Below are 243,793 nucleotides of genomic sequence, written 5' to 3'. Positions count from 1 at the left end.
TTCCTTCTGGATTTGGACTTTCATTGGGTCAAATAGGACAAAACAGGAGGAGGGATCCTCATCCTGCGTGGACTCAAACAGGAAGTAGATGTCTGTGTAGAATTGACAAATATTCCATGAAATATTATGTTTGTGTGTGGAAAAACAGGATGACCGGTTATAAATAGGCTGATAAGACATACAAATATGGTCACTTGGCACTCAGTCCAGATGTGTCACGCAGGGACGGGACCTGAGCCACTGTTACCATGGAGACATGTTTGACATGTTTGTCTTAAAATTTGATCGGTAGTCACATTTAATTTTGAGTTCACCGAATATTTTTGACAGAGTAGATCATGATAGTTTCTACATTATTTTTAAGAATGTAAAACATGTTTATAAAAATGTGAATACGAAGCAACTTCACATCATTTTACAAATCACCACAAAAGTGAATGAACAGCTGTGGCGACTTTCGTCTTGTCCCATCACTGGTTGCCACATTTTGTACGTCAGGTAGCTTGCTCACGAGTGCCAAGGATGGGATGAACAATCACAAACAGAACTGATTAACAGTCGGGTGATCAAATCAGCATTCGGAAATCCAAAGAAAGGTGGTCGTATTTTGAAAAGTCGAAAAGGAAATTGGGTCATTTTGCGCTCTTGACTGCATGGGAAAGTTTTTCTCCGGGGAAGAGTCCACTCCGCCTCCCCACGCTTCACAAGCAAACTCCGCAGCCGGACGAGGGACCGACCTCCTTTTGCTTCTCAACTCCGGTTTCGACTGTCTTTGTTCCACTTCGTCTGTGAAGAAAACGCCCGAGGAGGACCATCACCGTGTGCGGCTCGAGGGATGACCGCGGCCCGTAAGTGTGGGTGAACCTTCCCGCAAAAGAGTGAACCAGAGAGAGGCGGTGGTCGGCCGGGTTTCAGGAAGATTTAGAGCGGCTCCTCCGCTGCTCTCGAGCCGCCTCCGAGGCCATGGGCTGCGGTTTAAGGAAGCTGGAGGACCCCGAGGACAGCAGCCCCGGGAAGATCTATTCGACGCTCAAGAGACCTCAAGTGGAGACCAAGACTGAGACCGTCTACGATTATGTCCTCCTGGACTTTAGCTTGGAAGGTAGGCGCTGAACATGCAGTGATGTCTTTTTATGAAGTAAAATTCACTTTTAGATATATTTTTTTTTAACCAAGGTAAAGGTTCCCAAAGTGAGATTAATAACGATGTCTATGTGTGCACTTCATAGGCTCCATCCATGAAGGTCAGCTTCAACATTAAAATATACCATGTTTCCTCAAATCGGGACCAATATTTACTTAATTGCAGACAGTGCCCGTTGAGTACGTGCTTTGAATGGGATACCTTAATTTTTGCAAATTTATTTGGATAATTATTAGAATTGTGCATGTATGTTTTCTCAATTTCTCTTAGATGCCCTCCAAGAAAGTCAGCTTTACAGATGCTTTACGACTGTAATGTAAACTTTTTGGGACATATTATGCACTTGGCAATTCAGTGTTTAAACTTTGACAGGTGTTATCCATGAAGGTCAAATTCAACATCGACATGACTGGATTTCCTAAATTTTTATTTTATTTTTTAACTGCAGATAGTACAAAGCATACATGAAAGGAAGGTGTTTTTGAAGAGGCCCTTTCATTGAACGCATTCATTTTTTTAAATAATTGTTTTAACCCTTTAGTTTTTTCAATCAAATATTCAGTTTTGAAATCATTATTTCAAAAGGTTGTCGCTTGAAACTATTCAGAGATAAAGGCATACTGTAATTGTTTCTTGGAGCAATTTTGATACTTTGGTGCATAAATTCTTAAATTGTAATAATACAAATTTTGAAATATATATAATTTTTCAATTTCTCTTGTTTTGCCGCTTCAAATGTAAGCTTTACAGATGCCATATCACAACAGTTACTTTATCGGAAATTCCTTCAAAAACATGGCAATGCAGCATTTATTTTCTGTGGAACTTATCCCCAGCTATTCTTTGCAAAACTCACCTATGATTAGGTTCTTGCCAGACTTCCATGAATAGTGTACTGTGCATCTCAGCACTTCTTCTGGTCTTTCGTGACTCCGCGTTTCACATTAGTTTAACGATTAGTATTAGCTTCTCTCATCTTATCTCTTGTTGCATGCTAAGGCTACCGCTCATCCACTTTTAGTGACAGTACTACTTGTTGGGAGTGTATTTTATTTGTTGCCAAGGAGGACAGGATCAACACCACACTTTTAGTATCTGTAGTCGTGTTTGTAGAATTGCATGGCAAAATGGATCCCTTTCTATAAGTGACAAGAACTTATTACAATGTGTTCAGATGTCATCTCGTCTTTTCCTTCCCAGCAACAGGCTCCTTCATTCAGCTGATGGAGAAAGAAATAGGTCAGGGAAGGTTTTTCACACTTGCATGCACAAACGCGCACACACACACCCTCACACTCACACACGCACACTTGTGGGCACGTTGGTGGCAGTGCATCAGAATGTAAAAAGACACTTGCATTGATTATGGAATCTAATTTTGGTTATGTGTAATACTTTGGGAGGCTCATCTGGTTGTTTTTTCCTGGTGATTTAATCCCTCTTCTGGTAACCCATTTGGAAGGAAATGGCAATTAAGTAGTGAGACCATCATGTCAACAAGCTGGCAGACACAATATGAGCTCACGAGAAATTTAGAGCTCGCGATGTAGAATTGTTAGCCTTTAAGAAATAGAGTTTGGGACTAGCAGAGCACTCGTGAGTAGACTGTGTGCACGTATGACATCTTAGCTCAGGTACCTCAAGATTCTTAATTTGGATATCATTCAAAAGCTATAGGCTTCTCATTTTTGAGAAAAGAAACGACAAGAATTTCACTTAACCTCATTTTTGAAGAACGGTTCACTATCTGCTAGTTGTGAAGTTCACTGCCATTATGAGCAAGCATACTGTAGCTTTTATGTACCTCATCATTTGCAATACAACCTAGTTTGTTTCACGTCATACTGCCTATTAAGATGACAGAAAATTCTGGAATCTTAATGAATAAAGTAAGATTTTATTTGTCTCACATGCATTAAATCTAATATATTTGAGTATTATTGTGAAATATTTGCGAAAAACACTTCTGGTTTGGGGGCGGTGTGCTTAGCATAATGCATGCCTCACAGTTCTGAGGTTATCTCCACGTACTCTGGTTCCTTTGTGCAGCATTTGGTTCTAATTCATACATTTCACGACATGTCTATATGATTTCATTCTGAAAAGTTAAAGAGGCAGTCGCTGGTGACGTAATGGTACACACGCCGGACCTGTGTGCGGACAGCGTGTGATTGGTTGTGACGGGACGGTGTGAATGTTCATTTGTCTCAATATGTGCCCTGTGACTGACTGGCGACCAGTTCAGGGTGTAGTCTGCCTGCTGTCTAAAGTCATCTGGGATAGGCTCCAGCAACTCCCCGTGACCCTATTTAGGATAAGTGGTGTTGAATAAGGGTGGATGGAAGTTGAAGAGGATGATTCTATGGATCAGGTCCAAATTCAATGCTATTCTGTCCTGTGAGAAGGTGGACAAAGATATAAAACCAAGAGTATTTACACCAAACGCACCATCTGTGCCTCCAAGTGTGTTTGCTAGATTAAAGCTACGGCAGTCCATGCCAGTTTGGAACCAAAATGAAAAGGCTATTTTGATGCTATAGAAAGCTCAGTGGACTTGAGTAACTTCACAATCAAGGGCTGTTGGCAATGATTGGTGTATTCTGTGGGAAGCTTACTAGCTCCAGAACCAAAAACGATGTGAGTACGTCCTCTTTGGAACAAACATGATCATGGCCAACGTACACCTGGCTGACAGATCACTCACAAATGAGCTTTTTTTCTAGTGTTTTCTCATCCCAATATCCACGAAAGTACAAGAACACAGGGGAACGCTTTTGCCGCGTAGCGCATTTGGTTCGATGTGCGTCTTGGCGAGTGTCTAATGGGGCCAAGATGACTGGGTGCAGCGCTGGGAGCTGTGGGAGAATGGGGTGAGCGGTGCGCGGGGTTGGGCTAATTGCTGCTTTTCCACATTCAAGTTGAAAGATTGACAGTTGTGATCACATGTGTCCTAGAAAGGCTTGGTGGGAGCGAGGAATTTTAGGCCCAATGTGGGTCGTGTCGTGCTCATCACTAGAAAGACATAAAAGGTGGACTTTTTTTTTTTTTTAATTCAACTCAACTCGTCTATCGTATTTGTTTTACCGTGTTGGCCTGAATATAAGACACCCCTGATTATAAGACGATGCCCTCGCTTTCAAGACTCAAGTTTGAAAAAAGACTTTTTCAACACCAAATCAATTTTTACACAGAAAATAATTACAGTACATCGGAAACAAATGATTATAACAATATACAATATTTGACAGAAAAAGCATGTTATTTTGCCTCATTCAAATCTGAATATCTGAACAATTAAATATGTAAATTAAAGTGCAATCACATTGGTAAATGAATGGCTCCTAGTTTTTGAAATGTAAATTACATCATAATTTCTCCTCAGCTGCCGTTTAACCTGGCCGATTTTCGACCCACTTTTCTCCAGATTGTCGCTACGTTTCTCCATTTTCTGTTATCTCTTCTATTATTTTCTTCTCTTTTCTTTCTTAATGCAATTTATTATTTTTCTTCTTCGTGCTACCGCTATTTTTTATTTTATTCTTCGTTGACAGGGGTTCGCTTTGGCCTGGGGAGTGAAGTTCAGCATTCGCTTCAATGATATCTGGCCCCATCTAGCGTCGTGAATGGGTATCATGTCTAGACCCCGAATATAAGACGACCCCCACTTTTTCAGTCTGATTTCAATGCAAAAAACACAGTTTTATATTCGGGCCAATACGGTAATTGTTGGGTAATAATTAAATCAAGAATGATTTATGTCTAACTATGAGGACAACAAAGTGTAAGTATCTCTTAATAGATTATTTGGTCAGCTAAGGCAAAATTCCACCTGCCTCACTGCAACACAACATAACCATGTAATTTCTCCCAGCCAATCAGAGAAGAAAGATTGAAAGAAAATGTTCTGAATCGTGACTATAAAACCACTTATTATGATTTTGGAAGATTAGAGACAGATGAGAAGATCTGGCAGGAAAATAAAATATTTCTTGAAAAGTCCGAAAAAAATCTGAGCACATGACTATTGGAGGTCTGAAAAAACGTTTGTCGACCTTTATTCGTATTTCACACACAACACTCACTGAATCGAGGTAATGGGAAATGCAAACATATTGGAAATCCAACCTTTTTTTTTAAACCATCAATCTGTATTTCAACAAAGAGCATGTTAAAATAAACGGCTACACTCCATAAGGTAGTATACCACAGACTGTTCCCTGTCCCATTTATGAAAAAGGACGTTTAGTTCTGCGTTGGTCATCGTTTCGAAGGATAAATGCGGGTTTTCTCTAATCTCTGTCTAATCTGCTCATCCAACGGGCCTCGTCGGATTATTTCCGATTAAAATTGGGATTTTCATGAATAAATCTGGAGGCGATTTGAAGGCCGCCATGCGTTTAGATGCCCGCCATCACGAATCGACGCTCTTGGAGCCACTCTCAATCATGGTGGAGTGTGTCTGATATGGAGATAATGGTAACATTAGTGAGGCTTAGTGTCTTCAATGAACATATTAGCATTAGCCATTACCCATGGAATCTGTTTTATTTCACCCCCAACCACTTATTATTTTCTGTTATTTCATGAGTTTGTTTTATGTTTCCTGAACATTCGCTTCAGCATGCCTTGATGTGCTCTCTTTTCTGTGAATAGTTATTCATAATTATGGTTTTGTTGTTGTTGTTTGTTCAGAGTACATGTTCTCCCGGGCCTGCGTGGGTTTTCTCCGGGTACTCCGGTTTCCTCCCACATTCCAAAAACAGGCACGGCAGGCTGATTGAATACTCTAAATTGTCCCTTGGTGTGAGTGTGGGCGTGGATGGTTGTTCATCTCCGTGTGCCATGCGATTGGCTGGCAACCTGTTCAGGGTTTTCCCTACCTACTGCCCGAAGACAGCAGGGATAGGCTCCAGCATGCCCGCGACCCTTGTCAGGAGAAGCGGATTAGTAAATGGATGGATGGAGGTTGCAAGTCAGAAAAACAGCGACTCGAATCCATTGGAGTCTAATATGATTCAAACCCCGCACCTCTGCTGTTTAACATGTTAGCATCAATGCTGCTGCTTCTGTTCGCTGTGTCACTTCCGTTTCCTGAGTGGCTTGTTGCCAAGCAAATTTCTAGCCTTCCCACCTTCCCTAATGGACTCATAAACTCCATCTTTGCACCAAAACAGGAATTACAAAGTCCTGTTTTGGTGCAAATTCAATCCCTCCCCCTTCAGTCCCCTCACAAAACATCTCTTGTCGGACCCCTTAAATAACCCCCTTCTTCACCCTCCACATCCCACCGCCTATCTTTTTAGCTTTTCACTCTCTTTGCCATTCTGCCAGGCCTTTATTTTGTCCTTTCACTTTTTGTTGCTCTGAACAGAGGCCTCAGTGTGTTGGTGACAGCGTAAGTGGCAGCTAGATGGGGTGGGGTGTTGCTACTGAAAACGCAGAATGTGTGTGTGCATGTGTTTTTGTGCGTGTATGTATCATCCTCTAGGGACGTGTTAAATATGGCTTTGTTGCCTGTTTTTCCAGAGTGACCCTTTAAGACTTCAGTGATCCACATTGAATTTAAATGGAAGTCTAGTCGTGAAAGTAGCAGCTCGAGAATGTTGTTGTTTTCTATCCATTGTAAAAGGGATTGGAATGGGTGGTTGGTCTTACAGGAATGCCAGTAAACTGGAGATGTGTACTTAATCGAGTTCACTGGGCTCTGCGGTGGGTTCCTCAATAGCTTAAGAGGGGGCATTTTCACAAAGAGGCCATGACCACTTTTAATACACTTCGTCGCTGCCACTAACATCAACTTGCAGGCGGCGGGCAAAAAAAAAAAACACGTTTAAACAGGGATGTGGTCATACAGCCATGCATGAGCATTGCAGCACAGCCAGCAGAAACATTCGAATGTTAGCCGCGGTATCGCACAATCTGGATGCAAAGCAGCAGATATATATTCCAGACAAGCGTTGTGTTATGATTAAAACAGAAGTCAAGTTTTCAGATTCCAGCTGCATCAGTGGAATATGAATTAAGCAAAAAATGCACCCATTTTTGTCCATCTGAGGGGGCTGCCTTTTGCCCATTACTGCCACATGCTGTCGACTCAAATTAATGTCACATTGCCCAGAGCTCAACTTGCAAAGGTTCACCTCTGTTCTTGATTTAGTCATGTGACGTTCACAAGTATGGGTGTGTCAGTAGTTTTGACGGGAGAAAGTGTTAACCGAGAAGGTGGGCAAGCCATGTGGGTAAAATTAGACGAAAGCACAGATGGGAGAAGATGACCATGACACCATTGTGTGTCGTCACTGTGGTGTATTTTGACTGCTCTAAAAAGAACACTGCAGACGCTAATATCTGCACTGAAGGATGATGTGTGACATAGTTCAGTATCAAGACCGAACTGTGCGAGTTGGCATGGTATCACAGGGTATCCTGACTGAGAGAATAAACAAAGAAGAGTACCGGTAATAAAAATTGGAAGACACAAGTGGTGGTCACTCTGGCCATCCCCTAAGTGAAGAAGATTTGATACCTGTGACTTTCCTGACATGATTACCAATACATGGATACAGTATTCTTAGATCCCTTGAGCGTCGTATCACAATTTATTTGTATCATTTAAACCTTTCGGGAACCGTAGTCACTACAGTGGACAGCTCATCATGTTAGCAGGTTACAGGTGGCATGAAAGGGTTAAAGTATGGATGAACCCTAAAAAAAATTGACTTTTTTTATGGTATAAATATCTGTTGTTGTATTTTGAAAGAAAACATTTGAATCCCACTTCCTATTAATGTAAGAGGGCCAGACGATGACACAAAAAAAAAAAAACTGCCAATTGCATGTTTTGCTACTTTCTGAACTCTTGGCACTAGAGACAGCAAGTCGATGAGCAATCACAAAAGCTTAGGGCCTGATTAATAAAGTTGGTTGCGTTTGGTAAAATGTTGGACGCTGCCTTATTTATGTTAAAGCAGACGTAGGACCCAGCCAAACAACTCCAAGACTTCCCTACAGCATGGTCCACGTCACATTGTGTGTTCCAAAAAAAAAAACAAAAGACAACATGCTACATACAAACAACAACAATATTAATGCAGATGGAGATGAAAATTTTTTTGAATTGTTTCACAATGTAATATGCCTGTGTTGAAATTACTATGGTTACTGACGACCAGCAACAATCCAAACACACGTCGCATATTAACTCCTCAATGAAACGGTAAAACTCGATGTTGTTGTCTCACTGATATTGTGTCAATATAATAATAATGTGTGGTGTGCCCATTCGCATAAAAATCATACCTGATGTAACTACGGGTCCTCTCCTCGTCCAGTGTGTATCTTAAAAATATTGCTCTTTGTAGCAACAGTTCTCAAGCTGTGCATGCCGTTTTTCAATGCTGTGGGGGATTGTGATGTTTAAGGAAACATTTCCAGTAGCTGTTCAAATAAACCACTGTGGGGAAAACTGTAACAAATGGCTCACTGTTAGTTCTGAAGTCGCGTGTAGCGGGGCCACATTACCTTTCCTCCTACGTCATGCAGCAGAGGCTCAGTGCTGCAAGAGACAGTAACCAGACCAACATGTATTTGGAGAGGCTCTTTCTATCGATTCAATTTTTTTTTCAATATCGGTCCAGTAATGGTAGTTATTGTGACTCCCTAATTTCTAGCATAAATTTACAATAAAAGTAAAAGAAGCTGTCTTTGGTTAAAAAAATGTTTGTTTCCATCAGTCAATGTCAATCAAAATCATTACTTTCACTCCATAGCTTGCAAACATGGCCAAGAAGTCATTGTTTATCATACCATCCACAGTCATAGTTTCATGAAATAAAATTTACACTTTGACTAATCTTGTCCAACACATTTATCGCAGAAACAAACCTCATTTAGAATTTTAAGGAATTCATGCTGCGGTCAGCTGAACATGAGCACCAAAGCAAACCAAAGAAAATAAAATAGCATTATATAGTAAATTAAGGTCAGAAAAAGGTTGCCTTCATAAGCATGTTGGGCAAGTTTGTGGATATGCGTACATTTTATCTCATGTAACGCTGACTGTGGATGGTATGACAAACAATGACTTCTCGGTTACTGGTGGCATTGCAAGGTTACCGCAGTGGACAGCCTATCATGCTTTCAGGTAGCAGGTTATGATCGATACCCTCTAAATGGGTAATTGTAATCTCAGACTGACTTTCTCTAGCCGTTTTTTGTTATTCATAATAAAATGAGCTAACCAACTGGTCCTGTCCACCTCCTCGGTGCAGGTAGCCGTCCCACAGTGCAGTATGTGTCGTCGCTGGCCGAGCTGCCTCAGGCGCTGCAGCCATACTACACGCAGGGCTACGTCCTGGCCGCCCTGCACCCCATCATCCTGTCAGTGGGCCGCACGCGCTCGCTGCCCTTTAGCCTGCTGTACCGCGCTGTCCTGGCCAGGCCCAGACTGAAGTAAGTTGATGATCTTGACTCTGAAGTAGTTCAAAACTCTGAAACGAATATCACGTGTACACCGCCTCAATTGGCAGCAAACTCTCGAGTAAATCCATCAATGATTGATGAAGCCAGCTGCATATTTCACGCAAAGCTGCGCCAGAAGGTCACACCGGCAAGCCAGAAGAGCCTGACTCCTGTTTGTCCCGGTTTAAAAGAATGAAGAAGGGATTTTTATTGGCTGGAAAGCCACTTGTATTTGTATATGTATGTGCTTTACATCTATATGTAAAGCACATATATTTATTTGTCACCCCCCACAACCTTTGTGAGGATGGATATCTATCTATCTATCTACTGTATATGTGCATTTTATTTTGTCTTTCTAGTCAACAGACGGCATCCATGTGCCACAGCGTGCCTGCGCTAAGGGTGGAAGAGTGGCCACTACCCGGAGACTCACTGACCGGCGAGATTGTTCGAGCACTAATTGACAGGGTGAGGATAACAACTTTCTTTGTCGCTGGTCATTTGAGGAAACCTTGATCAGATACTGTATCTGGAAACACATTTTGACACCGTGTCATAAAACAAAATGAAAGTCTGCTATTTTGGCTTGAAATAGTCATTTTAGAACACTTAGGATATTTTAAGTGGTCATTACACCAGGGTGTTCTTCTGATCCGATGTAAACAACGCACAGTGGTAGATTGACGTCCTGGTTTACGATAACAGTAAATGCTCCTCCACTCAAAAGCAGAAGGTACAGAGTTCAACTGCGTATCTACGTTTTTGTGACAATTTCATTTTATAGTGTGCCATGGGATATATTTTTGTCCGTAGTGTACAGTGAACTCTCATTTATCACAGGGATTACGTCCCAAAAAGAACCCGCGATAGGCGGCGTCTGTGAAGTAGTCGGTGTAACTGCTCCTAAAGGTTTTATTCCTAGTTTAGAAAGACTTGACGATTCGTCCAATGTTCAACAACCTTGATTGTCGACGCGTCCATTGCTGATGAACACTATTTTTTTTTGGAGGGGGGAAGACTATGACAAAAATATACAATGACACAATGTACAACATACCTACATGCACCCCTGCACCATAAAACACACATTAGTCATGGCTACATAGCCTTCTAGACAGGAATTTTGGGAATAATTAGAAGAAATCAAAAATCTTGTCCTGTGCATCTCACGTTTTTTGTCTCTTTTTCTCAAATTGACGCAACTCCTAATCAACATTCACCATCCAACCCGCAAATATAACAACAGAGGGCGCAATAACCTAAATAAATGAGGAGTCTTTAGCAAATAACATACATTGTCATTTTACCGTTTGGGAGTACGTGGCATTATTTTAATATTACCATGAACTTACAAACACGACAGTTACAGTCAGCTGTATTTTCTAACATTTATTATACAAAACAAAATTGTACTATCGAATTAAACCAAAGATCTAAACCTGTTTTTGTTGCAAATGTAAATTTGGCAAGCTTTGCAGACACGAGGCGCAGAGACTGTTGACATGTGTCTGCAATCCCTTCGCTAATCAGGATGCAGAACACAATGCACGGTTTAATTGTTTTTCTTTTTAACTGCACAATAAAAATGGTAAACCAGCAAAGCCCTGAAGGATGAACCACAGTATCGCAAGGGTTCACTGCACATACCTCATTTTCAATTTACTTTGACAAGGGTTTGCAAATCCTTTACAATTTTTCTTATTATTATTTTTATTTTTTTGCAGGTATTCGTTTGTTTTGAATTTGATAGCTGCAACATATTCCATTTTGTGACATCACCTTTATTTCTAACAATGCTCAATAAGTATTCAGGAACACAGTACACTCACATTCAATGTAGCTTTTCGGCCATGAGCAACCTTATTGAAACTGGGTTTTGTAAAATATATGACTTAGCATAGAGAGAAAGGAAATGCAATTTTTGCGATGTGTGAAGGCTTTAACAATTTTTGGAGATTGTTTCTCCCGAAGGTGAACAACAGTGCCCGTGAAGGTGTCCGTTTCGTCGGGTCAGTCCTCCAGCAAGTGAGCGTGTTGAGCAACGGCAGCCAGCTGCACAGTCCGAAGAGGGGCTGCCGCTCTCCCCCACTCTCCCCCCCTCGTACCCCTCCAGGAGACAGAGAACTGGAGGATACCGTCGCATACAGTCCTGGTGAGACATGGTCAACCTCTCTGGAGACTCATCAAACGGATGTCAGACTGTTATTCTTTCTTCCCAGACATGCGACTTCTGGTCTTCTTCCACTCCTGGGCTCCGGGTTGCGCCCCTCTGGAATCGTTGGCATGCCAGTACCACCAGGGAGCGTTGTCCATGCGCGTCTCCAGGAAGGGCCAGGTGGTGAGCGCCCTGGAGGCCGATTGGCTGGAGCTGACGGCCGCCTACTACCGCAGAGGCTGGTCGCTGGTGGACTCCTTCGTCTACTGGGATACCCCGAAAGGTCGGGGGACCCCCATCCGCCCAACATGGAGCCACTGTGTTGTTTGTTCAGTAGTCATAAAAGAGTCATTCATCCAGAAGATTTGGCACTTCCTGTTGTGATTGTGGCTGCGCCACCCCTGTTGTCCGCTTTGCCTATTTTTAGTACCGTCTCTGTCGCCTTAACAACCTCACTTCCTATTCCTCTCATTCGAGGGAGCACTCACTCTGAGGATTTTCTCCCCAAAAAACGCTTGTCTGGATTTCTTGCGGGATTAAAGTGATGACAACAAAATGATTGTCTGGGTTTCAGGTGAACCCGTGCCACGGTCGCTGGAAGGCCTTTTTGTGTACGAAGAGAAGAGCACCGCCCCTCCTGCCAACGACACCATCGTGGTGGAGCAGTGGACTGTCATTGAGGTCGGCAAAGGTTTCTTATTATGTTAATGAAAAAGCATACTATGTCATGGCATCACTGGACGATCTTTTCTCTTACTAGAAGCAATTTTACACTACTGTGCTGCATGAAAAGCATAACACGAAATGCCGCAAAGATTTGGTGATCAACCATTTTGTCTAATCTCTATGTGGCTTCATCTTTTTTATCACAGCCGACTGCGTGATGCTCACTGCTTCGTGGTCACAGTATCGAAGGTTGCACTGATATGCTGTGATGCAACAGCCAACCTCTGAGTCCTTTTTTTCTTGGATGGAGGCAATTTCTATTTGCGTGTATACACAGCTTGTTGTCTTAAACAGTGTTTGTGTGTGTGTCGTGTCCACTCAGGGGTCCAGTGTGAAAACAGACTATGGGCCGCTACTTCACACTCTGGCTGAGTTTGGATGGCTGCTGACGTGCGTGCTGCCCACTCCCATCATTCGACATGACAGGTAACGATGTGCACATGAATACTATATTCAACCAGCAATGACGCACGAGCATACAAAAGGGCGGGATATTGTACACTCCGTCATCACATCTGCTTCGGTTGTAGGCTTGAGCCTACAGGCTGATTGCAAGAGAGTTGTAGTTGCGCAAAGATGCCACAAGATAAAAGCAAAGCCATAAGAGAGATGACCATATTGCATCTCGCAACACGCACATCATCATGTTTTTGCATGCACAGTCATGAATCCATGTCACATAAATGGCTGCATTTAGTACTCAAATTGGAGTGGTAAAATAGTTACTATTTTATTTTGTAAGGAACTGTTTTCAATTGTTTTACCTGACACTATTGTAGGTCAGATCTCCCGCAGTGAAGAAAAGTTCATTGTGCTTCAAAACTGATCATTATTATTTTTTTTCTAAAGGCAAAAATTGTGTCTGGTAAATTGTATGTACAGCATGGAGTATTTCTTTGTGAACTGTTTTGTGTTTGTGTGCGTTAGTGATGGGAATCTGGCCACCAAGCAAGTTGTGTTTCTTCAGCGACCTGTCAGGAGTCAGGCAGCAGCACAGCACAGGAACCAGGTGAGAAATGTACAACGGTCCACACTGCACTGTGGTGGTCAATTTAGACTTGTGGATGTGTTCCAAAATATCTGTAAAACCACATTATTGTAGTTGTAGTTTGCAGTGGTGTACATGCTTGTATAATTTTTTTCTAGGCACTTCCTCACACATTTCAAATATATGGATGTTATTCTAAAAATTGTCTGTAGTTTGGAATGAATCTTTGAATGATTGTTTGCCTTGTACATGCCCAGAAACTGGCAACCAGTCCAAAGTCAGCAAGTACAGGCTCCGGATGACGACCTAACGAGGCCAAACCCTATTGAAAATGGATGGATGAATGTCTTTAGGTCACCTGGAACTAGAAACTAAAGAACACTGTGACTCTATGTTCAGGTTCTGCCGGTGCACTGCGACGTATCCAGCCGCTCCGTCAGCGGCGCCGCGCTTCGGCAGGAGCTCTCCCCTGTGGCCGGGGGCATCGGTGGCTTTCCGGCCTTTGGAGCCCCCAGCTCGATGTCGCACCTGGAGGAAGGCTGCTTCGACCAGGAGGAGGGCAAGGCGGAGGTCACCTGCATGTGAGCGGACTGATGTCATGAGATTCCCAATTGGAGGAAATCCACTTCTTCTGTGGCAATGCGCCAAAAACATTGCTCCTCTGCAGTGGGAGAACGCTGCACTTTTTTGTTATTTTTTTTAAGCCAAGCCATAACGAGAAGAACATATGGAAAGCCTTTTGAGCATTTACTCAATATCCAGCTTAAGGTCCACTTATTTTCACTAGTAGGACAATTTAAGTATACTAGGACAACTACAAATTACTATTGAGATAAAAGTGTATAGTCTTCTACATCTGCGTAGCACTAGTGAGGAAAACAGACTACTAGTGTGCACCTGATGCTGGATATCCAGAATATTGAAGAAATCCTCAAGTGTCTTTCTGGTGGGCTGCAGATTACCATTTTAAAAGAACAACACAAAAACGTGATCTTTGAGGGCCAGCGAGTGGCCAGTCTGCATTTTCCAAGTGCTACTTGGCAGAGGATCAATTTTGCTACCATTTCTAATACATCTTGTTAACATCCATCCATATCTAATCCGTTTATTCTCACAGGAGTGGTGGAGTCAATTCCAGCCGTCTTCAGGCAGTAGGTAGGGTACACCCTGAACTGGTTGCCATCAATCGCAGGGCATACATTGACGAAGAGACATTCGCGCTCATAATTGCACCCAGGGACAATTCAGAGTGTTCCATTAACCTGTCATGCATGTTTTTAGAATGTGGGCGGAAACCGGAATACCCGAAAGAAAAACTCAAACAGGGACAGGGAAAACATGCAAACTCCTCACAGGCAGGCCCGAGCCACAGTCGAACCCTGCACCTCTGCACTGTGAGGCGACGTGCTAACCTACGAGTAGCCCACCATGCTACCCCATATTGTTAACAGTAACATTTAAATACAAATGTCTCGTGAACCTCATGAGTAACAGTTCTGGCCCCAAGTATTTTCCATCCATCCATCATCTACCGCTTATCCGGGGCCGGGTCGCGGGGGCAACAGCTTTAGCAGGGAAGCCCAGACTTCCCTCTCCCTAGCTACTTCTTCCAGCTCTCCCCGGGGGATCCCGAGGCGTTCCCAGGCCAGCTGGGTGACATAGTCTCTCCAGCGTGTCCTGGGTCTTCCTCTGGGTCTCCTCCCGGTGGGACATGACCGGAACACCTCACCGGGGAGGCGCTCAGGAGGCATCCGAATCAGATGCCCAAGCCACCTCATCTGGCTCCTCTTGATGTGGAGGAGAAGCGGCTCGACTCTTAGCCCCTCCCGGATGACCGAGCTTCTAACCTTATCTCTAAGGGAGAGCCCGGACACCCTGCGAAGAAAACTAATTTCAGCCGCTTGTATCCGGGATCTCGTTCTTTCGGTCACGACCCATAGCTCGTGACCATAGGTGAGGGTTGGGACGTAGATCGACCGGTAAATTGAGAGCTTCGCCTTTTGGCTCAGCTCCTTCTTCACCACGACAGACCGATACAACGTCCGCATCACAGCAGACGCTGCACCGATCCGCCTGTCGATCTCCCGCTCCCTCCTACCCCCACTCGTGAACAAGACCCCAAGATACTTGAACTCCTCCACTTGGGGTAAGATCTCCTCCCCGACCCGGAGGGGGCACTCCACCCTTTTCCGACTGAGGACCATGGTTTCAGATTTGGAGGTGCTGATTTTCATCCCAACCGCTTCACACTCGGCTGCGAAACGCTCCAGTGAGAGTTGGAGAGCCCCGTTTGAAGGGGCCAACAGCACCACATCATCTGCAAAAAGCAGGGATGAAATACTGAGGCCCCCAAAACGGACCCCCTCAACGCTTCGGCTGCACCTAGAAATTCTGTCCATAAAGGTTATGAACAGAATCGGCGACAAAGGGCAGCCTTGGCGGAGTCCTACCTCCACTGGAAACGATTCCGACTTACTGCCGGCAATGCGAACCAAACTCTGACATCGGTGGTATAGTGACCGAACAGCCCGTATCAGGGGGTTCGGTACCCCATACCCACGAAGCACCCCCCACAGAACTCCCCGAGGGACACGGTCAAACGCCTTCTCCAAGTCCACAAAACACATGTAGACTGGTTGGGCGAATTCCCACATACCCTCAAGGACCCTGCTAAGGGTGTAGAGCTGGTCCACTGTTCCACGGCCGGGACGAAAACCACACTGCTCCTCCTCAATCTGAGGCTCGACTTCCTGACGGACCCTCCTCTCCAGCACCCCTGAATAGACCTTACCAGGGAGGCTGAGGAGTGTGATCCCTCTGTAGTTGGAACACACCCTCCGGTCCCCCTTTTTAAAAAGAGGGACTACCACCCCGGTCTGCCAATCCAGAGGCACTCTCCCTGTTGTCCACGCGATGTTGCAGAGGCGTGTCAACCAGGACAGCCCCACAACATCCAGAGCCTTGAGGAACTCCGGGCGGATCTCATCCACCCCTGGGGCCTTGCCACCGAGGAGCTTTTTAACCACATCGGTGACTTCAACCACAGAGATAGGAGAGCCCACCTCAGAGCCCCCGGGCTCTGCTTCCTCCAAGGAAGGCGTGTTGGTGGAGTTGAGGAGGTCTTCGAAGTACTCCGCCCACCGGTTCACAACGTCCCGAGTCGAAGTCAGCAGCGCCCCATCCCCACTGTACACAGTGTTAGTGGTGCACTGCTTCCCCCTCCTGAGACGTCGGATGGTGGACCAGAATTTCCTCGAAGCCGTCCGGAAGTCGGCTTCCATGGCCTCACCGAACTCTTCCCACGCTCGGGTTTTTGCCTCGGCGACCACCGAAGCCGCGGCCCGCTTGGCCAATCGATACCCGTCAGCTGCCTCTGGGGTCCCACAGGCCATAAAGGCTCGATAGGACTCCTTCTTCAGCTTGACGGCATCCCTTACTGCTGGTGTCCATCAGCGAGTACGGGGTTGCCGCCACGACAGGCACCAACCACCTTACGGCCACAACTCAGATTGGCCGCCTCAACAATAGAGGCACGGAACACGGTCCACTCGGGCTCAATGTCCCCCGCCTCCCCCAGAACATGGGAAAAGCTCTGTCGGAGGTGGGATTTGAAACTCCTTCTGACAGGGGATTCCGCCAGACGCTCCCAACAAACCCTCACTATACGTTTGGGTCTGCCAGGACGGACCGGCATCTTCCCCCACCATCGGAGCCTACTCACCACCAGGTGGTAATCAGTTGACAGCTCCGCCCCTCTCTTCACCCGAGTGTCCAGAACATGCGGCCGCAAATCCGATGATACAACAAAAAAGTCGATCATCGAACTGTGACCTAAGGTGTCCTGGTGCCAAGTGCACATATGGACACCCTTATGTTTGAACAAGGTGTTCGTTATGGACAATCCGTGACGAGCACAGAAGTCCAATAACAAAACACCACTCGGGTTCAGATCGGGGGGGCCGTTCCTCCCAATCACGCCCCTCCAGGTCTCACTGTCATTGCCCACGTGAGCATTGAAGTCCCCCAGCAGAACAAGGGAGTCCCCAGCAGGAGTACTCTCCAGCACACCCTCCAAGGACTCCAAAAAGGGTGGGTATGCTGAGCTGCTGTTTGGTGCATTTGCACAAACAACAGTCAGGACCCGTCCCCCCACCCGCAGGCAGAGGGAGGCAACCCTCTCGTCTACCGGTGTGAACCCCAATGTACAGGCACTGAGCCGGGGGGCAATGAGTATGCCCACACCTGCTCTGCGCCTCTCACCGTGAGCAACTCCAGAGTGGAAGAGAGTCCAACCCCTCTCGAGAGAACTGGTACCAGAACCCAGGCTGTGTGTGGAGGCAAGTCCGACTATATCCAGTCGGAAATTCTCTGCCTCACACACCAGCTCGGGCTCCTTCCCTGCCAGAGAGGTGACATTCCATGTCCCAAGAGCTAGCTTCTGCAGCCGAGGATCGGACCGCCAGGGTCCCCGCCTTTGGCTGCCGCCCAGCTCACATTGCACCCGACCCCTTTGGCCCCTCTCATGGGTGGTGAGCCCATGGGAAGGGGGACCCACGTTGCCTCTTCGGGCTGTGCCCGGCCGGGCCCCATGGGTGTAGGCCCGGCCACCAGGCGCTTGCCAACGAGCCCCACCTCCAGGCCTGGCTCCAGAGGGGGGCCCCGGTGACCCGCGTCCGGGCAAGGGAAACCTTGGTCCATATATTTTGTTCATCATAAGGGGTCTTTGAGCCGTGCTTTGTCTGGCCCCTCACCTAGAACCTGTTTGCCATGGGTGACCCTGCCAGGGGCATAAAGCCCCAGACAACTTAGCTTCTAGGATCATTGGGACACACAAACCCCTCCACCACGGTAAGGTGACGACTCACGGAGGGGCAAGTATTTTCCTCTTTATTTATTTATTTTTTTAAGTTCTGTGGTTTTCATTACAGCTTTTTGTCTTGTCATCATGGATATTTTAAAATTATATACACAATCCAAAGAAAACAATTACAAACATGAAATATATATGGAGTGGGACCGATGTGATTCTCGACTCCTGTTGTACTTTTGGACCATGTAGAGCAGAATTTTAGGCCTTTTGATTTTGTTATCCATTAAGAGAGTGAGTTGCTGCTCCGCAGGTTATTTATTTATTGGTTTGAGGCGGTTTATGCAAAAACATGTCTTTTTTTTTCCTTGACTCTTTGGATGGAACACATTCCAATTACTTCGCATTGTATTTCCTGGTGAACAGGAGGACGAAATGGTAGCCTGCTCGAATACATTTCAACTAGACAAAAGTATTGGGACTGTTTTGATTTGAGTGGAGTTTCCTCAGATAATTCGTTTTTGTCTTCCTGGAAGTAGAATGTGTCCCGATATGAACGCTCACACAGCGTGCCATGCTTGGAAGGCAGCCATGTTGGCTCAGTCGGAGAGATGCGATTTCAGACATTATTATCTTGACCAGTATTACTAGTACACGATATGGTACTCCATTGAATTTAGTTTCTATGTATTAAAATCAAAATTCATGGTGTTACAAAGGACGACAGCAGTATTATCAGCGGAACATGGTTGTGTTTATAGTTGTAAATCTACACAGCCCTTCTTCCATGATTAAAATGTTGCTTATTAATGTTGCTTTAATAGTGAAAAGACCATTTAAAACCAGTATTAATTCCAGTTGTTTTGTTTTTAAGTTGTACATTTGATTCTTTATATGGATAGTGTTCACCAAAATAAATGCATATCCCCATCATTTGTCAGAGTTTTCATTTCTGATACACATTTTCACACAAGTTCCAGAATAATAAGTCTTTTATTATGAGACATCATGAAAATGTCACAAACAGTAACAAAGTTTTTTCTTTTTGTTGTTCATTAAAAAAATGGATTATATTAAGTAAAATAACTTTTTTTTCAGTTCACTTAAACAAAAAAGTGGATTAGATTAAACCAAATAACTTAATGAGGGTGACAGAAAGGAAGGGGTGTAAACATGGCCGACATTATGCTTTTTAAGCTGACGTTTCAGCCACATCATGAATATTGTGAGCACACTTGGACAGCTCGGAGTTGTTTGTTCACTAACGCACGTCACGTGTACGTTTTGAGGATATTTTTTTTTGGTAGCCTCTTAAAGTCTGCAAGCTAAATTACTGATTGACCCTCCCACCCCCTTTCCTCGACACAAAATGGCAGCCGACAAAGAGCGAAAATGAAGCAAACGTAGAAAAAACAGTGAAGTACTGTCGGGAAAATAAGCTCAAACAGGCTATTTACACAGGGGATGGCTGTCAATAGTGTGTGCCTTTGTCAACAATACCGACACTGTATTTTTCGGACTATAAGTTGCACTTATTTGTGTGCATATTTGGCTGGTCTTGCGATTTATACTCCGGTGCGACTTGTACACACTATATTAAAATTTGAGCCCGAACACCTAAAATCCTTGTCATCTACTCTTGTTGACTTTTTGTACTTTACCGCCACCTTCTGCACACTGGTAGTAATGCGCCAGAAGTATTTGCCGACTGCGAAGACAGTAGAAGTAGTCATGCATTCCCACTTGTGGCCACCTTCTGTGCTGTACGCTAAGGAAGGTGGCAGTAATGCAACTGAACTATACCAACCATCAAAATAAAGTAAAGGAAGAAAAAGAAGCAGAACAACAAGAACTGTAGTCATGGTAACGAAAGTGTGATGTAACTGCTACCGCAGCAGACATACGTCTGCCACAACAAGGATTTACTCTTTACACCAGCAAAAGGTGCAGTAAGTGTCCAGGATTCTACATTTGGCCACAATGCCACACAGGATTTTTGATGAGGTCAGCCATTTCAAACCTAAAATGTTCTTAAAGAGTTACTAACGACATTTTTGAAGGCAACAACAACTCATTTGGTGCTGTCAACACAGGGTGTGTTTTCAGTTTGATACCCCACTCCGGGGGAGTGTGCGTTTGGAAAGGTCGAGCGCACTCCCCTTTCCAAATGCAGCCTGTTATAAAGCAATCAGCAGTTCAGGCATGAAGTTTCCTTTCCTTGTACTGTATGACCCACTGATCTGCGGCACTCCTTTTTCGGCGCACTGTTTGAACAACGCTCTGAATTTCTCAACGCTCAGAAGAGTCAGGAAGTTGGTATTGTTTTTTGGGGGTCAAATAAATGTCACCCAAAATCCAACTAATACTGCGGAGCAACGGCTATGTTTTATTTTTTTCATGATGCATTTTTTGACTGGTACGACACATACTCCGGAGCGACATATAGTCCGAAAAATACAGTCAATCATTGAGATTTTTTTTTTCCTTTTGCAAATCCAGCTTCTCAATACATAAAAGGTTCCCTAAAGGAGAAGTGTGTTGCTTTTTAACAAACAAGAGAAGGAAACTAAATTGTCCCGCAGGCTTCCCTTGCACTTGACGTTGTTGACGAAGGAGCAACAAGGTGCTGGGCAGTAGGTCTTAATACACTGTACAGTAGTGTGTGTTAGATGTTTGTGTGCGTGTGCGGGCGTATTCACGTGGGTTTCGCTCAGGCCTCGCTCTCGCCGGCCGATGAGGTGTTCTGCACCTCCTCCTCCAAAATGGGCACGATCAGGTTGTCCTTGGACATCAGGTTGTACTTCATCACAAAGCGGGTGAAGCGGTGACACAGGAATGTTTCATTCTGTTGGTGTACAAATCATCATTCATCATAAAAAAAAAAGCTGTGTTATGTACAACTAAAAAAAAGTTGGCGTTCAGGTGAAACTAAAATAAAACTGTAGGGAAGCATCGCACACTTATAGCTCAGCAGAATGGGCGAAATTTGGGAGAAGCTGACATGGGTTGTTATTCGCTAAAAAATATACCTATTAACGGTGCGTAGAATCCCAGTACTTGTTACGTTTTTTGTTTGTTGTGTTTTTGTTTTTTGCCTCGTCTTTTTCAACCCACTCCACGAACCTGAAATCTTACATTGTGTAGTACAAAAATAAATTATTTGTATTGGATTTGCAATATTTCTGTACCACAGGATTATTTTGCTCTCTTTATAACATTTCAAAAATGTATAAAAATAACGTATGGTACTGAAGAAATGAACTTGTCTACTCTATATTTAGTCACATTTTTTAAATGCACTTCAAAAGGATGTACTTCAATTAGTTTTGCTCCAAAGTCATCACAGTTTATGAGAGCTTAGGTTATGAGAGCTGTTTTTGACTTTCCCTCAATAAAAATATTTTTTCAATTGGTAGTACAGTTTATAGGTCACACTACTGGTGCAAAAAGGTTTGAAATGATTTGCCTTGAGTTCATTTTGCTATGACAAACAAAATTATATAGCGGGCGTGTGTAGACTTACCCACTGTGTAATATACATATTCATATAATGAAAATATTGACTAAATAGATTACAATTTCTTAATGTACGTTTTTTTTTAAATTTGGTGATAAAATGAGAGCCAACCTAAACCCAAAATTAACCATAAAGAGTAGATTAGATTAGAATAACAACAGCAGTTAAAATGACTTTGTATTACAGAATCCAGGTATGAAGAATGTATTACAGAATCCAGGTATGAAGTGACATTCTGATAAGTTTTTTAATCAACTTTCCTCCGATGTTCTCATTCATTACGATGCATAAAACTACATTTTTTCGCCCATCTCACAGGTGACTAGTGTCATTTCCCAAGCCAACGCACCTCATATTTGTCAAATATCTGGCGGTGGTGGAAGTAAGCGTGCGAGAATATCCGATAGATGCGGCGGCACACCGACCCCAACTTGGCCACCGATGACTCCTTGATGCTCACCCTAGAAAAGCAAATCAGATGAATTAGCTTGGCAAAAATACATTAAAGACATGCACGAGTAATCCACCTGCTGGGGAAGTATTTGTTGCTATTGAGAAGACAGGCAGCACCGTCCAGTGTGTGCCTGGTGTAGTCAATGGCGGGGCACTGCACGTGTCAAAAACACACACCCACACACAAAAGTTAACACAAGATGGTCAGTGACAACGGGGGCGGCGGAGCAGTTGCAGACATGCCTCTTTGGGGGTCTTATGAGCAGCGCATAAAAAGATCCACTGCTCGGTGGCCGTCATCTGTGTGCATGTGTCTGGATGGCACTCGCTCTGGAAGCCCAACACCAACATCACTAGAGCACCTGTGACGCTTCACGGCATGGTATGTGCACCTACCTGGAGTTTGACCGCTAGCCCGTTGAGCTCCAAGCAGAACTGTCTACAGTTGACACACACAAAGACAGATGCTCAAATAAGTTCTTTGCATGTCGTTCATACCCCTAAACTCCTTATGTTGGGTACCTGTTAAACCAAGGACGCCTCTGGAATTAAGATATCATATTCATACCTGAGGTGCTCATATTTCCACACACCCTCATCCTGACCCTCGGGGGGTTCCAGGATTTTATCGATATTGGAGCAATCCGAGCGGATGTTCTGCTGAATGTACTGTAACACAAACCCAAAAAAATGGACTCTGAGACACAGCAAAGTACTCTGCCCCGAGTTGCTAATGAAAGAGCAAACAGGCAATGGCTGTTTTTTTTACCCTGAATTGCAATTCAAGCCATACATTATGATCTCACACAACAAGCAACAAGAGGTTGCACAACCTTATATATATCCTTTTTTTTATTCCATTAAAACCACTCTCATGGCAGATTGTCTTGGGAAGGAAGTGGAGTGCTGATTGAATAACACAGGCACGCGCTTATAGATATGAGCTCACACACCTGTTGAACAGCCAGGGTGCTGTCCATCTCCTCAAATGACTCATCCGGCCAGTTGTAGAAATCCTAAAGAAAAGGAATGACGAGATTAGGTGACAAAACAAGTGCTTCAAAATAATCCCAATACGGACACGAGATAAAGTTACTACAAAAGCAAATACAAGCGAAAAGCATACAAAAACACCCACTGAAATCTGTTTGCGTCCAATTTATAACTACAAAGTTAGCTTGAGGCGAGCTCATTACGTCAACTGGGCTATGACTGCTTCCTGCAAAGCTAACACATTCGGAGGGTTGGTGCTGGAAAGAGAGCGACTATTGTTTGTTCATATTTTTTGTATTTGGCAATGTACACAAGAGTGTTTCTGCAATCAAATCTATCGATGGAGGCAGGGGCGAGTTCCAGAAACTAGACCAAGGAAATGCTAATATCAGCTAGCTGACTAGCATCAGCGCGAGCCCTTCCGACTGGAAGTCAGAGATCGACAATTTCGACATTAATCCGGCGGTAAAACCTCGCCAGTCGGGTGGGGGCCAGTCACGTCGTGTCGGTGTGTCATTTTAAGCGGTATTGGCCCCTTTCCGGTGGGCGACAACGCACCTTTGCCTTGGTTCCAGGCCGATTCCTCCTGAGAACTGCAGTGCCCTCCGCCATGACCATCTCGACAGAATACCCGGATGTGGGACAGCCGCTGGGATGTAGTAGGGGACATAAGCGCGACTTTACAGCACGACCGTCACCAACGTCGAAATGCATCAAATGCATTTCGCAGTACTGTACTAGGTTCAATACAGTTCCTTCATTAAAGTACTTTCAATTTTGTGTTACACCCACGTCTTCTCGATACTACAAAAATATTGCACGAGTCCTCTGTTCTGTTTACGACGAGTTTGTATGCATATCGGAATGAGAGGTCTTGTAAAGTAACAATGAAAACAGTATTTCACTCAGAGTCACATTTGTAAGAAGTACAATTCTGGGTCGTAAAAATAAAACTGTCAAAAGAAAAACAGCATGGGATTTATTGCGCTGTGCGTCGTAACCTGAAAATGTATGTTGAAGCCGAGAGTCTTCTGTACGTCATTGTTATAAATCGTTTTCCAAGCTAATTTGTGTGTTATTCAACGTTGCATGAAAAAATGCGTGTTGGGTGAGAATCATATTCATTATCATGTTACTGAAATGACGACAGGCTGCTGGCTGGTTATGGATAACCTACACAGTACAATACAGTACAGTATTTGGTAGTACAATACAGTACAGTATTGTACTACCAAATCTTTATGGTGGGCGGGCATCCGCCATTCAAACAGTGGGGACTGTTGTGCATTGCCGTATGAATAAAGGCGAGTTGTAGTTAGCTTATGTTACACTTTAAGTGAGAAAAAAATCTAATGGTTAAAAAAGCCAAAAGCAAATAGTCCAGCTGGGGATTTATCTCAGACCAGAAAAAACAACTCCCTTCACAAAAAAATACTGTAAAGCAATTTGTGCTATCCACCCTTTCACCATGGACATGTGTCAGACTCGAGGCACGGGAGTCAAGCAAATAATGTGCCTCGACTTCATGTTTGTTGCTAAAATACCAAAATTGCAAAGTCTTCACTCTTAAAATGGAGATATTGCCAGCATTTTTTGTTACCAATCACTCTTTTAAAATAAATCTAATATTTGAACATTTTAAACTTGCCTCTATCAAAACTAGTTTTTTTTAATCACTTTGCTAGTTGTATATATGTAATGAGTATTTTGGTGTATATATGTATGAGACAATCATACATTTGGGTTCCATTCAGGTCTAACACAAGCTCCAAATCCACGATAATGCATGATAATGCAAACTTTGAAGAAGAGTCTATCATCTCTCCATACAAGGGCGGAGAAAACAATATGCTGGAGAGGCTTAACTGGCAGATTGCTGACGGGAGTGGGATATAACTCTCGGTGTAGCATCATCCCTGGATAAAGTAATCAATATTACTCATCAACAACATTATACTATTGATGCTGCTCATCTAAAAGAGATATAAGATAAGAAATCCTTTATTAGTCTCGGAATGGTTCTCAAATTCCCAATTTACAGCAGCAAGGTTATGAAAGGAAGAAGTAGAAGAACAAAATATAGCAGCTGCTGGAAAGGCAGTACAAATATTTAAGTATTTTTTAATTGGATTTCATTTTTTAAATTTTTGTCAAATTCAGTATGACCCAGCTAGGCAATTGGGCGGCACCCTCGAACAGTCGATTGACGAGGCGCCCCTGCAACTATAAAACAATAGAAATAAACCCTCAGAGCACGTGCTCTAAATAAACACTCACAAAAATCTTAAGTCATATTTTCCTCGTGTCAATCCTATTTTACACTAACATTTTACAAAACAGCGACAAGCTTTGCTACCATTTAAAAGTGTCTGGTTTTTTTTTTGGTAACACTAAAAAATCATCAAGGAAAACTGTACGTTGAGACAGAAGCCAATGGCCCATTTTTATTATTGTAACAAAATGTGATTAGAATTATTTACAGTTGGCATAAACAAAACAAACAAAAAAAGACATGATTTCTTCTTCTCTCGCTTTCTCTTTCTTCTTTCTAGCACATCTTGCCTTAATCCACATATTTGCCCAGAATGTCTCCATCGCGGAACAGGAAGTACTCCTACATGGCAAAACGAGACCATGAAGTATGAAATGCAAGACAATGATAAAAAGCTTGATTAGACAAAAAAGGTACCACACCTTATCGTCCAAAGTGACTTTAGTTCCACCATACTCTGGTAGGAGGACCTTCTCACCGACCTTCACACTGACTGGCTGTAAATTTCCTTTCTGCCAAGAAAAATATCAACAATCGAGTTGGTTATATTACAAGATGGAAAAAAAAACATGCTCTCGACCCTCAAACACTTTATCATGTTCTGACCTGGTTGACAGATCCGGGTCCAACTGCCAACACTGTGGCCTGCAGCACTTTGCCTTGAGACTTCTCAGGCAGCATGATGCCGCCCTTGGTTACCGTCTCTGCCGTGAAACGTTCCACCAGGACGCGGTCGAACAGTGGCAGGAATTTTCTGAAGGCCTGCAAAATTTTACAAACCAATAGCAAAATGATGCGAAAAAGGTGGCATACTTGCAGTTTTAACGTTAAATGAAGGATGCATTAAAATGTATCTTTTTAAAAAATATATATATAACGGTATTACTGTTTGGATAATAATGTTTTGACCAGAATTTAATGTTAAACATGTTATTTTTTATTATTCCTTTTTTGAGAGCATATTGTGACTCAATTCTCTTAATATTGTAAAATTGCAAGTTTTCATATAGCAAAATATAATATACTTTGCTACAATACTGTAGTGTCGTTCTTGAATGAAATACATCTTATTGCAAAACATTTTGACTTGTAAAATTTCATTTTTTTGGGGTCAAACAACATGTTTTCTTACCAGTAATAAAATTACCACTTTATTCTCATGAAAACAACGTTTGCAAAAGTTTTTATTAATGCAACTCAATTCTTTCGACATTATTATCCAATTACATCACTTTATGCTTTTGTTTGTGTGTGTGTGTGTCTTTTCTGTGTATGACCCAGAAGAAGTCGGTACCAATAAATAAATAAATAACTGTTGATTAGCACAAAACTCCATGAGGCCACCGGAGGGTATTAATGTTTTTTTCCCACCACCAATCAACCGTAGGCTTTTTTTCAACTTTTACTGTCAACCTGCAAAGCAAACTTAGTGCCAAACAAATTACATTTAAGTTAAGTTGTTGTCATACTTGAATAAGCTCGGTTTTGGTTAAAATGTTGTAAGATTCGGCCATGAGGAATGATTAACATGATGGGATGGTTGGATGGAAGTGGGAAGCACATGACAAAAGTTATTCGAGTGAGTGCAATGAAAGTCAGCTCGTCTTCATTTTTGGTTTAGCTGGCAATTAACAGACATCAGCTAGCTGTAAAAGTGATGGGCTAGGCACGGCAGACGTTCATGTGACATTGACTCAAGGTCGCTTGTGGGTGGTGAGGGGGAGTTGTTTGAAGGCTATGGGGGTCATTTCACTTTAATTGCAAACACGAAACTAAGGAATGTGTTTCACACTAGATATTCCATTGACATTTCACTGTAAATTTTAGTTTGTAGGAGAAAATGTTCTTTATACAACACTTCAATAGGATACATAGATTGCCTACCAGGTAAAATTTATCCCTATTTGCCCATCTTTTCAAATGAACAGTACTGATGTGTGCCTTTCCAAATTAACCACTGTATAATAAAACTAGAATAAAGTAAAAGTGCATACACCACGAAAACACCTAACTGACACACTATGGAGGGGAAACAATTGCCAGTCATTTTGTTTTATTTTATACTTCCCACAGCTATATTAAAACCCTAATGATTTTTCATTAAAACAGAACTACTTATATTATCCTGCGCAGCCAAATGGGGTTTTTATGTCACAATAATTTGTCTATGGTTATCATAACATTTTCAATCATCTTTACCATCAGTGGTACCCTTCTGATGGGGAATTACACAAAACAGCTAAAGGAAAAAACAATTTGCCACACACTATCTTCATGCGTAGTTCACATCATTGAATTACTATGGAAATGAATAACGCTGTTAACACGTGGTTGAATCTCACTCCTGACAATATAATCACGCCCAAATAACACATGGCGTTCATTCATTACCCTGCAGGTTACGGTACCTACTCATTATGCCTCACCCCGGTCATGTTTATTTGTAAGTTTAACAAATGTTATGAGTCAGTTGTTTCCTTAGTTGCATGACCTTGTCAATGACTGGTTATGGAAGGCTAACATTACATGCTACTCGATGCTAGCCGGCAAATATGTTAGCATGATAGCTAGGTTTACGAATAACACTTTTATGTCATTATAATATATAAACAGCTGTGTGCAAGCTTACCATGACTTAATTAGTGACGTCTGTAGGTCGACGGCGTGTGGATCCGACTCGAGGTTGCTCTCGGTGAGGGTGGATGTGACAACCTGATCAAGGAGAATCGCTCCACGTGAGGAAACGTCCAGAAAGGTTGGTGCGCATGCGCCCTGCGTGCGACCTGAGGGTGTTCTGGAAAGAGCGAGGAAATTCCAACAAGTTACGTGGTAAATCGAAATAATGCTATTTTTTTTACAAACAAATGTCGCTTATTATTAGAATAATCTTGATAAGGAATAAAATTGATACGCCACTATTTAGCTTTTTAACGAATTTCCGCATTGAGCAACATTGCACAATGTCAACTTTGACCTCTTTTTTTCCCTCCAATAGGGCAAAGAGAATTTTCTGGAATTTTGGCCCCGGAACGAGCATTCATTTATCTAAACTCAACCTTTTTAAAGTTACCGGGCAAAATTGAATCGTTTTTGCAATTTTTATTGTACGAACCCATTATTACAATTGAAATAGGGTTTAAAATATCTTTAAAAGGGCGACAAAATAACTTTTTGTGACAGGAATAGCGTTATTCAGAATCCGGGGCTTGCCGGCGGAGTTCCCGGATGTGTGATAGGCCATGTGCGTCTCCATCAGTCAGCCCTCACCTCCAGTCGTTATATCACCTCGTCTGACAGACGTGCCTCCTCTGCAGCCGCTTTAACAACACACACCTTGCGAGTAAGTGTTAATATTATTTAAATAACCGTATGCCAACGGCTACAACTAACAGTCATTGTAGCTACACTGGCTTATAACAAAACAATTTGCTTAGAAAAGAAGATAAAAATGTGACTAGCTTGCTACCTAGCTTCACTCGCTTCTTGCTAACAGATTTTATCACTTTTCTGCGGGATCACAAGTGTCACTTGCTTCTTGCTAACAGATTTGACCATTTTTCTGCAAGGACACATTTACTTAAGTTATTGTTTCACGCTCAAATAAATGTCCTTAACTGAGATAATGTTACACCAGAGAGTCCACGGTTAACAATCATGTAATTGCGTGGTGGGTATCATGTGCAGGGAGAGTGACTTTAATTTGGTGAATGAATTGACGAGCTTTTCAGAAGGGAATGGTCGTAGTTCTGTAGTAGTGGTTGTTCATCAGGCGTGGAGAGATGGAGAGGTACTTGCGCATGCGTTTTTGCTATTTGACCTTGTGACGCACGACCCCGCAAGAGGACACGTGGGTTGGTGAATGAGCAATGTCACGCTCATCAAATATCTCATTCGCGTTTACGCAAAAGGCACCGGAGGCTGGTTTGGGTGAAATTTAATGGCTTTAGAGCAATGGTTCAAATGTATTTTTTAATAGTATGTGAATTGAAGTATGATGTTTTGTTTAAACTGATTCGAATGTATACAAAATGCTAATAAACCAATCAGTTATGTTGTTACTCAATTGGAAATCAAGTGTAAGTTTGTTCATTCGATTCCTATCCCACCAATGGCCATAAAGGGCCTCTTCTATATGGTGTTGTGGAATGGACAAATAGACTCGGACAATGATTGCCTACTCGTACTTTGCTTCCAATTATACTTAGCAAGCATCCTTAAAAAAACAAAACATGCCACTATTAAACAGCGGCATTTAAACATGCTACATTTCTTCTTTGTTTCCACAGACATGTTTCATCTCCCCACAATCATGAAGCAGGTGAGGCCCGTGTGCCGGAAGCTCGCGCCTCACCTCACCCGTGCCTACGCCAAGGATGTCAAATTCGGCGCAGATGCCCGTGCCCTTATGCTACAAGGGGTTGACCTATTGGCCGATACCGTCGCCGTGACAATGGGCCCAAAGGTACGAAATGACAGCGAATGCAACAGTCAAACACAATTTGTTTAGTCACTTGGTTAGTGTTATAAAAAAATCAACAACCTAAGAAGAATTCAAAGAAATGATTATTGGGTCTGTTGCAGGGCCGCACGGTCATCATCGAGCAGAGCTGGGGTAGCCCGAAGGTGACCAAGGATGGTGTGACAGTGGCCAAGAGCATTGATTTGAAGGACAAGTACAAGAACATCGGTGCCAAGCTGGTGCAGGATGTAGCCAACAACACCAACGAGGAGGCAGGCGACGGCACCACCACCGCTACCGTGCTTGCACGCGCCATCGCCAAGGAGGGCTTTGACACCATCAGCAAGGGTGCCAACCCCGTGGAGATCCGCCGCGGTGTCATGATGGCCGTCGAAACAGTCATCAGTGAGCTCAAGCGCCTTTCCAAGCCAGTCACCACACCTGAGGAGATTGCACAGGTGCGCACGTTCATTAACAAGAAGGTCAAACTGCTTAACACCGGTTGAATATACCTGTAGATTAAATTACATTTTGGTCATGTCTTTTAGGTTGCCACCATATCAGCCAATGGTGACACAGACATTGGGAATGTCATTTCCAATGCGATGAAGAAAGTCGGTCGCAAGGGTGTCATCACTGTGAAGGTCAGTGACTTTTTAGGTTGTCCATTTGAGATAATAAAATACTGTGTGTGGGGAGGTGGGGGCGACTGTGATTTAGAATTCGAAAAATACGGTCATTGATTGGAATGCTGTAAAATTAGGTGTCAGACTTAAACTGTCATTTAAGATAAGATATCCTTTATTTGTCCCACACTGGGGAAATTTACAACATTACCTGTATTTTATTTTGGAAGAGCATTCATGGGCAGAAATTATTGGAACACCATACTTATTAATAATAATAGTATTAATTATTATTCATTGTTCATTTTAATGTCTGGTACCACTAAAGGTGCATTATATGACTAAGAGCGCTTTCAGAATTATTCTCTGAATGCGCACTGGTGAAGTGATTTTGGTTATCACGAAAAACATGGCTAGATGTCACCTCTTGACTTAAAAATTTGAGTTTGTTGTCATCGCGTGTGTGTAAATAAAGGTACCGTGAAGGTGAAAATGTACACAATTGAATTTTCAGTGAGGATCGCACTTGGCTTCAGGGAAACTGAAATAAGTTTCATTTTAAAATTCAGTTTCAAGTTTACTGACCTACAATTGCACAGTCATAAATTCACATTCTACAATTCAGTTTTTCAGTGCAAAGAAAACAATACAAATTTGGTTTATGTAATTCAGAGTCGGCTTTTGGTGATGCATATTTTAACTCATAGGTTCGGTTTTAAACTAACTATTTAACTAAATATCGAATCAAGCCTTGGTTACTCTAGTTACTGCAGCACACAAAGGATGTCTGCTCAGCTTTTTTTTTCTTTTTTCAACTTATGCATCTATTCGAGGCGCTAACGTCATTTTGTTCCATTGTACAATATTTTAATGTCAAGATGTTTTATATTATAAATGATCTCCATTGCGCTCTTCCAGGATGGAAAAACTCTTCATGATGAGTTGGAAGTCATTGAGGGTATGAAGTTTGACCGTGGTTACATCTCCCCATACTTCATCAACACAGCCAAAGGTAAGAAGCTTGCTTTTTCACCATTGCAACTGCCAACAAACGACTGTGTGATTGCCTTGAATGATGCAACATTGCCTGGATTTTCTAACTGCGCAGGTCAGAAATGTGAGTTCCAGGATGCTTACCTGTTGCTCAGTGAGAAGAAAATCTCCAGCGTGCAGAGCATCGTTCCCGCCCTGGAAATCGCCAACCAGCACCGCAAGCCTCTGGTAATTGTGGCTGAAGATGTGGATGGAGAGGCCCTCAGTACCCTGGTCCTTAACAGGTCAGCTTACAAAATAAATAAAATGAGAATAAAATGATGATTCATTTGATTGATATAATCTGACATGTATGTGTTTGTCATTTTGCAGGCTGAAGGTTGGCCTGCAGGTGGTAGCGGTCAAAGCTCCAGGCTTTGGAGACAACAGGAAGAATCAGCTGAAGGATATGGCAATCGCCACCGGGGGCACTGTAGGTCCAGTTGAATCCCTTGTGAAGACAATTCTGAAGAGAAAAACTCTGCATTGTAAAGTCAAACTACCCACCCCTCATAAAAACGTTAATGTATTACAAAGAACATCCTAACTTTCAAACAAGAGCAAAATAACGACCTAATGGTGGCAACCAATCTGTAGTATGAGCAATTGTTGGCTGGTCCTTTGAACCACATCCTCCCTATTATCTGACATCGTACGGTGTGCATTCCTCAGGTGTTCGGCGACGATGCTGTCGGCGTGGCTTTGGAGGACATCCAGGCGCACGACTTCGGCAAGGTGGGCGAGGTGCAGATCACCAAAGACGACACGCTGCTCCTAAAGGGCGCTGGCGCGCCGGCCGATGTGGAGAGGCGGGCGGCCGAAATCGTGGAGCAGTTGGAGAACACCACCAGCGACTACGAGAAGGAGAAACTCAACGAGCGTCTGGCCAAGCTCTCGGATGGCGTGGCCGTGCTTAAGGTGCGTGTGCCGGTCAGGAAGGCCTAACGATCATGAACGGCACGATAACGCCAGCGTGTCTCATGCAGATCGGAGGGACCAGTGATGTGGAGGTCAACGAGAAGAAGGACCGCGTGACGGATGCCCTCAACGCCACCCGGGCCGCCGTGGAGGAAGGTATCGTGCCCGGCGGCGGCTGCGCTCTGCTGCGTTGCATTCCCTCCCTGGACGCCATCAAACCTGCTAACGCCGACCAGAAGATTGGTTAGTAAAGAGCTCACTCATTTTGTGACAAATCTTCTGTGTCGTGGTCTAAGCAGTTCTCGCTCCCTATTAGGTGTGGACATCATCAGGCGGGCGCTGCGCATCCCAGCAATGACCATCGCCAAGAACGCTGGCGTGGAGGGATCGCTCGTGGTGGAGAAGATATTGCAGGGCCCCGCCGAGTTGGGCTACGATGCCATGCTGGGCGAGTACGTCAACATGGTGGAGAAGGGCATCATCGACCCCACCAAGGTATGGTGGTCTTCTTTGGCTATTGTCACTTATCCCAGTGAAAGGTTTTGGGGTTCAAGCGTCCTCTCCCTCTGCAGGTGGTGCGGACGGCCCTGCTGGACGCTGCGGGCGTGGCCTCACTGCTCTCCACTGCCGAGGCGGTGGTCACAGAGATCCCCAAGGAGGAAAAGGAAATGCCGGCTGGCGGGATGGGTGGCATGGGCGGCATGGGTGGCATGGGCGGTGGCATGGGTTTTTAAGAAGACATGTCCACCATACCTCATCGTTCCTTTGTCCCTCCATGACTGTATAGACTAAACAAAATGACACCTCTGAGACTCTGCAGTCAAAACTCACTGAAGACAACTAACGGGAAGTTGGCACTGTGGGTGGTCAACCCTTCCACTTTGCATACCTGGTAGTGCCAGCTTCAATGAGATCAGCTTCTTTTCCACATCGTTAATCCACAACAGGCTGTAAAATACATCGGACTACATATGTCAACGGCCATTTTCTTCCCCTGCAGGAATTCGGGAGCCAAGTTTTCAGGAGCAATGCCCTCTATGGCTTGGTTGAATGTCGGCCATGTCATGATAAAGTAGATCTCGTTCCGACAGATGGAAGATTTAGGAATGATAACTATCAATGTTTATTCCTTTTTGGCATTACATTGAGTTCCTGCAGTGGAAATCTGTCTCAACTTCCTGTAAAGTTCTTACCTTAAAAACAAACGGAGAAAAAAAAGCAACATTGTTTGAAAAGAAAAAAAGACGCAGAGTATGAAGTGAAGCCAGGAATGTGTTGCTGTCATTTATTTGTCATTAATTTTTTTTATATATATTGTATGTCATGGTTTTTGCCCGGCTCATGAACCAGGTGAAGGCTTATTTGATTTAATTAAACTGATTTTTCAACTGATTCCGGATTCATTGTAATTGGACACGATGCCTACAATTTGATACGGATACCACAAAAATCTCGATTCTGAAAAAGCATTCAACACCACTTCAGAAATTTTTCAGAAATGATTAAAACATCCCTTCATATATTTTGTATGTAATAAAAGGGCACACGAGCAGTAAATACTCGGTACCATGTAGGCATTAATAGTGATGATTTTTCTTCTCTGAATATTTCATAAATCCCAAACCTTCTGTGTTCGGGTTCTTGTAATACATATCCTGAAGTATTAATTGCCATCAATATCACAGTCCGCCCTCCATGCAAATGCTGGACAAAGGAGGTAGCCACTAAATCAACAAGTTACTCACCGTGGAATGTGTTTGCAGGGAAACGGTGGCATTTAATTACCACACAGGAAATTTTATTACGCTACTTATAATGCTCGAGTTCTTCCGGGTAGCCCGCTGCTTTTCTGTTGCAATGATTTGTTCTATGGTTGTAACATTTTACTTCTTTGCATTCATTTGCTGCACTTGAAGCAAAGACATCTGTATATAATTTATGTAGAATGTGTGGCATTCAATAATGTGAAAAAAGATTCGAGTCTCCTTCAAGGACATCTTCAAGGCTTGAACTTTACTCTACTTTATGATGGCAGCATAGACTTTTTACCATAGAGGCAGATTTATTCTTACCATTCACATGATGCAGCTATTTTGGTCCTGCTGCCAATTGAAGAGGGGGGCGGGGTGAGAGAACAACACATTTTTAGAAAAATTTTTTTATATATCATGCAGTTAGTACATTTCTGTTTCAAATGCCATTTTTTGAAAACACTAAATCAGTCCCTTAATCAAAAAAAAAATACACTTTTCCCTTTTTGAAAACAACCTGATGTGATATTTACACTTAAATAAATATGTGAGCAGGTTTTTAAAAAGAATGATAAATATTTGCATGGGCATACAGTATGTACTGGCTTGCTTTGCTATGTTTCTTTAAAAAATAAATAAAATAAAGGCTTCCTGATATTGCACATAAAATACTATATACTGTACAATGACACACCTCTTGAGTCCAGCATGGAAATAGCTTTGCTCTGTGTAGGTAACAGTCAACAAATGACTACCATGAGTGAATAACAACATATGAGCACCCTTTCAACATTTGCTGTCTATCCAAAACATGACAATTGTAGCAAAGTGGGTGGGCAACTACGACTCCTTTGTTGCTGAAGTCCAAACATCTGATCCAGCCCACCAGGCAATTCTTGAATACAAATGAAATGAGAACTCCTGATGGGGGCATGTGAAAGTCAGCTCGTGTGCCAGATGGAGGCTCAATGCAAGTATACGGAATTAATCTCAAAGGGGGGAAAAAAACAACCTGAGAAGCAAGCATGAAAGTCTTCAAGGTGGTGCACAAGATGTTTGGTTAAGCACGTGGTGATTCATCAAACGTCATCACTGGGCTGCACCCACACAAAGTAATGAAAACTCATCACAAATTTGGGAGCGATCAAAATCGCTAAAATGGAGGCTTCAAACCAAAATGGATTACTACTTGTGTTATTTCAGTCACTCCTTGAGTCTCCTCTGCAGTATTCCTCCAAGTGCAAAAGAGGTTCGCCATTGCCTACAGATGGCATCAAAATACTACTTTTGTCCGAATTAAGCTCCTCAAATCATTTCAATATAGTTCCCTGGCAAAGAGTTGGCACAAAGCAGCAGCAAAGCACTTTTTTTGTTTAAATGAAGCCCCTCAACATCATCACTTGGCAACAAGATAGCGACAAAACCAGCAAATAAGAAATGCGTTGAAAACCCATTTGAGGATGCTGAACTGCAGATATGCTGAGATACACTGGAGTCAAGATAGATTTGATTCCCTATATACAATATGTTGGTGAGTGAATCTGGCATGGGGGAGGGGGGTCAATTCCCCCATTATTTTTTGTTTGATTTTTGGTTTGGAACATGGGGAAGCCTTCATATTTATTCATTTGACCTAAAAACGTTTACACAACAAAAGAAACAACTTCAGTGTTTGCTCCCTAAACACACCTTCTGAGGAACAGTCACAAAAAGCCTCAAAACATGAAACCCACACATTCTCCGAGCATATCATTACCCCCCCCCCCCCCCCCATCGCCAATATCTTATCCCCCCTGCCGCCCAAATCTTATGCACCTGAACTGGCCCCAATCAGAAAAAGGTTCCCTGCCTTTGTCACATGTTGTTGTCAATCTAAGCAAATCAAACCAAACTAATGAAATGTGGGATGGTATGTTTCCCGCTGGTTACCTGTTTCCAATAAAATATTGCTGACCTGACACCAACTTGTAATCTCCAGTGGGAGGAGTTTGCAACAAGATGCTGGTGAGGGGGGGAAAAAGCAAGCCAAACAAGGATCTTGATGGAACAAACAAGCTGACACACAAAGTGGTGCTAAGCTTGCGTGCTTCGCTAATAAATCTGCTGTAAAACCAATAGAAAAATTCAAAGAAGAAAAAAAAAGACAAAGGCACTGGCGTTTTCGGTAAAACATGAGTCGTTGCTTTCGTTTTCTTTGTTGTTTTCCACTCCTCCGCTGCAGCGTCGCTACGTGTGGTGAACCTCGTGGAACATGAGCTCACGCGGGATGGGCGTCTCGGGGCCATGGACGGAGGTGGCGCGGCGCTCGAATGCCGACACCATCTGCTTCACCACCTCGTCGAAGAACACGTGCGCCAATTGCGAATGGATGAGTGAGCGGAACTCGAAGGAGATCTGAGGAACACCGCCAATACATCTTTGAATGGGAAATGCAAACGAGGACCGCGGCGCACAATCAAAAGAAATGATGATGAATTTTATATATACATGTACAGTATATATATAAACCCATAATGCAGTGAATGTTTAAACACAAATACCTCAGAAACACTACTCACTTCTCGTATATTAAACATCACTATTGTAGCTCACGTGTGCCATTTTAAAATGTTTCTCCTGGCACCCCAGATTCCCATTCTTTGTCACTGCCATTGGTAAATTGCAACTGAAACCAATTTTGAGAATAATAACAAAACAAACACACAAAAAAACCCAACAAAGATATTTCGCAATTGATCTGATTGTAAGCTGCAATTGCAGATTGCTGATCGCGAACAACTTCTGGTGATGTAGGTCATGCATCAACGTAGGTTGAAAGCGACCTGATTATTTTATTTTATAAAGACTTTTTATGTGAAATTGCGACTTATAGGGTGCTGCGGGTGCAGTGTGCGCTAACACAAAAATACATCATATCAACACATACACAGACACAAAAAAATTCTACAACCATTGCGACCTCTCGGGATTAGTCCGCGAGTAACCTGTAGGTCACGATTGATGTATTGGTCACCCCCAATGTATGTGTATACCTATCTCAAACTACCCCTAAGGGTCAAGCAGCATATTGGCGACTCAACTGATGCCAATTGTGACTCAAAAAACTGTTTATTTTAATAATTTGATTGTCAACACGGCAAAAAGTTTACAAAGTCAAATATTATACAGTGATATTTTTTTAATCATTAAAAACACATTGCATTTGAGGGGGGGGGGGGGGCTTGCAACGGTTTGATGGCATTCCCAAATATTTGAATAGAGAAAGATGATCTGTTTTGTTAGGAGTCAAACTAGTATCTCAAGGCTTTGTTCAAATGATTAGAAATAAAATAACCTAGTTGTCATGTGTGGAGAAACAAAACTAGGAGCCTAATTGTAAATGAAATCAGATACAACAGGTTTTACATAATGTGTACATCAGGTGTCACCAACATTTTTGAGGGTGAGAGCAACTTCATGTGTACCGATTGTGTGAAGGGCTACCAAATTGATACACGTCTGAAATAACATATTTGTCCAAAATACCTTCAATAATATGAGGATGTGTTATTTTTAATACTTGATGATTTAAATTGTCAGACTTTGATCGTGTTTCGAAATGTCTCACAGTACTGCCAATGTTTGCATTTTTAAATCATAATTTCTACTAGCAAATCACAATGTCCAGGCACTGGCGGGCTACTCAAGTGGTCTTCACGGGCTACCTGGTGCCCGCGGGCACCATGTTGGTGACCACTGGTGTACATTTTAATCATACCTGGCTTGAAAAAAAATTGAGTGAAAGGAAATGCTTTCCTATACTGTACTGTAAATTTAATGGACAATGTCAATCCATTTTTCAGTGGTGTGTGATTCTAGTTTTCACCATTTCCCCGTGATGGACTTCTGACTTGCTGCCAAGAGTATGTCAAGCAATTTGTTATCTTTAACAGTGCTGTCGTTATGATGTAAAGCTCCCATATAAAAACAATTAGGTTTAAAAGGAACAATTACTGTATAACAAATGCATTATGTGTGGATCTCTAATCATTCATTTATTTTCTACAGTGCTTTTCCTCAAACAACCACTCATGCGGTGGCAATTATTTTATTTTTTTTACAAGTGCAATCACAATTACAAATCTGCATTTACCGCACATGTCTCAAAATCGGATGTCAAACTGCATCGTCTAGGCATCTTGTTGATGTTCATTTCAAAATGTACTCACGTCAAAGTCCACAGTGCAGGTGCGAGGGTAGCCAGGTAGGCCAGGGCTGAAGCGCCAAATCGTCTCCAGGTGGTTGAACAGTTTGCCGTCCGAGCAGGATGCCTGACGGGTGGCAGAAGTGGGAGAGTCAGTTAGTCTCGTAAACAGTGCTATCCCTAATTATGAGTTAAATTTGTTACATGACCAAGATCATAACTCAATCTATCTGTATATCAAATCAATTTCCTTTTTGAAAGGAAGTGAAACGGCATTAATCAGTTCCACCATCAAAACAAAAACATTTTGTCCCATGCTTTTAATAAAAAGAAGTGGCACGGTACTGTATTGCAATATATAATACTGTATAAAAAATATAGAGAATGAACTTGTTTTTGATTCATAAACAATGCAAAGGCGTGTTCTAATATTTTGACTGTTTTTTGGTGGAAAAGGGTTAGGTAGCGTAAACCCAGTTTTTTTGTGGAAAATCTATACTGGAGATTTATAAGTGATTTTTGAGGAGATTTGGGGGTTTAGAACAGAAAAAACAAATCCAGTGCAGTTAAACTGTATAGTTTTATGGGAGATGAGAGACATTGCTTACGTGCGCCTTCCACCAGGTCTTTTACTGCCTTAACCTCAGGGGTGCACATACTTGGTGCGTATGAGATGCGTGTGATGTAAAATAGCTGATCGCAGGGTTGCATACTGCAATAATGTTGTTGGAATTAGGAAATGAAAACTGAAAACCTCAGGGGAAAAGGTGAAAAAGAAAATGTATTCAGTTATATTAAAATCACATACCTATAGTACGTGTTAAAGATAAAACTGGCCCAGAATTGCCATAAATCTTTCAGTTCATCCCTGAGGTAATAGGCCCAACACGTTTTTGTGGATTTGGTATGACAAGCAAGACAAACACAGTGCCGGTATATTATTTACATTCTGAGTGAGTTGATTTTTGTGAAAAAAATGCCCAAAATGAGATCTTAGACTGTATGTTGGTTTGCTGTTTGGCAATTTTATGCCATCCTTATGCACAAGGGTCTTTTGCACTGGGTAGAAAAGAAAACAAATATGGTTACTTTTTGTTTGTTCAAATTCTTTGTAATTGAAGGCTGGATCTTTTATATGTACCTTGAGGAATGTATGAATAAAAATGACAAATATTAAAACAAGGCGGCCCGGTATTCCAGTGGTTAGCACGTCAACTTCACAGTGCAGAGGTACCGAGTTCAATTCCAGCTCCGGCCTCTCCGTGTGTAGTTTTGCATGTTCTCCCCGGGCTGCGTGGGTTTTCTCCGGGTACTGCGGTTTTCTCCCACATTCCAAAAACATGCATGGCAGGCTGATTGATCACTCTAAATTGTCCCTACGTGTGAGTGTGGGCGTGCATGGTTGTTCGTCTCTGTGTGCCCTGCGATTGGCTGGCAACCGATTCAGGGTGTCCCCCGCCAACTGCCCAGAGACAGCTGGGATAGGCTCCAGCACCCCCCGCGACCCAAGTGAGGATAAAGCGGTTCGGAAGATGAATGAATGAATATTAAAACACTACGATGGACATTACTTCAATTTAAAAAACAGACATATGCACATACTGTATTTTATCCATAGGACACTTTGATTCTCTCCTCTTTCATCTAGAACAGCTTCAAACAACAAAGCGTATGAGGGAAAAGTGGTTAAGATTGCACGACTGTCCGTGTTTTTATGCTGTCTTGTGTTTTTTACTTTATGTTAACTGTTTTGTAAAAGTGCTTTGTTACAGCAGCAGTTGTTGTGAAAGTGCCATATAAATCAGGATGTATTGTATTGTATTATATATTTAGAATTGTCATTCATCCGATTAGGAATTGCATGGTCCCGGTGGCCATCCAGTAGAGCTGATGAAAAATTGTGGCCCCCTCTATCATTTAAGTTGACCATCCCTGACCTATAGGAGCAGCTATCAAAGTTTTTACACCAAGTGGCACTGAAAAAAAACTTCAAGTACCACCACCATGACTAATGTTAAAATACAATAGCATAGTACATTTCATGTTGTACGCCACTGTAATATTATGGACACTTTGAATAAAACGCTGCACTTGAATACGGTATAGGAATCGCTGCCTTAGATTGTGCAGATATGCTAGACTTAGAAATAAAGTAGCGCACCTTGACCAGGTGGGGGCGCACTGTAGTGACGAGGGAGGTGTAGTTTTCAGTCACTGGCGGGAAGCCCACAGTGAGTTTGGCCTTGCAGTACCCGGTCCGCTTAAAGACGACGTCGGACTTCTTGCACCAAGGTACAAAGAGGCGGTAATCCTCCACGCCGGCCACCACCTCGTACATCTCTTGCATGGAAAACCTGCACACAAAATAATACAAATGTATATGTTTAAATGAACATTAAATTGGGAATTTACTTCCTTTTATACTTGTGTGACAATTTCTTAAAGATTTCTTACTCCTCTTCATTCGTCATTAATTTACTGTAAGTCAGTTTCATAGCTGTGACCAATATTGTCAGCTGTTTTAGAGCATTCTGACATAACTTTCAATTGTGTTGTGTGAAAATACAGGAAAAACAACAAAAACAACCGATAGTTTTTTTTTCTAAATGCAGCAAAGAAACACTGTGAATGACACAGACTCACCGCACAACTCAAGTGTGGCTGCTTTCCATGGTTTTTGTTGCCATTCACAATCACAATACTGTACTTTGCTTTCTATGAACTACCATGACGCATACTCTTTTTATATCATATATACTCTGCCTGGGCGTCAGGTGCCTCAACTTGTCTGACTGCCAACATTATGGTATTTCTTTCCCTCATAATCAACAAGACGAGATTCACACCCTTGTCTTCATTATCATCAACTCAAAAGCTGCATTGCTCTCAAAGGTAAAGTGAGGTCATGGTGGTATGGCTTACAAACCAGAATTTCACCGACAAGGTGGACAAGATCCACTTCCATTTTTGACCATTGAAAAATAGCCTTGACAAATTGGCCTACATACATTAGTGGCAGAAAGTGGGTGTGTTCTAGTTGACAAATATTAAAACATGCATCAGAAAATGAGTAAAAAGTTTAAGAGACCTTTTAAATATTTCATCATTTTTCACATATATTAATATGAGATATTTTAATGGCTGTTAAATGGGACTTAAAAAAATACATGTACAGTAAATAAATGTTTTAAGATAGAGACAGCTGGAACTGGAACAAATTATTCTAGATAGAAGTGAAGTCAAAGGAAAACTGTTAATTTGAGTGTTGTGCCACAATGGTGGTAACTGCACTGCGTTGGATTTCAAATTATGTAAGCGCCACCCAGACACACACAAGATTTGAACCGTAGGACTGAAATGCTAGACTGTGACACAGCCTCACCCCCTTCAAATATATATTTGTCATTATTACGTAACAGCAAGCGTGACACAGTGCATGGTGCTTGTGATAAAGGACAAAATGACTTCTTGTCTGCACACAAATTCAAGTAATACAACCACTTAATACATCAAATCCCCCCAACACACACACACAAAAGAATAGGACAAAGGAAGAGAGAGAGAGAGAAAAAAAAAGTAAGAAGCGTGTGGGAACCAGACCAAATTTTCCAGATTGTCTCATTTATCTTAACTTAGGATTTCTACCAAGGATTGTAGTGGTAGCAAACCAGTTAACTCATTCACTCCCAAAGATGTTTTTAAACTTCTTTTCATACTTGGTCCAGAATTGGCTGGAACTGAATGAGTTACAAGCCTGGAATAATTGTGTCCTAATAATTGAGCAGTATTATCTATGAGCTAAAAACGTTACAAGTAAGACCACAGGTGAATAACACTTGAAGAAAATCCCCTCTGGGCGTGAAACCCGATTAGCTCGACATACCCAATGATGCGTCTTTCAGCGTATTCCCTTCTCTTGGAGAAAGTGTTGGCAATGTTGAAGAAGGCGCGGACGGGAAGGACCACGCTGCGGCCAGGCATGGCGGTGCCCAGCAAGGGAGGCAGGCGCGTCATCAGGATGCCATATGATGGGTACCTGCTGGACACACAGCAGACACAATGCCACCTTGGCCCACTTCAAGCGTCTTTACATGCCTTCAGGCATGGCCATGCAGAGGACATTTCTTAATGTTTGAAAAATGTAATGGGCACTTCCTCAACATGAAAGGCATAAAAAGCATTTACAATTTCCAGTAGCGCATTTCACACAGTGATCCACATGATTTGACTTTAAAGGTTGTGTTAAGAGTCCTGACAGATTTAGGATGCACCTGTATGCAAGGAAATGCTGTACACAAGTAACAGTAAATATATTTTATAAGTCAAATTTGACACCGGCGCTGACATCATGATTTGATTGCAGCATACGGTATAACATAGCGCCTTTGCCGAGTTCTGTTAAAAAGGCTCAGACGAACAAATGTCATGATTTTGATGAGCCAATTCTGCAGGTTCTCTGTGAAAGAATGAAGCTAAAAGACAGCACAACACGGAGATGACAGTTCAAGCTAGTCTGGAGTCAAACACACAATTCAAGGCAAACAATGTGTAGACTATCGATTCTTGTTGAGAAATGTGACACGTGAAAGCAGTATAGTGGCAAATATCAATCCGACAGCTCAGTAAATCGCTCCCAAGGTGCAAAAGTTGAAGGAATGCAGACATATTGACATGCGATCCTTCCTACACTCGCTGTCCATCAGTGATGTAAAATTTTATGACAATTACAATCGGTCCCAAACTAAACTCTCCAGTCTTTCTTGTGAAGGCGGTTTGTCCTTTTACACAGGACTGTTTTTAATAAAAACAGATTTTAAAACCGTGTCACTGTGGCTGCCCCATAGTTTCCTGTGTGTGCCAACCATTTCAAAAATAAATGTTGCTGTCTATACGGGGGGTAAGAGATCACCCCTGTGTCAATGTACCCTTATTTGACTTGAATCAAAGTATGCTATGGCCGGTTAGGGCAATATCTTTTGGCCGTTTCATCATAAACTTGTCAATAAAGGCAACTAAAATTCCACATCAACTCCAAAAATACAAAAACGTATTGATGCATTTATGGCTGCTATCCCAAACTCGCTGCTATGGATTGAGAAGTGCTACGTGGAAACTGTCATGCTGTCATTCACCAAGGCATGTGACAGCATTGCAGATAAAAAAGGTCAGGGACGCCGACACTATTAGAGCGTGAAGGATGTCAATGCAATTATTATTGCTGTTCAGTTATGTGAATGATAAAAAGATCATGCTCTTCCACGAGTCGTAAAACCTGTCTCGACACGTCATCAATGAGACGTTACCAATAGGTGTCATTGAACAAAAAATAAAATAAAAATTTGTCTCTGTGCAAATCAGATTGAGGGACTCGCCCATTCCTGACGAGTTGAAACCTGATCCACTCGCCGTGTGACCGACTCCGACGGTCAATGCAAGTGCAACCTCAGAATAGAAGAAGGCCATCAATGTAGAGGGGGGGGGGGGGGGGGGTAATAGAAGTGCACAGTAGTGAAATTAACACATTATACCATGAGCTCCGAGTGGTGTTTGCGGTAGTGTGGGGACATTTACTCACATTTGGTGTAATGCATCCAAACAATTTCTCGCCTTAAATTTTGCGTCACTGGAGACTACTTTGCATTCCATCCCGGCCTTGTCTCACTCACCACTGTCAGCTGGCGAGACGACAACGCTTCCTTTAAGTCTGAACTCACTTGAATTCAATGACAAAACAAAACTGGCATACATTCAAATCCTTTGACAAAGTTTCAACAACTTTAACAACAAAAAATTGAAAATCTATTCTCCCATGATAAACAATGAAAATATTCTATCACCATAACATTTATAAACTGCAGTTGCAATGTCATAACTAACATTTTAACTGTAAAACATCACCAGTGTGTAGAAATAATTCACCAACTGTTATATTATAAGAATATATTGTATAGTATAACCTTTTAAGATCTATGAATGCATGTCTAAAACTAAGTTACAGCTGTCATGTAAGAAATGATTAAACGGGGGTTGTACATCTCTCAATCCAAAAAACGATTTGATAACAATTCTCGCTACAATACGATTCAAGGATGTAACGATTTTAAAATGTAAAGATTCTATTCAATTACAATGCTAATCGATATGATGCAGCTGTAGCTTTTGTCATGTTCATTAATATGCAACATGGAAAAGCTCTCGGAAGCCCAAACTTCCCAAATGACAGTAATTAAAATCAAAGAAACAACAAATCATCGGCAATGCTTAACCGATTTATAGCTAGTCTACCTTGCTCATAAAAGACGATTCGATACATAACACCCACGGAATCGTTTCACGTAAAGACACACTATTTGGATGGGACGGCATCGAAACAAATAAAAAACACAAGATTACACACACAACTTACCATTAGGCTGAATGTAGCCGTTGTAAATGGTGGGAACCCTTTGCTTGTTTTACCAGTCCAATCCCAGGGTAAATTTTTCTCAGTTCCCCCACCCGCTACATTATTTGGCCCGTTCTCCTTTTCCAAGAATCTCTCCAAAACGTATGGCCCAGGCGATATGATTTAAAAATAAAATGCCCTATTTTTTTTGTCCCTTCAAATAAAAGAAAATGCAAACATTATTCAAAGCTTCGTGCATTTGGCAATACAAACACAACCTCACATACACAATTTAATAAACCATTTTAAATACTCAACATTTGACCTCAATAAATTAACAAAGACGCCGTTTGGGATGAACATGCAACAACAAAACTTTCACTGAACACAATATGAATTATCATACTTTCTGAACTATAGAACGCTACTTTTAGTCCAACACTTTGAATCCTGCAACTTTTTTTTAACGAACGAGCTTCATACCACCATTAGAATTATGGCGCGTTTACAGCATCAGGTGTGCATAAGTGGTAGCACTCCAGAGTGGTTTAGATCCTTTTGGCAGGCACGTGTTTTGTTGTTAGCCTTGGTTGCTGCGAGTCCTGCTCTGCCCCTCCGTTCTTTGGTGTTCCACAGGGTTTTATTTTGGTGCCTGTACTGTTTTTAATTGGATCCGATGACCCTGCAAAAACATGTTATGCAAAAACTGCCATGCGGATGAGAGTCAAAACTTTGTCCTGCGAAGCAAAAAGTATGCTTTCTCCTTAAGGCCACTTTTGTCCGGTCTAGAGGAAATCAAAACCTGGATGGGCAGTGGATTTTAAAAAAATATATACAGTATATACCTGTATATATATATGGTTCCTCGTCTCAGTGGCGTTTTCGCTAAACCCAAACGTCTTGAACTTGACTTTTAAATTGGTCAGTTATTTTAAATTCGACAGGCAAATCAGTGTTGTTCAATCTAGCTTCTTTCATTTTAGGCAGCTATGGTAAAGCCTCTCCTTTCTACCAGCACTTAGAAACACTAATCCATGCCTTAGTGACAACTCGGCTGGATGACTGTCATGCACTTTATGTTGGAGTCAGCCAGTCTTTCTCCAACCTCCCTCAACTGCACCACTAGTAGCTGGTTAGACCACCACGAAAACAAAATAAAACCATGCTTATTTTTAAGCAGAGTATGGAATATGCCTCCATACTTTTATCATTCTCAAGGCCATTCGGTTGACAAAAAAAGGGTTACGGTGGAAAATGAGAAAATTGACAAGGTCAATAGAAGTCATGCTGGGCAATACTTTTGGGTCAGCAACCCAGCCTCTCTGTTGAAGTTTATGCAGATCCAAATCAACTATCAAACGCAATTAGCTGTCATACTGCGCACACGCCCGTCTGTCCAAACACTCCGTGCACTTGTCCATCACTACAGACTGTGACACCCCACCAAAAACTTGATGTATAAACTAAAATCTAGTTTTGGCGTTTGCACAGAAAAGGCATAGCTGACCGACAGTATGGTCGACCCCATGGGATTGTGGACTACGTTACAATTCTTTGGCACACATATCATAACATTCTACAGAACTAACACCTGGGACCAAGTGGCCCAGTACTGATCCGCGACGTTGTGTTTGGAAACCCTAGTACCCGGTCGATGACATAGTATGATTGTACGGTATTAAATTATGAAGCAACTAATAATTGCCCTTCTGTAGAGCGCTAAATTAAGTCATTACTTGACAATTAGAACGCGACATAAACACTTACAGCAACCACTAGATACTGTACAAATATCTCCACCCCGTGACATTTTCTGAGATCGTGACAACAGATTTTCCATGCAGGATCTCGCCTTTGATTAAACTGGCCAACATCATTGACACGATACGAAATTGAAATTCATAGTGGAAATGGCGTAAAGCTAAGTTTCAGGTGGTAAAAGTATCAGTGCGTTTTCTGGACTTAGTCCACACGCTGTGGAATTTATTAACGATTATAATTCACACAACAAAATTACCACGTAAAGTGATGCAAAAAGTTGGATAGAAACCCACTAAAACGTCAGAAAAGTTTGGGTACATTTTTACAGATGACAAAATCCCTTCAACCAGATAAACGCCAGTGTTTCGTTCGCAGTCCAACTCGCTTGCAGATAGTTCCAACCGGTTATGCTGTACGTCTTCCAAAAACACACGTTTACCTGACATTGCTTCTGGAGCGAACGTCACGGGTGGTCACGGACGGTAACGTCTTCACATAATCGGCGATTTTTCGCAAACTTCGTGCTCCTCTCGCCATCTTCCCCACGAAGTTTACTCTTCTCCACCTGGTAGCTACGAAGCGGAGAGGCTCAGAACAAGCCCCGCCTTTTCCCTGCGACTCTGACTTTGTATTGGCCAATTGAGGAACGTTTAGGGATTTTAATTGGTTACTTGTGAAGTACGTCACCGAGGCAAAAAAATAATACACCGCACAGTCACGAGATGTTGGTTCGGATTTTTCCTTGTAACATGATTCACTCAGTCAAGTGCACTCACTGGACTTTTAACCTTTTTTGGCCTCTTCATTGATGTAATCGATAATGTGTTTTGATATACTGTATATATCATTGAAACATTCGTGACACGGCGAAGACATCTTCGATGAAGAAAGTAAAAGATTTAGTCTAGCCTAGATCGGATGGATCTTGTTATGCAACCATCAACACAGCTGCATTTCACTGACCGTCCAACTGTTAACTAGAGTGTTATTTCATATTTACTGAAGCTAGATGCATTAAACAGCAGTTTGACACTGATGTCGATTGTATCCTAACATCATGTTGTCTTTTGCATGCTTATAAATGCTATATATGTGAATGTCCTCCATTAAAATCATATACTACTAAGCCCCACGACAAAATTACAGTACATTGGTGATGAAAGCTCAACATGCCTACATTTCCCACAAGCCCCATCGCCAATTTCTCCGGAAGAAAACCTTGGGTTTTGCCTGCAACTTCCTCTTTCCGTCAACGGGGTTTAGGTAGGTTAAGTTCTGTACCATTGTGGTAGTCTAATCTGCGTCAAACCTTGATTTAATTCTGTCATCCATTAAAAATGAACATTTAGAAAGATGCCGAACACGTTTGTTTACGGTATATATGGATTATTTTGGAACCATCGCCCTCAAAATTGTTGCTTACAAGTCATGCGAGTGGCTCAGGGGTGAGATGGCGTAGCTATAGTCTGAGCAGGCTAGATTGCTAGACGCCGCATCAATAGATGCATTTAATTAACAATGGCACGCTCTAAAACACCACATTCCCCCCAATTTCGATTTTTTTCTTGTCAAATGAAGGTGTCGAAGGCGTTTGTGTATCAAAAGACCGGTAACTACTTGCTGACTTTTGCTAGCTGTCAATCAATACGAATCATGGGCTCGTGTTTCTACCTAAAGTTAATAAGTTTTCCACTTTTATACAGTTCACGATGGGACGTGTGATCAGGGGACAGAGAAAAGGAGCGGGCTCCGTGTTTAAAGCCCACGTCAAGCACAGGAAAGGCGCCGCTAAACTCCGCCACATTGACTTCGCCGAACGCCATGGCTACATCAAGGGGATCGTCAAGGTATGTTCAGAGATGAAATTTTGGTTGGGCGAATTTTGACGTGACGTTGGCGGCCTCTCCCAGGATATCATCCACGATCCCGGCCGTGGTGCCCCCTTGGCCAAAGTGGCCTTCCGTGATCCGTACCGCTTCAAGAAGAGGACCGAGCTCTTCATCGCTGCTGAGGGCATCCACACGGGACAGTTCATCTACTGTGGCAAGAAGGGTAAGAGGAATATTTTCACACTGACATATTGTGCAATGTGTTTGGAACAGGTTCGAATAGGACTGGGCAAAAATACATTCACTATGTATTCCATTCGACGAGCTAAACTGATAAACTTAATAGCGATAGAATAATTAATGTTTTGATAATTATTGTGCACATCACAATTAAATGTGATTGATTCCTCCAAAACGTCACAATTGGAGACTTGCAAAGACTCTGAAGAAATTTGAAGAACAAGTTTGAATGGCGCTATTTGGAGAGAGAATCATATGTCAAACGTGAAAATTAACCACGGCACTCAAGACAAGCAACGTCGCTGCTAGATAGGTTTTGATAGTTGACGCACAGGAAATATTTCATGTTTGTATTTTGTGCAATCTACACTACTTTTTCTTCAAATATTTTCTTGGACAAGCTATTTTTGTTTCCTGCCCCACTATTGCTGCTGTGAAACAAAGTAAATGTATCCAATGTAGAATTAATAAAGGTTCATATTTTAAATATTTATTATATAACCGATCTATTTTTTTTATCTTATCGGCCCCCTCTCTGCTGATGTATTCGTGCCGTTCTGTCAATTAGGGCCGTCACTGGCTGTTGACATTATTCTGTATTTTCTCTAACGCAGTTCCCGCCTGACCTACATGACAAGTGGAATGTATCGCACTAGCACTCATTTTGGTGTTTTGCAGCTGCATTTCGATAGTTTAGCAGTAAGCCTGGTTTCCGGTCTTTCTTTGGTGTCTTCAGGAAATATTTTTGATAATGCGAAGTGTCGCCCGCCTTTTTGCTGCCACTAAGGTGTGCTGATCAGTGACTTTTGCTTTGTAGACACTGGACGCAAAGCGAACGTTTGCCGTTGCATCGTGTTTCGCCACTTGAGCTATCCACCCGCTGCTAGGAAGTAATGGGGCGCTTTGCAAAGTAGTTTGTAACAAGAGTTCAACAGCACAAAAACTGCAGGGTGGCAGAGGCATGCAATTTGGGTATTTCTGTCACACTGAGCAATGCACATGGCAGAAATTTACAAAGAACATTGGTTTCGACGGTAGGATCCAAATCTCCAAATTCATGCCATATGTTGAATATACTGTCTATAACGCACAGCTCAGTGTTCTAGTAGTCTCAAATGGCCTATTTAAAAACTCAGCATGTGTGAAGTCCATGTTACAATCCTCTTTTAATGTGTACTTCAGATGACCCACACACCAATGCAAAGACAAAATAGAAACTAGGCTCACAATTTTGTCAGGTAATGACGCTGAAATTGTGGTCAATGATTTGCGCAAAATCTTATACGAGTCGGTCTTTGAGTCCGGCAAATTGGTTCCTAATTAATTGGCCGCCGTTCTGGTTGATGCCAGAGTTGTAGAATTTGGTGCTGATGTACACAATACTATTTGGACACCAAGGCGGATGCGATGTCCATTCGATGTTAAATCCATAAGCTCACGAGTCATTGTGTTTCGCCTCAGCCCAGCTGAACATTGGCAATGTCCTTCCCGTGGGCACCATGCCTGAGGGCACCATCATCTGCTGCCTGGAAGAGAAGCCCGGTGACAGGGGCAAGCTCGCGCGAGCCTCCGGAAACTATGCCACTGTCATCTCACACAACCTGGAGACCAAGAAATCCAGGGTCAAGCTGCCATCTGGCTCCAAGAAGGTCATCTCCTCGGCCAACAGAGCCGTCGTCGGTGAGGATTGGTCGAAGCGGATTGGTCGAAGCGGATGACTATGTCCATCTATGTGCTTGTTTGGATGAATATTTTTATTTCATCTTTTTTGTGTGTAGGTGTGGTTGCTGGTGGCGGTCGTATTGACAAGCCCATCCTGAAGGCAGGTCGCGCATACCACAAGTACAAGGCCAAGAGGAACTGCTGGCCTCGTGTCCGTGGTGTGGCCATGAACGTAAGTGTCTTTGCACCGGCGACCGCCGTGGTGCTCCTTTTTGTACCTGCATTCATCTTGCGCTTCCACACACACAGCCTGTTGAGCATCCCTTCGGCGGTGGTAATCATCAGCATATTGGCAAGCCCTCCACCATCAGGAGGGACGCACCTGCCGGTCGCAAGGTCGGTCTCATTGCTGCCCGTCGTACTGGCAGGCTGCGTGGAACAAAGACCGTCCAGGAGAAGGAGAACTGAGTTTGCTCAGAATAAAACAAACTGTTCCAAAGTATTGTTGTTTCTTTTCTTTTTTTTGGTAGGGGGGCAATTTGTGTACAAACGTTCTGACCTCTTGATTCAAATAGAGATTCATATAATAATGCTTGGTGCAATACAAGTGAATATGTGAACCCAATAAACCACTCTTTTGAAAAAGGTCTTAACTGCCCACGCAACAATTCAAACATTTTGAAGAAAATGCATTGCTCTTGGATCATCTCAAAATGTTGAACTTGAGCTATAACTACTTTTGGATGTATACTCAAAAGATGCAAATGAATAATGAGGTGTTTGAAGATGTTCTTTTTTTTCTTTTGAGTTGTCAGAAGGGCCGTTCACACGGCACACATTTGCTCCGGTGCTGCACCGCAGCAAATTGTGTGGAGCATTCACACATACAAAGCTGCTGAGTGGGGCAGCCCCGGTACAGTGACGGGGCTGCCCCACTTGCGTTCACACGGCAGTTTCTGCAGCGGAGCAAAATGACAGAAAACAAACAAGCTGTCATGTTGGTTCTTTTTAAAACGTACTGTATATACACAACTCAAGCGACTACTGGAACGGTATGTCCTCCTTGTCGGTTTCTGTGCCTTCTGCTCGAGAGTGACCGCCCAAGAAAACGTAAATGAACGATGACTTCAATGACACTCAGAAAAGCAAACGCAAACAGAAAATCTATGGGGGCGGGGTGTTGTGAACAAACAACAAAGGAACAAACAACTCCGAGACAGTCCAGTCTCCTACAAAAGGAAAGATGTTACTAGCCAAGTCTTGTGTCGTTATGAATCAACACATTACGGAAGTCCGACAGCACGAAAGCAACGCATTCTCGCCATACGTAATCTTCACAAGCATTTGCGCTGGAGCTAATTTAACCCAGTTGCGTTCAGTGTGCAAATTTACACCGGTGCTGCTTCGCAAACGAGCATTTGCTACGGAGCAAATATTTAGGGCTGTTCACACGGCAAGATTTGGTCCGGGGCTGCCCAATTAGAGCGTTCACACGTGCAAATTAGCTCCGGGGTAGCCCCGGAAAAGAGCTTATACCGGACCAAATTTGACCCACCTCAGGTAGGTGGGTCAAATATTTGCTCCGGGGCAAATGCTCGTTTGCGAGGCAGCACCGGTGTAAATGTGCACGTGTGAACGCAACTGCGTTAAATTAGCTCCAGAGCAAATGCTTGTGAAGAGTACGTATGGCGAGAATGCGTTGCTTAATTTGGTCCGGTATAAGCTCTTTTCCGGGGCTACGACGGAGCTAATTTGCACGTGTGAACGCTCTACTGGGGCAGCCCCGGTGCAGCACCGGACCAAATCTTGCCGTGTGAACAGCCCTAAAGCCAGGTTAAAATAGGCCTAATCAATGAACTACAGTATTGAGTTCATGATGGTAGAGAGGCTAATGAATGGATGATGATTTTATGTTCATAGTTTGTGGCAGTCATGTACAAGTTTGGTATTTTGTCTTTTAGAGAAACCAATGATTTGATTTAGACCAAAACACAATTTCATCATAGCACGTAGCAGCTAACAGCTCTGTGTTTTAATGACCAATCCTTGATTTTCACAAGGTTTCGTTTTTGTACAGAGGCCAATGACTGGATGGAAGTGTTTGAAATTGTTGATTTGCAGCTCCAAACCGCAGTGCATTTAATTTTGAGCTTCTATGATTGCGACATTTGGCAAAATTGTGTATTTTTTTCAAAGAGTCTAATGAATAGACTTAAATCCTAATTAAAACATTTGGAGCACGTATTGTTTGTGGGCAAGGCCGTACTGGCCACCTGCCGTCAAGGTATAAGTGCTCCATTTTTTCTCAAGAAAGCGTCCAATTATTTAGACGCAGCAGCCCATAACTGCTTTTACAATATATAGAGAAAAATGAAGCAGTCAACATCAGTGCCAGAGCTACATTTGTAGCCACGGATGGTGAGAAGTCATGTCTGAATACAAATTTATATTAGAATTTGTCTTGACAACAGAACGCTGGATTCTTACAAGGAAATAAAATGCACAACATTTCCAGAAACTTGTTCAACAGATTAATAAAATAGCAGGAACAAACCTAAGTTAAAAGTGGTGTTTAGAATTGTGACAAATTAGGGAATTTTTGTGTGTCGTACCGATATGTTTTGAATGGATGTGCCATTAATTATAGTATGCAAAACGGCGTCGGCTCCGATTGGCTGTTAGCTAGCTAGAGCAAAACAACGGGAAATGAAATCGCATTATCTAGTACCGTAATTTCCCGACAATACAGAGCACCTGATAACCCACACCCGCTACATGTTTAAAGGGGAAAAACATATTGTACACACACTTCTCTATAAACCGCAGGTGCCCACGTTGTAACATGAGATTTTTACAAAGAAAGATGGTACACAGAAACAGTTTTCAAAGTTTTAAAAACATAACTTTTCAAATAGTGCCTGCAACCCGACAGGACCACGGCAGTAAAACCGCACGAACAGGGCTGGTTTAAACCCCACCATAAAAGTAACTGTTTGCTGTCGAGTAATGCTTTTTTTTCTATGAAAATATCCTCGCTTACTGTAACACTCGATCAACCATTCCTTCATTAGGTTTTCTACCATCCACGCTTTCGTATTAACTATCACCACAATGTCTTTCGGGAGGTTTTTTTTTGGACGGGGCATAATAATCCTTGGTGGATGCTGTGCAGCCCAAAGCACAGTTGAAATGCGCCCTCACGTGGCTGGTTGTTTTCAGCGTCACAGATGATAGCGTCTTCCTCGACACGTATAGTGTATGTCAATTTGTCTCACTCTTACCTTGAGCGCTTCCTAGCGGCTGTTAGAAAAAAATCGTTATATGGGCAGCGTAGAAAGCGTGTGACAACAGTCGCGGCGTACGGTAAATTCAAATCAACATGATCCTGCTTGTATAACGAGTGTATTGAGCAAGGGTTTACATATTGCGTGCATTTTACTTCATAGAACCCTGACTGGATGGTATGACAAACTGACTTCTCAGTTTCAGGATGCGACCAATCGACCATGTGTGCGAGCACGCACTTGTACGTGGAGAGAAAAAAAGTGTGCTTGCAAATCAGTGCTTGAGATAGATGTACATTACGAGCATGGACCGTAATTGTACACATCCTGTTTCTGGGAGGCGTTGTTGATTGGATAAAAGCTTCTGGTAGTACACAACGGCAAATTGTTTAATAATTTACGGCGTTTTTATTTTGATAAAGCATTTAATGACTGCAAAATGTTCTAATCGCAGATCATGTATAGAGAAACTCTTCATACAAAAGGACATTTTAGTCTGAACCGAACTTACGTGCTTATGGAACGCTGGAGGAAGCTTGAATTCGGTGCCTTGCAACAATGTTTGCTCCCAAATTTCAGACAATATATTTAAAGAATCAACACCAAGTGTCACACAATCATGAAGTGGACCAATTTATACAGCATTTTAAACTTTTTATATAAATACAATTGAAAAGTAGGATGCGTTTTCCAGACTATGATGCTACCGTGTCCATGTTTGTCAGTGGGGAATTGTGTTGTCAGTCATCATAGAACAGCCAGATATATGATGAGATGACATACAGGCGGATTTCATCATCAGTCATTTAGGTAAACCATATCAATGAAATGTGTCACAAGGTCACAAAGTTCAAGGGAGGGTGGGGTGGTGGTGGGGGGGGGGGGGGCGCAATACTTTTGAAAGGACTGGTGCTGTACCTGGGGTCAGAGGTGGACAATAGCACAGGAGAACATGCAATCTCACACCATGCCACCTCAAGTAAAATCATTTTCTATTGTATAATGGCCAATAAGTGGAAGCAAATAGCAGAAAACGTATTATTGTCGTTTGTGGTGCGTTTTATGGAGGGAGGTGTAACATGTTGGTAGATTTCATTCTCAGATTTTTAGATGCTAATCACTTAATGTTAATTTCACTATTAATATGGAATTAAAGTTCACAATGTTTAAGGTGTCAAAATATATTCCACCTCTTTCTAGGTTCGATGAGTCAACATGATGCAGACAAAGATTCAATGTTCTTTATTTGCTAAGGGCGCAATGCTTTTTTTTTGTTATATTTCTGTGCACAAAAAAACCTCACAAAGTGAAAGTCCACATCGCGACTGTAGCTCCAGAATTCAACATCACACCATGGCCAAAACAAAAGTCGGCAAAAAACAGGGCGCAGATTAGAACTCTGTACAGTCAATATCTTCTTTAAAAATAACAAAAGGACAAAAATGTTCCTTTTAAATCAAATTCTATTTTTTTTGTGAAATACAACAAAATAAATTCTATAAAATAAGAGCAAAATATTTAAATATAATACGGTGGGCAGAATATTTTCATTTGCAGGAGTATTTGGTATGTTTTAGACAAAAAAAAAAACACATGTTCAAGTTACCAATTAAATACAGTATTTACTGATGTTTACCTTTGAACTACAGAATCACAAGTTAGTTGCAATGTGACTAACCAGCTGCTATTCTTAAGCACCGCCTCCCATGGCGCCCCCCTATGTCCACCGAGTGAGATGGTGAGCGACTGGTCTGTGAACCCCAACGGGAAGCAGGTTTTGTCGAAAAAAGGGGGGCATGGGGATCGGGGCTCCACAGAAGAGATGGAAGCTAAACCACACCGTCTATGATACACCACAAAGATGTCCGCTGGAGCAGCGATTCTGTTGCATATGTTTTTTTTTTCTGGGGTTGGAGCAGGATCTTTTTTTCAAATTTTATTTTATTTAAACGGTCTATCCCACTGGCAAAAATCCACTGCCAAATATGAAGGATTATATGTGCAATTCAAAAGCCACTTAGTCGTACATTGGTTCAAAAATATTGCCCTCATTGTAGATGAGTAGAAAACAACAACAAAAAACCCCAATGAGTAACATAACCCCTGTGGAGGTGTGGAGCAAGAACAGCTTTAGGTTGTTATGAACGTCTTCCTTCGGGCTACACTATTCTGGTGAGAAGCCATGCTAAATGTTACAGCATACAGACTGACTGAGCTTCACCCCCCCCCAAAAAAAGGAACAAAACAAAAAAAGGCAATGATTTCTCTTACCAAATGGTGCATTAACTGCCTTTCCATGTCAAACAGCGTAAAAGCCCACCCGACCGTCAAACAAACTCAACACTGGGGGAGCTAATGAATAACATCATCATCTTGGTGAGAATAACAAACGCATCCTTCTTCGGCATCTTCTTCTACAGTTGAATGACCGTTAAACCATCCCATTACTGGAACAAACCCTTACTGCGAAAAATGGGCGATGAAAACAAAGTCTTTTGTTTGTTGTTTTTGAAAGGGGGATTTTTTTTTCCATATAAGGTCCATTTATGTCATCAGTATGATCTGCAACCTCTTTCCCAACAGCGAAGCACAGCGAGTGATGCTACTGGGCGATCCCAACAGTCACGAACATGAACATTATGTACACCTTTCATCATCATCGCCAGTTCTGGGTTAATTGTTTTTTTTGTTTGTTTTTTTTTTCATTTATTTAGAACTCTCAAATCCACTCCCTCCGCTCTCCTGCGGCGTCCCCCGCAGGCCACGCTCTAAGAATCAAAGAGAGCAGAGGAGGAGTAAGGAGAGCAGGTTGATAGAGGCTCCAGGCACAGCAGAGCAAGGGAGGAGGCGGTAAAGGGGGCTTCGGGGGAAGGCGACGTTACTCCTTAGGCAAGGTGGGAGCCGGGGTGGAGGCGGGGGCCGGGGCCATTTCCTCCGTGTTCTCCCAGTTCTCTTGTGATTTCGGGCCGGGAGAGGGGCCGCCGGGGCCTGGGACGCCGGCCTGGCCCGGAGTTGGGGCCTGTGTGGGGCCCGGGGTCTGTGCCGAGGCCGGGCCGGGGCGCTGAGGATTGTTCATGTGCTGCGCGGCGGGGCCGGTGTATGGCTGCCCGTGAGGGTGGTTGTTCTGAAGGAGAGAGAAAGAGAGAGTATATGAAAGTATATATTTTTGAAGGCAGGATGTTTATTAAAGAGGGGGCCTTTATTTGTAATATCAGTGGGGATAGAAACTGAGGCCAAATAAATGCGCAATCCGAAAAAAATTGAATACGACCTCGGGTCGCCCCTCTTCAAACATGTATACTTGGTCATATAAACACGACTGGAATACCTCCAGTGAAAGGGACATTGGTTTGTGTCGACTCGCCGGAAATACACTAGCAAAGGTAAACAAACATGGTTCAGTAACTCAGACGCAGCACAGAAGCTCACATCTGAAGCGAGGAGGAAAACGAGAGCTCTATTCCAGTGGTGAGTGACATGAATATTGTGTTTTATTGATGGTAGAAAAGTAACAAGCAGTAATGACGTCTGTTTAGAATGGGATATTCCAACTGATCAGTTGCCAAGCAGATGAGAATAACTGTCCGCTCACGCATGTCAGCGGGTTATTTTTTACCTAAACTTGAATATGGAATGTATGTAAATGTCGTCGTTAGCTGCGGTGTTTCGGCTTTGTGGGCAACGTATGATTTAAGATGATGTAGTAGGGAGAAGCATACACTAATTCAAGGGTCCGTTTGAAGAGGCATTTTTTCTTTTATACGATAACCCTTTTTGCGCCCAGCATGCATGAGATTCCACTACATTTTAGAAGAGGCCTGAGGATTTCACGGAAATGATCGTTTCCAGTAGCGTGCCGTTTACGTGGGATCAATTGTTTCCGGGACCAAAAAAAAAATCCCTTCCCATAAAAATCTCTACAAGCTAGTTGACTGTACGCCATAGAATCTCTTCTGTGTGATCAATGTGATTTCACTGTGCCTGTCTGTGTTTGTGGTGTGTTGTGTGAGTGTTTTTCTTCTATTCCACTTTTGGTTTTGGTTTTATTAAGTGGGGGGCGGAACAGGAAACATTATGCGAGCATGCGGGTTGCCATTTGTCTCCACGCTGGCGGATACAAATGGCTTTTCTTTCGAATTATCCGAAGAAGTGCGTATTACCAAGATGACGTGTGATGTATGCACAAACCACGAAAGAAATACAACGGGAGGCACGATTCCGAGGCAAGTACGTGAAGTTGGTCATTAGATCTACAGGCTAATTTTACGCCATTGAAAATATTATGAAACAGTCTTGGTTATTCTATAATTTACTTGTTGTAACTTTATGAATAAAATACAAATTTGTCACAAGGTGTGGTAATCGTAATGTTAACTGTCGGTAGACCCAACGATGACGTGTGGTGGATTCTTTGGTCAATTTGAGAGTAGATTACACAGTGCATCGTCTTGGGGTTGCAGAGAGGACGTCAAGCCAGTTCAATCAATACTATAAGTCTATATCGTAGTAAGGTCATTTTTTGCATTAATGATGCCATATGAGTACAATAAAAGTGTTAAGGAACATATTTTGATTTGTTCATTTGGGAAATCCTCAGGCCTGTAGAACTGTGAATAACTACTTACTTTTGGAATGTAAAGACAATTGTCTTTGCAAAATAATTGAAAAGAATTTTTGTAACGAGCCTCGTCTGCTCTTTTGTTGCCACATTATCTCAAACTCAATCTCAGACCGTCACAATCTGTCAAATTTCAGACTCTCATTCTTTCAGTTTTAACCTGACCACACAGAAGACATAATGATTTTTTTTAAACAGTAAACATATAATGAACAACAACAAAAAAAAAATCATGACTACAAAGATTGTGGATTCTGTAATCCATTTCATCCCTTGTACACATTTAATAATTTTATCGTACATTGGATTTTTATACCACTAACCTTTGCCCAGTCTCATGGACCAACACTATTGTACAACAGAATGTGTATGGTTTACCGTCATCATATGGACATATCAAGGAAAACGGCAAGGATGACTACCTGCTGAAACTGTGTCGTTCCAGGAGAGTGTGGGTACAAAGAGGTGTCCTCAGGCGGGGAAGAGTCTTGATCGTCAGGGGCTTCCTGTTCATCTGGCTCCTGCAATGAGGACAGGAAAACAAGACATCTATTGACTGCATCCACCTGTGTGGTATTGTACACAAGATCAACTTCAAACTAAGGCAATGCACAATCAGTTTCAACACTGACGTACACAAATACCTAATTCATTCGTACACATCATTTTACATCTAGCTTTGGCCACAGATGGCTAATCAAATTATAAGAAAGAAAATATTGTGTGGGAGGTCAGTTTATTACCAGAGTAACCCTTAAAATGTCACCAGTAAATTGACTTTTTCCTTATGTTGTGATGCCTGGAATACTGACCTTCCCTGGGTTTCCCTGAGTACACTTGAGCTGTGTATGAAATATTACAAGAAGCATGTCACTCCAATGGAATTCTTTTAAAATCAACATCAACAAATGCAACTAATTACAATCACACACACTGCATTGGGAGAATGGGGGTTGGTAGGCCATTTGGCGTGGCGACTGAACACTCGGCAACTCCTTTCATCGACCCGACATTGACCAACATGCATTTCACCCCGCGCCGACCGCTTCAATTCATTTAATATTTGGGAGGGGTGTGTGTGTGTGTGTGTGGGGGGGGGGGGTATTTGTGTTACACAGCAGAACCTACAAAGTTCAGCCACCCAACAGTGGTAGAGTTTGGCTCAAATGAAATTTAACCAAACGTCAATCTGTCATCACACTGTGATCATGCGACTTCAGCCCAGTGTTTTTTCAACAGATGTTTACCAGAAAAAGTGTGACAGTAAACATACAACCGCAAATGGAACTTACAGCCAAGACATACTGTAGGTTGAATATAATGTGATACATAAAATTTCGTAGGGTCTCAAACTAAGGTCTTCAGACCACCGGCCATGTGGCTTAGTTGGAGGGTGCATCATTTAATTAAAAAAAAAGGTATATAATTTTTTTTTATTGCATAACTAGGAAGACCAGTGTGGCACACAAGGTAAAGAAAAAAAAGACAGATCCCTCATCCCTACCTTAGCTTTGGGACAATTAAAAGCTGTGATATCATTGCGACCGATCACAAATCTGACACCCCTCATGACATATTCATCATAAAAGACATAGGAATAATGTCCCTTTTTAAAAATAATATAAAATGTGCATTTTTCCAGAAATATCGTCCTATTTAAAAAGAATAAAATGTGTATTTTCCCAAAATAAATGGTGTAGAATGCGAGTCGTTTTATTTTTTAAATTCACTTTTTGAAATATGACTTTCATCCCTTGTCATCCTTTTACTTTTATAACGCTTTAATTTTGGGAAAAAGACTATTGATTTCAACTTCTTTTCCAACAAAACACTGTTAGTGTTTTAACAATAGACCACATATTGAAAGTCTTGGTCTCGTCTTGGACTTGACTCCGTTAAGCCTTATGCTCTGTCTTTGACTGACTGGACTCTCGATTTTCTGCCGAAGTGGTTGAGACCAGCACTGATATAGGACTCCAACTACATTGACGTGATAACGAGAAACACTTGGTAAAAGAACAAATGTGTTCTGAACCTCCCACCACCCACACGATGACTGAGGGACACCAAGATATTCATTGTAATTGTTAACAAACTTCTTGGTACATTTTGTTTGAATAAGTGTTTTTTGTGGAACATCTGATTGACCTTTTTTCCTGAAAATAAATCATTCAAATGATCATCCTCCAAAAGTGGTGATTCTGTCATTTCGGCCAAGGTTTTTTTTTTTTTTTTAAATCAAAAGTCCTCAAAGAGGAGGAGATTCACTTTTTTGTTTTCTCATCAAAAAGCTTGTCCATTGTCTTCAAATTTAAAGATGCCATTATGACAACAGTTTGGATACTTTCAGACCTTGCCGAATTCTCTCCTGAAACTTGAACAAATTCTAACTGCCTTATGACTTTGGAGGTTCCACTGTATGGTATAATGAACACACAAATTGTGTGTGCTGGTTGTTTGGTTATAAACAACAACACAGTGGCGGATACACATGGCTTGTCAATGTCGAATATGGTTAATAATGTATAGTAATTCAAGCATCTACATGCACAGCATATTGGAACAAATGGGTTTTGGTGTGCCCAGACCATTACCTCCTCTGGACAAAGTTCACAGGCCTTGGCAAGGGTCATGCGTGCACTGTGTGACCGCTCCAGGAAGTAGCCATTGGATGTTTCATTGCTCTGTACTGGAGGTGACCAGTTGTTGTAGGTATACTGCGGGTTGCCAGAGTACGGCCTCCTTTCTAGCTCGTCGCCGAGCCACTCGACAGCCCACGTCCACTTTCGTTTCAGGTCACCGTTGCTCTGTGTGCATAAACAACTCCTTCGTATTCAAAGTGCAATGGCCGTCTGAAGTAATAATTACGCTTGTGAGATCAAACTAACTGGACCGAAAAAACCCCCCAAAAACCCTCAGATAAAAAGAAAGTACCTCAGCTCTACAGTATGAAAATCGTAGTCGTAAAACGCCTTCATTATTAATTTCACACATCTATGTAACTCTTTGAGAAAACAGGAATCATTCTAATTCATCCATTATCTACAGTTCTTATTCGTGTCGCTTAATTGGAATTGGGCTTGTATGTTTTCGGGTATACCTGGAGGATCTGGTAAGCCACAGAGCAGTTGCTGAAGAGGGCCACCATGCACTTGATGCACTGGTAGGCCCGTTTCTGATAGTGGTTCTTGGAACGCTGGATGGTGTCAAAGAGACCATCCCTGTCATCGGGAATTCCCTTCAGCACATTATGGATCCTATACCACAAAAACATGATGAGCATTACTAATCAACATTCCTATTTTTGGTGATGAGAAACAACCAACCATGTTTGTTTTTTGAACATTCAACCAATCAGTGCGAGTGATTGTTGTCGTCGAGAGTCAAAATCCATGTTGGACGCAAAAACCAACCACGTACTTATAGCCATCAACAAGCTAGTTAACAAAAACAGATTAATGGGTGATGGCTTGTTTAGGTAAATAGTCTTAAACGCTGCTGCTTCTTCTATTCTTGCAGTATGGGTTGTAGGTCAGTATGGGTTGTGGCTTGTTTACATCGAGTAAACACCTACTGACATGAGGATCAAAGCTTTGCTTCTTCAACATTCTTGAAACCGATCAGTGCGAGTCAAGGTTTGTTAGTATTAGCATGTACAACGCTGTCTACCTGCACCTCAAAGAGTAAGCGCATTCTTTTGAGGACAACAATGTACAGATTCTTAAAGGAGGAGACTGATGGTTTTGAAAGAGGTTATCTACACAAAAGTGGAACGACCATTTCGAAAGCAGAGGTAGCTTAAAGCCCCAGATACAGTGGTGTCCTTTCACCCATCCCAAAGAAACTCAATGATTTTGCTCCCAACAAACAAAATTACACTCCTTAGTCAATACAGATGTAGCTCCACTACCTTTTTACAACTGAGAGGACTATCAATGAGGGAGTTTCCACCCTAAATGACTTGTTGACAGACAGAGGCCTCTCTGCAAGGCATCTCAAAAGACATTTTCCATTTCAAAATAATAATGCAACTCATGTGCTGGTGTCTTCCCTCAACATGGATCATAAAGAGTTGAGTTTGCCACTAATGGCTCATCAGTTCATCTAACAAGGCTTGGTTAGGACAGCACCGGCCTATTTGGATGAGAGGCAAAACATCTAAGGTGAACAGAACAGTCCATTTGCAATGAATTCAATGCCCTGAGAATAAAATGAATGAATGAGAAAATCCACAAGCATGTTCGGGTGGGTCTAAACTAGGCAAGGACCAATTGTGCAACTTTTTACTGCCATCACAGAACTAGATAAAGTAATCCATTGGATGATGGCTGGTGAAGATTGTCAATAAACGTTCAACATGAGGCCAGCCATTTTCCCTACATGGGGGAGTGTCAAACTCATTTTTGTCACGGGCCACAGTGAAGTGTCCATTTTCCTTGGAGCACCGTTATGACTGTGAAAGCATTAAAGTCAAGAATAATGGCTGATTCAACTGTTGTTTAAGTTGCTGTAATCAGGGGGTTTGGTAACAAGAAAATTCTTACAATATCACTCTTATATATTACATATGAGAAGTTGAAATTTTGGTCCAGATTTTAGCAATCATGGTAGATAGAAGTTGAAATGTTTGATTTGCTTTCGCGGGCCACATAAAAGGATGTGGCGACTCATGTGGCCTACAACATTACTGTAACAAATAAACACAGCTTCTACTCCAGCATTTGTCCAAACACAGATATTAATTAACCAGCGCATCAAAGTATATTCCATGAAATTTTTTTAAAATCCATTCGTAGTTTGTGAGATGATTCCTTGTGAACACCAGAGTTGAGAGAGTCTGGAATCCAGTGCAAAACACACTGGAAAACTCATAAATAAAAATTCTGACAATGAATATCCATTAGCCATTTTAGCAATCAAGTCTTTCTTACCTGTGAGTCTGCCAGGAGTCCTCAATGAGAAGGATCTGGAGCAGCAAGTCCAAGTGAGGCCTCAACTCATAGTTATAGGAGTATGACACCTGTGCAAAGCCAAACACATCACTCAAGCCCAAATGCAACCCATTGGAAAGTCCTGGTAGTGGTGGTGTTTTTTAGTTTTACCTGCCACAGGAGGTCACTCAGGACAGTGGAGGAAAACTGAGGATTCTCCCAGCAGCTGAAGCGCAGCAGTTTCACTGTCTCCTCAGAGTTGCTACAGTCCTCGATGATCTTCTTCACATAGCTGGTCCTCACAAACAGGATCTCGGCCACAAGCTGCTGCACCAGCATTACGGGGGCTGTCAGGTTGGTGTCCCCATAGGGGTTAGGCAGAGGGGGGTTACCTGTGTAGATGGATGTCAAATTATTGGATTGTGGGGATGAAAATACAAATTTTCTCTCTTTTTTTTCCACTGGAGGAGCCCTCAGCTCAAAGCTCTGGCAACACAGCACAGAAGCTTAGAGTGGCTGGTTTGTCAGTCACCATATCCTGAGCAAGGATGATGATCCTCATAGGGCACTCTAATTAGGGTGCCGTCACCCTTAACATTCATGTTTTCTGATATGAAATCACTTGATGGCTGAGCATTGTTTTACACCATAGAAGTAATAATCCAAGTTTCTTCTCTAAATGGACATAAGCATGTAAATAGAAATTTGGTTGGTTGGACGGTTGACTTGGTCTTTATCAAAGATCGATTCTTGTTTTTAGACGCGACCAAGTAAACTGCACTATAGGAGGAAAAACAACTAGTGTTCAACTTGTATGTGTCCAAATTTGGGAAGCTCAAAGTGCGAGACATTCACCATTGATGGAGGACTGCATGCGCGAGGATACGTCACAGCAACGGACCAGTTGGGAGACCACTGTATAGAGCTTGCCCAGTTCGGCGTACTGGTACTTGATGGGGGGGCCGGGGCCTTCGTCCAGCGCCACCAGCATGAACGTGGCAGGCACATTCAGCTTTAGCAGCTGGGTCTTTTCTGCCAAGCCTATATGGGGAGGAAGAAGGAGACAATGAGAGGAAAAACGAATGAATGCATTACAAAGAGCTAATTGCAGTAAATCAAGTAAGTCACAGCAGGTGTACACGACAGGTGGACTGTTTCCTCCTTACCCAGATTGGCATACATGACAAAAAGGTTGAAGTACTGTTGCAGGTGACGACCATGTTCAGAAACCTCTCGTCTGAGCAAGTTGAGGACAGCTCTTAAAAGGTGGTCACTTAGACTGAGGTTATCACAGCCCTAATTAACAAGAAATATAACGCGTTACTTCAGGTACATCAAGCAGGAAAACGTCTCAAATCATCTTAAAAGCCGTAACAAAAAGCTGAACCTGAGTGGAGGTTCCGGGTGAGGCTGTGGGTGAGGGGCAGGGGCCGTCTTGTAGCGAAAAGTGAGCGATGAATACTATGAGCTTGGCAAAGGCGCCGCGAACCTCGGCACTTGGGCACTCCAGCAGGTACTCAGAGAAGCGGTTGGGGTAAGCAAATAGGACGTTGTGTGCAAACCAGTAGCGTACATTCTTACTGTGTCTCAGCAGGATGCAGAGTGCGTCATACCTTGTAAAAGAGAAGGCCTGTTTAGAGGAGAGCAAAATCGAGGGAGAAAGAATGAAGACGATGTTTACCAATCACTGGCAGGACCCCTGACTACTTTCTTTGTGTGGAAGCCTGTGCTAAAGAGGAAGCGAGCAGCCAGCTGAGCACTGATCATAGCAATCTCCTCAGCCTCTGGTAGAAGGTGGTCTTGTCCTGAAAAGAGAAAGCGGAGAGCTTGGAACAGCTGTATATATTGGTTTAAAGCATTTGAAAACACATCTTAACAAAACCATTTGAAACAATATTCACTTATATTTGTTCAAGTTTACGCAGTCAGACATGCTTGTTGTTTACAGTTGAAATGTTTAGCTCTTCAGTCAATGCAGAGCTTTCATTTTAAAACTTTCACTTCATAGATGCAACAACCGTTGTGTGGTGCGGTAAAGAGGTTTACGCCAACACATGGTGACAGCCATCATCTGTTTTTATCCAGGAGGCATCTGTTTGGGCTAAGAAATCAGGTAATTAAATTGGAAGGCTAATGGAGGAATTTTCTTGAAATGCTGTGGTCAACATCATTATGACAAGTTGATTGTTATGAACAAACACTTGCCTTCAAATATTTAATTTCCTGTACAGCAGAGACAATATGTCGTAAAGTGAGTGCGGTTCTCGGCAGCCGGGTCTTATTGTTATCCACCAAAAATACTTCTTTCACTGGGATGAAGTACTTCATAACTGGGATGATAACTGTCATTAAATAACACCATCTACATAAACTGCAGTTTGAGCTCACAAACAGTTATGATGGTGAAAAATGTACTGAATGATTATCACCATTAATTAAAACATTCCCACATAACAAACGATCATCTTTGTATTGTGCAGTTAACACCACTGCTCTTGTGGGTGGTGATATTCTGATTACCAAAAATAATTCAAAGTGGCTCAGCAGTTAACTATATAATGTCAGTATAGGAACAATAACAATTATGAACTAAGGCCACTGAACCAATGAGTGTTTTGTTCCTGACGAGGAAAAAGATGGCATCTATTTGACTGGGATGTTAGTCCTAAGTGCATCGACATGGTGTCCAATAGACAGCCACTATTTGTGGTAATACGTCATTTATAATGTGGCAACAGAAGGGTTCAAATGGTTAAAGTGTCTGTTGGTGGTGTTATGGTGATTTAACAGTGCTCAGACAAATCACATACCTGGAGGAGGGTTTAAATAGACACTGTTACAGGTCAGAAGTTTCTTAATGAATTGGAAATATTCCAGGCTGTATTGCATTCGGTTGTGCATAAATTGGACGTTCTGCTTGCGGACGCTGCACTCAATTAGGCCAGGCATTTTGACCTGGTGGGGCTTGGTGGTGGAGATGGTCAACTCCGAGATGTACTTGACAAGCTCACTGTCCTTGTCTAGCGAGTCCATACGCTCATAGAAAAGGATGTAGGCATTCCACCATCTTTTCTGTCTGCGGTACGACATCCTTTTTATCATGTGATCAAACACCTCGCCCATATATTCGCCGCCAAAGCACTGGTTCTTCATTTCCTCCTCGTCGTCCATCTTGCACTCCGTCACGTCGCCGTCGTCGAATTTATACCAGCGATTTTTTTCGCCATCGCCGCCATTCCTTTGGATGATGTATGAGTAGTAATGTCCACCGCTGGCCTGACCAGAGTGAACCAGCACCCCGACCAAGCGGTACTTGGAGCTGCCCACAGGCGTGGGCTCCGAGGGCTCGTTCTGCTGGATCACTTGGTTCTCCGGGTTGACGTCATCACCCTCAATCTTGGCCACGCCGGCTACTGTGTACGGCTCCATATCCAACTCCCTTGGGAATTCAAAGTAGTCATTGAACTTGATGGCACATTCCCGCTCCCAATCGTAGTCAAAGCGCTTCAGTTGGATGGCGAGGACGGGCGGCAGCTTCTTAATTAGAAGTCGCTTGACAGTGTCCACCTAAAACAGGAAGACCATTTTTTTGGTGAATTATGCATTACATATGTGCAAATTACATCACAATTTTACACAAACACACACAAAAAAAAACAGGTGCTCTCCTATCTTACCTTCTTATTACACTTCTCACAGTGGTATGCATTGGCTCCCTCCAGTAGATCTCCTTTGACGTACTGCTCCATGGAGTCCAAAAGGTTTTGATGGTTTCTGATGTCTACATTGAGTGTTGTGAATGACTCCTCACACTCGTATCTAAAAGCAAAGGTCACCATTTTTTTTATGGGCTACCAAGAACCCAGACCATGCACAACAAACTATCTATCCCACAACACATTTTTTTTAATTATTCAACAGTTTCTCCACAGAGCAGCAGTTTCTAACAGTGCCTTACCAACACATTATCTTCTCAATCAGTGATTCTCAACTGGTCATTAGTGGAAATGTTTCAGGAGAGTTACAACAAGGAAAAAATAAATGCGCCAATATTTGTCATGCATCTGATATTTCCTTTTTTATTCTGAAACATTTTGTTACTGTAAAAAGCAGTCACCCTCTGAGATAGAAAAAAATACTCACCTGTGAGGGCATCCCTGACAGATCTTCTGATCGGCAAAGGACCCTCCTAGCACTTTGCTGAGCATAGCAGGATGACCCAAGGCTTTCAGTGCTTCATCCAGACTATCCACCAAAGAATTGAAAAACTCTAAAGCATCATGCTGCTCTCTTAGATTCACTGGCTCACCCCATAACCTGCAGGACCACAAGTATAAGACACTTAAAAACAACCCAACAAAACTAGTGGAAAAGACTGAACTACTGCATACCTGAATTGTTTCCAGAAGCCCCTCGGGACGTAGTATTGAAGTCTGGAAGCAGCGAGGTGGCCAAAGATGACCTGCAGGTGACGCAACACTCCAATGTTGTACTCCTTCCTGTCTTCTGCCTTACTGGCGGGCTTATCATCAAACTGGTGGTGATAGCTAAACACCTCATCACGAGGATCCACGTTTGTCTGTTGGAACAAAAGGTAAGGATAATTAAACAATTCTGCATTTATTCATCAAAAAGAAACTATAATGAGCTGTCATTACCTCATTCTCCTGCTTCTCATCACCTGACATGTCATCATCCACATCGGTGCCCGTGCCCTCGATAGCCAGGATGCCGTTACGAATGGGAGGAATCATGTACAGCTGCTGAATTACAGAGTTCATGTAACAAGTGGCCCCAGCATTCTTTAAACCTACAAAGCCTTTATTGGGCCGTGGTCCCACAGGAGGTAAATACTCCCACTCTGTCAAGGTTTCACAGCCTGGAAAGAGAAAGAAGTGCTCAAACATTCCTCAAGTGGGAGATATTTTTTTAAAGACGAAGGATCCCAACGTTATGGATGGGACCCAAAATGTCACAGCAGTTTTTATTGGGTCACAGAGTGTCTTGGCAAAAGTACACACAACTACAGTTTCTGTGCTGGTTACAATTACTTTGTAGATATTGCAATACGCAATATATTGTAATTAAAAATTGAATCTCGGGCAGAGGTTTTTTTATTGGACTTAAGCTCAAAGAAATGTGGTTAACCCTGCTTTAAGACATAGGCTGCATCCAAATTCCCTATCAAGTCACTTCGGGCGCAACTCGATCCTTCAACGCCTTCACAGCCTCTGTGAACCGCATAAACTGTGGCAAAATTTGTGCGTTTTGAGTGGTGCCGACGTGATGTCATGCGGCCTTCGGAGGACATAGCCTGTGAATTTGGACATATCCAACGACTTACCCAAATAGTACATGTCCGTGAGCGTGTCGACGATCTGCTTGAGGTTGCGAAAACAACCGACAGCAAGCGCCATCAGGAGCTCAAATCCAGCATTGATGGAGGCTGGGGTGCTGCACACTGGGATGGCCTGCTCGGTGGGGAACTCGCCACTCTTCATGTACTGCAGGTAAACATTTGATGCCGGGAAGATGAAGTCGTCAATCAGCTCCTGATGAGGGGAAAAAAACCATTTGATTCACTCTATAACACTACTTGGATATGAACCTTTATATTCATCACATCAGGATTGAAGAATTGAGTGTTGCCTGCCACACACAACAGAGATGTATACCTTTATGAGGTTAGCTCCCCCCTTCTCACAGCCAATGTAATACTTCTTCTCAGGAGTCTGGAAGGCTAAAAGCTCCTTGGTGACCCCAAGGTGGCCTTCCAAGATGGTCTCCTCCACACCTGTCTCCCCAGTCCTCTTGACTTCATCCTAGTAGATGTAAGATCACCAACATCAACTTATGTGAAAATGGCGACACTGCAAAAACAAATCCCATGCTAACCTGGGAAAAGACAAGATAGCCTACCCTTATCCTTTTGAGCCAGTCAATCTCATTGTTGAGCAGCACCTCGGCATTTGGCAGGTTGATGTTGCTGTTGTAGGCATAGTTCAGGAGATGCCGGAGCAAAGTGAAATAGTCCCCGGCATGTTTAGCTCGCTCCTTAGCGGTGGTCTGAGAAAAGTTAAGATGCAATCAGCAGCTGGCAAAGGAGCACTTCATGTTATGTTTGTGTCACTCACCCCTAGAACAGTAAAAAGGAGAGTAATGAAGAAGAGGAGGGGTCGGTGGCCCATGCAGCACCTGGTTGCCATCAGGAAAAACTGCTCCTGGGCCATCTGACGCACAGATCTGTCAAAAGCAGAGACAACCACGCTATAAGGAAAAAAACTGCAAACGTCAAGCTATTCTCCTGCTTTTTTTTGTCATTCATGCTGAACATTCCCAACACATAATGGTGCACTTACTTGCTGTGGCAGTGTAGCAGCAAGTCTATAATGAATGTTTGCCATGCCCTCTCCTTACTGAGGGTATCAAGGGCTGTGGGCATCAAGGCAAAACACAAAGTCATCACTTCCAATGCCTCGCAACACACCTGCTCATCTTCTCCATCTGGTTCCTTTGCTGCATTCGTCTGAAAATACATTTGCTTTTAAAATGCAATTGCCATTGAAAAGTACATTGATAAGTTCTCACTTAGGCTAACTTCATATTTACTTTCTCGTATATCTTGCTGATATCTTCATTAGAGCTGAATACAAGCTGCACCGTGCCACAGCCTGATGCCCAAATTATTTTCTGTACCGCTCGGATGACACAGATGTCAGGAATAGACTTTGATGTCTGAAAAAAATTCTGAAAGTGTCACAAAAAAAAACAAAACATTAATATACATACATGGACAAATTAATTATTGTGGACAAATTAGAACATTAAATATGACAAATGTAATAAAAATTAACCAATGAAAATCAGACATTGCTTTTGAAAATGTGGTTCAACAGAATTTTGAAAAATGTCATCAAACTGACTTCACAAAAATCAAGGTACTCCTAAAGGATATTATTGAAAATAATTTGACCTTAGCAATATGTTCAACCACTGTAGATGGGAATTTCTCCATTGCGAGACTAATAAAGGTTTATTAGGTAATAAAGGTCATTTGTGTCTACATAGTCTGTCAGCCGATTAAAGGGTGAAAAGTAATCACTATGAAGTTTGAAGACTTACTTGTTTGTACCACAGTGAACATGGTACTACATATGTGAAGCAATTTGGCTCAGGAAATAAAGAATTATTTACATATTATGAAATTAAAGCTAAAGGCTATTCAGACCATTTCGAAGCAGCTTAACGCTACTCCGATTACAGTTGCACATATAGAGAAATTTACTGCAGTGTAGCCAGCCTCCCTGGAGGTGGCTGCAGGAGGAAAATTAATGAGTCCAATAGATGTAAATACTGTACTACTTGTAACAAAATGAGCCCAGAACAACCCCCAAAGAAATTAAGGTGAACTGCTAGGTGCAATCAGATTGCAACATTCATCATTGCTTCAGCTCAAGTAAACTTGATGGGCTATAACAAAACCACCATCAACAATCACTTCAAATTAATATAGTCTAGTGTCTAAATTAAGAAAACTGCTGTTTATATAAACCCTTGTGTTTTTGCTCTGAAAGATTATAGACAATTGAGCGATAAGAAGCTAATTCAGATCTGAATGTTCCCTCAATTCTTTTGAGCAAAACGTCTTTTCTAGGTTTCTCTATAAGAATCCAAAAATTAAGCACATTAAAGTTGTCGTTTGACTCTGGGCTCAGTATCAGTCAGGAATCGCCCCAGCGAGTTACTTGCGGGATACGTTAGACAGTTCTTATACGAGATGCATTTCCTGTTGACTAATGCAAAGAACCTTGTCAAGGGACCCTACTGGATGCTAACGCTCGCTTTGGCCTGTATTTGACTCAGAGTGCCCGGTGTCCGAAGTCAGGCGTGCCAAACACTGAGCCATCCAGTTACCAAATTAAGCCCATGTATATTCCCATTTCAACCCCCCTATAAAATGTACTCCATTGATTCTTTGCAATTACCTCATCAGAAATCTGCTGTGCCAGGCGGATGGCTACATTGCGCAGCATACATTCTGAGGCAGGATTTGGGATGCTTTGCAGGGCACTTTGCAGCACCAGAGCCTGATCATGAGTGGCCTGATTAATCTGTTGTCGATTGGAGTGGAGAAAGATTACGATCAGAAGTCGGAATCAACCATTTGGGAACCAATCATGAGGTCTAGTATCTGTAGCCTAACCGGGGAAATAGGGATGTTCCCCTCAGCGTTGGGCTGGCAAGCCTCCGCCACCGCTTTCACATGGCCAAATCCGACAGCTGTGAGCAGGAGTTTGGCGATTTTCAATGCATTGAGGTAAGCCCCGCGCCGCGTCTCCATGTCGGCTGATGGCAGGAAGTTGTTCCTGGTCAGCATGCTCAACACAAGCGGCAAGCCACCACTCTTCAGGAAGTTGTACTGGAAGTCACTCGCATCCTCGCCTAGAGTGGCGCTGGCCGGCATCAGCAAAGCATAGACAACCTGCAATATAGGCATGAACAGTAAAAACCTGCAGGAAACCCACTGTCATGTCAACAGCCGATACAAGATGCAGTGCAATTCTGAAAACAAAATGTTCTAAAAAGCCTGAAAACATTTAAATCACAAATGCTCATAATTTAATCAAAGACATTAAGTATTAGTTCAAATATTGCAATGTATTTTTTTTTCATATATCTAGTATGGCAATTGAAGGACTCATGGCAAAAAAGGATGTCCAATTTTGCTCCAAACCTTCTTGTAAAATTAAGATTTAGAATATCTGACAGAAAAGTATACTGTTTTTCTAATGTCAACTACTGACTCAGGAAGGATGGTTTACCATTTAAAAAATATCAATGGAAACCATTAAAAAAATGTTGCATTGAATGTACACGCCCAATATTTTCACTCTAACAGGGTGCGACACTATTAAGCCGTTTATAGAGGGGGCTCGAGCCAAGTTGTGATGCCCTTAACAGAACCAACAATACGGCATCATACTCATTAAGTTGGCATGAATATTTCACATTTATTGTCTTTATACTGTATAATTAATGTAATCATTGCCACTGTATGCATTTTAGATGGAGTTGTACCTCAATGAGGTAGAGCACTTGTGAGGGCGAGGGACCAAAGAAGCGAGAGTCCAGTGAAGGGCTGAGGCTGTTCTCCCCGAGCTTGGCATGGTCTAAACACATAGCCCGTAGGTTCTCCACAGTCGTATTATCTATAGTAAAACACAAGCATGCACGCACACAATGGAGGAGTTAGGTTTTATGCTTGCCTCAACTCAACTAAAAATGCAGCCTAATAATGAAAGCACAGTGAAACAATTACCTGGGGGCATGAGTTTCATGAGAACTCTGGCTCCATCTCTAAGTAGGGGCATGTTGAGTTGGCAGCCCAGGTCAGCAACCTGCCACAGGAAGGAGATGTAGCGTAGATGCAGCGACATGATCTGCAAAACAGGAAAAGTTACTTAGCGAGAGATGCTCTTTTAAGAACCGTGACATTCAAACATCAATTTGTGAGGCAACTCTTTAAAGTGCAACTCTATAAAGTGACCATGTACAAACTCACCACACCGGGAAGACAGCTCTCTACTTCAGGGTTGGGCCCATCGCCGTAGTGGTGGCCGTGGTTACCAGGTGAACCAGTGGAAGAGTCGGACGAGCTGTCCGGGCTGGAGGGCATGTTGGTGCTGACCTGAGTTAGCTTGGCTGTGATCAGCTAAAGAAACATGACAAAATTAATAGGCTTTACGCAAACACTGTTTCAGTGGTAGATTGGCGATCAGAAGTTAAAAAAAAAAAGGAAATGAAATGAATGATTTGTAAATCATGTTCAACCGATATTTAATTGAATACACAACAAATACAATCTATTTAATGTTCAAACTGAAACATTTTTGTTTGTTTTTACACTAAATATCTTGTCTTTGTAGTATATTCAACCAAATATAAGTTGAACATGATTTGAAAATCATTGTATTCTGATTTAATGTTTAATACAACGTCCCAAATTCATTGGAATTGGGTTTGCATATTTACTGTGCAGTCAACCCCTGCACATCCGAAGCCATTTGGGCATTGGGTGTAGCCATACAGATTCGCCACGATCTATGCAAACTATTGACTTTATCTGTTAATCGCGTCACCAGACTAGTTCAACTCAAATTCAGGATAACTGGAGTACATCTCACATCCTCCTTTAACAAATGTTTAGTGTCTCTTGTCAAAAACGTAGCTCGTGTTCAAACAACACGCCTGCATCAGTGATTGTTTGAATGCGCGTGGCTAGAATTCACGTAACTTACACTGAACGATGAAAGCTATTTTGAATTGTAGAAGTTAAAATTAAAACTGCTAAAAGTACATTTTCTGACATAAATGAAATGTTTTATAGAGTTTTTACCAACCAAGAAATAAATAATAAAAAATTTCAGGAATGCTATTACACTGTGATTGGTTGGTTGAGGGCGCGGTGGCGGAACTTCTGCGCAAAAGCTTTCCCTCCAAATGAGACAACCAAAGGCAAAAAATATATTAGCTTTCAGGCTCTCATATACACAGCACAGATCAATCCCGGAGAAGTTGTGTTTGCTGTCATGTCTTATTTCGGGTATCCGATCAATGATGTCATTGATGGATCGTGCAAATTACGGTATTTCAGTTGATTATCAATTTTGCATAAAAATACAAATCTCGATCCAATCGATCAGCTCGGTGTAAAGTCTAAAAATTATGAACAACACTATTCTACTGGAACATACCGATACTCATCTTGCAAATGCCTTCCTAATAGAAAACTTCCCTTTTTGGAAATGCCTTCCTTTTAGAAAACTCCCTTTTTCCATTGAGAGCAATTCACACTTATTTACTAATTTCTTTAATTTATAGACGCGATTGTTCATACATGGACATTAAAAGTTAACTGCTGAGCCCACTGGACCACTGCTGTTAACAAAAAAAAAGCAACAAAATTTGCGATGTGGATTATGATCGCCCCCACAATGTTGGGTAGGTCTCGGCTGCCTCAGCTCTTAGACTTTGTCCTAGGCAATAGCGATTATATTGAAGTCCATCCTCAAGAGGAGTCATAAGACAAAATGAGATTAAGATGTGAAAGTTACCGTTTTGTCTTTCAAGTTCAGCTGTCCAATCAGCTTCCTGTCATCAGCAGGGTCGACCACCTCCCCTCCGATAAAAAGTTCTATCTTGGTATGTGCGGCGTTCGCTTTGATGCGATTCAGGATGCCGCGACGCACTGAGCCGATTGTGTCGTTGGTATGTGACCAGATGTCCAGGTCATCCACCTGCCGTCCCTGGTTTGGGAAGCGCACGATTAACGTGATATGCTTTCCCCGGAACGCCCTGAAAGAAAACAGAAAACATGTAAAAATGGAGTCTCAGAAAAATAAGGCACACATTTGTTGAATAGCTAAGGCTTGTCATTCCACCTCGACATGGGCAGGATGGTCCTCTCTTCATGGTAATCACTGTCACATTCATTGATGTACTCCTTAAGCACAGTGAGAACTCGCACCATCCGGATTGCCTCCTGGCGTGCGCAGTTTATGCTGTCTTTGTCTCCATCCAACACACAGAGCGTGTCGTAGGATGCCTTCAGACGGTCAAAACATGACTGGATAAAATCTTCATGAATTTCCACCTGCAAGCAAATCATAACGTCAAGTACCTTTTTTTGCAGAAGGTGACCTCTAACCTGAAAATTACAAGTTTGGACACAGTTCTGTGTGTACCTGGTTGACTTGTAATTTTGGTCCAAGATTGGTGTAGATCTCCTTCAATAGGTCTATGGCTCTGCTGGCGATGTCATCACTTCCTTGAATTACCACCTGACACAAAATCAAAAACATGGTAAATATGATGCATGTCTACTTCAAAAGGAGGGTGAACTTGTCTCCCAAAAGAAAGGTACAAATGTGTGAAAAAGAGGCATGAACTTCCTGGGATGTCGCTTAATGAATTTAGTTCGTTGATTTGCCACTTGGCAGACACACTGGCATGTCCGCAACAAAGTTCTAACCCATTTATGGCAGTGTTCATGCTAACACATTTAGCAGACTTTGTTTCAGTCTGTTGTGGTGAAAGAGGAGCTGCACCAAAAGGCAACGCTCTCAATTTACCAGTCAATCTACGTTCCTACCTTCACCTATGGTCATGAGCTATGGGTCATGACCGAAAGAACAAGATACTGGATACAAGCGAATGAGATGAGTTTCCTCCAGAGGGAGTCGGGGCTCTCCCTTAGAGATGAGGGGAGAAGCTTGGTCAATTGAGACACTTCTCCTCCACATAAGAGGAGCCAGATGAGGTGGCTTGGGCATCTGATTAGGATGCCTCCTGGACGCCTGCCTGGGAAGGTGTTCCGGGCATGTCCCACTGGCAGGAGGCCTCGAGGACAACCCAGGATGTGCTGGATAGACCGTTTCTCACAGCTGGCCTGGAAACGCCTTGGGATCTCCCCGGGGCGAGCTGGAAAAGGTAGCTGGGGAGAGGGAAGTCTGAGCTTCCCTACTAAGGCCCCCGTGACTTAATCCCGGATAAGTGGTAGAAAATGGATGGCTGGGTGCCATACCAGTTTACAAATGCTGTATAACTTTTATCTAATTCATTAAATATGTAGGCGGCCCGGTAGTCCAGTGGTTAGCACGTCGGCTTCACAGTGCAGAGGTACCGGGTTCGATTCCAGCTCCGGCCTCCCTGTGTGGAGCTTGCATGTTCTCCCCGGGCCTGCGTGGGTTTTCTCCGGGTGCTCCGGTTTCCTCCCACATTCCAAAAACATGCATGGCAGGCTGATTGGACGCTCTAAATTGTCCCTAGGTGTGAATGTGAGCGTGGATGGTTGTTCGTCTCTGTGTGCCCTGCGATTGGCTGGCAACTGATCCAGGGTGTACCCCGCCTACTGCCTGAAGACGGCTGGGATAGGCTCCAGCACCCCCCGCGACCCTAGTGAGGATTAAGCGGTTCAGAAAATGGATGGATGGATGGATTAAATATGTAACACTCGTGAAGTTGAGTTCATATTTTGAAATTTGGTCGTCGCAGCTTAAAGAAACATATGGGGGCCTCAGTGGAGTGGGGCATTCTATGGTGGACCTTTACACGTGGTGGCGACATTGGGGTTTTCCTTCCTGTGTCCAGTAGTTTTCCAATTAACAAAAGCCGATTCTGCCTGTGTACCAGTGATACTTGTGAAATAATCGTTTGTATGTTTGGATCATTGAAAATGCATCACTTCAGATCTGTGTATGCCAAGAAAATATGTTAGTAAATATTTGGAAGAAAAACACAAAATGAGCACTTCTTACCCTCCAGAGGTAGTCTAGGCCTATGAGTTCCAGGTCATCCATCATGTAGGCCCTACGTTTGGCCACCAGTTTCCCCTCTCTGCAGTTCACAGCCTTAAAGAACCTCTCGAAGCACTTCATGCCATTCTCCGTCAACAAGGATGGGTCCAACTGCAGGACATTATTCTCAAAAAAGTCCTTGTTGATGTCTGGGTCCAGGTCGGGTTCATCGCCCATTAGTTTGGAGTACCTGCAATGTGGTATTTGGGATGTTGTTCGACACATTTGTGTACGGAAGACACAAAAATCCAGGATCGAAGTGAATAATACCATTTGAAGCAGGCCTCACGGTCACATAGGAAGACTGCAGTCTCAGCCAGACAATTCCAAATCTGTTTGGCCTGAGGAGCACAGAGCCACAATTGGCCATCTTTAAGAAGGAACCTGGCAAAAACAGAAACATTTGATCATTACAAGTAACTGGAAGTAACACCACCTTTCCTGTCATTTGACTATCTTTGTATCTCAGTGTCCTTTAGTACCTCAGGAAGTTGAGCCGTTCTTGCACTTCCTGGACATGGCTGTAGCGGCTTCCCGGTCGGACTATCTGAGGGTCAAACTCTGCCTGTTCTTCTGCGATCATTTAAAAAAAATATATATATATATATATATATATATACATATACACATATATATCCATCTGATTACTTCACTTTCCGTGTTTATTTTTCTGTTTCAATGTATACCTTTGGAGAACTGCCGCATTGTCTCCATGTAGGCTGACAGATTCTCAGCCACAAGCGTGACCAGGGCATGGTTGTTTTGCAGCTGGTTGATAAGGTCATGACGGTAAAACACGTGTGGATTTCTCTGGGTTTGACTAGAAAGTTAACAGTAAGAAGAGTGAGGTATGTAGAAGGGAACAAGGGTAGGACAAAATATCGAGCAATGAAGCAACAAAGACTGCAAATTCGATGGCGAGGAGGATGACAATCGGCTCATTTCGCAATGGTATTTATCTGCAGCATAGAGCAAGATTTGTGTGCGTGTAACAATGTAGCAAAAAAATACCATAGTTGTAATTTCCTGACTTGCACCCATGAAATAATTGTATATGATCAATTATAGATTTATACTATAAAAATACATTTATAATTTATCAATTATATATTATCAATAAGGGCGGCCCGGTAGTCCAGTGGTTAGCACGTCGGCTTCACAGTGCAGAGGTACCGGGTTCGATTCCAGCTGCGGCCTCCCTGTGTGGAGCTTGCATGTTCTCCCCGGGTCTGCGTGGGTTTTCTCCGGGTGCTCCGGTTTCCTCCCACATTCCAAAAATATGCATGGCAGGCTGATTGAACACTCTACATTGTCCCTAGGTGTGAGTGTGAGCGTGGATGGTTGTTCGTCTATGTGTGCCCTGCGATTGGCTGGCAACCGATTCTGGGTGTCCCCCGCCTATGCCCGGAGACGGCTGGGATGGGCTCCAGCACCCCCCGCGACCCTAGTGAGGATCAAGCGGCTCGGAAGATGAATGAATGAATAAATATTATCAATAAATAAATGAATACAAATGAGAACCATATGACAACAACACAGGAGTCTGTCTGGATTATTAACTGGTTGTTCTCATTTAAGCGGCAATGGCGAGGCTCAAACTTAACTGATAAATTATGGAAATATTCTATTTCCTTCAAAAATTAGTTATCATACACCGCGCGCGCCCTGACGAGTGGCGGGGTGCTTCATCCACTTAAGACACAATGAACTTCTGAAAGAGTGACCATTTTCCCCATCAGAAAAAAAGGTAAGAGCAATCGACTCTGTTCCTAAATGCTATTGCTCAAACGCAGACGTCAAGAGAATTTAAATGCTAAAGTCATGTTTCATGACTTAATACAGTTTGCTTAAAAAGTTAATGTATTTGTTTGCCCATGTGTAAAAAATCTATCTGTACTAGCTTTGCATAGGTTAATATGCTAGTTATATTGACAATATTTTTTGTTGAATAATTTAGCTATTTTATTGTCATTAATGTAATATGCGTACAAGACTGTATATTTAAAACATACAACATCAATCCCTTAAAGTGCTTGCCGCCATTTTATGGCTTCTATGCAATTTGAAACTCCTTTCAAGGGAGGAGTTAATTAGTCATGAATTTTCCATTTTTGCTGAAGGGCTCAGACCCTAATCTCTGCGAATAGGGGTTCACCAAACTCCTTTCATTGAGTATTGAACTCCAGTTTCTCTTGGCATAGATTGTACTATGTCGGGAACATTGTTAGACATGCATTTGTATATATATATATGTTGGCCTGTTGAGTAAACAAACATTTCCGGGAACATGGCACTAACCTAGGCAAAAATATTGAACCCAATATTAAATGCATGATTCCATACGACACCTCCAAAACATAAACTTTGGATGACACAATCTGTAAGAAAAAGTCAACTGAATAAAGAGAGACCTTATGTTGAAATCCGGAATACAATTACACACACACAAACGTTGTTTCACCATTATCAGTATCAAACTGAACTTTTGTCCTATTGTGGCAGATGACTATCATTAGACGGTTGTGACAGTATACAGTGAATTAAATGGGAGCAAGGCAAGAAGAAACACCACTGATATTCAAATGCTGGCCTTGGGGAGTATGGGGCTCCATCTCAAATCACCTTGCGTATTTATTTATTTATTTGAATGAAGTTACACCATGTTTTTGTTTCGCTTGAGTATGACACATGCACGCACACACTTCGTCGTTGGTTTAGCTACTTCATAAGATGCCCTTTGCTGGCAAAAGACAGGCATCTTTTACACTGATGAACAAGATCAAACAGCCTCTTATAGTAGAAGATATATGTTTGTGAGAGTCTGAAATCGTGCTTGAAGGTGACCAAATACTTATTTGCCACCATAATTTGCAAATAAATTCTTTAAAAATGAGACGGTGATTTTCAGTTTTTCTTCTTCTCATTTTCTCTCTCATAGTTGAGGTATACCTATGATGAGATGTACAGGCCCCTCTCATCTTTTTAAGTGGGAGAACTGGCACAATTGGTGGGTGATTTTATATTTTTGTGTTCCACTGTATATCAGACACACACTGTCAACGTTTTTTGCCACGTTACTCGGATATCTAGGCGGCCACTTTTAGAATTTTGATTGAAAGAAGCATACGTGTAAGCGGAACCTCTGCTGTACACACAAGAGCTTTCTATTTGCTGCATGTGGAGACAATGAGTTTGATGTCTTGCTGGGAGCGTTAACAGCCAATAGTAACCTTCAGGTCAATCTGAGGTCTAATTAAAAATAAAAAAACAAAACAACTATCGCAATGAATTACGCATGGAGCCAATGTTAAATTGTGCGAGAAGCACAGCACTGATCACGCTTCCATACTGAAATGCTTTGCATACGAAACACATGAAACTAGAGGCAGCCTTTCCACAAAAATGTCGTGTGTAACAACATTGAGTCAAGGTTCCACTGTATCTGTATGACTCTAAATGCACTTGGGGGTTCAAAAATTAAATATGGTTATTTGAGATGGAACCCAAGAAATAATTGGCCAAAGCGGATTCATGGCAGAAACGTCCATAACATGTCAAAGAGTAAAAGCTTATTGGCTAGTGGAAGAGCAGGTCAAACCCTGATACTAACACTTACCCCACTAAGTTCATTTGCATGTTAATTCGCATTTTCTTTCTGAAAAACAACAGCCATCCAAACTACATATTGTCAAGTAGGAACTAGACGAAAAGCATTACAGCCCGGAGTCTTGTCAAACAGACTGGTAGCGAAGTTTGCTCATTTGTGCTTAACTGTGATAAATGTCGGCCATGAGCTCACCTCAAGTTCTGTGGAGCTTCTCCAAAAAGACTACAGATTTCTCGGATTTGCTTCAAGGCAGGAATAACCCATTTGTCATTAGTTCGCAGCTCCTCTATGAAACGATCAATCCACTGGATCTTCTGAGTGTCTCTGTCCTATGAATATAAATCTAACATTGTCAGTTCATATACATACATACATATTGTTATATCAAGAAAAAAACAAATCTTACAAACTTACCTGTGAGCAGCTATAATCTAATATTTTGATGTGAGCGCTAAGAGCTTGGTCCATTATATCTACAGGCACGTCATCACTGTGGGCAAGGTTCCACAGCAGATTGAGGACCTTGTGGGCCATCACACCATCTTTGTCATCCTCGGCCAGACGCCGGATAAGCTCGAGCAGTTTCTCACGCTGCTTCTTGCTGGCATTCGTCCAGCTTGCCTGTGCGGGGAAATAGTTAGTGATGTCTGGTGGTGGTATCCACTGCATTAAACAGCAGAATCTTTTTGCTTGTTTTTTTTTTTTTTTCAAACAGTTAAAAAACATTTCTGGAATATTATTGAATTAAAATACATACAACTACATCTAGGACTTATTATTAAGACTCCGACTCACCTTAAAACAGTCAAATAGATGATCAAGCTGCTCAGGTGAGAAATCCCATGCTAGCTTGGCCAGGAGGTCATGGACATTTTTCACAATGGCCTCATGTTTCCCAGCCTGCACGCAGAGGGAGTGGAAAAGAAATACCATTACATACATAGTACACTAATTTTCAGTGTACACTTCGGGACTCTGAGCTCTACTGTTGTTGGTATCTGTAAAATAAATTTCCATTTCAATCCAGGTTGCCATTTTTTTCTTCCTCACGATACATTTTCTTGACTGGTACGATATATAAAACTATCCTATATCCATTTGAAAACACTCCAAAAGGATTTAATGTTCAAATTAGTGTTTCCCCCCAACCCCAAAATATTCTTTTTAAATTTGATGCCTGCACCACATTCCCAAAAAGCAGGGACAGGCAAAAAAAGACTGGGAAAGTTGAGGAATAAGATAAGATATCCTTTATTTGTCCCACACTGGGGAAATTTACAGTTTCAATACAAATAAGAAAAAAAATACTGTTTGGAGCAATCCACTGGTGAACAGGTTGAGTGGAAACAGGCGAGTCTCATAATTGGGTGTGAAAAGGGGAAATTTTTGAAAGGCTCCGTTGTTCATAAGCAAGGATGGGGTGAGGTCAACCACTTCATGAACAACTGCATAAGCAAATCGTCCAACAGTTTAAGAACTTTTCTCTATGCACAATTGTAAGGAATTTAGGGATTTCATCATCTACGATCCATATCCTTATCAAAATGACCAGAAATGCCATCAGCTTCTCTAGGCCCAAGCTCATCTTGGATAGTTTGACGCGAGGTGTAAAACTGTACAGACGTCTGACGAGCCCATATTTCAAATTGGTTTTGGATATCGTGGCTGTCGTATCCCCTGGGACGAAGAGGAAAAACACCATCCAGATTGTTAAATTCAAAAAGCCAGAATATGATGGCATGGGGTGGTGTTAGTGCCCAGGGAATTGGTAACTTATACATCTGTTAATGCTGAAATGGACATGCAGTTTTGAAGCAAGATACACATCCCTCCAAGCAACACCTTTCTCAGATACATCCCTGCTTATTTCAGCAAGACAACGGCAAACCACATTCTGCATGTGTTATGGCAGTGTGGTTTCGTAGTATGAGTGCGCGAGTAGGGGGAAGAATTCCACCTACAAAGCTTCAACAATTAGTGTCTTCAGTTTGCAAACACTTATTACGCGTTGTTAAAGGGATGATGATGACGTAAAAATGGTTAAGATATGCCTCTCCTTTCGTTGTGGGAATGTTCACTTTCACAATAATTATCCTGTTTTGTAGTGAATTCAATTGACTATAGGTTGAAAAAAGATTTGCAAAACGTATTCATTGTTGCTTTAGACAACTGTCCAACTTCATTGGAATTTGTTTGTGAAATTGAGAGATTGCAGCCTGTATGTAATGGCATTTATTCATGCAAAAGCCACTACGCTCTACAAAATAAAATGACACATAGCCAGAAACTCGTTGGACATCACTGGACAACTGATGCATATGTGTATGTGGCATTAAGACCTTTGAGGGGTTATATCTAAGGATGAAGTAGAATCTTTGATGATAGGGACTTCATTGTAGAAAACCTCACATAAGACTAAGGACCTGCAGACACACCGCTATTCAGAACACAACGAAGGTATGTTAGCATACTCACATTGCATTTTAATATAAAAAGGAAGTTCCACTATATTAATGCAGCAGTTTTATCATAAGGACATTATTAGGACAATACTGGGATGCCCACCTGTGCTGCCCAGATGTTGTCGAGATCCTGCATGGTAAGAGCTTTCTCTTTGATAACGAAGCGAAGGATCTTCTCCAGTTTCTCAACATACTGAGGCTGGTGTAAGCTGTCCCTTAGGACGATTGACAAGATGTGGTTCTGCTGGATCCACTCCTGAGGCACAAAAATAAATACGGTGAAGTAAAGTCACCAAAAGGGAGTGCAGAAGTACTGAGCGACTGAGCTCACCGCCATGCGCTCTGCAGTGAGCCATTCATCCTCCTCTGGGTTGTGCCGATGAGTGTAGTAGGACACACTTGAGATCACCTTGTTGACTTCATTTAGTGCATTCATTTTGCCATTAAAAGAAGAAATTTGCAATAACCTGGCAAGAGAGAGAAAAATAAAAGAACGTTTATTTCAGATCACTTCAGCATTAATGTGTTGATTTCCAATTCCAACGCACTGTCCTTACCTAAGAATCATTTTTAACCTAAAAATCTCTAAATTCTTCACAGTCTCCTCTTGTCCTGGTACACGGGATGCAAGACTCTTTAGAGACTTTATTATCATGGACAGTGCGTCATTTTTGGCTTCATTCTTGGCCTCTTTCTTAAGCTCCTCGTCGGTGAGGTTCTCCAGGAACTGGGGGACCATTTCAATGACGGGGAGAAAGTACTTCTTCACGGTGTGCAAGGTGAGGAACTCATAACACTGGCCAAAAGGCCTGCAATGGAAAAAAAAATAGAAACATGACGAGTCAGGACCACACATGAGATTTGGGAAAGCTTGTCAAAAAGCTTACTTGATAAGTGCAGCGATGATCTGGACGTTCAGTGCTTCGCCACTCATGAAGCGATCGTGCAACATTTGAAACCCGTTTAATGTGCCAAACTTATTTATTAAGTCCACCAACCAGCCCTGGAATTGACAAGAGAAAGGAGGTGTAACCTGCTTTGAAAACAACTAAACGCAAGATGTTTTGATTACATAATAAATAGGATGAGCAGTGATATACCTTAGGCGAGCGTGGGTCTGGTGGTCTGGCGAAGAGGTCGTCGTCGGCCAACTGTGCTCCCGCGGGTACGGTCTCAGAAGGCCGCGTGCCATTATAGATGTGGAATTTGCAGTGAGGGTTGGTGGCCATGGCCAGAAGCTCCAGTAGAGGGAACCAGTCCTGAGAGAGCTTGGCCACACACAGCTCGACCAAGCGGTGCGTGTTATTGATGATACACCGCTGGAAACACAGATTGCAGAAAAAGGCAAAGAAAGAAAGAAAAACAATTAATACAATCAGTAAACAATGCGCATCAAACCTAAGTCCCTTCTTAACAGCAACTGGGAATGCACGAATACCCTCATGTCTCTTCATTGGGATATCTCTACTAAGGCCTGTTCACACTACAGGAAACTTCCAGGACAATGAACTTTAGCGGGTTTGCATCACAGTTTTGTCTGAGGATGGTAGGGTTTTTAAGATGGACAAGGAACCACCCAGGAATCTTTTACATCAGAGAGGGGTCTGCAATACTATTGGATGACTATTTGCTGCCATACACTTCAGTCTCTGTGCTGTCTGTGGCTGTTAACAGGATAGTCTGAAAAAAATTCAATGTTCTAGTCATGCCAAAAGAAAACTGGTGCAATTGTAGTTTCTATTTTTATAATTTGTGCCTTAGGGCTTTTATGATGTCATTGTTTTGGATCGATTTAGTCCTTTTTCCACATGGTAGTATAGAGCATCTACAGGTCTTCAACCTGTTTTACATCAATATTCCAAGGACCTTGGCTGATCCGCGTAAATAAAACGATCGGCAACATAAACTTTTGGGCCCCGGAACTAATGTAAAAATAACAAAATACGTATTCTTGCAATTGTGGTGTTAGTAACCCCAAATCGATTGATACCGCAATGAGTACCTCTAAAGGCTGCATTTACAGGCAGTGTAAGATGCTTAGAAACTTATGGGACCCACTCGTCACAATATTTCTTTGAATAAGCTACATCAGCAGTGCAAAGGTACTCACATGAATCTCAAACTTCCAGCCACTGACTGCCTCATCAGTCAGGATCTTTGTAAACGAGATAGTCAGACCATCCCTGAAAAACCTCTGACAAGCCTCACACTTCACATCCAGTCCTGCGGGAAGACAACATGATTACTGACATAGCACACATAACTGTCAACGAACTGCATGAGTTGTTGCCCATTTTCAAATAGCAATGAGGGCAGTGAGACATAGTGTCATAAAAAAAGTATTTCCGTCGTCTCAAATTCTTACTCTTTTGTATAGTAACACCACTTTAATGTTTAAGATGATCAAATAAATGTAAATCGTCAGGATAAGCCAAGTGTATCGTTTTGTGTTTGTTATTGTAAAGTGTCCTTGGGTGTCTTGAAAGGCGCTTATAAATAAAATGTATTATTATTATAATTAATAACCATAAAATGCAGTTTTTCAATGTTGATTTTATTTAGTGAGGAAAAAGGCAATTCAAATCTGACTGGCCTTTTGTGAAAAGAGTACTCAGCAACTGGAAACAAGCATCTTTTATTTCTAAATGGAAATGAGACTTTCACATTTATGTGGAGATATGTTGGCAAACTGTCTTTCAAATTTGTCCCTAGATTAAATCATTCATTACTGTGGCTTATCATATTTTTGGGGGCGAGCTGAGTTACTTTCCACACGCAAGCGTGAGTAACTACAGACCCGTTCATATTAGATAAGAAAAAGAAAACAAAACTGCTGTCTTGACACCCCACCAAACCCCCGCCCCAGAGTGGGGAAATAAGCAATGCAAGTTGTGGGACCAAGAGTTACTGCAACACAGCGAGCTTCTAATACTGACCGGAACAGAACCAAAAAGGGGGGGTTGGAGTGGAAAGAGAGGAAGCTGACATATCTGCAGGCTGTGTTGATTTGTTTAAAACTGTTCAACTGTCAACCAAGATGGCATTTAGCAGTCAAACAAAACCACTGGTCACCAGATCAACTAGAGATGTTAAAACCCTCCTCTTCTCCACTCAAAACAACACCCATGGAATTCCCCTTGGATAAAAAAAAAAAACACGAGACACACGAGGTAAGGCGATATTTCTTGTTCTGACTGAACCCCACATTAGGACTCCTACAAAATACTGTGAGAGCCCTTATCAACAAATGGGGAAAGAAGCAATGGTGAAAAGCCACTCTACAAAAATTATCCAAAGAGCACAGCTCTGACTCATCCAGGAGGTCACAAAGAAATCCTGGACAGCATCCAAAGAACTGTCAGCCTACCTTCATGGCTCAGCAATAGGCAAGAGACCAGGCAAAGTCATCCCGGTCCTGAATGATGCCTTGCCTACCATAATTCAGGACCTGGACGACTTGCTGTAATTGATGCAAGTATGGATTTCTACTCTTTACCAGAAAACCTAGAGGGAGAATGTTCGTCCAGCAGTTCAAGACTTCAAGCTGAAGCACAGTTGGTTTCTACAGCAGGACAATGATGCAAAACACACCAGCAAGTCAACTGTCTTAAAATAACAAAAAGGTTTTAGAGTGGCTCAGTGAAGGTCTGGACAAGTCCAGAATCCCATTGAAATGCATTACAGGCAGAATTTTAGAAGGGCAGTTCATGTTCAAAAACGCTCCAGTGTTGATCAAATAAAGCAATTCTCAATGGAAGAGTGGGCCAAAAAATATTTGCCATACAGATGTGAAAGACTTTTGTAGAAAGACAATTGTAGACATGGCATAGTTAGTGTTGTTGCTGCTAAGGTTGGCTCAAACAATTATTATAGGCTGAGCGAAGTACCTATTCCACGATGGGTCAGGTATCTTTCAAAAATTTTTCACTAATAATCAAAATCAACAATTTAAAACTGCATTTTACGTTTACTTCGATTAACCTTGTTTGATTTGTTTGAGTATGCAAACTAAATAAATTGCGAAGAAGGCGAATGAATACTTTTTCATTCACGGTAATTCTTTGCACTGGTTGTGGAATTTTACTTTATACAATTAAAAATGTGTAATTTATGGTACATATCAGCACATTTCAAACTAGTTTTGCGGTGCACATTCCTACCTTTTTTACTTAGGTCTATAGCAGCCTCCAAAAGGACTTCTAACTCTCCTTTTGGCAAAACTGGAACCACCCAACGAGGCCTGGGAGGAAAGACAGTGGCAATCATCAAGAAATTTCAACAGATGCATGGAGAACAGTGCAATGTATGGATTAACAAATTTTTGTATTGTGAGAGGTCAGAGTTCTAGCTTACAGTCCTGAGAAGTAGGAATGGGCGAGTAATGACACAAGTTGTCGATATAGGGCCCAATGTATCTGGTACCCACATGGCGACCAACGATAGAAAAATGGCCTCAATGGAACTAAATGGCATGGATGGCTGACAGAACATCTTTCTGGGCGATAGAACATTTCAGTCCATGTCAATCCTCTCATTTGCCCGTTAAAATGGAAATTATACAACACAGTCCAAATTATTTTGAATGTTTTTTTTTAATCAAACTTGTTCAAGCGTAAAAGATACCCATCCCTATCCTCTCCGTCCCCAAGTAAAAACGTCTGTTTGCAAATATCTAACACGGCTTAAATACAAAAACAATCACACAGAGGGAAATCGGAATAAAATTTCATTTAGACACAAAGGGGTGGCAAATTGCTGTTGCCACCCATCCTCCTGGGGTGGAAAGTTATAATTTCATTATTATTTCATCACGTATTATAAAATTGCATTTGGACGAAAACATTTGAGTACTTCAAGTAACATTTTGGAATAGTTAGGAGTTAACCGGTTTTCAACCGCGGTGTCTCTTTCTGCACCCATATAAAGATGTACATGACTTGAACACAAAGAAGAAATCTGATGCGACATCGCATCATATCGCTCTGCTACACTGTAAAGAACATGAATAAATGAGGAACTGTGATAGAGTATAGACAAACTCGGTTATCATGTTTAAAAGTTTCATGTTGTATGCTTGATTAACCTCAAACGCCACAAGCGTTGTAGAGCACACAGGAAAAAGTGCGAACTTGAGATGAATGAAACTGAGGACTTGCTAATTGATAGTACAAACAGGAATGTTCAACTTCGGGTGAGCAGCACGATAAGATGTCCTTGAGTTTGTTCCAGTGTCTCAATTCATGCAAAATATACCCATTGAATTAACAATGCATCCATTGTTTGTACCGAGAGATGTTTTGGCCTCTCTGAGGGGCGCATCGGTGGGCAGGGCTGAGAGGCATGACATGTAAATGAAGAAGGGAGTGTTTTTCTGATATATAACTTGTAATTTGCATACACGATCAATAAAAAGCCGGCAGAGGCTGCAGAAGAGGTCATGTGTCAGTTGGTAAGCGCACAAGGAGTGGCTTCATAGAAATCTGCGCCTCCTGCCGGCAGAAAAGACAATCTCTTCCTGAGTCTGTTTTTTCAACTGTCCAAGCGAACATCTGTGACAAAATGCAAGATGAATTGTTGAAAATAGTACAGCATCCAAACTTCAATGTCTGTTACAAGTCCAGACAGTGACCGCGGTCCATTGTGAAACTCTTTACCGTGATTTAAAGTTTCCCAACTGCTATATATTCATCAATATTGGCTGACATGAAATACCTACATTGTGATAACAATTTTCACACTTATCACCAAGGTCTATCTTCCAAATTCATAGTCATGCTTGACAGTTAACATCTTAACCTGTATTATTTTGCACTTCAATTTATTTTGAACAAAGATAACAATTTAGGGAGTTGTCGCTTTATACATTACAAATTAATCCTAAATTCAAAATTTGTTGTGCGTGTTCTATTTTTGACTTCAATTCTCCTTTGGAGAGCAACAGTTCTGTCTTTTGCCAGAAATCAATTAAAGGTCATTTTGATTAACTAAAATAATCTGTATTCATATAATATCTGTCATTGATTTAATAGAAAGTATCGGTATCAGTGAGTACTCATGAGTAGAGTACTCATGTGTTGAGTCTCGGTACTGGTAGCAGTTTGAAGGGGGGGAAAAAAAGTGGTATTGAACATCCCGAATGAGAAGTTTTGTGCCAAATTAACAACACCGATAGTTAACAACAGAGAAGGTGTGACGTGATAGAGAGTGCAGGGTTCCTGTGTACCTGTTGATCATGTCATCTAGCTTGGCTAGGTCAGTGTGGGGGAAAGCGGGCTCCTCCTCCTCCAGCTGGGGCGGTCCATCCCCTTGTCCGTGCTCACCTGGTGGACTCACTGGAGAGTTCTCATTAGATGAGTTAGGAGATGAAGTCTAAAATATAAGAAATATAAAATTTGAAATAAATGCAGTCATACACCCAGAACCACAGTAACATAGGGCAATGGTTCTCAACTGTTGCCACCCGCATTTGCCAATTGTAGCAAATTTGCGAACCATGTTTTATAGACGTTAAGAGCAAAGATCATATATTATTTCAAACCAGCCACCGAATGAAGGAAATTGACCAATTAATTGGTAGAAATAGCTGATATTCAGAAAAAAAAAATTGTTGCTGGACAAAAACACAATCTGATACGCCTATCCATAAAGGGCTCACAATCTATTGTGAGTCCTGACACATTGGGACACTGATATAAGAAAAAGGTTATTTGTTTGCATTTTCTTTCCATTTATTGCCCATCGCCAATCCTCCCAATTTTCCTGAGAAACAATGCCCTCTTTTAGCATTACATTTGATCTGATATTTTTATTTAAATCCTACATTTACTGTTATGCGTGAATATAACAAAAGTGTACTCAGTTGCAACAGGCATGTTGTATAATCCCAGAAGAAATCACCACTTTGATTTAGAACCAGAGAGAATCTTGAGAAGAAATGTTGGCCTAAATAGGAACCTCTGCTGGCAGAAACTTACAGACAATTGCATCGGTTCTAATTTCCAGACCAATAAGTCTTTTGAATATATTTGTCAGTAAATGTGCAAATGAATACTTTGGTAAACAATACACAAAATTGTCCTGGAAGCTTACATAGCGTCAATGCTCAGTTGCCCGCCACCACACCAGAAGAAATTCTTTAAAGACATGAGATAAAATAACATTAAGAGATAAGGGAGATGCTCATTCACTGCTTGAATCTAGGATTCAAGGCACAAAAAGGTGCAAATGTGGCAGAATGAAAATGCAACAGGCTTGGACTTCACATTATGCAGGTGGGTGCCAAAACATGTGAATAATTGAGACAAAGAGTGATCACTGGAGTTGCACATGGTCTCAAGAAAGAAGTCCTAAGCATTTTTGAGGCAAATATACACTTCAATCGGTCACTTATTTATTCAACCGGATACTTTAGTTTAATTTGCGAAGCCACGCAGAGCCGTAACATAAGGATGAAAGAGCCGCGGGTTGCCGAACCCTAGTATCGACTTTAGACATCTATTTTCTATGTTGCTGTAGGCAGGTGTGAGGGCAGGTGTCAAACACGCCAGAGAAACTCAACACGATGGATGGATGAATGCGAAAGTGAGAAATACGAAATGTGGGGGTTTGTGGCGAAGGCTCCTCCTGCTTGCTGCTTGGCTGACCTACATATACAGCTTGCCTCTCACGTATCACCACAGCTCATCAACACACACACACACACACACACACACACCTTGTCTATCACTCAGGAGGGCTCTGTTCATTGATGCCTCGTCTTCACTGCCCCCCTCTTTCCGTTTCCCCACACCCCTCTCTTTTCATCCACTTGGGCATCTGTGAGTATGCGTGTGTGTGGTAAGGTACAACATTAAAAATCTGTTAAAAACCTGAGATGCAGTGTCTGAAATTGGGCAAGGCCACTTAAAATTTTCCTTCATCGTTGACAAAACTATCAATAGTATTGTTACTAAATTATGTGACCACACGCTCCAGTACTAACTACAAGCTCAATATTAGACATAACCTATTTACTGTATTATTAGTTGATACTGAAAGTTGAAAGTGTACATGGTCACCTTGTAGGCAGTGAGCTGGAGGGACAACCTGCTCAATGAAGATGTTTTAAGTCACAGAATGCTTCCCCCTGTGCCCTTTTCTATTGACTGACTTGCCCTTGTAAGAGCAAAATTCTCATCCGGATATCTGTTTCCCTCCGAAATACATCTGTACTTTCACGAGGCAAAGGCTTTGATACAGCTTCGGGCTCATCTACAATATACGTCTGTATGATCAACTTAAGACTTGACGGATCAATAAATCATCTTTACTGTCTCAAAGGTCACAAGCAAAAGAACAGTGATTTCATCTGAGTCAAATGCAAAGAAGAATGTACAATTCAAAAATCAACCCAAATCTTGGTTTAAAAAACAATGAAGTTGTTTTAAGTTATTGTGTTTGGCCTTGCGGGTAAAGCAACAAAATAAGGGAACTGAGAGTTAGCCCCCCCACCCCCATCTAATTGTGGCACAAAACCGAACAAATGTATTGTGTGATATCACATGTGATGTCCGCAAAACTTGTGAGATTTCAGATCAGAGAGCATCTTCAGCATGAACCCACAAGAGTGTTTGACTTCTTGTCTTATTAATTCTAGAAAACCCTATAAAATGCCACATGGTGAAAATATTACTCTGCAAGTATATGTCTTCAAAGGATGTGTATTTCTTTTGACTTTTATAGGGTTATATTTATTAGTGAACCCCCGCTACGGTGTAGTTCATCTTCGGAACGTCAGCTGTATAGTGGATTTTTAAGCAATTTCTTTTTATGGCTTACCACAGCAAGTCCGAATGTAGAGTTGTATAATGTTAGTGTAGTACCGCATCATGAAAGACAGCACTGAGCTCCGCTGGATCTAGATATAGTGCAATTAAGAACAAGGTGAGGCAGAGAATGTTCCCCACTCATCTGCAGTGACAGTCCTTGTCCCCAAAGAGCAGAGAGAATATATGACTGTTAATAATGTTGTGGCTTGGGCACTTCTGATTAAATACGCAAAAACTAATTATCTTTTTTTTGTAGGTGATGTGACAACATGTTAAATTGTGAATTTGGCATTATACTTTCACATTAAGTTGCTTAATGTTAAACTTAAAGCTAAGACATTTTTATTGTCGGGTTTGGTAAACATTTGGCTGTTTAAATACACACGTTTGATTTCGTTTTTCTTTCAAGACTCGGGTTTCGAGTAATACCTTGAATGACACTTGGCCTCTTATTTGAGGAACTCTTTGAGCTGTTCCCTCAAAGTGATGTTAGACAAAAGTCTCCCATTTCTTGACAGCAACCTTGCGTGTACAAGGTTTTTCCTGCATTCAAAATTGCGTGGAGGCCATCTCCAACTAATTTTGTGCTGCCCACAGCCAGACCGATTGATATCGCTCAATACAGCGTAAAGCTGCTTTACGCTGTGTTGAGCTGTCCCACTACGGCAGCGATGTATTTTAACCGTAATTGCAGCGTTGCGGCACTATATGAACACCTGGGCACAAGAAACACCTGAAGCAACTACCAAAGAAGAATGTTTCCTTTTTTTTTATTACGTCAGTCTGGAACATATCATTGTGATCAGAAGGTTCACTTTAGAGTGGTTTTACTCAAAGAATGCACTAATGTATTAAAGACATCACCTACGTTTTATGATGACAAAACTTTGAGCCTGAATGAATGCATTTACAATCTATTTAAAATGCTGACCTGATTTTGTGGCAACGGAGGTTGGCTCTGAGCATCAGGCGCCTGGCCCTGGCTGTCATTGCCCCCCACCGGAGAGCCACGCGTGGTGGCCGTCATGCTCGCCACAGGGCAGATCTTGGCAATCTTGGCCTCTTTATGCAGCGCTGACCAGGAGGGAAATCAGAGCCACCTCAGCTGTGGAGCGGAGGGAAGAGAGGCCGAATACGCGAGAGAGGGACACAAGCACCTGGAGATCTGGATGTGCCGCTGAGACCATTGCATAACCTGAAGTGATGAAGGAGAGAGAGGTAAGGGTTAAAGGTTGGAATTAATCAGCAGGATAGGGTAAATCACTTGGAATATATATATATATATATGCAAAGCAGATTTTCATTGTGTCAATCATATGGGGCCTAAAAAACAATAATTTAGGACCTTCAAGAGTTCTCATTTAATTAAATCTCAAGAGGCGCCATCGAGACGTTATTGATCAACGGGTAGAAACATTACTTTTTCTACCCTTTTATCAATAATTGTCTGAAAGAAAAAGGCAATTGCTCTTTACTTTATTTTAAATCTGATTACGCCAAATTACTCTACATCGGCCAAGTTAACAATAGTAACTTCTCACTATAAATACTATGATGCTATAAAAGTGCCAAATAGTGTTTCAAACTGACATATCGTGTCTTTTCGGCTTAAAATTGAGTGCCCAAGTAGTTCAAAACAGTTTAAATGTTTATTGTATAAAATTTATGAATTTCCACGTTTTTTTTCATGTTGGTACAAATGCAAATGACAACACGGTCTTCCCAGATGAAGAGTCCCACATTTACAGGGAGGTCTTGTGGGTAAAGGTAAAAGGGGTCCTTGGTTTAAGGCAGATATTCCGCCTTTATTAGGTTCTACGTAAAAGGCGAGGTGAAGATATTTTGTGGGATTGTCAAACATTGATGTCAACAAACAGCAATGCATTCCAATATATCATCCTTCTTCTTACATTCTGTTTATACCATTAACATTTCAGTCCATAATGAGCAAACAAAGGGCCTAACCACACAAATCTGTCCACAGCAAAATGAAACAAACATGTCATAAAGATAGTAATGATGATTTTTAGACTTTTATTTAAACATCACCATCAAGGAACAACACATCATTAAATGTTTAATAATTAATAAGGGGTAGGACTAGATAAGTTATTTACTTCTTCCTACTCCTTTGAGCATACAACGGTGATGATCTGATTTTTCTTTTACTTACTTTTTAATTTTCCTTTCATAATTTTTGTTTGCCTTTTGTCAATCTGTTATTGTGTGTTCTATATAGGCTCAATAAACAAAAAAAATGTCAGACGGGCAATATCAGTTGTCAGGATTTTGTCTAGCTAAGGTATCCAATCAGAGTCAAACCTATAGCACACACCATCAACCAAATAAATCATGTCAGGGAAATTCTGCTGTTTTGTTTCCCTTTAAATTGGGGACGATTTCAAGTCTCATTTCTCCTATAGTGAAAGAAGTGATTGGTTCCTCCCAATCAAATGACTTTCTGCTCAGAGAGAAATTTGATCAGCCGTGATAGTGATCTTGTACATTTAGAGTTATGACTACATTTTACAGAGATTACAATATTCTTTTAAAAAATCATGTCATGAAAGGTATTATGCATTAACGTTTTAAATCCAGACCGAAACCATTGATCATCGTCACTGTCCTATGAAAAACACATATGTCCATTTTAGAAAAAATTTATGTTAATGGCAAATGAAAAAAAATATGGACATTTGTGTTTTCCACAGGACAATGACAATATATTCAAAAACTGTATGTCTCGTCATGATTTACTGTGGTTTCAATTATGTTCTGAGCAATGGTGCACACCAGGTATTGAGATGACAACATTCACACTTAACCTAGAATGCACCAGAATGAACCGAACCCACTGGGAGGACAGCCTTAGAAAGAAAACAGGACTGATGTTTTCATGGTGTTGGAGGTGACACCAAAGTGTCCATCTTATTCGAGTCATTTGAAGTGGTTTACCCATCATTTTGCTAGGTTATATCCTGCCTCACCAAATACTACATGTCATACAAGAACCTAGGCAAAGGAAAAGGAAAAGATGGTTGATGTATCCACCCCACCCCCTGCTAACCATCCTCAGTGTTGCTAAACCACCTGCCATGACAATTAGCACACTAAAAGCCCTTTCTAGAATAAACTTAATGTCGACCGGCCTTTTGGACTGAACCGGCTTTACAACATTCGTGCATTCACAGTGTTAAGTACGAACCGATAACGAATGAATACACAGCCCATGGAAGAAAGAAGTACACGGTGACAATCGTGGGAGGAAAAAAAGAGCCTTTTATTCAATTGCGGCAAATGGCTGTCATATTTGACGTTTGTTTTTCGGAGTAGAGGCTAGCGAACGTCCAAGGCGATCCACCCAAACAGCCGAGCCTCCGTGGAGGCCTTGTCGTCAAAAGCGAGTTGCGTTGAGACGTGCAGGCCTCATCATCACTCGGCCAGGCCTGACATTACGTTAGCCGCTCTCATATGCATTGATAAGCGAATGACAAGTGGGCGAAATATGGTTAGCGTCCCACACTACTAGCAACGAAGACTGAGTGTGATTGTGAAACGTTCCCCGTTGCCCAAGTTGTGCTCCCGAATCGCTATTTGCAGTTTGCTTGGGACATGCTAACGATGGTTTACCCGTCGTCGCTAACGTCCCGAGTTGGTGGAGTTAACTAACCCCATTCTATTTTGATAAGTACGGGGTTCATAGGACTCAACATTTAAGCATTTTGTCCAACTTGTATGTAAATCAACTGTAGTGAGCAAAGACCATTGTTTTCTGAGTTTCGAAAAGGTCGCGCTGCTCATGAATAACATAAGAGCCTACAACTGAACACAGGAGTAGTCTATTTCCTGAAATTGACGAGAGTTCAGACTAGCATCCAAGTTTTTAACTTGGATTACCGATATACTTTCATTTATATCGAACGAATACACACCCAATATAAGGTAGCATTCAACAGGGATGTTGTACGTAGAGGTTGTGAAAACTGGTTGAATAGACCATACATTTTAACACTGCTAGACAAAATATTTATAGAAATGGTTCAGCTAGTAGACAGCGTCGCCAATGGACGAGAAGCTACCAGTAGCCCGGGTCCAGCCAGTAAAACCGTGCGAGTTCCTGGGAACGGACGTGATGTTTTGACAATGAATTGCATTTTAACCACATTGACACATGATTACACAATGGAAGCACGATAGCTGTGAGCGGGCAACATCCCAGCACATGAAAAGCACGAATGACACAAATACTGTAGTTTGGTTACCTGCCGTGCACCACAGCAGCTGACGCTAGTAATTTACTAGCCGTACGGCTAACAATCCCACCTCTAGGGTTAGCCTACGGAGCTAGTTAGCCAACAACTCACCAGGAATTTGATAGGACTTCTCCTCTATTCGCCGGCTACATCCAGCCTTGAGCGGCGGCGTTGTCGTATATTATATAAACGTGGCCTGGTCTTGGTGACGGGTTTTCGCAGGAGACACCGACCCGCTGTTAGAAAGATCTTTGTAATTCCGACGTTTCACCACTCTTACTTCTGGGTGTTTTTCCCTGCGTCACCGGCGCAGTCACAGCCTCCTGACTCTCGACCAATTTCTGGGGCTTGTCACTTCGGTCCCAGCAGCAGTCACTCACACACAACTTGAATCAGTTCAACATGGCGAAAGCGCAGTCGGGTGCAAGCGTCGTTCCGGTTCAAAAAAGGCCAGACGAGCGAGTCCCAACTCCAAAAGCGTCAGCCCTCGTCTGTAAGGAGAGATTGCGCCGTGGCCGAGTACCAGCCCAGTCAACACAACATCAGATGAACGGAAAGTGCATTTAACTGCTCCACAGTCTGAAAGCCAGAGGAAGTCCGGCTCCGATAAGCTCCAGCTCCGTGTTTTTGCTAAAACTGGACGATGAGCTCAGCCTGAAAGACCATTGTCGCCCACCACACACTGAAGCTGCGTTCCAGTTACACACGAAAAGTCGACAATTTCATTTTTAACAGGTGCACCCCTTAACGACAGTCGGAAAAACGGCGGAACCTTGAACTCGACTTGCAAAATGGCTGCCTCGCCTGTCAAGAACAAATTATACCAGCCAAACTGTTTTTAGCATAGTTTTTTTCGTGTGTATGTGTGTATATGTGGGGGGGGGGATCCTCATTCCTACTTTGTAATAGTTTATGCAATATTTCCACGTGTAAAATACGGTCACTGTGATATTCATAGTTGATGTCGCTTACCTATTAGTCGCCGCAATCCAGCGTTGAGTAGGAGGGAAAACAGTTGTAAAGCAAAACTTTAGATCCCCGAATAAACTAAGGACGATAATCGCACGAATAATGTTCAAACCATTAGCGTGTTGATGTCGGTTAACTCTGAGGGAACATGTCGTTTGTTCGCATACCCTCGTGTGATTCAGCGACTAGAGCAACGATTTATATAAAGGTGCCGTTGCAGAACTCTTTCAAGTCTGTGATGTTCATGTGCGTATCCCCTTTATGTGTATTCGGTCGAGAACATGGACGTGCTTGTGGTCTCACCCCCTTGGCTTTTTTTTCCAGCTGTTTGATTATAGATTGCTATTTGTATAGGCACAGGGATATTGTAGTGTTTTAATCATGCCCTTTTTTCTCCAACCATTTGGTTATAGATGCCTATTTGTATACACACATGGATATTGTAGTGTTTCAATCATGCGTGAATTAATAATACAGACGGAAACCATTAATTACAACCCAAAGTTTTCACGAGGCAACCGTTTTGACTTTCTTTCGTCCGAGGGTAAGGGAACGTCGCACGCGCGAATGAAAAGAAACAAAAAATACCGCCAGACAAAATATTGGACGAAACGGTAAATATATGATTGACATATTTGCGGCTAGCTTTACCCTATTACCAAAAAGTCAAAACTTTGCTGCTGTGAATCTGGAATTTCTCCATTGCGAGACTAATAAAGGTTTTCTTAATCTTAAAACAATAAAAATGTGTAGATTTAGCATTTTTTTGTGTTTGATAAAAATCCAAATATTTGTGTAGAATAGGAAGGTTAATATGTCAAAACCGGCGACCCGGTGGGCGACTGTTTAAACATGTCGGTCTCACACTGCAGAGGTGCAGGGTTCGATTCCGACTGCGGCCTTCCACTGTGGAGTTTGCATGTTCTTACTGTGCCTGCGTGGGTTTTCTCTGGGTACTCTCCCCGTGCCTGCATGGGTTTTCTCTGGGGACATTGGTTTCCTCCCACATTCCTGATGACAGCTGGGATAGGCTCCAGCATGCCCTGCGACTCTTGGATGGAATATATCAAAACCATCTGGAGATACAATGCAGATGTGAGTAGTACCAGAGAAATCAAGGTTGGGTCACAGATTATGGTAATTGCAACATTGGAAGAAGACAATACATCACACTATGTAATTGAAGAAAGGAAAATGTATAGAACTTTTAACTGCATTGACGGAAACACCGGGGAAATAAAGGGTGATTATTGGTACAATATATCCGGAGACCATATGGTGATTCATAATTGTACGTATTTGGTTGTCATGAGACAGCAGCAAAATTGATATTTGATGGTGGTGATTGAAACTGTATTATTATTCTGCACAGGAAAGGAATTTCCTTGTGTTTTTTTACATACTTGACCAATAAATTTGATTCTGATAAGAGATGATGATGTGGTACACTGCAAAGACAATATTTTGTTTCACCCATTTTGGTTAACTGCTATCTTCTGTCTGTGTTACATGACATCGTTGATTTTCTATATGTGATGTCGCTTTTGATCTTCTTGTCCAATTATTATAAGCAAGTGCTGGTAAATAAAAATAAAATTGAAAAGGCACATTGTATTCTTTTATAATCTACCAGCTCACAGTAAAAGAGGCCAAAAGAGAATATCTGTCGGACCTTATTCTAGCCAACCGTCACAACCCTCGTGCACTATTTAAAACGATAGATTCTGTACTCAAACCCCCTCTGCCTACTTGCTCGGATTCTTCAGCCGAGATGTGCAACAGATTCCTTCAGTTCTTTATTGATAAGGTCTCTACAGCTAGGATTCCGGTCCCAAATACCGCATCTGACCCCTCTGTCCATGTTCCATGTTCAGCTGTCCTAAATTCTTTTGATACTGTGTCCTTGGCGCTTTTGGAGGATGTAGTTCGCCAGACGAAGCCATCTGGCTCCCCTTGCGACTCTCTTCCCCCACGCTTCTTTCAGGAGGTTCTCCCGAGTGTTGGTGCATCGGTCTTGGATATCATCAACAGCAGCCTTTCTTCTGGTGTAGTTCCCCAACAGTTTAAACATGCTGTGGTCCAACCCTTGATCAAGAAACCTGGTCTTGATCCAGATGAGCTGTCAAGTTACAGACCCATTTCCAAACTGCCTTTCATTTCCAAAATTCTGGAAAAAGTGGTGCACATGCAGTTGAAACTTTTCTTGGATGAACATAACATCTTGGAGGTCTTCCAGTCAGGTTTCAAGACGATGCATAGCACGGAGTCAGCCCTGTTACGCGTTTCTAATGACATCCTCCTGGCAAATGACTCTGGAGACCACGTGTGTCTGGTTTTATTGGACTTAACTGCAGCATTTGATACAGTGGATCACAGTATTCTGCTGACTCGTTTGCAGCACTTGGTGGGCATTGGCGGGAGTGCTCTTGATTGGTTTAGGTCCTATCTAGCTGACAGGACCTTTTGTGTCAGCCTTGGCTGCTCTGAATCACGCACTGCTCCCCTGTCATGTGGTGTTCCACAGGGCTCAATTCTGGGGCCTCTGCTGTTCTCGCTGTATCTGCTCCCATTGGGTTCCATCTTAAGGAAACATGGTATTCCTTTCCACTGCTATGCAGATGACTGCCAGATCTATGTCCCACTGAGCAAGAAAGACACCTTCTCATTAAGGCCACTCCTATCCTGTCTGGAAGAAATCAAAACCTGGATGGCACAAAATTTCTTGAAGTTCAACGAAAAGAAGACAGAGGTGATATTGTTTGGCCCCAGTGGACCTTGTACATTCCATCCTGTAGACTTGGGCCCCCTATCTCCTTATCTGAAATCAACGGTCTCAAACTTGGGACTTAAACTGGACAGTGATTTCAAACTTGATCGGCAAATTGGTGCCGTTGTTAAATCCAGCTTCTTTCACCTTAGACAGCTGGCCAAAATAAAACCTTTCCTCTCACATGAACACTTTGAGACAGTAATTCATGCCTTTGTCACATCCCGGCTCGATTACTGCAACGCCCTGTACTTTGGAGTCAGCCAGTCCTCCATCAAGCGCCTTCAGCTGGTACAGAATGCCGCTGCTCGCCTCTTGACTGGTACTCGTAAGAGGGAGCATATAACTCCTACTTTGGCATCCCTTCACTGGCTCCCCATTCATTTTAGAATTATTTTTAAGATCCTCCTCTTTGTTTTCAAATCTCTGAATAATCTCGCGCCACCTTACCTCTCTGAGCTCATACGCCCCTACACCCCTGCCCGGCGCCTCAGGTCTGTGGACCAGTCTTTGCTAGACGTACCAAGAACTAAACTGAGGCTCAGAGGGGATCGAGCCTTTTCTGTTGCTGGTCCATCTCTCTGGAATGACCTCCCACTGAACATTCGGCAAGCCTCCTCGCTGCCCATCTTTAAAGCCCTCCTCAAAACTCACTTGTATTCTTTGGCGTTTGACTCAGCATGACTTAGATTTGCTATTGGTTTTACTGCTTGGTGCTTTCTACCGCCTTATTACTATTACTTATTACTGATTCGTCTTACTGTTTATTGTATATGTTAAATCGCTCCATGTACAGCACTTTGTATGCAGCGATGGCTGTTTGAAAGTGCTCTATAAATACTGTTGACTTGACTTGACTTGACTATAATACAGGTGTCAAATTTAAGGTCTGGAGGCATTTGAAGCAAATGATGTGCATCAACCTCGTGTTCCCTGTAAAAATAAAAGTAAATTTGCAAATTGTCCGCCTCTAATAACACCTTGAAACACAAGCAATTTGTTACCAGATCCCTTTTAAATTAAAAACAAATATTTTAACATTTCTCAAAACTACAAACTGAATTCCACTGATGTTGGGATGTTGTGTAAATAAAAAATAAAAATAAAACGTCCATCCGTTATTTGAGCCGCTTCTTGTCATGAGGGTTGCGGGCCTGCCGGAGCCAATTCCAGGTGTCAGTGAATGAGTTAACTGGCAGTGAATGAGTTAACTAACATTTTTGCAGTCAGCCCCAGTTTTTTGTTTTTGTTGGGCGGAGAATGGTGCTACTTGTCATTTACTCGCAGCTATGGTAAGGCTCCTGAGGAGCTGGATGATAGGAAGCCAAGTGAGTCCCCGGGGTTGCAGAGGTTGGAAGGGTCGGCGCTAAAAAGGACACTGAAGCAAGAGAGACGACTAGATGAGATGTGAATTTTTGAACTATATTTCTGTGTGTGTATTGTTCGGCAATGTACAAAGTACCTGCTATTGGAGGACTACAATTGCTTGTTTATTTTAAACTCATTATTTAGTGAGTGACATGCATGCTGGGAGCGTGTCAGTTTCAAACACGTAAAATGAGACCTTCCAGCAACTAAGGTAGGCTGAAGGGATATATGGTGTATTTTGATTGGAGATTAATTTTACTGCGTGTTTATAATTGTATTATTAATAATATTATTAGCTCGTGTTTGTATGTTTTATGTTTTGCGTACATCACATTTTACAGTTCGTTGTAAATATTTTCTCGTGCTTGCTTTTATTTTGCTTTGTTTTACAATGCTGTCTGCAGCTCGGTCGACATTGTAAAAGTGAATATGTTCTCACTTGGATTACCTCAATAAAGGTTAAATAAGTACATTTTAAATCGATATGATATTCAGTGATTCTGTATTTTATATATATCTTCCTTTATTGTATAACTGATAGAATAAACACTGAATAACTGAAGCGCTTTGTGAAAAGTGCTCTCAAATGCATAGTGGTAAACAGTATTATAAATATTTACAAAATAATATATTTTTCGGAATTATATATTTTCAAAAAAGCTGTATCCCCCCCCCCTCCCCATGCATTTCTAATGGACGTCAATACATGGATTTTCACGATGCTACCCCACTGTACTGTATAAATAAAATATACTTTACTTACAGAATGAAGATTGCTCCAACCCATTTTGGGCTCTGACCTTCAGACATCGTGATAGAATGAATTAGGTTTGGTTAGTTTAGGCCGGGGCAGCACGATGGGCAGTCGTACCTCTCCCACACACTGCAGAGGTTGAGGGTTTGAATCAGAGCACATGACTTACTGTATGGAGTTTGCATGTTCTCTGTGTTTAGACTTTTCTCTAGGTACTCAGGTTTCCTCCAACAGCCAAAAAACAAGTGTTTTAGGTTACTTAAAGAAGAATCTAAATTGCCCTTAAGTGTCACTGTGAGCCTAATGGTTGTTTGCATTTGTTTCCGTAGCCTGCTATTGGTTGGCAGTACCTTAACAGGGATGCGCCAAAATATAGCAAAATATATGACAAATACAATATTACAGAGAACGTGTTGATGTTGGAGGTGGACGAATCAAGTCATGTAATGATTTATTACAATTTTTTGTGTTGGCAACATGATGCAAAATTATAAAATAATGAATAAGTTTAAAAAACGTTAGTACGTAAATAGTCCTCAAATTCTGGAATAACATAATCAACACAAATTTACCATTAGAGTATTTAATTGACCGCAAACTAGCATCGATACACTGTCTTGAATGACTCCTACTCCCCGAGGCTCTTGTTTCGGTTTTCTCCTTCACCATCCTACTACTGACGAGCACCATTAGCAAAGATGGCTGCCGAGCAGCATTGACTATATTCCTCGACCACGTTTAAACTTGTAGGTGTTTATTACATACACTTCCGCATAAGTAACTCCACTCATCCGGCAGGAGAAATGTAGTTAGTTAGCGGCTTAAGACTTTCCTCCAGGATTTTGGCCATCACAAGCCGAAAGTCTTGGGTTTTAGCGCCGGCCGAACCTCGTCGCTAGCTTGCTCGTCGCTGGCGTCATTGTAAAATGGCTCCGGTGCAGATCGGCGCTGACGGGCAGCTGGTGCCGCTCGGAGGCCCGGTCGTCTCGGGCCCTCAGCCACCAGCACCCGGAGCCATGGCCACCCATGGGATACGACTGAGTCTGCTTATCGACTTCCTTCTGCAGAGAACCTACCATGAGATCACCCTGCTGGCGGAGCTGTAAGTCAATGCAGCGACGAAGGCCTGAATAACTAAGCTAGGATAACCTGGATGCTAGCCCTCGCTACACACTGCTGATTTAATTGTAATAGGTGTTTCAGATAAATTATGCCAAAGTAATTAACCTAATAAAGGGGCGTAACCTGCAAACATCACTGCCTATTTGTTATCACAACAAGAGGTGGACACGCACTGGTCACTTCATTAGGTATACCTGTTACTCACAACTCATGCTGTGTAAAGGCTTTCTTTTTCTAGTGTCATGTCAAAAGGCCTTTTCCAATTACATTTGTAATTTGATTTCTGCTTTAACCAATCGAATTTCAAATTAGTCTTTATAAGGCCAGCTAGTACTGTAGTTGTGGAAGATCACCAAACCAGCAAAACAGGTTTACGGGCTTCCTGTGTGTGCCATAATAACGGGCAAGACCACCGGGGTGATGACGTGATTGTTTGAAGCTGAACTCAATTATAAATACCTATTACATTTATTTATAAAAATATGATACATGTTAACACGAATAGACCCTAAACATTGGCTGTCATCTTGGTGGCTCCGTGGGGGCTGTTTTCTACCCAAAGATATTGGTCATTTCTCAATATCAAGAAGGCACAGTCCTATCTCGGGCGGTGGTCCCCAACTTTTTGTGCCCCAATGCATACAATATTTTCAAATACCGGAATACAAGAAAATACGATGATATGACCTGTATAAAAACAGCAGTTTTCTAAACATAATAATAAACACGAATCATGATACAAGGAACGTCCGATCTGGCTGCAACATTCTCTGGTCGCTATGGTAACGCTTAGACGTTCCTTCAAAATAAGATGCACTGCAAATAAAAAGTGCATGAAAAATACGACAATTACACATTTTTCTCATATTTTTGCTTAAGACTGAATAGCTTCAAACAGAAACTGAGGGCCTAGTGATCTGGCTTGATATTTTTTATCATGGTATTAGTTGAAGTTAACAGTAATGGTGAGTGAAAAGGTAAATAAATTGTAATTGGAGCATTTCTGATCAGATTTTTTAAATTTGAAAAGGTAAATATGTCCTGTTAAAAAGGAAGAAAATATCCTCACTTTGCTTTTATTCCAATTTTGCATTGTTAATCGTAACATCTATGTACTCTTTTTTGCAATGTAAACTATTTTTGTTTAAAGGATGTTTGGATTAATCTTATTTAAATGTTTTAAAAATGTACCGTATACCCCAGTATTAAAAAATGAGACATTATTTCAAAATGAACTTTATCCATAACATTGGCTTGCTGCCTATAAAGCGCCACCGCTTACACATATCCGGTGCCAATAGTGGGTGAATGCACATCTGAGGCATTTTGGACAAAGCTCTTGTATTGGATCGCTTTAGATTATGCCGTTGTATCTAATTTTGTGTCTGAAGATCACTGTCACTTCTTCATAAGCGAGTTTCTCTCAAAGACAAATTACACTGGATGTAATAGAGTTGTCATATTCTGTTTTTCATAGGCTTCCAAGGAAAACTGACATGGAGAGGTATGTTGAGTGTTTTTTTTAATTTTTTATTCCGGCTATCATATTTATTGATATTAATATCAGTTTTTAATTAACACTTCAATTAAAGGAAAATCGAGATTGTCCAGTTTGCGAGTCGTACCCGGCAGCTGTTTGTGCGCCTCTTGGCCCTGGTAAAGTGGGCAAGCAATGCAGGGAAGGTGGAGAAATGCGCCGTAAGTTTATAGAAAGAATTTCTAGAATGTATCAATTGAATTGTATTATTTTCACACTTTGACTGGTGATACCCACTGTGACAGATGATTTCCAGCTTCTTGGATCAGCAGACCATCTTGTTTGTGGACACCGCGGACCGGCTAGCATCACTCGCTCGAGACGCCCTAGTGCATGCACGGCTGCCCAGCTTCGCTATCCCCTTTGCCATCGATGTCCTCACAACGGGTTCCTACCCACGCTTGCCCACCTGCATACGTGTAAGTCTGCAACTTTGCATTCAACAAGGCTCAAAATAACTTTTTTGAAGAGAAGTTTTGCGAATCAATAACTTCATTTGAGGATTAATTTTGTAATTTGTAGGAGTCATTTATTGCAGGTTAATCCCAGGGACATGAAGCAATGCTTTTACGAAACAACAAAAAATATGACAATATAACGGGAGAATTGTTGGGCTGCAACTGTCAAATATTTTAGTATTCGAATAGCCTACTGAAAATTCTGTTGAATAATCAACTATTTCGATAAAATAACACCCAATGTATAATATAAAATATAATTATGAGTACAAAAAAATAAAATCTTTCACCTAATAATGAATGACCAGTTGGTTTCCTTTTGTTCATATAATCATCCATCCATCCATTTTCCAAACCGCTGGATCCTCACTAGGGTCGCGGGGGTGCTGGAGCCTATCCCAGCCGTCTTCGGGCAGTAGGCTGGGGACACCCTGAATCAGTTGCCAGCCAATCACAGGGCACACAGAGACAAACAACCATCCACGCCTACACTCACACCCAGGGAAAATTTAGAACGTCCAAACAGCCTGCCATGCATGTTTTTGGAATGTGGGAGGAAACCGGAGCACCCGGAGAAAACCCACGTGCAAACTCCACACAAACTCCACACAGGGAGGCCGCAGCTGGAATCAAACCCGGTACCTCTGCACTGTGAAGCCGACGTGCTAACCACTGGACTACCGGGCCGCCCTTCATATAATCAATATTTTATATTTATTAAATTCACATGGTGGTAGCAGCAAAATATTTTCTTGTCGAGAAACATTTTCCAAGGGCATTTTCATACACAAATATACATGTCAGTTTAAATTTAGCATTTCTTGTATGAGAAAATATTCCCTGCTCTTTTTTGGATAGGACAAAATCATTCCGCCTGATCCCATTACTAAAGTTGAGAAAGTGACCACCCTGAACCAACTGAATCAGATCCTGCGACACCGCCTCGTCACCACAGACTTGCCCCCGCAATTAGCTAACCTGACAGTCGGTAAGCATCCACAATCATGTCAATGTTTTTATCTCCTTTGATTATTCATTTACATGCACGTTTGCACATGCAGCTAATGGCCGTGTGAAGTTTCGAGTGGAGGGAGAGTTTGAGGCCACGTTGACAGTGATGGGCGATGACCCGGATATTCCCTGGAGGCTACTGAAGCTGGATATTCTGGTGGAGGACAAGGAAACTGGGGGTAAGGCTTGATGCAGCGTGCTGTATTTTGCTTATGGTTTTTTTCCATCATTTTCTTCTGACAACAGATGGCCGAGCCTTGGTGCACAGCCTACAGGTGAACTATATCCACGAGCTGGTGCAAGCACGTCTGTGTGCGGATGAGAAACCACTACAGGACATGTACAACTGCTTGCGTATCCTTTAGTTGTTGTGTGTGTGTGTGTGTGTGTCACTTCATACATATCTGTGCAACTATCTTGCTACATTGCAGTGGAAATGCTAGTCATAAGTCTCTGCTTAATTCTCCTCAAGATTAGGATCAATTTGCACAATCAAACTAGCTTGCTCGTTGGACACATGCACCTTGCGTTGATGGAACAAATGTGTTATAATGGGGAAATATAAATGTTAAAAAAGGAAGTCCTTTTATTTGTTTTTAGAGTACTGCATACCTGAGCTTGTCGATGCTAATCAGTGCATCTTTGCTGTGCCTTTCCTACATCAGCACAACCGGTGCATCTCATCACATCAAAGAGCAGACTGTGTGGCGGACAAACGGCTCTTTTTTACCAGTGCTGGGATGAAGGATATGTGCCTGAGTGTGTGTGTGTTGAATACTGATGTGGGAATGTGTGTGACAAATCATGCGGATTTGGTTCTTTCCCACACGTCTTCTTTAACTGCATTGTCTCCAGACTCCTTCTGTCTCTCGCTGCAGCTGGAGGTTCTCCACTCGCAGACTTTAATGCTTATCAGGGAGCGTTGGGGGGACCTGGTGCAGGAGGAGCGATACTTGCCAGCAAAATACCTTACACTCTCTGTCTGGAAGTAAGCCTTTAAAGAGACTTGACACATATTAAGAGGACCATTTATTCGCCATGAACACCAGCCATACTCAATACGTCTCTTACAAATAGTCTTTGATTTGATTAACTCACCCTTCCATTCATTTTACAAGGGACATGAAAAGGGCAGTCAATCAAAAAAAGTTCTTTAATTATTTTTTTTTTCATTAACAATAACAGCCTTGATTTCAACACAAATCTGTCTTGGTGGCACACCCAAAAAGCAGAGTAAAGTCACCAAAGCTTACCTATGCGCTCTTTTGTTGACCGCAGCCAACAGGTGCTTGGTAGGAAAACTGGTACGGCCTCTGTTCATAAAGTCACCATCAAGATTGATGAATCAGATGGATCGAAGCCGCTGCAGATTTTCCATGAGCCCCCTCTACCTGCGTGTGACTCCAGATTGATGGAGAGAGCAATGAAAGTAAGTTGCACGAGTTGTAAGTGGTGTGTCCGAAATTCATTTCTACTTTCCCCCCACCATCTTTTAGATTGACCATTTGTCCGTGGAGAAGCTTTTGATCGACAGCGTTCACGCCCGTTCCCACCAGAAATTGCTGGAGCTGAAGGCTATTCTCAAAGGCAACAATCCAAGCGACTCTTGTATGTATTTAACTCCAATTTTTTTTAATTTAGACAGCCAGGCAGACTTCACATACACCCTATTTTAAAGTGCAGGTCCCTTTATGAAGCAGCCACGTACAAATTTAAATGGAACAAAAGAGATGAGCGACTGTTGCTCCTTCATTGCAGCAATATTTATTGAATGAATGCAATTACTGTCATCTGAAAAGCAGAGAAGAGTTACTGAAAGTGTGTTTTTGCCTCTCAACTTCAGCATTCATCGAAACCGCTCTTCCCACTCTCGTCATTCCCATATTGGAGCCGTGCGGTCGCTCAGAGTGCCTACATATCTTTGTTGACTTGCATTCTGGCATGTTGCAGCCCATGCTGTATGGATTAGGTGAGTGGAAGCCATTAGGATCTTTCACATTCATGTGTGGTTCTAAAATGGCTGCGCTTTCTTCCATTAGATCAATCAATGTTGGACGACATTGAGAAGACTATCAACGACGACATGAAGCGCATCCTGTCATGGCTTCAGCAACTCAGGTAAGTCTGCCATCACAAAGGAGACAGTGAATATCTACACCTTAAAGAGAGCAGTGGCATTTCATTTGTCAGTCTGATGTCTGATTCTAGTTTGTCAAAACGGACGGAATAGTTGTCAAGACAACTTTCAGTCTGATCAAGAACGTGTAAAGATTGTTCGGGATGTAAAAAAAGAATGTCTTCATTTTTCCCCCCCCCTTTGTTGACAGATTCTGGCTGGGTGAGCAGCGCTGCAGGCAGTCGGTGAAGCACCTTCCCACTGTTTGTACCGATGTCCTTCACCTCTCCAACACTGCTTCACACCCTGTGGGAAACTTGAGCAAGAACAAGCTCTTCATCAAGCTTACGCGTCTTCCACAGTACTACATTGTGAGTCTCTCTCCTCCTTGGCACAATAGGAATAAACATTCAACGTCTCACTCCATTTTCTGCATGGTTCATCCTTTCTCTGACTTGTTGCTTAGGTGGTGGAAATGGTTGATTTGCCGAGCAATCCGACAGCCCTCCAGTACAAGTACTCCTTCCTGTTTGTGACTCAGCTGGAAGGTGACGACGGGCCAATGTGCGCGCAGCTCCTGCAGCATTTCAAGCCCAACCTTGCACACATTGTCCAAGACACCACGTCGACACGAGCCCACCGGCCTGTCTCTAAAAGAAAGGTAAGCCTTGGCATTTTGTTTGTTTTTGTGCAACTACAGCAGAACCCATTAGGTAAAACACAATCTGTTCCATAATGCTCGTTTAACTTCCCTTTGTTTGCATCATACTATATTTCCCTTTATTAAACTTAACAGGCTATATTTTAAGTAACATGGTAATATAATCACAATGCTTGTCGAAGTTTAAACCAATGTTCGTATGGTCATGAAAAACCTGAATGGTTATGGAAATGGAAAATTAATTTCCACGTACTTAAAAATTATTGACAAAGTAAACATTTTCTAAGGTTTCTGAAAAGTAATGGAAATTTGGTATGGATAATACTTAGGATTGAAATGTATACTTTCAGGAGCAAAATGGTATAATGTCCATTAATCTTTTTAATTGACACAGAAGTGCAATGTAATGCATAGTTGCAAAGCCTGCTCCTCCGACCACCAACAAAGAACAACAATGTGTGTAACAATGAAACCTTCATCAAAAGCCCAGACATTTTTGTAAATAACAATGGACTCAATGCAAGGCAGTTCATGATGTATTTGTAGGTGTATAAATAAGTCTGTGTTGACAAGGACCTGCATGTACAGCAAATGGCTCATTAAATGCTTTGATCGATTCACCCGCACTTGGCAAACTGGAGCAAATAATGTGATACGTCATTTAAACTATATTTTAAATAGTTTGATACCGGAAATTCTCATGCCTCTGTAGCACAAATGGTGAAATGGTGCGTCCATGTAGCCCATTACAATTCTTAATTTCGTACAAGTGGAAAAAGAAAGAAAAGAACATTCATGGTGGCAGAATACTTTGAACCACCGTAAAGCCTAAAAAAAGAGGCTACCCTCGTTTAAAGGAGAATAGGAAATGTTTTAATTTATGTATGTATGCATTGTCTATTTAAAAAAAAACAAGCACACAATTATAGTGTAAATAATTATATTGTAAACTGGTCATACCAGGTCTGGAGTTACCAAAGCAAAGCATTGCTAGAAAATGTTTATTTCGTGGTGTAGCGTTATTATAGTCATAATGATAGGCTTCCTGTCATTGTCTCTATAGATGACTGGAGAGCAGGCAGAGACAGAGCCGAAGAAGCCCAAGCGGTCAGGGGAGATGAGTGCCTTCAACAAGGAGTTGGCGCACCTAGTGGCCATGTGTGACACCAACATGCCTTTTGTTGGCCTCAGAACTGAAGTGAGTCACAGCTCGAATTATTCCTCCGTTCCATTCATGCGCCTTGCTCCGTTAAACTCATTTTTGTTGGCGGCACTCGTCTTGTCTGTTATGTTGCAGCTGTCCAACATGGAGATTCCCAACCAGGGTGTTCAAGTAGAAGGAGACGGCAGCAGTCACGCCATCCGGCTGCTTAAGTAATACGACCACACATAACAAGCATACATGCATGCACAGTCATCTGCTGCTTGATTGCTGTTCATTATTTGCACATTCACTTCTTTGTTTTTTGTGATTTCTTTATTCACTGAGAAATTCCCCAATTTATCTTTTGTGCAGTTTTTAAAAATGCTCTTAAGGTTCTACAAGATAGTGCAAAAGCCCTGTTTAAATGTTTCTGAGTGGGGAAAGCGATCGTTGCCAATGGCCTCTCACAATATCTACAACCCCTTCTTTGCTGCATTCTGCTTTTTCCGTGACAATCGTACCATGGTTTTGTGGTTCAATGTAAAATAATTGAAAACAACACAATATGTTGGATGTGGAGCCTCAAAACAGGATGCTGGATTGCAGTTTCAGCACGTCGATCCATGTGTAGTACGTAATCGCTTTCTGTGCAGCGAATAGTCGGCAACTGTAATTCTTTTGGCAATGATTCCCTTACATTGCATCTGGCTGCGATGTTCGCTGTTTAGCAGGCCTAAGCGGTCTAACAAAACCACAGATTGATGAAATAACAGGTGTGTCTGAATACCTTTGTCCATATATAGAAACGGTACATACTGTTTGTTATCACGTAAGCATAAATGTGATGTTCTTCTAGGATCCCTCCTTGCAAAGGTGTCGGAGAGGAGACCAGAAAAGCTTTGGAGCGTTCCCTCCTGGACTGCACCTTCCGCTTGCAGGGCAGGAACAACCGGACATGGGTGGCCGAACTGGTGCTGGCCAACTGCCCCCTTAACAGCACCAACAGCAAGGAGCAATGTACCCATCACATACTCTTTTTTTCTGCATCGTGTCATTTGCACACTGGACAATGAACTCAAACCGTGTCTTTGGCAGCCTCCACGCGGCACGTTTACCTCACCTATGAGAACCCCCTGTCAGAGCCTGTGGGTGGGCGCAAAGTGGTTGAAATGTTTCTCAATGACTGGAGCGCCATCAGTCAGCTCTACCAATGTGTGCTTCACTTCTCTCGGGCACTGCCAGGTACCAGCGACCTTTTGCCAGCAGATCACCATTTTGAATACAATGAAATCCCCAAGGGCCACCACAATCTCTTGCAGATATGTGGAGATTAAAACCCTGTATTTGAGCACTGTACAGTTCATAAACCGATGCAATTAAGTGGACTGTACCATCTCATTGTGATCTCCTAGATTTGCCGTCGTACTTGGGCCTGTTTTCTGAAGTTCGGCTGTACAACTTTCGCAAATTGGTTCTGTGCTACGGTACCACAAAAGGCAGCTCCGTCACCATCCAGTGGAATTCCAACAGTCAACGCTTTCACCTGGCCCTTGGCACTGTGGGGCCCAACTCAGGCTGCTCAAACTGCCACAACATCATCCTTCACCAGCTGCAGGAAATGTTCAACAAGAACCCCAATGTCATTCAACTGTTGCAGGTAAACACAACTTCATGCATGCGGCCATGTACTGACTCTAGCTGGCATTTCTTCAAACCTTCCTAAGGCTGTATGTGACATCCATGTCAATTGCTTGACTCCATTAGCAATACCTTGCTGGTTAAAGATAATGTAATGTAGAGACTGTTACAGATTATATTAAATTAGTCACAAGTAATAATAGAGAAACCATAAAGGAGAGTTTAACATTCCTTTACCAGAAGAATTATATACGTATATATATCGTGATTGATCGGCTGTAAGAGAAATGATCTTGCACTTTTGCGCGAATATCGATAATACCGATAATTTCCAGCCACTAATCGATCGGAGCATCCCTTGTATAAAGTGATCATTTCGGACAATGTATTTCCTTCCGAGGATGTAAATGTAATTGTTCTGTTCTTGCAGGTCCTTTACGACACGCAGGCCCCTTTGAATGCCATCAACAAATTACCGACCGTGCCCATGCTGGGGCTGACCCAGCGCACCAACACTGCCTACCAGTGCTTCTCTATCCTGCCCCAGTCGCCTACACACATCCGCCTGGCCTTTCGCAACATGTACTGCATCGACATCTACTGCCGGAGCCGCGGCGTAGTGGCCATCAGGGACGGAGCGTACAGCCTCTTTGACAACACCAAGATTGTGGAGGGCTTTTACCCTGCTCCTGGACTCAAGGTATTTTCTAGTGGAGTTACTCAGATTGATTTGTAAATTTATTTATTTTTTATTTTTAGATGGCAGTGTCTCTTGAAAATGAAAAAATAAATTTTACCTTTGGGCCATAGATGCCCGAAGTTTTGATCCGGCCACGCTTGCAAATCAAAAATTGAACCCTAGAGACTTATAAAATACTACAAAACACTGAAGACACAAATAGACATAATATATGATGATAACAAACATTTTCTGTATTGTTACATCATATTTAAAAAATAAAAATGTGTGGTCTGTAATTTAATTTCGCTCACAGATGAATAAAGTGTCTATTATGTCTAAAAACTCGAATTGATCTATATAGCTACAAAGACAACAATGGAAGCGTGTCATAAGCAAAAAATACTGGACAGCAAAAGAAACCAATACTCATGGCTAGAGTTCTGTAAGAAAAGCCACATTTCCAGAAATAATACATGTCTTGAAGTAAGCGGATTCACATCGCAGTTTGCGAGTTAAAATTCGCATTTTGTGGCCAAAGGCTCATGTAAAGACTATTCACAGCACACATGTTTTCTGGGTTCGTTTGTGACTTTCATTTTCAGTGGATAGCAATGGCAGCCCCTGAGACGTATCCAAGCAGGTGGATTTTGTTGCTTAATTAATCTTTCACAAACACATTGTTTATCAGAAGACTCTGTTTAGAAAACTGAGGTCTTAAAGAAAATGTGATTGTAAAGTTTTATTTTTATTTTTATTTTTTACATTCCCCTGTCAGTAAAAATGTAGTTCATCTGATCTCCGAACACATGATTATTTGTTTGAATTTTCAGTAAGATAGTTGAATACTGAAATACTTGATGGTTTCAGCCCTTCATGTTGGAGATTTATTAAAACTCTTCCTTCAGGTCCTTGAGAATAACGTGCAAAAAAATGCTCCTCAAAATTAGTCAATTGCTCATTAAATGAAGTCATTAATTTCCAAAATTGCTCCTCAGAGAAAAAAAAGTTATTTTGAGCCTTGTAAGGCATATGTTTATCATTTCAAAGAAAAAAAACTCACCGCATTGGCAATCTACAAAACTTCACCATTGCCCAGAAATCCTCTTTGACCATCAAAAGGATACAGATTCTTCATTCCGCATTATCTTAGCCAGAGCCGGCAGGTAAAAAAACACATATATATATATATATATATTAGAGCTGTCAGTTTAGCGCGTTTTTATTGGCATTAATTTAAATGAATTTTAGCAGGATTAAATTTTTTATCGCGATATTAACGCGGCACACGTCACAAGCCCTTTTTTGTACGGCCGGCCGCAGTTTTGAATACAGCGGCACATAATGAACACTGGTGTCTGGTGTCTCGTTATTCTTCAACAAACATACAGAAACAGACTGCTGTGTTCACAGTAAACTTGAGAAAAACGAAGTATGTAACCATGGTTTAAATCTACTATAGGCTGAGTACTAGTTTACCTTAGATGTGCACTTTATAATGTTATATTGCTCTGTTTTGATTTTATAAAAAAAGCTGTTAAAGCAGCTGTTGAGTGACAAAATATTGTTTTCACTGTTGTTGATGGACAGTAATATTGTGTGAGAGATTATGTGTGAATAACTGCTCCAAGTGAAAAATGTTCATGTAAAATTGAAAATCAAATTTGTTATTTCAGTAAATATTTGCATTTGGGACATAGAAAACTGATTCATGATTCCATGTTGATGAGAGCATTAAAATGGGTGAAAAATAGTACAAAAAATGTAAAAGGACATTCAGAAACGATAAAAAATGTGTGAGTAATCACGATTATTTTTTTAGTCCATTTGAGTTAATTATGACAGTTGCATTTTTAATTAGATTAAATATTTTAATCTTTTGACAGCTCTAATATATATATATATATATATATATATATATATATATATATATATATATATATATATATATATATATATATATATAAACAATCTCTCATGAAAAATATCACAATGAGATTATTTTCCCAAATCATGCAGCCCTCCAATCGGTACAGGTTGCCTCAAACATATACATCTACTGTGACATCTATTAAAGAGCTCAGACACTATGTTCCTAATTATTCTCTTTTCAGACGTTCTTGAGCATGTTTGTAGACAGCAACCAGGATGCCCGCAGGCGTTCAGTCAATGAAGATGACAATCCGCCGTCGCCAGTGGGCGTGGACATGATGGACACACTCATGAGCCAGCTGCAGGCTCAGCCGCAAACTATGAGGGCTGCTGGCGGCGGTGTATACCCGCCACTCACCTCGCCGCCTCCAAACTACCACGCTAATGTCACTCCTTCGCCATCCATGATGCCCACGCAGTCACCAGGTATATATGGTGAAAAGAATGCCCATGGATACTGTTTGTTTCATGCGAGCTTCTTTGGCCCGCCATGTAGTGTCACAACCATGCTCACCGCCTTGAGAAAGCAATGCCCATTCTTTGGGGAAGGAGAAGCCATTTTTGTTGGCATGTGTTTGTTTATTTTTAGAAGATGCACACACTTCAAGTCCTGCCCCCTCACATGTTGCGCCATCTCAGCCCGTCAACCATGCTGCCCAGCTTTAGCATGTGCACTTGAGGGTGATAGAGTGTGCGTGTGCGTGCGCGCGTCGGAGAGAGAGAGAACAAGAGAGAGTACGACAGAGACTCAGTCTGATGAGATGTGGTGTATGTATGTGCAGGGAACATCCATTCCTCTGGCTCCCCTAGCGGAGCATTGAGGGCCCCTTCTCCTTTCGGCCCCACCCCGTCTCCATCTTCTCTGGGCATAGCCATGGGTCAGACAAGCTTTGCCAGCCCCCACGGTAAGACGGGCATGGTTCTGGGGGCCTCTAAGTTGCCTGAACACCAACTTCCCTTGCCGAGCTGTTGTTTAGTTGGCGTACGGGAAAATAAAAACATGGCTTCAAAGGAGCAGGCACAGAGAATTTTGTATTTATTTGGGGTTATTTTTATGCTTATCAAGACCACTCTCCCTCACACCAGGTGCTTTGGACCCCAGCTCTCCCTACGCTATGGTGTCTCCAAGTCACAGGGGTCAGTGGCCAGGCTCTCCCCAGGTCTCAGGTCCTTCTCCTGGGGCAAGGATCCATGGCATGTCCCCTGGGAACCCATCACTGCACTCGCCAATTCCTGACCCTCACTCTCCGCGTGCTGGAACTGGTAAATCCCTTTCTCCAAACACCACACATACATGACCTTTGTACAAGAAAATAAACCTTTTTTTTTTTAAACAAAGGACAAGAAAAACCTCTCAATCGCTAAAATGTCTATGACACCATCAATTGTTCTGGCACATGCTAATTGAGCCTACAAATGTGTTTGATATTCATTTGAAGACCTTATAATGGCTTTTTAAAATAGAATGGCCAAAAGTCAAACAATTTAGAGTTTCGCCAAAATATATATAATGACTCACAAGTCAAACAAGCAGGGTTTACTTTGTCAGAAAGGATGATGGGGGGGGAGGGGGTGGCTGTAGAGACGCTTTTCCTGGCTATTCTTTGACCGTGAATCCATTGCTTGAGTTGGATTTCCGACTTGGGCAACCTCACCTTCTTTCCGTATGAACTCGGCTTCGTCTTCTTGACTTGGCGAAGCTCGTTCTCCTGCTTCCGCCACTAGCGACCAATGGATTCGTTCATCTGAACTTCTCTCGCGGCTGCTCAATTGTTCCTCCGTTAAACTGATCGCTCGAAGTTTGAACTGTGCTTTGTCGGCGTGTCTCATCATAGGTGACATTTTCCGGGGTCCAAAATTATTTTGCCCAATGCACATACCAAAATTACGTCCACCTACCAATTTAGTGTCCTCTTTCACGCCCACCTTCCTCTTGAACCTCCGCATGTCTTCCATATAAACGGTGTCTGCATAGCATCAGATTGTCAAGCAGAGCGCTCATCGAAGTCACACTGCAACATTCACAGATTTTGGAACTTGATGCATTAGGTTAGGTACCCCGCATTATTAGGTGCTGCGTCCATTTAGAATTTCAAGTGCGTCCTATAGTCGTGAAAATACGGCACCTTAAAATCTACGTTTTCTGCATTGTCTCCTGTTCCTATATTTCAAATGGTAAGATTTTTTTTTAAATATAATGTAAAATGTTGTAAGTGTAATGTAAAATGTCATGAATTGTGTTCAACTGGAGTTTTCACTGTAGTTTCTCCTTTAAATTCATCTAAGTGGTGAAAATCTTGACAAATACAGCTCGTGTCGTGATCCTTTGGATTCGTTCATGCAGGTTCCCAAATCATGCCCACCAGTATGCCTCCGCCTCGCAAGCTACCTCAGCGTCCTTGGGCCGCCTCCATCCCCACCATCCTCACCCACAATGCCCTGCACGTACTTCTGCTGCCCTCGCCTACCCCATGCCTGGTGCCGGGCCTGGCAGGAAGCTACCTCTGCTCACCACTAGAGCGCTTCCTAGGTTCGGTCATCATGAGGCGGCACCTACAGCGAATCATTCAGCAGGAAGCCAATGTGAGTCAATGACGTATAAGGATTATTAAAAAAAAGTGCCTCCACTTAACGCTTCCATCCTATGCAGCTATCCATCGTGAACTCCAACGAGCCTGGCGTGATCATGTTCAAAACAGATGTGCTCAAGTGTCGCGTGGCTCTTAACCCAAAGAACTACCAGACTCTCCAACTCAAGGTCACTCCGGAGAATGCGGGACCCTGGTCCCAGGAGGAACTTCAGGTGCTGGAGAAGTTCTTTGAGACACGGGTAAGTACCGTCCCATGGTTATCAGTGTTCTTGCAATTGAAGAGAGCTTAATTGACGGCTTCCAATTTTAATAACTAAAAATATGAAAAGTTCACTCCAAGGAATACACACACACACACACACACACACAGAAAAATCCTCATCTCACCCCTCGGGTGGTGTCCGTCCCTCATTCAACTCGGGTCCTCTACCAGAGGCCAGGAAGCTTGAGGGTTCTGCGCAGTATCCTTGCTGTTCCCAGCACTGCACATTTCTGGACATAGATGTCCGATGTTGTTGGATCTGTTGCAACCACTCATCTAGTTTGGGGGTCACTGCCCCGAGTGTTCCGACCACCACAGGCACGACTGTCACCTTTACCTTCCAGGCTCTCTCCAGCTCCTCTCTGAGCCCTTGGTATTTCTCGAGTTTCTCGTGTTCCTTCTTTCTGATGTTTCCATCACTTGGGACCGCTACATCCACTACAACGGCTTTCCTCTGCCCTTTATCTATGATCACGATATCTGGTTGGTTCGCCATTACCATCTTGTCAGTCTGGATCGGGAAGTCCCACAGGATCTTCGCTCTGTCATTCTCCACCACCTTCGGAGGTGTTTCCCATTTTGACCTTGGGGTTTCCAGTACATACTCCGCACAGATGTTTCGGTAGACTGTGCCAGCCACCTGGTTATGGCGTTCCATGTAGGATTTCCCTGCCAGCATCTTACACCCTGCAGTTATGTGTTGCATCGTCTCACGTGCCTCTTTGCACAACCTACACCTTGGGTCTTGTCTGGTGTGGTATATCTGGGCCTCGATGGCTCTGGTGCTCAAGGCCTGCTCCTGAGCAGCCAGGATGAGTGCCTCTGTGCTATCCTTCAGGCCAGCCCTCTGTAGCCACTGATAGGACTTCTTGAGATCACCACTTCAGATATGGTCCGGTGGTACATCCCGTGTAGGGGCTTGTCCTCCCATGATGGTCCCTCTTCCAGCGGCTCATCTTGTGTTCCCCATTGTCTGAGACATTCTCTGAGTACGTCATCCGTTGGAGCCTTCTCCTTGATGTATTCATGGAGCTTGGATGTTTCATCCTGGACAGTGGCTCTCACACTCACTAGTCCCCGGCCTCCTTCCTTTCGGCTTGCGTACAGTCTCAGGGTGCTGGATTTGGGATGAACCCTCCATGCATGGTTAGGAGCTTTCGGGTCTTAACGTCCGTGGTCTGAATCTCTTCCTTTGGCCACCTTATTATTCCTGCAGGGTATCTGATCACTGGCAGGGCATAGCTGTTTATTGCCCGGGTCTTATTCTTGCCATTGAGCTGGCTTCTTAGGACTTGCCTCACTCGCTGGAGGTATTTGGCCGTAGCCGCTTTCCTTGTTGCCAGTTCGAGGTTGCCATTGGCTTGTGGTATACCAAGGGACTTGTAGCTGTCCTCAATGTCTGCTATTGTTCCTTCAGGGAGTGAGACCCCTTCAGTGTGGACTACCTTTCCTCTCTTAGTCACCATCCGACTACATTTCTCAAGCCCGAATGACATCCCGATGTCGCTGCTGTAGATCCTGGTTGTGTGGATCAGGGAATCTACGTCCCTTTCGCTCTTAGCATACAGCTTTATGTCATCCATGTAGAGGAGGTGACTGATTGTAGCTCCATTTCTGAGGCGGTATCCATAGCCTGTCTTGGTGATTACTTGGCTTAGGGGGTTCAGTCCTATGCAGAACAGCAGTGGAGAGAGTGCATCACCTTGGTATATGCCACATATGATGGACACTTGGGTAAGTGGCTTGCCATTGGCTTCAAGTGTGGTTTTCCACATCCACATCCTCATCAAGTTCGCAACGAAGGCTCTTAGGGTCCTGTTCACCTTATACAACTCCAAGCATTCAGTGATCCATGTATGTGGCATCGAGTCATAGGCTTTCTTGTAATCAATCCAAGCTGTGCACAGGTTGGTACGTCGGGACCTGCAGTCTTATGCGACTGTTCTGTCAACCAGGAGCTGATGTTTGGCTCCTCTGGTATCTCTACCAATGCCCTTCTGTGCTTCGTTCATGTATTGATCCATGTGTCCACTTATCTTAGCCGCAATGATGCCTGACATGAGCTTCCATGTTGTGGAGAGACAGGTTATTGGCCGATAGTTGGATGGGGCTGCACCCTTCGAGGGATCCTTCATGATCAGGATCGTTCGCCCTTTGGTTAGCCATTCTGGGTGAGTCCCATCCCTCAGCAGCTGGTTCATTTGTACTGCTAGGCGTGAGTTTCTTTAGCCAGTAGGTGTGGACCATGTCCGGGCCTGGTGCTGTCCAATTCTTCATATCTGAGACTCTTTCCTGTATGTCTGCCACTGTTATGGTAACTGGGTTCTGTTCAGGGAGGTTGCTGTGCTCCTCTCTCAGGGTCGCCAGCCATTGTGCACTGCTGTTATGTGCAACCTCCTTCTCCCATATGCCTTTCCAGTACCTTTCAGTTTCCAGTCTTGGTGGGTCAGCTCTGTTGTTGTTGTTAGGACCCTGCCACTGAGCGTACACTTTCGCAGGTTGTGTTGCGAACAGCCTGTTTATTCGTCTGGCCTCATTCTCTTTCGTGTACCGCTTTAGGCGACTGGACAAGGCTTGGAGCCTTTGTTTGGCAGTTTCGAGTGCTTCAGATATGGTCATCTGGATGTACCTCTCGGGTATCGGGCTTTTCATCACACCTCTATGGGCCTCCGTCAATTGACTCACATCTTTCCGGGCCGCCTTGATCTTAGCCTCCAACCGTCTTTTCCATGGTGGGTAACGTATCTCATGGCTTCCATGGTTGCTCTCCCAGAGTCTCCAGGATCACTAATGCTGAAGCGTATATCAGCTCATTGGTTTCTGTGATCGTTACAGTAGGGATCGCCCTCAGTGCTGCATTCACACTTTCTATGAGACTTTCAGATGGTACTTCACATAGCCGTTGTAATCGGTTTCTAGGTTGCCCAGCTTTCATTCTCGCCATGATCTTAACTTTCAGGTCAATTGCTGCCTCGCTCAGCATTTCATTCATTGGAGCTGGTCACCCAATCTCATCATCTGCATTCATTGGGGCTTGCCTCCCAATCTCTTGTATGACCTCCTCCTCTGATCTGGCAGCCTGGGGCCCTTCACCATGGAACCTGCGTTGTACCTCATCAATCTCAAGTTGTGACAGCAGTTGCCGTTTGTGGATGTTGGAACACTGAGCTACTAGTTGTTTCGTGGTCAACCGTGACTGTGGGTTTTGAAGTACCATTTAGCCCACATTCTCTGCATGTAACCCCTCTGACTAGGGTTGCTTGAGTAGTAGCATTCCAACACAGCCATGTTATCGCATCTCGCCCATCTCCGCTTTGTTCCAGTAGCCCATTTTTCATCAAGGTGCTCTGGTTCCCCAGCACCTGACGCAGACCTTGTTTGGCCGGGCGATGTTTGAGCCGGCATGTCATTCGTTTTATTGTCTCTCATCATTGTATGAGGTAGGCATTAGCGTGAAGGATCTTGCCCAAGGACCCACACTGGATGGTGTTATGTGCTCATTTTTTTTGCCGCAAGCGGGATTCGAACCACCGTCTCCCATATGCCAAACCAACCAACTGAGCTATCCAGCCGCATATACACACACACACACACATATATCACATATATATATCACATACATATATATATATATTATATATTCTCATTCATTCATTCATCTTCCGAGCCGCTTGATCCTCACTAGGGTCGCGGGGGGTGCTGGAGCCTATTCCAGTTGTCTACGGGCAGTAGGCAGGGGACACCCTGAATTGGTTGCCAGCCAATCGCAGGGCACACAGAAACGAACAACCATTCGCACTCACACTCACACCTAAGGACAATTTAGAGCATTCAATCAGCCTGCCACGCATGTTTTTGGAATGTGGGAGGAAACCGGAGCACCCGGAGAAAACACACGCAGGGAGGCCGCAGCTGGAATCGAACCCGGCACCTCTGCACTGTGAAGCCGACGTGCTAACCACTGGACTACCGGGCCGCCCTATTTATATATATAAACCCCACACAAAAATATAACTCCCAAGTTTATGAAATTTGGCAGATTTGTGTGTGTCTGGACAAGCTGCAAGCTGTGCCGTGTTGATTTTTAATGATACTTCATGTCATGTCCTCTTTTCAAGGTTGCTGGCCCCCCCTTCAAGTACAACACGTTGAATGCCTTCACAAAGCTTTTGGGTGCGCCCACGCACATCCTCAGGGACTGTGTCCGCATCATGAAGCTCGAACTGGTTGGTTGTTGTACAATTTTAACATTTTAGGCTCTTAAAAGCATCCCCCAGTGGTTAGCCACTGATTTTGAATTTGCAAAGAATTTTGAAAGAATATTCCTCAACGGAAATGAGTTACATTTTAAAATTCTGTCAGTAAAGTGTAAAAATAAGACATACTTGCATATTGTTGACATTTAAATAAGATAAGAAAACCTTTATTAGTCTCACAATGGAGAAATTCCCAATTCACAGCAGCAAAGTTATGAAAGGAAGAAGTAGAACAACAAAATATAGGAGCTGCTGTAAAGGCAGCCACTCTGGCGGCGCCATTTTGAAGTCATAACACAACACATAGGACACAGACAGTCATGCAATCTTCACCACTTTTCTGCATACACTTTGTTGTTTGAAGCAGTTCTAGATGAAAGAGGAGAGGATCAAAGTGTCCTTTCACCTGTGGGTCAGAGACGTCTTGCTGAAAATGTGCACATGTCTGCTACAAGCTAAGTTCTGAAAGCAAACGCGAAGCTGTAGCGTCCTTGTAAAAAGAAATTAACCATTCTGAAAATAAAAAAAATATCCAAACAAGCCCAGTAAACTAAGATCACAAGTGGAGGTGCCAATTTTGCTGTTCTGAATGTTTGTCCATTTCCTAAATGTAATTTCCTTTTCATAATCTTCTCTTCTCTCACTTTGCTTGCTTAACAACCCCTTGTTGAAACTGCTTACTTTGGAACAAGTGTCACATAAAAGGCAGAGAAATCTAAGTCGAAACATCCCTTGAGTTCATCAGTTGTGTGTGTTAAAGACTAAATTTTACTGACTTTATTTGTAAGCAAATGTTTTATTTTGATTCAACACAAAGATGATCAGTCTGTTTTCATGGAGGACCAAAGCAATCAGATATTTACCGGTACTGTTGAGAATATAATATAATCTTGCTCTTGTAGTTCCCAGACCAAGCTGGCCAGCTGAAGTGGAACGTCCAGTTCTGCCTTACCATACCTCCCAGCGCTCCACCTATTGCCCCCCCTGGGACCATTGCTGTGGTGCTGAAGTCCAAGATGCTCTTCTTCGTAAGTTCACGTCATCACACGTGTTCTGCCAGCATCATTTAAAACCTTCGGCTGTGTTTTGGCACCTTCTACAGTTGCAGCTGACGCAGCGCGTGCCCGTGCCGCAGGAGCCCGTGAGCATCATTGTCCCCATTGTGTACGACATGGCATCGGGCATCACCCAGCAGGCTGACATCCCCCGGCAGCACAGCTCCTCCGGAGCGGCGGCTCTCATGGTTTCTAACATGCTGAAAAGGTTCAATGAGATGCACCCTGCCAGACAGGGTGAGACCACCTCCCAATCCTGACAAAGACATGATGTTTTTGTCCAGAACTCTGTTTAATAGTAAATTATTTCATTTAAAAAAACACCTCAACAGCTGTTTTTGTGCAGCTTTCACACCCAAAACATAAAAAAATTACCGTGTGCACTTTTGAGCCAAACTTTCTTGAACAGCTAATACTACTGAGCTGTGAGTAGCAAGGTAAAAGTGTTTCCGATTAGAATCATACAATGCATTGCTATTTTATATTAACGTAATTCAAACTATCCATCCATTAGCCAAACTGCTTATCTCCCCGAAGGTTGTGGTCATGCTGGAGCCTATCCCAGCTGTCCTCAGGCGGCTTACACCCGGAGCTGTTTACTTGAATTTCTGATTTAAAAATTTAATAAAAATGTGTTGACCATGATTATGTTTACATAGATTATTAAAACAAATGCCCATAGGCTTTGATCTTTAACTTTTAAATCATTGAATTGCTAAATTAGCCCCTGATTTTGAGCTACATGCATCCGACAGACTCAGATTAGCTAATCAGCATTTGTTTTATTTGGTTTATTTTTTTATCAGACATACACTACCGTGTCATAAATAATTGGACAATTCCAGTTGGGATAAATATTGATTGTTTAAAACCTCATGTTTGTACTTTTCTCATGTGTGTTTCCTTCCTGTCCAGGGGAGTGCACCATATTTGCGTCTGTCCACGAGCTGATGGCCAACCTCACCTTGCCACCTGGCACACGACAGTGAACAACCACAAACAACCAATTTGACCTCTTTGACACCCCGGCAGTGAATTATTTGCTACCGTTACAAAGACAATGGCCGCATTCAACAGCTGTGGTGTCTCGTTGGTTTTGACACCCTTCGCAGTTGTTGTCATGGAGAGCCCAGTTTAAACCACAATGAACCACAAAGTGCTGGTTGTTGTTGTTGTTAACAGTTTAAGATGAGCAAATTAGGTATATTTTAGATAACAATATTTTTCCCTGATGGGGCCACTTGTAAACAGAGTATTATCTATTGAAACCAAGTTTGTTTACAAAAAATGTATATGTTGTATATTTCAATTTGAGTCTCATTTGTTGTTTTTGTTATGCCATTCTGATGTAGTAACATGAGAGATTCCTTCGTCTTTTGTGAAAAGCTCTGCCTTTTATTTCAACCTTTCACAACTGTGACACGCTTTGTAAACCCACTGTATTTGATCAAGTTGGAAGGGTTTGATACATTCTGTATAACTTTGCTATTAAAAAAAAAGCAAATCAAGGAGTGTCTTCCAATGCTAGAGCCCAAATTTGAGTACTTTGTACTGTACTGTATACATTCTGTATTAAAATCTGTGACTCTGCAGTCTCTACTTTGCTCCAGCAAACCTCTCTTGGTTAACATTGGCTTTATTTTGTCTTGATCTGTTTTTAATGTTGTCCCTTTTGGGACAGGCCTTCCATGGCAAAGGTCAAATAACTATAATAAATAATGTAATAATAATTACATAATTACATATAGGGCGGCCCGGTAGTCCAGTGGTTAGCACGTCGGCTTCACAGTGCAGAGGTACCGGGTTCGATTCCAGCTCCGGCCTCCCTGTGTGGAGTTTGCATGTTCTCCCCGGGCCTGCGTGGGTTTTCTCCGGGTGCTCCGGTTTCCTCCCACATTCCAAAAACATGCGTGGCAGGCTGATTGAACACTCTAAATTGTCCCTAAGTGTGAGTGTGAGCGTGGATGGTTGTTCGTCTATGTGTGCCCTGCGATTGGCTGGCAACCGATTCAGGGTGTCCCCCGCCTACTGCCCGGAGACGGCTGGGATGAGCTCCAGCACCCCCCGCGACCCTAGTAAGGATCAAGCGGTACGGAAGATGAATGAATGAATGAATAATTACACACACACACACACACACACACACATATATATATATATATATATATATATATATATATATATATAGGTAATTTGAGTATGAGCAACAGCAAAAATCAATAATTGAGTATCAACAACAGTACCATTACACATATTGTTTTTTGTTTGCAGGGGTGGGAACATGTTCACCGGCCGCATTTGATTTTTAAAACTGATTGATGATCCTGATCATTGTAAATAGGTCAATATGAAACAGTTAAATGTTTGTGAATGGAGTTATTTTAAACCTGGGCTAGTTCTTAATTACATAATTCATGCTTTAATTAGGTATTTTTAAAGGAAATAATTGCTAAATATAAAATTGTCCATATTACTTTATTTTCAAAAAATCAAATGATTAAGATATTAGTGAAAATAAAAATGTTAACTGAGGGCTCTGTTCATAAAATAAACAATACAGGACTATTTTTACTTAAATATAAACGAGCAGTGGGCTGGACGTGGCCAGCGGTCAATACAGGACCATGTTCCACATTCTCCACTTTGCTGCAGCAGCTGTTTAATTTGCTTTGTCAGGTCATTTATTTTGAGTGCCAGATGACATATATTTTAAAAAACCAACAACGACGTAAAATATGCTGTGTTCTGAGTACGAAATAGATTTTTTTTAAAACATTGGTTTGCATTTTTCTTAGGATGACGTCATTGTTCACGAGAAGGGGCGTTCATGGCTCTCGATGACAGACTGCGGCTGCACGGCTGGCACTGGCAGGGCGTGGATTGGGGGGCGGGAGGGGTTGTCGCTTCGATGGATCCATCCGACCAACTGCTAAAATAGCACCCCGAACATCAGCGGTCCAGACAATATATTTACATGTATATTTTGCGACTGTTTTGACCATCGCACACTCGGACGCACCATCGCCGCTCCAAACATGCGTAAACTAGGCGCTTCGTAGTTCTTTCCACCTGTGCTCTGCGTGGATTTAGTAGCTTCACTAATGTGATTTTTAAGATGGCAGGATGCTTATCTGAGCCGCTTTGTCAGCCGAACACCTTCCACGAGGCGTTTAAAGGTGAGTCAGCGCTAGCTTTAAAAAGAAAAAAACATCCATTTACTATGGTGGTCCATGTTGTCTCATGTATAAGTGCTGTTATAACTAACTGGGTTGCTGGTGTATGTGAATTTAGTGGAGCTACAGGTGAAGAGACCAATGATGCCGCTACACCTGAGCCCAGAACAGGTGGCTGTGGAGATGCTGTGTCTCTGTGGGCAGCTGGACCTCCTCATCAGGGTGCAGATGCAGGAGGTAGAGGCTCCCCCTGCGCTAAGATAATTACCTGTTTTGATTGACACCGTCAAAGAGATATACAGTACTACAACAGTGTATTTACAACATGTGGCAGTTGGAAGTGGGTAGTGTACGACTGTCCTGTATCGGAGAGCTGTGCACAATAGTTTTATTGTTTAGCAAAATAAAATAATCCAAACCGCCTCCACAGTTAAATGTTGTCCATTATAAAAGGTGAATGTTTATAACTACAAGCCGGTGTGTGGGATTTAAATGTGTAGCAGAGTCTCTGGAAGGACTCGGCTGGACACAAAATAATTTTTAAGTGGGCTTTATTCCCAACTGAAGAATGAGAAATTGTACAGCTTTAAGATGAAAGTCTGAGATGTAAACTGAATTTTAAAAGAGTTCGAAAAGGGATCAAAGAAAGAGATCAAAGAAAATCATTTAACAGATTAAAGACAATTACGCCACAATAGACAACAGCAGTGGCTTGCTAAATAGGGAAACAGAAATAAAAATACATTATTTCCAAGTCACAAAACTTCTTAGTGCAGAACAAATAATCATTACAACCCAATGTTTTGAGATGCAGCCACACTTACTCAATATGTTCCGGTGTGTTGGGTGTGTACAAAGCACGTGGACAAACACAAATGATCTCCCCTCTAAAGAACAGATAACACAGTTCATATAATTTCACAGTAAAAAAAAAACATATTTACATCTTATAACATTGCGAACACTTACGCTGTACAGCTGTTCACAAGACTCACTAGTGGTAGATTTCAAACTCCAAACCAAACCACTCCAGATATTTTGCTCTACAAATACCATTTTACTAATTAATCATCTGTCCAAAATTAACACCTAACATGCGTCATGGTAAACTAGTTACCAATTACCTGAATATCGCCAGGGTTACGATAACGATCATGGGTGTATCAAGTTGGGACAAGCAGTGGGCACAGTTCAGCGACTACCCTCCTTCATGTGCATGTCACCCTTACTGGTCTGATTCTCACACGCTGCATATGGTCCCGCGTGTTTTGATCTAGGGTGGCTCTTAAAGTGACAGTGCTACATTTGTTAAACAAGGAAGCCTTCAGTACAAGCGTCTAAGTAAGGTTCACCTGGTTACATATGTAACATTTTAATATTCATCTATCATTCACTCATAACAAGAGGTAAATCACATAATTCAGAACATTTTTCATGCAAGGGTTACCTTACAGATAAAATCCTTGAGCATTCTAATTTTCATACAAGCGTGAAAACTTTCTCAATGTTAATATAAAAAACGTATTCCAACTTTAATCCTTTCAGGGACAGAGGTTACCACAGTGGACATCTTATCATGTTCTCAGGTTAAAGGATGCATGAAAGGGTTAAATTCTTGTGTGAACGTTGATGCCTATTTTTCACTTGTATGACTTTTTGCTTTGTATTTTTATTTAAATACCTAGTTGGGAATGTCTATCAAAAATTAATGGTTGATTATGTAATACTGCTCTTGTGTAGTTCTTCTGCCGGCGGACTTAATAAAAGGTCCAAGTCACGTGGTGCATTCACATTTCGCAAAAGCACACACATCTAGGCTGTTTTTCATTCCTTTGGCAGTTCCAGGAACAATTAAGACAAGGCTGTAGCCCAGAGGAGTCAGACACCTTCCAGGCTCAAGGTCAGTAGCGACAACATAGTATACAGTGTAGAGGAATATCGTATTATATGATAGAATATAGTATTGCATTTCAATGAATCTGTTGTTTCCTCCAGGATCGGAGATTCTCGACCAGATGCTGCAGTGCCTTGAACATCTACCAAAGCCGATGCCACAACTGGAGGTAGCTGTATAAAATCTCATACATGGTTGCAGACCAGGGGTGGGAAGACTTTTTCAATTTTCAAACCAAAAAAAAGGACCAGGTCATTTGTAGATGGGTTAAAAATAAACAAAAATGTCAATAACTGCAGATAAAATAGTTAATTTTAACCATAACAAATAGAAATACAGTAATATAGAATGAGAAAAGAATAAAAATGGCAAACAATACATTTTGATGAACTGATTTCAGTGAGAAGTTAAATTAATGCAAAACCTATTTCATGACTCTTGATCATGTAAATACTTAGTGGACTATATTAAACAATGGAGCTGGCCATATGTGGCCTCTATGACTTTGCCCATCCCTGCTATAGATGCTTCAAGTGTTAAAAAAAGGTAAGTAAGTAAATAAATAAATAAATAAAATGTATCCGTGTTGTCACCATAGGACTACCTGGATACAATGGGTTTGTCTGAAATGTTTCCTCGTGTGGAGGTTTTCCTCATCCAAGGCTGTCCAGTGGACATGCTGGAGAGGCCACCAATGGATGGTAAGGCTTGGCCACTGATACCACAATCCTGCTGTATAACATACATAACAAAGGCATAAGTGTAAAATGCATGAAGGATTCCTATAATGTAGACATTATTTTACATACACAGCTGAACTTCTTCAATTTGTTCGGATTTTGAAACCATTTGTAGTATGTTGTCATTTGTTGCAGACAATATTAACCACTACTAACCAACGCAAAAAAAATAAAAAATATGAACGAACACAAAGAGAATGTTCCCCTATAATAGCCAAAACACAGTTCAGGCATTTAGTTACATTTGGGAGAACCAAACCAAAGCCAGATCAACTACCTTAGTCCCTTCCATTCCGGTGGACGGTGATCTTGATACGGAGCAACGACAGGGGAAAAAAAAATAACAGGAGGTCTTTTAAGGGCACAGAAAACGTGGCTTTTGTAATATTTCAGCCAAAATCCAACAAAATTGCTTCACACGCAAGCAGAGTCAGGACTGGAGTGTCGCAAAAAATCGGCCCTGTCATTTTGGGCCCGCCGGCATGGCGAAACCTCTCAATCCTGGCTAACATGTAGCTCCGCAATCAAAGTTTATTACTTCAGTTTGCTGTCTATATTGCAATTGGATTAGTGAGCTGCTGCTTCTAAATCTCTCCTGTGTCTAAATCTCTAAGTATCCTGTGGTAAAATGGAGGAAAATAACATTTAAATGTCACTGCATTGGCCCCAAAAGATGCTGGCCCACCAGACATCTGCACTCACACGAAATGGTCATTTTTTTATTTTTATTAAATGTCATGTCTGTGAGACATATACAAGAGTACAATAAAGCCCCACATATTTGTCGTTCAGCAAGCATAAATTCACCTTTTGCCTATTTTTTTTTTAATACATCCGCTGTACTTTCAGAAAATTCACATATTTGCTACGTACCCAGTGCAATTAAATAAAAGTATTACTTTGCTGCCATTTTGTGGCATCTTGTTGCCAGGGAACAATGTTGAGGCAAGATGAGTAATTTAATTAAATTAAAAGTAGTGCTTTGCCACCAAGTTGGTAGCATCTTCTTGCCAAAAAACTATGATGAAATGAGTTGAGGATTTTTATTATGACAAAAGTACAGGTAGTGGTTTCAGAGCATTGTATTTTACTTGCCTTTTGAAAGAGCTTTCTGTTTCTCTTTTTTTATCTTGGTTTGTTGACCAGTGTCATTATTTGTTTGTTTATTATGATTATTTTCTTTGTCAGCTTTGTGACATTTTCTCTAAATAAATATTTCTGTACATATTATATGAGTCGATGTTTGTACAGACCAATTCTGTCCGGAAACCTTCCGTACCCTCACACAACCTATGACATATTTTGTGCCAAAAAACTATCTTGAAGTGAGTAGAGGAGCTTCATCTGAATAAAAATGCTACCTAAATAAAAAAGTATTACTCTGATGCCTTGTGGCATCTTGTTGCCACGGAATGATGTTGAAGTGAGATGAGGAATTTAATTTCACTAAAAGTAGTGCTTTCCCACCATCTTGTAACTTCTACGGGCAATTATAATTCATGTTTAGTGAATCGCAAATACAGTCTATGGGGGAACACTGTACATTATAGTCATATGTCATATTTGAAGCGGCTTAACATGCAATTCTCAAAACAAATCAAAGCTTCAAGCGGCATGAACAGATCCACACAACCATTTTCATGGACAATGCTCTAAAAATGATATCAAACTTTGATGCAATGCTCCGCCCACAGTCGAAAGCAAAGGCAAATAAACTTCACAATTCTGTAGCGCCTGTTCGTCAAGTGGACCTGAGGGCCTTTGCACAAAACCTAGAAATTATCGCACAAATGTTCATACATATTTGTTTGAATCTCATGTTGTGTCATACATTTAGTATGCATACCTTCAAGGTATCACCACAATGGATCAAGTCACTGCAAGCTAATGCCTCCTTTGCAGACTATTTCTCCCACATCGCCAAACTGAATCAGCTGCTTGTGCTGAGTCAGCAGCTCGAGGAGGACATCAGGCACCTGGGAAGTCACAAATACATCGCCCACCAGCTCTCCGTTATATACGTACGATCATTTGTTTCCTTTTACTTTAAAGTGGCTTGCTATTAAAAGTGACTTTTTTTTCCATAGCAAGTAGTCAGCTCTTTCCAAAGCGTTGACATCTTCTCTGAGACAAAGAAAGACATTGAAGCCAACTTCAAGAAGATGAAAGAGTCTCTGGTGGTGGAGGAAGGCTCCAGGCACGAACCTCAGCTGGCTGCTCATTATATCCACTGGTGAGTTCAAGTGTATCATGTAACACGGAGGAGGGGAATGTTTCAGGGTCATCTATATCTATATATATATTGCGCGTCGTCCCGCACGCGGTCTGTCCTTCCGTCTGTCCCTTTTCAAAACGTACCTACTTCACCGCGGCGCTGCGCGCCGCCACTGCGCGCCGCCACTGCGCCGCTCAGGCAGTGGCTCACTACGATCGCGCGGGCATCTTAGCGAAAAAATGTTGTCTACCCACAAGCATTGCAATAAAATTGTTAGTTATTTAGTAGAGCTAAACATCTCTTTATTTTCGCGATAAGCAATGAAGATGAACAAAAAGTTGAACCAAGCAACAACACTTTTGTGGGCCGAAGGCCCACCTCACCAGCCTTCCGCAGGAACTAGCTGATCAGCCGCCCGGAGGGCGGCGAACCAGAAAGTACTATATATTGCATATGACAATATAGGATGCAACGATGTAAATGCTGTATAGTTGTCATATTGTATACTTCATGATTCTGTTTTACTGTTCTTATAATCAGAGTCATAGCCTGTGCATACCTGTAAAAACATTTATGTCAACATCAACCTGTATTTATGTATCACCTCATGCTTCACACACATCGTAAAACTATACAATGAATAGTAAAGTGAACTTGTGGATTTAACCATTCATCCAGCCCTTATCTGAAGCGCTTACTTCTTATACTTAATAAAAATTTAAAATATTTTTGCATGGAGGACTTTTTTTTCTTTTTGGGATGGGGGGAACAACATTTATTTATTTTTTTGTGGCAAACGCATATTAGCTGTATAACCTTGCTGATTCAAGATTTTGTTTGGGAAAAAATCCTCACTTATTTTTATTGCAATTATAACGGGTATCAATTATATATTTTCGTTACTCGGGGACGCCCCGGTACATATTTACATTTTTTGGGAGGGGACTTATCCGACTTTGTACTGTGCTGCTCAAGTCTGGTCCCCGAGGGCCCCTATCCAGCCTATTTTAGATGTTTCCATGCTCTAACACACCTGATTCAGGACCTATATCAGGCTTCTTCAGAACTTGCTGATGAGTTGATCATTTGAATGAGGAGTGTTAGATGAGGGACACATCCAAAACAGGCTGGATTTGGCTCTTGAGGACTGGATTTGGGCTTCACTGTCCTAATACCGCCCTGCAATTGGCTGGCAACCGATTCAGGGTGTCCCCTGCCTACTGCCCGGAGACAGCTGGGATAGGCTCCAGCACCCCCCGCGACCCTAGTGAGGATCAAGCGGCTCGGAAGATGAATGAATGAATGAATGAATGTCCTAATACCACATCACAATTATAGAAACCACTACTATACAAAAACGTGCATGTTAAAAGTACACAACTGTGCTACGTACATCATCTGGATCCATTTAGAATGAAGATTGATCTAATAACGCAACAAAAATATTAACAAACGTAAGTACATGCATCATAATCACCAGAGATGCTTATTAAACGTATTTGTGTCTGCTTAAGATGTTTTGCTAGTCGCAGCTGGCCCTGTAAGGACACATTTTACACCAGATTAGTTTAAGAAACGGTCAAATTGCTAATTCACAAGTTCTTAACTGTTGTCACCCTGGGATCCACATTTTCTTATTGTCGCTAACCGCGGGTACACACAAGGACAATCGGGCTGTTTTTGTCCTGATTTTGACTGCTTACCGTGGATGTTTATGCAATTTTAATTTGATGCAATCGGCATTGTGCCTTTTACTTGTGGTTTTAATAATGATGAATCTAATCCCTGTAATAAAATCTGATCACCTGTACTCCTTTTTCCCTCTGTAGGATATTAGATATTACTCACAAACTGACGTCAGTAGTGCTCTCGCTGCCGGACGAGCTCACTGATGACCTTGACCAGGCCATGACCTTCATGTCCCAGTTTGTGTCTTGATGTTGTGTGACCCTACCCCTTCCCCCCTCCCCCAAGTGGGCTACATTCTTAGTTAAACAAAACTGAGACTCAAACGGTGCTATACCATTAAACCCAACAGTAGGATTGTAAAATCCATTTAAATATCCTACATGTACATTTTTGCATTGGTTCGTCTGAATCTTGCACCAATTGTAACACATGTTATGAATGCGTTTTGTACCTGTAACAATAAATTTAAATGCAATTGGCGGTTTATCATGCGTGTTCTTCTGTTTTCATATGTTCAGCGGAAGCTTCAAAGTCAAAAGACAGCAGTTTCTCATTAAGTCGGCCGGGCCAAGAGGGGGCAGAATTCAGAGAGAAGCAAAATAAAATCCATCTACCCAACTACCTACACACACTATTATTACATAATTGTATCAAGTGGGAAAAAACCTCAGAGAAATTCAAACGGTCGTCAGGAATGGAAAGGTTGCCACTCTTTCCAATGTCACCTGAATGCAGCGCAGCCCAACCAACCGGTTAAGTGGGACGAACTCGAAGAGACTGAAGTTTAGTGAAAATCCAATCACACAATTCCAGTTCAGAATTTCAGCCAATCAAAAACGTTTTGGAATTTGCGTAAACTTGACTGTGAGAGCTACGGTGAAAACAATGGAGAAAACATGCAATAATTCACTGAATAAATTCATTCTTACATATTTGTATTTTAAAATAGGACAATGATGTTCACGGAAGAATTGTCTACGACAATGACGGTAAGGACGCTGGTTGTTGCATTGTTTAGTTTGGTCTGAAAAGGCTGATTTTGTTGTTATGACTACACGATACAGTAAACAAGGGTGGATTATACTTTACATTTGGGTTTTCGGGAATTTTGTGTTTGATCCAACTGTAGTATAGCTGGTAATTGCTCCCTGCGCTTTCAAAACATCGTTCGTTATCTTGTAATTCTTATCCCTAGGGAAAGTGCTCCTTCCTTGAAGAAAGTACTTAATTTTTTTTTACCGATCAACTGAGCTTTTAATCTTATTTGTATGAGACACCTCTCGTATCTATAGATTAATACATTGTGTGCTGAACACCAAGTTATTGCATTGTATGTTTCGATTGCGTTCCACCGTAGGTGCATTGAGGACACAACGCCATCTCATAGCAATGTCAACACACGATGCAAATGCAGTACCGCAACGCCGCCACTCTGGTGCCTGGAGAATATTGATTAAAAATAAAAATGTAATTTATTTAATTATATGAAGAAAGGTTGCTTGGTACTAGGGCTGCACAATATGCAAAATATGGAAAATATGCAAAATGGAGACACTCTAAATTGTCCCAGAGTATGAGTGGTTGTTTGTCTGTCTGCCCTGCGATTGGCTGGCAACCAGTTCAGGTTGTACCCCGCCTTCTCCCCGAAGACAGCTGGGGTACGTGCCAGCATGCCCACCACCCTCACGTGGATAAGCAGTTTAGAAAATGTATGGATGAACGGCTATGTGATATTCGTGTTGAATATTGTGAAATCAATATTATTTACATATTTAGTAATGTACAGTGCCATGAAAAAGTATCCTTCCTGATTTCTGTGTTCTTTGTATATTTATCGCAGCAGACGTTTCAGTTCATCAAACCAATTTTAATATCACACAGTAACTACCCATGGTAATACAAAATATGGTTTCTAAATGCCAATTTAATTAAGGCACAAAAAAAGAATCCCGAACTACCTGTCCCCATGTAAAAAAGTAATTGCCCAACTTTGTTAAATCACAAAGTAACTATGACTAAAGACAGTTCCCATGTGAAAACTACTGTTGTCCAAAAAGAACACATAAGGCTTGTCTCACATTTGCCAAAAGACATCTTGATTATCCTCAAGACATTTGCTAAAACATTATGTGGACTGATGAACTATGTAGACTGATAATTGCACGTCTTGAAAGACGTGCGGCCCATTACATCTGGTGGAGAACTGGCACAGCATTTGATTAAAAAGAACATTATACCAACAGTGTAAAGCATGGCGGTGCCACTGTGATGCTCTGGGGCTGTTTTGCTACCTCAGGACTGAATTCTGCTGTTTATCAGCAAATCCTGAAGGAGAAGGAAAAACACACCAGCAAGTCCAGAAATCAGAAAGGGGGCAAATACTTTTTTCTTTTACTTTTTTACTGATCTCTCCCAAACCAATGAATAAAATTTAAAATGCAAACTAATATCAGTTTTTTTGAGTGAAAACTGGGCCACAGTTCCTTTAAAGTCAGAAAAAAGCATACAATTCCATATAAAACGTCTTTGTGATACGTATATTGCACGTGCCATTATTGCGATGATGATTTTTTAAAAATATATTGTGCCGCCCTAGTTGGTTCCAATCTATTTTAATCAAAAATAAAAGTTTATTGTGGGATGTGGTAGATGAGCACATACATCTTACGAAATTGGGAGTTTGATTTCATTGCTTTCTGGGTTCCCCTGCTTCCTCCCACATTCCAAAAAAAAAAAAAAATGCGTGTCAGGTTCAATAAAGACTCTAAAAATGTCTTTAGGTGTGAGTGTGAATGGTCTGCTCTATATCAGTGATTCTTAATCAGCGGAAGTCAAGTGTATGTGTTCCCATTCCCCATTTCAGTTATCACATTCATATGATTCGTGTCAACGCTTTACAACAATAACACTCTCAACCTTTTAGCATCACCAAATCATGAAAAGCCTTTGGGATGCAGTCATAATACACTGCGTATTTTTGCAAGCAATCCTGTTTGGCACTTGATTTAGGTTAGCGAGGAGGACTGCTGTCTGCCTGTTGTTTCTGTGGTTTTGTACACAAAACATCCCGACATCTAGTCATCAGTATTTAAAAAAGGGTTTCAGGGTTTGTTTGTGGAAGAAGTAAACCCAGTGAAAATGCTATAGAAATCAGCATGTATTGTATTGTATTGTATGACTGAGGTACAGTGCAAATCTGAAAAAAAAAAACGCCATGATCAACAAGCCAGATAGAGAGTATCACACTAATGTGAGCGACTTTTTGCTTTGTCACTGCTGACACAAATCTGACATTTTGAATGATTTTTTTCTGGGTGTTTAACTGCCTTGCATATATTGTACTACAGCATATTCAATTGGTTTTAGCATTTTTCAGTTATACGAAATGAAATGAGCGCCCCTCTTTTTTCAATTTTTTTTGTATGTGGCACTCAGTGGATATATTTTAGACATCCGTTTTGAGTGAATGATTGCCTAGCAGTGTTCATACAATAACATGAATTCAGTTAGGGCAGAATTACACGGGAACAGAGAGAGAAACAAATTAGTAGCATGCTTAAATGTGAATGTGAACAAATAGAGATGGAGCAGTTTGCATCATTGCAGTCTTGCAGTAATGTAGGCTTATGGCAACATGTTTATCTTGTCTAATTATTATCAACATGATTTTCTGACTTTTAGACTAAAGAGTCGCTCCCAGTAAAACAAGTCACCTGAGTGTTGTGTAAAGGAGGAGATGATACCAGACCCCGCGTCTGCAGCTGCATCCAGTGGACCCTCTGAGCTGAAGTATTGTTTTTTTTTTTTGGACATAGATAGTATGTTTCTTTCTTGGTCATTTTTTTTAAATCAATGTACAATAATGTTTCATTTTTCTTGGCAGTAAAAGCTCAAACCAGGACAAGGCAAACTCCTCAGGAGCTGTCAACAATTCCGAGGATGAGTCCGGCAATGAGAACAGACACAATAGAGGGGTAAGTTATTCATGGTGCATGACAGAAAATTGGGAAATTTGAGAAAAAGAATTATGAATAAAACATAATGCTATAGTTTCCCATGATTAATCCTTTTTTTTGGCTGCAAAAAAAATAAAAATAAATAAAAAATTGGGAAGGCCAGCAGTGCAGTATATCTGTAGGCTTTTTTACTGGGAGCATTGTCACCCCCTAACCTGAAATTTTAAGGGGCACATACTGGAAATTGACTTGCAAAGTCGATATTCCTCCCATTTATTTTAACCATATTATTGATAAAAGAGCTGAAGCATCCACACTTCAGCTCTTTGTTTGTCAAGAACAAAAAAATTATAAATCGCAGGGCACACAGAGACAAACAACCATCCGTGCTCACACTCACACCTATAGACAATTTAGAGTGTTCAATCAGCCTGCCATGCATGTTTTTGGAATGTGGGAGGAAACCCGAGTGCCCGGAGAAAACCCACACAGGGCCGGAGATAACATGCAAACTTCCCACAGGAAGGCCAGAGCCGATCGTGACCTGGCCGCACATGCAAGAACTACATTTTGGAAAATATGATTTTAAAAATGATTTGAATGACTGGAACTAGACTCAAGTCTTATTTGTAAGTTATTTCCAACTTGTGTCATTTGTGTAAACCACAGAGGCGTAGGAAAAGAACTCACGCGGAAGTGGAGAATGTCACAAGCAAAAAGACCCAAAGTCGCCGTTGCGGTGTTCGAAAGGACGTCCGTCATCGTAAACGTGGACATGCGGAGGCTGTCACTCTGTTTGACGCCATTACAAGGGGTCCAAGCGCCATGCGGGTAAGATCCACCTTTACAACATTCTGATACTTAGCCGATTCTGACTGACATCTGAGCAGGTGGTGATCGATGGCTGGACGGAGGCCTATGTGGTGGACAGAGATGCCTCCCTCCTTGACCTCATCAGATTCTTCATCCAGTGCTGTGGTTGCAAAGGTAACGTTCACACTATAATGACCATCTCTCAGCACACATGCATAATGTCAAATGTTTTATTTTATTTTATATATTTTTTTTTACAGGTGTGGTCACAGCTGAAATGTGTCACACCAAAGGCGACAGTGATGCCATGGACAAGATGGTGGACGAGTTGGTGGAGGACTCGGATGAGGTCGGAAGAAGTCATTATGTTGCATCTGTCACACAACTACTTTGTGGTAAGAGTCTACAACATTTTGTGTTTTAGGTTGCCGGTTTGCAATACAAGAAGTTTCTGGCTTTTCCATGGATTCTCACTGTCACTTGGCCCATGGATGCTGTGAGCATTATCTACTTTGCTATACAATTAATCACTCAATCAGTCAAGTCGGGAATATAAACAATGACTTACCCATCAGTAAACCACACACACACACACACACACACACACACATTTCACAAGCTGGAGGCCGCATTTTCGGCCACATGACGTCACTTTCGGCGTTACTCGACCGTACCTGGTGTCCAAATTCATACTAAGCCAGGCCAAATTTGCTACGGTTTATACGGTCCACGAGGGTGTCGTAGGACCCAGCCTGCGAATTGTCTTTCTAGAATTTGGAAACCATCTGTGGTGAAGTTGCGCCAGAAGTGACATCAAGAGCAGCCTGTGAATTTGGACATAGCTACTGCCGCATAGGGCTCAATTTGGACATTTTCATTTACCTCATTGATTAGAATGGTACTCAAAATTGTTCATGGTGAAAATGTATATACATGTGTAACACTTGCCTTGTAGGACAGCATGGAGTACCCTCTGATCCAGCCTGGACCATACGGCCGATGGTTTCACTCTGAGCTGTGTGACTTTGTGTCTGTGCTGGTTTGCCAGTGTCAACACAGCCTCATCTTTGACAGCTACTTGATTAACACGCTCATCTCCCTACTTTCCGAGCTCTCCGACTCACACATACGAGCATTCCGACACACCTGCACACTAGCAGGTAATGGCCATGCACACACACACGGACACACGCATTAACGCACGCCCACCCACCCACACACACACCCACACACACACACACACACCCACTCAAAAAGATTGGCTCGTACATTAATCCCTCTTATTGCTTAATTTCTATTTTTAAAAAAACAAGCTAAAACAACAACCAAAAAAAACATCTCCAAAGATTTTTTGGGCCCAAAAGACGGCTTACTTACCAGTTAAAAATAAGAACAAAAAATTCTCAGAATTAAAAATGCTTGTTTTACATTTCAAATATGACACTTGTGCCACAACGACAAGTCTTTAATTCAAGTTTACAGCTGACTGCACGCTCCATGCGATAAAATGATGACATAACACAGCATCAGGTAGCGATGTTTTGGTTTGCTGTGGCTTTACTTTCATGAATTTCAATGGGAGTCAGGACTCCCATCGACATTGACATACCGGTATATATTGGAAAGTAAGGTTCAGTCAAGTGTCTTTTTATAGTTTTTGGTACATGCAGAAATAACTATTTACATTCTTTCTTGAAGTTAACTGAATGCAAAACAACATATTTTTTCTACATAAACGTATCAAAACAACATACAGTGTTATCTTCACTCTTGAGGTCAAAAGGGTTTTGTGACTTCTAATGTCTTTCTTTTTCTGCGTGAGGTAGTCCAAATCGCGGTTTGCAAATTTAAGGTTGCTGACCTCTGCATTAAAATAACAGGCATATGTGCATACTTTCTCATAAAAATGTGTCAAGTCACATTTTATAAACAAAAAATCTGTCACTCCATTTTTTTCCTTTCATGCATTTTCCATCATTTTGATTAGCGGTCAAACTGCTGACCTCCCTGATGGACGTGGCTGTCAATCTGAGCCTGGCTGTTGAGAAGACTCAAAAGCTGCAGCAGGCGCAGAGGCCAAGTAGACAGAAAGCACAAGTGGAACGAGCACAACGGAAGGTGAAAGAGGTAGGAAACACAGTGCTTTCCCCTTGCCAGGATAGAAATTCCATTCAATACATCTGGGCTTTTGTCTTCAAGCTACAAGGGAAGAGGGCCGAGATCGAGAGCATGATGAACGTCATCTTTAAGGCCGTTTTTCTCAAGAGATATCGGTACAAATACTCCATGGCTCTCTGAACACACCGTTGAGAGCTAAGATAAATCTGTATGTGTGGTCCAGTGACGTGCATCCAGAAATCCGTTCCATCTGTGCGGAGGAGTTGGGCCGATGGATGAGGCTCTACAGTTCTGTGTTCCTCAATGACACTTACCTCAAATACATGGACTGGATGTCATATGACAAGGTGACAAGTTATGCTGCACACATGGCGAATGCAATTTTATATTCCTAAGAATACTGGTTTCCATTTTGTATTGTTTTGCATATTGTCCTGTAGATTCCAGATGTGCGTCTCAAGTGTGTTTTAGGCCTGCAGAGTTTATATGGAGATCCCATTGTTCTGCCTCACCTGGACCTCTTCACCAGCCGCTTCAAGGTAACCACATTCTTTTGTTAGCTTGAGATGAACTCCTAAAAAAAGTATTATTTTGAAGAAACAAAAACAATCAAGGGTAGAAAATATGAGGTTAGGGTGCAGGATTTAACTAACACAAACAAAGCCATTACCATTTAGTATTTATTTTTTACATTATGCACAACTGTCATTTATTGTGCAATAATCTATTTGTAACATGTATTTGTTACATATTTTGATGCATTTTTATGCTTTAGAAAACATTTATGCCTGAATTTTAGGGGGGCTTGGAACGGATTATGGCATTTACATGGAAAACGCGTCTTTACTCTAAACTTTTCTCGTGAAGAAATTTCTTCCAGAACAAATTAATTTTGTAAGTAGAGGTACCACTGTATATGAATAATTAATATACTGTATACATTGTATATGTAGAATATAAAAATCCCTCTTAGAGCATTTTCCATTTGAATTTTGTGGGGCGGAGTCTCCAGACGTCACGGTATGAGTAAAAAAATAAATGGCATCAGCTATGAGTATACCACCTGTCTTCCAGGACCGTATGATCTCTATGACTCTGGACAAAGACCACGAAGTGGCTTTGCAGACGATGAAGTTGCTGCTGCTTATTTCCAAGTAAGCCACCAGATCTGTGTCAACGAATTAGCCTTTTTCCTTTCATAATAGTGATTGTTACGCTTCCCTCTGTCTCTAACCCTTCAGAACACATGAAGACGCGCTCACTGCAGATGACTACAAGCCTCTCCTTCGGCTTGTTTATTCCTCTCAGCGCCCCCTTGCAGTCACAGCTGGGGAGCTGCTCTTCTTAAGGTAGACACTTTTGGGTAAAAAAAACAAACAAAAAAAATGCTTCACAATATCCTATGGGGAAATGCTGAAAGGATCTCAATGTACAATATGTACAGTATGTATATGGGAATGGTAACAATGTAAAATCATAAAGTGCAATGAAAATATTAAAAATCCTTATGAAATAAAATATATTAAAATAATGTTAATAAAATTCTAATAAGGGGAGAAACATCTTGAGTGGTTTTAGTTTGGCTAAGTCAAACTGAACATGTTTTGTGGTTGTTTCAGGGTTCTCAGCATTGATGATCCTACCGCTATCAATCAGGATGAGAGAAGTCAAGAGGAGGCTCATAAACAACACACGTTTACAAGGCTCAAGGCCCTGCTGGAATTCCACCGTGACTCTAAGGTGAAATGCTCATTCATTTCAGATGCCTGCGATTCATGTCCATGTCTTCGACACGACTAACACATCTGTTTGCAGCTCCACAACCATGTGGTCTACCTCGTGGACAGCCTATGGGACTGCAGTGGAGCTCTGCTAAAGGACTGGCCCACCATCACGTCTTTACTGTTGCATGAACCTTCCAGTCCTTTGCCGGGTACAGGTTGGGAGGATTTGCTTGTTCTTGTTGGATCTTTTCTTTTTTTCAAGCAAATTGACTACGACTTGTTTTTAGGCCTCACTAGGGAGGATGAAGCGGTGCTAGTGGAGCTCATGTTAGCCTCTGTGCGTCAGGCATCGGAAGGACCAGTGCTGGCTGGGAGGAATGGTGCAAAGAAGGTCGGTGATTTTGTCAGGGTGGGGGACAAAAATGATTTGAATCAGGAAACTGGTTTTAATTTGAGAAGGCAAACGGAATCATTATTGTCTATCTTTGCTACCAGATGTTGAGTTCCAGAGAGAAGAAAGTTCAGGTAGATGACTGCACAAAGCTGACGCAGCATTTCCTCACGGTGCTTCCACACTTACTAGCCAAGGTATCCTTTGCCTTTAACTGCCTGCCACTCATCGTTGTAAATTTTCGATGTCATGATGATTGAATGACACCTAAGACCACTTTAAGTTTTCAGGTCGCTGGGATATTGTTGCCTCCTTGATGAGGATTCCTCAGTACTTTCTGCCAGAGAGCCCCGAGGCCAAGAACACACAGGTCAGCAGTCCGGCCCGCTGTTTTTCCGCTTCGTGAAGTCATGAAGTTATACAGGAAGTTTTAATGATGTCGGTTTGTCTGTCAGTCAACAGGATTGAGGAAAACTACATTAATTTTTATTAAACCTGTATTGTTGATATTTACACAAGCAGTGTCAAGGCTTACTTGTGAATTCAGCGCCCAACGGCGATTTCATTTAGCAACTTCAAATTTGGTAGGTGCGTCTATCATGAGTAAAATAAGTGTGCTAACAAGTACCTGTACATGCAGAGGAAGTAGCTTGTTTTGATATAGAGTAGGTGTTTTGGGATTATGTTGGCCATTTCCAGGGGTCCATCATACGTTGTCCAATCACTACTGCGACCAAATTTAAAAGAATTTCAATGTTTGTCATTGCGCAGAAATGAAACATAAAACTTTAATAAAGCTACACAGTTCATTGATTTTGGATGCCGACCTCTCCTCCTTCTCAGTTGGTCTCCAGACTGTTATCGGAAATTCGAGCAGTTCTGGAGGTCCACTCAGATGCAGCCGTCCTGGAGGCGGCGTCTCGCACATTCCTTAGTCTGTGTGGAGAGGAGACCACCTGGGGCTCCATGGCCCGGCCTGTCAGAGATTCCATGGTCCAGGGTTGGGTGGATCACCTGAAAGGCCTGCTGACCAACTCCTTCGTGGTGAGTTTCCAACAGGGCCAATCTTCAAACCGTAAGGATTTCTGTCATATTGGCAGAACAAGAACCCCAATGAGTTGTCAAATCATGAGGTAATTGTTTTTTTTCTCAGCATTCTTGCAGCATTCGAGCTTAAGTTAGTTCCATCCAGTCCCATAGAAAGGACCCTATTTTTTTGTTGTTGTTATTGTTTTTTATTATTATTTTTTACTATAACCAGTCCAAGATGTTTGCTCGACGGGAATAGGTTGCATGCAAACATTAAAGCTCTGTTCTTCAGGGGGCCATCTTTTCTGCTGATCAGGAGCAAAGTGGAGACCTATATGTCACTCTGAAGAAAGTCAGCGCTTTTCACAAGTAAGTTGTTCAAAACAAATAGAATCCACGTTCTGATCTTCCACTGATATTGCTTCTGCGTTCTGACAGCTGTCACGATCTGTCCGGCTGGAATCTGTTCGACCTGCTCTTGCCTCTTCTGCCCGTAGAGGGCAGCCAGGAGGGGGCGCCACCTGAGGTTATTAACGTTACTTTTGGGATTTTAAGATTTTAAATATTTGAAAATGACTGTTTATATTAATCGGCAAGAAAAGAGCAATTATTATTGTTATTTTTTTTGACAGGTGTTAAAAGAAGTGTTACAATGTCTGTCTTACTGTGTTTTCTGGTCACTGAGCACAAGCAGTGAAATTCTGACCTCCAGGGTGAGTTATTGCAATATACACAAATGTTCAGAGAAATGTGATTCAGAAATGTGATTAATAAGCTCATAATTCTCAGTTCCGATGTGTTTTTTTATAATAAGAGAGTTCCGTAGCTAAATAAGCCTAAGAATAGAAACACAATAGCTCACAGTGCAGTTCATCACCACTGCATAGAACTAGAATAATGAACATTTTTTAAAATTACAGTCAAACTAAGCCTTGTTTGTCTTTGTAAAGGCTCAATTTATATGTGTTATTAAATGTTGTAATGAGTGTTTATCACAAATATGTGTTTTTGTGTGTTTTATTAGGACAAGGCTGTGTCCCTGAGGCTTCAGTTGCGTGTGTTCTGTGAGGCAAGTCATCGTTGTCTCTCCCACTCCAATCGCAGCGTCAGGCAGCAGGTACAGAGTGTCATTCTTACAAAGAGTAATCAACTCACTCCTCAATCAACTACCTCTTTTTTCTCTCATTTCAGGCATTCCTTGGTGTGTCTGACATCCTGACTGCCCACTCCTACCAGCAACAAGTGTGGCATCCCACCTCCTGGGGCCCCCTGCCCTACACGCCCACGCCCAAACTACAGATGGCGCTGTTGAACTTTGTGTGCAAGAACGTCTTTTCAGGGCCAGATGGTGACCACGAATGCAAAGGTGAGAGCTTCCACATTGAATAGTTGTCATTGTCGGTCTAGTGACTTCAACCACAGCGGTGAAACACAGACAAATGAAAGGGATGTCTTACTGCTTGCTTGCTTGCTTATTCAACTAGGGTTTTATTCCATCCCATTTCAGCAGCAGTTTTCTATGTGTCAAACACAGCACGATTCTGGTTCTGAAATGTTCTGAAGTTCCTCCAAAAATACATTGAATTCGTTTACTCCTCAAGTCCTCTGTGGTTGGCAGCTGATGCAAAGTTTTAGCTTTGCACAAGTCGCTGGTGCATTGTCAACATCGGTCATTTCATTTCTATTAAATCTTAAAAAAAAACGGATCTATTTTAAAATTGAAATACAACAGTTCATTGTCTTTTTTGGGGGGAGAATAACCAAAATAAAAGTCATAGAAACATGGACTGTTATAAGAGAATAATAATTATTGTATGATATTGTACATGCATAAATGTTTTCTCTGTACAACTTGTCTATTATAAATTATAACGAGACCAAAGAATAGCAAGACAGCACTTCAAAACACTCCAACAATAAAATTAATATTAAAAGAATGAATCTTTAAAAACATTTTCCTGTGGAACAAGTCCAAATAACATTTTGAAATAAAGAGTAAAAGTTGTTGAAAATGACGTAATGATGTAGGACACATCTCGCACACCAGGTGGCGCACTCACTCTTTAAGTCGTATGGCGGCATGAAACACGGAGTGCAACTCATTTCTCCACGAGTGCAAAAGTAGAGTGAAACCATGTTTCTTTTGTTACGAAAATAAAGTCAAGCATCTAAAGGTTGTGTGATATTTTGGTGTGGATATTTTAAGATGAACAAAACAGCATTAGCTTGTAAATCTCAAAAGGAGGTAGGAATTAAATTCCTTCAGTGTTTTTTAATAACTGGATAACACCGAATGAACTATCACATCCAAATATGGTGGAGAGAGCAGGCGAGTCAATAAGGAGTACAGTGGGAAGCTTTTCAATGTTCAAAGCTATTATTGCACCTAAAAAGCACCTAAAAGCTGTTGTTTTATGGGATTAGCCTGCGAGCACTTTGGGTTTTATGGACACTTGTTCTTGTGTGAGAGATCACGGTGAGGCGAAAGCATCAAGTGTTTTCAGTCTCTGTTTTTTTTTCCGTGGGAAAAATCCAATCAACTCTGGCTCACCTCCTCGCTGGTTTTATTGGCCTCGCTGCCGATTGAAGCCACATGCTGTCGTCGCAAAGATCCTCTCGTCTTATGTTTGATGTTGCACCTGCTGAAACCATTGTGTCGAGGCGCGTCCCGTCGTTGCCTCCCCGAGCAAGTGGAGAAAAGGATAAAGTACAAATACTGTGACACCTTGCCTTGCGAGCAAAAACATAGCAAAAGAGCAGGCAACCTGGGCAATTGCCTGGGCCCCCCCAAGCCAAAGGGGGAATTAGGATTGTTGATATTGGCCCACAACAAAACACCGACACTGTTTTGGAAACTTAAGCGAGAAGGTGTTGAGAATCTCCCTGCATTGGGCCCCTGACTAATGATTGTTGGCTGATGGCTAGCTAGAAGTGGGCCCACAGAGATAGCTCATGTTGCTTCATGTTATCAACACAACTGGAAACTCCCATAGACATGCCGGGACCAGCAACTAACAGGCTTGTTATTGTTTTTTGGGGGAGTCTCCATGGTCTTTCTTGCCTGAGGCTTTCAGGAGGTCTAGAAACATCCTTGCTATCTCATGAATTTTCCAAGCTCAGCAGAGGTTGACATGATGGAATTAGTGGTCAAGTCAACCACTGTTGCGCTCATGATTGAGTGACATCTTGGGGTCTTGGAGGGTGAAAGCACTGGGACGGCAGTGACATGGATGAACATGAACTAGTGAGCAGCGACAACAGCAACACATTTGGAGACTATTTTTCTCTTATTAGCGTTAACTGAATTAGCCTTTTTTGGGGTATTACTCGTATTACAAAGTTCTCAAAGTGATGAGCACGTTTTGATATAGTAGCATAAAAGTTGCTAGATAGTTTTTGGGCCTGCTGCAAAAACAGAGTAACATGGCTGAACACGATGAATGAAAAAAAAAAATACAGACGGCACCTCAGAGCCGCACACAAGACAATTGGCCATCCCACATATATGAATTCACTGCAGTGGAAAAACGTTCTTGTCTGGAAATAAGATTTTTGAATACAGCGAAACCCCTCTAGAACGAAACCTACATGGGCGAAAATACCCCTTATGTGAAAAAAATCTTCATGCATTAACACCATTCCCATTCTACCGCCCCCCATATGATGAAAAAAAAACCCTGTTGCGCTATACGAAATCATTTTCTCTGCTCCAGCCTCGCGAAGAGATTCACTACAACGAAGTCTAATCCAACAGCGACCTCTCCTGCTTCGTTCGGAAACGGCAACAGCAACCACCACACTGATTTACATAGTGGACTATGTTTAGTTCGGTCACAGCTGCGAGTTTCCTGAACGCAACATACTCATAGCTGCTCTGCCATTGGCTGACCGAGCATCATCCTGGCCTCCGATTGGCATAGAGGGACCTCACTGTCTATGTTTGGAGATACTGAAGCTAGCTACAATACAATACAATACATGCTGATTTATATAGCGCTTTCACAACAGCAGCAGCTGTAACAAAGCGTTTTCCGTAAAAGATACAGCGGAATGCATCCGATTAGCTGCTCAGAGTAAAATGCTTATGGCTCGACGGACATTCAAATAAACAAACGTTTCCTCGTATTACAAGTAAAGTAAAGTAAAGCGTTTTCAAGGAAAACGCTTTACTTGTGATCATGCTAAAAAACTCACGCTAACTGGAGCACTAATGAGAAAGAAGCGCTCCAGTTAGTGTAAGGTTTTTAGCCTTCGATAGTTAACTATGGCCACCGAGGACTACGAAGTGAAAGTTCATTGCATGACTGTCTTGGTTGGCGATGGAGGGGAGGTCCAGTTAGATGCAGTGAGATGGTGGAAAGAAAAGCCACGGGGTCCAGGAAGTATTTGTTATTGTTAGATTCAGACGCGCATGGACGTTGCATTGCTAAAATGGCTACAAAACGGACCTTTGGATGCCAAGCAGCTAAGACAAGAAGAGCTCTGATGCTGGAAGAGAGGGTAAAAGCGATCAAAATGAAAGACGGAGCAAGCAAAATAAAATACATTATCCAAGAAATTGATGTAAGTGAAAGTGAATGCTGATCGTAAATTTCGCAATTTCTTTCCCTTTTTTTCTTTCTACACTGACAATGTGACGAGTCAAATAAGTGTGTGCTCATACTTATGCACTATTGGAATAAAAATAGAGTACACATACGTTTGTGTGTGTGTGGGTGTGTGTGTATGTGTGTGTGTTTACATCTGAGATCAAATTTGCTGCAGTGGAAAACCCCCTGTTGTGAAATATTTCTTGCTGCAAACATGATTTCGTTGTAGAGGAGTTTCACTGTACCACATTTATCTACTGCATTTAATTTGTTGTTGTTGAACTGCAAACAACATGACATGATTGTCAAAAAAGAAGTGGCTTGCCGTGGCTGCTGTACAGTCGCAATATTATAGTATAATAATCATAAAAAAACTGTGATTGGCTGGCAACCGATTCAGGGTGTCCCTGACCTACTGCCCGAAGACAGCGGGGATAGGCTCCAGGATCCCCCCCCCCCCCCCACCCTAGTGAGGATGAAGCGGTTCGGAAGATGAATGAATAATAATAATAATGATAACAATAATAATCCTTATTACTGTTATGACAATAATGGTTGACAATAAAAAGAAGCAGTGTGGATATTTTTGAGAGGCTGTTGGGAATGATTGCCTGTTCACTGGATATGGGGATTTCCACTTCAGAGACTCGCCATGCTTTTCACAGGGTACCCACGGGTCCTTAAAGTTCATAAAAATCCATTAAAAAAGAACTTGTAAAATTATGTTCTTAATCTTCCTTAATTTTCAGGGAAAGCTTCGAAAATCAATAAAAATACTTAAAATTAAATTAAATTGGTGTTGATTTTATTTGTGTACAGTATGTCATTTTACCCACCCTTCCCCTGTGTGGCTTTCTGTTCATGAAATCCACCATGAATCCCCTGCTGAATGGAGAAAACCTGAAAAATGGCTAAATTAGCCCTCAAAAGTCCTTAAAAGGTCCATATAGAAAAAGCAAGTGGAAGAGTTGGAACCCTGCAGTCGACATTGTCCCAAGGTGTCAGTGTGCGCACGAAGAGGACAAGAAAATGAATGGCCACACATTTTTGGAAAACTGCACAGGCACAGGTAGAACGTGCAACTTCACATGAGCCAGAGCTGGGAATTGAACCCTGCATGTCCGCAGCACAACACCAACGCACTAACCATTCGACTACCAGGCATGGAATGAATACTCTGTGTTCCTTGGTGTGAGTGTGAGCGCATAGTAGAGGATCAGAAAATGGACAGCCATGAATGTTTATGAAAAGACACAGGACGGCTGGAATCAAACCCTGCACCTTCGCAGTGCAATGCCAACGCACAAACCAATCAACTACCAGTCACGTGATGAACAAACATTTTACATTTTCCAGAGGTGTGAGTGTGAGTGCGGAAAAGCGTAACAGAAAATGCATGGCCACACACATTTTAGAGAAGACAGAGGAAGGACAGAGGTGGATTCGAACCCTGCACCTTCACAGTGCAAAGCCGACGCACTAACAATTTGACTACCAGGGAGGTCATGTTCATTTTACATTGCGTCTATATAAGACCATTTTTTGAAATGTGAGCGCATGGATAGTAAGGCTTTTTTTGTTAAGTATTTTTTACGGATAGAACGCATTTTTCACAACAACAAAAAAAGACCATGTATAGTAAGGCGTCTTCAGCCGAAAAAAATGACCGTGTATAGCAAAGGTGTTTTTAGCACAAAAAAAAGGTCCATGTATAGTAAGGTGTTTTTAACCACCAAAAAACGACCTTGTACAGCAAGGTGTTTTTAGCCGAAAAAAAGGACCATGCCGTTTTTAGCCCCCCCAAAAAACAACCATGTAGAATATACAGTATAGTAAGGCGTTTTTAGCCGAAAATAACGATCATGTTTAGGAAGGCGTTTTTTAGCCGAAAACAACGACCAAGTACAAGTATAGTAAGGAATTTTGACCATGTGTCCTATACAGCTGAAAAAACATAAGGCGGTATTGGCCGAAAAAAATGACCATGTACAGTAAGGCATTTTGGGCCGAAAAAAACCTGACCATGTATATTAAGGCGTTTTTGACTGAAAAAAATGACCATGTATGGTAAGACTTTTTATGCCGAAAAAAAATACTACAATGTATCCTATACAGCTGAAAAAACTACCATGTATAGTAAGGCGTTTTGGGCGGAAAAACAACAACCATGAAAAGTAAGGCGTTTTGTGCCGAAAAAACCCACCATGTATCGGAAGGCGTTTTGGGCCGAAAAAAAACACCATGTTTAGTAAGGCGTTTTTGGCGGAAAAACAACAACCATGAATAGAAGCGGTTTTGTCCGAAAAAAACGACCATGTATTGGAAGGCGTTTTTGGCCCCCAAAAAACGACCATGTACAAGTAAGGCATTTTTAGTAGAAAAAAACTACCATGTATAGGAAGGTGTTTTGTGCCGAAAAAACCGACCATGTGTCGTCAGGCATTTTTAGCCGAAAAAAATGACCATGTATAGTCAGGCGTTTTGTGTCGATCAAACCGACCATGTATCGTAAGGCGTTTTGTGCCGAAAAAAACAACCATGTTTAGAAGGAGTTTTTGGCGGGGAAAAAAACGACCTCAGGCATTTTGTGCTGTTAAAAAACCCCAAAATAAAACGACCATGAGTAGTAAGGCGTTTTTGGCTGAAAAAAACGATCATGTATAGTAAGGCGTTTTGAGCCGAAAAAAAAACAATGTATAGTCAGGCATTTTGTGCCGAAAAAAAACGAACATGTATAGTAAGGCATTTTTAGCCGAAAAAAATGACCATGTATAGTCAGGCGTTTTGTTTCGAACAAACCGACCATGTATCGAAAAAAACAACCATGTATAGTAAGGCGTTTTAGGCAGAAAAAAACGACCATGTACAGGAAGGCGTTTTAAGCCGAAACAAACGACCATGAATAGTAAGGTGTTTTGGGCTGAAAAAAAATGACCATATATAGCAGTGTTGTGTCCAAGGACAGGTGAACCAAGGCCAAGGCCAAGGACTTGACCGGATGAAATTCGGACTTTGGACACGCCTGCTATAGACGGTCGTTTTTTGGGGGGCTAAAAACACCTTACTCTACATGGTCGTTTTTTTCGTCTAAAAACGACTCATCGTTCACTTCAAAGAGCCGAAATCCTCAGGCCTGCTCCTGAATTATTTAAATTTTTGCAACATTTGTTTATAATTGGTATATGTTGTTGTTTGTGTTATTATCATATGCAATTGAATAAGTAGACCATTTCAGAATTCGAAATTTGGGACTCTCTCAATGCATAATAGTACTCATACTTTTCTGATCAGTGAGTCCCCGGGACTTGCTGCCGGTAAACTGAAATATTATCACTGCAGAGATACCGCTTTTTCTGCACTCAGTGATTGACTTCTATGCAAAGTCATTTCTCAACTTGTCTTCCGTGCCATGTCATGTCTGTTGAGTGTTGATTTACTTAATATGAAGAAACTACTGCACTAAAACATTAATTCATAAATGTATATCATATGCTTTTTTGTTTTTCTCAGTATAAATAACACGTACCCTGACTGTTCTACGCTTTGAATAAAAACACCTCATTCAAGCGTTAGGAAGTGCAAGGGTTATGACGGAGGGATGTTGCAAATCATGAAGATCTGCCAAGTGGTATGAAAGCATTGTTTTATACATGTCCTCGGCTAGGCCTCAGCTTCAAAATCAGTTCTTGGTCCCTGGCCTTGGACGCAAGTCCTTGGTCCTTGGCCTTGGCCTCGGAAAATTTCTCAAGTCCTTGGCTTTGGCCTTGCCTCGGAGTCAAGTCCTTGGCCTTGGCCTTGCCTCGGAAAATGTTCCAAGTCCTTGGCCTTGGCCTCGGAGTCAAGTCCTTGGCCTCAGGTTGCCGGTCCTTGGACACAACACTGCCTTCCTGGTTCCCACTCTGCTTTTCCCGCCATCTCTGATCAGTTCAAATGAAAAAAACACTCTATAGAGTGTGAGAACTTTTGCTACCATTTTTAACGTCTCTTCTCCTCTACATGGTCCCACTCAGCCTGCCGGCACTCCGAGGAGGACAAGATGGAGGAGCTTCACAGAAGAAGAAGCATGCTGGCTGCCTACTGCAAACTCATCCTACACGGCGTGCTCGAGACAAGTATGGCAGCGGACATTTTTACCTTCTATGTCAAGGTATATTGTCATTAAATCATCCATTAAAACTAAAAAGACAGATCGTAATGGTTATTCTTTTCTTCTCGCTATGTTGGAGTGTTGTAACCTTGTGCTTCAGTATCAGAACGACTTAGGTGACATCATCAAGGAGACCATACACAGGAGCAGACTTATTGATAAGTTCGAGAGCACTCGTACGCTGGTGCTATCTTTACAACAGGTAAGTGCACTTTCATGAACTTAACTATGAACGACTGAAGATGCATTTATTGTTTTCTCTTGTGTCCTGACTAGTCGTTTGTGCGTCTGAAGCGTGAGCAGGAGGCTGGAGGATTGCCTCACGTCCAGCAGGGAGTTCAGACTTTCAGCAGCATCAAGGAGCTGGCCAAACGCTTCGCCCTCACCTTTGGTGATCTCGTCAAGTTTCGCCAGTGCCTCGTCCTCATCCACAGGTCGGCGATTGGACTTGCCTGTCTGCACTGTTACTTCTTGTGACTGAAGTGTGTGCTTTACTTTTTGCAGGAGTGGCATCGAATTTGCCTTCCAGGACTTTGAAAGTTCCACACCTACGTTCCTGTCCTACTTGAGCATCCTGGCCGAGTTCTCTAGCAAGCTACTCAAACCGGACAAGAGGACAGTGTGAGTGTTCCCGTGCAATATTGTCAAAGTGCTGTACATAAGTAGCGTTTTGCCACCATCTTCTGGCAAGGAACTATGGTGTAGTAAGCTGAGGAGTTTCATTGATACAAGAGCAGCACTTTGCCACCATCTTATGCCCCTGAACTATGTTTAGGTAAGTTGAAGAGTTTCATTAACATATAAGTAGCGCATTGCCGTCATCATGTGTCAAGAAACTCTTGGAGTAAGTGAAGGAGTTTCATTAAGATATAAGTAGTGCTTTGCTGATATCGTGTGTCAACAAACTGTTGAGGTGGAGGGATTTCATTAAGACAAAAGTAGTGCTCATCCACCATCTTGTGCCAAGATATTTTAAGACAACAGTAGTGCTTTGATGCAGTCTTGTTTCAAGGAACTGTTGAGGACTTTCAGGAAGACAAAAGTAGTGCTTTGCTGTCATCTCGTGCCAAGGAAACTTTGAAGTAAATTCAGGAGTTTCATGAAGTTAAAATGAGTGTCACAATCTGGTGCAAAGGAACTATGATGAAGTGAGTTTCATTAAGACAAGAGTGGTGCTTTGCTGCAGTCTTGTGCCATGGAACTAGGGTGACGTAAGTTGAGGATTTTCATGAGGATAAATATGGTGCTTAGTTGCCGTCTTGTGCCAAGGTACTAATTTGAAGTAAATTGAAGAGTTTCTTATACACATGACAAATTACAAACATTAGTCAACTCAAGTCACACTTACTTACATCGCCCTTAATCACAAACAGTCTCAAAGGGCTTCACATGCGCACAGTTGGCAAGTATTCGTAACGTCACCTGACTGTAATGCCCCAGGGGGTAAACACACCAAAAAAACATCTTGGGAAAACTGAGAAACGACGGGGATGGGTAAAACTATAAAACACAAGCTTTATCTAGTCATTTTTGACATGGTCCTCCTTGATCACAGATTTTAACCTACTCTGTGTGTGTGTGCGCATGCAGGTTAGCTTACTTACAGAAGCACACCTCTGATCAAGCAGCGGACCTCACGGAGGAGCGCTGGCAGCCACTCGTCTTCTACCGCGGCTCCCTCTTGGCCGAAGGAGACGATGCCGCCTCCCACGGCAGCTCCGACAGGAAGCAGCCTGGACGCTCAAAGAGCAAACTGGAAGGTGGACTGACCAGATGACATTTAGGGATAATTCTTGGAACGGACATTTATGCCTGACCCCCTTACCCCCACCCAGGTTCCAAGTCTTTCGGACCACTGAGTCCCACTGAGCCCCAAGTTGGAAAAGTTCACCGATCAAGCCCCAGGTGAGGATCAGGAACTTGTATGTTAATTTTTTTTCCTCTCACCTTTTCGCAATTTGGATCTTACCTGTTACTTCCTGTGATACTCAGCAACAAGACCACCCATGCGCAGGAACATCTCGTGAAAAGACCCCCAAGCCAAGGAACAGTCAACACCGAGGCAGGTGATGATGACGACCATGCCGATGAAGATGCTGTAGAAGTTGAGCTCTGACATGGTTTTGGTCCTCTCATTTAAACTTTGACAGGCCGAAATATTGTATTTTTCAATCAACTTTCCTCATAAAAATTCCACGTTTCTTCTTCTAATATTATGCCTAAATCCTCCTAAAAGAAATCCATTATTCAACTTTTGTTCCCGCAAACCTCTGTGTGGTCCTATCCAACTCCATTTGAAGTTGAGCAAGACCAATTCAAATTCCAGTTTAGTGGTGTACCACAGGGCTCAGTACTAGGCAATACTTTCAAAAAGGTGCATTATCGATCATGTCCAGCTCCAGGCCTGGAGGGCCACTATCCTGCCTATTTTCCAGCTCTCCCGCCTGCGACACACCTGATTCAGATGATCAGCTCATCGGCCAGCTCTGAAGCAGCATTAGACTGATCCTGATGATTTGAATCAGGTGTGCTTCTCCTGGGAGAGCTGGAAAACAGGCAGGACAGCGGCCCTTGAGGACCGACTTTAGACACCCCTGTTATAGAATATATTTGTCAAGTTTGATTCACTCTACAGTGAACCCCCGCATACTTTGTTCGGCTCCGATAGAGATTTGGGGTGTGAAAACAAAAAAAGTTTTCCTCAATGCATTTTTTTTACAATTTTCACTATTTGCAGGCCAGCCTGGCTTCTTTCCCCTATTTTGAGGGGCCTACTGTATTATCCTTCCTGCACACCATTGCTCCTGGTGGGTGCTTACGAAATTAATGGTATCATATTTAAATAAAAAACAAAAAGTATGCTTGTAGTCAATGACTGAGACTTTATTAACTTTATCACATAGAAAACGCTGTCCTTCAAACTTGGCCAAATCATTTACATCACAGCAAACATTATTTACACATTAATATATTTGCTTATAAATTCATCTAATAAATTAAAAGACCCATCTCACGCGCGCACACACACACACACACACACACACACACACACACACACACACACACACACACACACACAGTGTCCAATGTGATAATTTGTCTTCCGGTTTGATCACTGGAATGTAAGGTGAACCAATGGATGGGCAACAACCGGGTCGTAAGTGTAAAAAGTCAAAAGTGGCAAGAAGAAGCCACAGTTGGCGGTCTGTTAGTTGCTTGTGAGCACATCGAGACTCGTTCATTGAGGGCGCGGCGCAGCGCTTGCTCATTCAAAGTCGTCCTCGTACTCGTAGCCTTCCAGGTCTAGGTTGCAATGCGGCGAGGGTATCTGGAAGAAGTGTCTTTTCGTCAGGTTCAGATCGGGCGAGATGTGTGCTTGCAAAGGACTCAGCGGGGTTTCGTACCTGAACACATAAACGTCCTTAGGGAAAAATATTCATGTAATGTGCCTATGCTGCCACAAGAGGGGAGTCTTTGTCCATATGTATTTTTCTAACCCGATCTTGGTTCAAATTAACAGGCTGTCATGTGCATGCCAAAGCAATAGGTGGAGCTATTCTGCCTACGTGGAACAGTTAACATCACAAGCTTCGCCAAAGTAATTAAGACAAAATAACAAAGGCGAGCCGAGCGAAGGACAAAAACGTGCGTGGACTGAGTGATGCAGACTCCCATCTCTGTGTTACATTTGAATAAAGGTTGGTCAAGCAAATCCTCATGAAATTAGCCTCACCATTCACAATCTCAACAAAGTTGAACACAACATTTCTTCCTCATAATCAGGACTATTTCTATATTTCTATTTTATTGTCGTGTTAAACTACAAATTTATTCTCTTTATATAACCAACAACTTTATACAACTAGCATTTCATTTTTTTGTTGCATTGTAAAGACTATTTCCATAATTTACAGTTTTGTCATGATCGTTCTTTTTTAGCCATAATAAAATGCAATTCATTCATTCATCCATTCATTCATCTTCCGTACCGCTTGATCCTCACTAGGGTCGCGGGGGGTGCTGGAGCCTATCCCAGCTGTCTTCGGGCAGTAGGCGGGGGACACCCTGAATCGGTTGCCAGCCAGTCACAGGGCACACAGAGACGAACAACCATCCACGCTCACACTCACACCTAGGGACAATTTAGAGTGTTCAATTAGCCTGCCACGCATGTTTTTGGAATGTGGGAGGAAACCGGAGCACCCGGAGAAAACCCACGCAGGACCGGGGAGAACATGCAAAATTTTCTTTTTACTTCGGTCAGCATAAAACTGGCTTTTTCTGATAGTTTAACTTTTTATTATGTTAGCTTTTTTGGGGGGGGAATGGTGATGTTATTTTGACTTTATACTTGTAAAATCACACATTATAGTTTTACCTTATTAATTAATTATTAATACATAAATATTTAGATTGAGTCCAGATTTTTTTTAAATTACAAAATTGTAAAATTACAAATTCATCTTCAACAAAATGTTTTACTCTTACAAAATTACTGTATTCTTGCATTATTTGTATATAGTGTTTATATTCTCGTATTACCACTGCTAGTATAATTAGTCAAACTTTATTCCCAACATTTTTGAATTTTATTTTTTAATGATTGTCAAAGTTTTACCTTTATCTTGTAAAATTCCAATTTTGGAAGTTGGGATGCACATTTGTGTCACACAGAATGTTGCCTACCGCCCACCCTCCCAAAAAAGATGAGTGTGTAAGTGGAGAAGACAAAGGAGAAGAACACAAATGTGGGGAAGTGCAGGAGAATATCTGAAAACAAAATCCATGTTGTCTGGGTGGTTTTCGAAAAAGACCGGTTCAGAGAGAAAGAAAGAGGAGAGAACGTTCGGTTCTTTCTGGTACTGTGACGGTCTTACCTGCCGGGAGGTGGTCCGCCTTCAGAGCTTAGTGGTGGTCCTAAAGTTCCACACAAACTCATCAGCTATCAGCTGACTCCGACTGAGAACCACTCAATTGTTTTCATCTTAAACATACTGTATACTGTATGTATAGGATTCAAAATTTTTCCCCACAAACATGCGGTAATAACAGTCTTTTCTATTCTACTCCTGCTTGTGTAGCAAATTTTGGATCCGGCTCAGGTGCTTGTGCAAGTGTAGCTCACGGTGCGTTGCGAGCATAGGCATAATCTTACACGTCATCGTCGCAGTGATTCCCAGCAGCCTCTTCCGCCACCAGGATGTCGTATTCCTCTGCAGCGTATCGCTCCCAGTCGGTTACTTCCTGTCCATCCGTCTCTACTTCCTGTCAGACACGGACGGTGAACAGGGGCCTGAGCGCGGCATGTGACGCGTGTGCCGCACGCTCACCCTGATGACGGAGAAGGGGTCCCGCTGCTCGTGGTCCAGGTACTTCTCAATGTTGAAGAAGGTGTCAAAGAAGATGTGCGACAGCTTGCACCTCTTCAGGTCCCGCAGCGTGATTTTACCTGTCGTCATCATTCACATCAGTGTCAAATTCAGAGGCTAATTGGAGTAAAGTCACCCTCAGGCTAAAAAAGGCAAGTTCGATTCAAGTCCAACTTCCCAATGTTCCTTGTTGTCCAAAACCGCTACAGTTCATTTACGACATGCATCACTCTTCTGTTGGTTTTGCTATTGTGATTGCATGATGATGTTACCACAAGATTTATTTGGTAAATGAAATGGGGTGGAGTGCCCTCTCTGGGTCGGGGAGGAGATCTTGCTCCAAGTGGAGGAGTTTAAGTACTGTATTGTTGGGTCTTGTTCACGAGCGAGGGCAGAAAGGAGCGGGACATCGACAGGCGGATCGGTGCAGCGTCTGCTGTGACGCGGACTTTGTATCGGTCTGCCATGGTGAAGGATCTGAGCCAAAAGGTGAAGCTCTCAATTTACCGGTCGATCTAGTCGAGCCGCTTCTCCTTCACATCGAGAGGAGCCAGATGAGGTGGCTCGGGCATCTGATTAGGATGCCTCCTGGACGTGTCCCTGGTGAGGTGTTCCGGGCATGTCCCACCGGCAGGAAGCCCAGGGCATGACCCAGGACACGCTGGAGAGACTATGTCTCCCAGCTGGCTTGGGAATGCCTTGGGATCCCCAGGAAGAGCTGGAACAAGTGGCTGGGGAGAGAGACATCTGGGCTTCCCTGCTAAAGCTGCTGCCCCCACGATAAGCGGTAGAAGATGGATGGATGGATGGATAGTTTTACAATGTTAATTTACGAAGATTTGAGGCTATTTACAATCATAAAAATCAACTTATCATATTCCAGTCCAGAATTACCCAGCTTGCCTCTTGACTGGTTCTCATAGGAGGGAGTACATAACTCCTACTCTGGCATCTCGCCACGGGCTGCCCGTACATTTTAGAGTTCTTTTTAAAATTCCTATTATTTGCTTTCACCGTCCGTCCCTACCGCACCTCTCTGAGCTCCTCTGCCTCGAGGCATCTGCCCGGTTCATCAGGTCTGCGGAACGAACACTATTAGAGGTCCTGAGAACCCACCTTCGACCCTAGGCTTGACGAGGTCGAGCATCTGGCAGAGGCAGTCCTCAAAGGGCAGCGGTTCGATGGCCATGCTCTCCAGCTTCTGACACTGCTCCTCATAGAAGTACTCCATCTCGTACATGCTCAGCACGCCGTCGCCATCCAGGTCCATGCAACGGAACCAGTACTCTATACTGTGAGCGCAAAATGATGGTCAAGGTGGTGGCTCTCGTTTTGAAATCCGACAATGGAGGCGTACAAATACCTGGTGTCCGTCTTCTTGTCCTCCTCTGAGATGAGGAACCAGACGAAGTCCGCGTAGCTCAAGCGGCCTTCCTTGAACACACGCCGGTCCCTCAATGCCACAATACCGGGAGAAATCAAGTCAGATTTTTTTCTTTCTTAAAAGAAATAGTCACTCTTATGAGAATTTTTTACAAACAAAATGTGGTAATTTTTTTTTTTTAAGATAACAATGTCATGTAAGAATGACGTTGTTTTATTCCATTAAAAAAATATGACGGGACATTTTTCGTCTGAGAATTAAAAAAATAAAAAACATTTTTAAATATAGTTTTAAAACAAAGGGTATTTTTCATCTAAGTGTTTACCTTGTGACTGTTCCTGAGAATATTCTCTCAATCATCTTTTGGGAAATGGCTGGGGGAGGGAGAACAAACAAACAATGAGCAGACGCCAGTCTTGCTACGTGACTGCCGATCAGCCATTTTGTGTGTGGCTTGAGCACCTTGGTCATTGTGCTGTGCCAAGTCCTTGGGGTCGATGTACAGGTCGTGATCGGTGTCCAACTCCCAGAACTTGCAGTAGATGACGTAAAAGTGCTCATAGGAAAAGAACTCTGTCAACTGGTTCACATCGTCTTCTTGCTCGAGCAGCGCCACATTCTGACCCCCAAAAAGAAATACAAGCACACACAGAATTAGTATTCCATCAGAGCATTCAGAAAGCCTCATGTGTTGACCTACCTGAAGGAAGGTACTTTTCCGGAGTTCGCAACAACTGATTTTTCCATTCCACGAGCGGTTGACGGTGTAAAATATCCTTTGGATCACCTGTAAACAAGGAAACTCTCAACGTCAACATCAAGGCAAGGCGATGCACATGCGATGTTTTATGGCACTGCACCGTGGTGATGTATCGGGAGTGAAAGTCCGCCGCTTCCTTCAGGAAAGCCAGACCCGCGTGAGAATTGACCACATCCTGAAAGACGACAACAGTCGGTCGGCTCACTCTTTGGTCGCATTCCCATTGCGGCAACATCAAAGCCACGCAGTCGCTAATGAAGTTTACTTGAATTACAGAGGCTCAGAAGAAGGTTTTGCAGCACTTCATAATGATGGATGGTTTGAGGCCAAGGTGCCCCAAACTGACTTTGTCTTATTTTACATAAATAAAATTGTAATATTAGAAGATTTTTATTTGGATATGCCAAAATATTATGAGAAAGAACTAAGTGTAATAATTAATCTGTACTATACTATAAACAATATCAGATTTATTACATATACATATTTTGGTTTATAGGTTAGGCTGAAGCGAAAATAAAGAACATAAACAATGAATCCAAATGAAAGAGTTGATGCATCTACTTAAATGGGGTCATTTTCATTCATTCAAGACCTTTCCTTGCATCTTTTTCTGACATTCTTTTTTGTGTTAAGGTTTCTGTACAAAGCAGTGCTAGTGCTGCCTGAGCTGCCCATAACAGCAATTGCATTTTTTTGTTTGTCATGCAAATATACACTTTCATGTAAAAGCAGTGTGGCCCCAAACCTGAAACTCCCTAAAATATGATTTTGCAGAGATATAAATGAACGTGAACTGCACTGAACCTTATGATTGGACAGTGACAAGGAAAAGAAAAAATGACGCTCCAATTAACCTTACTCATTGTGCTTTTTTTTAATACCCTCATTCCCATGTGTTGACATAAATGCTCAGGCTGCGGAGGAATTAAAAATCCTTATTTTGGTGCCTCTTTGACTCCCACAGTGAGAAATTAAATCATAGCGAAACACATAAATCACAAGCTGGGGGGGAAGAACAGGCGGGGACAGTCGCATCTACTCCGCTGCAATCGCCCTCTCATTCATCACAAGAGTCAAAAGACATTCTCCCCTAGCCCAAGTACACAAATTAAGGTGAGCAGGGCACCGGAATCAATTCCAAGTCTAAGAGAGCCTCCACACCGCGAAGGAATATTCTCCAAAAGAACATTCTGTGGTATCGGTTCACATGCTCAGGTATTACCAAGGCCACTACATTAGGTACACCTGTCCAGCTCCACAAAGGCTGACGCAGTCAGAGAGAAATTGATGTAACGAAACATATGCACACACAGACAAAATTGTTGGTACCCCTTTGTCATGAAATACAAGCCAAAGTGGTGGTAATCTAATAAAAGTAACTATTTCCAAAAAAAAAGAAGAAAATGAACAAATGGAAATCAGACATTGCTTTTGAATTGTGATTTAACAGAATTATTTAAAAATGAGTGTCCCTGAAAAAGATTGAAAATAACAACACTTAACCAGAAATGGCCTTGTGTCCTGAAATGTAGGTTTGACGATGATTTTAAAAATATATTCACTGTTTCCAGGCAATATTTGGTTTGAGAGATATTCTAATTTTTGAAGTTTGACTTGTGAAAGCTTGCGCAACATACTGTGTGGATGGTAGCATACGTCATAATTTATAGCAACGACGTTCCAGGAAAGAAAAATATGACTGAAAAATGTAGTAAAAAATAAATAAATATTTTACAGGGAGAAGCCTCCTCTTGCAGACAACATCCAAGTAAATAATAGCGGTTAAAGCCATATTTTAGTCTCCTTTAGCATGAGTTCATATTTTATATTGGGCATTTGTTACTTTTGTGAACTGAAAAAAAAAGTGGATGATATGGTGATAAATTATGCTCAGACTTTGAGTACACTGAATTGACTTGTGTAGAAAAATCCAAGTGCTCTTTCCAACTCTGGTTTAAGTAAGACATTGCTGACACCGTCAATCAAAAGTTAAGACCAAGCCGGACGGTGTTCCTAATTAAGTGGCCGGCAAGTGCAGATGAATCGGTCCTGTGTGAGCAACGAGGCGAGCCAAAGTAGCGAGTGCGCGTGCGGCCTTGCCAGTACCTGCAAGAAGGGAATAAAGTCATCTTGTTCCAGGTAATTACAGCCAGGCTTGGCCAAGAGGTGCACGAATTTGGCGGCCTCGTCGTGACAGGTCTGCAGCGTTCTACACGGGGGTGGAAATAAGAAAGAGAAAACAGATGGTGGCAAGGTTACTCCCGCTCTTGGCTTCTTTTGTTGTGTCCTATTATGAGAGGAAAACAGCTCTAATACATTCGGAAATTAGGATTCTGGATGGCTTCTGGGTAATTATCAGCATTGAGAGCGGCGGTAGTTAAAAAAAAAAAAAAGAGGAGCGGGTTGGGGGAAGGTGAGCATCTGTTGTGGCTTCTCATCTAAGAACAGCTCGATTATGAGCTCAAGTCAAAGGTCGGCCTGTCCAGCTTTCTGAATGCTTAATACAAGGGCAGGCCCAGACTGCACAAGACTATCACGTCCTCGTACAGTAATGTGCAAAAGTCTTCTATGCTTTGAGCTTTCTTGTTTTAATGATGACACCGTTCATATTCGAACTGAGACTGCATATTGGCATTTTGTACAGGGGTGCATTTTGCTGAGGATGTGGATAAAGATCTACACATTAACAGTATGGTATGTTCACTGTTGGTATGCTTGTGTGGCTTCAGCATAAATGGATGCAAAATCACTTTTGAGCTATCCTGCCATTGCCGCAGCTCTGGTGAAATAACCAAGAGATACCGTATTTTCCACACTAAAAGGCACACTGGATTATGAGGCGCACCGTCAATGCATGGCCTATTTTGTAATTTTGTTCATATATTGGACACACCGCATTATAAGACGCAATCTTGCCAACAGAACACTACACCCTGATTTATATCGCAATGATCAGACGTCAGTAAAACTTATTTAATAAAGCAGCGACACAGTTTACTTAACCAACAGCAAGTTATAACATTGACTCGTTAATGTTGAACTCTCTTACCGCTACTCTATTTCCGTGTTCAACTGCAAAACCGATCGCCTTAAGTTTGAACTCTGCATTGTAAGCATGTCTACATCAAGGAGCCATTTTGGGGTTGACATATTACCGTAATGACCATATACACAAGGCGCATCGGATATTAAGGCGTGCTGTGAGCTTTTAGGAAAATGGAAGGCTTTTAGGTGCGCCTTTCAGTGCGGAAAATATGGTACACAAAAATACTTCACTTCGCGGATGTAGTCTTTTTATCCCCCTCCAAATAGTTCAGAATTGCAACCCCCCCCCCCAAAAAAAAAACAACAACAACAAAAGCAATGGGGGCCACAGACAAATTTAGTACAAGCGATACTGTGATTCGGCGAATGCTCATTTGTGAATTCCCTTTCACATACTCAATACTCCACATGTGAACTACAAACAAAACAGGTTTTATTACGTTGTAGTTATACTTCAGCAGTTCCAGTAGGTCTGTGCTGTGAACTCTTAGTTATACAGTCATTTCAGAATTGCAAACAAAATAAGGCTAACCTAACAGTGCCCGAGACTTTTACAGGCAACTGGGCATACGCATATTTATAAAAGTCATGTTTTTCTTGTCCTGTTTTTGTCCGCCGTGCAAATGTTTATAAGGCCTTTCCCACCGATCATTTCTGTTTACTGACGCCAAGGAAATAACAGTTCAAACAGGCAACGTTGTACGAGCGTGTGCACGAGTGGCCCGGCTGAAATCAACAAAAGAGGCCATTGTCTTACTTGCGCCACATGGCCACGAACTTGTGCACAGACACGAAGCCCGTCCTGTCGCCCCCAGCCGAGCAGAACAATGGAACCTTCCAGTAGAGGGGACACTCGCAGGCCTGAGCAGACACACCTTGTTATTATTGAGGACATTTAAAATTGTTGAAGCACTGCAGCGTAAAGGTTCTGGTGAAAAGTTGCATCATTTGACAATTTCCCCGAGGAAACACTTTTGGGTTTCCCTCAAACCACAGAGACGCTGGGCTCGTATTTTTGGCGTGAAAGCAGCAAACGTGTAAATCATTTACTGGGTGGCATGCTGCAAATCACTCGCTCACCTTGGCAACCTGCCCCATGTCCTCAATGGTGGCCCTTTCATTGGGGAATTGGCAAAACGTCGCCTCAATTTTGGAAATGAGGCTGTCGATGTTAATGTTGGCTTGGGGCCGACCTCGCGGGAAGTAAAACTTTGGAATGCTTTCGCTCAGCGCACGGCTGACGGGCTCCTCTGTCCTCACCTGCGCCTGATGCAAAAACACACACAGACGCACACGCACACACACACACACACACGCACACACACACACACAGTGATGCTATCACATGCTAACAACGGTCTGAAGATCATTCATAAAACTTAGTAGAACCGAGAACAGTTGCTTTTAATTAAGTAATTAAAAACTCAAATGCAGATTGCAGTGGGTACTTTAGTAGAAACCTGTATTTGTACTTAAGAATTTCAATAATAATATTAAATGAATAATAACAACAGAATAAATAATATTGTAATTGCCCAATAACACAAATCATTAAACACATTGGTATTTGTCATAATGAGGGTATAATTGCTAGCATCTTGTGGAACCACCTGTCATTTTTATTGCCGGACAATTTGGATTAAGAAGGTCTATTTTGGCCGGGGTGTTTACTTTTATTTACTTGAGGCAATGCAGTGCCTGAAAACCATTCAGTCAGTGCTGATGAGACAACAACATCAGCTGATTTAGCGTGTCTACTCTGTGGTAACTTTTATCCGCTCAAACTCTGTCCTCTCTATTTAGAGTTAATAAACAGTGCTCTATTTTGATGTCTCCAAGGACAGAGAAGATTAGCCAATTGATATCATCTGTGGCATTGCCATCATGTTTCACAACATGTACCATCTCAGGTTTAATCACTCAAATGAGGTGGCATCCCTCTGCGTAATTGCCGTGCAGTATGACACAATTGCAAGCAACAGACACATTAAGAGAAAGTTGTAACTGAACATCAGGCAGAATCTGTTGCAGTTATAGAAATAAACACACAAATGAGTGCTATTGATGAGTGAACCCTTCAAGGCCGCATACAAGCAGGATCGCAAAAGTCAGCGAGAAGCATTGAGATCAAGTTGATGATGGATTAATAAATAAATAAAAATACATTCTTTTTCATTCAATACATTTAACCAAGAGGTGATAAATGGTTAAAAGCCAAGGAAGTTATAGGCGCAGTGCTTCCGGATTTTAACTGTTTCTTTTGGTGTCAATGATCAGAGCATTCTCAAATTTTCGTACAGTATTAGTTTTTCCTCACTCATCTCTGGCAGAACAGAGCGAGTATTTTTCATTGGAAGTTTTTCAACTAGTGAAAATATATATGTCGTGTGGGGTCCCACAGGGAAGTTCTTTAGGACCATTTTATTTTCAATTCTTATCAATGATTGACCCTGTGTTGTCAAAATTCAGATTGGATAATGTGTGCAGATGACTAAAGCTTTGTTTGAGACATCACCCTAGTCAATTGAACTGAGAGATAAATTTCAGGTCAAGTTGAATAACATTATTAAATGGGTGAAAATGAAACGATTGGCAATAGTGCCCAAATTACATCTGTTGTATTTGGTAGCAGGAATCCTCCTGATGATGCCGCTGCACTTAATTTGTATATTGATGGGGTATAAGTAGAGCAGGTGTCTGAGGCTAAATTACTGGGAGTGATCAGATTGATTACTGTATATTGTTTCAAGGAATTGTAATTTCAAGGAAATGTTCTGCTTTTGTTCCATCTTTGATGATTCATGATCTTGTTCGATCACTTGTTTTGTCACATTTGGAGTAATGTTATTTGGTGAAACGCTTAAAGAAAAAAGATCTTTAAAAAACTAACTTGCACAGAATAGAGCAGCCCAATTAGTCCTCAACTCGTCACTCTGTGATAATGTGATTAATTTGCATTAAAAATGACCATGGCGAACAGTGTTTTATGTAGAGTCTAATCTTTGTTGTATTAATTTGAGGACCCCAGGAAGATGAGCGACCACTTTTTTTTGGTGGAAGCTAATAGGGATGGATCCTGATAAAAAAAGAAATAATTAAATCCATAAATCGGCTTTTGGATTTTTTAAGGGAGGCAATTCTGCAGACACAGCGGAAATAACAGATGCCACTAATAAAATGACGAGATGAACCACAGCCTCGTGTTTTCGTGTTCCAACAGAGGCATGCTGATTGATACACTTTGGAATATCATGAGACACGTTTACACTGCGAGTCTGCCAGTAAAAGGCAGCATACTCTGCCATGTCCCCACTCATGTCACTGTTTTGTATAGACGACAGGGTACTTACTTGATTATTCGATGGGAGAGTCGTTTAGGAAAATCGATTCGAAAATGATTCAATAGTGACAGCCCTATTCATGAACCGGGGACAATTTGGCTGACTTTTCATCAGGCTCCGTTTTTGAGCATACACATAACAGTAAGTGAGGCGTACATGATAACTGCTAGAACATGAAATTGACAGATCAAGTGGATACAGCAACGGCAGGCTAAGGAAACTTGGTTGCAAATGAAAAGACAAGGAGATATATTCAGTCATAAGCACCGTATTGTATGACAGCAAACCATGATTATGGTATCTAAGATATGACTGAGTGAGTCTCTAATTGGCATGGCTGAATGTCTATGAGTGCCATTCAGTTGATGTCTGGCCTGCAAACTAAAGAAACATGTCAGCATGGTCGAAACTGTAAACTGCTGAGGGGACACGGTGGATGATGATCTGGATGATCCCCTGCTGTGTGCAGCGCTCCACCGTGTGCCGGTGTCAGCCATGGCTATAAAAGGACATCAACCACATCTGCTGCCACCCTGCCACACACTGTCCCCCACCTATCCCCCCGTGCTAACCACAAGCTGAGCGCCTGAAGCTAGACTTACTAAGCCTTATGACATTTTACACATTCCTTGTGATGTAGCCTTAAGCAGAGACAGAGGGGTGGGCAATACTGTGCAAGGAAACCGCCAATGTGGCGCACAACAAATCTTAAAGGGCCCAAGGAACACCTGTGCCACTGGCGAATTAAAAAAAATAAAATAAAAACAAAAAACAGTATGTTGTACTTGGGAACTGAATGATTTTTTTCTGGGTTCCCAGGGGCCAGTGGCTCACTAGCCGTTGCTGGGAGTCAGGGCTGTTATAGTTTCACATGAGTAAATGTGGCAATAAAGAAAATTGATGCTACATGCTAACCAAGAATGATACGGTGATAGGAACTGGTTCTGGATGGTGGCACAGGTAGTGGGTGGCACACCGTGGAAGCTGAACACCATCTAATAAATGTGATCAGCTGATCACACAGGGCCAAAATAACACCTGTGTCATTGGCTAACAAATGATGCCACGGTGACCAGAACTGCCATCAAACAGCGCAAGACGAAGGCTACTCCGTAATCGTGGCGCACACTTGTCACGGGACGGAAGGAACGACTATCTCCATTGGATAACAAAGAATGATTAATATGACGATCGGAACTTTATTTTGTGGGAGGTCAGGGCAACACCAAGACAAAATTCAAGTCCCTTGTCATGAATCAAGTACACCCATACGAACCTCGGCCTGTCCTTGCTGAAAGGCTTTCAGCCTCTTCTTGAAGCGTGAGGGCAGCACAAAGTCACAGCCTCGCGCCAGCAGGGCTAGCTCCTTCCGCAGGTCAGGGTCCTGACGCAGAGACAGCTCCCTCATCCTCATGACGCACACCACGGGGAAGACATAAACAAATCCAGTGGGGTCCGCACGGGTTGGACAAGTCAGGCGTTACTGTTGTTTGTAGAAGTTGTGTGTCTCACTGCATTTGTCCTCTGTCAGAGTGAGAGCAGCTTAATGCAAGGCAGCAGCTGCTGCTGTGACTCCCTCTCCCATTCCAGATCGGGTCGCACAATCTCAACTCTGCCTGCCGCTACACAACACAGTCCACAGGGGCAAAGGGAGCGCTCTTCTCAATACTGCCGGGAAGATAAGGAGTGACAGGACGTCTGTGTGGGGGCAGGGGGGGGCTCACTCTCTGTGAGTATGCGGTTGGGAGGGGTGTGCGCCTTGAATCTGCCCTTTCCAGTTGTCATTCCTCTGCGCTTGTAGAAGGTTACGCAACGAGAAGGAGACCTGTTGCGGCTCACCCACAACGGCAAATTTGGGGATGCACCAGAGCAACATGATGATACAGAGCAAGGGCTCACTAGTTTAAACCTCCAGCAACATCAAACACAGAAAGAGTAAGGGCACATCACACATTTCCAAAGTCAATTTCAAGCACATCAGTTTACATGCTTTTCCAGCAATGCCAAATTAGGCAGTTTCAAAACTGTATCCACGGTTAAACTCACCTGAGACAACCTGATTATTCTTTTTTTTTTCTCTTTTGCAAAGCTGCACTAAACTTTTACAGTGAATTGCATTCATGGCTGCAACTGTGTCTTACTAAAACCAAGGCAACATAATTTCACAAATTAATATTACTTTTAAATTAAATTAATAATATTAAATTAATATTACTGCTAAATATTTCATAAATTAAAATATTTATGAAACCAAATTTGCATTGTTTATTTACTAAACATTGACATTCAAAAATTACACATGCACGCACACAGTGTGTGTGTATGTGTGTGTGTGTGTGTGTGTTTTTTTAAATAACGGCAGCGGTGCACAAACCTTTTAATGCTACTAGCCATTTTAATGTGAAGACCAATTTTGAAGTACCGACATACAAACGGATCACAACAAGCGATAAAAAAAATATCAGTCACCACTATCTGCGGTTCAACAAGCCGAAAAGTGTTATGACAGAAAAGATGAGGTATTATGCTATGGTCATAAAGTTTTCTTTCTCACACATTTATTGTCTGCTCATTTTGGAAATAATACCCGATGAAGCTTCACTCTGTGTTGCTGCCCTTGATCCTCACCGCTGATATGAATCTATGAAGGTTACCGGCAATCGGCGTTAGCCTGAAGTCGTTAGCTTTCGGCTAATGTCCGAGTCGCCTGCACTTCCAGTGCACATTTGTGAGCACTACTTTACTGTAGTCGACTCGTGGAACAAAACTACGTCTCTGATTGGCGTGTGGTAAACATGTAAAGTAATCCCTTGTTTATCACGGCGGTTACATTCTAAAAAGAACTCATGATAAGTGAGAAATCCGTGAAGTAGTCATCTCTATTTTTTACAATTGCAGTGATCCCTCGCTATTTCGCGGTTCGTTTATCGCGGATTCGGTGCATCACGGATTTTTTCAAACATATTCATAAAAAAATATCATATTCATGGAGTACAGTACTGTATATGTTGCTCTATGTGACTCGCTGTTGTTTTGCTGCCTCTCATGGACTGTTTGCGGACTTAATTTATTTTTTTTAACCTGTATATGTTAATTGGTCGCTACTTCGCGGATTTTCGTTTATCGCAGGTGGTTTTGGTCCTCATTAACCGAGATAAACGAGGGATTACAGTATTACATATACAATACTGTATTGAATGAAACCAAAGATGAAACCTTTTTTTATCACTTCTTAAGAGACCACAACTTTTGTAATGATCTCGCGCCACCTTACTTCGGTGAGCTCATCCGCCCCAACACACCTGCCCAGCGCCTCAGGTCTGCGGACCCGACATTATTAGAAGTACCAGGAACTAAGCGGAGAATCTGAGGGGATCAAGCCTTTTCCGTTGCTGGTCCCTCTCTCTAGAATGACCTCCCACTGAACATTCGGCAAGCCTCCTCTCTGCCCATCTTTAAAACCCGCCTCAAAACTCACTTGTATTCTTTGGTATTTGACTCAGCATGACCCAAAGTATGATATTAGTTATACTTTTCGGTGCTTTCTACCGTCTTCGTTACTGATTTGTTGCTTTACTTTTGTATATGTTAGTTGCTCCATGTACAGCACTTTGTGTGCAGTGATGGCTGTTTAAAAGTGCTCCATGAACACAGTTGAGTTGAGAGTTGAGTAAAAGTTTTCTTATGGGACGACTCCTTTAAAGTAAAACAATTCTCCTAATATTGTGCATAATAAAAATACACATGTATCCATTTTGAAGAATTCCAAGTATCCTGGACACCACTTCCTGCAAGTATCTTCTGCGAATAGGAAATACACTTATGTGACTAAATTTTTCCATCCATCCATCTTCCGTACCGCTTGATCCTCACTAGGGTCGCGGGGGGTGCTGGAGCCTATCCCAGCTGTCTCCGGGCAGTAGGCGGGGGACACCCTGAATCGGTTGCCAGCCAATCGCAGGGCACACAGAGACGAACAACCATCCACGCTCACACTCACACCTAGGGACAATTTAGAGTGTTCAATCAGCCTGTCATGCATATTTTTGGAATGTGGGAGGAAACCGGAGCTGACTAAATTTTTATGGAAGATAATTTCTAACCAGGATCAGCTATGTGTACGTATAAATGGCAAGAAAAAGACACAGAATGAACTCCTTATGACAGCCAAGGTGTCAAAACTTTGTTTCCGATGAGAACCGGCCAAATTAGCGTATGACACATTCACAAGACATACATCATGATCATGCATACATCTAAGTACTCTGCTTCCTACATTATGCTTCTCTTTGTTTTGCCTTCCCTCTGTGAGCTCGGCCTGCCAGCCATTCCACATCTTATTATAGTTGATGGGCGACGGTGGAGGAAGGAGGGACAGGATACGTCAAATTCAAAGAATGATGTCCGAAGTAGTCCGCGCCTATTAAAAGCACCAGCCGAGCACTGTTTGCGACGGCGCCGCAGTCCACTTCCACTTGCTAATGTCCCAAAAGTGACGGCAATTACATCAATTCTTCACAAAGTTGCTGATCTAACGGAGTCGCCTTCCACATGGCCAAAAAAAAAGCCTGTTTGATATAAACATGCTCACCACAGCCGCATAAACAAACTAATATTTGTTAACGTTATGTTGTGAACTTGCCTGCACCCGCACACATTATTTTTAGATGACAGGATGACAAAGACCAACGTTTTCCACAGTTTTTTTTGCACTTCATGTTATCCCCCGCGCAGGACACTGCACAAGCTTGATAAGCTGTATGTATGATGGTGTTTTTACTCCCAGGCGCCTTGTTATTATTTCTTCTTTTAATGCAAAAAAATTCATGCCATTCGTGGAAAAATGCGCAAAACAACCAGTAGATCACACGGAACTGTCATCTCGCGTGTGGTTTTGCTCGGTCTGCTTGGAAGAAAACAAAATGTGAAGCCTGCACCATGCAGTTTGCCAGCGGACGTAATGATGCTCGATTGAATAACTAACTTTATTTGCGGGATGAAGTGGACAAAATGAATGAAGCACTTCACACACCACACACACTTTATCATGCACACATCCACAGTGAGAGGCACGAGTGTAGAGCCTCTGGGGATCAATAAAGTACAATGGAACCTTAAATGTTGAATTGCACGGATTTACTCACAACTGTTTACGTAAAGAAGTAATGGAAATTAAAGTAATCTGTTCCAGGGTGAAATTGTTGCCGTCTCAAACTCTAAGTGTACAGGCAATGTTTCAAGAACAGATTAAAGCACTGAGTAACTTTAGTGGCTTCAGTGTAATGCTGTACATCTCACATCGTTTCAAGCCCTCCCCCCCCAAAAAAAAATCCAAATTAAAGTAATCACAAGCTAACATCTGTAAAAATGCAAAAAACTAACAAACAAAAAAAGTCTTCAAAAGGAAGTGGGATATGAAGGTGACCTGGCAATTTCTGTCTTTTCAGGTAATTACAGAACCACTGAAGGTGAGACATGTTTATGGTGCCCATGTAAAAGGAATTCCACAATGCTAGGCCAGGAGAAAAAGTACAATGAAAGCTTCCTCCAACGAAGGTTCTGAGTTTGTGGTCCCGTTATTTCAGATTTTTTTTTTGTTACACCGAATTATTATCCGCCGTTAGTCTGTATTTTGTGCCTTTGCTTAAACTTTAAATCCTCTTCGTCATAAACAGATATCCATGTGTATTGATTCAGCATCCTGACATGGGTTGTGACGGAGCCACCCAGGTACAGTATGAAGAATAGCCATAGCCATCCAGAAACTGCCCAGAATGTTTGTAAAGAGGAAAAAAAAAGTCACAGATGTAGACCATCCACGTCACCCCAAGAGACCACGCCGGCACATCCCACAATTTGTATACAAGTTTGATACATTTTATGCTACCAATTTTTGTGTGTGTTCAGATCCATTTATCATTATGAGAAATTTGTGTGTATTTTAATAAGTATGAATGTAATTTAAAGTATGTGGGAGGCTTAATACTATTTTTTTTAAAAGGTCTACATCATGGTGTCAAAGTCAAGGCCCGGGGGCCAGATCCGGCCCTCCACATCATTTCATGTGGACCGCGAAAGCAAATCATCTGTCAACTTCCATGATCCCTGCTTCAATCTGTTTCCAACACTCAAATTGTCATACGTAATAACTAATGGTGATATTTTGCAATAATTCTGTTTACAATTCTTACCCTGTTTACACTCACTAAAGCAATAATTCAAACAAATACTTGACTTACTTCAAAACTAGTGGGTCATCATTTTTTTATGTACAAGTGATAATGCATTGTGATGATCAAACATTATTTCGGATTCACTGTCTTAAAGGGGAGGGAAGACATAACTCCAAAAGTGGCCCGTGACAAAAATGAGTTTGAAACCTCTGGTCTTCATGGTTATAAATCACAGAGTTTCATCTGTTGCGGGTGGGTCTGAGCCATCAACAAGAGTTCAACATACAGTTTAAAACATTTTAATGTTTTTAACAAATTTAAACTCTGCTAAAAGAGGAGTTTTTTAAGAAAAAACAAAACAAATTTAAACTAAAATTCTTACCTTAGTTAGAATTTGACAAATTTCATGTTCGACGTAATAACTGTGTACAGTAGGAGTGCATGTGTGTACTTCAAAGTTGATGTGACACACGAATCACGCTGAACATCACCGTGCAGCGAAATGCAGTTTGAACATAAACCCAATTTCAGTCATAGAGTGCTCATTGCATAACATTGTAAAAAAATCCTGAGAGTCTTAAATTAGAGGGTGGTAAGAGTACAGTGTTTGCTGGTTATCCCTTTAACATGCAGGACAGACTTGCAGGCAACATTACCAAAAGGAGGCTGAAGAAACTGTCAATGCAAGCGTACACAGTGGAGTGCTGAGACACTGGGCCAAAATTAGGTGCAACAGACGGTCAGAATGAGGCTTCCAGGGAAGGCCAATGGCGGGAATACAACTCGCACCGATCAGCTGCCTCGCATAGGTCCGTCATGTCAGCTGCGCTCACCAGCACAAACAACACACAGAGAAGTTACGCTACACTTAATCCTTCGAGACAACAGCTACGGAAATTTTTCATTGTCAAGATTATAATGACTGGACAGTGGAACATCCAAAACGGAAGGCACAGTAACAGCTCTTTTTACCATGGCAGTAAATGGTCCATTAAAACGTTCTAAAATTCGTAGCTGTCATTTTAATAGCTTCAGGGTCCCTACGATCTCGCTCTTCATTATTCCAGCTCTAAACAACCACTCTGGTGCATAGACACCAACGATCCAGAAATCAATCCCTCTGAACCATCGAAAGTAGTATGACACTTGTATGTCCCCACCCCAAAAAAACAAACAAAAAAGCAACAAGAAAAACTGTTTGAAAATGAGTCTTGTAATTTCTGAGCCAACTGCAATTGTTCTCCCCTTTGTGAGCATAAGCACGGGGTGGGTGAAGTACAGTGTATGTCTGTAAACCGTTGGAGAATTCTGCATCCAGGGGCTCTTGGGACTCCAGAAGCTCCAAACACCCGCTTGCTTCTCATCATTTCGCTTTTTAACAGCTGGTCTCTGAATACTGTGAATTTGTCTCAGAGGAACTTTTCTCAACGTCTCTCTTGGAAGGAGCCAATTTGCTCAGACTCCCACGCAAATTAGCGAACCTTCCGTAGATTTGTATCGTCAGTTTGTTCCCTAAAAACTGAGACTATAAATTAAAGCTTGGAATGCACCGTTATAAGTCTGATAGTCACTGACTTTCTACATATGTTGTACATTGCCTCCATAGATGACAGTGGTCTCCCCTTTCCTTTGAAGGAGTGGTATGCAAAACTGGCTGGATATGTACGTTACATCTTCATTTGAACTCATTTTTGTTCATTTGACTCAAGAACAACTTCGCAAACCTTACATCTACATCATGTAAATACCAACCTCCATTCATTTACAAGCCACTTTAAATAAAGACACTCGCAGGGCACAGATTAGGGAGCCCTGCTTAAAATAGCGAGAATATCAGTGAGCCAGCCAAGCACATTATGAAGAAATAACCCGCGACTATAGAAGACATTAGCTGCAGTGACCATGTATGAGCAAAGGCCTTTATAATGTGACCACAACTGTCATGCACACGTCAATAAAACATCCTCAACAAGCACCTGATATAGAGCATGAATGTGCTGCCACGTCTCTGCCCAGCAGAGGAATTCTGGGTATTTAACGGCGACACGGGACTCTCTGCCGTGTCCGGTGTCAAAGTCACACCAGCTGTTGCGGGCCACATCACCGGGGCATAAATAATTTTTTTTCCATTAATCTGCCAAAGAATGCATCAGTGCGCAGGAATCCATTTTGTTGTCTTAAAATAGAAGCATGACCCCCCTCCCAATACCCTCCATTACAGCCACACAGTTCTTTTAATGTTGAGTGAAACGTGGCCACCACATGACGTGCCACCTCACACCGAGTGCACATACTGTCCAACTGATGCTTTAGATCTTATTCATAAAATTCCAAAGCCAACTAGTCAAGATAAAACCTTTCCCATATGGAACAATACAAATAGAATTAATCCGTTCCGGCGCGATCATGGAATCCTTCGTCAACTGTGCACCACTGCACAAACAACATTTCAATAAGCTTTAGTGTTGCACAGGTGTCAAAATAAGTTCACCAATGTCAAATAAAACTGACTTTGTCGTCCGCCTTTGATAATTTGTGATTAATTAAAAGACGTCAACCGCCATAAAAAACGAAACGTGCCTCAGTTTACACAATTTTCACTCTTTTCAATTCTGACACGACCAAGGTTAAAAGAAGCACATTGTTGCAGCAAAGATTCTGTTTTATTGAGCATTTTATGACATGTTAAGTACCAAATCAGTAACTGAATCAAAATGTATTTATGTTGGTGCAATTTTTACACTGTTAATTTGAAGGAAAAAAAAAGTCCTGCGTTTGAATAAAGCAATGGCAATTAAAACGTGTTATCTTTGGGATCAGATGAATCAGTTATTTGGACAAAATAATGGGCATATTAATTGTTTCATAAAATAATCGTTACAAGCCCTAAATGCTTTGAATCCAGAATTAAACCCACACAAATTCTGAACACATCTGGTATGTACAGCATTTATGTGCAGCAGCTTATAGAACATGCACTTATCTATCTATATAATATGATCTTTTATGTTCAAAAACATGTCCTTGGGTGTTGTGCGTGCAGAAGGTGAAGCCTGGAGGAGCATGTGCACCCCCCAGCCCTTCTCCAGCTGTCTTCCTTCCTCACTGTCATTGCACAAACACATGTACCATATGCACAGTCGGCACCGCTAGCCAGCACTTGTGCAAAGTTGCATCTCATCTAACATTTCAAGGCCGGACGAACTTTGGCAAAAGACAAACTAAATTGTTGCGGGCCTCCAGAATATAACGTTGAAGCAGGCAAAATAAAAATTCAATGTGCCAAATCGGTATTACTACCACAGAGTAATTCAGGGGTGAGGCCGAAACGTTTGGAAAGCATATAATTATGACTGTGGGGAGGCTCTTCTGGGGCAATATTGCGTGGACATTCAGATGCCACTCAGCCTCCTCTTGTGGCCACACTGGGAAGATCACAGAGCCCCTGATTTACAGAAGCGCCTTGAACACTGCCAATCACACCCAGCTTTTTTTCCCCATGTCAATGTTCTCTGTGTGAAAGGGGCTGAGAATTGCTGGGTGAAGGAAACAGGAAAAAATCCAGATATTACTATAACCAGTATTTGTCCTGCTACAAGTCTCGCTTCTTTCTCACACACTGAACAAAGCAACGTTGCAGGATCTCTTTGGAGAGACGTACTGGTTGACTGCCTGACCAAAGCTGAAGGGGAAAACTCATAGTTTGGGTTTGGAATATACATTTTGTCAGACCAGTCTTGGAACATTTCCGACACACCCTGTATGACTGCAGAAGCTCTGTCATGTTCTGAAAGCAGATGCAGACATGGCAATGTACCTGTTTGCTGGGTTCTGTGTATTAAATGGATTTTAAAAAAAGATGAAAAGAGAAAAAAAGATGAGCTCTACTACAGGGTAATTTTGAGAACATTGTGCAGAAAAGTCAAGATCAAAATCATAAATTACATCATTCTATTTATGTTTTACACACTGTAAATATTATCCACACATATTTTACGAATTTTTCTAAGTTTCATAAAAATTTTAAATGCCCTGGATAATGCATTTTCAATTTCCACAACTTTTCCAAGTTTCTTATGACAGTACAAACATGTTTTAATACCAGCTTTATTGTCACGGCGAAATTCTGAGAGAAAAAGGCTGCAGATTGAAATAGACTTTGAAGTAATACCATTTGTGTCCAGCTATCCAGAAAAGCACCATTTAAATCTGACGCGTTATCATTATCATTATTATTATTTACTGATGAGATAATCCATATTTCAGTACATATACTTTTCATGACAATTTTGTTTGGTGGTCTGCGATGCGATAATTCTATGTCATAATAGTTTACTGACCTTTTTGGAGCTGACAGACCTCTGTAAGATCCGTCCATGAGGTCCCATCACCCTAGTGCTGCCGCTGCATCCTGAGGGCAGGGGAGAGGCACAAGGTGGACTCAAACACACATTAAAGGTGCCTAGCTTCTTCTCTGTCAAGGTCTTTTGGAACGCCACGTTGTTGTTCTGGTTGAAGGTCAAAGTGCACTTCTCCTTGATGCCCACATTGCTAAAATCAGTTTGATGCCCGTTTTTAATGAGCTCGAGGTAGTCTTTGAGCACCGCCTGCGTTTTGAGATCGCTTAACCAGGTGAGGAAGAGCTCGTCGACCTTCATTTTGAGGACTGGTTGAAGAATCTGACTTGACGGCATTTTGAAGGAAGCCCAAGAATCCACAGGTGAGGTACCTGCACAATAATAATAATAACATGAATGGATCGTGTTCATGGTTATTATTATAATCTTCATATTTTGCTACTGTGAAAAGAGGCTACACATGACAAACACCTACCACGACGATTCAGTTCGACAGTGCATAATGGACCATTGGTTGGCCAGCAGTCGACCTTGTTTTCTACTAATGTTACACTATCACAAACAATATTGAATTTTAGCGCGTCGATGCTTTGAGCCCGCAGGCTCGCGTGCGCGACTGCACAAAATATTGGCTATTTCAAACAACACGGTGGGTAAAAACAACGCAAATTCAAGCTGCACAACGACCGCTATGTATGGAGACGTTCAGAAAAGAGCAGACCGGTTTGGGGGAGATGTTTTCAGTTAGCTTTAGCCAGTTAGCTCTAACAAACTCAGACAAAACACCAACCTTATATTTAAAGCACGTAATTTCCAAATACGGTGGTACCACGCTACATTATTCCCTTCATTTGGTAATGATGGTGAGCGTATCATCAGTCTTGATACGGAATGCAGACTGGATAGCGGGTACCGATCCCACAACAGAGAACACTTTGCATGCTCCTCCGCTCCAACTTTTTCAAAATCGCGTTCCCGTGGTAACCACACGAACGTATCGCGAGATTGGGTGTGATGCATTCAAAGTCTGATGGAACGTTCACCCATCTCCTCTGGGATCCCTCAAACAGATATGTGAAGTACTTCTGTCAGGATTTTTTGTGTGTTTTGTCTACGGAAGAGGATTAGAGCCAATGAAAAAAAAAACAAGATTGGCAAGATTTTCATTTTTATCTCAGAATTCTGATTTGATTGTGATAATTCTCACTTTGGGTGGCTCGCTGGCCCAGTGGTTAGCGCATCAACCTCACAGTGCAGAGGTCATGGGTTTGACCAGCCTTCCTGTGTGGAGCGTGCATGTTCTTCCAGTGGCTGCATGGGTTTTCTCCGGGTACTCCGGGTTCCTCCCACTTTCCAAAAACATGCATGGCACGATGAACACTCTAAATCACAGGTGTCAAAACTCAAGGCCTGGGGGTCAGATGTGGCCCGCCACATCATTTTAAGTGGCCCGCGAAAGCAAACCAAAGATTCTAACTTCAATGATACTTGCTAAAATGTGTACCAAAACTTCCGATTTTCATATGTCATAAATCAGTCACATATTGTCAGCATTTTCTTGTTACCAAACCCCTCATTACAGTTACTTAAACAATAGTTGAATGAAACGTTATTGATTTCCTTTTATAGTTTCAGTCATCACGGCCCTTCAAGGGAAACGGTAATTATAATGTATCCGGCGACAAAAATTTGTTTGACAAACTTGCTCTAAATTGTCCCTAGGTGTGAGTGTGAGCGCGTATGGTTGTTCATCTCTGTGTGCCTTGCGATTGACTGGCAACCGGTTCAGGATGTCCCCTGCCTCCTGCCCGAAGACAGCTGGGATAGACTCCAGCACCCCCGCGACCCTTGTGAGGAAAAAGCAAATCGGAAAATGGATGGATGGATGGAATTCTCACTTTAAAGTCAGAACTCTCACTTTATTCACATCAGAATTCCAGTGGCACCACGAGATTCACGAAAAAATGTTCACCTCCAATTGTCACTCTCTTCCCCAATCAGTAAATATGGGTATTGGCATGTCACGGACTATTTTTCCCCATACTGTATAGTGCTGGCATAAACATTCATTTATTGAATTTAATTTGAATTTGACTTTTATTTGGTCTCCCATAGGGGAAATTTGTCTCGGAGGACAGGCCCTCCGTGCTGCTACCTTCATTGAGCAATACATACCACATACACGATACACCATTGGACAATGCATACAGTACAGGACGATATATATTCTACACACATTGGACAATGCATTACAGGAATATGCACACCCATGCCCTTATGTCCTCTTGCTTGTATGTCTGCCTCCCTATAATTGTTTGTTAATTACGATGAAAGCCCGTAGTATGAATGAGTTTTTATATCGGTTTAATTTGCAGAGAAAAGTCCTATATCTCCTTCCTGAGTTTAGAAGCTCAAATTGTGAGTGTAGCACATCGAAAGAATTGTCAAAAATGTTGTTGGCCTGTTGAATAACGGACTGGACATACACAGTATGTCCTGGGGAGCAGGTGGTGAGGGCTGCCCGATTACCTTCCCTGCTGTGGTTATCTGAGCTTTAGATTTAACTAACTGGTTATTCCAAAGCGCAGGAGGGACTCACTGGTTGCTCTACAAAAGATCAACAAAATGCTTCTGCCAACTCCAAATATTCTCAGACGTCGCAAGAAATGAAGGCGCTCATGGATCCTCGAACAGACATTTGATACATGTGTCTGCCAGTTAAGCCTGCCATCTATATATGAGTGTACTCAACACTCAATCAACTCAACTCAACACTCAATCGTGTCATTTATACTGAACAGTCAACACTACATTTTGTTGTTGTAACACAATATTGAGGGTTGAACATTTAACACTTGGGTAAAGGTTACTTTAACACCAGGTAGTGTGTATGCAGCGATCAGTGGTTCTCAACCTGGGTTTGATCGAATCCTAGGGGTTCGGTGATTCGGTCTCAGGGGTTCGGAGGAGCCTCTGCCGTGGAGGTTAAGGCACACCTGACTCAACATGTCAATTAGTTATGACACGCCGGCTTGGCCATCAAAGGCTGGTTCATTTTGTGCACAATTAAACAAAACTTGTGTTTTGTGTACTTATGTCTTGAAATTTTATTTAGGTTTTTTTCTGTTTTTAATAAATGCATTTTTTATGTCTTGAATTTGTAAAAAAAAAATCATTTTTATTTTTCACTAATATAGAGTTCGGTGAATGTGCATATGAACTGGTTGGGTTCGGTACCTCTAATAAGGTTAAGAACCACTGACATAAATACTTACACAGTAAAAATTAACATCTTCCGGTGTTGAATCAACACCAGCAGACTTGCAGTAGACTACAATTGTATGTAAATAGATTAAGGACAATTATGTTCAATTATATAAAATCTGTAAATTTGCCTCCAGTCAGCATCATGCCTTTGTTTTTTTCCAAAGAAGAAATGAAGACTTGTGAAGATTATTGATTTTTTTTTATAGCATTCCCTTCACATCACACAATCACATAAAATCACATGTGAAAACATTCAAAGTTGAAGGCGGCCGCTAAAGAGCTCTTTGTTCTCTTTCACATCATCCAGCCTTTTCTTTTCTTTCTGGGCTCACGGGAACCTAATCAATATCAGCAATGCAGAGATGAAAAGTGAGACGTCTTTTAAAGTTGAAACTTTTCTACTTTTCAAAGTGTAATTACAGCGTACAAATAAGATGTTTTAGCCAAAAGCACTGTAGTGCATGTTATTTTTTTCATGCCTTGAAGGACATTTCAAAGTATTTGGCCGAGGCTGAAACCACAGGGGTACTGCTGCTTAGCGTAGCACCGTGCTAAGCGAGGAGTTCATGTGTGCAGTGCTGCTGTCAGCCATGCTGCACGGGCTGCTCTGTGAAGTGGGCCAACAGCAATCTGCTCTAATCAGCGCCGCGAACGCACTTGAAAGCATTGTGTGGCGGCCAGGGATTTGTGCTGTTTGGTGTTGTTTATTGCCACAGTCCGCAAGCATGAAGTAGAAATCTAAACGCTTAGGATTTAACTTTCTTCCACAAGTTTGTTTGTTTTATGCTACTAATTCAAATGCTTTGAGTGTCAAATTATGCAGTCACGTCTGTCTGTCTGTCTGTCTGTCTGTCTGTCTGTCTGTCTGTCTGTCTGTCTGTCTGTCTGTCTGTCTGTCTGTCTGTCTGTCTGTCTGTCTGTCTGTCTGTCTGTCTGTCTGTCTGTCTGTCTGTCTGTCTGTCTGTCTGTCTATCTGTCTGTCTGTCTGTCTGTCTGTCTGTCTGTCTGTCTGTCTGTCTGTCTGTCTGTCTGTCTGTCTGTCTGTCTGTCTGTCTGTCTGTCTGTCTGTCTGTCTGTCTGTCTGTCTGTCTGTCTGTCTATCTATCTATCTATCTATCTATCTATCTATCTATCTATCTATCTATCTATCTATCTATCTATCTATCTATCTATCTATCCATCCATCCATCCATCCATCCATCCATCCATCCATCCATCCATCCACCCATCCATCCATCCATCCATCCATCCAACCAACCATCCATGTATCTATCTGTCCATCCAGCTAGGACTTGTATTGGAGAGAATGGCATCCAAACCCAGAAATATATTTTGAGTTGTGGTTTTTGGGATCGGAATGGTATTTAAAAAAAAAAGCATTTTATGAAAAAATAATTCTATGACTAAAAGCTGTGTTAAATATTTGTATGAGAGGTTTGATAAATGTCTTGAAAAAGATCTGGGAAATGGCGAAAACAATGAAAACGAGGTCACACACATTTGGAGATTGAAGAGCTGTGCTCTGAATGTGATGAGGAAGATCAAGTGGGCCTGAGTTTCATCAGTTAAGCCAAAACAAGCAAGAAAATATATTCTTTTCCTGTCAACAACTAAATCACTAATCCATCCGTTATAGGCATGAGCTCAGCCGACTTATTTTGCCCAAATTCAAAGCGACTTCTCTCATTCACTTTAAAATCGGTGCATCAGAGGCGCAGTCATTGACGGGGCGAAAGAAGAAAATGATTTGGTCGAGTTCATGCATGGAGGTTGAAGCGCGCAAAGCATTCCGAAGGAACCGCAAGCAGACCTCCATTGGCGGATAATGTAAAGTTAGGAAGGGAGATCACAGATCTGTCAAGTGGGCACTTGACACAGACGTATCACGCCAGGCCCTTTAACCGTCACATGCCATGTTGCGCCATGATCGAACGCTACCAAACACCTTAGCTGTGGTAGAATGGGACAGAAGGCACACCAAATGCGACAGAACATGAGACACAACTTGAAAGGATCGTTAGTATTCCAGTCGATGATGAAGCGGTCGCTCCTCCTTGTTGTGTTTTTCCATGTGCAGGTTCCATCAAAGTCTCGCTTTTGCCGGATTAACCTAATGTGGCGACGTCTACAACAACCATGAGTATTCCGATTGAGTCTGACTTAATCGTGCTACAACGTTCTGTGCATCCATGTTTCTGTTCCACTTATACACTCAGCCTGACTCATTTCTTGTACTTTCTCTGGATTCCTCCATGGTATTATTATTATTATTTTTTTTTTTACTTGATAATACTATTTACCTTGCATGCATTTGTATGCAATCTATTAAACATTCCCCTCAATTAACATGCCTCCCCAATCTGCAGTTGAGCAAATAATTGCCTCCTACTTAGTATTTGATATGATTTTTCCATCTGCTCTACGATGTAAAAGTTAAGTTACCATGTTTCACTGCCTATCAAAAAAAAAACTGTAGAGCTCAAAGTAAGAATAAAAATGCTGTTTTTTTTCCAGGTGGTATACAGTCTGATTTGAACATGTTGTACTCCTGCAGGAATGTGAGCCTTCACTGTGCTCTTGAAATGTCTTCAAGTGTGCACCACTTCAAAGTCACTGTGATAGATTAGTGGATGGATCTGCTTTCCAATAATAGCCTCACATTGTTGAAATAAGCGCTCGCGACTATTTTACAAGAACGGCGCCGCAGCTCTTGCGATATTTTGGCCCGGGAACGACTTTGATCCCAAACATTTCCCCTGTTTGATAAAGCTGTTCAAATGAACCGTGGTGGTTATGAACCTCCCAAAATGGCATTGAGTAGTCAGAAACTCTTTAATGGCTTACACTACTTGTTTTTTTTTCTTCCCATGCCTAAAGAGAATCACAAGGCACACAATCAAAACTGTCTTGAATCAACATTTAGATTCAGTGCAAAAAAAAAAATGGAGGGCGCTCCTTTCATTCAGATGTGCCTTTAAAATGGAAACAATCCGTCTGCCTATTGAGGCCTTTGGAGATTTTCCTCTCTTATCACATATTCATCAAAGGCTATAAGAAAAGGGAAGAACCTAGTGTTGAGAATGCCAATAGGGAACCACATTTAAGCATAATTGGTGTAAAATTAGGTATACCTGAGATTGAATATCAGAATTTTGCCTTCTGAAAAGTATTAAGGCTCAATTTTGATTCACACCATCACAGAGGTATCCAATCAACAGAATGCTAACACAATCTTGGTTCCTCATTGTGCAATAATTAACATGATACCTAATCGCTGCAGTTATATCATTGTTCCATGTCAGTCTATTTGTTGTACACCTCATACGATGCCCACAAATGTGGCAATATGCAAATGTAAAAAAAATAAAAAACACCGATAATTTTCTTTTCTGTTTTGATTTTTGTCATAAAATGAGAAGTTACAAGGAGCAAAAACTCAGAGTGCAGCATTCAAGGTAGTCTGACGAACACAACAACTGCTCTCACACTTCGACTGGGCATGAGTGTCCTTGTGAACAGATTGAAATGATCGGATAATTGGCTAGCTTTGCGTAAGCCCGATAACAATCCTGATCAATTGAATCAAGTGTGTTGGAAGAGGAAAATGTCATGCCGCCGGCCGGATGGGGGCTCTCAAGAAGCAGCCTGTTGGTGTAAATTTCCACTATTCCCATTAGCATCACTGAAGTGTAATTTATAACTGATGTACTTGAAGATCTTATACAGTACCCCTCGAGTACAATGTGACGAGATCGAACTATATCATTATAATGCATTCATATATATTTACATTGGACCATATAAAATATATGCTTCTCTCCCCCTCTCTTTTTCTGTGTGCATTATGTTGGGGTAGTATGGTGGACTTGTGGTGAACACATCTGCCTTACAGTCATGCGATCCTTGATTTGAATTCATTTGCATGTTCTCCCCCTGCTTGTGTAGGGTTTCTCTCTGTTACCCCAACTTCCTCCCGCATTTCAAATACATAATTATTCAAGACTCAAAACTGCCTACAGGTCTGAATGTGAACCTGAATGGTTGGCTATTTACATTGTGCCCTATTAATGGCTGAAGAGCAGTCCAAGGTCTACCCAGGTTCTCACTCAATGACAGCCGAGATATGCTCCAGCTCACCTGCGATTTGAATGAAGATTAGTTCTATAAAAATGGATTATATTATGATAAGAGATGCGACGCTTTGAGATGGTATTGCTTTGGCCTGAACACAAAAGCAGCAAATAGATTCGCTTTTTTCAGCAAGTAATGCAGAATAAGTCCCCCCCCAAAATGTGTGAATAGAAGTATTTCCGAATGTCAAACCTCGAATATGCAAGTGTTTACTACGTATTTTTAAGGCTGTGTATAGTTTTCTGTGTTTGTATTTTTTTAAATATCACACAGCTGCACAGAGATGTTGAACTGCGCCCCCATTAATTCTCCAACAATGACAATAATATAAAGACACTCTTTTAAATCAAATATGTCCTCATGTGTTGTCAAACAATAGGCAGACACAGCTTGTCAGTCATATTAAAGCAGTTGGTTGTACTACTTTGATATTCACTGACTGACTCGCATCCCTTTCATGAAACCAATCCACGTTGTAATGCAATAAAGTCCAGGCCCACATTTATGTAGATAAGTCCTTGAAAAATTTTCCCCTTCCTCCTCTGTGTTTCCGTAGTGTGCCATGTTGCCGCCGTCTCCGTCCGTACATTATTCACATCTTCTCTTGGAGTAACAGCGGCCCCGTGACGCGCCGACACGCCCACCTCCCGCTAATGTGATGTAAAAGTGAATGATGAAATTCAAGCAGGCCAAATGAAAGAGATACCTGTGTGTGTGTGTGTGTGTGTGTGTTCGGTTGTTCAAAGGTGAGGCCTTGGGTGATGGAGAACAGGCTTCCCTAACCTCCAATAAGTGCAGAGGAGGATAAAAGCAAGCACTAACGACCTTGCTAGCACCAAGGCCTCGTTTATTTCCATCTTTTTCTTACTTTCAAGCTGTGAACAAGGAGAACTGCGCAGGGTTGTCTGGACGACCATTAGCGTTAGCCCGCACGATGTCGTAGACAACCACAATGACTCTTGGCCAAGATGTTAAGACAATTGAAACGATTTTATATATGAACCACATTTTACACTTTTTGTACTTATTTGCTAGTAAAATCAAGGCTGTAACTAGAAGTTCCTCATCATATACGACGACCACTCGGAGTCCTTTCCCAACCTTAATTGAGTGATGTGTAGGGGTTGTGGAGAGACGTTTGTTCTGCCTGTCACCATACATAAATGACATAAATAGATGAACCAAGATAAATTCAATTTTCAGGGAAATCAAATCAATTTGGATCATTTCCATCTAATGAAATGAAACGAAATAAAATACATCATGCTCATCGTGATGTGTGCAATTATACTGTAGCTACAGATGTGTTTTCCGACATCCAAAGTTCTGCTCTGACCAACTAATCAGAGGATGTCAAAATACTGACGTCATCAAGAGCCACCAGCCCCGTGAGGACATATACTATATTTGAAATCAGCCACTGACGCCGTCAACGTGTTTTTGCAGCGAGGAGAAACAAGGGAAGACCATTTGCTTAGGATAGACCGACAATGAAGCCTTCACTTTGCATGTTGATGTTATTCCGTCAACGATCTTTATTTTGATCTCAAACAACGTATGAAACATTTTTATTGCACAAAAAGGTGATCAATTTGTGCGCAGTTCAACAATGAGCGCCTGTTATGCTTCTTTTCATCTTGAAAGCGTCGCCTAACACACTTCAAAGGAGGCTCTCCGCTTGCCGACCTCCAAATAGGATGAGACTACAACAATAAGCAAACAAAAAAACAGCTGCTAATTATTGTCAACCCCCGCTTGATTGGTGTTATAAATTATGAGCGTTAATGTCGGCCCCCTTACTGCGATATCAAAAAAAAGCTCAGCCGCTATCCCTCCCCTGACGAGTGCCTCTCGTTAAAAAGGAGGGCAGAGGAGCAACATCATAATCAAGCTTAGTACTGTGAGCGAAATTTAAGAACTAAAAATGCATGGTCGTACGTAATGTAACTTCATGCTATTTTCCAGTTGTTTATTGCATGTATCGAAATAATGTAGATCGACTTCATTTTTATTTAGAGTGACATTAACGCCAGTGGAAAAGAATTGACGTGCGATTAGTAATCCACTCCCCCTCCCCACCATAAAACACAACTAACAAAATACACTGAATAATAATTCTGAATAATGTCCACATTTATTCTGGTACTATTCGTACTATAATACACAACATGACATTCATGACAACATGACATTTCAAGAATATATTTTTCTTGAAAGTAAACAACTTTATTCTTTCCAAGTTTATACCATGGACAAAATGAGAATTGCCTTTACTTCTCAGCTATTAAATACATAAATATTTTTAGGGAAAATTTAGATGTATGACGGCCGGAGTTGGGTATGAACATGACCATTTCTGGTCGATGTTCCTTGTTTGTGCTTTTTTCCGGTCCAGCTAGATATCCATTTGACCACTAGATGGCAGTCTCTGCTGCGATCTCCCAGCATCATTTCCTCCTAATGCCTTGTGACACTCGGGTTATGAAAACACACAGACGTCAAGTTTTGATGTCTGAATGTGCCAACCTTTAATTCCATTTATTATTATTATTATTATCACAAAGTCAAGAACAATGGATCAAATATACTGTCAGCTCCCCACTGGGGGTGAAAGTTCAGCGCATTTAAAAATAGTCCTTTCTAAATCTATGCAATGTCAAACATGATATATATACAACATCTGGCTTTGTTTGGAATTTTCAGTTAAAGTGACACATTTCAAAACAAGCCTGGGCTGCTGTAGGAGTGCCAACAGTTAACACACATAAATCCTCATTCATCACAGTTCTGTTGTAATTATGACTATAATGGAGTTCCTCCTTATATTACCCTCTGTGTGTCTCATTAAAGAGCCTTTTTAAGCAGTTAAATGTGACCACAAAGAGCACTTTGGATGCACTTCAGACTCAGAAGATGGGTCTTTCTTCCTCTTCTTCATCATGGCTCCCTTTTGCCCGAGGCTGCTGAACCGCACGCCGTCCTCTTTATTCCGATGTCAGCACTCGGCCTTAAGAGCGTTCAATACGTGCAGGAAGAGCGAGCATCAATAGAATGGTGCCTATCGCTTTGCGCCGCTCACTTCATTTGCCCATTGATTTATTGGTGGAGCTAACAAAGGACTGCTATCATGATGCACAAACAAAGCATCTGATGTGTGCGAGGGTCACGCTTCATTTGTCAGTCCATTAGATGGCTTGGAGCAGAGAATAATCTATCAAATATAATATAAACGCAACAAAAACGTTTGTTACGTACATTAGCAAGACAGCTGTATGTCAGATCGAAATATTGCTAGTGCCAGGCGCTTTTCAACCATTGTCTGTTTTGGCACGTAGGCCAATGCAATAGAATAATTACTTTAGTGCCATCGTGGGACAGGATGGTGCCAAGTAACTGTGGTGAAGTGAGTTGAATAGTTTAACTTCGGCAAAAGTAGAAACAAAACACAATTTTGTACCATCTATAGGCAATTCTAAACCTCTTCAGGTGAGGTGTCAATTATTGACAGAGTTTTGCTATTTATGGCAGGTCATCCTCCTTATGGATCCCCTAAAGCACTGGTGTCAAACGCAAGGCCCCGGGGCCAGATCTGGCCCACCACAACATTTTATGTGGCTCGCGAACGCAAATCAAGCATGTCAACTTCCATGATGCTTGCTAAAATCTCTACCAAAAATCCCTACCAAAACCGAATGGGTGGTCACTGGTGCCATTCGCTGGTGACGTCATAGAAAAAAAAAAGTTTACTCTCTCCCATTAAGCCAAACAGGGCAAGCCAAGGCATGGATGACCTCGGCCCTGCAACCGTTAGCCCCCCGCCCCGAACAATCTACCATGAACAGCCCGATTTTCTTTTTTAAACCAGAATTGTTATTATTTTTTAACTATAGCGTTTGCACATTTTACTGGTTAGACCCAACTATTCAACTTCATATACGTTTTGTAAACCATTCTTTTCACCTCATTTCAAGTTCCTTTCACATTTAAAATCATTTTTATGTATCTGAGTTTATTTGATTTTGCTGTTGCTGTTTTTAGGCGTAGAGGATTTTCAGTGTGATCACTTGGAATGTTGTGAAAATGAACACCACTTCATTCTAGTTGTGCCCACACTAATTGAAACACGCATTCTAATTAAAATTGCATATATGGAATATGAACAAAGCAGAGAAATCCATCCTTTTTCATGCTTCTCACGGGGCTGCCCTTTTGCATTGTGCTACTTGCTGTCGACTGAAAATGACATCACAGGACTCGGGTAACAACTGTCACATCTCACCTGCCGTTTGGGTTTGGTCTTGTGATGTTTGCAAGCTTAAAGGCTCAGCCTTAGACACTGTGATGTCATTTTCAGTCGACAGCAAGTGGCAAAATGGCCGCCCCCTGAGATGTACAAAAACGGGTGGAATTTGTGTGAATACCGTGTTTAGAATAGAGGGGGCGCACAGAACATATGATAAATCTTTGAATGGACTTCCCTTTTAATTCCATCAACATATTCTTTAACACTTTTAATGGTTATCAACAGCTTAGAACCTGGTGTTAATCCACGTGCAGTTGAGTGTTGAGCATCTTGGTGCAGATGCCTGCCTCGGCACTTGCACGATGTAATTCATGCAAAAAGGAAATATGCAGATGTCTTTATGCAAAGCAGCGTTACCTATGGTGCACGTCCGTCTTTGATCAGCCTCACTGACACTATCCAACTTGTGAGAAGAAAAGAATTTAAAAATGGTAAAGGCTCCTAATTGAAGTGAACATAAAAGAAGAGACATGGTGTTAATTGGTAGACGCTAAGAATAATCCAGACCTTGGAGACCACTGTCCCTCATGCCAAAGTGTCAGGATTTACATCTTTAATTCAAGATTTCCCCCCAACAACATTAATTAACCCATCTCTTCATTTTGAAGTATGCTAAACATACAAATACTTGCACCTACACATATATACACACATACATAACTCTATCTGTCAAATCCATCAATATTTGGCATTCCAGCTCTGTGCAACATCACAATGGATTTGAAATGAAACAATCAAGATGTGCTTTAAGCGCAGCTTTAATTTGAGGGTGTTTACATTCAAATCAGGTGAACGGTGCTGGAATTGCAACACATTGTTTCACCTTCTTAAGGGATTAAAACAAAATCTATCGAACCACTTGCACACTTGCACCGCTAGCACATGTGGCATTTTGATTGGTATTTATAGAATGCCAATAACTTGTGATTCAAATTTTCAATATGCACTTGCAGAGGTTGGTGTTCATTAAAACTAGCTGTAAAACCACACACACTGCGCGAGACAACGGCATTTTTTCAGGGGCATTAGGCGTGATCGCGCGGTGTATGGTTGTCTGAACGCACATGTTGAACTTCGGCACATTTACCAATTAGACATGAAAAAAAATCAACATAGTATTATATTTCTTCTATTTATATTTATTTATTATATTTACACATGTAACACAAACTATCAGTATCGCTTGCCATCCTGGGGGCTATGTAGCGTGAGGGGGACGGGTCGCAACCCCGCCCCCGCACTTCGACCCCGTGGCCAGGGTCCACGGCAGCGCGGTGGCCGACGGTGGTGGTCCAGGGGGTCCGCAGCACCCGAGGTTGGACCGAGGGTGGGCATTCCTTCATAACCCAAGGTGGATGGTCGGCTTGGGGATCCGGTCCGCCGCCTTGCTAGGCGCTTAACGCCAGGACTGCGGTGGATTTGTATACCGCCGGAAGCGGTCCCGCGGGATTTTGCTGACCCGAAGGTCATTACCACTTCGCACCAACTCTCCAGTGATGGAAAGTCCCGTCAATTCGGCGTGGAGGCTCCCTTACGGACTTCACTGCGATCCAGTAGGAATTGGCGACGGTTTGATCCGCACCTTTGAGCCTAGGGATCGCAGATCTTTTGCGAAGCAGTATCGCTTGCACGTTCAACATTTACATTCACATTTGTAAAAGTTGTCTTCTAAGTCAATGGCACTTCTTATTAGGCTGCACATCATCCTCAAACCAGAAGACCCCCCCCGCAACCCAGACGTCTATGTGTACATTAAAGCAAAGCGCATATCTCGCCTATTAATGTCATCAACATCAAGTATCAAGTACAACTTTATTGTCAAATGTGCTGTCATACAACACAGATGAAATTTCCTCCCTCATAAACAGACAACAAGAGGAGCCACTGCGGGTACCCGCGTCGCCATCAAAGAACATCACATCAACACCCTCGCTGGTCGACAAATGCTTGCATGTGTATACCTACGGGCAGAGCATATACTGTCTGCAGACTGCTATGTTTTCTAGTAATGTTTGTTCATGTGTGCAACACACAATAAGAACAATAAAAACACACAGAAAACATTTTATACAATAAAAAAAAAATCAGTTAAAATGTTCAAAACTTCTACAATTGCATACTTAACTTCTGTAATTCTTGCACATTCAACATTTAATAGTTGATTTCGGCACATTTTAAAAGAGAGTTAAGATGATTCTTTCAACTTATGATCGGGTTCATCTGTGCCTCTATGAGAAATAAAGTGAAAAATGGAGAGTCCCTTCAAACATTTCCCTGTTATGATTCTGGACCGAAACCGGAACGAAAGTGGATCCCCAAAACGCAGACCAGGATTGGATCGGGTACAAAAATAATTTATTACAACAAATAAGGTCACAAGACCGACCAAACTACAACGTAAAACACTGCGAACAACCTGGGGCAAATAAACGCTACTAACAAAAAAGCTTGCAAAAGGCAAGAGGAATAAATAACGCAAAATCGCTTGTCGCTAAAAACAACAAGGAAAAGCCAATCAATGAACAAAATAAAAACACACCGAAGTTAACATACAAAAACAGAGCTAACAAGAGAAACAAAACAGAATTGAAACAGGAGTATGAGCCAGATCGAGAATGACGGAGGTTTAAACTGTAGAAGATAAGCGCTTGGACATGAAACGTGAGCAAGGCGAATATTCCGATAACCGTTGTCGCCTTATCAGTCCGCTGTGCATGGTAATTTCATGAAACAACAATGAGCAATTTTTGTAAACACAGTTCAAGGGAGAGCCCCTCCCGTGTCACCTTAAAACCATCCTTTCTTCATTGAAATGGTTTTATTTTGGGGTTGTCTGTAATTTATGGTGCATGCTGCAGGGTTAAAGTAGATTTGATTTGGAAACCTGCAGGGATATATTAATTAAAATAGCAACCTGATTAGCATTTGGCTGTGACCTAAAAGTTGAATATTATTCTTAGAGCAGCAACAGTCGGTGGGGATGAAAAGGGTTTACATGACAGTGGAATTGAAATTCAAAGAGTGGGAGATTATACGCGCAGATCAAACACGCCGGGAAGTTGGAGTTCTCTTCACTGACTGACAAACAAATTCCCATACACTTTGCTTTGCGCGTAGTTAGATACACAAATTAACATCTAGACACTTGGTGTTTTGGAAATAAGAAAGGAACCTACAACTCATGGCATTCACGAACATGAAGGCGGCACGATTCACAAACAAGCAGCAACTAAAGGCCTAACAATGCATCTCCTATACTCGCTGATCGGATAGATGGATACTGGGTCTAAATATGCTCCCGAAGAGGACGGGAAAAAGTCTTGAGACCTCATTGAAGTCAAATGTGAAGACAAAAAAAACTAACACACAAGCAACAAGTGAAGGCCAGATGAAGCATACGACTGTATGTTGTGCACTCCTCACATTCAATCGAATAATACGTGACAAATAGGCCAAATAGATGATGAGCCAAAACATACTGTGAAAGCAAATTAAGACTTTTTGAAGGAAAAGAAATTCTATATTATTGAAAGGCTATAAGTCATAAGTCACCTGATGTTAACACTTTTTACAGCTCGATTTCATTATTGGGGTAAGAAAATGAAGACAAAAAACAGAAAATGACAGCATCTGCAGTGGAGGCTGGATACAAAGCAAGTTTAGACTTGGTAGGAAGGCAAAAGGAATGTAATATTTTTTCCATGCCACAACCAACAACCTGATCTGAAATCATCAAAGTCTGCATTCCACTACTGAAGACAAAAGTGAAGGCACAAAGAGCTACAAATAAGCAGGAAGTGAATGTGGGAAAAACCATATCTGATACTCTGATCACATTCAGTCAGATGCTATAAAACCAATCGCAGAGTTGGATGATGATCCTAAACTCAAGACATTTTGGTGTTGTAGAATTTGAATATTCGTCAATGACCTTTTTATCAAGGGCATAGATCAGGGGTAGGGAACTCCGCTTCCTCGAGAGCAATATGCTGCCTGTTTTAGAGCTCTCTCAAATCCAACACATCCGATTCAATTGATCATGATCATTTCAGGCATTGACAGCTTGCTCGTTTGAATCAGGTGTGTTGGAGTAGAGAGAGATCCAAAACAGGCAGGATATGGCTCTCAAGGAACCGGAGTTCCCTACCACTGGCATAGATGATGATTTCACTTCCTGAAGTCAAAAACGAAGGCAGCAAGAGAAACAAGCAGTAAGTGAAATTTTCTGCAGTAGAGGAATTTACAAAGGCTGGATATTAACTGCAAACATTATGAAAAGAGGTCAAGACTTTTGAAGGCAAAGGTCAGGAATATTCTGAATTTGGCCAAGTGAGGGTGGCTGCGGTGCACACCCACTTAAAAGTACTAAAAATAGTTCTTCGCAGTGTCAAGTCGAAGTCGACTTAAAACTGCCGCGCAAAAGTGAAGGTCAAGACAATATAGACACTGTTGTACTGTTGAGCATAATGCATCACACTCTGTTGTTTAACCTTCACGCCTTCTACGACTCCACCCACCATCTCCGCTGAGACGTTTGCATATTCGCGCGCCGTCATTTTCCCGCCTCGGCACTTGGACGGCACTGACATGTTGTCGGTGTCCCCGCAGTGCTAATCGTTCATTAGTATTCATTAGCGTGAGGCGCTGGGCCGGCGCGGGGCTCATGTCGAATCAGTGTTCTGACAAGGCCTTTCGCCCCAGTGCGGGTCAGTGAGGAGCCGCTAATTAGGCCCAGCAGTCAGGAGTCATTTCAGCAAGCACCACGAGTGAAGAGCGAGAGGAGTGGTCATGATGGAGGATGAAGGTCGAGGGATGGTTGGAGTGTTTTTAGCGTCAATGTTTGTTTTACTGGCAGGATGTTGAACGCATCATTTAATCCGTCAATTGTACATCGGCGATGATATCTTGAATTGTTTGATCCCTTACATCGTGCAATTTGACAAAGAAAAACCCAACAAGTCCCGAAAACATTAAACCCAAAACTAATCACAATGGATAGTAACAAATATTTGTTCGGATATTGGAGCAAACCATTATGTATATATTTAAAAAAAAAACATGTAGGTGACTACTTTGAGTCACAACATATATCTGATGTTGTTAAGTCGATACTGCAATTTTGTGATTTTTATTCCACCCTGACAAATGCAAACAAAAACCCCACCCATCATCTGCTTCTGCTCCCCCCTACAAACTCCTCCACAAGTGTGAAGTCACACGGGGCGGCCTTGCATGTCGCCTCGCTGTATCCTGACATGATTCCAGATTAGACAAATACCCCAAACTACAAGTGGATGGCGTGACACCTCCCTTCCTGCCTCCCCACCCCGACCCACTCCCCCCACCTCTCTTTATTAGATTGATGACACGGCATGCAGGAGCACTTGACAGCTCTCAGATTGGCACTGTAAGAGGGAGATCCCAAAGTGAGATGGGTTAGCTGGCTAAATCTATCAGGAGCCTGTCCAGGAGAGGAGGGAGTGGGATGATGATAAAGAGAAGGGTGGTGGAAGAGGAGGGGGGAGTCAAGGGGGAGATGATGATGATGATGATGATGGTGGGGAGGAGGGGGGAGCTTCCATGCTGAGCACAAGCACGGCCGGCTGACAGTTGTACCCAGCCTGCACTGTAATAATGAATAAAAGGAAACTCCCTGCAGATTACACATCTTCCCTGTTTTGACATTGACCTTAATACATAATTTAACCACAAAGCCTCCAGTGTGCGGAACCACATAAGAGACGACCATAGGAGTGAAAAAAAAAGATGCCTGGGCTACATTACAGTACATTTATATTAAAAAAAAAATCTTAAGTCAGAATGGCTCATGTGATCAAGCCTTATCGGAATGTTACCACCAGTAAGTCTTTTAACAGTTTAAGCCAACATTTGGGAATGCAAGATGGGAAAAACCTTAATGCAGTGACTTCCCAGTGGGAGGCAATAAATGTAAGAGCATAAATGTGTGTGTGTGTGTGTGTGTGTGTGCATGTGTCTGAAAACGAGTGAGTGTGCAGAGCAAGTAAGCAAGGACATTTCACCCTATTGCTACACGTTAAAACAAATCGCCGTATCAAAAAACATAAATATGAAGGTAGCAATCTTTTTCACTGTACCACTTTCATGGTGTGTATGTGTGTAGTTTATTTTGTTCAGGCAATGCTGAATGAGGCAAGTGATGTCAGTTCAGTGGAGGACTATACATCTCGTTAAAAATTTATCTTAATCCAGATGATTTTATTTTGTGCGATCACTTGACGAAATCAAATTGAGAGGATTCAACCCGTCAGATGAAACTGAATGACAGAGCCCTGATAAGATCCTCCAACTTCTAAATGGTGAAGCGGATGTTGTAACCACTCAATTAAACCAAAATTATTCGTAATTATTCATATTTATTCCATAAAAATTGCTGCCAAATTGCCCGTCCATCCATTTTCTAGGCGGGGGAACACCGTGAACCGGTTGCCAGCCAATTGCAAGGCACAAAATAGAGGAACAAACATTCGCATTTACAATCATACCATGGGACAATTTAGAGTGATCAATCAACCTACCATGCAGGTTTTTGGAATGTGGGAGGAAGACGGACTTCCCGGAGAAAACCCACGCAGGCACAGGGAGAACACTCCACAAAAGAAGCCTGGGGCTAGATTTGAACCTGTGAGGCGGACGTGCTAACTAGTCAACCAACAAATAGTACAATTCAAATATTCACGCAAAATATTTTTAAAATGATGTCAACGTAGAGATTTTCTCCCAAAATACTTATTCAATGTATAATGTATTAAAAAAAAATCGAAATATTTAATAATTTAAAAACAATGACAGTGTATACATTTTTTTGTGGAACAATATGTATCCTAAATGACTTTTTAACATATCTTATGACATATTTATTGTCAATGTATTTATGAATGTATGCATGCATACACACACAAATTACTTTAAATGTGATTTGCAATAAATACGTTGTTAAAAAAATAAATGTTGGCTACCTAGTGAAGAATCATGCATTAGCAACTACACTTTAAAGATGATTCAAACTGTTTTTTTCTTGTCCAAATCAAACGTCCAAACTGATTTTAAATTGCGTTTTGGACAACAATGACAAAGCGTACATACATTCTACTAAGTTTCTGTTCAAGGGTGATTATTTGACAGCCCTCACCAACAGGGGGCAACCTATAACTCAACAGCTTCTTGCAGGAAACAAATGCTAACTTTCATAGCAGGTAGCATACTCACTTACAGTCAACATTCCATCATCTTTAATGACTTCCTGTGCACATCCCTGCTACACAGCTACACACTTAACTTGCATGCCTTGCCAATTAAAGAAGCCATTACATCAATCACAGGTGTACGGCGAAACATATATGTAGCTATGAAATATGAATGGCAACAGCTGGCTATGCCCTACCCTGTGATTCTCACTCATCTCATTAGTGTACAGTATTGAAACTGGAGACCCCTTGGCGTGCGTTACGGTGAGAGAGCGCTGGTAGATGGGGGGGCCTGACCTCCAACCCAACAGGGTGCGATAGGGAGGTTAAAGCTGCTTTGCATACTAACAACCTGCTATGCGGCCCGAGTGAGTGAGTTGCTTGATGAATGAAACATGAACAACTCGGATGCATAGTAATGAGCTCGACTATTGCTTTGTCTTTATAATTCTGGATAAGGGTTGGTCATTGGACTGGATTTACTTGATTGTCTATGGGTAAAATTAACAAGCATTTAATTGACAATAAAACACACCTCTGAATGGCAGCATTCTAACTGTTAGCATGTTTGGTTTACAGACCTAACGGTTGGTCGGGGGTTGGAGTCTGGACCCGAGCTTTCCTGCGTATTGTTTGCATGTTCTCCCCATGCTTGCGTTTTTTTGTGGCTACTCTGGCTTCCGCTCATATTCTCAAAACATGTGTTGGATAAATTGAAGAGTCTAAATCAGGAATGGGCAATTTAAGTGGTGGAGGGGGCCCCTTTTTTTCATCAGTGCATCTGGGGTGTCAGATAGGACCACGTACTTTGTTAAAAAATAAAAATAAAAGATGTGTGGCAAAAATGACATTTTATGGACTAAGATATGTACTGTTTAATCTATTTCATTTTTCATAATACATTTCTAACGGCATGTATAAAAGATCCCAACAACAAAGCAAACAACAAAATAACACCATACTGTGATTCATTTTCCAGTACAAATGGCTCTTTTGCATAAAAAAAAAGCTACCGTTCAAGGATTGTGCAAAACTGCTGAACACCAAACCCACATTAAGTGCAAGAATTCATTTTGTGCATGTTTTTACAAAAATAAACTCACTCAAAATTTAAATTTTAGTGATGTAATATGTTTGTCCAGCATATCATTCCACATCTGCAACATTTTTTAGGGTTACTCAAGTTGTAAAGCCCACCTTTGCCATCTAGTGGTAAATAGTGATATTACCACTTAAAACTACAACTCCCGTGGCACCCGCACATTTGCAGATGTTTTCCCTGTATTTTTGTAAATATTTGGGGTCGTTTTCAGATTCTTCCTTTGTATTCTGTACAAAACTTTTTTTTCATGACCCCCCACCCCCAATGTATTGGTATTTCAAATCAAAATTTGTTTGCATTCCAAATTTAAAAGAGCTATTACCTCTAGAGGCATAATTATATTTTCAATTCAAATAATTCAGAACAGTGAACCACAGAAAAAATCAAGGCTTTAACAGACAGTATGAAAGGCCACACCTGCCATTCGGAGTCAGTATGCTTATGGAATGCTCAAGGGAGGATTTGCTTGGAAAACTGTGCCTAAATCGGCTCTGAAAAGCCTCCAAACTAGTGCAGATGTGTGTGTGTGTGTGTGTGTGTGTATGTGTGCCATCATGGATGAGTTCGCACACTGAGACACAGATATGAAATGTGGTGGCAAAAGTACTTTGGTGGTTTGCCATGAGGCCTCCTTCCAAGGGAATGTCAAAACAGAGGAAGCCTTGGTGATTGTGTGTGTGTGTGTGTGTGTGTGTGTGTGTGTGTGTGTGTGTGTGTGTGTGTGTGTGTGTGTGTGTGTGTGTGGTAGGGCGGTGCTCTACTTCTGCAGTGGTAATCTAATGAGCCTGTAAACACATTCATTTGACATCATTAATTGGAGGCAGATCAGAGGTGTGTGTGTGTGTGTGTGTGTGTCTGTGTACAGTGAGGGTGGCGGGCTTCTCCCACATCAAAGATTCAAAGAGTGTGAAATCCTTAATTATGCGACACGGATACGCATTACACGCGATTCTCATGCCAAGAAGGGAGTAACGGCTGTGAACTCTCCACCCATGTCAGCGCCACACCTCTAGGCCAATGTGGTCACATAAAAGCACCCGGTCCTGCAGTTCTGTGTTCTCGCAAATGTTATCGGAAGACAGCGGTTTGCTTGTTCGTGGTATTGTTGTCGGCCACACCATTATTTTTTCAAAAAATCTGGATGAAATTTGCATTTACATTATAATTTATGAGTTTGCATCACGTACTAAAGAATTCTGAACCATCATCCGTTTTGAAAATAATAAAATAGAAAAAAACAATTGGGGTTGATTCCCCCCGTTAAAAAAAAAACCATTAGGGAAGCGATTACTGAGATAAACAGCATGAATGTCTCACTATTCAGGCTCTTACTGTATACTAAAACAATTTGTAATTCAGTTTTGAAAACCTCATGACTCATTGAAAATAAAAGCAACTTTTTGTTCTTGTTGTTTAAGTGATAAAGCATGTTTGCCATCCAGTGAAAAGTATGTACTGTAACGTCAAATTAATTGAGGAAATATTAAACCACAAGGGGCTCTATTTTTTGGATCCAGTGAAAGTAGGGATGGAAATTGATGAGATTTTTACGATTTCGATTTCATGATTGATTCTGTTATTGATACTTTTAGGGAAGAGTGGACTCTGGAAACCGTTTTTTGATTCCCCTCCCCAAAGTGCAAGTCTGATGCTAGGCGCGGTATAAATATGCACAGGGATGAGTTATACTAGGTTTTGTAATTTGCAAGTATGTGCTGCATTTAAATTATTATAAACATTTTAAATAGTACATTTTCTACTGTTATGGGAAATGGATCCATCATACACAGACGTCCCCCCCAAAAAAACATCGGGCTCCATTTTTGTAGCAGTGCAAGCCCGGTCACTGGCTCGTGTCACTCTGTGTTGAGACGTGTTCCACCGGGTATGGGTAATTTCAAAGAAGTGTGTAAACCGGCATATTTAAGTAAGGTTGTAGCTGTAGATGAAGCCTCTGATCAAAGAAACCCGCTCTCATTCCCTTCAAATGAGGCGCAATGACAGCCTTGCAATGGAGAAATCTCTGTGTAAAAGGACGCAGCGATCCGTGCGTGACCGGAGCATCGTCACCGCTCTAGCTCGCAGACAACAAAAGCGGGTGGGCCCTTATAGAAAGAGCCTGGTGACTTAAACATATTCAATTTGTTTCTTGAAAAGGGTCAAACTGTTTTGTTGTAACACAAATACCAAAAAGCAAAAAGTGAAAACAAATCATTCAAACGTAAAAGAACATTTTGTTTGTATGATGGTCAGCAAGCAGCAGCCTGCTTCCTGGTTGATGAAAAATGACATAAGATGGAGGATCATACCGCATTTATATTCAGAGACGGCAACAGGAAAAGAAATTACAATGTGTCGCAATTGTGTGGTCTGTCTTAATGTAAACCGCAAAAAGATGTAAAAAAAATGTAGGGAAAAAAAGTACATTGACTACAATTGGACTTGTTCATGCATGCAAAAACTGTGGATGTCTAGCAAAAACTCCGTAGCGTGGCACTCCGTGAAAAAGTTTGAAGAGGTCACCAAGTGTGATGTAATACTTCCTCTTTCCCATGAAACAAAGGTGTTGGAGTTTAGCTCAAACTTAATGATCTATCCGCACAATGGCGCTCGCTCGCTGGTATCCCTCTGAACTCACCTCATCAGGCCTTTGTTCCATGGGTCTGCTTGATGTTTGGGGGTCCGGGCATGGCGTCGTCGCTGTGCACGGGACACTTGTTCTACCTCTTTTCCTTGGAAGCGTTGGAGTTCTCCTGCGCGATACATTATGAAGATTTAACTTGGTGCGCCTTTGATTGGGCGCTGACAGTCATCCTTCAGCTGCCCTTTAAAGTCCCACTTTGGATCCCTAATGGCTGTCATGTCGCCATGCTCCCTGGACTTCTTACTCAGAGTGTCATTGGCATAATGGTCGTCAGCCGTTGGCCCCTTTTGATCATCCATGCTGTGTGTGTGTGTGTGTGTGTGTGTGTGTGTGTGTGTGTGTGCGCGCGCGTGTCTGTCTCTCACCTGCCACTCCCAGGCAAAAAAAAAGGCCCACGACCGGATATCTAAAATTCACTTTCAAATAGTTTCCCCACCTAATAGCCAAGTGCTGCGGAAATGTTCTAGTGCTCATTAATTTAAAGGGACAGCGCAGTTTTTGGCTACATCAGCACCTCGACCCAATTTGGTACTCTGGCTGTTGTTTTGCACACTAAATGGATGGAAGGAATCTTTATATTGTCTATGTTGTCACATGGATAAAGTTGTATAATAAACTTGATAGTTCTTTACTCATTAAAATGATCTTATGTGGGAGCCTGTCGCCACATATTACACAGAGTAGGTTTGATGAAAAAAAAGGAAGCATGTTTGATGAACTTTTAGAAGCTTTTACTTTGTAATAAGGCCCGGGAAGACAGATTTGATTTAAAAAAAAACATCGAATAAAAAAAATCATGATGCTATACAAAGCTATGTACAGTATTGTTAATAATATACACTGTGTACATGAGTCAGTAGTATCTATCAACACGTTTGTTGACTTCACCATAACCCCTAACTCCCCCTTCCTATTATGGCGCACCTGCAGAATGGGATATGGTGGCGCATCTTCTCCCAGTTGAAAATGTTTCTCCTCAACAGAATTTGCACCCAGAAGCAGACAGGACAAATAGAGTTTTTCCTCTTCAAAAATACAGAGAACAGGGATGGATGCAGAAAAGGCATGGAAGAAAGCTTGACAATGTGACGTGTCACTGAGCAACTTAAGCTTAAAAACAGAGTCTTCAGGCCATGCCCAATCATATATGACAAAATAAAGAGGACATCATAACGGACAATCGCAACGCTCATCTGGGACACAAAACACAGTCACAACAATTTCATTTTCATGATTGAATTTTTGTCTCATTCAAGTTGAGTCAAGTCATTTTTCTCATTCAGGTGAGTGGCGGGGTAGCACCCTAGCGCCCTCTATTGATAAGCCCCCACTGCTCGTAGTATCGGCCTTCGCCAAAAGCAAGTAAAAGAAGTGACAATGGTTAAAGGGTAGGTGGTCTTTAATTTGGATGGGTAATTGCGACAGCCACGCCTCACTGAACATATAAATTGGAAAGAGGCAAACAATAACAACCACAAGGTACAAGAAGGAAGTAATTAGATTTACTTCTCAGGCACCATAAGGAGTCAAATTTGATCCAAAAGAAGATTATGGGCATTCAAAGAACGGAGCAGTGCAGAATAGTGGAGACTGTGGGGTATATATATTATTTTAAACCACTGACTCACTGGCATAGCGACCGGTGAAGTTCTGACCTCCTGTGTCTACCACTTTGAAATGATTGCATTTCCATTCAGACAAATAAACATGTACAGGCTCCTCCCATCTCCTCATGCAGCCACAGAGGGATTTGGATCAAGAGGGCCCTGGCCGAGCTCGGCGTGATGTAAACGTGTGGAGAATAAAAGACGTCTCTCCCAATAAACATGCCTCCTGCATGCATCCAAAGATGTGTCACGTTCACTTTCACCCGGAGCAGCTGCGGCAAAATGAGAGAGCGCGCCGCTTCTGAAAAACAATGCCATTGCCGTCACTCCCCACCTGAATGACTGATACATTAAACGCGTACAAAACAGCGGGAGGACGCCACGCGGGGAGCGTTCAAAGACCCAAAATGACGCATTTCAAATAGAAAAACAAGGGAGAAAATATGTTGCATGCTACAGTGCAATACAATGCAGCCTTTGAACGACACCCATTTGAGTTTTGGTCTTATTTTCCAGCTTTGTGTATTGCTGTTTTCCTTTTTTTGTGCTTTCCAACTTTCATTGAGCCATGCCACATAACTCACTTTGGAAATAAAATATCTCCACACACTACAAAACAAAAAACGTCACAAAATGTGTATACACAGGTTCAGTGCTATTTAGTTGACAAACATTCTCTCACTCACTAGATGTTGCTTGTAGAGATAAATGAAAAACAAGAACTAAAAGAGGCTGTGGTAAAGACCTGGAAAAGCATTTCAAATGAAGAATATAACAGTATGGTGACGTTACTGTGCTTGGAGCTGCCAAGCCCCCAACACACCTGCTAATTTGGTCACAGAGGTTTAGATGTAATGGTACCAAGGCCGTTTACTGTTACATGCACCCCTGGCACATTTACAAATTTGGTTACAAACAGTAGACTACACAAACGCTTGGTAAAAGAATGTCGAACGTGTGGCACAGTTGGTGTTAAAACAATATGGGTATATTTGATAGGAGGTGCAGGCAGACAGATTCGGAGCTTGGTGGATGTGTTTGGAGGATGCAGCCAGATTTCATTCATAAATTAGACAAAATTGGGACAGTTGTTAAAATCAATTCATTGAAAGAATTATCATCATTATAATCTTAAAAATACTTTGATAGCAATGCCATTACTATAGGTGGCGGGGGTCGCACGTGGACGCACATATGGACACTGCTGCAAGACGGTCTCCAATTGCCCACATCACACGCACGGCCAACTACATTATCCATAAGAGGAGGTCATGCAGTTTACCCGCCAATGTCATGCATGGACCCCAGCAAGCATATTTCTGTTTCCCCAATATCAAACAGGGCGCACAGTGGTATGTCTACTTACAAAATTAATTGGGTTCCTAAGAAATTTTGTAACTAGAAAAATTTTTGCATGTGCAAAAATCCTAATCCTTTCCAAGTCCACCCAAAATTCAGACATAAATGTTTTCTAAAGCATAAAAATGCATCAAAATATGTAACAAATACATCTTACAATTAAATGATTAAAAATACAATGTGATTATATCATGTAAATCAAAAAATATTTCAACCCTCCCACATGCTGCGAATAAGATAACCTTGATATGTCCCAAACTGGGGAAATTTGCAGTCTACAGCAGCAAAATTGGGGTTGGGGAAGATAAAGTGTTTCATTGCACGAAAATGTTTCAGAAAAGAATTGTACACAGTTCAATATAAGTGCAATATAAAATAAAGCATTAGCAATATATTTGTAGAATAAGTATAATAAATAATAAATAGTAATATAGCATAGAAAACACAGCTTAAGGTGGCTGTGCTATTTTCAATGGTTACAGGTTTTCACGCATGTTTATTCAGCAGCCTGACAGCAGTCGGTAGGAACGAGTGACGGTATCTCTCGTTCTTGCAGCGATACCGTGTCCCAAATGCACCAAAACTTAAAGGACAGCTCTAACAATGAATGAAATGAATAAAAGTGTTTGTTTCTTGAATATTCACTGTTGTCGAGATTTTTTTTCTCTTTTTTTTCTTTGTATAGCTTGCAGCTTCTGCTAATCCCCATTTTGCGTTTGAAGCTTTCGTCTTTACTTTGAGGCAACTGGGAATTCTCGTTAATGCTTCTTGTTGCTTCTGGCTTTTATCCGTGCCATTTCACACTTCCTATAGCAAAGTGATAATTAAGCGGCTATCAGTGAATTTGGAATTTTGGACCGCTCCCTTTTTTTTGTTGGGGGGAGGGGGTTGGAGGGAAACAGGGGGTTGACCTTGAGAAATAGCCTCAGTGGGACCTCATTGCTTCATCTTCGACATCTCTTTGGATCCACCGCTAGCTTCATGTTGAAACGATAATTAGCTCCCCTGCACGAATTAGCAAGTAGGAGGCTAACGAGAAAGCAATTACAGAAAAATATACACCATCTATTATTTATTACATTTTAATTATGGCAAGATTTTAATGCAGTTCGTGTGTTGGCACTTTAGTTAATGACCTTGAGCTATCTTCATTTAGAATTGTTGGGAAGCGGAGGACTGTGGATGTACACACAGGTGCGTAGAAAGGGAAAAACACTGTAAAAGTGAGGGTGGGAAGGACAGAGCTAGGACTGGCACTGTCAGTCAGATGCCCAAAGTGCTAGGCGGTGTTCGGTGGTGTCACCGTGGCGACAGAATGAGCGTCTGTCGAGGCCACCTGCCTCATTATGGCAAATGTATGCATCTGGGCCAGGCGCTGGCTGGCTCACGGGCAGGCAAAATGGCAACACTGGCAGCCATTACTGTATTATGTTCGCATAAGTGTAAACGCCGCATGCATGCGCCGGTAACTCTCATTTGGAAAATAGTGAGACGGATGTTTGACAGATGAGCGCACTGGTCACCAGTCAGGCGATTCGTGGTGGGAATGATCCCCATTCAGGCCGCATCAGGGTCAGCTAAGTGAACCTTTACGCTACTCCATGATGTAAGATTAAGATATCCTTTATGTACATATAATACTCACAAAAAGCGAAGGATTTGGGGTCTCTGGATGCAATTTCATAATTAATCTAAAAATATGCTGCAAGTGTAACCTTTTTCGACAAATGTAATTTATCCCTATCTAAACTTTTTAATGCACATCTAGCCATTCCCAAACTCTTTGCACAACTTGCTGTTCTGTAACAAAATACACAGCAGGTGTTTTATTCATGAATCGACCAGCACATCTCCTGGTTCAATCAGAGCTCGGATTTAAACAGTTATTTTCGTCATGCTTTTAAAATGATGACAAGATTAGACATTAGTAACTGGCTATATTGTGATGTTTCAAAAACATGTTCACATGGAAGTAGTGTGTCATCAGCAGGGAGCAAGAGAAATAGATGGAGACTGGAAGAGTCACAGAAAAGCATCAATCTCCTTGGAAATGTCCATTCATGATTTAATGATTTTTTTTTTCAATCCAGCCGTTGCTGGAGAAGAGCAAGTTGTGCAACAAGTACTGAAACATTCAACAGTTGAACGTGGGCATGGAAAAGGGGCGATAAGGCCAAATTAAGTTGATCTGTGCAGGTTAGAGTTCATTATAGATTCCTTCTTCAACTTCATCCGATTAATCGTATTTTTTTTGTCGGGGGTGTATTATAAAAATAAGACCCACTAGATCCAGCAGAAGGGGCGCCAGTGGACAAAAGCTTCCTGGTTGGCACCCGTTTCATAATCTGCCTCACAAAATGGCTGCCTCCTGGAGTACTGAAGTGACACGCATCACTCAAATCACATATGTTTCGGATTATTCGGACTTCTACCGAGTAATTCCAGTTTGAATCGTTGAATTGACTTTGTTTCACGTCATCCTCCGCAACAGGCGCCCAAAACAAGAAAACTTTCTCTCCTTGTCCATTCCCTGCTCCCACCTTCCTGCCCTTACCGCAACGCCATTAGGCCTGATGGAAGGCGGCTTTAGGGACAGCCCATCACGGCGGCGTGGCGTCACCGACACCGACATGTATCTTGGCGCTCATTATCATCCTTGAACAGCGCCAATTTACATCTGATGCTGTGACTAATTCTGCCGCGGCAATGTCAAGAGACATAGGAAGTGGCCTGGCCGTGATGACAGTGCGGCTGTCAGGGGGCGCGTGGATGGAGGACTCCTCGGGGCATGATTTAATGCCCGTGTCAAGCGGCGCTGTCAGCCTTGCTCTCGCTTGCCACCTCGCTCCCCAATCCAGACATTAGGATTCACAGATGCAGCCACAGACCTGCTTGGGATGCACACCGAGGGCGAGAAAGTAACAACTACCATTAGGGCTCTATAAAGGAAGGTGACAGAGATGACAAAATTGTACAATTATTGTTTTGAATACAGTGCTAAACAAATGTATTATTAAACCGCCACCTATTGGTCTCAAATAGCATACGGCATCATCGAGTGCTTTAATGTAGACTTTTGAGGTCAGTGCGCCGTTAACTTTATTTTTTATGATTTTGAAAAGCCATTTTAAGATGAAATCACCTCCATCCTTCCATTTTCTACACTGCTTTGTCTGTAGACTGGCGCCTATCCAAGCTGACTTTGGGCAGAAGGCGAGGTATGCCCTGGATATAGTCGGCGAGTCAATCATAGGACACTGAAATCACCTTTTTTATATCCAAATTTGAGCAGGCTCACCGACTTCTCTGAGACATCACCAATGAGTCAAGCATAAAATCGATCAAAAGGTTTTTTTTTTTTCCCCAGTGCTTGTCCTGTTCCTGTGTTTCAGTGAGCTGGAGTCTGTCCCAGCTGACACAGGGCCAAAGGCGCACTACATCCTAGACTGACTACCAGTCGATCAAAGGCACATACAGTATAGATATAAAATCATTCATGCTCAGTCTCTCCTCACTCTGAACGAAACTCAGGACAGGCGATTGAGGCAGTCCATCGACATCTGAAGCGTAACAACAAACCATGAAATCTTATTTTGTTCAGCGTAGGGCCGTCAGGTTTCTGGATTGCCAAATTTTCATGTTGCTATTGAGTCCCCAGAGTTTTAATGCTGCAGACATATGCTTCAAACACGTCTCCTGCTACATATGACTTTGTTTGGTGCCCACACGCTCTGCTGACCAGCCATCTGTGGTCCTGATCACCTTTGACCTTTGTCTGAGGTCACCGCAGGTCAGCCATCTCAAATTTGCCCGTTTCGCACAAGCTGACAGCGTCTGTATCCCCTTTTTAAAACATGTAAAACTATGCACAATTGAAGCCCCCAAGTTCTTGTTGAATGTATTAAGGACAGGCCTTTTCGGCGTATTAGCTAGATCAGTGTTAAATAAAAGCAGCATGGTTTACTAGTGGTTCGCACGTCTGCCTAATTGGTCCGAAGTTCGGGATTCAAATCTCGGTCACGGTTTTCCTGTTAGGATTCTCTGCCGCCTTGAATGGGTTTTTTTCTGAAACACAACCACCATGCGCAGGTTAATTGAAGAGTGAATTTTGCCCTACAATTGGCAACCGTTCCACTGTGTACCCCGCCCCTCACCCAAAGTCAGCTCGGATGCATCCATTTTCTATAAACACATGCTCTGAGGGTTGGAGGCATTTGCGGCCTCGCTCAAGTTGCTCCAGGCTAAAGGCACTCAGAAGTCAATCACAGGCCACAAGTGTACCGCGACACAGTCAGAGACACATTGACCCAATTCTTTTACAGAGACATACCTATGGAAAATTGACTTTTTATTGTGTGTGTACAAATGTGTCTCTGGAGTGTTTGGCCATCTGTCAAGTTTGAGAAAAAAACCCTCAACAAGTAAAAGCTTTTGTTATTGGCCTATTTCTTAAAAGGTGTTATAATTTAATATGAAACATGCGCTTTGCGATTCTGTATGATGTTCTACAGCATCATGCATGTGGCATTCATTTGCTTTCTGGGCACAGCTGAGTGAATAGCTCCGACGGAAAGTGTCAAGATTTGTTGCTCATACTTTTCTGCAAAAACAATGCTAAAAGGAGTTGGCAAAGTTGCTTAATATAGAAACAGGAGCTGATAATTCTTTTAAATTGTGTGTGTGTGTGTGTAAGGGGAAGCGGGGAGCACAATATTTATCCTTTAATCTGCACACCATCGAAACATAGACTGGCCACTTACTTCACAGCCCAAAACAGGTGTGACATTTTCCGAGCAACACGCAATGATAGCTACTTTGCATGAGACAAGACAGCCCCTTCCCAAAATTACAGAATTCGTAATTTCTCTAAAAATAGATAAAGAATATGTTTTAATTGTTCTTCCTTGGTGCACATCAACCAAACCACGTCACAGACATTTTACTAAGACGCCAAGGAACCGTTTTAAATTGTGGGAAAATTGCATATGCGCAATATGTCTTCTTTTAACAGTGGCGGGTGCCAGCAGAGACACGTTTGGACTGACTCACAGTAATTTAGATAATGACGTTCTTCGTATCCTGACACTTTAGCTCGCCGTTCATTTGAGAAATTGTGTTTAGTGTCATTTTTTTATTGCAATTTTCATCGTTGCACCCCTGATGGCCTTAAGAAGAGACGCCATCATTAGCCCAGGACTGCTCAAGCATGCACAGAGAAACGGGAAAAAAAAGCCATCAAAGTCGTCACCGAAGAAAAAAAAAATCCTTGTTCTCTAATTTATAAACAACCAAAAAAATTAGAGATTTATCGTTTCATGTGGCTTCTTGGAGATAATTATGACAAGATGAAAGGCGCTAAAGTCCTCCCTCTGTTCTCGCTTCTTCAGACGCCCCCCCCCATTGTCAAAAATGGAGATGAGCTTGTCAGCGTTCCACCTCCTTCCTGTCTCGCTCTTCCCTTCTGTCTCGCCGCCCGCCTTCACTGAACTCTGATATGGCAATGTGTCGTCTTCTCACAACTGTCCGTCAATCAGTCAGCGTCTGTCTGCGAGGTGGCTGTCCCCTAATGGGAAGTGGTGATGAGCTTTCATCAGCACCATCATTCCCAAGGTTTCAAGCATTTATATGGGAGGGGGTTGTTTGTATTTCCGCGGCCAATCAAAGAGGCCGGATGAAGCTTGTGTTGATGTGTGCAGGCCCCTCCCTTCAATGCGAGATGTCGTGCAGCGCTCAAAATGAGTGTATGTGTGTGTGTGTGTGTGTCCTCGAGGGAGGTAATTACTAGAATAACCAGAGGAGAGGCCAAGGCTGCTAATTTATGCCCGATTGTTGACAGTCACAATGTTGTTGAACATTCACAGAGACCCTCTGTTGTCTTTCGTGATCCTTGTTGTGTGCACTTGACTGCCTAAAACAATGTACTGTAGTTTATGTGCAGCATATAAGTTGTCTTCACCCACACAAACATATTTCAAACTCATTTTAATAACAATACCCCCAAAAATAACTGGCTTCGAGATGAGTTAATGTATTGTTTTTTTTAATGCACCAGAATTGCACATGGCTGCAATCTTTGAGGAAAAAAATAATCGAAAACAAAAAAAATGCAGAATTATTCACCATTTACTGTATATTAGGGATGTGAATCTCAGCACTGAGGACGATTCGATACACATCTCGATGCACTACCAGCGATGCGATACTTAAACGATACATGGAATTTTCTGGCGACACGATGCGATACGTTTCACCGTCTTCACGATGTGATACGACGCGATACACATTTAGTTCAAATCAATGCGATCCGATACAGTGCAATTTGTTGTGATATTGTGCAATTAAACATAATGCAAATACGCAAAGAAAAAAAGTTTAAAAAAAGATGGAATTCAGTATGGTATTGCAAAAAGTAGACCACTTTATTCCTTATAAACAGTAGAACGTGTAAAACAACTTATTTAAGCCCTTTCACAATTGGGTTTTGTGCAAAGAAAATGTAAACAATTTGGTACCCGAGACTCACAGCTGTTGCTGTAGTGTAAACACAAACAGACTACTCACTGAGTGTCTTATATGAAATATCCATCTCCATAGGACAGAAAAAAAATACAATTGAAACAATGTGGCAGTCACAGCCTCAAAGCTGCTGTGTGTATTGTAGCGTACACAGACCACTCTCACCGAGTGTCAAAATGAAATGTCCAAAAGAGTCATCCATATATAGTTTTTTCTTGCGCGGTAACAGTGAGCTGCAAGGGGACCCCCAAAATAAGAGGCGATTTTTTTCTGATCCTGACCTGGTTTGCCAAGAGTTTCTCCGGTGTCCAACGAGGAACTGGACGGGGAGGGGGCGGGAAACTTGTCGGTGATGTGGTGCCATCGTTTTAAGTGGTCTGCATATTTGTGGTGCTGTCATTGTATGGCTTCGTAGTGCGACATTCTTTGCAAATTACGGAGCTTTGATCAATCTTTCCGTGTTTCTATTCGAAGGCGTAGTATTTCCAAAAATAAGATCTGAATGTTCCGGAAGCATTAAATACAGTAATTTCCTCGCTTCCATAGTGTTTCGCTACTTGTGTACTGGACCGTATATTTCCAAAAATAAGATCTGAATGTTCCAGAAGCATTAAATACAGTAATTTCCTCGCTTCCATAGTGTTTCGCTAGTTGTGTACTGGACCGTATGTGACACGGCTACCGTCCGTATTCAACACAAAACGCAAAACAATGATGGTGCATTCAATGCTCCTAGGAAAGGGCAGTTAGGTGACGTTTAACATGAATAAAACGGCGCTTGAATCGTCCGTATTCAACACAAAACGCAAAACAATGATGGTGCATTCAATGCTCCTAGGAAAGGGCAGTTAGGTGACGTTTAACATAAATAAAACGGCGCTTGAATCGGATTTTACCGATACCCGCCAATGCATCGTGATGAATCTCGATTTCACCCGTGAATCGCGTCGTACCCGGTGAATGAGCCGATGCACTCGCATCGCGCACATGCGCATCGATGTATCGATTTATATCGATTATTTTCCACACCCTTACTGTATATGTGGCAAAGACACCCTTAAACGCAAGACGAACATTTTGATCTTAATATACTATTTACTCTATTTGAATAGATGTCCTACCAACGTGATGCAAATGTGTCACATGGCGAGGACATAGACTGTGTACATCTCCACTCAGTCAATTTGGACCATTACAAATGCATCATCTTCTGGTCATTGCCATTGTCCTGTTGAATTGCCTGTACATTTTGAGACATCGTCAAACATGACATCTTTCTGGTGAAAGCCTGAAGGTTTTGTGGGGAAAAAAATACAGCAATTTGGAACCTTTCATAATTCAGCAAACATGAGAATTGAAGTGAGTTTTTGCAAAACGTAAGTCAACTTCTTTGGTTAAATATTGTCACTCAGTGCCACAGCACAGACATAGAACACTATGGGAGATTGTTGACACAGCCAATGCTTGTCAGAACCCCCTACAGCTCCTTTAATGTTGCTGCAGGGCTCTTTACATCCTACCAAACCATCCTCCTCCTTTCTTAATAATATTCTATTAATCTTGAAAAGAATGCTGGTCCTTGGTCAAATTACTGCCATGCTATATTTTGTCCACTTGACAATGACTGTCTTCACGGTGTTTCATTGTATAGCGAACTGTTTAGAACTTTTTTTCCTCCCTTCTCTTAGCTGATTGTTTTGTTAAGGTTTGTATATGGCATCAAACGCACAACAACAGACAAGGGTGGCGTTAGCCAAAACCTGGCATAATTTGCAAAGCCACCTCAGGAGAATTCAAACTGAAACTTACTTAACGTTCAAGGGGGAAGCACAAAGAGTCCACAAAGGAAGCGAAAACTTCACAAGGTGTCGACCAGGTATTGCTGCAGGTGGTTAGGACACAAATTTGCACTGAAAAAAATGGTTTGGGAGCCAACTTATACCAGCCCAAATGAGCTGATGAGCTACAGGTGGGTGATGAGCTGCCGAGCCTCAGGTGTGAGGTGCACAGCACCCTGGCTGAGGAGGCCGCCTGGCTGGCCCCTCCCTAACAAGTTTGAATAAATGACACTGCTCTAATTCTTTAGTTGCTCTCTGTGGACTGTGGCTTTTGCTGTTTGAGATACAAGTCGGGGAAATCCGACGAGAACTCAACCGGGTCACTTTAAATGAGGGCAGATTTGCAGTCACGACTCTTTGACATGAGTTTGAATATGATTTTGAGTTCTGTACACAAATGTCTGTGCAGGTTACTGTGATTTTAATATGACTCAATCCTTGTGAAATAATTCAGTTTGTGTTACAATCGAATTGCTTACCTCTCAATAGTGTACTCTGCCTCCTGTCTAAAAGTCTCCTGGGAAAGGTTCCAGTTCACCTGCGACCCGAATGCGAACAAAGAATTTTAAAAATCGACATATGGATGAATTGCTTACATTACAGTTTATACTGAAGGTGGAAAAAGTTTCACGAATAATTTCTCACATCACAGAAATAACTGTTTTTAATACTCAATGTGGACAAAAAGCAAAATGGTTGGCACCAGGATTGTTCTCTTTTGTTGTTGTTGTTGTTGTTTTTTTACCCTGTTGGCCTGCAGCTTTATCCTTTTTTATTGTTTGTTTTTGATCAAGCTCTTTGACACTGTGCAGCACTTTTCCCTTGATCGCCTTGATATTTCCTACTACCCTGCACAGATTCAAGACATCCAGTGTCAGATGTAGCAAAGCAGCCCCAAATCATCACTGAGTCTTAACCATGATTCTTCATGGGTACAGTGTCCTTTGCATGTGTTTGTGTAAACCTAGCACTGATGTGACTCACACGTCCAATGGACATTCTGCTCAAAGCTTTGTCTGCAGTTTCCATTCAGTTTTACATTATTAACGGTCAGAGTCAAACCCTCATTTCTTGCAGAATGAGGTGGTCTCAGGCTGTCTGTGCCACTTCAAATGCATCATGCGAACTCCTGTGACCTTAATGAGAAAAGCCCGGAGAGAGCTTCCAAGGCCTAAACTCTTGTGCGAAAAGTTCACAAGCCCATGATGAGAGCGTTCTGAAGTTAACTCTCAGTCCACAACTTTTTTTTTTTTTTAACGATAGTCAGATATTGGATATTTAATCCATTAATAATAGATGCTAATGATCTTTGAAGCAGTTGGAGCGTATGGGGAATAATGAAGCCCGTGGAAACACCTTTAGAGGAGCTGGCATTAACATGGCCAGTCTTTGTATTAGAGCTGACTGAGCCCGACTTCGTTACGGCCAACCACTTAGACCCAGAGGACGGGATTTGTTTAATTGAACGTAAATAATGAATTCCCAAGGAAGAGATTGTAATTGCGGTAGATCAGAGGGCACAATAGTGAACTTCAAGAAAACGCCAGTCAGGCGGTCGAAAAACTTCGAAGAAAAAAGAAAGGACGGACGGATAGTGGCGGGGACAAAGGAGGAGGAGCGGAGACATGAAGGGGGAACTAACGAGGAACAAAGACCTAACGAGTTTTGTGCGGGAAAATGTTTCCAAAGTCGTCTTTAAACTTGGAGAGATGAAACGAGTTGTTTTTGACAGCTCACGACGAGACGGGCCACAGCGCACAGAGTGAGGGGTAATTCCCTATTCCTTTATATTACCTCCCCTCCGTTCCCTCCCTCATCCCAAGAACTCCCTCTGCTTTCCGACATTGATTCTTGAATTAGACGCTTTGACTGAATAATTAATATGGCTTTTCCCATGATTGATGATTTGCATGGTTGGATTATTAGCTTTTCAATTCAACACAGCTTGTTCTAATGGAACCACATTGAAAACATGTCAAATGCTGTTTACCCACTTTACCATGCATGCACTTTTTCCGACCAAGTGTTGGAACGCGGTACAAAAGTAATCACGCGAGATACTTCAGCACTCCAGCTCAGAGTGCATCGAATGGTTTAAGTCCTTGTGTCTTGCTAATTTAATATTGAATAAAAATATGTGTTGAGTTTGAAATTCCACACTCCTGTTCATAATGGTAATATGAAACATGTTTACTGTAAATTATCTGCATTAAAGGGCTCCACGATGCTGGAAGCTCACTTTTCATATTCATGACAGGTGGTCTACGGTAACACATTTGTCTTTTTTTCCATGATGATATTGAGCCACACTTGTCTCCTGTACACTATTTGTAATGATTTTCTTTTTACAGTTTCCGTGTTTACACCTCAACTTCATGACCTTCACAGCGCAGACAGTTTGGGCTGTATGTAGTAAATATGCCATGCTAGCAGTTAGCAGTAGCATGTTTTAATTAAGGTAATTTTGTTGAATTTTATACCTTGCTATTTTGCTGGTTTTCTTGCTATTTTTCTTCCTCATAAGTCAGACCAGTTAAAAAAAATCCAGGGGAAAAGTGTTTTTTTTAAAAAATGGAGACCACGAACAATAGACCTCATCATCCCATGTAATGCATCCACACATGTAATGCGTGGATGCATTAAGAAATATGCTCCGAGTGCGCTGCTTTATTCACACCGTTTGAAAACTCCAAATATTGTTAAAATGTGCCCTAAGGTTATTCACATGACCCCAAAATACGACATGTCTCAGTCCAGTCTCATTGATGTTGCTGGGGCCTATCCCAGCTGACTTTGGGAGAGAGGCAGGGTACACCCTGGACTGGTTCTCATATAGGGCACATAAGACAATCTTCCTCTCTTTGGTTAATTTAGAGACTTCAGTGAACCTAGCATGCATGTTTTTGAAATGTGGGAGGAAGCTGGAATGCAAGAAGAAAACCCAAGCAAGCATGATAAAAAGAGGAGTCGATATTTTTTATTCTCGAAATGATATTTCATGTAATTTGTTTCCATCTTCCTTTTATTTATTTTGTAGTATTCTAAAATTGTAAATTACAGTTACTTTTTAAAATATTTAATGTATCACACTGTTTCAGAAGCCTTGGAGTGCTGACATTGGATATGAGCACACCCGCGCGCACGCATGGCAGAGCTGATGGTTTTATTTCCACTAAAAAGGCATCAGTTGCACCCCCAAAAGCGGCTGTCTAATTGCTACAGTAGTGCCGCTCTGCTTGCTTTGAGTGGCAGCGGGCGCCAGTGTGGGAATAGATTGTCAGCCATATTGCGGAGAGCGCACATCAATGGCGGGAGAGACACGAGCATTAAGATTCCCTTTTAATTTGACTGGCATTGAAGTGGAAGCACGAAATTACGCCGTCATATTCCTCCCATGCTCCACTCCCTTGCTTGTTTTTTTTTGTTTGTTTCACTTATTTATTTATTTATTCATTTATTCATTCCAAAGGTCCGATATTTTTTTCTTTCCCCCCGCTCGGCGCATGAAAGCGTTTTGCACAGCATTGTGTCTGCTGTGTTTGGATGCTTCCAAACATGTGCACGCTTGAATAATTTAGCGACTGGCTGACTAATGACAGGCAGCGATCATGTCGAGCAGAAGAGGCCCGAGAGTGGCTGTGATCAGGGACCCTCTGTGTTTTTGTGGATGTGGCTTTGGCGCAGTTGTCAGTGGTGGGAATGTTTTGCTTGTTTATCTCGCTGTCTCTGCTCCACTGAAGCACAACAGATTACAGATCCTTCACGTTTAGTGGATGTATCCTTACGGCGACATCCACACTTACCAGGAAATGATAACAACACTCAAGTCTTCTGTTTTCTTGGGTGCTGGTGACCACAGCTACTCAAATAAGCAATCAGGTTATGATGGGGAAGTGGAAAATAGAAAATGGAACTTACTACGACATAGGAAAAAGACTGGCTGCTCATGACAATAATTGCCAAACAATTGACCATCAGTTATCTACACGTACCTGTATATATTTCATCAAGATGCTAACGTGGCCATAACTCTTATGGGGACAGAAGCTAATGTAAATTGCAAATTCCATCCATCCATCCCTTTTCCAATCCGCTTATCCACACAAGGGTCGCAGGAGGTCCTGGAGCCTATCCCAGCCGTCTTTGGGCAGTAGGTGGGGGACACCCTGAACCGGTTGCCAGCCAATCGCAGGGCACACACAGATGAACAACCACCATCCACACTCACACTCAGACCTAGGGACAATTTTGAGTGTTCAATCAGCCTGCCACACATGTTTTTGGAATGTGGGAAGAAACCGGAGTACCCGGAGAAAACCCACGTAGGCCTGGGGAGAACATGCGAACTCCGCACAGGAAGGCCGGAGCTGAAATTGAACCCGGTACCTCGGCACTGTGAGGTCGACGCGCTAACCACTGGACCACCGGGCATGAGTCACATGAGTCATTTCCATGGCTCACAGCTGCCATGGAAATGACCAGACAAGCTTACCAACAAACAGTACATCTTTTGTCTCCGTCTGTGTCAGGCATCTTCAATGTTGGGCACTTGCGCCTTCCCAGTTCGTCAAACTGCCACAAAAGGGCGGGGTAACCTCAAAATTTAAACAAAACTTTTTTTAACAACATTTTAAACCATTTTAATGCAATAAGTCAGAAAATGCATTTTTTTTATTTGTCTTTTTGCAATGCCATCATGGAAGGTGATTAGTAATGGCAAAATGATAAGCACATACCAGGAAATGGGGAAAAAAAGAAAATTACTGTAGGAAACAAGTCTGCATGCTCAGTAAAGTATGAGCAATATAATTAGAAGCAGATGCATTGAGATAAAATGAGTAATGACTGGCAAAAGGAATCGGCAAGTTTGCCAAAAAACAGCATGCCTTTACCTGCATTACGTTTCTGTCAGGGCGGCCCCTTGGACGAGTGGTGAGAGTGACGACCTCACAGTGCAGAGGTTGTGGGTTTGATCCCGGCTCCGGCCTTTCTGTGTTCTCCCCGGGCCTGCGTGGGTTTTCTCCGGGTACTCCGGTTTCTTCCCACATTCCAAAAACATGCATGGCAGGCTGATTGAACACTAGATTGTCCCTAGGTATGAATGTGAGCGCGGATGGTTGTTCATCTGTGTGTGCCCTGCGATTGCCCCGAAGACAGCTGGGATAGGCTCGAGCGACCCCCACGACCGTTGTGTGGATAAAACGGATCAGAAAATGGATGGAAGGATGGATGGACGTTTCTGACATGTTGAAATGTTTCTTAAAAACATTTCCTGCCCATTTAAAAATACCAATGCCCACACTTATGACATTTAGGTGAAAAATTAATCAACCACTTTTCATACGAGCATGTAAAAAAGTAATTAGTATTAAATTCAATGAACAAGAAGAAGAAGATCTTGAGAGTCAGTCATTAATTCAGAACTGTCACAAAAAGTCTTAATAGACGTTAACCATCGTTAATACAATATTAAAAGCAATAAACTCACTCAGACATTCAGACTTTGAGAGTGGCTGAACATCCTGTCACACCATTTGTATGAACTGTAATAAATTGTAAGTTGTAACCCTTTTGTTTACCTAAAAACACAACCATTGATGGATTACTGTTATTAAAAGGAATAGAAAATCCCCGCAAAAAGACGTCTTTGTTGTAACATATCCGCTACGATGATGATTTGATCGTCCTAATGGCTTTTCTTTCAACCACACAACAGCACATTTTGAAGGAGACTAAATGAATGAACACCTTCAAGTGGCATTCAATTAACATTCCTAACGTTTGCTTGTTGTGAGATGCTAATCCTGTCCTGTTTATTCACACATCCTGCCTTCCCAAAGTCGACTACATTAACATAATTGTCAGCTTTTACTGAATCTTGTCTCTTTAACATCACTTCTATTTGTGTGTGTGTGTATGTGTGTTCTCTTTGTATTTTTAGATGTGCACGCCTGCTGCCGAAGGAATTGGAACCGCTAATTAAATAGAGGTGCTCCTAGGTGCCAAGCCAGGAGATGTAGGCAACGTCTGTAAGTGACCCTTGAAACACGCCGCGGAGACAGTCGTCAGGGGCTGACTAGCGTGTGTGTTTAAATGTGTTAAGGTATGTGTGTGTGCGTGTGTGTGTGTGTGTGTGTGTGTGCGTGCATCTTAAAGACCTCCATGATTGATAATCGATTGCCTTCCTCTCCTCTGACCTCATTAAAGGATCCACTTACCCTCAAACAGCATTTTAATTTTGCCTAATGATTTTTGTTGTTGTTTTATTAACACATCAGATGGCGGCAAGACCCCCAAGGGGTGCCACCATTATTCTTCAAGGTGCCTTTTATAGTGCTGTACTGTAAGGGCCCTGGCTTAATTACTTGGGCTCTTCTGCTTTGCAAGTTGATGTCCTTATTAAATGTCTCACTTGGCTGTGAATGTCCTCTTAAAAGAATACAGTATTTATATATATATATAATGCTTTGTGTGCATGAATGCCACATCATGGCCATGTTGCGTTCATATTAGAAGTCACATTTGATTTTGTAATGTGAAGGAAAACAAAAAGATCGGATTTAACAAAAAATAAATAAAAATCTGAATTGGGCGTCATGCCCTGCAGTGTGCTAAATGGAACTTCTAGAGTGGACTCCCCCCGTTATATGCAATAGCCATGCGGCCATTAAAAATATCTTTTGGATGATAATGACGATAATTTGTTCATTTAATTGATTTCTATATTGGTTCAGAGAGATTATCCCACACTGTTGTCATATTTCTGAGTGAAATACGATGACATCCACCGCAAATGTCTGCGGAACATCGAATCTGTCTGCCTATACCTCGATCAGGTGCACCAAAATGACACTACACCACCTGCGCCACCATTTAGACATGGTTTCAGGTCATCTAAAATTTAGTGTACTTTTTCTCTCCAAATTGTCAGATGCTCCGAGGGCGTGAAATATAAAATGCCCTCAGTCTGCCAGAAGGCCTAGTGATCCGCAGCGTGGTCTACGAAATTCACAAATGTTTTTACACCAAGCGCAGTCTGTTTTCTGTGACCAAATTATCAGCATGTCGGGGTGCGTAGCAGCTCTGTGCACCAAAATACCCAGTGAGTCAGATCGCGGTCTAGACTAGATGTGCCCTCGTCACCAAAATGAAGATGCGCCTGTTTTTAAACGTGGAGGCAAGGGAGGATCAACTCAAAACATAATGTACGGTAATTTTTAACAAAATATTAGTTTTCAAGCATAAGACTAAAATACTAAATTAACAAGTCCAAACACACCCAAGTAAAAGTAACAAACAAACAATCACACAAAACTAACTAGGACATGGCAACATGACAATTGACATGAACTACAAACAAAAGCAATGATCGGACAGAGACGAATGGAAGCTAAAAACAACCAAACTGATGAGACGACAAGGAAAAATTGGACAAGACGCAAAGGGTCGAAGGGAGCTGGTTGGTTCATACAAGGGACCAGGATGACAACAAAAAAAATAACGTAACGTGCAAGATAAAACAGCAAGACACAGAAACAAGACATAAACATGAAACAAAACCAAATGTAACCAAAACAACAAAACCAGAATTATAATCCAAGACGACATACTGGTGGAACAGCGCTGATTGTTTCCCCAACATTGAGACATGTGGCAGACAAACAGAAGGATGAGCAGTTGTAATTTTCCTTTGTGAAACAATAGTGTGATTCATTGAAACAGAGAAGCCTACGGGAGAAGACAACAAGAAGAAAAAGAAGGAGGGGGGGGGGGTTTGGGGTACTTGCAGACAGAAACATCTGTTTGTTGCATGCAAGTAGGGAAGGCAGAGCGATGCCACCTGCTCATGCAATTCTTCTCATTGTTGGTTGCAAATGGAGATACGAGCACACTCAATGAAGGTGGGCGCTGAGGAGAGAGGAGAGCCCCCCACCCCCACAAACACACATGACGGCGCAGATACAGGTTAGCTCCCTGTAGCCTCATCTGTTAGCCCCCACAATGCAACAGTACTGCACTCTCATGGGAGATGGTCTCAGATGTGGATCATCGGTATTAGTGGACGCCTGTGGGATTAGCTTCGCTGATCACCAGCCTACAGGTGTAGCCCTGGGTTAAAGCATGCACTTATCTTCCACAGCATCGCGGGGTCCTGACCCCAACCCCGCTCAATCCCCCTACCCCGACCCACCCCCCACTCCTCCACCAAAGCCAAACCCACGGGAAACACGGCAGATGGGGGAGTGAGGAGCTGCAGGGAATGTGAGGAGATTGATTGGGAAGGGGGAATTCAAGAAAGTGGATTATAGTCTGAGAAACACCGCAATGCTTTTACGATTCGCTAACCTGAATTGTGCTGTGACATTACGAGAAGTTTGCCAGGGCAAGAGGAGTCTTCTCACGTCGAAGTATAAGAGAAATCAAAATTTTGCTGAATGTTTTAAGAGGTTTTGAAAAACAAATCAAGTTCCAACTACAATCCATTCTCAAAATCCAAAAAAACAACTTTCCTACCTTTCTCTGACGAACTGGCGACCACTTCAGAGTGGAGTCTGCCTTACGCCCGAAGTCAAGTCAAGTCGACTTTATTGTCAAATGTGCTCTTGTGCAACATACAGCACAGATGAAATTTATTTCCTCTCAACCACAGGAAAGAGAGAGAGAGGAGTCGCTGCGGGTACCCGCTATGCCATCAACAGAACAGTTAACATAAAATGGCAAATAATACAACACAAAACACAAGACAGACAATCATGCAATCGTACCCACTTTTCTGCATACAATTTGTTTGTCACGGTTACAGATGAAAGTGAGAATCAAAGCGTCCTTTCACCAGTGGATCAAAGATGTCATACTGAAAATGTGCACACGTCTGCTAGCTAAGTTTGGAAGCAAACAAGAAGCTGTAGTGTCCATTGACAAAAAAGACATTGGCTCACATCTCCTATCCCATGTAAATCCGCTTCATTTCCAAGCGGCGATTCTCAGTTCCAGTCAATTCTGAAGTCAGCTTGCCGCGCTACCCTCTTCAGGAAAAGCAGTATTGAAAATGGATGGATGGATGAATGGATGGAACTTTCCTCCACATTACATGGGCTTCTCCTCCTGCCTTTTAACAGTCTATTTACTCACACTCTTGCTGCTCCTTTATTTCCTCTCTGTTACACCCAGCACCTCCTGCTTTAATCAAGTGGCCTACTTTTGCCACAATGGTTGGGGATATGAGGGTGGTCTAAATTCTAGTCTGCTATCTGTTGCCATATTGTCAGGTCAACCAGGGGCGGGTAAAAAAAACAAACAGCCTTGGTCTGGTAGAATGCCCATTGAGGTAAAATGCAGTATGCCGAATTTCCAAACCTGGCAAATTACCGTATTTTCACGACTATTCGACGCATCGTACTAATGGCCGCAGTCTCATTAATGGGTGACATTTCTGTATTTTACACATACACAGGACGCATCGTACTAATGGCCGCAGTTTTACAGTGGTAAAACATATGCCAGCTTAAACATACGGCATGCATGCGCGCACTCTAACACGTTAGCTTGAAGCATACGGTAGCATGCCAAGACATACAGATAAGATAAAAAAAACGTTTTTAAAAAGGCAACGAAAGCAGAACTGAGTTCGGGTGTATTTTATTTAGCCATCGTACAATGTTCTCACGTTTTTCGATCAATCATCACCCAGAAATCCATCAAAGTCCTCATCCTCTGTATCAGAAGCAGTGGACTGCACATCTCAGTTGTCATTGAATGCATCACATGCTAGTGTGAGTTGCTACGCATTGCCGAGCGGAAAGGAGGAGTAGTAACAGCAAAGTCAACATTTCTCTCGTGTGAAGCTTTCCCACATTTGAAAGTAAAGAACAGAGCGAAACATGGTGGCAGCGCGTGTGTGTGTAGAAAGAATTGAACAATTGTGCAAGTACCGTAATCCATCAAAAACGCCGCGTTCCCTCTCGTTGTTCCGTATTGTGGCGTAACTCGCCAAGCGCTGCCTCTCACTCTTTGTAAAGTTGTGTTTGCCACCGATCATCCATTGTTCCAATGCCGTTTGCAACTTTACTTTGAACGCCCGGTTGATGCCAAAGCCTCCGGGAATAACGGCAAGCTCATTTGCTTGACTTGTTTTTTCACCGCTGCTGTGAGATGGGCACGCATGCCAAAAGCATAACCGGTGGCTTTAAGTTTGAACTGAGCTTCGTAGGCGTGTCTTTTTGTCGAATTTATTTTCAGGGGTTCTTAGAAACCAAAACCGGAGTTGTTTTGCAACAATGCACATTGCCACACTCTATACAAGTGTTGGTACTGGCTTGAGGCGTCCACTTACACGCCCACCCTTCACCATTGGCGGACTAGCTTGTCTGTCCTCTCTCTCCCTCTCTCTCTCTCTCTCTCCCTCTCTATATATGGATATATACACGCCCACCCTTCCCTGATTGGCCGACTTCTTTCACAGTCACTTCCGCCTTTTCTCTATATAAACAGCGTGTCGGCAGTCAGTCAGATTTTGGAACTCAGCGCATATAAAGGACGCTCCGCACCATAAGGCGTCCTGTCCATTTTGGAGAAAATTTAAGACTTTTAATGGCGCCTTATAGTCGTGAAAATACTGTAGACTTGATCCAAAAACGAGGATGAGACAGATTTTACGCCAGCGCATCTACACCTCCTTACCAAAATAGGGCCCCTAATTCAAAAGTGTGAAGATCGATGCAGGCTCTATTTTCGTGACCCATGCAAATCCAGCTCGGTGCATGGTCTCAATTTGTGTTTAAGAAGGCTGAACCGGGTATTGATAATTTTGCAGATGCATGCCAGGCATATTACAAAACAAAACAAAACAAAACAAAACAAACATATGGTGAGAAAGACCATAATCTGCTGATATGGGCCATTGTTTTTTTTGGTTAAAATACAGTATGCCACATCTTTATGAAAAAAAACAACAACCCACCAACGACACCCAATTTTACACCTTGGAGACCCCTGCTCTTGGTTTAAAGTGAAAATGATGCAACATCTGTGGGAAAACACATTTATTTGCGTGTTTCTTTGTTATCTACTGAATGATCGGATGACAGGCATCTTGATACAAACAGTGTCAAGATGGAGGCAGACAAGCAAAAGGGTCCTTTGGCGCTTGCAGTAATATCATGTCAACTGTGCGTGTGTGTTGTTGCCTCCTGTTGGACTCGCCGCCTCGTGTTGACATTTTGTTGTTGTTTGTACACAGCAAAGCGGTCCATTTTCCCTGCATCAAAAGTGCTTTTTACGCATGTGTGTCAGGATGTCTTCAACACTTACCTTCAGCGGCTGTCAGAGGCGCAGGGGCCATGATCAGGAGTGTGAGGCGGGGGTTGTTTGAGGTGTTTGGGGGAGGGGGGTGGGTTCTAGCTTTCTGCCCTGAGCGCTTTTAGTGCAGGCGAGAAACTGGCTCAAAGGCTGTCAAGCGCCCGTGCAAATAGACTCCCAGCTGCAATGCTAGCATTTGAAATGAACGCACGGTTGAATGAAAACAGGAGTTCAGAACATATTGAGAGAATCTTTCATGCCATCGAAAATAATGGTAGAACAATTATAATTGATTGAACTTGAATTCCCCCCACAAAGTCATTCATTGTATTTTGGTTAGCCTATTACGTAAACAATATGAGAGAGACAAATTATTTTTCTTGCTATTTAGGCCTTGCTTGCATGCATGCACTCCGCCAAAGAAATAACAGAAGTTTCTTGAGTCTACAACAGCGGTCTCCAAGCTTTTTTGCCCCTCGGACCGGTTTATCGTCAGACAAAATTTTCAGGGACGGGCCTGATGAATACAATGGCTGGATAAATAAAACAAAATAATATGATATGACCTGCATGAAACCTGTGGTGTTTTCTAAACATAAACACGAATCACCAATCACATGACCGAGAAGCGCGCCTTGACATGCGTCAAGAGTGACATACTCTAGACAGACGTAACGGAATACCCGGTAAATTGTCAAAATAAAACATCTTTCAGAAAACGAAATGAATAAAACTAATGTACTGTATTTTTCAGATTATAGGCTTGCTCCCGATTATAAGTCGCACCAGCCAAAAAATGCATAATTAAGAAGGAAAAAAACATATATAATTCGCACTGGAGTATAAGTAACACATTTTGCGGGAAATTTATTTGATAAAGTCCAGCACCTAAAACAATCATCTCATCTTGACAGGCAATTTAAAATAAAAATAAAATAGAGAACAACAGGCTGAATAAGTGTACGGTGTACTAATGTTAAAGGACTGACATACCTGGTAATGTCAGTAACGACGTAACATATTAAGCGTTATTCAGATAACTCTAGCATAAAGAACATGCTAACAAGTTTACCAAACTATCAGTTTAACTCCAAATCACTAAATCCAATGAAATCTTCATCCTCTGCGCCACTTTTAAACAACTCCCCCAACTCGGGAGGTAGACGATGCGCCACTTACTCTTCTACGTCGCTTATGTCAGATTCAGAATCAGAATCAGAATCAGAATCAGAATCATCTTTATTGGCCAAGTATGTACAACACACAAGGAATTTGTCTCCGGTATAACACGCTGCACTTGTATCATCGTAAACAACAAAATCATTGAACCATTTTAGAGTAACCAGTAGTTTTGTAGCACCATTTTGTGGTGCAAGAAGAGTGACTACGTCAGTGACTGTTTAAGGCAGGGTTGTCCAAACTTTTTGCCAAGGGGGCCAGATTTTATGTGGTAAAATGTCGGGGGGCCGACCTTGGCTGACATTCTTTACATTGAACAACAATATTGTTCAACAAATTTTAGTTAGCCAGTCTGTTTCACATTTCCATTTTTATTTTAATTTCAACAATCTTAAGAATTTCTTTTGTTTCATTTGAAACAGGTATATCACATGCAACTGCTTATTCACTTGACTTTTTCTTAAACAGAAGTCTCCTGAGTGCAAATTGATTGATTTGAAACGTAAAATGTATCACCATGACTTTTCAATAGTCACAAAACCTTTGACTCGAACAACAGGGAACTGAACAAGCAATACACATATCCACAACTGCAAGGATCATTTGAAATATGACATATCAGTCAATATAAACATGGAGTGATGTCTTGTTAACTCGTGAGTGGTGCCCTCTAGTGTCTAAATGCTATTACTCATTTAGTGAATGCTATTATTCATTTAGCCACTAGAGGGAAGCAGTACTCTATGAAACATCATTCACCAGTCTACGAGACCTCAGTCAATGCAACACGTGTTCCATTGCGCCCAAACTGCGGGCCAGACGGCACTGATTTTATGACAGGGGCCGAGGGCCGGATGAAATTCGACCGCGGGCCGGATTTGGCCCCCGGGCCGGACTTTGGACATGCCTGGTTTAAGGAGTTAATGGCTAGAGGGAAGAAGCTGTTTAAGTGTCTACTGGATTTGGTGCGCATGGATCTGTAGCGTCTGCCTGAGGGGAGTGGCTGAAAAAGGTGGTGGGCAGGGTGCGGGGGATCCAGGAGGATTTTCCGTGCCCTTGTCTTGATTCTTGCAGTGTGCAAGTCCTCAAGAGTGGGTAGGGCAGTGCCAACGATTTTTTCTGCCGTCCTAACTGTCCGTTGAAGTCGGATTTTGTCCTTTTTTGTTGCGGCCCCAAACCAAACCGTGATGGAAGAACACAGGATTGATTCGATGACTGCCGTGTAGAACTGTCGTAGCACCTCCTGTGGCAGGCCATGCTTCCTCAGCAGCCTCAGGAAGTACATCCGCTGCCGGGCCCTTTTCAGGATGGAGATGGTGTTGACTTCCCACTTCATGTCCTGGGAGACTGTGATTCCCAGGAACTTGAAGGTCTCGACGGTTGACACAGGGCAGTTGGATAGTGTGAGGGGCAACTGTGGAGAAGAATCTTTCCTGAAGTCCACGATCATCTCTACAGTCTTGCGCGTGTTCAGCCCGAGGTTGTGTCGGCTGCACCAGAGCTCTAGCTGCTCCACTTGTTGGCGGTACGCAGACTCGTCGCTGTCTTTGATGAGACCGATGACCGTGGTGTCGTCTGCGAACTTTATGAGTTTGACAGCTGGATCTGTTGAGGTGCAATCGTTTGTGTAGAGAGAGAAGAGCAGTGGCGAGAGGACACATCCCTGTGGGGCTCCAGTGCTGGTGGTGCGTATTGATGATGTTGTTGCTCCCAGTCTCACCTGTTGTGTCCGTCCCGTCAGGAAGCTGAGGATCCACTGGCAGATCGTAGGGGACAAACCGAGGTGGAGTAGTTTGGGGGTGAGGACTTCCGGGATGATGGTGTTGAACGCAGAGCTGAAATCCACAAACAGAATCCTTGCGTAGGTCCCTGTGCTGTCGAGGTGCTTGAGGATGTAGTGCAGACCTATGTTGACTGCGTCTTCCACAGACCTGTTTGCCCGGTAGGCAAACTGGAGAGGGTCCAGCAGGGGTCCAGTGACGTTCTTTAGGTGGTTCAGCACAAGGCGTTCAAAGGACTTCATGACCACAGACGTCAGGGCGACAGGCCTATAGTCGTTCAGTTCCGATGTTGCCGATTTCTTGGGAACTGGGATGATGGTAGACTGTTTGAAGCAGGATGGGACCTCACACAGCTCCAGGGATCTGTTGAAGATTTGTGTGAAGACCGGAGCCAGCTGATCAGCGCAGACTTTCAGGCAGGAGGGGGACACTTTGTCGGGCCCCGGAGCTTTCTTTATGTTTTGCTGCTTGAAGAGCCGTCTCACGTCCTGTTCGTGGATCTGTAGTGGAGAAAAAGAGGGTGGGGGGGGGGGGTAGGTAGAGTGGTTTCTGGTAGAGGTGGGTGTGTGTGGGAAATGGGAGTGTCGTTTTCAAATCGACAGAAAAACATGTTTAGTTCATTAGCAAGACCCTTATTGTTCACTGTTTGGGGGGATGGCATTCTATAGTTAGTGATTGCTTTCAGGCCATTCCATACAGATGCAGAGTCGTTAGCAGAGAACTGGTTTTTCAGCCTCTCTGCATAGCTTCTCTTAGCGATGTTAATTTCCTTTGTCAATTGGTTTCGGGCATGTTTGTACAGTGCCCGATCTCCACTTCTAAATGCGGCCTCTTTCTCTTTCCTGAGTTGCCTGAGTTTGGGAGTAAACCATGGCTTGTTATTGTTGAAGGAGCGGAAGGACTTCGTTGGTACACACATGTCCTCACAGAAACTGATGTATGATGTTACAGTGTCTGTGTATTCATCCAGTGTGCCCGTTGAAGTTTCAAAGACGCCCCAATCAGTGCAGTCTAAGCATTCTTGTAGAGCTAGCTTTGCTTCATCTGTCCATTTTTTCACAGTCTTAACAACCGGTTTAACACATTTGAGTTTCTGTCTGTATGTAGGTATTAAGTAGATTAAATTGTGGTCAGAAAGACCCAATGCTGCACGGGCGACCGATCGGTATGCCTTTTTGATTGTTGTATAGCAGTGGTCTAGAATGTTGCCTTCTCTGGTAAAACAGTTGATGTGCTGCTTATATCTGCGAAGTTCACGGTTAAGATGTGCTCTATTAAAATCGCCCAAAATGATCAGGGGTAACTCTGGGTATTTTAGTTCGAGTTTGTTTACTTGTTTGGCTAGCGTTTGTATCGCCGTGTTAGCATTAGCTTGTGGCGCAATGTAAACACCGACTAGTAAAAAGGAGGTGAACTCACGTGGCGAGTAGAATGGCTTGCAGTTTAAAGACAGCGACTCCAGGTCCGGACTGCAGTGTGCGTCGAGCTTCGTGACATCAGTGCACCATTCTTCGTTGATATAGAAGCAAATCCCACCACCTTTCGATTTCCCTGATTGCTCCGTGTCGCGGTCGGCTCGGAGATGGCGGAAGCCGGGTAGATGTAGCGCGGGATCTGGATGGCGGTAATTGAGCCAGGTTTCAGTGAAGCAGAGCGCAGCAGAACGTGCAAATGTTTTGTTGGTCTTTGTGAGAAGAAGAAGTTCATCCATCTTGTTTGGCAGAGATCGTAGATTAGCAAGATGGATCGATGGGAGCGGGGTTCGAAATCCGCGCTGCCGGAGCTTGACGAGCACGCCGGCTCGCTTCCCCCTCCTCCGGCGGCGTTTCCATGCTGCGTACAGCGCAGCCGCTCCGCTCGCGATTAGCTCCGAAAAACCTTGTGGATTTTCGTGTGCTGGTGAAAAAAGACCGAGCGTAGACTCCCCAATGCGCAGCAACTTTTCCCTCGTGTAAGTAAGCCGCTCAGGGTCGCCAAAAACAAACGAAAATGACAAAAACAGGGATAATACTAGGGAGCGTGTGACCGAGGCTGCCATACCTGTCGGCGCCTGATGAGAGAGATTCATCGTCGATTTATCAATACAGGCCCATAGCGCCCTCTTGTGGTTTAATGTGAAAATAACATGTGAAATTACATAATCATGTGTTAATAATTTCACACATAAGTCGCTCCTGAGTACAAGTCGCACCCCCGGCTAAACTATGACAAAACTGTGACACTTATAGTCAGGAAAATAAGGTAAGTTATTTAATATTTCTCTGCGGCCCGGTACCAAATGACCCGGGACCGGAACCAGTTCACGGACGGCGGTTGGGGACCCCTGGTCTACAACTTGACATTGTTATTATGTGCCTCCCATCATTCTACCTATAGTGTATCTTGGAAGGTCCTCCTGACTGGGACATTACGGCCAGATGAAAATTTGGATGAACCCTGCAGTCATGTACACTTGCCTTGATGTGTCACATGATAATTTCAGAGTGAGCAATACTGTCAGTCGTGGCTGTTCATATTGCTATAATGATACGTTGGCAAGTTGCAAAGGAATGCCTGAATGTGATTGTCAGGAGTGTAATTATGGGATGCAAAACGCATGTAGAAGATACTATCTGTCATTTGTTGGCCTAAAGCAAGAGTCAGGCCGGGTCACAGGTCTTTAGCAGGTGCATAGAGAAGCAGATGTACAAACAATAACCAACTGTGGGATGTTTACTTTAAACTATAATAAGAGATTTTAACCATTAAAAACGTAGCAAAGGGTGATTGGTTAGAGAGCTGTGGCCCGGTAATTCCACAGCTACGGAATACGTGAAATTCTCAAGCATTCCTTTGCGACCTGTCAGCTGTGTGCCTCTGGTGCGCTAAGCAGTCTGGACATCCCACAGACAGGCCAGACTTGTGCTTGCTGTTTTGCTCTGTCTTTAGCTGCGGGCTATTTGCGTACCACAGACAGCTAGCCTACTCCCGCAACGGTTGCTTCGACACAAAACTCAACTCTGGAAAGAGGGCTGAAGCGGCGGAGTACCGGTACATGTGGAAACACTTACGGAATAACAAAATGTTGATTCAAACATAAAGAGTGCTAAAGTTGGTCAACTGCGGATCAGTCATAACGGCTTCAGCTTTCTGTGCAACAGTCTCCCCAACCTGCAGACCACTAACTCCCAAAATGTCACGACTGGCTGAAAAAAAACAACCGATGCTGTTCTTAGTTTCCTAGTAGTTTGACTTCCTAAAGTGAGCATTCAAGTTTTACTTCTTTCATGAGACTCTCAAGTCATGTCAACCGTGTATTGTTTACTTTGCAAAATAGCTCAGCACGTTGTTCAACCTCCACGGATAACGACACAATGTAGAAAATGCATAAATAGAGAAATGTCAAGTTGAACACATTGAAGATCTTGACTGAACAATTGAGAACCATGAAACACTGAAAAACATTGAGGGACATCGAGGATCTTTATCATATTTGATCTACCAGTGCCCCTGTCGACGAATGCACGTTCTCTTCAAAATGTGACAACTAACAAGGTGCACAAAGTGAATACATTTCACTCACTTATTCACAGACTGTAATAAGATTTGGCTTATTCTCACCAGAAACAACATATGTGTTTTTAAATCAGACGATCATACACCATGACACCCAAATTCATCTTGCAGTATTTATCACCACAACGATGAACAGTTTATATGAAAAAAGATGTGCATGTTAGTGTTGATATTCATTTTACAAGTTAACTTGTTTATTCATTTAATTTCTACAGATGTAAACATAAAATAGATTTTTAGAGACAATGTGCTCCCCCAACAGAGACGTTTGAGATTGAAGGTTATAATTTGAGATTTAATATTCCCACCTCGAGTGTATTTGTCCATTTGTTTTACAAAGTACTTTGACCAGAATTCTTTTTTTTTTTTTTTTTTTTTACACAAGTAACTATACTTTTCTGCTTGATTACAGAATGTGAGTACTTTTACCTAAAAGCATCTGGGATTCACCCGAATAAGGATGAGCAGTATCGAACATGGACGTACAGATTCAGATTCAGATTCAGATTCGGAAAACTTTATTTATCCCCGTGGGCCAATTAGAGTATGGATGCTTACTGGTGATTGTCCAAAAAATGGCCACAAATTCACTCATTGTCACTTTGCTTTCAGTTTTAAATCCTTCGGTCTACGTCTGGCCTCGTTTGTCCTGACCCGTCTGTGTTTTTAGGTCCCAGCACGACTCTTGGACTCTTTGGTCGCGCCGCTCAGACAGGAAGGCTTCTCATGAGGCCCAGCCCTCTTCATGTATGCGGTTTTAATTGAGCGATAACGAAGAGAGCTTGTCTGAGATGAGGTTAACAGGAGTGTATTAATTTGAAAAGGTCCCTTCTGGATTATGCCGGGATTCTCCAGCCCACGGAGCCTGCCGTCCACACTGGAGGGGTGGGGGGGGGGGGGACCCTGGAGGCAGCGCGGGGGTCTTAACGCACGGGGGCCAACAAAGGGGTTATTAGCATGAGAGTCAGACTTTCACGTGTGTCATGTGATTTGGTTTATCCATCTCGAGGGGCAAGGTAGCGATTTCCGTCCCCGACTCGCATTGTAGATTTTTATCTTTCTTGTTCCCATTCCTGTTCTCACTCGTTCAGTGTGTCGCCTCACATTTCTCTCGTCCTTCGCCGCCATTGTTGTTATCAAATAATACAGTTGCTCAAGCACGGCGTTTGAATCCTAAGGACCTCTGGGAGCAGATTTGTCTCCCCAAGCCCCTTCTAATGGGGATTAAGAGGATTAAAAAGCATAAAATGACCCCGTCTCCGATTCCCCAAGAGCTCAGGCCCAGCTTGCTCCAGCCTGGAAATGTGGAGCAGGCCGCGGGCCTGCTTTCGCAAAGCCTCCCTCAGTTAGCATGACAAAAGACGGGAGAGGTCCGAGGAGGCAGCACAATGGAGTGGCAGCTCGTTTTTATGGAGACAAACAGCATTACACTTGGCAGTGACATTGTTCTAAACTCCAAGACAGAGCAGCCCCCCCCTCTCTCCCCCTGCCCTCTGTGGAGCCGAAGGTGTCATATTAATTATTTAAATCTGAGGTGGATTTCCAGTATTGGATCCCTCCAAGGCCTCAGCCGCAGCCAGAAGGTCTGGGATCTGCATTCATTTACTTAATTAGACCTGAAACTGCCTTTGATCTCCACCAAAATTGGAAAAATAGGGAGAAACTTCCAAGATGGATTATTTTAGATCCAACCTATTTTTTCCATTCGAGACATTCCCTGGCTCCTTTATGTTGCCGTGAATGCTACCGTCGTTGCACTGTGTGTGTGTGTTGGATGGAATTAATGTCTTGGTTTAGGAATTTGCAGTTAACCAGTTTGAGAAAGTCAATGATGAGGGTAATTGACGGGCAATTTAATCCAATCAGGACAACTGACAGAAACAATCACTCGTGGCCACACTGAAGCAGAACTCAAGACAAGGAGATTTCATCTTGGCGGATTTTCGTAATAAATGCTCGAGGAGTAAAGCTTCCCCAAAATAATTCAGCTTTTTTTTTCCTCCACCATACTATTATATATGTATTTTGTAAAAGCACAATTGTTTCCTTCATTTGGAACTTTTCTTCCTCCACTAGAATTTCATAAAATTGTTATTTTTCTTTGTAATATTTTATTATCCTTGTCAAATTTGATTTCCTTCATGTAAAAAATTTGTCCTTTTCCAGATATAGTATTGGGAGTTTTTGTGAAACTGTCTCTGTCACTGTCTGACGCTCAAAATCGGACTTTTACTCAAATCAAAACTTGTATTTTCAAGATACAAATATTTTTTTCATGTATCACAACATTTTTAGAATAACATTTTGCAGTTGTTGTTGTCTTGTAATATTTAAGCTTCTATTCTGCCTCAAACATTCCCCTGTAGCTCTTTTATCCATGTATTACGACAAATTTCACAATTGTACAATCAATGGTATGAATTCTGATATTTTTTTTCCCCCTTGTACTATTGCTGTCTCAAAATTTGCATACTTTCTCTTGTAACGCTCCAAATGTATTCTGGTTCATTTTTGTAAGAAAGAAATTCGTTTTTTTCTCGTCATATCAACATTTTATTCTTAATACATTTTTTTCTCTTGTAATATTACGACTTTGGTTTGCCAGGAGCGGATGACAATCCATTGTGCATTAGGCTCCTAGTTAGCTTTGCCATGTCTTCAGACAGCGCTCTGCACTGGATTCCATGTCTCACTTTTTAAATGGCCACAGTGACAAGGTTATTTAGAATAGAATGGAAATGGAAAAGCTTGTGTCAAGGGGAAATGAGAATTGAGGAGTGGGAGATGACTGGAGGAAAAAGAGAAGTATTTAGGCCACACAAAAACTGGAGATTATTTTTCAAATCCTCATGTTGATGATGGTGTTCATTTGACAAAACTAACTACAGAGGTGGAGATGTACAACAGCATAAACAGGTCTCTCTCTCTCTTTCTTGCAAGGCTCCTAAAAATATCACCGTGGTCTTTCGATATGACCAACTCATTCTCGTATTATCAGTATTTTTCTCTTTTTCTCATCATATAATTCTGTACTTTTTTTCTTGCAACATTCTGACTATATTCACATCACATTTTATTCATGAATTCATTCACATTAAATAACATCTTTTTTTGCAATAAAATATCATTCTTATAAAATCATTTGATATTGTCATGCATTTTAAAATGATATGTTTCCTTGTAACAATATGACATTCATAGAATTGTGACTTTTTTAATATTCTGACAATGTTATCACACTGCATATGGTCTTTTTTTAAAGATTTTATTCTTGTAAAATCATGTCTTTTCTCATAACAATGTGATTTTAGTCTTATAATCGAACATTTTACTTCTTGTAAAACGCATCACCTGAATTTATGCTCAGAAAAGCAGATATTTTCATTCGCAATTATTTTTATGACTTTACGTATAACCTACAAGTATAAAAATGTGTTTGGATGTAAAATTACAACTTTATTCTTTTAATTTTTAATTCTTTATTATGGGAAAATGACAACTAAAAGCACAACATATGATGCTGAGAATATGAGAATATGAATACGATGTGATATTCTATATTGAAATTTGAAAAAGCGTTATTTTTCCTGTATGTATTTATATTACTTATGATTAGTACCCTCTGTACCGTGTAAAACTACGCATGTGATCAAGGTTTTACTAATCTTGTAATGATGTCACTCGAATAAAATAATTTGGAATCAAATCGTATAGCCGCAAATACAGGATGTCACATTTATTATTGCATGGTGGCCAACTGAATTTACCTAGACCAACAACTGCGCCCCCCCCCCCCCACCTACACCCCCCTAATCTGCTATTTATTTACTCAGAATCACCCAAGCGTGCACGCGTGTGCACACAAGCTCACGAACACACACATTCACTTTTTTATAATAGACAGTGAGAGTGCTAATCACTGACATGGGCTTGAAGTTGACCCCCGCCCTGCGATGCACACATGCACCACCAGTGGGGCCCTCACCTCGGGAGGCCCCCGGCCCTCAATGAATACAAAGGGTGGCGCGGATTAGCCGGGCATTTGGCGGCCCCATTGTTGCAGCCCCCCCTGCTAAATGAGGTTTGGCCGGTGGCAGCCGGCACAGAGGAAGAACGCTAATGACCTCTTCCTGGGAGAGATGACAGCTTTGGCCTGTGCGTCGGCGAATGTCGGACATTAGCAAGTGAATGGGGAGCTTTCATACTGTATATTATTTTAATCTTTCATGTCCACGCGCGGCAGATGGCTTGTTATTGGCATGGCCGAGGAGACAAATGGCTGGTGTCTGTTTTAAGGAGGGACTGTGGGGAAATGGCATTCATATAAGGTACGAGTACTGCATGTAATTGTATATGTGGCTGTTTTGCGGAGAGCCGGCCTATAAATCATCAAACTTCATCCTAGACAAATCCTGCTCATAGGGTTTGGCTGAGGGCGAAGAGCTGGGAAAAATTACCCGGAGGCAAAAACGACTTGTAAATTATTTTCAGGTGACAAGCGTCTTCAGCATTGGAAGGTGGTCACATTTGCATTGGAGCAATGTGATGAACGCAACGTCCCCATCATTGCAATGTCAGGTTACACTGCAGAAAAAAGACAATATTTCCTTCACATAAACGAACTGTAAATACAGCACAATCTGGCAAGCTGAACGACACGAGATGACTTCAAGTATTGTCTAATAAATAATTCTCCATGGGAAATTATGTGAAATAATTAATACCAGGCTCAAACTCTCAGTATCATAAAAAATGTATTCACTGAACATGCTGTATATTCAAGGGGCAATTGTAGGTTCTGACATCTGGGCTGTTGTAACCCACAGGAAGCCACCGGGGTATAAAACTCTGGACGTCACATAACAATTGCTGCATGCATTTGTTTATGCAGTCACATTGGCAGTATAGTAGCATCAGCAAGCCACAGACAAGCTACGGACAGCCGTGATAACGCTTATCCGTAAACATTCTGTCCAAGCGAATTCGCATCTCATTTTGATGAAAAGGTCGCTGATGGTGTTTTGGGGGACGCCCCCCCTCAGATTCCCATGCCGCCATGCTTGGGATGCCTCTTGCCCCAAAAGTTTTTGGAGGAACAAATTTGCTCCATCTGTCATGCTCTGGTGGTGAGCCCGGTCGATGCGAGCAATTCATTCATCAGTACTCATTCATGTTTGACCATCAACCTCTGTAATATGATATTTCCGAAGTTGCTCTATGAGCCTTTTGTCTATTTTCCTTGTTGAAACACATAGAACATGCGAGTCTTTAGAAGGTGACAACATGGTGGTTCACACCACCAATCTCGCACCAAAGCAGCTGCATGCTGATTTGGGGGCAAACGACAAGGTGCTGCAGCTTTTGATTTTTTTTTAAGTTAGGTGAACTTAAAACAACAACAACAAACAACAACAACGAGGCAACTGTTGTCTTGTCAAGGCGCTCCCCCTTAGGAGAACAAGATGATTTGATTGTTCAAAGGCGGGCACGACTCAGAACGGCGGCATCTTTCAACAGCGCTTACGAGTTCAAAATCTCACCGCTCCATCGATGGCGAATGAGATAGGAGAACCTGTTTACCTGCTGTTTGAGTTGATGCACCTGTGGGTTCAGACGATTTGAGGCGGGGTTTATTTTCTGGAGCTGGATTTGAAACCTTTGTCAGTAAGGAGGATTTGCATTTTGGCCATCGAAATGTAACTAGGAGTACATGGCTAGCTCTTTAGCTTAGGCCTGAGACAAAGATTTTTCACATCTTCAGCTATTTTGTGACAGACACCACACAAGGAGAAAATGTAACACATTTGGTCACAAGACAGAGCACCACGCATTAAGATTCTGTGACACCATTGACATTAAAACAAGGTCCTCCGAAGCAGAAATCACGCATGGTCACGTGCTCATAAAAAAGAAAAGACACATCTGGACATGCTCTGAATGCTATTCCAGTGTTTCTGAGAGGGACTTGAGGCAGGAGAAGTGCCATCTCGAGAATCCACTTTAAAACAAAAAATAACATTGAGTTGGAAATATTTCATTTTATTTAACACTGCATCCTTATTCGACATCAGGGTGCTTCTTAGATTGGCTAGACTATGTTTCACATTGGAAAAATGGTGAAATATTTGATTCAATGGAGTGGTGCTGGGACTGTTTCGGACCTCTGTTCTGCATTTGGATTTGCCAATTTACGTGAAATGCGGTGTGGATTAGCGCTAAATCAATTGGAGTGAATGGTATGGAATGGTCGGGAAAGAAGTCGGCCTTCTTTTATAGCCTGCTGACAAATGACTCCACTCCAATGCTTGCTGGTGTTGCGATGTGTAGACCCATGCACCTATCACACAAGCATACAACAGGCTGACACAAAGCACTCCTGTGGGAATGATTTGGCTGACAAATGAATGAACACGGGGGCCGGTGGTTTAGATCACACACAGTGGAGGCGGCCTCCTTCGGAGCACATCTGAGCTGCGAGATCGAGACAACTCGCAGACGGCAGAGTTGTGTCCGTGTTCTTCTTGTGTGCCAGTCATTAGAGGACTGCAGGAGCAGAAACACTAGGATGTCTCTGGTCTGCAGGGGGATTGAGGGGGTAAATCCAGTTGCAATTGAGCGGGAAGGTGGAAATAGAGGAGGGAATGACGCCTCATTATCTGCGCCGTAAAAGGTGAGGTCGGGAAAAGGCCCCGGCGACCCCCCGCTAGCCTCTGATGTCATCAAGTTAGTGACAGGGGACAAGCTGTGGGTTGAGCAGCGATTTCAGTCACTGACCCTCTAATCATGAAGCGACAGGCCTGCTTCCTAAAGGTCACTGAGAAGTCCTTGATCACACTCTAAAGCACGGGCAAGATAGATGCTAAACTAACATTGGTGCGTTTAAGAGCACACGGGTGGTGTCCGCACAGTCTCCTAATCACCCGCGCATCCTGCTCTCAGATGCCGCCACCGCCACGAGGAACAAGCAGTGCTGCGATAGCAGAACAAATTCAAAGGTCGAAAACGACGCGAGGACTTTCCTTAATTGGAGCAAAGTCGATGTGGCTCAAAAAGAAAGACAAACAGATGCTGTGTTGAAACCACAAAATAAGGATAGCATAAGTCATTAAAGTTTACATGGAAAAAGGCTTTCATCGACATGGCGACACCCCCACCAATACCATTACGACTGTCACCATTTTTCATGTAAACTTTAATGATGTCTGACAAAAGCCTTTTTGTCCTCAAAAAGATATGAAAGTGGCCTTAATAATCTCTAAGCGGGTGTCTGCTGATGTTATGGAAGCAGTTTGCACTCTTATCTAAACTTTTTAAATGGTGACACAACTTTTATCTTGGCTGCTCTGTGCTTTTGACAAAGTAGTTCAACATCAATCGGGTTTTTGCCCAGAAAGAGTGGACTACATGAAGGCCTGAAGAAGCTCAGTTGGTTGAATACGGGCTTGTTTAACAACTTTTACTGAGCCAATATATCCGTTTTACATAAGAAAAATGTCACAGTCCACGCCCGCGCCCATCGTAAAAAAACAAAACACAACAAAAAAACCCTAAAATAATGTTGGTTTCGCCTTAATTTACTCCCAAATTGAGGTACTCAATGTGAATTCTGAGCCTGTTTGAACGTCAACCTGATATACTGACAGGAAGCCATGACTTATTCTTTGCTATGAATTGCAACAGGTGGATACGTAAGTATTGTGCTTTCAGCCATGGCAGGTTGATTTATTTGTCCTGCCTTTCACTATGTCTCGGTGTCATAGCTAGACAAAAGTGTGTATGCATTAAACAAAAACTAAATAATTTCCCCACTGAACCCCTGATAATTTTTCACACCACTCTGAGCAATGAAGCTACTTGCATGTGGACAAGGAATGCCACCGCCGCAGATGCATTTTAAGATGATCAGTTAAATGCACACAAAATGCAACGACTAAATTGGTCCAGCATCTGGCGTCACACACGAGGCCACCTCAGTCCTACCCAATTCCGATCCATCTCCCTACTTTCTTCTCACTGGGCTACAAAAATTTCAGGTAACACAGAGGACCAATGACAATGATGATGTTTCCATTGTGGCGAGCATTGAGCCTGTGCAACCCACGGTTAATTTATTGTGAAAAAATAAGGATTATTTTGTTATTATTTTCCATTTAATATGACATTTTATACTCTGTATCTTTCCCATGTACCTTCAATGCATCACTGCCACTATTCATGTTTATGGCAAGTCATCAAGACCCAGCCCCCTCAAAAAAGGAACACCTTTTACCAAAATTATTCATACAATTAAGATAGTAATTGACATTAAAAACAATCTGTGATACATCTATTACGATTCTTTTTTTGTTAAAACAATCAACACGGTGAATAAACCTGTTGAAATGGCTTGTTTGCACTGCAGATAAGCAAGGCACACAATTCGCATAATAAGTCAAATAACTACCCAACTGATATCGAGACACTTTTGGATGATAGAAAGGGCACTTTTCTCATCAAGGGCAAAAGGGCTGGTGCTAGAGCACAACTAGGGGTCTATCTGCGCATGTGCCTGTGCCACATCATGCTGGGCAGCACTGAGGTATACTAGAAGAGATGCAGCGTAATGAATGGCCCCTGCTGAGGCACATTCATTTGTTTTGCCGTTTTAATATCTGTTGTTACCACAGAGCAGAGAGAATACGGTATAGGCCTGTAAGTTTTGTTGTATGCAGGACCATTTTTTTGCTACGGACAATGTGGGCGACTTCCCAGGGCGCAATCTATGTGAGGGTGCACTGGCGCCCTAAAAAAAAATATACAATATACTGTATATATCAAAGCAAAACTCGCCAGTTTTCTATACAGTAAACCCTCGTTTATCGAGCTTAATGGGGACCAAAACCACCCGAGCTAAACGAAAATCCGCGAAGAAGCGACCAATTAACATATACAGGTTCAATTTTTTTTTTAAAGTCCGCAAACAGTCCGGGAGATGCTGAAAAACAACAGCGAGTCACATAGAGCAACATATACATATACTGTACTCCATGTGTATGGAAAAAAAAAATATATATACTGTATATACATATACAGTATATAATGTATATATATACACCTGTATATATGTTAAAAAACATCTATACTGTATATATTTCCCCTTATTTCCCCTCAAAAACAACAGTAATCTTGTTTTGGCAGGGAACAAATCACTTATCGGTCAATCAGGCATGGTTAGTTGTTGCTCCATCACTTTCAACATGAGTGCAGCAAAGTGTTTGGCTGGGCTCATTGGAGAAGTCTGGTGGGCAGAAGAATAAACATTTTCCTTCATAGCCCGAGGAGCCACTTTTCATGTTTCAAGCATCTTTTAATAATTCATCCGTTTAATACACACGCAGCATCTGCTGGCAACAACGCTCGGACTGACGAGTACAGCTGCCACCGTTCTGCAATACTGCTTCTTCAGTTTTTTTGCACCTCACATCCATGCGTGTTTACGCGAACATTCCGGGCCTACTTTCCCCCCTAAGTATTGGTGCCGGGTGAGCGCGGGCCAAATGGAGATTGTGTAAATGAAATACATTTGTGCGCTCCCTGGCAGCAGGGAGGAATGATGCCAGATTAAGCGCATGAATATATACATGCGCCACTGCTGACCTGTCTCCAGACGCCTGATTTCCCTGGGGGGTGGGGGGGTGGGTGCGCTGACACTGCGTGTGTGTGTGTGTGTGTGTGTGTGTGTGTGTGTGTGTGTGTGTGTGTATGTGTACACAAAGGTGAGGAGCTCACTTGAACAGGTCCAAATTGAGCTTAATCTCATTCCTCATTGTGCAAGAACAGGAGCGAAATTGCACAATTGCACTTTAATCGATGATCAGGCACATTGCCACCCTTTAAGCACCACCCCAGCAAAGCGCAACGCACCACCTCTTCCTCCTCTCTCTCTCCATTTGAGTCAGATTACTCGCTCGGCCTAACATGGGCCAGCGAATGTGATTGTCTGCCATCCTCCATTTTCACCATTTTTCTCTCCAGTGGAAGCATCCAATAATGTCTTCTCAAGCAATCACAAGGTTAATGTGGTGGGGATATACCAATACATTGCTTCCGGTTGTGCCAATTTTCTCTCATCCCATCAATAATGGTCAGAACTTTACTCTCGTTTGACAAATTGCTGGAACTTGAATAAATAATGGTTGAAACGATGAGGATTTTACAGATTGATCAAACTCTCAAAAGGATTTTCGTTTTGATACAAAACAGTTATTTGTGATATTGAATGATCTCAGAGTTTTATCAGACTATCAATAGGCTTCCCATTTTAAAAGCAATACCGGCTCAATTATTAATAGTTTAGAAGATTGAACAACATATAGAGAATAGATTTCTTGTTTTTCCATTAAAAATAACAACAGGTGTGAAACTCAGTAGTTTGACAGATTTAACAAATATATCCATTTTCTTTTCTTGTTCTCACACAAGACCCTAATGTCTGGGCTAATTTCACAGATTGATCAGAACATGTAAAGGAAGCTTGTTTTAACTAAAAAAAAGGATACAACTAAGAATAATTTGACAGTCTCAACTGTGACCAAGTGTTTAAGATTGCCACCTGCTATCAGGGGCCCGGGTTCAAGATCATCATGCCAAACACCCCACACTGCTTCTTAAGCGCTTAAGAAGCTCCCAGCTCCAAGTCTGTGCCACAAATCGTGTGTGTTCGCTGTGATGGGTAAAATGCAGAAGTAAAATGTTGTGTACATGGCAAAAAAGAAGATCCTCAAAGCAATGTGATTAAAGGAATACATATTTTAGCAAATAAATAGTCTAAAACTATCCGTGAATGGAGCGATTTTAACAAAATATCAATTACATATTCCTCCGAAATGAATAATCACAAACAAATAACTTGAAAGTAAAATATCAATAGAATTCTTGTTTTGACGTTTTTTGTGGGGTTTTTTTTTATTTTGAGATTGGACAAATCTGAGTGAGTGAGCATGAGTGTACGCGAGCCTCCATCCAACCCCACCCCCCTTCTTTTTCTCGTTTCTGTTCCAGTGGAAGCGTCCAGTAATGTCTGCTTGAGTAATCAGGAGGCTAATGTGGTGGGGATAAGGCCAATCATAAACCAATAAATTCCATCCGGATGCACCGCTTTGCTCTCGTCCCCGTGGCCAATCCTGGGAGATTTAGCCCATCCCCGCCGCCGTGTCCATTGCACTGAAGCGCATCGCCAGGAAGGACTCGCCGACGCACCCCCTTTCCCCAACCATTGGAGTTGATTACTATTATTACGTTTGTATGCACCCCACACAGGTGCTTGTGATTATCCAAAGGTAGGAAAATCTTTGGTCAGACACACATTAGCGAGAGGAAGCATATCATCGGTTTACTCCAAGAGGGAAGACGAGGAAGTTCCGCAAAAGTCACACTGGAGCAATCAGAGACATAAGAACTCACTCGACAGGAAAATCGTAATTTTTGTTGGAACAAAACAAGTGGAGAGGTGCGCTTAAGCAACTTCAACTGTGTGGGAATTATGAGCAGTCGGAAGCCACACACACACACACACACACACACACACACACACACACACACAATGGGTTATTGGTTTGAATGAGTGGAATTTTTACATTAAATAGCTATATAATACTATGTACCTATTTTCTGAAAAACATTGGTTCACCACAGATATTCATAAAAAAAAACATAATTACCTTGGACTTTGCAAGGTGGTCGTGAGCAATTGTAGCCTGTTGAAAACATACCATTTGATATCGGAAGTCAGCTACCTCGTGTTTCAAATTTCCTTGGTAGAGTGGAATCGCACATTAAGATTAGAAACACAGTTTGTTTTGCAGTATGACCAGCCACATACCAACTCAGTTTTTCTTAAAACGTCTGCCATTTTGAATCACCATGGTTTTTGGTTGGACAGAGTGGATTACCAAGTAAAGTTGAGAAAAAAAGCAGTGAACTGTTATGATCAGGCATGTACAGACAGACACAAGTGAAAAATGGTTCATTTTGCAATGCTGGTCGGCTTTGGCGCGCGTCAGTTGATGTTGAGAACCAACTTCCAATGTCACATGCATTTGCAGCACAAACAGACACACAGCTAAAATAAACATGAAATAAAAAGCGACACACATACACACACGGAGTGTGGTGAAATCAAACAAACGGGACAATATCATTGCGGTATGTGGGACTGCTTGACACAACACAGCTTGCAGCTTCCTTTACTGGCCGAGACCAAGACAAGAAAGGAGCAGGCTTAGAGAACAAGGAGCGAGAACGTTAGCATATCTAGTGAGTGGGTTGACTGGCTTACAGCTATTGAATGACCAAGATAGCATTTATCAGGCAACACAACCACCGGTCACCGGATTGACTAGCAATGTTAAGCCCCTCCTCTTCTCCGCACAAAACAACCCTGGTGTAGTCACCTCATGCGAATAAACACTCAAGAGACGTGGTGTGTCAGTTGTCAGTGAAACGGGAGTCCGTCAGTGATGGGATGCGAAGGTCTCTCGTTACTGACCCGGTTAGTGACGAGTCCAATGATGGACAAAAACCTGCTTCTGTCAGTGCCTTGTCCGTTCCTTTTTCAAACTTTCCCATCATTCATAATTCTCCAGTAAAACGGGCGTTCGTCACTGATGGAATATTGACTTCTGCTGTTTGGACTGCATAACAAATTAGTGCAAAACTAAGTGGGGAAGCTAAGCCCCACCACACACTGATACAGAACTGTAATAGTGTGTGGGGTTTGGGCAGCAAGATTTCGACGTCTTTAACTATCGAAATAATTGCATTCTTGGACTATCAACTTCCTCATTGATAATTGTGACATGTTTTGTTGTTAAATTGAAAAAAAAAACAATACACAGAAATATATTTTATGTGGACCTTCTAAACCCGATACATGACCAACTGTACATTTTTTGCGATGTCTACTTTAGGTGTGTGTTGTTCCTAACATAGGAGTTCGAACATTTTTCACTCTTGGATGCAGCACTCACTGGAGATTGCATTGACATACTTGGTGGTTGGAGCCACTGAACATTCTGCTCCTTCTTACAAAGAAAATTGAAAAAAAATGAAATTGCATGGTGGACTAGATTAACCCTTTCATGCACCCTGTAACCTGATTACATAATAAGGTGTCATGGGTGATAATGGCAGTATCAACTTTACACTTATTTTGTAAAGACAGTAGTCCAATTAGAGCCTGAATGTTGCGCGAATGGTTAGCAAGGCTGCCTCACAGTCTTGAAATCAGTGTTTGAAGTTCCATTGCAACATCTCCGTTGGTCTCTGGGTGACCTAGCCTCCTCCCACATTCCAGTCATGTTTATAATAACTGAAGTTAAATTCATTGAAAATTGTCCAATGTTGAAAATGTGAGTGGAAATGCTTCTTTGCCTAAATGTGCCCTGTGATTGGTGGCTGACCAGTCCACGATACACCCTGCCTTTTGCCCAAAGTCAGCTGGGATAGGGCTTCCGCTGACCCGCGATCCTAATGAGGAAAGGCGCCAGAGAAAATGGACACACACACACCCACGCACACACACTCAAACACACATACACACACATTGAGACATTTTAAATCCCGTGTATGCTCTAAATCAAATGCAAGACATAGTTAAACAGCAGCCAGCCAGCTCAGCAATGAGCAGATTTGTTCTATACAAATATTATAATTTGCTTCACTGTTCTGTGTGTGTATGTGTCTTTGTGTGGCACTCAACCACACACACACACACGCTCGGGTGTTAGGGCTGTGGTAATGATTGGTACATGTCAAAACATAACGAGAGGAGGAATAAGGCAAGAATGGCGACATCATGATCGCCGCACCGAAGCTACTCCAGCCACGCACTGTATTGATTTGTCGCACAAGGTGTCAGAACAAAACAATCCAACAAAGGTTCCCTAGCCCGTGTGCGCGTGTGTGTGTGTGTGTAGCGGATGTACTCATTATGGCCCATAATGAAGGGCCCCCCGTTTTGCACTGTGCATCTACTGAGCAGCACTGACGACCTGCACACATACATATGCACACGCGCATACACACACACACACACACACACGCACACACACACACACACACACACACACACACACCCGCATGCACATACATACGTACACACACACAAGCATGCATACACACGGGCCGGGCTGTCAAGTCCAAAAATAATTAGGCATCAAAATTAATTTCCATGTTTTTTTCTCCTTCTTATGCGCCTTGTTGGTTTTATTCATGTGCTGGAACTCTGGAGACTGACTAATGCACTTAACATGCTCTCATCATGAATTTTCATGACGCCATTACAAGAGTAGGAATGCACGCGCACACACACACACACACACACACACAAACACACACACACACACACACGTACAGAGGCACACAAGCACAAGCACACGAACACACACTGCATGGCATACCACTGTGTGATGTACAGTATGCACAGCACGTATCTTTTTTAAGGGTGCCCATTACAACACACGGAAAATATAGTTTCAGCGCGTTTTGCTTCATCTTCAAGTTGTTTACATGTTCCGCGCTTTCAAAAAGTATGAATATACCGTACAAAGGTGACATTGTACTTTGTTATAATGGGCAATTTGCCATGGATCAGTACAGGCCACACTGAATAATTATAGCGGCTGTGCTGTTTGTTTCAAATGGTTGAAAAAAAAATTAATACAGGCAACACAAAACTGTATTTCAATGGTGATGTCAGTGGGATATATACAGAGATACACTGCATACTTGCTTTTGGCTGTGGCATTCCATCCGTTTGTTTTGTTGGACGCCTGTTCTCTTTGGGGTCAGTCACACCTCATGAGTGAGCTAGAGTCTATCCCAGCGGATTTTGGTTGAGGAGCTGGGTAAACCCTGGATTTATTGCCAGTTAATTGTGGGGCACATACGATATAGACAAAAAGACTATTACACTCACATTCACACCTGAAGGATAATTTAGTGAGTTCAATGAGCCTAACATGCATGATTTCGGAACGTGGGAGGAAGCCAGAGAAGCCAGAGAAAAGCCATGCCATCACAGGGGAGAACATGCAAACTTTTACACAGACAGATTTGAACCTAAAATCTTACCCTTACCCCTTCTACTGCCTGAAGACAGCTGGGATCGGAAAATGAACTATATATATATATATACATATATTAAAAAAAATTCCTCATCTCACCCCTCGGGTGGTGTCCGTCCCTCATTCAGCTCGGGTCCTCTACCAGAGGCCAGGAAGCTTGAGGGTTCTGCGCAGTATCCTTGCTGTTCCCAGCACTGCACATTTCTGGACTGAGATGTCCGATGTTGTTCCCGGGATCTGTTGCAACCACTCATCTAGTTTGGAGGTCACTGCCCCAAGTGCTCCGACCACCACAGGCACGACTGTCACCTTTACCTTCCAGGCTCTCTCCAGCTCCTCTCTGAGCCCTTGGTATTTCTCGAGTTTCTCATGTTCCTTCTTCCTGATGTTTCCATCACTAGGGACCGCTACATCCACTACAACGGCTTTCCTCTGCCCTTTATCTATGATCACGATATCTGGTTGGTTCGCCATTACCATCTTGTCAGTCTGGATCTGGAAGTCCCACAGGATCTTCGCTCTGTCATTCTCCACCACCTTCGGAGGTGTTTCCCATTTTGACCTTGGGGTTTCCAGTCCATACTCCGCACAGATGTTTCGGTAGACTGTGCCAGCCACCTGGTTATGGCGTTCCATGTAGGCTTTCCCTGCCAGCATCTTACACCCTGCAGTTATGTATTGGATCGTCTCAGGTGCCTCTTTGCACAACCTACACCTTGGGTCTTGTCTGGTGTGGTATATCTGGGCCTCGATTGCTCTGGTGCTCAAGGCCTGCTCCTGAGCAGCCAGGATGAGTGCCTCTGTGCTGTCCTTCAGGCCAGCCCTCTCGAGCCACTGATAGGACTTCTTGAGATCAGCCACTTCAGTTATGGTCCGGTGGTACATCCCATGTAGGGGCTTGTCCTCCCATGATGGTCCCTCTTCCAGCACCTCATCTTCTGTTCGCCATTGTCTGAGACATTCTCTGAGTACGTCATCCGTTGGAGCCTTCTCCTTGATGTATTCATGGAGCTTGGATGTTTCATCCTGGACAGTGGCTCTCACACTCACTAGTCCCCGGCCTCCTTCCTTTTCGGCTTGCGTACAGGCTCAATATATATATATATATATATATATATATATATATATATATATATATATATATATATATATATATATATATATATATATATATATATATATATATATATATATATATATATATACACACATATATGCACATGGAGGATTGATCTTAGAAATTTGGGGGCATATGGTTGCTAATGTAACCCTTGATATGACTGAAATCTATTGATGGAAGGATTGAGGCCCCCAGTGTGTGGCTCTTAATGCACGACTCATCTGCTGTGCTGAATGGAGATATGAAATCAATGAACCAGTTGAGATAAATTGTGCAGTTCTACCCCCTTTGAATGTCTGCTTTCAGTTAGCCTGACTTAAATCACATTTTGATGTTCTGCAGGTAGCAGAGGCTGCACGTTGGAAAGAAGAGGCGCTTGATTTATCCATCAGCAGAGCTGGCTCAACTGAGGATGCTTTTATTAATGTTTTATGAGGCCACACGTGTATCATCAGGCAAGATAGAACCACTCAAACGACACATAATGTCATCTTTTACCACTGCGCGCAACACCTTCACACTTTGTTACCTCAAAGGTCGGCACCTTGTGTGTGTGTGTGTGTGTGGGTGTGTGTGGGTGTGTGCGCTCGCGCATGTTTGTTAAATGGCTTTTCTATTGCTGATCCGCTCATGCTCAATTACCCAGAATCCCCCGAGGCCTGGCAAGGTAAACACACATCAGGTCGGTCTGATTTATTCCACCAACACACTGGTACCTCACTCTCCTTCTAACACACACGCTTACACACAATACACTTGATTAATTGTTGGTCGGTTCCAGGGTCAAACTCTCACCATCATCTAATTGCTATAATTGTAGAGGTAGTGTTTTGATATATTTTAAAAATGTT

General features: G+C 42.2%; 10 protein-coding genes across 30 annotated transcripts; 6 read left to right on the top strand and 4 right to left on the bottom strand.

Moving 5' to 3' along the window:
• Window positions 1–521: 521 nt before the first annotated feature.
• Window positions 522–19,216, top strand: rftn2 (raftlin family member 2). The gene is made up of 10 exons (XM_052081790.1): window positions 522–1,102; window positions 9,415–9,595; window positions 9,967–10,075; window positions 11,579–11,759; window positions 11,827–12,045; window positions 12,337–12,443; window positions 12,811–12,914; window positions 13,416–13,497; window positions 13,876–14,982; window positions 18,353–19,216. Exons 1-9 carry the CDS (start codon window positions 964–966, stop codon window positions 14,059–14,061), a joined length of 1,308 nt encoding a protein of 435 aa, XP_051937750.1. The 5' UTR covers window positions 522–963; the 3' UTR covers window positions 14,062–14,982; window positions 18,353–19,216.
• Window positions 19,217–19,257: 41 nt separating this feature from the next.
• On the bottom strand, window positions 19,258–28,316 carry LOC127611320 (MOB-like protein phocein). 3 transcript variants are annotated; one of them, XM_052081800.1, is made up of 9 exons: window positions 28,148–28,316; window positions 26,125–26,280; window positions 23,207–23,269; window positions 22,822–22,922; window positions 22,650–22,692; window positions 22,497–22,583; window positions 22,328–22,407; window positions 22,150–22,261; window positions 19,258–21,128 (listed from the first exon to the last, which is right to left on the bottom strand). In XM_052081800.1, exons 1-9 carry the CDS (start codon window positions 28,148–28,150, stop codon window positions 20,994–20,996), a joined length of 780 nt encoding a protein of 259 aa, XP_051937760.1. In that variant the 5' UTR covers window positions 28,151–28,316; the 3' UTR covers window positions 19,258–20,993. The 3 variants fall into 3 exon arrangements, with proteins under 3 accessions (XP_051937760.1, XP_051937758.1, XP_051937759.1); XM_052081798.1 differs by lacking the exons at window positions 26,125–26,280; window positions 28,148–28,316 and adding an exon at window positions 23,805–23,960; XM_052081799.1 differs by lacking the exons at window positions 19,258–21,128; window positions 22,150–22,261; window positions 22,328–22,407; ... (2 more) ...; window positions 22,822–22,922; window positions 23,207–23,269 and adding exons at window positions 25,661–25,860; window positions 25,941–26,030.
• Window positions 28,317–28,700: 384 nt separating this feature from the next.
• hspd1 (heat shock 60 protein 1) lies at window positions 28,701–33,945 on the top strand. Its single transcript, XM_052081782.1, has 11 exons — window positions 28,701–28,858; window positions 29,805–29,980; window positions 30,100–30,435; window positions 30,526–30,621; window positions 31,522–31,615; window positions 31,712–31,880; window positions 31,969–32,068; window positions 32,308–32,553; window positions 32,622–32,796; window positions 32,870–33,048; window positions 33,126–33,945. Exons 2-11 carry the CDS (start codon window positions 29,807–29,809, stop codon window positions 33,285–33,287), a joined length of 1,731 nt encoding a protein of 576 aa, XP_051937742.1. The 5' UTR covers window positions 28,701–28,858; window positions 29,805–29,806; the 3' UTR covers window positions 33,288–33,945.
• A 750-nt stretch (window positions 33,946–34,695) lies between these two features.
• Window positions 34,696–47,322, bottom strand: coq10b (coenzyme Q10B). Of its 3 annotated transcripts, none has more exons than XM_052081804.1 (5): window positions 47,073–47,322; window positions 42,371–42,523; window positions 40,649–40,841; window positions 38,513–38,614; window positions 34,696–36,698 (listed from the first exon to the last, which is right to left on the bottom strand). In XM_052081804.1, exons 1-5 carry the CDS (start codon window positions 47,168–47,170, stop codon window positions 36,531–36,533), a joined length of 714 nt encoding a protein of 237 aa, XP_051937764.1. In that variant the 5' UTR covers window positions 47,171–47,322; the 3' UTR covers window positions 34,696–36,530. The 3 variants fall into 3 exon arrangements, with proteins under 3 accessions (XP_051937764.1, XP_051937765.1, XP_051937763.1); XM_052081805.1 differs by having other exon boundaries at window positions 47,067–47,299; XM_052081803.1 differs by having other exon boundaries at window positions 42,371–42,526; window positions 47,073–47,297.
• Window positions 47,323–48,334: 1,012 nt separating this feature from the next.
• Window positions 48,335–50,864, top strand: rpl8 (ribosomal protein L8). Its single transcript, XM_052081802.1, has 5 exons — window positions 48,335–48,480; window positions 48,544–48,685; window positions 50,164–50,382; window positions 50,481–50,596; window positions 50,674–50,864. Exons 1-5 carry the CDS (start codon window positions 48,343–48,345, stop codon window positions 50,830–50,832), a joined length of 774 nt encoding a protein of 257 aa, XP_051937762.1. The 5' UTR covers window positions 48,335–48,342; the 3' UTR covers window positions 50,833–50,864.
• A 4,011-nt stretch (window positions 50,865–54,875) lies between these two features.
• usp9 (ubiquitin specific peptidase 9) lies at window positions 54,876–96,669 on the bottom strand. 6 transcript variants are annotated; one of them, XM_052081717.1, is made up of 48 exons: window positions 96,654–96,669; window positions 92,360–92,623; window positions 88,845–88,990; window positions 86,782–86,861; window positions 84,732–84,844; window positions 83,722–83,940; window positions 83,509–83,624; window positions 83,179–83,430; window positions 82,953–83,088; window positions 82,725–82,877; window positions 80,955–81,059; window positions 80,574–80,780; window positions 80,352–80,488; window positions 80,169–80,207; window positions 77,239–77,372; window positions 77,035–77,125; window positions 76,823–76,936; window positions 76,514–76,742; window positions 74,942–75,037; window positions 74,639–74,850; window positions 74,312–74,552; window positions 72,760–72,909; window positions 72,517–72,637; window positions 72,276–72,406; window positions 71,401–71,679; window positions 71,183–71,308; window positions 69,807–69,944; window positions 69,557–69,723; window positions 69,332–69,440; window positions 69,117–69,263; window positions 68,873–69,019; window positions 68,542–68,749; window positions 67,856–68,076; window positions 67,589–67,776; window positions 67,341–67,514; window positions 66,875–67,016; window positions 66,008–66,764; window positions 64,879–65,002; window positions 64,585–64,810; window positions 64,364–64,493; window positions 64,053–64,238; window positions 63,369–63,589; window positions 63,198–63,286; window positions 61,367–61,523; window positions 60,861–61,073; window positions 59,079–59,108; window positions 58,689–58,787; window positions 54,876–56,772 (listed from the first exon to the last, which is right to left on the bottom strand). In XM_052081717.1, exons 2-48 carry the CDS (start codon window positions 92,453–92,455, stop codon window positions 56,527–56,529), a joined length of 7,842 nt encoding a protein of 2,613 aa, XP_051937677.1. In that variant the 5' UTR covers window positions 92,456–92,623; window positions 96,654–96,669; the 3' UTR covers window positions 54,876–56,526. The 6 variants fall into 6 exon arrangements, with proteins under 6 accessions (XP_051937677.1, XP_051937675.1, XP_051937676.1 ...); XM_052081715.1 differs by lacking the exon at window positions 96,654–96,669 and adding an exon at window positions 95,793–96,336; XM_052081716.1 differs by lacking the exon at window positions 96,654–96,669 and adding an exon at window positions 95,962–96,336.
• Window positions 96,670–102,217: 5,548 nt separating this feature from the next.
• On the top strand, window positions 102,218–123,593 carry med14 (mediator complex subunit 14). Of its 3 annotated transcripts, XM_052081412.1 has the most exons (29): window positions 102,218–102,641; window positions 104,139–104,165; window positions 104,254–104,359; window positions 104,444–104,617; window positions 105,515–105,644; window positions 105,718–105,846; window positions 105,914–106,021; window positions 106,523–106,655; window positions 106,946–107,096; window positions 107,164–107,275; window positions 107,511–107,636; window positions 107,707–107,785; window positions 107,995–108,154; window positions 108,250–108,444; window positions 109,508–109,642; window positions 109,742–109,818; window positions 110,445–110,605; window positions 110,684–110,830; window positions 111,001–111,245; window positions 111,657–111,926; window positions 114,020–114,263; window positions 114,620–114,742; window positions 114,924–115,100; window positions 116,182–116,420; window positions 116,488–116,667; window positions 120,809–120,916; window positions 121,849–121,974; window positions 122,049–122,238; window positions 122,917–123,593. In XM_052081412.1, exons 1-29 carry the CDS (start codon window positions 102,466–102,468, stop codon window positions 122,988–122,990), a joined length of 4,302 nt encoding a protein of 1,433 aa, XP_051937372.1. In that variant the 5' UTR covers window positions 102,218–102,465; the 3' UTR covers window positions 122,991–123,593. The 3 variants fall into 3 exon arrangements, with proteins under 3 accessions (XP_051937372.1, XP_051937373.1, XP_051937374.1); XM_052081413.1 differs by lacking the exon at window positions 114,620–114,742; XM_052081414.1 differs by lacking the exons at window positions 121,849–121,974; window positions 122,049–122,238; window positions 122,917–123,593 and adding an exon at window positions 121,311–121,842.
• A 1,212-nt stretch (window positions 123,594–124,805) lies between these two features.
• Window positions 124,806–132,196, top strand: si:ch211-218d20.15 (uncharacterized). Of its 2 annotated transcripts, none has more exons than XM_052082504.1 (8): window positions 124,806–125,177; window positions 125,293–125,411; window positions 127,014–127,074; window positions 127,170–127,237; window positions 127,667–127,769; window positions 129,711–129,829; window positions 129,896–130,088; window positions 130,458–131,839. In XM_052082504.1, exons 1-7 carry the CDS (start codon window positions 125,117–125,119, stop codon window positions 130,043–130,045), a joined length of 681 nt encoding a protein of 226 aa, XP_051938464.1. In that variant the 5' UTR covers window positions 124,806–125,116; the 3' UTR covers window positions 130,046–130,088; window positions 130,458–131,839. The 2 variants fall into 2 exon arrangements, with proteins under 2 accessions (XP_051938464.1, XP_051938463.1); XM_052082503.1 differs by lacking the exon at window positions 130,458–131,839 and adding an exon at window positions 131,853–132,196 and having other exon boundaries at window positions 124,808–125,177; window positions 129,896–130,041.
• A 341-nt stretch (window positions 132,197–132,537) lies between these two features.
• On the top strand, window positions 132,538–153,335 carry si:ch211-269e2.1 (cohesin subunit SA-2). Of its 6 annotated transcripts, none has more exons than XM_052082476.1 (32): window positions 132,538–132,701; window positions 135,394–135,501; window positions 135,596–135,686; window positions 136,338–136,499; window positions 136,559–136,655; window positions 136,742–136,830; window positions 136,906–136,977; window positions 137,437–137,641; window positions 138,469–138,608; window positions 138,681–138,754; window positions 138,823–138,946; window positions 139,040–139,138; window positions 139,674–139,753; window positions 139,841–139,948; window positions 140,219–140,339; window positions 140,415–140,532; window positions 140,611–140,714; window positions 140,819–140,911; window positions 140,998–141,084; window positions 141,558–141,758; window positions 142,036–142,112; window positions 142,182–142,269; window positions 142,376–142,456; window positions 142,768–142,860; window positions 142,935–143,109; window positions 150,343–150,479; window positions 150,580–150,681; window positions 150,756–150,913; window positions 150,984–151,100; window positions 152,070–152,239; window positions 152,315–152,384; window positions 152,472–153,335. In XM_052082476.1, the coding sequence occupies exons 2-32, from the start codon at window positions 135,449–135,451 to the stop codon at window positions 152,593–152,595; spliced, it is 3,510 nt and encodes a 1,169-aa protein (XP_051938436.1). In that variant the 5' UTR covers window positions 132,538–132,701; window positions 135,394–135,448; the 3' UTR covers window positions 152,596–153,335. The 6 variants fall into 6 exon arrangements, with proteins under 6 accessions (XP_051938436.1, XP_051938432.1, XP_051938433.1 ...); XM_052082472.1 differs by having other exon boundaries at window positions 150,559–150,681; XM_052082473.1 differs by having other exon boundaries at window positions 140,415–140,538.
• A 6-nt stretch (window positions 153,336–153,341) lies between these two features.
• On the bottom strand, window positions 153,342–175,896 carry ppp2r3b (protein phosphatase 2, regulatory subunit B'', beta). Of its 4 annotated transcripts, XM_052082488.1 has the most exons (15): window positions 175,703–175,896; window positions 174,895–175,283; window positions 162,121–162,306; window positions 161,798–161,901; window positions 160,102–160,204; window positions 158,093–158,167; window positions 157,933–158,019; window positions 157,695–157,851; window positions 157,558–157,606; window positions 157,212–157,301; window positions 156,965–157,140; window positions 155,810–155,928; window positions 155,635–155,744; window positions 155,357–155,396; window positions 153,833–153,883 (listed from the first exon to the last, which is right to left on the bottom strand). In XM_052082488.1, exons 2-14 carry the CDS (start codon window positions 175,246–175,248, stop codon window positions 155,378–155,380), a joined length of 1,629 nt encoding a protein of 542 aa, XP_051938448.1. In that variant the 5' UTR covers window positions 175,249–175,283; window positions 175,703–175,896; the 3' UTR covers window positions 153,833–153,883; window positions 155,357–155,377. The 4 variants fall into 4 exon arrangements, with proteins under 4 accessions (XP_051938446.1, XP_051938449.1, XP_051938448.1 ...); XM_052082486.1 differs by lacking the exon at window positions 155,357–155,396 and having other exon boundaries at window positions 153,342–153,883; XM_052082487.1 differs by having other exon boundaries at window positions 153,833–155,396.
• Window positions 175,897–243,793: the final 67,897 nt, after the last annotated feature.

This window comes from Hippocampus zosterae, chromosome 12 (assembly GCF_025434085.1).
Source record: "Hippocampus zosterae strain Florida chromosome 12, ASM2543408v3, whole genome shotgun sequence".
Taxonomy (NCBI): Eukaryota; Metazoa; Chordata; class Actinopteri; order Syngnathiformes; family Syngnathidae; genus Hippocampus; species Hippocampus zosterae.
The sequence above is the reverse complement of the archived record's forward strand: the minus strand, read 5'-3'. Positions and strand labels throughout refer to the sequence as shown.

Coding starts and splice junctions, on each gene's coding strand:
- rftn2 (XM_052081790.1), top strand. CDS start 964: ATGGGCTGCGGTTTAAGGAAGCTGGAGGACCCCGAGGACAGCAGCCCC. Junction 10,076..11,578: donor TTCGAGCACTAATTGACAGG/GTGAGGATAACA, acceptor TTTCTCCCGAAG/GTGAACAACAGTGCCCGTGA. Junction 12,444..12,810: donor AGCAGTGGACTGTCATTGAG/GTCGGCAAAGGT, acceptor GTGTCCACTCAG/GGGTCCAGTGTGAAAACAGA.
- LOC127611320 (XM_052081800.1), bottom strand. Junction 23,270..26,124: donor GACCCGGATCTGTCAACCAG/GTCAGAACATGA, acceptor CCTTTTCTTTAG/GATTTCTACAACTGGCCGGA. Junction 22,408..22,496: donor CTCATAAGACCCCCAAAGAG/GCATGTCTGCAA, acceptor TGACACGTGCAG/TGCCCCGCCATTGACTACAC.
- hspd1 (XM_052081782.1), top strand. CDS start 29,807: ATGTTTCATCTCCCCACAATCATGAAGCAGGTGAGGCCCGTGTGCCGG. Junction 32,554..32,621: donor ATGGCGTGGCCGTGCTTAAG/GTGCGTGTGCCG, acceptor TGTCTCATGCAG/ATCGGAGGGACCAGTGATGT. Junction 32,797..32,869: donor TAACGCCGACCAGAAGATTG/GTTAGTAAAGAG, acceptor GCTCCCTATTAG/GTGTGGACATCATCAGGCGG.
- coq10b (XM_052081803.1), bottom strand. CDS start 47,170: ATGGCGAGAGGAGCACGAAGTTTGCGAAAAATCGCCGATTATGTGAAG. Junction 42,527..47,072: donor CGCTCCAGAAGCAATGTCAG/GTAAACGTGTGT, acceptor CTGTGTGTCCAG/CAGGTACCCATCATATGGCA. Junction 38,615..40,648: donor TGCGCCCCCACCTGGTCAAG/GTGCGCTACTTT, acceptor GCCACCCGTCAG/GCATCCTGCTCGGACGGCAA.
- rpl8 (XM_052081802.1), top strand. CDS start 48,343: ATGGGACGTGTGATCAGGGGACAGAGAAAAGGAGCGGGCTCCGTGTTT. Junction 50,383..50,480: donor GGCCAACAGAGCCGTCGTCG/GTGAGGATTGGT, acceptor TTTTGTGTGTAG/GTGTGGTTGCTGGTGGCGGT. Junction 50,597..50,673: donor TCCGTGGTGTGGCCATGAAC/GTAAGTGTCTTT, acceptor CCACACACACAG/CCTGTTGAGCATCCCTTCGG.
- usp9 (XM_052081717.1), bottom strand. CDS start 92,455: ATGACGGCCACCACGCGTGGCTCTCCGGTGGGGGGCAATGACAGCCAG. Junction 83,089..83,178: donor AGGTTAAAAATGATTCTTAG/GTAAGGACAGTG, acceptor CTCTCTTGCCAG/GTTATTGCAAATTTCTTCTT. Junction 67,515..67,588: donor GGCTTCTGGAAACAATTCAG/GTATGCAGTAGT, acceptor GTGGTCCTGCAG/GTTATGGGGTGAGCCAGTGA.
- med14 (XM_052081412.1), top strand. CDS start 102,466: ATGGCTCCGGTGCAGATCGGCGCTGACGGGCAGCTGGTGCCGCTCGGA. Junction 107,786..107,994: donor TCATGGCTTCAGCAACTCAG/GTAAGTCTGCCA, acceptor CTTTGTTGACAG/ATTCTGGCTGGGTGAGCAGC. Junction 110,606..110,683: donor CACCAACAGCAAGGAGCAAT/GTACCCATCACA, acceptor TGTCTTTGGCAG/CCTCCACGCGGCACGTTTAC.
- si:ch211-218d20.15 (XM_052082503.1), top strand. CDS start 125,117: ATGGCAGGATGCTTATCTGAGCCGCTTTGTCAGCCGAACACCTTCCAC. Junction 125,412..127,013: donor TCAGGGTGCAGATGCAGGAG/GTAGAGGCTCCC, acceptor TTCCTTTGGCAG/TTCCAGGAACAATTAAGACA. Junction 130,042..131,852: donor GCTGCTCATTATATCCACTG/GTGAGTTCAAGT, acceptor TTCCCTCTGTAG/GATATTAGATATTACTCACA.
- si:ch211-269e2.1 (XM_052082471.1), top strand. CDS start 135,449: ATGATACCAGACCCCGCGTCTGCAGCTGCATCCAGTGGACCCTCTGAG. Junction 141,759..142,035: donor TGCTGACCAACTCCTTCGTG/GTGAGTTTCCAA, acceptor TCTGTTCTTCAG/GGGGCCATCTTTTCTGCTGA. Junction 142,270..142,375: donor AGGAGGGGGCGCCACCTGAG/GTTATTAACGTT, acceptor TTTTTTTGACAG/GTGTTAAAAGAAGTGTTACA.
- ppp2r3b (XM_052082486.1), bottom strand. CDS start 175,248: ATGCCGTCAAGTCAGATTCTTCAACCAGTCCTCAAAATGAAGGTCGAC. Junction 155,745..155,809: donor ACCCCTTCTCCGTCATCAGG/GTGAGCGTGCGG, acceptor CGTGTCTGACAG/GAAGTAGAGACGGATGGACA. Junction 153,884..155,634: donor AATCACTGCGACGATGACGT/GTAAGATTATGC, acceptor TTATGTGTTCAG/GTACGAAACCCCGCTGAGTC.